The following is a 287,241-nucleotide window of genomic DNA, read 5'->3' on the forward strand; positions in this document are numbered from 1 at the left end:
TTCAAATTCGGCCGGGAACAGCCCACTCCAGGCAATTAAGAGGAGTTCGTTAAACGCACGGAGAACACCTGAATGCAGCAGGCGCTCCATAAATGCTACGCCGCCGCCTGCAAGCTCCCTCTCTCCGGCTCGCCGGGGGCCTGGGGCGGCTCGCTCCCTGTCCCCCGGCCGCGGAGGCACGGTCCCCGGCGCCGAGTCGGTGTCCGGGTGCGCGGCCGGGGCGGGCGGGGCAGGGCCGCCTGGAGGCCGCGGGGGGCGGGCCGGGGCGCGGGGGGCGGCCCCCAGGAGTCACGTGGCGCGCGGCCGCGGCCGAAGCAGAAGTAGCAGCGCCCGCGTTGGAGGGCGCGCGCCGCAGGGAGTGCCCGGAGCCGGGACCCGCGGCCGGGGCTCGGCCAGGTGAGTGGCCGGGCCGGGCGGGAGCGCGCGCGGGCGCCCGGGGAGGGCGGGGTGGGGCGGGGGGGGACGCGCGCGCCCGGACAGTCCGGCGCCGGGGCGGGCAGGAGCGGGGCGTGCCGTCGGGGGGCCCCGCAGCCCGCGGTGCCCGGGGCCCGGGCAGTGCGGGCGGGGGTCGGGGCCTGGCCGCCGGCCACTTCCTCACCGGGAACGGCGCCGCCTCGCCGGTCGGTGCCCGGGGACCGCCCCGGCTTTGAATGGGAACCCGGAGGATGCGGCGCGGCTGGCGGTCGGAGGGTCGCGCCGGCGTTGGCGTTCAAGGCTCCCGTGGCCGTGGGGTCGTGCGCCGCTTCCCGGCCGCGTCTGTGGCCGGGGCTCGCTGAGTCCGGGCGGCCGGGCGGGCCCCAGGCACTTCCCCGTATTGCACAGGTGGCTGTGGGTGGGTGGCTGGCGGCGCGATACCACGGAAGGCGCGGCCCTCACCCAGGAGAAACCGGGAGAGTTTGGGGGGGATCCGTGTTTCCCTGTCCCACCCCACAACTGCGTGTGTGCATAATTATGTGTGCTCGTCTGTGCGTTTTCCTGGTTATGTTTTGGAATCCCAACGAGGTCATCACCGCCATAGCGGAAGAATTCGAGGGGCAACCGCGTCTCATTTAGACTGGGGGGTTGGCGTCTGGATTCTTGCGGAGAACGGGGAGGGGCTCTCCTAGCACCCCGATCTTAAACTACGCGGAAAGAGTCTGGCGGGCTGAGGGGGGTGACGTGGCGCAAGGAAAGAGGTGGCCTTGCTAATCACCTTAATTTGAATTGGAGTTCCAGCTGTGTGACCCTGGGCACGTTAAAGAACCTCTCTGAACTTCCTTACCCTGGATGCTGGGGCTGCCCAAACGTACATTCCAGGGCTGTGGAAAATTGAGGCCTGTCTATGAAAAGGGTGCCTGGCTCGTGGTTGACCCTCTGGCTAGGGGCCCTGCCTGGGGCTTGGCCATTATCCTTAGCTACGCTTCTGCAGAGAGGGCTTTACCAATTTTGGAGCCCGTGCCAGGCCCAGCAGTTAGCCTGCTACCAAGGTGTGTACCAGCGCGGGGACAGTACTCCCTGAGGATTTCGTTGATGCCGAAATTGCCTAGTGCCGCTGCTGCCGCCCCCACCAACCCGTCCCCCTACCCCACCTCTATCTCCCCCTCCTACACACCTTCCCCCTCCCCCCACCTTGAGCCCTTGAGGCTTCTCTACAAGAGGCAAAACGGGCACCCCACGAATAGCCCTTTGGCTGGGTGCAGTTGGTGGAAAATGGCCGGTAAGAAAATTTGAAAACACTTCTTAATTTGGAAAACAGCAAAACACAAGAAAAAGCTCATCCTTATGTTACCACTTAAGTTAATAAAAAGTCAGGGAACCCCCTCTTCCCCGCAAAGTAACCACTTTCCTTGGATTTATAAGCAGGCAGCCTTTAAAAAAAATAATTCTATGATGCTTACTGGTTTGCAACTCCCCCCCCCCCCATCTATTTCATGAATCTTTTGGATCCAATTGCTTATAAATTTTCCCCATGGTTTCTGATAGTTACTGAGTAATCCTTGGTGTGCATGTCTCCTTATTTCTTTAAGGGACCTCCTTCCCAGTTGTGTTCTTTTTTTTTTTTTTTTCCTCTGTTACAAATAATGCTTCTGCGAATATCTTTGTGTTTCCTTCTGCACACAGGTGACTGCTCCTCAAAGCGTATGCATGTTTTATGTTTTAATAGATGCTCACAGGTTGTCTCCTCAAAAAGAGAGTTGAGCTCATTCACACTTAGGTGCAGTGGCCGCCCCTCCAGTGAAAATGAGTTTCTGCAGGGTGGGTGTGAGATGCGGCATCACCTTCCTTCCTTTCAGCTGCAGGAGAGGGGCAGCTACCTCTCAGGAATGTGTGCAGAGCTCAACAGAATTGTCCTGTGGGATTTTATACGAAATCCTTTATGGGCCTAACGTTTCTTCTGAGCTCAGGGAAGAGAAGAAAACTTCCCTGCTTCCTAGTCCTGGGTCCTTGTCTCCCGGAAGTTTATTTCAAGCATGGAAAGGACGTGGAAAGTAGAAATGGCAAAACCTCTTATTAAATCTCAGACACCGTAAGTCCTTTTGCAAAGTTACCCGGGGAGGATGAGAAACAGGAAAAAGGGATTTCAAGGCTATTTCATTTTTTTTTTCTTGAAAGTAGAAGAAAAATGGGAATTGTTCTTGCTGCCTGGTGCCTTCCTTTGGGGAGAAGGCCTGGGAGACCCCCTTGCCTTAGCTGCTGAAGCATCAAACTCTGGGAGCCTGAGTCGGGAGCTGGCTGGATCTTGTTGGTTGAGTCCAAGGATATTGTGGCCATAAGGGCCTGTTTCCAGTTCCTGGCGAGAGGCAACAGGGGAGACTTGATGTTTACAGTTGTGCCAGTCCACTGGGCTTCCGAGCTGGAAGTGACCAGAATCCGGGAATGTTTAAGTCCAAGCCCTTCTCAGAGCCAGAGTCAGAAAAAAACTGAGGGCCCTGGTGGCTCCTGGCCGGCAGGTGTAATCAGAGGTGGAGGTGGGAAGGGGTGTGTTTCCTATTTATGCTTTGCCGCATGGTGACCTGGAGCCCTGGGAGGGAGCTCCAGAGGCGCATGGCTGAGGGTGGTCAGCATGGTGAGAGCTGGGATCAGGTGCAAATCCTGCTGCTGCCACTTTCTAGCTGTGTGACCTTGGACAAGTCCTTTAACTTGAGAGGGATGAGGGGCTACCAAATTAGCTTGTTTCTAGCCAGATTCTGCCATGGGATCCTGAGTTCCACAAGACGGGTACTAACAGAGTCAGGGTGTGGGATTCAGACCAGGGTTCTGCCCTTGGTGCTGCCACATTTGTGTGTGTGTGTGTGTGTGTGTGTGTGTGACCTTGATTATGTAATTTCCCCTCTCAGGACTTGTGTTTTCACCTCTGGTATTTCTCCTTGAGATAAACGAGATAAACCAGGTATAGCAGGTGCTGGGACCTGGGAAAAAGCCAATAAAGAGCTGGTTTACCAGGACGAGACTGGCCCCAGGCACCTGGTCTCCCTGTCCCCCCTCATGGCTTACAGGGTGATGGGGCAGGAGGCTCGTTTTGGGCGGAGTTTGTGGCCCACTTGTCTTGCTGCTGGGCCTTTGCTTAAGGCTGTTCCTCTGATGAGAACACTATTCCCTTCTGCTTTACCTTTTGAAAAGATTGGATTCAGATCCCTTCCTCTCCCAGAAGCTTTCTGTGTCCTAAGTAGGGGTTGAGCTGACAGGTCTGCTTCTAAGTGGGCAGAGAGCAGGGGTAATTCATGAGTTGATCTCCAGCTGCCAGATACCTGTGGAGCTGCCTTTGGCTATGAGCGTGAGCTGGAGGGAAGAAGGGGGCAGAGGGCAAGGCCTGGGCCTCTCCCCACTGCCCCTCGCCTCATTTGCATGCCAGTCCCCAGCTCAGTTCCTGGCATAGAGTTGACACTCCACATGTTGAACAGCTGACTGGTGAATATTATGAGGCCCTGCTAAGTGCTGGGGGCTGTACATACATCGTAGCTTCCAGTCCTTCCAGTGCCCCTTGAGGCTGGTATTACCTCCATTTTAAGATGAGGGAACGGAGGCCCTGATTTTGAGTGGCTTGGCAGGAGGCCTCCGGAAGGCCCGCATGGCCCTGGCTGAACACCTGCCTCTCTACAGAGTAACGGCTGTGGGCTCCTGATCCTGTGGGATTTGGGGCAGGGGTGGGGGGGTGGGGGGTGGAGGGGGGGGTGGGGGGGTGGGGGAGGGTGGGCGGATGGGGGGGTGGGTGGTGAATAATGAAGATGCATGGAAAAATTGATGGCGGTCGTAGTGATAGCAAAATCTGGGGAGCATTGACTTGTGTCATTGTTGTAAGGGCTCCAAGATCTCTCTCTCTACCTGGTTTAATCCAAGAACTTCCCCTGAGATTCTGTTACGTCTCCCCCTTCACAAGTGTGGAAGTACAGCATAGGCTTGGGGAGGGTCTGCCCTTAGAGAGCCTTCTATCTGACTCCCCTCTGCAGAGTGAGGGGTCAGGGCATGACTGCAGCCGGCTGCTCAGAGGGGGTGACATGATTTCATGTTGTTGGAAACAGGGCCTCTAGCTACTGGTCTGGACTGGACTGGAGGGGGCTGGGGCAGAAGGGGGAGACCAGGTGGGCGATTAGAATAATCCAGGTGTGAGATCCTGGGAGGAGCCCGTGACTGGGGAAGATGAATTGCATCTGTTGACGGATTGGACACAGGTGTGAATGCCACCAGACCCGGCTGGTTCCAGGATTTGGGGCCCAGCACCTCTCTCTGCGGGGGCATCAGTGCTGTTCGAGAACACCTGCGTGCTGAGCAGAAGGCCAGTGTCCTGCTGGTGGCATCGCAGTGAAGGCTTTCCTCACTGTCCCCACGACCCCATTTTAGAAGGGATGCGACCGAGGCTTTCAGAGGTCGTGCAGCCTGCCCAGGCCACACGGTCGGCCGAAAGCCCCACCGGGACTTGAACTTTGAACTTGAGGCTGCTGGGCCCCGATGTTTTCTGTCTTTGTGGCTCCGTTTCCATGCAGAGGTCTCCACAGACGCATTCTTGAAGTGGTTTAGTTAATAGTATTTTTTTCTCTTCTCAAGTTCACTTAGATGGGGAGGGAAATCTAGGCAGAAGAGAAGAGGATGCTGGGGGTGGGGAGTGGAGCCAGCCTGGACTGCTTTGGCTATTCAAATACTCTACAGCCTGGAAGAGTGTGGGAGGGCCGGGTTCCCTGCCAGGCTGGAGTGATTTGGTTATTCAAAGCCGGGATGACAGCTGAGTCATTGAGGTCTGAGGGGCTCCTCCCACACCTCCACGTGTATTTCAACCTCTGTGCGTCCTGTCTGCGCTGAGTGGTCCACGATTCCCCGCCTGGAGAATCTTCCAAAACCCCTCCTGTTGGGCGTGAGACAGGATTTTGGCCGTTAGTTAACGAATTCCTCCTCCCAAAACCCAATTTACTCCTTTATTCTGCCTTTCCAGCGTCCTGTTCCTTCACGCCTCCCACCGCGTCCTCTGCCAAAAATGACCGCCATGGTCAACATGGACACCCTTCCTGAATATGAGAAGAGTCAGATCAAGAGAACCCTGGAGCTGGGCACGGTGATGACCGTGTTCAGCTTTCGTAAGTCTACCCCCGAGCGGAGGACTGTCCAGGTGATCATGGAGACGCGGCAGGTGGCCTGGAGCAAGACGGCTGACAAGATTGAAGGCTTCTGTGAGTAGCCCCTCCTGCCTTCACTTGCTCTTGTGCTTGTTGTTGGTTTGGTGTCTTATTCTTCTGGAAATGGAAGCGTGGCCGTTCTGAATGGGTCTCTGTTGGGGTTTAGAGTAGGTGGGGGAAGTTGAGCCAGAGAATCGTGGTGGGGGGGGAGGGGAGGAACGGAGGCCCCAGGGGCCAACTTGGAAATGACATTCAGATGGCTCACCTGGGCTGGCGGGGGTGTGCTCCCTGCCTGACCGCATTGGGGACCTTTTGGTTTCTGTTGCCGGTCAAGCGCCCTGCCCTGCTCTGCCTTCGTAAGGACCAAGTGACAGAACTGCAGGAATCCTGGCTTGGTAGGCAGATAGGCCTGTTTTGTTTTACTATGAACCACAGAACGAGAGGCCTTCGCTCTTCGCTCCGCGGGGACAGAGCGTGTCAGAATATTCTGGAGCTTTTAAATGAAGCTCCAGTCCTGGGAGGTGGTGTCTTTGTTCCCCACCCGCCTCAGATTGGGCAATTGGCTCAGTTCCTAAAGCTTCTAAGGCTGTTGTCAACAAACGGAGTAAGGAGACTTAAGCAATTTTCAGTTGCAGAGACTTGCTTTAATTGGCATTTTTTTGTATGGACTCTTTTTTTTTTTTTTTTTAATGTCAATTGAAAAATTAAAATATGCTTGGAAAAATCAAACAATTCATAAATAAATGTCTCTCCTCCCCAGTCCCACTCTGTGCCCCCGGGGTGGTCAAGCTCATTACCAAGAAGTTCTTTTGTCTTCTAGAGTATTCTATGCTTGTGAAATGCGTGGGTCATGTTTTTTTCCAGGAATGGGTCCTTACTACTTAAACTTCTGCACTTTGATTTCTTTCTTTTTTTTTTTTTAATTTAATTTTTTTTTTATGTTTTAAAGTTTATTTTTGAGAGAGAGAGAGAGAGAGACAGTGTGAGCTGGGGAGGGGCAGAGAGAGAGAAAGACAGAATCTAAAGCAGGCTCCAGGCTCCAAGCTGTCAGCACACAGCCGACGCGGGACTGGAACCCACGAACCGCGAGATCGTGACCTGAGTGGAAGTTGGATACTTAACTAACTGAGCCACCCAAGCACCCTCAGATTTCTTTTTTTAATTTAATGATCATTTGGAGGTGGGTTCTGATCATCCCACTGGTCTATCTGCTGCTTTCACAGCCTCATAACATCTGGCTGCGTGAAATGGTCTGACCACCCCCCCCCCCGCCCCCCGCCCACCCCAGATGGACAGTTGGGTGATTTCAAGTTTTTTGTTATCAGCTGCTGCAAATTTTTCTTTTTTTCTTTTTCTTTTCTTTTTTTCTTTTTCTTTTTTCTTTTTTTCTTCTTTTTTCTCCTTTTTATGCAAAAACTCTATTGAGATAATTCACATACCATACAATTCACCCATTCAAAACGAACAGTGAAGTGGTTTTTAGTGTATTCATGCATCTGCACAACCAACCATGTTTCGAACCTTTACGGTCACCTCGAAAGGAAAACCTGTTCCCTATCGCCCTCACCCTCTTCCCTTGCCATAAGCAACTGCGAGTCTCCTTCCCGTCTCCGTTGATTTTCCTGTCGGGGGCACTTCCTGTAAGTGGAATTCTAGAATATGAAGCCTTCTGTGTCTGGCTTCATTCCCTTAGCATGACGACCCTGAGGTTCATCCACGTTGTAGCGTGTCTGTGCTTCATTCCTTTGTCCGGTTGAATAATAATCCCTCGTGTGGATTTTCCACAATTTGTTCACTCATTGATGGACCTTTGGGCCGTCCCACTTCATGGCTGCAGTGACTCGTGTCAGGAACGTCCGTGTACAAGTTCTCGTGAGGGTGTGTGTTTTCATTCCTCTTGGGTCTGTGCCTAGGAGCATAGTTGTTGGGTCCTGTGGTGGTGACTCTGTGTAGCCATTTTAGGAGCCGCCGGACTGTTTGCAAGGTGGCTGCAGCCTGTTACATTCCCAGCAGTGGTGTGCGGGGGCTGTCTTTGCTCCTTTTATTCTTAGAGGGTATATCTGAAGGATGACTTCCTTCGGGGGGAGTTTGGCAGCACCCAACAAAAGCCCATGAGGTAGGACGGTACCTGTTCCCAAGCCTTGATCTGTACCTCAGTGGGGTTCTGAACTTGGCCGTTCACAGGTCACCTCTGCTAGCTTAGCGTAGCTCTTCATTCGGTGGCTCTTACCGTGAGTTCGATTAAACAGCTTTCCAAAAATTTTCTCCTGGCTTCGTAGCCAGGTATGTCTCCGGTGTCACAGAACCTGAGCCCTGTTTTGAAAACACCCGTGTGTTTAAGCAGCTGACTTTCTCCCCAGTTTTGCTTGCATTTGGCCACACTCCACCTCCCAAGTGGCCCAGAAACCTGGTGCAGCTGGGGTGGAGGTGGGGACCTGGGGAGTGTGCAACGGGCACTGATGGTAAATGCAGGGTGCCATACTGAGAGTGGACAGTGGGTCCCAAGCCCGACTGATCATTAGAAATCCACAGAGGTTTTTTTTAAATGTTTTTTTTTTTAATGTTTATTACTTATTTTTGAGAGAGACAGAGTGCAGTGGGTGAAGAGGCAGAGAGAGGGAGGCACAGAATCTGAAGCAGGCTCCAGGCTCTGAGGTGTCAGCACAGACCCCTTTGTGGGGCTCGAACCCACAAACCATGAGATTATGATCTGAACTGAAGTTGGACGTTCAACTGACTGAGCGTGGGAGGCTTTTAAAAGTACAACCTACTGGAACATTCTTGGGAAGCTCATTCTAAGGGGCACGAGACCAGATTTTGGCACCTGAAATCCACGTCTGTAGGTTTTCCTTCTGTTAACTAAATGCCGTTCTGCCCTCTCCCTGGAGAGGCTGAGGATGACTATCATTCACTAGGTAGGTTGGGGCTCAGTATTTTAATAAGCTCCCCAGGGGCACCTGGGTGGCTCAGTTGGTTAAGCGTCTAACTCTTGGTCTTGGCTCAGGTCATGATCTCACAGTTTGTGGGTTCAGGCCCCGCATTGGGCTCTGTGCTCTGTGGAGCCTGCTTGGGATATTCTCGCCGCCTCTCCCCTGCTCCTGCTCTCTTTCTCTCTCTCAAAATAAATAAACATTAAAAGAACCCCACCACAGGTGGTCCTGGTAACCAGCCAGGTTTGGTGTATGCTGCTCCAGAGACGGCCACCTAACCTTCCTTTGTTCTGTATTTCAATGTCTTCTCTGCCAGGCACTGTCCTAGGTACTGAAGACATGGCTGTAACTAGATTCTAATCCTCATGGAGCTAACAGTGTTTCATTAGGAACAAGCAGCATGGGCTTTGACTTCCCGCACCGTTTGAGAGGCTTTGCTGCGTGACCATGGGCAAGTTACATCTGCTTTCCAAAATTAAATTCTCTTACGTCTAGAAAGGGAATGATATTGGTGTCCATAACCTCTTGGGTTCTGGGCTGCAGGGGGAGAAGAGGAAGGATGGATCCCCTGCCCTGGTGGGGAGCAGACTTAGCAACTGGCCAGTGCAGTATTGTGTGATCAGTACCACAGTGAGGGTCTAGGCTGGGTACCCTGTGAGGAAGGAGGGTTCTTACTGGTCTGGGTGTAGAGGAGGGGGAATAGGTGGAGGCCTCTCCCAGAGGAGCTTCTTGGGTGGTGACTTATTGGAGAGAATTGCTGGGTGGCCTGCAAGATGGCTGTCCTGAAGCAAGATCAGCAGGTGGCATTGAATATGAGCGAGTAGGTTTGTGGGTCAGAGATTTGAGCAGGACTCAGCTGGGTGATTTTATTCTTTGTGACCTGGACTGAGGTCATTTGGTGATATTCAAGTGGTATGTCACTTGGTCTGGAAGTTTCCAGAATCTTCACTCCCATGTCTGGGGCCTTGGTGGTGATGGATGGAAGATGAGGCTTAGTTGGGATAAACGAGTGCCTATCGCTGCTGGACCCAGAGCAGTTGGGCTTACATGGTGCCTGGCATCCCCCCAGAGGGTGTGTTCCAAGAGTCCCAGGCAGAAGCTGCTTAGCGTCAGGAGTCCCAGAGCATCACTCGCACCAGCTTAGGTCACCAAGGCCAACTCTGATTCAAGGAATGGGGACTCCCCTCTTGAGGAGTGGTGGCATGCATGTCCAGGGTGGAAAGGAGCTGGTAGTGGCTGTCCACCTTGGAGCCAGGCCACCGTGAGTACATCTGGACTCCGGATCCAGACCTGTAGCTCAAGTCCCTGCTCTGCCACCTGCTGATCTGAGCCCCTCTGTGCCTCAGTTTACCTGTCTGTCAAAATGAGGTGATAGATCTTATTTAATATGAATTACATGAATTTTAAGATAGGCAAGAATTAAGTGGACTTTAATGTACTTTAAAAAAATAGATTTTAATGTTTATATTTGAGAAAGTGTGAGTGGGGGAGGTACAGAGAGAGAGGGAAAGAGAGGATCCAAAGCAGGCTCTGTGCTGACAGCAGAGAGCCTGATGCGGGGCTCGAATCCACAAACTGTGAGATAATGAGCTGAGCTGAAGTTGGATGCTTAACCGACTGAGCCACCCAGGTGCCCCAGTGTGCTTTTTTAATACGTGGGAAATATTGCATAATTGAAATGGAACACAATAAAAGAAAAAAGAAACTGGTGGGGAGTCCCAAGCACTGGCTTCTTTTTTTTTTTTTTTAATAAGTATTTTTAAAAATTTTTTGATGTTTATTTTTGAGAGAGAGAAAGAGAGCATGAGTGGGGGGAGAGGCAAAGAGAGGGAGACACAGAATCCAAAGCAGACTCCAGGCTCTGAGCTGGCAGCACAGAGTCCGACATGGGGCTTGAACCACAAACCACGAGATCATGACTTGAGCTAAAGTCAGATGCTTAACACACTGAGCCACCCAGGCATGCCTCCCCTGCCAATGCCCCCAAGCCCTGGCTTCTAGAGAAGACTAGATCTTAAGCCACTCACCTCTTGGCTGTCAGTTTCCCTTTTACTTTCCAAGGGTGATGGTAAGATGCTGACCGGGCTTCCTTCCAGCCCTGGCCTCCTGGAGAGCCTTGGAATATAGGGAGGGAGCCCATGGGCCAGCTGGGAGATGCTGTGTGTGCGTTTTCTTCACTTCCAGGGGCATCAGCTGAGTCTCCAGCTAGAAAGGAGCCCACTCGGGGGCCTTTCTGAGTTCACCCTTTAGGGCCCTGCTACATCTTCTGCATTTGGGGGGCCTGGAATGTGCCTTGGGAGCTGATGCAGGGCCACCTGTTTGTGGAGTCTGAATAGGGTTGGTGGGGCGATGGGCCGCCTTGGAGGGTGTGGACCATGGCCATCTCTACTGAATAGGCTCCTGTCCTGAAGTTTGCACGCATGTCTTCTCCATCTGCTTATTTTTGGCAAGTTATTGCTGCTGGTGAATGAGGGATTCTCAAAAATAGGAGCTGTTCTGTTTCCCTGGTTTGGGTCCTTGGTGTGGCCGCCTGGCGATGACGATGACGTTGTCGATGACGGGAGCCGCCTCTAACGAGTGCTGTCTGTGTACTGGTGCCTGTGTAAGCACATCACGTACAACAGCTCGTTAATTCTCCACAGTGACCCCGGGAAGCTCTGTTTATGAGGGCACGGAGTCCTGTGGAGACTAGGTGACGTGCCCAAGGCCACACAGCCACGAACGGGCAGAGCTATGATTTGTATTCATGCTGTCTGCCTTCGTAGTCTCAGATCTTCTTCCTGCTGTGTTCCTTTCTCTTCCTGGGTGATCTCTGATGTTTCAGTTCTGTGTGTGATGGAGAAGCACGTTGCTGGGGACCCAAGAACAGCAGTTCGACTCAAGTTTTCATTTTTACAATGGGAGGGAAATGCGTCCATTCCTTATGTGTGCAGAGGACACGCTTGGCTGGGTGCTGGAGATGCCAGGAGGAAGAGGCCTCTTGAAGTGCTCTGGTTAGCAGGGAGACGGGCATGCCAGGAGACCACACAGTGTGGACAGCTGCTGACAGTGCCAGGGCCATTGAAACGGCGTGGTTCTTATCCCCGCTAGTTCTGAAATCCATCTTGGGGCTTCGCAGCCATTAAAAAAATGATTATTTTTGAAAGTTGTTATCGAAATGTTTTTGAAACGGTGGAGAAGTGGTTGTTTTTGTACCGGCATCATCCCCCGCCTGCAAAGAAATGCATTGTCTGAAAGCGGCCCCCACACTCCTTCAGTCAAACATCCCATCAGAAAGGAGATTCAGCCAATGCCCTCCGTGTCTGTAAACTTATTTATTTGTTGGTTTAGATGTGTGGTTATGGTTCACGATAGCAGGGACTTGAGAGTCTGAGTGCCTGGATCTCCTCCCAGCCCTGCCACCTCATTGGGGTGTGATCTTGGGCCACTTGTCACCTCTTTGTGCCTCCGTTTCCTTACCTGTAAAAACAGTCATGCAGGAATGCCTTGCATCAGACTTCTGGGAGCCTTCACTGAAGTAATACAGGGGCAGTGCTCTCGACACTGCTGAGCTCAGCAGAGGCAGGTTCTCAAGTATTGGCTGCTCTTGGCATCCTTGTCATGGTCCTTGTCATTGTCCTCATCAAACATAAAGGGAAATGGTACTGGAGAAAGGATGAGATAAATATTAGAACTTCCATTTATACAGTGATTTTCCTTCCTGATCGCCTTCTGGCGTATATACTCTCCATGACAGAGACCGCTGGTACGAAAAACAGAACTGACCTTTTTATTCTTGACCTTGATTCAGACTTGCTTGGCTGCTGGACGGTTGAGGAATTGATTTCTGTGGTTGTTCATGGGTTGTTTTCTGTCCTGGATAACGATTACTTGTTCTTAGAGTTTGTTCCTTTGTTGATTTTAGCAAATACTCAAAGGACTGAGTGTGTGTTTGGTGTTAGACTTGTCACTGGGAATAAAGTGTCGAATAGGGCCACAGAGATCCATAAAGCAACTTACAGTTTCCTAGGACAGAAAAAGCCAAACTAATCATTCAAGCATTTGGGATTGTGATGGATGCTAGGAAGGTAAGAATCCAGGCACTGTGACAGAGTAGCCAGGGAAGAACACTATTTTAGTAGAGTAGATCTCGGGGAAGCCTCTCTGTGGAGGTGATACTTGGCCTGGACTTGATGGGTGAGCAGGAGGGAGCCATGGGAGGCTCTGTGGGGAGAGCAGTCCGGGCAGAGGACACCGCAGCAAAGCTTCTGTGTTCGTCAGGGGCAAAGGGCAGCGACAAAAGATGTCTTCATACAAGTTTCTCACCAAGTCCTGAAACAGTGGGATTGGGGGGTGGGGCTCTGCTGTGGGGTGGTTAGGTACCCTCTAAGACATCTGAGGCTGCCTCAGGATCCTCTGTGTCCAGCCAGCATGTGGGGGAAGAGGGAGAGTGGAGGATGCCTTAAGAGGTGTTTATGGCCTGGGCCTGCAAGGTGGAAGGTTCCCAACTTCCACTGACAAGGAATTGGCATGTGACGTGCTGCAAAGGTTGCTGGGAAATGTGACCAGCCTGTGTGCCGTTCAGAATGAGAAGTGGGTTTGGTAGGCATCTTCCGGGCTCTTCGTGGCCCCTAATTGTGGAGGGGGCAGAGGTGGCTGTAGGAACCCAACTGATGGCTAGAGAACAGAATGATTGTAGGGACTGGGTGGGGGGGGGGGGGCAGGTGGAGTTCTTGTAGGAATCCAAGAAAATAGACAACTTTACCCAGTAAGTGGGCCTCATGGGAAGGGGAGATGGTGGCACTGAGGACTCTGCCATCTGTCTGACAAGAGCCGCAGGCAGTGGCTTCTCTCCATGGTCGGGCCTCCTCGCCCCTGTTAAGCTTCCCCGCAGCCATGGCTGGGTCCTTCCCAGCAAAGCCGTTCTCCATCCTCACTCCCTGGGCGGCCTCCTCCATGAAGCCTGTGGTTTCCCAGCCTCCCAAGAGTGGACTCCTGAGGGAGGCCTGTGATTGGCTGGGTCTTCTTGAGCCAGTGCATGGGGATTGGCTATTTCGAAGCCAGCGTCCCCGCTTTGGTTTGGTAGTTGGCCTCTCCTGGTGGGGGGCATAGTCTGGAAGCTTCAGGACTTACGGGCAGGGGTGGGTCCCTGTAATGGGTTGAGTTGTGACCTCCCCCCCAATTTCCTGTATCAAAGCCCTAACCCCCTGTGCCTCAGACCGTGAGCTTATTTGGAAATTGGATCTTTGTAGACGTATTAAGGTGAGGTCATGCTGGTGTCCGGTGGGGCCCTCATCCAATATAACCGTGTTCTGGAGGAGACACACAAGGAGAGAAGGTCCCGCGATGAGGAGCGCAGGGGTGGGAGTGCGGCCTTGACAAGTAGGGGACCACCAAGGTGGCCGGCATTGCCGGAAGATGGGGGAGAGGCATGGAACAGATCATCTCCCCCCAGCCCTCAGGTACCAACCCTGCCCACCCCGTGGTCTGGGGTTTCCAGCCTCCACAACTGTGAGGCAGTACATTTCTGTTTAGGCCACCCGGTCTGTGGTCCTTTGTTACGGTAGCCCTAGCAAACGAATACACTCCCCTTTAATTTTTTTTTTTTTTAAATTTTTTTTTTCAACGTTTTTTATTTATTTTTGGGACAGAGAGAGACAGAGCATGAACGGGGGAGGGGCAGAGAGAGAGGGAGACACAGAATCGGAAACAGGCTCCAGGCTCCGAGCCATCGGCCCAGAGCCTGACGCGGGGCTCGAACTCACGGACCGCGAGATCGTGATCTGGCTGAAGTCGGAGGCTTAACCGACTGCGCCACCCAGGCGCCCCTAATTTTTTTTTTTAAAGTCTATTTATTCTTGACAGAGACAGAGCGTGAGCTGGGGAGGGGCAGAGAGAGAGGGAGACACAGAATCTGAAACAGGCTCCAAGCTGAGCTGTCAGCACAGAGACCCGCGCGGGGTTCGAACTCACGAACTGTGAGATATGACCTGAGCCGAAGCCGGGCGCTTAACCGACTGAGCCACCCAGGCGCCCCACAAATACACTTCCCTTTAAAAGGGGACTGAATGGCAGTGGGGTGAGCACGGCCACTGAGGTGTCCATCTGGCCACAGGTATTCTGGGCAAGGTTCAGTTGGCCGTGAAGGAATTGAGGGGCCATGGCTTTCCTTCAACCATCCTCTTCCTTCCTGGCTACATTCGTCTTGGCCATTGGTCTTGGTTAATTGTGTGTACTGTGGCACCAGCCTGCTTAGGTTTGAATCCAGAGTCCATGGCTTTTTAGCTGTGTGGCCTTGGGCAAGAGACTTAACTGTCTGTGCTTCTGTTTCCTCATCTGTAAAATGGGAAGAATGGTAGTGCCTGCCTTAAAGAGTTGTTAGGAGGGTCAGATGTGCTCCTGTAGGAAACCACTTAGGTACCTGGGAAGGTTTGCTCTTGTTACTACCGCTCAGGCTTCTCTCCTGTCTCTTGCAAGTATATACCCTGAATTCTCTCCTCCCAGAAACCAAGCCTCCCCTTTGAAGGACGCTGTGCATGTCGAGTTAGTTGTGGTTGGTCCCTTGGGTGCTCCCAAGGCTGTGGGGTGTGGACATGGGTCTTTTTCATCCGGCTCTTGGGAAACTTGGTGTCCCAGCTCAGAGCTCCATCTGGGGCTGCTGGTGAGGACAGGAGAGGCAGCTGGAGTGTGGACACATCCCCCTGAGAGAAGCCAGGGAGCCGGGTGCAGGGAGCGTCTGTCCCTTGCATCTCTGTAAGCCCTGGGGTGGGTGTGTACCCCACTTTGTGTCATTAGAGTCTCCTGAATAGTTGGTGCAAATCAGATCTCTTGTGGATGTCTAGGGAGGGAGCTGTTAAGAGCGATCCCTCAGTGATTGCTTTTAGGAAGAAACTCCTCCCCACCACCTGCCACCCAGTGGATCTTAGAGATAAGCGTGCATTGTCACATAGCAGGGTAGCAAAGTGACAGGTCTTGTTTTGTCTTGCAAGAGACTGAAGTGCTATGCAGTTTGCATTTGAAGCTAGAAATCCTGGTGGTGGCTTTTCCTGCCGCCCAGCAATGCTTGACTTGGAGCGGTCCTTCACCCCAGAATGTGGGCTCCAGGAGGCAGGGGCAGGTCCGTTCAGCTTTCCAGTGTGGGATCCCCAGCACCTCGCCCGGGGTGACCAGTGGACACATGAGGGAAAGGACCTCGATGCCCCCCCTGCAGTCTGTGCTCCCCCCTTTCTCCCCAGAGATGGCAGTATCTGGGGTTAAGGTAGAGCATCTCTGTGACAACTTCCTTTTGAACCATATACACAGCCCTGAGCTTATTGGCAGCGTGACCCGGAGCACCCCAGGCCCCCTTGTGCCTCAGCCTTCTCGAGTGAGAGCTGGGATGATGGCAGAGTTTGCCGGTGGGTTCTGTGCAAGGATTAAATTTGTAAATGCATGTAATCGCCTGGTCTGTACTTGACCGGGGTGCCTCGTGCTCATGCTGCCCTGATGGCTTGTCAGTGCCTGCATTTGTGTGTTTCGCGAAGTATTCGAGGGGCTGTGGTGTGGCCCCTACATGCAGGCGGCCTTTTAGGGTTAAGGTCCCTTGGGTTCGAGCCTTGGGCAGGCCAGCATGTCCGCCCCTTGCCTCTGTCCTTGGAGGCTGGGGTAGCCTGCCCTTGGAGAAGAGGAGTGTCAACAGGGCCGTGACGATGTTTTGGAAACAGCAACAGTGATGATGCCAGTTCCAGCATTGCCGGAAGAAGCTTTCATCTGACCCAAGCTGCACAGCCAAGGGCGGGAGTGGGCTTGGGGGCCGGGGTGAGGTGTCTAGTGTGTGAAGGATTCTGTTTCGAGAAGGGAGAACATGGCACTTTGTAATTTGTAGAAGGGAGACTGGCAAAGTTAGTGTCTGCACAGCGGGAGAGAGACAGGAAGAGAAGGCCCTGTGGGGCTCATGGTGGGGGTGGGGTGTGATGTCAGCCTCTGCGGGTGAGGGCCTGGGGCCTGGCTGGAGGAGGGCCTGTGTCCCTGGGGAGCTAAGAAGGACCCAAACAGGGGTGGCCAAGTGTGAACGGCCACTTCCCTATTGAAGACAGCTCTGAGCTGATCTCCTCTGACCTGCGTTTGCCCTGATTAATTCTGACTTCGTTTTCCTTGAAGAAGTAACATGTATTCATTAGCAGAAACATGTTTTTTAAAGTTTATTTATTGGGGGGGGGAGGGGCAGAGAGAGAGGGAGAAAGAGAATTCTAAGCAGGCTCCATACTGCCAGCGCAGAGCCCAATGTGGAGCTCGAACCCACAGCAGTGAGATCATGACCTGAGCTGAAGCCAAGCGTTGGGTGCTTAACTGACTGAACCACACAGGCGCCCCAGCAGAAATATTTTTAACGATAACTGGGTGAGGGTAACAGCCCCTTCCCCCTTGACCAGAGGCATGTGTGTTAAAAGTTGGTCTACACACTTCTGTTTGTTTTGTTCGTTTGTTTTTGCAAGACATAGATGATTTTTATAAAACGCAATATTCTAGCACCGTGCCTTTTCCATTTAGTGCTACATTGGGACCACTTAAAAAAATTTTTTTTAATGTTTATTTTTCAGAGAGACAGAGAGACAGGGAGTGAGCAGGGGAGGGGCAGAGAGAGAGGGAGACCGAGAATCTGAAACAGGCTCCAGGCTCTGAGCTATCAGCACAGAGCCCCATGTGGGGCTCAAACTCACAAACTGTGAGATCATGACCTGAGAGGAAGTTGGATGCTTAACCGACTGAGCCACCCGGGCACCCCATGGGACCACTTCTTGTTATAAGCTGTCCTCTTAAGGCCTGACAGCCTGGGTTCAAATCTTGGCCCTGTCACTTAAAATGTTGGTGACCACGGACAAGTTAGCCTCCCATTGTACCCATCTATAGAGTGGGATCACAGTAGTGCCTTCCTTAGGGGATTCTCATGGGGATTAGGTGAACACGTTGCACACTTTGGGATAGTGCCTCACAAGTATCCCAGAGCACTCAGTAACACCATCACTGGTGATGGTGGGGGTGGTGATTATTATCTCGGTGCCCTCTGGCAAGCAGAACAAAGTCCCCGGCCCAAGATGTTCCCATCGTAATCGCTAGAATTGGTGACTAGGTTCTCCTCTATGGCAAAAGGCTCTCTACAGATGTGATTAATTTAAGGATCTTGAGACGGGGAGATTATTCTGGATTATGGGGGGGGGGTATCACAGTGGTTCTTATCAGTGAAAGAGGGAGGAGGGTCAGTGTCTGAGAAGGAGATGTGATGACAGAGCAGAGGGCAGAGAGGTGAAATGAGTGGCTTTGAAGTTGGAAGGGGTCCACAAGCCAAGGGATGCAAGCCGCCTCCAGAAGCTGGAAAAGGCACAGGAACAGATTCTCCCGTAGAGCCCTCGGAAGGAAGGGAGCCTTCCTGACACCTGGGTTTTAGCCCAGGGAGACCCATTCTGCTCACCTGCAAAGCAGTAAGATCATGTGTGTTGTCTTAACTCCCTGAGATTGTGGTTAATTTGTTTCAGCAGCCACTGGCAATGACTATAGCCTCCTATTCAACTTAGACAAATCATAATATTTGCTTTGGATCTTGGTTTTTAATAAGAGAGTGCATATAGCTAAGTCCTCACGTATATGCCTTCCTCCCTAGGGAAGCCAGGATGTCACTTTGATAATTACTCCCATGCATTTTCTAACACTGTGAAGACTTGCATCTTTAATTAGCATACAGTCTCTTGTTGGGCATCCATATTGATATCAGTGGCTTTCTTTTAACTGCATTTAGGTTTCACTCGGTAAGGGCCCCTGATAGGACACCTGTTCTTTTGATGATGGTAATTTAGGTTATTTCCTATGGTGGAAATCTTTCCGAGCATATGCCTTCTGTTTTGTTATAACTGGTTGTAGCTTTTGTCCTTTATCTTTTATTTTTAATTTTTTAACCCGTTTTATATTTTTAGGTATCATGTAGCTTATTAGTTTGCTATGTCTAACATTGATCCTGGGAATATTTTTATTGCTAACTCTCAGGCACATCCCTGGTAATTTCCATAGGATGAATTGCCAGAAGAATTTCTGGGAGGAAGGAAAGGCCGTGTCCTGGGCTCTGGGTGCAGTGGTCCCCAGGAAGCCTGCGCCGACTTGTACGCCCCCGCCTTGCTAGCATCTGGGCCCCTGTCAGCTTTTACCTCTTTCACAGATGTTAAATTCACAGGCAGTGAAAGGTCTTGTGAGCATTGTGGTTCCTCTTCCTCGTTTGGTAGTTGTTCTGTCCCAGGATGTGAAACCAGAAGCACGACTCCTCTGTTGGCTGAAGACCGTGGATCTCACTGTGGCTTCAACATGACCGATTGGGGGGCACCTGGGGGGGAGCACCTGGGTGGCTCAGTTGGTTGAGTGTCCGACTTTGGCTCAGGTCCTCATCTCACGATTCACGAATTTGAGCCCCATGTCAGGCTCTCTGCTGTCAGCGCAGAGCCCGCTTTGGATCCTCCCTACTCTCTCTCCCCCTCCCCACTCTCTCTCTCTCTCTCAAAAATAAGCATTAAAAACATTAAAAACAAAAAAACCTGACCAATTGGGATGGTGGTAGGGTATGAACCCATACTGTGGGCCAAGGCCTCTGATAGGTCCCCACTTAACCCACCCAGCAACCCCATGAGGTTGATATTTTCCTGATCTGCTGGATGAGAAATTTGTTGTTGAGGCAAGCCTAGTAACGTCTAAGGTTGGCAGCCTGGATATACTTCCAGTTATTCTGATGGCTTAGCTCATTTGTGTGTCAGGCTGTCTCCAGGGAGGAGTTGGGTGTCCTTTTCCTTTCTTGAGAGGAAGGCCTTGCATGACCTTTCATTTTGTAATTGCTTCCAAAAGTCTGCGTAACTGCATAGGGTTGCCCCAGAGTTGTCTGCAGGGAAGGGGCTAGATTCTAGTTCCCCGAGGCATGGAGCGTCTTGTCTGTCTCTGCACTTGTAACGCCAGGAGTTTCCAGTAGGTGCTCAATAAATGTACGCTGCTGAGCCACCACCTTTTCTTTCCTTGTAAAGGAGGAATCTACTTTCTGTTTCTATATTCGCCTTTTCTGGACATTTCGTAGAAGTGGAATCCTAATATGTAGCTTTTTGTGTCTGACTTCTTTCTTTCTTTTTTTTTTTTTAAAGTTTACTTTTTTTGAGAGAGAGACCGACCAAGAGACAGAGTGCAAGTGGGGGAGGTGCAGAGAGAGAGAGGGACACAGAATCTGAAGCAGGCTCCAGGCTCTGAGCTGTCAGCACAGAGCCTGGCGTGCGACTTGAACTCAAGAACCGAGAGATCATGACCTGAGCTGAAGTCGGACGCTTAACCGACTGAGCCATCCAGTCGCCCCAACATCTGACTTCTTTCACTTAACATATGTTATGGCTCATCCATATTGCAGTGTCTATGAGTGATCGATTCCTTTTTTATGGCTGAGTAGTGTTTCATTGTTAGGAGAGACCACATTTTGTATATCCATTTCATTACTCGATGGACCTTCAAGATGTTCCCACTTTCTGGCTGGCTGAGGAATGCTGCTGTGAGCATTTGTTGGACAGATTTTTGTGGAAATAAGTTGCCCTTCTTTGTGTATGTACCTAAGAGGGGACTTGCTGGGTCCCTTGTAACTCTGTATTGACTTGTTTGAGGGCCTGCCAGGCTGTTTGCCACAGTGGCTGAGCCATTTGATATTCCCACCAGTTTGTCCACACCCTCGCCAACTCTTGTTACTGTCTGAGTTTATGACGATAGCCATCCTAGTGGGGGCGAAGTCCTATCTCTTTGTGGTCCCGATTAGCATTTCCCTGATGGATCCTTGTTCCATTTTAAATAAAATTCCTTACACGGTTTTTGGTTGATGCAGTGTTTTTCCATCAAACGCTTAGTTTCTGTGGCAGCATCCAGTCGTACTTTCACTCTCCTGGGTCTGGCGTTGACACCTGGGTGCTTCCCATGGGGGAGCAAGTAAGGAAACTCAGGTTAGCGAGGAGCACACAGGTATGAGTGCTGATCATTGGGGATGTGATTCCTGGCTCGAGTCCAGAACTATAAATTTTAAACATCGGCTTTTCGGGGACAAAAGGACCATTTTAGCCTAAGTTTCCTTAGTAAATGTTCAAGATCACCTGGGTGCTGTGGGTGGGATGTGGCAGAGATTTTCCCTCATTTAAAGGTTGAATGCCTTGGCTCAGGGTGTCCGCTTTCCTTCTGACTTCCCAACTGCCCACTTGAGCCTCTTGGCCTGCTGTTTGGCCAGCGGCTGCCCCCTACGGGGAAATGGAATTGGGAGGCACCACTGGCATAGGAATTCCTGCCCTTGCTGAATACCGTAAGCACGTGTGTGTCTGTGTGATCATGTGTATGGATATTCACGTATGGTCTGCAGTCATCACACGAAGCCCGTGACTTAGGCCTTTGTGCCGGTGAAGTAAGTGAGTTTGGGTGACTGGCCCAAGGTTATCAAGCTTTTTAGAGGAACAACATCGGGCCGGTTTCCCCCATCACCAGGTGCTCTAAAAACTTACAAGCCACAGACTGGGAGAAAATGTTTGCAAAACACATGGCTGATAAAGGGCTTGTTTCCAGAATATACAAAGAACTCTCAAAAACACAACAATAAGGGGACGCCTGAATGGTTCAGTTGGTTAAGCATTGGACTCTTGATTTTGGCTCAGGTCTTGATCTTATGGTTTGTGAGATCGAGCCCCAAGTTGGACTCTGTGCTGACTTGGGATTCTCCTTCTGCCCCTCCCCCATTCTCTCTCATGCTTGCTCACAATATATAAACATTAAAAAAAAAAAAAACAACCCACAACAGTAAGAAAACAAAAAAAACCCAATTAAAAAGTGAGCAAAAGATCTGAGCAGATATTTTACTTGCTCTCCCCCCATCCCACCCACCTCTCCATTCTGTAGCTGAACTGGGCTCCTTCTAGACCAGTGCTGTGCAAAAGAAAAATGTGAACTGCCAATGCCAACCATGTGTATAGCTTTAGTATTATTATTATTTAAAAGTTTATTTTTGAGAGAGAGAATGCGAGAGGGAAGGGGCAGAGAGAGAGAGGGAGACACAGAATCCGAAGCAGGCTCCACGCTCTGAGCTGTCAGCGCAGAGCCTGATTTGGCTCAGGTCATGATCTCGCGGTTTGTGGGTTCGAGCCTCAAAGTCAGAAGCTTAAGTTACTGAGCCACCCAGGTCCCCCTATAGTTTTAAATTCCCAGTCACCACATTAAAAAAGGTATGGAGAAAAAAGAGAGGTGAAAATAATTTTATTATATTTTATGTAACTGTGTATATCTAAAGTATTTCAACATGGGCATGATATAATTATTACATGTAATATATTACATTTTCGGTTTTGGTCTGAGTTTTCAAAATCCAGTGTGTATTTGATCCCTACAGAACATCTCAGTTTGGACCAGTTCATTTTTGAGTGCTCAATAGCCACATCTGGCCATAGCTGCTATATTGGACAGCATAGCTCTGGAATATACCTCCTCCTTCCTTTTTTGCATTACCCACTTCCTTATAATCCCCACACTCTTCCTTCTCCCCCGAGAAACATAAGTGTTGTCCATGTGGCAGCTGCCATGGTGATCGTGATGGCAAATCCATATCTTGCTTCATGAGGACAGGTGGCTTCATCTTCCCCACAGACACCGAACACGTGGGATCACGTGTGTTTGCTGGTTTTGCCATCTGCCTGGGCGTCTGTCCTAGATTTAGATGTGACACCTGATCGCGGGGCCAGAGGCTTCTGCAAATTACTGGGTAGCCCTGGTAGAACGTTCTTCTGGGGGTGGCCTGCGTGCTGGGTGGCACTGATCAGCCTGCTGACTGGGGAGTACGCAGGCACAAGCCTTTCCCCTCCGGCTGCTGATTTCCCAGTCGTCTGTCCCTCCCCTGTCCCGACTGGAGAGAGTGTATCTGATGGCCCAGTTACCGCCGCCCAGCGCACAAGTCCGGGTCTTCTGGCTGGTGGGGTCAGAAGCTGCCTTCCTAGAATGTGTGGCTGAGAAGAAGGCTCTATAACTCACGGAATCCAAGGGGCCAGGGCCTTGAGGAGCAGGAGCACGAACCGCCTCTGGCATTCATCTTTCCTCGGCCCGTCGAATTTCCTTTCTGTCTCCTTGCACAGACCTCATCTGTAGAGCAGATCGTGTGGCCCAGGGTGCGGCTTTCTCTCAGCATCCACAGTTGGTCCTCTGTGTTTGTGGATTCTATAGTCCCAAATTTGCCTACTCCCTAAAATTTATTGGTAACCCCTGAACCAAATCTTATGGCACTTTGGTAATACTTTGTAGACATGGAGGGAAAATTTTTGAGTCACCCGACATGCGTGTTCCTAGTTGGCTTCCTTCTTGTGTCCACTCTTAAACTTTTTTTAATGTTATTTTTATTTTTGAGATAGTGAGCAGGGGTGCGGCAGAGAGAGGGGGAGACAGAATCCCAAGCAGGCTCCATGCTGTCGGCACAGCACGACACCGTGATATCATGACCTGAGCCAAAACCAAGAGTCGGATGCTTAACTGACTGGGCCACCCAGGCGTCCTGCTCTTACGCTAGTAATAATTGTCCTTTTCTCAGACAGCTGAGTGCCATCTTATTCTCAGTTTGGGGCTTTTGGGGGTGTTTTCGTTGTTTACAATACCCCCCAAGGGCAGTCTGGTGTTCCCAAGCACAAGAAGGCTGTGATACGACTTACGGAGAAATTACTAGGTGTTAGATAAGCTTTGTTCAGGCATGAGTTGTACACAGTGCTGTTGTGAGTTCAGTGTTAATGAATCAATGATCTATATATATTAAAAAACATTTTTTTTTAATATTTATTATTTTTGAGAGAGAACGAGCACGAGAGGGAGACACAGAATCTGAAGCACGTTCCAGGCTCCAGGCTGTCAGCACAGAGCCCGATGCGGGGCTCAAACTCATGAACGATGAGATGATGCCTCAAGCTGAAGTTGGACACTTAACCAACTGAGCCACCCAGGCACCCCTCAATGATATATATTAAATAAGGTGTCTTTAAACAAAAACACACAAAAAACAAGGTTACGTATTGAACATTTGATAAAAATATCACGACCACAGGCTTGAAGGAGCCTAACCCTGTATTTCCTCAAAAGCACTGGTTCGATATTTGCTAATTCTTTTTTTTTTCCTTTTTTAATGTTTGTTTTCGGGGAGAGAGAGAGTGCACGAGAGCGGGGTGGGTGGAGAGAGAATCTTAAACTCCACCTTCAGCACAGAGCCTGATGCAGGGGTCGATCTCACTACTGTGAGATCACGACCTGAGCCAATATTAAAAGTCAGGTGTTCAACCAACTGAGCCATCCAGGCGCCCCAAGTATTTTTTAATTCAGTGTTGATGGTGACTTTACAGAATATAACCACCATGAATGATAGACTGTATGTCAATCCATGGGGGAGACTCGGGTTCTGCTTTTGTGAGGTGCACACCACTTGGACCAGGGATGTGAATTCTAGAAGAACAAGATCAGATCTAGCCAGAAGACAGGTGGGAGAGTGTGCATCTGGCTTCCTCTTCAGGCTTGAGAGACAGTCTCCTGCCACAAAAGCCACATATTGGAAGTCTCTTGGTGAAACACACAACCCAAAGTCCTGCTTCCAGAACTTTCCACCTACTCTTCCATAGTCCCAGGAGGTGCCAGACCTCAGGTTTGAGAGTGAAGAAGTTTGTTTCTTTAGCATTAGCCTCTTCTACTGCAAAGTAGTAAATGCTTTTGGGAAGCTGGTGTTGGAGGTGTGTGGTCAGGAGAACACATCAGGCTGTACCTATCAGACTGGTCACATGCAGGGGCCACTAACTGGTCACCTCTTTGTGTTCATTTGTCATTGCTTCATTCATCCCCCCCATTCATTCATTTAGTAACCTTATCGATAAACCAAGGGCAGTTGTTGAGAAAAATAGACATGATCTTTAATTTCATGGATGTTGCTGGGGAGGGGCAAACATAGGTTAAATATGGACGTGAATGCATTTATAACAAAAATGAAGGTGAGTTTTCCTGCTCCCTGAGTGCTCTGGGAGGTTTTGTACCTGATGGGAGCCCAGTAAACGGCCACCAGACTGATCTAGCAGTCTGGCTTTGCAGACTGCTGGCATGCTTTGTGGCTCAGAGCTGCATCTGACCTGTGTCCCCAAGGGCAAGGGTCTGCATTCCTGGGGGCGATCCTGTGGTGGTTGATGTGCTGTGGAGGTTACGTGACATGGCACGTAAGAGCAGGTTGGATTTGGACGAGCCTGGGCTTGACTGACGGCTGTGCTGCTCTGTGTCAGACGTCCCGTTTGAGTATTTGTATCTGTAAAACGGACACAGCGTTGGGGTCTACCTTGTGTGTTGGTGTGCAGCATAGACACTGGTATGTGAGGTCCTGAGCTCGGGCTTAATTGAGTGCTTTTGTGGGCGGTATCAGCATTAGGGGATGGCTTTGCTGAGTGGGGGTCCAGGGCTTGTGAACAGGAAGGGCTTTCCCGATGTCAGTCTCCTTCGGAGAAGTGGATGCCTGGAAGCCGGTTTGGGATGGTGCTTCAATTACCTATTGCCGTATAACAAACCGTGTCACAACACAGGGCTTGAAACAGTAATTCTGTGGGTCGGGAATGTGGGCAGGGCTCAGCTGGGTGATGGGTGATGGGTCCTATGCGGCGTTGGCTCGGAGTCCAGCCAGTTCAGCTGGTGGCTGGGCGGGAATTTCCACCAAGGCTCTCCTCCCTTGCCTGCCCCTTGGTGCTCCTTCCGGCAGCCTCTTTCTGCCTCCCTCCACATGGCTAGTTTGGGGTTGAAACTGGCACAGTGTGACTTGTACATTCTTTCGGTCAAAGCACATCATAAGGCCAGCCCAGCCTCAAGGGTGGGGAAGCAGATTCCATCCCCTAATGGCAAGAGTGGTGAAGAATTAGTGGCCAACTTGGGTCCACCAGTGACAGAGACCATGGTAGCCAGAGGCATCTCTCAGCCTCTCTGGGTCTTGAGCTTGGATGTATCCAGAGGTCTAGAAAACAGCTCTGGTAGAGGGTCCCCTCCACAAAGACAGAGGGAAGGGATGGGGAACCCAGGCCAGGGTCTATGTGCTTATGCCAAACTTTGGGGCTGGAACACAAAGTGGGAGGAACGGGGTCAGATCCAGGGATGGAAGTTCTCTCTGCTGTTGGTTTTCTGTCCACTGTTGGTTCCCCTGAGTGGAAAATCAAGTCTTCTGAGGGGACCTGCTTGTTTTAGCGGAGACAGGGGTTGGGGATATAGTCTTCAAGGGAGAGCATTTAGGAGTGAGAGTCTTGTTTCGGTATCAACAAGGGGGGATGTAGCAGGAATCGCCCTGCCAGATGCTCAGCGGGAGATGAGAGGGAGCAAAGATCCAGGCTCCTGTCCTGGGCCCACTGCTCCTTGCTGCGATGACCGTGGGCAGTTGATGTAGCCCCTCTGACCCTCCGTCTCTTGGTCTCTACGGAGGGGATCTTAATGGCCTTGCCCCTTACGGTTGGGGTGAGCTAATACACATCAGGGTTTATAGCCCAGGTTTTGGACTGGAGTAAGTGCTCAGAAAATGTCAGCTGCTCAAAATAACGCTTACAGTGTGTTACCTTCTTTCCTGTCCGGATAGTGCCCATGTGGGGTTATCTTTGCAGGGAAATCGATGCCCACGTGGGGTTACCTTTATGACCCGGGCTGCTGTCGCGGTCATGATTTCAACCTGACCTAACTCCTTCTAGGACGGAAACCTTCCGGTTGCTGAGGTTAATTTGTAAGTGTTTCTCTCCTCCCAGTTAGGAAAGGAATGTGTGGTCATTGTCAGCAGTTCGGGAATTCAGAAGGCTTAGAATGAGCTGCCTGTGGTCCCTGCGATGACCATTAATGCTGAAGGAGGTTGTTGAAGGGGGAGCAGTTTCTGTCTCTTCTGGACAGGGAGTGGGGAGGGGTCTCTCCTCTCTCTGGTGGGCCCACGCTAGGGTGTGGCCTCCCAGCCTCCTGACCCTCATCCGGGGGGGGCTCGGCCTGAGCGGGTTGGGGGCCCCACAGGACAACAAGGTGCTTACGATTGGCCAAGCGCTCTGAATGCCAGGGGCAGACGATTGAGTCCTTGGGTGATGTGTCCCTCCAGGAGGAAGCTTTGGGGGCTGCGAGACCACCCTGGACGGCTTCCTAATTTGCATCCTGAGAATAGCCACGGCCGGGTGGCTCCACCCCTGCCTGCCTCCTGTTCACGTACCCTGTTCGCGGGTTCTTGCTCTTTGAAGGCCATTGGGCTCAAAAGCCGTCTGGAAGACTGAGGATCCACCTCGTTGTGGGGGATCCGGTTTTGATGCCTGGTGTTCCAGCGTCTGTGGACGTGTCTCCTTGGATTCTCTGGGTCGTCTTGGTGGGAATCTTCGTAGGTCATCAGTGCACCGTCTTGTAGTGCTGTTCAAGTTACTCTTCAGAGACGGCACGGGGAAGGTTACCCCAGTTTGGGGCTAAGAACGGGGCCACCTACCGAGTCTGAGACGGGGACCTTGTTCCTTGCTAGAAATGATGACTTACTCCGGAGATGACGGGGGAGGGAGGGGCACTGTTCCTTGGACGCCCGGGGCCACATTCCAGTTGTGACTTCCGTGGATGGGTGATGGGGCTTCTCGGAGCCGGGTTTCTTTGCTTCTCTACCCATTTCACAATTCTGCAGTCAGGGCCTAGAAGGCAACAGGCACTGGATGTGTTGGGTGCTTAATAAATGGAGGCAAATGACCCCGACAAAGTCCTTTCTGTGAACCTCGTAGGCTGGTGGGAAGAGAGGGATGATCCAGGAGGAAGATGAAGGTTGTCCTGCCTGATGAAGACAACTCAAGGGGGATGGGGAGAACCCTCCTTAGGGATGTTCAGCAAAGGGCCTCTCTGAGGAGGGCACTTTTAGGCCTCAGTCTCCCTGTGGATAAAATGGGAACAATAGTAAAACCTAGGTCACTAGGCATTTAGCAAGTTGGAATGAATTACTGTCTGTAAAGCATCTGTCCTCCCCTAAAAACAAAAAGGTGTTTTAAATGTCATCGTTTCACTATTATGCCGGCTCGAGGGGAGTCTTCCTTTTCCATGTGCGTGCGTGTGTGTGTGTGTGTGTGTGTGTGTGTGTGTGTGTGAGTGGGAACACACGCCTGCACATGCATCCCCCTGACTGTCGGGGGTGTGTTTCCTTCCATTGTCCAGGGCAGTGCTGCCCGGAGGCTTGTAGGAAGGGAGGGTGCCCTTCACTCCTTTGACAGAGGTTCTGGGGACACGCTCCCACCATGCCGGGCCACTGACCCTGCCATGTGGGTGCCTCCATAGTAACCTGTTCTTCATGCCCCTCTGCACAGGCATGAGCTTGCACACTTGAGCACACACGCGCACACACACACACAAATGCACACATACACCGGAACATCACATCCATTTAAAAATCAACACAATCTTCTTGTCTCCATTTGAGAACACATGGACTCTTCGTGAAATCCTTCTCCAGATTTACAGTTCACGGATTCTGTTCTTCGGATGCTCGAACACTACGAGTGGTGCTCTAGCCTCTTTATTAAGCTTGGAGGTGAGCTGTAGGACGTTGGGTGCCTGGTGTGTTCTCTTTGTTGGATAAAGAAGTGGGTCCCGTTGATCAGGAGGCAGACAGCTGTGTGGCTGCAGAATGAAAGTGTCCATTAGGGAGACTCCAAGGATTTTGCTGTTACAGAAAGAGGCACATAGCGAGTAGTGGTTAAGAACCAGCCCACTGGAACCGCCCTGTCCCACTCCTCAAGTGCCCTCTCTCTGGCTCTGTGACCTTGGGCAAGTGACTTCATGTCTCTGGACTTTTTTTTTTCTTCATCCACAGAACGAGGATAATCAGAGCTGCCTTGCAGATTGTGGCAAATTTTTAGTGAGTTAATTTGTGTGAAGTACATGGTGCAATTCCTAGCATCCAAAAAGCTGAATAAATGTCTGTATTTATTTTCTACAATTTCAGGTTTATTTATCTGTTTAAGGTTCTATTTGTTTAGAAAGTTATTTTTTTGAAAATTATCTGAGCTACTGACATGATTTTTTTTTTACCTCAGTAATACAGTGTTTTGTTTTGAAAGATGATTCCTAGATAATATAGTCTTTCTGTAAAGATTTAAGATACCACCTTTTTATACAATATTTGGATTTTCATTTGTACTCCATTGATCTGTGTACTTAACCTAACACCAAGATCACAGTATTTAATTTTATAAAGATGTATCATACACTTTTATATATGGTAGGGCAATTCCCCTCTCCCGGCTCTTTTAAAAATTTTATTTGAGAGCAATTTGATACTGTATTTTGGTATTTACTCCATACAAATTATAGAATTTTATAAGAAGCACAAGAATTCTAGAGAAAGTCATTGGGGATAAGACTGAGGCAGCATTTAATTTATATGTCAGCTGGCTTTGAAAAACTCTTTTATTTAGCATACCATATAGCTAAATTAAAATTTTGAATCATAGCCTAAATTAAAATATTTAACATATATTTTAATTATTTTCTCATTTTGATTAATACTGCAAGAACCAAGAAAATGCATTTTTCAAAAGAAAGTGTTCATATTTTGTAAAAAAATAAGCACAACACTAATTTTATCATGATTTTATGTATTTCATTGACTCTAATGTATTGAAAATTTTACTAGCCAAAAAACAACAACAACAACAACAAAAAGCTGAATAAATGTAAGCTATTATTTGTAGGAGATTAAGATCATGGGCATGGGCTAGATAGCCTGCATTCAAATGCTCACTGGTGGGTGACCTTGAGTAAGTCATTTCATTTAGTTTACCCTTTAATTTAAAATTGGGGAGAATAGGGGCACCTAGGTGGCTCAGTCGGTTAAGCATCCGACTTTGGCTCAGCTCATGATCTCGCGGCTCTTGAGTTCGAACCCCGTGTCAGACTCTGTGCTGACAGTTCAGTGCCTGGAGCCTACTTCGGAATTGGTGTCCGCCCCCCCCCCCCCCCCCCGCCTGCCCCTCCCCTGCTTGCATTCTGTCTCTGTCTCTGTCTCTCTCTCACACACAAAAAAAATAAATAAACCCATGAAAATAGGGGAGAATAGTCTCTTAAAAAAAACCATGGAAATAGGGGAGAATAAAATGTCCATTGACAGACGAATGGATAAAGATTTCACACACACACACACACACACACACACACACACACACACACACAATGGAGTATTACCCGGTGATCAAAAAGAATGAAATCTTAACCATTTGCAACAATGTGGATAGAACTAGAGTGTATTATGGTAAGCAAAATAAGTCCAAGAAAGACAAATACTCTGATTTCACTCATGGGGAATTTAAGAAACAAAACAGATGTACCCAGGGGAAGGGAAGGAAAACTAAGATAAAAACACAGAGGGAGGCAAACTGTACAGAGAACGAGCCAAGGGATGCTGGAGGGATATTGGGTGAGGGGAGGGGCTAGATGGGTGGTGGACATGAAGGAGGGCACTTGTGATGAGCCCCGGGTGTCGTATGTAAGTGATGGGTCTCTAAATTCTGCTGAAATCATTATTACACTACATGTTAACTCACTTGGATTTAAATGAAAGAGGGGAAAATAGTGCCCACGTCATCACGTCGGGTGGATTAAAGGAGTTAATGCGTGAGTGACCGGAAGAATGTTTGGCACGCGGTGAGTGCTGAACGCACAGTGGTGGATGACAAGTGATGGTTTGGGTATCAGGTGTTGACTGACATGTCACCAACTGCCCCCAAGCTTCGTGGCTTAGAACTGCAGCCATCTCTTACTCTGCTCGGTCCACGGGCGGTTCTCACCGGCCTTCCCGTGCGGGTGCCCTCGGCCGGCTGAAGTCGCGAGTCGCCCGGCTTATGCGGCTGGCGGTCGGTACTGGCTGTTGGCTGGGGGCCTCTGTTCTGCACGTGGCCCTTCCTCCGGGAGGCTGGCCCCGCTTCCTAACGTGGCGGTCTCCGGGAAACCTTCGAAGAGGCAGAAGACGGGAGCTTCGGAACTTACCTGCTGTCACCTCTGCCTCATCTGACTGGTCGAGGCGCAGGTCACGAGGCCAGCCCAGATCCGAGGAGAGGGAGGCAGACCCCTCTTCTTGCTGTGAGGGGTGATGACCGTGCCTCTCAGTGTCCCACAGTGCCTTCTTCATTCTTCGTCGTCATCTCGAGGGGCACCGTCCACTCCTGCATGCAGGGCACTGGAGTGGTTTTGAACTCCCTTTATCAACTGCGTTTCATGTGACTACAGCACCAGTAAACGCTGTTGGTAAAAGACAAGTGCTCACGGTGTACCTGCTCTTCGTGAAGACGTCAGACGTGTGTGCAGAATATCAGAGGATACGTGGTGATTCTGTGACTTAACACACTTAGCGAGGACCCCCGACGTGTCAGGCTCAGGCCGCGATGTGCAAAATCCAGACACGCTCCCTGCTGTCATAGAGCGTCTGGTCTTAGGTTTCTTATTATTGGGGGGGAGGGGGAGGGGTTAGGTGAACCGCTGGGGTTGAGGTCAAGAACTCAAAGGAGAAGTCCCGAGTCTGGGAGGGAGGGTGCAAGAAAGAGGGACCCGGCTGTCATCTCCCTGTTGCTTCCGACCACGTGACCTGGGCTCAGTCACTTCCTCTTTGTGGCCTGGGTTCTGATCTGTGAAGTGTGGAGACTAGTACTGACTTCATAGGGTTGCAGTGAGAATTCAGTGAGCTGGTGTGTGAGCTCTCACAATTGTTCAGGTCGCTTCCACCCTCTGTGTCGCCTTTGGTTTCCTCCTTGGTGAGGGCGTTTCTGGCTTAGATTGTCGACGGCTCCAGTCAGCCCCTCCCGTCTCCGCATCAGGTGTATGTCCCTGTTAGTCTCTTGTGCCATCGTCCCCCACGCCATGGCCAGCCCGTCTGGGTACTGCAGACTTGTTTGAGGGGGCGAACATCGTTCTTCCCCTGCCTGGGGCCAGGGATACCCTTTGGCTGCAGTGAAACAGAGCTCTGGGGGCCTCTGCTTCAGGAACCATGTGTCTGGAGAGGACTGTGTTTCTGGAGGCCCGCAGGGCCTGGGCGACCACCAAGCCGGAGCCGTTCATCCGGGCACAGCCTTCGTCACACGTGGCAGGCCTGGTTGGCACTCACAGGCAGTGGGGGATGGTTGGAGTAGCTTCTGTGACGTGCTCCTTGTGAATTTCCAGGGAAGACGAGGGGTGCCTAGCCCATCACCCTGATGTCAGGGAGGAGGGTGGAAGGCATGGGGGCTGGTGTTTAGATGGAACATGAATGGGGAAGGTTTGCTTCCTCTTCCATAAATTAGCGGGAAGTCCTAGTATTTTTTAAAGTTTTGGTGGGGGACTCTTGAAAGGAAAAGGAAAAACTAATACTAGTTAGGGGCATTCCCAGTAGCATCATTTTATTTCATTCTCCCGGCCTCCCCTCCCCTACCATTACAGTGGGTTATAATATACCTCCTGATTGACAGTTGAGGAAGCCAAGTCTCAGAAAGGCCCAGTGAGTCGCCCAAGGCCACACAGCCAGCGAGTTGGGGTCAGAGTTGGGGTCCAGAACTTGGTCTGCCGACCTCTAGGATTTGCTGGGGTATGACAAGGCTTGGGTATGTGACATTAATCCCCTGTGGGGCTGAAGGCTGCTTTGAGGGGGTGCATGGGGTGGGGGGAGGCTGCTCTGTGTCCCTTCCAGAGCCAGATGACAAGGAAGAGTTGGCAGGAGGACTCATGAGTCCCCTTTACAGACAGGCTCAGAGGAGCTAATGGTTGGGCCCAAGCACCCAGGAAGCCTGAGACCCAGCCAGGTGCATCTCCTGACTCCTTGTCCAGTGCTCTTCTACCTTTCCTTGGGGGACACAGTCACCTGACAGTCACCTGGGCTACCACAGGAAGGCTGGACTGTGTCCCATTGTAGTTTTTTATTTATTATAAAGTTTTAATGTTTGTTTGTTTTTGAGACCGAGAGAGAGAATGAGTGAAGGAGGAGCAGAGAGAGAGAGGGAGACACAGAATCCCAAGCAGGCTCCAAGCTCTGAGATGTCAACACAGCGCCTGATGCAGGGCTCAAACCCACGAACCATGAGATCATGATCTGAGCCGGTCGGATGCCCTGCTATTTTAGTTTTTGAAAATTACATGGGCTACAGGTCTTTTCTTCCCTCCCCCTCCCCCTTCTCTTTTCGGGAGAGAGAGAGAGAGAAAGAGAGAAAGAGAGAGAGAGAGAGTGTGTGTGTGTGTGTGTGCGTGCGTGCGTGCAAGTGGGGGAAAGGGGCGGAGGGAGAGAGAATCTTAAACAGGCTCTAAGCTCAGCACGGAGCCCGATCCCACGATCCTGGGATCATGACCTGAGCTGAAATGAAGAGTTGGACGCTCAGCCAACTGAGTCAGCCAGGTACCTCTGTGTGGTTTTATTTTGCAGTACAAGAGGAATACCCGTTCATTGTCGAAACTTTGGAAAAATACAGAAAAACACAGATAAAAGAAAAATCTCTCCCATGGCCTACCATCCAGGGATCACTGGAACCAAAATGGAATTTGATTGCTTTTTTTTTTTTTTTTTAAATTTTTTTTTATTTTTGAGACAGAGAGAGACACAGCATGAACGGGGGAGGGGCAGAGAGAAAGGGAGACACAGAATCAGAAGCAAGCTCCAGGCTCTGAGCCATCAGCCCAGAGCCCGATGCGGGGCTCAAACTCGCAGACCGCGAGATTGTGACCTGAGCTGAAGTCGGACGCTTAACCGACTGAGCCACCCAGGCGCCCCGATTGCTTTTCTATAAAGATGTTCAATTTCAGGGCACCTGGGTGGCTCAGTCGGTAAAGCATCTGATTTCAGCTCAGGTCATGATCTCGCGGTTTATGAGTTTGAGCCCCACGTTGGGCTCTGTGCTGACAGCTCAGACCTTGGTGCCTGCTTTGGATTCTGTGTCTCCCTCTCTGTCTGCCCCCACCCGCTTACACTCTGTCTCTCTCTCTCTCAAAAGTAAATAAACATAAAAAATATACATATATATATATATATATATATATATATATGCTATTGAATTTCATCTTTGAGGATTTTGATCTTCTGGGAGCTGGAAGACGTACCTGGTATTTTTTTGTTTTAAACTTCAAATGGCCTTTATCGAGGTATAATTTACATACAATGATACGCACACATTTTAAGTATGAAGTTGAGTACACTTTGATGCATACATACCCATCACCCTGATCAAGACAACACATCCATCAACCCAGAAATTCCGTCCTGTCCCAGTTAGTACCCTCTCCCCAGGCATCCCCTGACCTGCTTGCTACAACTCTCAGCTTACTCTTCTGTTCTAGAATTTCACATCCATGAATGACACGGTATGTGTTTTTGTGTGTTTGGCTTCTTGGGCTCAGCGTAACCTTCTCGGGGCTCATTGTGCTGTTGGGGGTATGGGTGGTCCATTCTTTTCTGGCGTGGAGTGGCGGTCATTTGTAGCCCTCCATTTTACCCTAGTCTCCTAATGGGTGACCCGGGGCACCTCAGTTTCCCCTTCTGTCAAACGGGGGGAACTTGTACCCACATTATTGGATGGTTAGGATTCAGTGAACTTCTGTGAGCGGTTAGAATTCCTGGCACACAGCAGGTGCTTCGTAAAAATGGTGGTGGTTGTTGCTGGTAACGATGATGGTTTCGGTTGGCTGTTTCTGTGTGACAAACGGCATCCAAAACGTAGTGGCGGATATGGGAGTTTCCAGCTTGGGCCCTTGCAGATAACGTGGGTGAGTGAATAAAAGAGTCAAAAAGGACAGCCTTCGTGGCTTCTGCCTTCGTCGTGGGCTCGGGTACCGTGCGTCTTGGCGACCGGCTAACGGGCAGCCGTTGCCGAGATGGGCAGGTTTGGTTTTGAGGTGGGTCCTGGGGCTCTGATCTGCTCAGCCCTGTGTCCTGCTCTGAGTCTGGCTCTAGTCTTTCTGGGTAGACGTACCCGTTGCCTCATTTGAGCCTCAGGAAGTGGCCTCTGTAGAAAAAAAAAAAAAAAAAAAAAAAAACCTGAGCAGCGGGTAGTGAGCCGTCGGCCAAGTGAGCAGATCACTGGAGCACACGCTCCAAAATAGACCTTTCTCTGTTCAGGCCCCAGGCCAGTGGGGGCTGCGGCAAATGCTTTGCATACTTTCGTACCCAAAAGGAAAGGTTTTATTGTGAACAACTTTTTGAGATCCAAAGAAAAAAATACCTCCAGAAGATCCAAGTTGGTTTTTTAGTTTAGTTTAGGTTTGTTTGTTGTTTTTTTGTTTGTTTGTTTGTTTGTTTTTTCAGAGCAGCACAATGAGAGCTAGACCAGCCTGAGTTCAAATCCCAGATCTTGCATGTGCAGGCTGTGTGCTCTTGGGCAAGTTCCTTAAGCTCTCTGAGCCACAGTTTTTCCCCCGTGTTAACCGGCAAAGATGAGCTCAGACTTACCAGTGTGTATGCAAAGTACCTTGTACTGCATTTGAAACATGGTAGGGAAGCTGCAAATGGGGATTATCTTCTATTTTTTCTTCTTCTTCTTCTCTTTCCTTGTCCCAGAACTTGTGCCTGTTTCCATTAGGTAGAAAACCATCTTTGAGATAATCCACTCCTGCCTGCGGGTCACTGGAGAGGCATATAGGGTAGGCGTGAAGCATGGTCCCAAAGATGTCCATGTCCTAATCCCTGGAACCTGAAGATGTGTTACCTGATTGGCAAAAGGACTCTGCACATGTGATTAAGTTGAGGATGGGGAGATCATCCTGGATGGTCCAGGCAGGCCTGGTGTCCTCCCAGGGCTCTTAACAGGAAAGAGGCAGGAGGGCCAGAGGAAACAAGCAGCAGTAGAGGAAGGGCCACGAGCCAAGGAGTGCAGCCAGCCAGGCTGCTCACGGACTGGTGGAACCAGTCTCTTCCCTCGAGCCTCCAGGAGGGGCCAACCCTGCTCACACCTTGGTTTTAGCCCCGAGTGACTGTGGCCTTGGAACTGGAAGAGAGTAAGCCAGTAAGCTTGTGGCAATTTGTTACAGCCCCGGAAGGAAGCCTGGCATGCTAGGCTTTTGTTACTGTGGTTCATGATAGGACCTCTGTTCACCTGTAGGTTTCTGACCCTCTGACTCAGACAGACGTTTGATTGGACTTAGGGACGTGGGGCATTCGGGCCGCCTGGGGGCTGGGCCTTGGAGCTCGGGTCTGTGTGGGCAGGTGGTCGTGAGCCCCTGTGTCTGGGGTGGCTGCTGCAGAGGCGTCCTCTGTCTTCCTCCGCGGAGGCTGGAGAGTGTGTGAGCCGCCTCCAGGCTGGCGTCCAGGCGTAGCACAGCCAGAGCGCTGTGCTGCCCCTGCTTTCTGTGAGGCACGCACTTCTTGCCTGCTGTGGGTTTGTATTTAAGGTTTGCAAACGATTGCTTTAGTGTGGTTCGGCACCAAACAAGCCCCAGAGCTGTGAGGGTCAGAGACCACGGCCAGCCTCCTCGGGGGAGCAAACCCGGGCTCAGCATCCAGACCCTCTGCTGGGATCCTGTTTGGATCAGTCTGGGGCCCTCCTCCATGTTCCTCCTGTGCTGTGTTTGTGAGGCGATGGGGCGTGTTGGAGGTTGGGCATCCAAATCCAGTAATACCTGTTAAAATGAAGAAACCACTCTGGTGCTGAGAAAGGGCAACCTGTCCCATGGCTGGGGTCATCATGTGGGTTCCCATTCTGTGACATCTCCTTCTGTCTTTCCCCATGACCTCCCCTTTCACTGGACGCTGACTCCCTCTGTAGGCAGAATACCATGGCCGCCAAAGGTGTCCCTGTCCTAGTGCCCGGAGCCTGTGAATGTGAGTTCACATGGCAGATGTGACTGAGTTAAGGAGCCACAGGTGGGAGATGATCCTGGGTGTTGGTCTTGGGCCCCACGTCCTCTCACAGCGGTTTTTAAACCTGGAAGAGGGAGGCAGAAGGTCAGGATCAGAGATGGAACGATTCTGGCCCTAAAGATCGAGGAGGGGCCACCGCCACGAGATGCAGACGGCCTCTGAAAGCTGGAAAAGGCAAGAAAACAGATTCTCCCCGGAGCCTCCGGAAGGAGCACAGCGATGTTAGTCTATGGACACCCATTTTGGAAGGCCGATATGCAGGGCTGGAAGGCAGGACGTTAGTGTTGTCTTAAGCCAGTACATTGCCGGCCGTCTGTTAGAGCAGTCCTGGGAAACGAATCCCCCCCAAATGTGGGTCTCCATTGAGGTGCCTTTCCTTGGTCTGCTGGGTGAATTCTTACCGAGCCCCGACCATGTGCCGGACATTCTGCTGGTGTCGCGGTCCCCGAGTTGAGTGAAGTGAGGCCCTGGCCGTCAGGGTTCACTGTGGAAGTGGGCAGAGAGTGAGACAAGGGGGAGATCCTAGCACGGTGCATGCAGGGCACTGTGGGATCGTAGGGAAGGGCGTGGGATTCAGACCGGGGCTACAGCGGGGTTCTCAGGAAAAGTCATGGAACGAGAGGAACGTTGAGCTTGGAGAAGGGGCTCCAGAAGTGTCCAGCCATCTCCAGGTTCTCTCTCCTTGGGCATCTAGTGAGTCCTTCACACTCAACCTGTCTAAAATGGAATGTTGGAAAGTGTTGCCAAAAAAAAAATATATATATATATATATTAAGGCCTTCCCCTTTATTTTTCTTTAGGATTTTATTTTTAAGTAATCTCTTCATCCAACAGGGGATCAAAGTCATAAGCCCACGATCAAGTCACATGCTGCACTGACTGAGCCAGCCAGGCACCCCAAGGCCTTGCCCACTAAAACCTGCACCGTTTTCCCCACCATGGTGAGAGGTACACTATCCCCCACTCAGCTACCTGCCCCAGAGTCCTCCTGCCCCCTCTCTGTTTCACCTCTGGGGTCTGTGGGTTTCATCCCTTTTTGGAGACCTGTTTTCCCCCTGCTAGGGGCAGAGCTCTAGAATCCCAGCTCACACACAGAGGGGACAGATAAAGGTGTCAGTACGACCTGTGTGTCCATACAGGTAGCAGGGGCCAGTAAGCGTCATGGCCAAAGGGTGCACCCCAAAGACGGACTTGATAGGTTCATATCCCTGCTTTGCACCTGCCAGTGTGACCTTGAAGTCAGGTCTTCATTATGCATACCTCTGTCTCACTGATGGAAAGGGAACAATGGTAAGACCTATGCCATAGAGATGCTTCGGAATTAAATGTTAATTTATAAAAAAGCACTTAGGATCATAGGCTCAGTAAATGGTGGTGGTGATGGATGGAGAAGCCACTTACTAACTGTGCCCTCTGAGTGGTCTTGTTAACCTCCGTCCTTGGTTATAAATCCTTCTATGCCCATGTTCCAGAGCAAGAAATGGAATCCCAAAAAGGAGCGTGACTTTCCTGAAGCCACTTGGCTGGAAGAGCTTTGCCATGATTTTTCCAGTGCATCTTTCAAGGCAGCCTGAGACCATTTTGAGCACCTCTTGGGTTGTTGGTGTTTTTTTTTTTTTTTTTTTTGGAAATTTCTTCCCATATCCCTTTGGGAGTCTTGGATTTTACTGCTGGAGTCTGCAGACAACCCATGTGATAACTGAAGCCAGGACACTTGGCCCAGAACTTGTCTCTGCACTCAGCCTCCTTAGTTCCCATGAGGAATTGCCTCGTGCTCCACGGGTTTTCTGTCACTGTGCTTGTGGGGCGTAAGGATGCACTTCCTTGCTGACCTTATGCTGAAATGAAGACTCACCAGTGTTTTTCACGGTGTGCAAGGGAAGGCGCCTTGTCAGTTAATGTCTGCTACGTCAATTGACATTTAGAGCACCGACTGCTTCTGCATAGCTGCAATTAAGTTTTCAGACCCTAGAATAGAATCTTCCATTTATTGGAGCGCCTGGGTGGCTCAGTTGGTTAAGCGTCCAACTCTTGCTTTCATCTCAGGTCAGGATCTCACGGTTGTGCACTGACCATGCAGAGTCTGCTTGGGATTCTCTCTCCCTCTCTTTGCCCCTCCCCTGCATGCTCCTGTGCTCACTCCCTCTCTCAAAAGAAATTTTAAAAAACTTAAAAAAAAAACTTCCATTTATTGCTTTAAAAATCCAACCTCTTCTGTTCCAGACGAGGGATCAGAAACTCCATTACTGTAGGATACAAGACCCAATGACCCAAATAACTGGAAAGACAGGGTCTCAGAAAACATACAGGCTGTAGGATGGGTGAGACGCCAGGATGGGTGGGAACTGTGGTCAGTGGGGGGCCCACGCATGCCTGGTAAAGCGTGGGCAAATCGTACCCCACTCTACAGGCCCAGGGTCAGCAGATGTGAGGCTGAAAACATAGGTTGTTCCTGTAAAGTTTCATTGTTATTAAAGACTGACTCAGTTGAACAAATAAACAACATGATCTTGACCTGACAACACAAATCGGCTGCCAGATGCAGTTCCCCGGCCAATGGTTTCTAAAATCTGTGTGGACTGGGGAGGATTTTCATGATTTTTATTACTGAGTTGTCACATGGTGCTTCCTCCTTTGTTTGTATGAGCCACAGTTGTGATCGGTGGGTCTTTGGGGTCTGGAGAGGATCCTGGGAAGATCTCCTGGGATGACCTCGTGCAGGTTATAAAACTCACCTGGGACCCTGTTCCTTTGGGTAAGCTGGCTGTGCAGCACCGGCCTTCCAGAGTCTGCCGTGAAGACGGATAGATGCGACGTTTCTCGTTGCCCGGGGATGGGTGTGTTATGTGGAAGGTTGCAATGAATGTGAAGTTCTTTCCTTTCAATTTGCATTCCTTCTCTTTGCCAAATCTTGGATTTAAGAAAAAAAGGAGGGGGGGAGTGGGGACACCTGTGTGGCTCAGTCAGTTAAGCATACGACTTCGGCTCACGTCACGATCATGCTTTTCATGGGTTTGAGTCCCTTGTCAGGGTCTGTGCTGACAGCTCAGAGCCTGGAGCCTGCTTCCAATTCTGTGTCTCCCTCTTTCTCTGCCCCTCCCCCACTTGCGCGCTCTCTCTCTCTCTCTCTCTCTCTCTCTCTCTCTCTCTCTCCTTCTCTCTCTCTCTCAAAAATAAATAAACTTTTTTTAAAAATTAGAAAAAGAACATTTTGGGGCACCTGGGCAGCTCAGTCAGTTGAGCATCCGACTTCAGCTCAGGTCATGATCTCAGGGTTCATGGGTTCAAGCCCTGCGTCAGGCTCTGTGCTGACAGCTCGGAGCCTGGAGCCTGCAGCCTGCTTCAGATTCTGTGTCTCCCTCTCTGTCTGATGCCTCTCCCACCAAAGCTCGCTCGCTTGCTCTCTATCTCTCTCAAAACTAAAAAAAAAAACATTAAAAAAATTAAAAAAAAAAAAAGGAACTGAGAAGGGCCAGAGTCTAGGGGTTCATCACTAGAGGCCTCCTGCCACCTAGCCCACAGTTTTGGTTTCTTATTTGTTTGTGTTGGTTCTGTTCACACTTGGCTTGAGTCTGGAGGTGCACCAGGGCAGTGTGGCATATGTAGAGGGAAGAGTAAGTGCTGCAAGAGAATGGGTTCTGAATCATGGCAAGTGCCAAGGTCCTGTGGCCAGAGCACATTTGCTGTGTTTGGTGGGGGGGTGGGGGGGTGGGGGGGGAAGGCAGGGAGGATGTTGGGAGCAGAGTGGCTGGAGATGAGGCCCATGAGCTGTGGGCATGTGGCCACTGTAGAGACTCTGCTGTATGGATTATTTTGTGTTTTCCAGCTACTTTCTTGAAGTGACAGGTTTTTCAGTATAATGAATAATTATAAGATGAACTACCATGTAACTTTCACTCAAATCTAGAAGCCCCATGTTTGTCTTCCCAATCATCCTTCTCTCTTCAGGGGGCTTCTTTGCTTTTCTTTATGGTTTGACTGTCTCTGCAGCATTTTGCTGTTGTCACTTGAATAATTGTTCAGGAAATTTCTTTCAATTCACCTGATGCAGATAGTCTAATATACCCTCTTGACTGATTTCGTAATAACCCACATTGTGTGGCTGAACCACAATTCACCTGTTGTATCTTCACTATGTTTCCAGGTTTTTTGTTTCTTGATTTTTGTTTGTTTGTTTGTTTTTTGGCTTTTGGGTTTTTTTTTTGGTCACTGTAAACAGACAAATGGGCCTCGTTCTTGCCCTTTTGTTAATAAATAATACCTGTTTAACAAATTCAAGCAATATGAGAATTGGAAAAATGTTTTTTCCTTCCTTCCCCCAAATCTTGGAGGTAACCGATATCAACCAGGAATGTATTTTTTAAATGTTTTGTTTTAAAGTAATCTCCACACACAACGTGGGGCTCGAACCCACCACCCTGAGATCAAGAGTTGCTTGCCTCGTCGCCTGAGCCAGACAGGAGCCCCAACCCTTAGTGTACTTTTAAAACCTCTTTCCTATGTGTCTATCCACCTGTACCTATCCACAAAACCGTACCTCATGTATGGTTTTGTAAATACAAACAGGACCGCATGAGGTGTATTCTGCAGCTTGCCTTTTCCCCTCTGGGCAGCTGCCTTGTAACGGACACACAGGCCTGCTACATTCTTTCTCGATGGCTGAAGGGGGTTCCAGAGGGCGGCTGCCCGCCAGGCAGGATGGAAACCCCCCTGTACCTGGCTCTTTGTGCACCAGTGCTGATCTGTCTGCAGGATGGGCCTCTGGAAGAGGACTTCCCGGGTGTGCACAGGGCACGTTTTAATACATGGTGTCCCGACATCCCGTGGTGAGGCTGTATCTCAACAACTACAGCCTGGCTTTAGGGGGATCGTTGAATGAATTCTCTCGTGAACGTTGAATCTCTCAAATGTTGCCAGACCAGGAATTGACAGGGAATTCTAGAATCCAGGTTTTAACGTTGATGAGGGATGTGCTTCAGCTCTGCCCTTTTCTGCTTCTCTGGTATTCATCTATTTGTGAGTTTTTGTTTCTTTTGACTATTTTAATAGGTGTTTGAGTTCTTTACTTTTAAAGTTTGTTTATTTTACGAGGGAAAGTGTGAGTCGGGGAGGGGCAAAGAGAGAGGGGAGAGAGAAAGAATCCCAAGCAGGCTCTGAGCTGTCAGCACAGAGCCCAGTGTGGGGTCAGAACCGACAAACAGCGAAATTATGACCTGAGCCAAAGTCAGATGCTTAACCGACTGAGCCACCCAGGCGCCCCGGTGTTTGAATTTTTAAATTATGAAATATTTCAAACACACCTAGCAGGGCATAGAAAATAATATAAATGCTGCCTATGCACAGTGACCGAGTTCTAACCAGCTCAGCATTTTCTTCATCCTATTTGCTTGAGACCTTTAGAAAAATTTTTTTTAACATTCATTTTATTACTGAGAGACAGAGACAGAGCATGAGCTGGGGGCGGGGAGGCAGGGGGGTGGGCGGGGGGTGCGCAGAGAGAGAGGAGGAGACACAGAATCCAAAGCAGGCTCCAGGCTCTGAGCCATCAGCACAGAGCCCCATGTGGGGCTTGAACCCACTAACCGCGAGATCGTGACCTGAGCCGAAGTCTGACGCTCAACCGACTGAGCCACCCAGGGGCCCTGAGACCTTTTTAAATTAAACATCAGAGATACAGCTATAAAGCCTCTGTCATTTCTCCCAGAAATAACATTTTGTGAAGTGGTCGGGCACCCTTGTCTTTGATGTTTAACACTGTTCATATAATGGACTACCTGGAATCACGGTACCCCTGGTGGTTGGTTTGTGTCTTTTAAATAAATTGTTATCATTTGTATAAATTTTTCCTGCTCCGTATTTTTTCAAGAGAAACTTTTAATTTTAGGATAATTTTGGATTTACAGAGAAGCTACAAGGCTAGCAGGGTTCCCACAGAGTTCTCTCCTTCCGCGTTCCCCTATCCTATGGTACTTGATTAATTTGTCTGAACCAGGAAATTAACGTTGATAACGCACCTGTCACCTGGAGACGTTATTTGGATTCTCCCAGTTGTTCCACGAGCGTTCTGTTTCTGTTCCAGGATCCATTCAGAATACCACGTTGCACTGAGGGGTTTTGACTTATCCATGCGAATACAAATGGATGTTTTCTTTTTTTTTTTTTTTTTAATTTTTATTTATTTTTGACAGAGAGAGAGACAGAGCATGAGCAGGGGAGGGGCAGAGAGAGAGGGAGACACAGAATCGAAAGCAGGCTCCAGGCTCTGAGCTGCCAGCACAGAGCCCGATGCGGGGCTCCAACTCACAGACCGTGAGATCATGACCTGAGCCGAAGTCGGACGCTCAACCGACTGAGCCACCCAGGTGCCCCTGGATGTTTTCTTAATTACCGTAGCACGATCCACCGATGACGGGAGCCAATGTGCTCTCTCTTCCGATCCTGGACATTCCCGTTGGGTTCCCTTTCTCCTTTACAAGCAGTGCTGCATTTGGCACAGGTGGGAGTTTCTTGTGGGTCTATGCTGAGAGGTAGAATCGCCTGGCGGGAGGGAGTGGGCCTTGTCACCAGAATCGACTATTGCCAAACCGCTGTCCAGGGGCCTTGTCCTGCCTCTTCACTGACTCCCTGCTTGGTGCTAGGCACTTCCCTGAACTCTGTGGTTACAGAAACGAGCAGGAAGGTAGAACTAAATAATGGTAAGACCCTTGCCCAGGGATGCATCAAGGGAGGGGATGGGGCTCCAGGCAGGTGGAGCGGAGGAATGTATAGATGCAGAGCTGGCGTGATTAGAACGTGTAGGCAGGAGAGGTGAGATGGGCAGGCAGTGGGGAGCATAAAGGCTCCACGGAACACGCACACGCACAGTGTGTCCCAGCCAGTGACCTCCTGCTCTTTCTAGAACATACCCGCACTTTTCCCTCTTGGGGACTTTGCACTTGCTGTTGGTTCTACTTGGAATATTCTTCCCTAGACATCCTTACGGATCTGTCCTCACTGTCTTCAAGCCTCAGCTTAGAGAACACCTCTTTTGAGGAGGCCTCCCTGGTCATACCTGGTACCAGAACTCCTCCTCCCTTGCCCTATCACCCACCGTGCCTCACTCTGCTTTGGTTTAATTCTTACATCTGGTAGCATTAAGTGCTGTAATAGATCTTGATTTGCTTATCTGTCCCCCTTAGAATGTAATTCCTCGAGGGCAGGGGTTTGGTCTGTCTGGTAAGGCCAGCTCCCACGAGTGTCCCAGGCACATGGGCCCTCGGCAGCTCTTTGCTGGGTGAACAGGTGGATGGGCATCCCCATTGTCTGTGGGTGATGGCAGTAAGCATGTAGCATAGCTTTGTGTGATGTACTCTCTGAGCTCCTTGATGTGAGCTGCTGTCCCCGGAAATCCTCCCGTCTGCCCCATGAGCCTGGCCCTATGTCTCGGGTGCACATCTTCAGGGGATAAATGGAAGCCAAAGGTTCTGTGGCTGTGACATGGTAGGGCTGGGATTCGGACCCTCTGCCTGACTTGTGGTTGGAGCCCAGGGCCAGTCCCCGGCAAATAATTCTTGTCAAGGGCAAGTCAGGTTGTGGGTTTCGGGCCCGGGTTGTGGAGTCAGACTAGTGTTCGCGTCCCCTGGGCTGGACTTGGATTCTTGTACCGAGGGGACGTGGGGCAGACCAGCCTGGTGGGGAGGGGGAGCCCTCTTGCCCCGATCCTGCCTCCTCTGAAAGGGAAGGAAGACTGTCACCTTCTCGCTCGCTGTAACAGGAACTGCCACCACCCGCCACCGCCCCCCCACCCCAACCCCTGACCTTGGTTTGCAAAACTGAGCCTAGTGGGGAAATGAAGGGCTGGCTTGCTAACCACAGTGAAGACTCATTTGCAGAGGCGAAGCAGGGGCAGCAGGGCCCTTCCCCAGCAGAAGGGATCGGCTCCGGTGGGGCCTCTTCTTGCTGGAACCCCTCAGGCCCCGCCATGGGGCTGGGAGCTTGGCGCCTGGTAGCAGCTGCAGGCTTGATAGTCTTTTGACCTCAGTCTTCTCTGTGAAATGGGAGTAATAATAACAATATCGTGGTGATGGGGAGCCCAAGTGAGGAAAGGGATGTAAAGCTTTCTCCCCATGCCTGATGGTGCGAACGCTTGGGGATATTAGCCATTATTATCGTGGCCGTGGACACAGTCAGCATCCCTCCCTCGGCCTCCGCTCCGCACGGTAGCCCCTTTCTTGGAATAATCCTCAGGTCAGACCACAGAGGAGTAAAGGCAGATCTCTTAGCATCTGCTCTTGTGTTCCTTCTCGAACACAATTTGGCATTTTAGTTAAACTTCTGGGAGCAGTCTGATGTGAGTTGCCTGGAGGCCTAGCCAGGGCCAGACCCGTTCCTGCAAAGCCGAAGAGTGAGATAGGCCAGCCCTCCTGCCTTAGTCTGAAGGGGGGGGGGGGCCGTGGGTGCCCCTTGAGCCCGCAGGGAGCAGGGTGAGAGTAGGAAGGTGTTGCCTTGCTGGAGGAACCAGCACACCCCCGACCGTAACTGCATGGCTCCTTGCATACCCAGCTCCCATGGTGCTGGGGCCGCGGCACCAAGGCAGAGACACAAGTAATTACAGTAGATATGAGAGCCAGAGGAAAGAGGAAGTTGAGAAGAGGAAGGGAGGCCTTCCCCGGAGAGGGGACGCTTGAGCTGAGCCTTGAGCCGAGATGAGTGCCCTTTGCTCCTGCTGTTGGATTCCTTGGAGAAACTGCTGAATCTTGCCAAAAGCCTGCAGCACGGAGGCCCCGTGTTTGGGGTTCAGGGACCCCATGAAGGCTCACGGGCTCGGGATGAAATCCTCGCTTGAAAGAATGAGGGCTTTGTGTCTCCAAGGAAGGCTTTCTAGGCCAAGGGGGCCAGTGTGGGTGTGCGGGGCATTCACCCTGGGGCCCCCATCTGGAGAGGCTTCTGGGAGACCAGGGCCTTCTCTGGCCGTCTGTCCATGTCCCTCTGAATCCCTTCCCCTTGACTGCGGCCCTGTCAGGCTGTGGCGAGGGTCCTGAGCCAGTGTGCTGGCCGACACGACCCAGTCTCTGCTGGTGAAGCGGGAGGGCCTCGCGCTGAGGGGCAGCGTCTGGAAACCTCCCCCGGCCGGTCCTGTTGATCATTAACAAGATGGAAAGGTATTTCTGCCTCTCTTATCTAACGACTGACTCTGGCAACGGGAGACCTCAATGCTTGTGGCATTTCTCTCTACCTGCTGAGACTTGGTTACAGAGAAAGGATCCACCTTTAGCCAGATTCTAACCCGGTCATCCCAGGGTTTTCCGAGAGGCCGTTGTGGTAACAGCTCTGTTGAAAATGGAAAAAGGAAGGGGAAAGGGCCCGGCCACCTTGCCCACGGCTTGCGGCTCTCTTTGAGACGCCTGTGCGTCACCGCCCTGCTGCCTTTGGCATCAAGGCCCAGGCAGGTGGCCGAGTGAATGACTTCAGTTTCCTAAGCCAACTCTGGAAAATGGGGGTTTGTTCCCAAGGTTGGCAGGAAGAGAGAGGAGACGGTGAAGTCATCTCTGGCACCTAATAAATACTTTGTAAGGAGGTTCTGGTCTGTTCTCCCTCCAAATCAGGTGCTTCTACCCTGGGATTGACCTTGGCAGGGCTCCATTTTCTGCTGGCAGAGTGGAGTTGGTAGGTCAGTCTGTGCCAGTGCCTCTGTGTGGGAGCCGGTGTGGGTGGTGTTTGGGAACCCTGGCTCCAGAGCTGGACGGGCCTGGCTCAGACCTCCAGCACACCCAACCTGCTGGAGCCTCTGTTTCCTCCTCTGAAAAATGGGTGGGCTGGGAACAGTGACCACTTACCTCTTAGGGCTGCACGAGGCATCTCTGAGATAACGGATGCCAAGCACTGGACTGGGTTTTGGGTTTTTTTTATGTGTATTTATTTATTTTGGTGTGTGTGTGTATGCGGTGGGGGAGAGAGACAGACAGACAGACACCATGAGCAGGGGAGGGCCAGAGATGCTAAGCATGGAGCCTGATGCTGGGCTCAATCTCACGACCTTGAGATCATGACCTGGGCTGAAATCAAGAGTCAGATGCTTAACTGCCTGAGCCACCCAGCTGCCCCTTGCTTGGTGTTGGATAGACCAGGAGCTGTCAGAGCCTCTCCTCCCTGTAAGGGTTTCAAGGCTGGGGTCCTTGCAGGGACGCTTCTAAGAGGAAGAATCCCAAAGGACTCAGGGTGACATCTGAGCCCCGGAGGGTTGGGGCCGGGATCTTCCTCAGAAAAGAACTCATCTTTCCCTGTGTTATGGTTTAGAATACAGGCTTGGGAGGAGGCTGGGTGGCTCAGTTGTTGAGTGTCCAACTTCAGCTTAGGTCATGATCTCACGGTTTGTGAGTTCGAGCCCCACGTCGGGCTCTCTGCTGTCAGCCAGCATAGAGCCTGCTTCAGATCCTCTGTCCTCCTCTCTCTCTGCCCCTCCCCCACTCATTCTCTCCTCTTTCAAATAAACAAATTAAAAAAAAAGTAGGCTTGGGAGGTAAGACTGCTGGGGGTGAAGTCCTGGCTCAACTAGTGTAGCCTTGGAAAGTCACTGAATCTGCCTGAGTTTCCCCATTTTTGGAATGCAGATGGTGAGGTCAACCTCGCATGAGCACACACGTATTGGGATCCCATACTAGATGTTTCTGTAAATGTGGCTTCCCTTCACTTTTCTCTGGTTTCCTCTGAAGCCAAGGGGTGGGCAGGAAGATGAGGACCAGCATTTTCCATGGGAGCATTCGGCATCAATCAGCTTCTAGAACTTTCTCTACCCCAGCTGGTCAGAGTTGAGCTAATAGTCTGTGTTCTCAGAACCTTTCTTTTCCTAAAAACACAAGGGCAAACCATCTGACTGAAAGAGTGAGCATATGTTTATGTGCAAGGCTGCTTGGCGGGCTGAGGTTAGGGAAGGACGCGACGAAATGAGAGGTTGCCGTTGAAAGGGGTTTGCCCTTCCTCAGGCACTGTGCACAGACTCCTGGCGGGTGTTCATAGAAACTGTGTTCTTGGCTGTTGTCTTTGCCCTTGAGAGTGAATGGGCCCCTGAGCCAGGCCTGCCCCAGGCCCCCTGCAGGCTACTTCCTCTGGGTTTCTGACTGACTTATCAGAGAGCTGCATGAGTGTCTATTTCTGGCCCAGCTAGAAATAGTCTGGATCCTGGCACAAGGCAAACACAGAGTCTCTTCCTAGGATGGAGAAGTAGCCTACTGGGAGGGGGTGGGAAATCTCTCTACAGTGTCCCTGGGGGAACCTAGTCTTGGGCGCCATGATTTGCAGACCCTGCCCAGGGAGGGAGAGTGGTTCCTTTGCAGTCTCTGATCGAGTCAAGGGGAACATCTGTTGGGTATTAGCATGTTCGTTCTTTCTTTCTTTCTTTCTTTCTTTCTTTCTTTCTTTCTTTCTTTCTTTCTTTCTTTCTTGATACTTCGTATTTTTTTCATTGAAAAGTTTGACATCATTGTAGATTGACATAAAGTTGTAAGAACTAATACAGAGAGAGCTCATGGAGACCTTACTCCGTTTCCCCCAATGGTGATATCTTGCAAAATTATATACGGTGTGATAGCACAGGATACTGGCATTGATTCGGTCCACTACAGACCGTCTGCAGGTTTCCTCCGTTTGACGTGTACTGTGTGCGCGTTCCTGTATCTGCCACCACAGCCCCGTCCGTCATGACGAGGATCCTTGTGCTGTCTCTTAATAACTACGCTCACTCTGTGCGTAAGGTATGCATATGGTAAGATGCACAAGCAGGGGGTATAAGCATGTATAAGGTTACCTCTGTGACCATGCTCTCTGGCCACTGCCCAGATTGGATCTAGCTCACTCCCCAAACGCCAGGACCTACCGCCTCCAGGAGGTCACCACCGTTCTGACTTCTGTCTCATGTGTGAGTCGTAACACGGCTTGGTCGGCCTCACCCCCTCTACCCTCTGCTTTCTCACCTTTTATAACTCGGAACCACGCTGAGGCCTTGGTCTGCGGCATCAGCTGTTTCTAGGCAGAATCTAATCATGTCCTGTTGCCACTGCCTTCGTGTTGTACGATTCCTGTTATACATGGTTGTCTCTTTTTACCAGAGACAACTCGTTATTGAAATACGTCTGTACATATTTATATATTTTTTTCAGTTGAAAAGGTGAGTTGACTTAAAAGACCAGTGTCACACGGTGCCAGCAGGATACAGACATGGCAAACTTCATAGAGGTGATAATCACATGACTGACATCTGAGAAATGGTGTCAGAAGCAAACATGACTCCGAAAAAAAGAAAACAACCCAAATCAGCAACTGGTCCAGTGGGTGGCGGGGTGGGGCAGGATCTATCTATAATCTTGGTACGATGAAGGCCTTCCGTGTAACTGTGGGAGACGGGACTGGTTTAAAGCCAAGCAGATTAAAATTTCAACAGGCTGTGTATAAGGTGGCGAGCCCTTCCTTAAGGTCTTACTGATTTTTGTCATACCTGCCCTCCACCTGTTTTATATGCGATCTGTATTTTTAAATGGACTTGTTCTTTTTAACTTAAATTTAAAGATGGTACTAGATGTGTATTTTTTCCAATTGATGTTAAACTATGTCACACGACGTAACAAGATGTGGGTACCATTTAGGGTGTCACATACCTACCACACGACAGGATTATTCACACTGAGTCTCCAGCAGGAGAGGGAAAACTTCGAATTCAAGTGACCCTGAAAGAGTGTGTGTTTACAGAATTCTTTGATGCTTGGTGTTTGGGGTGTTAGCTGGCCGGTTCAGGAAGCCCCTCTTTTTCATCTTCTCGTGAGTTTGGAGACACTTGAGAAACACAGGTCAGTGACAGATAGTGACAAAGAAGGTCTGCTCTGGGTGTGTGCCTCCTGGGGAGTCTCGCTTGGATTCTGTCTCTGGCGCCTGGGCTGCTGACTCTGTCTCTGGCCCTGGTGGACACCCACAGGCCACTTGGAGACAGCTCCCTCTGAGAGGCAGGGAGCAGAGCAGGGCGCATGGTTCCTGGGGGACAGACTGGACCAGAACTAGACAGGGAGACTGAGCTGGGCATGCCTACTTTCTTCTTAGGGACTCCTGTTGAAGACTGTTGGCTGCTCTTCTGGAGAGAAGGGGTCCCTATTGAGACTAGCTCATTCCTTTCCTCCAGTATCACTTAAAACTCTGAAGCATCTATAAAGCAGTTCATCCAGCATTTCTGTGTGAATGCCAAGCATGACAGTCACAACGACCTACTCAGTTGAGTGCTGTTGTCCTGGAAGGGTCTTCTCCTGTGGAAGTGCAAGGCTGGGACCTTCCCCGCTGGAGATGGCACAGTTTCAGCATCTATATTTTTTAACAAAGAAGACAAGGGCAGCCCCCTGTCACTCCCCAACGCCTAGGCTTTCAAAGGACTTTAATATCTAAAACTCGTGGAACAGTTTACATTTTACCAAGTTCTTGCAGATGTATCTACGTATGGGATGGATATTCGTTCCCATTTTACAGATGAGAAAGTAAAGGCGAAGCCAGAATGAAGAAACCCATCCCAGGTTGCGTAGCCTGGATGGGTAGAGTCAGACTTGAAGCACATGTCTGCTAGATTTCTCTCTCTCTCTCTCTTTTTTTTTTTTTTTTTTAACATTTATTCATTTTTGAGAGGCAGACAGAGCACAAGCTGTGGGGGGGAGCAGAGAGAGAGGGAGACAGAGAATGTGAAGCAGGCTCCAGGCTCCGAGCTGTCAGCACAGAGCCTGATGCGGGGCTCGAACCCACAAACTCTGAGATCATGACCTGAGCTGAAGTCAGACAGTTAAGTGACTGAGCCACCCAGGTGCCCCACGTTGACCTTTTTCTAACCGTGTCTCCCACAGTCCATCTCAGCTGTTGATGGAGCTTCAGGGTTACACGCTGTCATGTATGCGAAACAACCCGGCACCCTTGGTTTGGCAAAGCAGAGTTTTTCATCGAGACATAGCACCCGTGAGACAAGGTGAAACCACTCGCAGCGGTGGAGGTGGTGTTGGAAGGTGGTACGAAAGGACACGCATCCCAATAGCTAAATTAACCTTGACTGAGACCTCTTCCTGGGGGCCACGCGGTTTCTATTTAGTGTAATTTCACCTTGTTTGCAGAGCAGCTCGGTGAAGGAGGTATTGCTGTCACTGTGCAGATAAGGAAAGAACCGAGATGGGAGGTGATTTGCCTGAGCTCTGGGGTGCCTCGCAGGGCTCTCCCGCCCCCACATCCCCCCCTCCCGGGGTTCCCTCCAGCCTTCAGAGCTCTACCAAGATGCCCTCAGAGAAGCCTTTCTTCCCCTTGTGGGGAGAAGCCCGCATGTAGACTCTGTTCCCGTCCTTTGAGGTGTTCAGTGTGGTTGGAGGCTTATGTGTTCGTGTGCCGGTTCAGAGAGGGTCTGTCCTCCCCAGGCTTCTGAGGGCAGGGCCACGTCCGTGTGTCTCTTCCCAGCACTTCCTCAGCATGATGCTTAATAACCACCTGGCCCATTGAATGGCTGGCAGGTGGGCAGGAGTGGGGGCGGGGCGGGTATGTGTGGGAAGGTGGCCGAGCTTCAGCAGTCCCTTTTCCCCTTGCATACCACTGGGGCTTCCCTGACGATGCTTTAAGCCTGTTTGCCCTCGTTTGAGGGCAAGTGTGGGAATCAAAGAAAAGGTCACATGCCCGGTGTGAGGGTAGGAGGGTTTCCAGGAGTGGGGGGCAGCCTGAGAGTGGCCTGGAAAGGAAACGGTTTGAAGAATGGGGTCATGGGGACGGCCAAGGAAGAGGGCGGGGGAGTGGGCGGAGGTTGGAGCCCCAAGTGTGTGTCTGCAGGTGATGGGTGGGGAGGGCAGCCGGGAGCGTGGTCGGACCTGGGGAAAGCCCTAGGTGATGCTGGGAAGCCAAGTTTGTGCAGAGAAGAGGCCTCACTTCTGTGGCCGTGTTATCTCACTTCTTCAAGCAGGAAACACGGCTGCTGAGCCCCACCACATGAGCGTGCATGGTCTGAGCTCTGGCCACCAGAGCCTACTTTGAAAATAAAGTCGGTCATCTTCGTGAATGTATGTGTGCCCTTGGCAAAAGTTCCAACCCAGGCAGATCAAGCCCACCATTAGCCCGTCATCCTCCGCACCAGTAACCCTTATTGTCAGCTAGTTGGAGAAATCTTATTTTTTCTACCTTTTCTCCTGCTTTTACATACACACATATATATGTATACAGATACAGGCATCTCTCTTTAGCTGAGTCTAATGTGTTCCTGGAAACATAAGTAACGACATCTTTTTTTTTTAGACAGCCATGTAGTATGTCCTATTAAACGTGGATATAAATGGTGATGAATCACCAACCGATTGGAAAAAACCTATTTCTCCAGTATTGCTTAATACCTGTAAACATCTGAAAGCCAACCCATTGTGTATTCTGCACGAATACAGAGCATTGACGGCAACAAATATCATTTGGTAGCCACCTAATTATTCGATGCTTTAATGAACTCGTTCCCAGACATGCTTGCGAGTAGTACATAGGATACCATGTGGTGTTGGTTGTGAATTTTGATTTTTTCCCCCTTGTCCTCTACTTTGTGACTTAATAGAAATGACTGTGAAATAATCTGTTGAAAATACTAGAGAGGTCATCGAAACGGGACTCAGTTTGGTAGTTTGCTTGTCAGAGGTAAACGCTAGGACTCCAGCAGGACTTAATTGGGTGGGCAGGAGACTCGGCTTGAGGCAGGATGATTTTCAGCATTGGGACTACTGAATATGGTCCTGTCCTACTGCAGACTGATACACACCAGTGTTTTCATCAGTCCCTGCACACAAACATCTACAGTGGGTGTAATCTGGGTAGTGCATCTTGTGTAAAAAAAAAAAAAAAAAAAGATTGGCAAGTTACAGTGGGTATTTAGATAGTGAGAATTGTCAGACATCTGTGCACAATACGTACGTACATGTGTGTGTGCATACATGTGGATACGTACGTACAAGGGCAGACACAGGCACTTAACATCCAGGATCCTATTTACATGAGCTGCGGTGGATTTTTTTTCCACATCAGTATTTCTGGACGTGCCCCTTCAATGTCCACAACAGAGAAATTGAGAGACGGTTGTTTTCTTATGCCTTCCGGGAGAGCAACTTTATTCAGTTGTATCAGTAATTTAAAAAATCATAGCTAACAAGCACCTGGAAGTTACTACATCTCTATTAGTTATGATTATTGGGCGCTTTTTTTTCTTTTATTATTTTTTTAATGTTTTTATTTATTTGAGAGAGCGCGAAACAGTGTGCCCACGAGCGGGGAAGGGGCAGAGAGAGAGAGGGAGACACAGAATCCTCAGCAGGCACCAGGGTCCGACACAGGACTCGAACTCGCAGACCCCGAGGCCTTCACCTGAGCCAAAGTGGGCCACTTAACCGACTGAGCCACCCAGGTGCCCCTACCGGGCGATACTTTAATACCCACACCTGCACACGCAGGCTCCTTGAGTCCTTAAAGAGCAGCGTGTGAGGAGGCCATTCTTGCTCCTGTTGTCCTCATGAGGAAGTGGGGGCCCTAAGAGGTGAATTCCTGCTGGAAGCACCTAGAAGCTGGGATTCAAACGCAGGCAGTCTGGTTCCAGAGTCCATCCACTAGGCACCACACATGAACTTTGCGTGACTTGGGAGGCAAGTTTGCAACCCCGGCCCTAGGATTCTGTTTCCAGCTGCAGGTCAGAAAGCTGACTGGGGATTGATCGAGTTGAGCGCAGGAGGCCTGACCCCCGCTTTGTGCCCTGTACCCCATGGGCAGCGGGATCATCATTCAGCAGGGTGCCCCTGTGTGATGCAAGATCAGATACATATCAGGGATGACCAACAGGCCCCTCAGACTTGGCCGATTACCAAATAGAACCCCCCTCCCCCCCGCCGCACCGCCCGCTGCTTGAGGCATTTCCTGTCTGCCTTCTTGGGGCTCTTGGTAACCAGGGTGGGGGTCGTGGATAGTGGGCAGCCCTCGGTTCCTCTGGAGCTGGCCCCTCCTTGCTCGGAGGCCTGGGAAGTAGCAGTGACAGCTGTGAAGGGCTGAGTGGCGGCCCCACCCCTGCCTTTGCACAGAGGCCTCAGCCACAGGCCCATCCACGGCTGACTTGACATCGACGTTTAGGCGCCCTCCCGGGCCCGGTTGGTGGCTGGACAACCCCGTGGCATGAAGGTGTTACCTCACAATTAAACCGGCAACCCTGAAAGTGTGGACTCAGGGGGATGGCTTTCCACTCCCAGGAGATACCCAAGAGAACTGAGAACAAGTGCTCAAACAGAAACCTGTATGCGAACGTTCATTGCCGCATTATTCACAGAAGCCGAAAGGTGGAGACAATCCAGGCGCTTGTCCCTGGAAGAACGGACACAGAAAACGTCGTCCATCTGCACGCTGGAATATTACCCCTCCCTAGAAAGGAATAAAGCACTAACCCCAGCTTACGTTGAAGATCTCATGCTAAGTGAAAGAAGACAGACGCGAAAGACCACATGCCTTGCGATTGCGTGTATATGAAATGTCCAGAAAAGGCAGCTCTGTAGAGAGTGAAAGTAGGTTCGTGGCTACCAGGGGCTGGTGCGCAGACAGGATGGGGAATGGAAAGTGACAGCTGAAGGGTGTGGGTTTCTCTTGGTGGTCGTGAAGATGTTCTTAAATTGACTTTGCTGGAGGTTTCCACAAGCCTGTGAATCGTACGTTTGAAATGGATGAATTTTATGTGAACGGTATCTTAATAACGCTGTTACATTCAAAGAGGTTGCGGTGTCTCTAATCCCAGATCCATCTGCTGAGCCAAGACACCTTTGGGGATACAGCACGTACAGGCAGTGACCTCTTGTCCTGTGTCCACGTTTCGGCTTTCCTCGGCTGGGAGCCCCGAGAAGCTGTTCTCTTCAGTAGCTGGGACTTGTGCACATCCATCACTCTTCTGCCTGCAATAGATACTGGGCCTTTGACCCCTCCAACACACCGATCCCTGCATCCTGCGGGGATAGCACAGAAGCTACTGGATCAATTACCTGAGGTGGCAAAGGCCCCCGCAGGCGGACTCTGATGGCTGTGGCAGTCATTTCTGCACATTGAAGCCAGCTTGGTGTGAACACTGCAGCCCTCTGCTTGAGGACTGGGGAGTTAGGCCCCCGAAACAGCCCTCAACCCACAGCAGATGGCGGTTAGGGATAAATACCCTGGCTGTCTTGCTTCCTGGTGGGGTGAGGCCTCCCACAGCCCCCGTGCGGTCAGCTCCAGGTGCCCATGGCCGGCCAGTGCAATTCCCAGCATCCTCCTCCTGCTCGGCCGCTTTCCTTGTCTGTCTCACATCCCCAGTCCTCTATCGTGTTCCTGGGATCACCTCCGAAATAAACCACTGTGCTCAAATCTTCCCCTGAGGGTCCCCTTCTGGGGAAAGCCAAACCAAGGCGCCTGAGAACCTAATTCCTTCATTCCATGGGAACCCGAGTTCCTGCTCTGAGCCAGGCCCTGGTGCGGGGGGCCGTGAGGCTCCAGTTGGGGGTGAGCAGGATGGACACGATCCCTGTTCTCCTGGGGCTTTGGTGGGGGGGGACAGGGAAATGTACATCCACAGGTAGACGAACCTGGAAACATACTCGTGCAAGTGAGGAGCGGTACAGCACAGATCTAGAAATAAGAGGATGAGTCGGGGGGTGGAGAAGGCAGGTATTGCTAAGTCACTTCAGTGAGATCTGCCCAGATCTGGTCAGCCGGTGAGTGAGGAGTGAGGACAAGCCTGGGGAGAGGGAAGTGGGTGGGAGGGCATCACGGAGGCCAGCCATCCCACTGTGGCGGGGTTGCGGGGGGAGGTGGTGCCTGCAGCCTGTCCAGGACAGGCCCGGCTCCGAACAGAGCGGAGTTGCTCCCTGGGGCTGAAGTGGAAGGTGGCGGATGGTCAGGACCACCTGCCTGCTCAGAATGCCTGTTTCTTTTTCATTCCGTCTCCATCTCTCCTGCTCTTGCCTCTCTGACTGTGTGTGTATGTCTGTATCTCCCTCCCTCCCTCGGCTGAGTGGCTTGTCCTCTGCTCCTGTCTCTGTCTCTCTTTCCCCTGTTGGGTTTCTCTACGTGTGTTTGTTCACATCTCTGCGTCCAGCTCCCTCTGTCCCATCTCTGGTTCTGTCCCCGGTCTCTCTGCCCCCTTCCTCGTTCAACAACTATTTATTGGGCTCTACTGTTTACCAACCACCCTGCTGGGGGGGGCGGTGTGTGGGGGGGGGAACACAGTGATGAGGAAGGGAGCACCATCCAGGGAAAGAGTTCTGACCCCACGAGTCACAGCATTAAGCTCTTGCCTCTGTTCTGAGCTGTGGGGCGAGGGGCTGGTATGTATGAGAGCAGGAATTGGACGGTGTTCTATGCGTCCGATGGTGGTTGAGCTGAGATGGCAAGGGGGAAGTTTGGAGCTAACCAGGCAAAGGCATTCCTAGCAGAAACAGCAGCGTGTACTGTTGGCCTCTGGTGGGGGTGGCCGGCCACTCACCAGGTGGCTGGAGCATGGGGGGTGAGGGTGCAGGGGCTGGCGGGGTCAACACCGGGCCTTGGCTCTTAGTCCTAAGACCACCGGGATGCCATCAGAAGGTTCGAAGCCCAGGAGTAGCCTGAGTATATTTGTATTTCATAAAAATGACTCTGGCTACTGGTAACTTGGGCTACTTCAGTGGACCAAGCGAGAGATTCCAGTGGCTTGGATCGTGGTGTTGACCATGGGAATGGATAGTACGTGGCGGGCAGCATGCTCCCCGCTACCCCCAGACTCATGTTTTATCGGCCAGGGGGCAGCAGCAAGAGAAATTTTGCAAACATCTCTGGCCAAAAAAGTCCCCGGAGGATGCAGGGGGCCCAGTTTGGGCCATGTGCTCGTACCTGAAGCAGTCGTGGTCCCCCGGGGTGGGGCACCTTGGTCATTCCTAGGACCCTTGGGCCCCTCTTTGGCTTGTCGTGGTAGGAGGTGAGGAAGGGCAGATCAGCATCATCTGAAGCAGGAATGGGTCTATCCCAGGAAAGGTGCTTTTTTGACAGAAAAAAAGGGGAGGAAGGGACCGGTTGAGTTTGTCTCGTGACAGTCCCTGATCATCCTATGGTAGGCAGGGAGGTCTCCCTTGGGTCAGGTGGCCATCTGTGGGGGAAGCAGTCACCCAGTGGGTCAGGTGGCCATCGATGAAGGGGATCACCCCTGGGTCAGGAAACCATCCTGTGTGTGGGGGGAGGGGTCACCCCTGGGTCAAGTGGCCATCTGTGAGGGGGAGGGGTCACCCCTGGGCCAGGTGGCCATCCGTGAGGGGGAGGGGTCGCCCCTGGGCCAGGTGGCCATCCGTGAGGGGGAGGGGTCGCCCCTGGTCCAGGTGGCCGTCCGTGAGGGGGAGGGGTCGCCCCTGGGCCAGGCGGCCATCTGTGGGGCGGAGGGGTCGCCCCTGGGCCAGGTAGCTATCCTGTGTGTGAGGGGAAGGGTCATGCCTGGGCCAGGTGGCCATCCGTGGGGGGGAGGGGTCACCCCTGGGCCAGGTGGCCATCTGTGAGGGGGAGGGGTTGCCCCTGGGCCAGGTGGCCATCCATGGGGGGGAGGGGCCATCCGTGAGGGGGAGGGGTCACCCCTGGGCCAGGCGGCCATCTGTGGTGGGGAGGGGTCGCCCCTGGGCCAGGTAGCTATCCTGTGTGTGAGGGGAAGGGTCATGCCTGGGTCAGATGGCCATCCGTGAGGGGGAGGGGTCGCCCCTGGGCCAGGTGGCCATCCGTGAGGGGGAGGGGTCACCCCTGGGCCAGGCGGCCATCCGTGGAGGGGAGGGGTCACCCCTGGGCCAGGTGGCCATCTGTGAGGGGGAGGGGTCGCCCCTGGGCCAGGTGGCCATCCTTGGGGGGGAGGGGTCGCCCCTGGGCCAGGTGGCCATCCGTGGGGGGGGAGGGGTCACCCCTGGGCCAGGTGGCCATCCGTGAGAGGGAGGGGTCGCCCCTGGTCCAGGTGTCCATCTCTGAGGGGGAGGGGTCGCCCCTGGGCCAGGCGGCCATCTGTGGGGGGGAGGGGTCGCCCCTGGGCCAGGCAGCCATCCTGTGTGTGCGGGGAAGGGTCACCCCTGGGTCAGATGACCATCTGTGAGGGGGGGGTCACCCCTGGGCCAGGTGGCCATCCGTGAGGGGGAGGGGTCGCCCCTGGGCCAGGTGGCCATCCGTGGGGGGGAGGGGTCATCCCTGGGCCAGGTGGCCATCCGTGAGGGGGAGGGGTCACCCCTGGGCCAGGTGGCCATCCGTGGGGGGGAGGGGTCATCCCTGGGCCAGGTGGCCGTCCCTGATGGGGAGGGGTCACCCCTGGGCCAGGTGGCCATCCGTGAGGGGGAGGGGTCACCCCTGGGCCAGGTGGCCATCCATGGGGGGGAGGGGTCACCCCTGGGCCGGGTGGCCGTCCCTGAGGGGGAGGGGTCACCCCTGGTCCGGGTGGCCGTCCCTGAGGGGGAGGGGTCACCCCTGGTCCGGGTGGCCATCCGTGAGGGGGAGGGGTCGCCCCTGGGCCATGTGGCCATCCGTGGGGGGGAGGGGTCATCCCTGGGCCAGGTGGCCATCCGTGGGGGGGAGGGGTCGCCCCTGGGCCAGGTGGCCATCCGTGGGGGGGAGGGGTCGCCCCTGGGCCAGGTGGCCATCCGTGGGGGGGAGGGGTCATCCCTGGGCCAGGTGGCCATCCGTGAGGGGGAGGGGTCACCCCTGGGCCAGGTGGCCATCCGTGGGGGGGAGGGGTCATCCCTGGGCCAGGTGGCCGTCCCTGATGGGGAGGGGTCACCCCTGGGCCAGGTGGCCATCCGTGAGGGGGAGGGGTCACCCCTGGGCCAGGCGGCCATCCGTGGGGGGGAGGGGTCATCCCTGGGCCAGGTGGCTGTCCCTGAGGGGGAGGGGTCACCCCTGGTCCGGGTGGCCATCCGTGGGGGGGAGGGGTCGCCCCTGGGCCAGGTGGCCATCCGTGGGGGGGGGTCATCCCTGGGCCAGGTGGCCATCTGTGGGGGGGAGGGGTCACCCCTGGGCCAGGTGGCCATCCATGGCGGGGAGGGGTCACCCCTGGGCCAGGTGGCCGTCCCTGAGGGGGAGGGGTCACCCCTGGTCCGGGTGGCCATCCGTGAGGGGGAGGGGTCGCCCCTGGGCCAGGTGGCCATCCGTGGGGGGGAGGGGTTGCCCCTGGGCCAGGTGGCCATTCGTGGGGGGGAGGGGTCACTCCTGGGCCAGGTGGCCATCCGTGGGGGGGAGGGGTCATCCCTGGGCCAGGTGGCCATCCGTGAGGGGGAGGGGTCACCCCTGGGCCAGGTGGCCATCCGTGAGGGGGAGGGGTCGCCCCTGGGCCAGGTGGCCATCCTGGCCCAATTTGTCCCGGAGTGGGTTGGAGTCCAGCAGCAGCAGGGATCATAGGGAGAATGGATTTCCTCTTATTTCTGCCGTCTCTTGGTCTACAACAACTGTCCCAGTACTTAGTAGCTTAAACCAGCCAGGTTTTTACTTGCTTGCGTGTAATCCTGCCGTCCAGGCAGGGCTGAGGGGCCGGGACCGCCTGTCTCCAGGCCAGGGATGAGGGGGCTGGGCTGTGCATGAGCGGGGTGCAGGCGTGGGCTGCGTCCCCAGGCGGAGTGAACTCCAGCTTCTCATGGGCTCCTCTCAATTGTCTTCTAGTGGATATCATGGAAATCAAGGAAATCCGCCCCGGGAAGAACTCCAAGGATTTTGAGCGCGCGAAGGCAGCCCGCCAGAAGGAGGACTGCTGTTTCACCATCTTGTACGGCACCCAGTTCGTCCTGAGCACTCTGAGTTTGGCAGGTGAGTGCACATCCATGTGCTTTCCTCCCTGACTGTGCCTGGCTTCCTCCCCAGGACGTCCTCTAGCAGCAGAATGCCCTCATGTGTATTCCAGGGACATCGGGGTTTTGAATTCTCCCCTGCCTCTTTCTGGCTGTGTGCCTTTGGGCAAGCTGCTCAACCTCTCTGAGCTGCAGTTTGCTCAGCTGTGAAACAGAATGATCACGTCTGCCCCAATGGGATGTTGTAAGCGTCTGTTAAGGGTCTGCTTGGCTCATGCAGATTGCTGAAGGCAGGTTCTAGTTTTCATCCGACAGAGCCTGGTCTACACTGTTTACGCAGCTTAGCTGATCTGGAGGAAGGATCCTGAAATCTTATATCTCACACATATGTGTGCACACACACACACATACATGTGCATGCACACGTACATTCACACATGCTCTGGAGGTGAGATTTCCAGCCATCCCTGTGAATCCACCAAAAGGCCGAAAGGGCCTCTGTGAGGCCAGAAGATAAGCTGTGGAAAAGCTGAGCACTTCACTCAGAGGCAGAAGCTTGTCCCCCCTTCAGGCCCAGCTCCGGGACTTACTGACTTAGAGCTGTGTGTTCAACCACGACTGATGAGACAGAAAGTAAATCCTACTGAAGGTAGACCAAGGCGGGGAGAAGACGAAACCTGAGCATGGTCGGGGACATGTAATCGAGGGCAGAGCAGCTCTCGTTGATTTGCTCTGTCTGTCACGCACCTCTGAGCGTCCACTCTGCGCTGGACTCACCTAAATGCCCCTGGGACCGTGGAGATAATGGGACCCAGTCGCTGCCTTGCGGACGGGGGCTCCCGGTGCACTGTGATGAGAGCTAGAGGCCAATCACCATACAGTGTGCTGTAGCGGCACGGAGGGCCCACTTCCAGGGAAGGCTTTGCAGAGGAGGGCCCTTTTAAACTGGGTTTTGAGGCATACGTAGGAGTTGGGAGGAAAGAGGGAGGCCAGTCCGGGGGAGGGTGGTGCGTGTGTGAGGAGCTGAAGGAGGGAAATAGCAAGCTGGATGTGGGAGATGGGGGGGCGGACGTCTGACGGTTGGCGTGTGGTTGGTGCAGGGATGACGCAGCAGAGAGGGGCCTGGGCCCGTGAACTTCCAGTGTCGTGTCCACTTTGCTCTGCTGCAGGCTGAGGTCTGGTTGTTCTGGGCAGGGAGACCGTGAGTCCGGGGTGCCAGCTTTGGTGTCTCTTCTACTCTGGGGTCTCTCTTCCAGAGCTCTCCAGTTCAAGTCCAGTAGAGAGGGCGTGACGCTTGGATTCAGATCCCAGCTTCACGCTGACTGGCTCTGGACGGGTCTCTCTGCCCTCTGAGCTTCGTATTCTCTTCCTGCACACGGGAAGGGTGAGAGCAGCCGCCTCAGCGTGCTCTCGTCCACGTGCACAGGGTACCTGGTCCTTAAGGCATGTGCCATAACTCAGAGGCGTTTGCCTTGCTAGCTCCATTTTACTGATGAGGAAATGAGGCACAGAGAGGCTGAGGAACCAGCCGAATGTCACACAGCCCTGAAGCGGTGCCGAGGGACTTGTGGTCCCTCAGTGATGCCAAGCCCTTGCCTTCTCCCTGACCTTATCTGGAAACGGGAAATGCTGAGGGCTGCTCTGGACTGGGGTGTGAATAATCCTAGACCCTGCACTTTATTCGTTAGCATAGGAGTAAAAGCTAAAACCCGTGGGGGGAAAAGGTGTCCCACTGGTCACCCCTGCTGTAGAAGGGTCATCGCTGGCACGTGGCCTCATCTTGGACAGAAAGCAGGTCGTAGAGCCACGAAGGTGTGAAGGAGATGCCTTTTCCGTGCCCTCGTGCAAAACTAGAAACCAGCACTGGCTTCTCCCGTCCCCATGGGCTGTATGGGGCTCGGTCTGTCTGTAGACGTCTTCCCAGCGAGTAACATTTGCCTTCCTATTCACCTGTCCAGCTGATTCTAAAGAAGACGCCACTAAGTGGCTCTCTGGCTTGAAAATCTTACACCAGGAAGCGATGAGTGCGTCTACGCCCACCATTATTGAGAGGTATTGACTTTTGCTTGTTTATCTCTGTATTTGCACATTAATTTATTCTTTTCTCTTGAGCCAACGTGAGTGAAGAAAAGAAAAGTGGGGCGTTTCATCTTGGAGGCTCAGTGAGTGTCCTGTGTGCAGCAGCTCCCAGGAGGCGCTGTGGGCTCCCCACCTTCTCATCGGAGAGCCTCTCTCGGTGCTAAGCCTTGCTTGGCCTGGTGGGGTGAGGAGTACGTTGAAGCCGAGCCAGAAACACACGTTGGCGCTGTGTCCCAGGGGAGGATTGAGGGCCTCCTTCTTACAGGATCAGGAAGGGATTAAACCAGCTCACCAGACCACAGTCAGATGCAGGGTACCGCATTTCGCAACTGCCACTGCCTCCTGGATCGGGGAGGCTCAGGACTGCCTTGCCCGTGAGTCAGCGTCACGGACGTCTGCGTGGGATCGTGTGTGAATTCTCGTCCCCTCGGTTAAAGCCCTCGGATTCCCGCCATTTTTCTTACCAGTTTTTTTGGGGGATGAATGAATGTCATCAGAGAGGATCGTCAGTTTAAGGAATGCCGGCCTCTAGGCTCCTCTCGGAGGGGCCTCTTGGCTCCTAACTAGGGCGTGTCAGCCCCAAGGAGAAACCTGCTTCTTCCCAAGCTGCCCGAGTTAGCAAATTGGAAAACTCCTCTTGTTTCCGGTTTCCTTTGCCCCCATTCCATAGAACCAGTTTTGTTTGTGTACTAATTCTCTGTCCCTCCCTCTTTCTCAACTCTCTTCCTAGTTGGCTGAGAAAGCAGATTTATTCAGTGGATCAAACCAGAAGAAACAGGTGAGATTCGTTCATATTCTTGTGGGTTTTCTTCCAGATCATTTTGGCCTCTGGTGTTCTTTCCTTGAACATCCCGAGGCAGTCGGAGCATGTTTTGTGGTGTGGAAAGGTCCTCGTGAGGTTGGATTGGACCCTCGAGGTACCAGGCACCGCACCAGGTGCTGGGTGTCGATGGAGACACGACCGTCTGGGGCCTTGCTTCCGTGGATGCTCAAGGCTGTCCGCACAGACAACTTCTCTGGAGCACTTAGACCTTGTGCTCGAGGCCTTCGTATCCCAGCACCTTCCGTGTCCCCGGGGAGAAACGAGATGGCTGTGGCGCCTGCCCAATTTTGTGCTGGGACAGAGGTCCACCATTAACGAAGTAACCCGTGTTGACTCGCCATGGTTACTCGGGCTGGGCAGACGTGAGCCGGGCAACAGGATAACACGCAATTCGTTGTGCTCGTTCACTGAACAGTACGTCTCCGAGCAGTTCCCTCCCTGTCAGCACACATGATGCTGTGTGCCAGACATTTCTGTAACAAACATGGTTTTGTCCTTGGCTGGGGTGTAATCTGCTTACTCATGAGAAATCATTTCTTCTTGATGGAGGCAGAGTGGTTCCTGGTCCTTTGTTATCCTTGTGACGACTGTTGCCGTGGCAAGCTTTGGGTCTCCCTGTGGGTAAACGTGTGTGATAGAGTCTTAGAGGAGGGGTCCCAGCCATGCAGCGTTTTCTGGTCTACCATTTTTTTTTTTTAATTTTTTTAACGTTTATTTATTTTTGAGACAGAGAGAGACAGAGCATGAACAGGTGAGGAGCAGAGAGAGAGGGAGACACAGAATCTGAAACAGGCTCCAGGCTCTGAGCTGTCAGCACAGAGCCCGACGCGGGGCTCGAACTCACGGACCGTGAGATCGTGACCTGAGCCAAAGTCGGACGCTTAACCGACCAAGCCACCCAGGCGCCCCTCTGGTCTGCCATTTTGAGGGAGGTGGTAGCAGTTAGCATTTGTCCCAGCGGTCAGGAGGGCACCCCTTTCCCTATGCCCTGTATCACCGGACTGACCCGTGATGACCTATGGGTGAAAGGCAACGGCAGATTTTTGCTTAAATTTGTATTTATTTATGAGTGAAGTTGAAGATGCTTTCATCTGTTTTTTTAGGTTATAATCCAGTTGTTATTAATAATAAACTGATACAAGCCACCATTTATCGAGCCCCCACACACTAGATACTGTGCTTGGCACTTACAATTAATGTATCATTTGAGCCTCACAAAAGAGGCTCTTTTTCTTCAAGTTTTAAGTGATTTTCCTTCCTCCTTTTCTCCGTTAAGGTATGTCAGTGCGGTATGCGAGGTCGCAGCTAGCCTTTCCACCTGTCCCCGGGTGTCCCCTTTCCATCTCGCAGGCTCCTGGGGGTCAGGCCGCTGTCCTCCATCACCCGGTGATGTCAGAGTTCGGACGCGCCTCCTCCGTGGTTTGTTCCACGTACGCCGTCCGACGGGACGTCGGAGAAACTGTAACCCGTGGTGGTGAAACGTTCAGCCATGTCGTTAGGTCTGCAGAAACACGCTCCGTGTTCTGCGCCCCCCTCCCTCGTCCACCTGTCCAGCAGTCACCGTGTGGCCCCACACCCCGGGCTGTGCCCTGGTGTTAACGCAGGTGGATCTGGGGTGGGGGGTCCCCGCGTCAGAGGATTTTGTTCACACTGGTCTCTTTCAGCCTCCGAGGTGGGGCCTCCCTCGTGTTTCCTTTCTGTGTGGCTTCGAGGTGATTCATCGTTGGGCTTGGCACAGGGGTGACAGGTGGAGCCCCCCCCGGGCCCTCACTGTGTGCACGCTGGGTACAGGGTTGCTGCTTTGGTGTGGAAGTCCGCCTCTCCATCTTGTCAAGACACGGAAGCCTCCCTCTGGCTGTCCCGCTCAGAATGCATTCCTGCTCAGAGGTCCGTCTTTCCATCGACCAGAACCTTCAGCAGAGAGGAAGTCAGTTTCTGGACTTGACGCCCTGTTCCTGGCTTCACCGTTCACTCTCCCCGACTTTGCTCTCCTCGGGCAGAGCCCCGCCGCTCTGTCAACATGTGGAAAACGCCACCTTTCCTGTGGTTCTGGGAGGCCCGGGTGGAGTTTTTCCAGAGGAATTCCGACCGAGGTGCCAGCTGCAGGGCGACCGACTTCTGCTCTGCCAGTTTCCCCTCCCTTCCTGTCGCCCACGACCGATGGCGTTTCCTGAAGGAAAACAAAGGAGTGGCAGAAGCCAAGGAAAGACCGCCGGGCAGGCGGCGGGCTCGAGGCCGTCTGGCCCAGGCGGTGCCCAGCTTCTCGGCACTCGTCTCGGCCAGCCCGCCTCGTTCACTGTCGAGCGCATCCAGAGGCAAAAGGGTAGCAGCTGGTGTTTGTGGAGAACTGGGCTTGCAGTGGTCAGGGTGCTCTTGGAGTTGCAGGGGCTTCTGGAATATTCAGACTGCTGAGCTGGGTGCCTCGTGGTCCATTTCATGAGGACACTGAGGCTAAGAGGAGTGACCTGACTCGTCTGCAGCAACCCAGCTTGCTGGGCGTGCCACCAGGATGGGGCTCCCCCATCACTGCTTGGTGATGCTTTTCTTCTTATTTTTTTTATTTTATTATTATTTTTTTAATGTTTATTTTTGAGACAGAGACAGAGCACGAATGGGAGAGGGTCAGAGGGAGAGACACAGAATCCGAAACAGGCTCTGGGCTCAGAGCTGTCAGCACAGAGCCCGACGTGGGGCTCGAACTCACAGACTGTGAGATCATGACCTGAGCCGAAGTCGGACGCTCAACTGACTGAGCCACCCAGGTGCCCCACTTCTTATTTTTTTAAAAAAAATGTTAATGTTTTATTTGTTTTTGAGAGAGAGAGAGAGAGATATCAAAACTGAAACAGGCTCCAGGCTCCGAGCTGTCAGCACAGAGCATGACATGGGGCTCGAACCCACAAACTGGGACATCATGACCTGAGCCGAAGTCGGACGCTCAACTGACTGAGCCACCCAGGTGCCCCACTTCTTATTTAAAAAAAAAAAAAAGTTAATGTTTTATTTGTTTTTGAGAGAGAGAGAGAGAGAGAGAGAAAGAGAGAAAGAGAGGGAGATATCGAAACTGAAACAGGCTCCAGGCTCCGAGCTGTCAGCACAGAGCACGACATGGGGCTCGAACCCACGAACTGGGACATCATGACCTGAGCTGAAGTCGGACGGTTGACTGACTGAGCCACCCCGGTGCCCTATAAACTATTGAATTTGATTATGGTAAGATCTACCATTTTAAGCGTATGCCTCTGTGAGATGAAGTACATTCGTGCTGTTGTGCATCCACCGCCATCTGGCTTCAGTGCTCTTTTCTCCTTACGGGACTGAAACTCCGTCCCCGTGAACGGTAACTGCCCCTCTCCTCCTCCCCCGCCCTGATCACCTCTCTTCTCCGTTCTGTCTCCATGGGGTGTGACTGCTCTGGGCACTTCGTACGTGTGGAATTAGGCAGTATTTGTCTTCCTGGCTTGTTTCACTCAGGACATCTTCACGGTTCATCCATGTTCCTGTAGCAGGTGTCACAATTTCCTTTTTAAGGCTGCATAATATTCCGCCATAGGTGCAGACCACGTTTTGTTTGTCCGTGCATCTGTTGATGGACACTTTAATAACCTTCCTCTTTTGGCTGTTGTGAGTATGGTTCCTTTGAACGTGAATGTTCATGCCCCTGTTTTCAGTTCCTGTGTACGTTTTCCAGAAGTGGATTTGTGGAATCAAATGGTAGTACTGTTCTTTTTTTTTTTTTAAGTTTATATATTTTTAAAATAATTTTTAATGCTTATTTACTTTTGAAAGAGAGAGAGAGAGACAGTGCATGAGTTGGGGAGGGGCCGAACGAGAGGGGACACAGAATCCGAAACTGGCTTCAGGCTCTCAGCTGACAGCAGAGCCCCATGTGGGGCTCGAACCCACAAACAGCAAGATCATGACCTGAGCCGAAGTCGGGTGCTTAACTGACTGTACCACCCAGGCGCCCCTTAAGTTTATTTATTTATTTTGAGAGAGACAGAGAGAGCACAGAGCCCAGTGCTGGGCTCGAACTCATGAAACTGTGAGGTCGTGACTTGAGTTGAAATCAAGAGTCAGACACTTCACCCAACTGAGCCACCCAGGCACCCCCCATACTGTTCAAGTCTTAGACAAACTGCTTTACCGTTTGCCACGGCAGGTGCAGACTGACACAGCCACCAGCAGGGCACAAGGGCTCCAGTCTTTGCCACTTGCTTGTCAAGTTACTTTCCTCTTCCTTCCTCCCTCTGTCCCTCCGTCCCTCCCTTCCTCCCTTCCTCCCTTCCTCCCTCCCTCACTCCCTCCCTTCCTCCCTCCCTCCCTCCCTCCCTCCCTCCCTCCCTCCCTTCCTTTCTTTCAAATAACAGCCACTTTAGTGGGTGTGAAATAGTAGCTCATTTTGGTTTTGCTTTGCATCTTCCTCATGACTAGGGATGTTGAGCATCTTTTCACATGCTTTTTAGTTTTGCCTGTCTTCTCTGGAGAAATGTCTGTTCAGATCCTTTGCCCATTTCAAAAGTTCACCTCATGATTTTAGTCCTTCTTCAGCTTTCAAGCACTGACCCTGAGACACAATATTTTATTTTTCATGTTCATGCTGTTATTTATATTACCTTTTGAAAAAGTGAATTTTTTATTTTTATTTTATTATTATTTTTTTAAATGTTTATTTACTTTAGAAAGAGAAAGAGCGTGAACAGGGGCGGGGCAGAGAGAGAGAGGGAGACACAGAATCTGAAGCAGGCTCCAGGCTCTGAGCTGTCAGCACAGAGCCTGACACGGGGCTCAAACCCGCAAACCATGGGATTATGACCTGAGCTGAAGTTGGACGCTTAAATGACTGAGCCATGCTGGTGCCCCGAAAAAGTGATTTTTTAAAAAATTATTTATAATTACCTTTGAAAAAGCGAATTTTCAAAAAAATATGAAAGTAACTCCTATTAGTTCTAGGAAACTTTATAAATACTGAAAACTAGAAAAAAAAGTATAAATTGGATATTAAATGGTAAGCACTGTTAACTCCAGCTATAATTTTTTTTCAGTAGATTTTCATCTTCAGCTTCTTTTTACTTACTCATTTGACTTTATCAAAATCTAATTGCACGCACGATCTTGTATCCTTTTCTTTTGTAATTTCTAAATTTTGGAATAATTTTTCATTTAGAGGAAAGTTGCAAAGATCTTACAGGGAGTTCCCAAATCCTCCTCCCGCTTTCTCTAATGCTCACATCACGCCTCGTCATGATGTATTTGTCAAAACTAAGAAACCAGCATTGGTATGTGACTCAGAACTGAGCCCTGGACTTTATTTGGAGCTCAGTGTTTTCCCACTGATGTCCTTTTCCTGGTTCGAGATCCATTCCAGGGGCCCGACGTTACACTTCGTTGTTCTGTCCCTTGGTCTCCTCTGGTCCGTGACCATTTCTCAGTCTTTCCTGACCTTGACACTTCTGAGCAGCACATCTCAGGTATGTTGTAGTACAGCCCTTGGTTCGTGTTGGTCTGACCTTTTTGTCGTGATTAGGCTGGAGTGACAGGTAGGCTTTGGCTGCGGGTGTTGGGGAAGAGTACCACAGAGGTGAAGTTCTCGTTCGTTCTATCACATTGAGTAGTGTGTGCTCCCGGTGCGGCTCATCCGCGGCCATGCAGTGCTTAATCACCTGGCCAAGGTGGTGTCGGAAGATTTCTCCTTTGTAAAGTCATCCCCAACCCTGTTCTTGGGGACTAAATCTCTTGAGTCCAGCCCACCCTGAAGGAGGGGAGAGTTAAACTGACTTCGCCTCGTGTTAAACCGTAAGAACATACATGTTTCATTTCACCTCTTCAGGAACATGATGTCAGTGCCTACATTAGGAATCAACCAATGGAAAGGTGACACTTGGTTTGAAAAGTTGTCTTTTGTGTGTCATTTATGTCCAGTTCTTCCTTAGGTTCACATTTTCACCCAGTTGTCTTCAGAGTGAACCTATGACATAACGCTCATAAGAAGCATTTTTTGGGTCTCTGTAGGATTCTTAGCCTTGTGTCATGGCTGCCTAGTCCCCATCGGGCGGACGTGCTCCGCTTTTCTTGAGTCCTCCCTTCTAGTTGCTGCTCACGTTGGTGGAGGCTCCTTGAGGTCAGAGGTCTGACTGGTTTGGTGTTCCTAGTGTTTGTTGGATGAAAGTTCTACCTTTTATTCCTACACATAACATTGAGCAGATGGAACGTTCTAGCTTTGAAAGAGTTCCTTAAGACATTTCCAGGCCTGGGGACACTGAGTCAAAGGTGTTAGTGCTTTCACCATAACTCTTGGCTAGATTTTTAGAGACCCAGCCCCAGTCCATCTTTGAGCCTTTAGAGTTGAGTTGTCTCTTACCTGGGAATTATGTTCTGAGGTTGGTGCAAAAGGGGGAAATTTCTGTGGTCAAAATATACCTTGAGGGGTGCCTGGGTGGCTCAGTTGGTTAAGTGACCGACTTCGGCTCAGGTCATGATCTCACAGTTGGTGGGTTTGAACCCTGCATCAGGCTCTGTGCTGACAGCTCGGAGCCCGGAGCCTGCTTCCCATTCTGTGTCTCCCTCTCTCTCTGCCCCTCCCCAGCGTGCACACATGCGTGCTTGCTCGCTGTCTCTCTCAAAGAGAAATTAACATTAAAAAAAATTTTTTTTAAATATACCTTGAGAAAACCCCCTGAGCCTTCCTTGAGGGCCCCTGGAATTGTGTTACCAGGTGTGAGGGTCACAGGCTCTGAGTCCCACAGACGGATAGCAGCCTCAAGGGCTGGTAGCAGATTGTCGCCTGTGGACATTTCTTTCCCTCCTTTGCCTTTTGCCCCTTGGTATATGACGTTGGATTTGCACAGGCTGAATGCTGCGCTTTATTCTTCATGCTGGCAGGGACAGAGGGCAGACTGTGTTAGGTCTTCAGGAGGCAGAAGGGGGCAGGGGTTGCAGGTGGGGGGCAGGTGTGTGGGTCCAGGTCTGTCCGTCAGCAGGCATGCAGATAGCTACCAGGCAGTTAACATTGTGGTCCCAGCACATTGGGACGTCCTGGGGGAGCGGGGCGTTAGCCTTAGGTGTGCAGTCTCCCCTGCACAGATTCTCCTTCACTAGGTCTGGCCTGGGGCTCAAGAATTTGCATTTCGAACAAACTCCCAGCTGATGTTGGTGGCGCTGGTCTAGGGACCCTACCTGGACAACCAAGCTTCTAGAGCTGCTCTGTCCAGTATGGCGCCCCCTAGCTACGTGTGGCTATTTAAATTAATTAAAATTAAATAAGAGTAAAATTTTAGTTCCTCGGTCATGCTAGGCACATTTCAGATGGCCAGTAGCCACATGTGGGTAGCGGCTGCTACATTGCACAGCGCAGATCTAGAACATTTCCATCATCATAGAAAGTTGGACGGTGGTGAGGTTTGAATCTCTGCTTGGACACTTACTGGTTGTGTGAGTTTGGGTGAATTACTTAATTTCTCTGTGCCTTAGCTCTCTAATCTGTCTGTAGAAGAGAGAGAATAGTTCCTGGTGTGAGGTTTCAGTGGGTCGGTATGTGAAAAGCATTTAGGCGGTGCCTGACTTAGGTTGGGCACGACATAGGCTTATTATTGTCCTTCTTGCTCTAAGAAGCCTAGGGTGGTGGAGATGTTGATCCAGCCTCAGGGGGGCAGATAAGTTTCCTGGGGCTGCAAACCCCGGGCAGCATGGTAAGGGCTGCTGGGATGCGCTGCTGTAGGAGCTGGGACCGTGCCAGGCCGACAAGGGAAGATGCCACCATGGTAGAGTGATGTCTTCCAGGGAAGACGGAGGGCCCTTTGTGGCCCATGGCGGGGATCATGTCTAGTCTTCCCTCTCCAAAGGAATCGCCCTGGTTCCCAACCGGCTGTCACTGGCCGAGCCTGTAGGAAGCAGAGTCTAAAACGTGGGTTTGTGTGTGGGAAGCTTTCTGGGGTGGGTGTGGGGGTGGACGGACACCTGTGGGTGTGGAGGGGGTAGAAGGAGATGGGCTGCCATGGTCACAAGCACGGCCTGTAGAGCCGTCCTCCATTGAGGTCATCAGAGAGCTGCTCACTCTGACTGACTAGTCATTGCATGCTGGATGTAACCCTGGTGAGGCGCACTCTTCATCTCATGACAAGTCCCAGACGGGGAGAGCGGTGAAGTTGGGGCTGCTGGGTTCCTCCCCTCCAGCAGCTGGGGAGTCTCCGTGCTTGTTCTTGCTCATGGTCAGGCTCTGCAGTGCACAGCCACGGGCCCGGGGATGGGGGTGGGAGTGTGGGGAGGGGAGTGGGGTGGCAAAGTCCCGGCACGGGGGCCCAAAGAAGCTCTTTGCCCCCCCCTTTACCTGGGGGTTCACCTGTTGTGCGGTAAGGTGGGACTTCCACAGCCGGTGGATTCAGATGCCCCGTTGCTCAGTGTCTCCTTACCCCAGACCCTGTATTTGCTCCATTGGCTCCCAGCCCCCCTGTGTTGGTGCCTGATGTGGGGAGGGTTCTTGGCCCTGTTTCTGCCTCGAGGTTCTGGGTCCCCAAGGGGACTCTGACCTCTTCCTTGATCCTGGATGAGTGCTGCAGGGACACCAGCTTGACCAGACCCCCTCCCTGTCCCCTCTCGTGGTGCCAGCCCCTGCTGCTCTTCTCTGTTCATCCTGCCCTGGCCGGGTTCTTCCCGGACACCCCCGGGGGCTGGGTCAGGATGGGAGTCTCAGGCAGCCTGCTTGATTCTGTGCCCAGCCAGCCACTCCTGACATGGGTGCTCTCAGTGTCTCTGGGAAAGCCCTCGGTGCAGGCCCTGGAGTAGTGGGGGGTAGGGAAGCATCTTGCAGGTAAAGGAGTCTGATGTTAGGGGGGCTGTTAGACTAGAGGTAAAACGGCTGGCCATGGGGACACTGAGATGGCCAGCGTCCCATGTAGTCGCCTCCAGGGGCAGCTGCTGAGTAGAACGTGCTGCTTCCTTCCGGATGTACCGGCAGAGGCCGAGTTGGCAGCGTTGGGGAAACTGGGCCATTTTCTGCCCACATCCTGGGCAGGCTTCCTTCCTTGGCCGTGCACAGCCCTGTCCAGCCTGACGTCTCCAGAACACAGAGCAGTTTTTGTTGACCACACCAACAGCTCCCCCGGACCACCGTCTCTCACTCTGCCAGACGCCCGGCTCTGCGGCCACAGGGGTCTAGATCTCATGCCCTTGACCCACCACCCTAACCCCGTATACCTCCCCACCCTTCATGCTGTTCCCAGAGGGGAAGTAACGTGCGGTGGTTACAGGCAGCTGCCCTGGAGTTCACGTCCTCCACGTCCCAGCGCCCAGCCTCTCTGAGCCTGTTTCTTCAGCTGGAATATGGAGGTGCTAACGGTGTGGGCCTCGTAAGGTGGCAGGGCATCGAATGAGTGTGTGTGTCCCTGTCCCCTGGAATGGTGCCTAGCGTTGAGTATGCGCTATTTCGGTTTCAGCCATCACTGCTGTTATTATTGCTAGCACGGTTATTTCTTTTTTACTTTTGAAACGTTTTATTTTTTGAGAGACAAAGCACGCGAGCAGGGGAGGGGCAGAGAGAGAGGGGGACAGAAGACCTCAAGTGGGCTTTGCACTGTAAGCACAAAGCCTGATCTGGGGCTTGAACTCAGGAACCCTGAGATCATGACCTGAGCCGAAATCAAGAGTTGGACGCTTGACCGACTGAGTCACCAGGTGCCCCAGTATGGTTATTTCTTTTTTAAAAAAACAATTTTTGTTAATGTTTTACTTATTTTTGAGAAGGAGGGAAACAGAGTGTGAGCAGGAGAGGGGCACAGAGAGAGGGAGACACAGAATCCGAAGCAGGCTCCAGGCTCTGAGCCGTCAGCATAGAGTCTAAAGTGGGGCTCGAACCTGCGAATTACAGGATCATGAACCGAGCTGAAGTCGGATGTTGAGCTGCCTGAGCCACTCAGGTGTCCCCAGTATGGTTATTTCCTTTGCTCGGAATGCGCTCTCCCTTTCTTGGCTCTGAACCTGAACTTGCCACCTGGCCTAGCAAAAAACATGCATGAAGATTTCTGTGATGTGGTCCAGATTACTGTACGTTTTGGGATTTGATTCAAACCCAAGCTCTGCCGTCACCCAGCTCTGACCTCGAGCAGTGTGCCCTTCCCCCTCAAACACCACCCCGTGGCCTGTTCTGAACCCTGAGGGTGGGTGATGCTTACTGCGTTGAGGGGTCAAGTGTAGTGAGGGGTTAGGTAACATTATTGCCTGGCACATCGCAGGTGCTTGAATAAGGTCAGCTCCTTCCCCCTCGCCCTCTGGCCTTCATCGATCTGCCCTTCGTTTGAACCCCTGGGACATTTCCTATCTGCAAAGCTTTCTGGGCACCTGATACCATGTTCTGCTCACCCTGTGAATCTCTTAAGTGACCTCAGTCCACGGCCATCCCTGAAGTGTGGAGACCAGCCTTGCACATCGTGGCATCAGCCCCCTTGAGCCCAAGTTCTCTTGTGTCCGGCCCGTCTTCTCACGGGGCTCCTGAGGGTGCAGTAGATGGGAACAGCCGCTCCCTCTACCGTTGAAGCCCCTCGAGGTGGATAGAGCTGGGGTTTCCTTCTTTTGCAGCATCACCCTCCGGGAGCTGAAGACCATCTTGCCCTTGGTCAACTTCAAAGTGAACAGTGCCAAGTTCCTCAAAGATAAGTTTGTGGTAAGTTTCGTGGCTTGGCGTGGTGATTTTGTGAATTTAGGGTCGCTTAGCCTTTGAGCCCCGCTGAATGGTGCCCAGGAGAATCCTTCACCTCCTGATTCCTCTGTCTCAGTTGAGACAGAGGGACCCCTTGGAGGTCGTAGGCCCATGTTTGCAATCCTAGCAGACAACATCCTCCTTGAGGACCACGTTTGCTGAGCTGCTTGACTTGGGATGTTCCCACGGTATAGCCTTCCCTTTCCCTCACCATCGCACAGCCTGCTTTCCTTCAAGTAATGTTGAACACGTGGGTTTTTTTGTTTTGTTTTGTTTTGTTTTGTTTTGTTTTGTTTTGTTTTGAAACTATCATGGAAGTTTCCTTAAATAGGTTGTCAGGGATGTGGCATTTTGTATGCAAGTCCTCCCAACATACTTGGAGTTAGCTCTTCTCTGCCCATCCCCCCACTTCCCATCCACCCCTGCTCCCTGCCATCACTTAGTTTGTTTATGTTCTTGCATAATGGAGCTGTTGGTAGATCTGTGGCAGGTGGTGACTCTAAGAGTGGGGGTGTAGAGTAGGGCGGGGGGGCTTTCTTGAGTGCATAAGAACGGAGGTGATGGGTAGGCACCCTTTGTGGTGCTCTGAGAGGTCCCGACCCTTGTCATGGAGCCCAGTGACTCTCCATTCCGCTGGTCCCGATTGCAGGACTCACACGGCCTTGTCAGTGGCAGCCCCAGGTATAGGCTTCCTTAGCCAAGAATGTGCATTCATTTCAGTACCAGTGAGCTCTTGGAAGTGTTAACCCACCTTATGGCTCTCAAGCCATCTTTTGACCTGCCTAAAACATTCCAACTATTCTAAGAAGGCCGAAACAGAGGTGGGAGAAGCATTCACCATTGATGACCGCATCATAGGAATCTTTATATATATATATTTTTTAACGTTTTATTTATTTTTGACACAGAGAGAGACAGAGCATGAACGGGGGAGGGGCAGAGAGAGAGGGAGACACAGAATCGGAAGCAGGCTTCAGGCTCTGAGCCATCAGCCCAGAGCCCGACGCGGGGCTCGAACTCACGGACCGCGAGATCATGACCTGAGCTGAAGTCGGACCCTTAACCAACTGAACCACCCAGGCGCCCCAGGAGTCTTTATATTTTTAAAAAATGCATTTATTTATTTTGAGAGAGAGAGAGAGCGCGAGCTCCCTGGAGGGGCACAGAGAGAGGGAGACAGAGAATCCCAAGTAGCCTCCCTGTTGTTAGCGTGGAGCCCGACATGAGGCCTGAGGCCATGAACCATGAGATCATGACCTGAGCCCAAACCAAGAGTCAGACGCTCAGCCGACTGAGCCACCCAGGCAGCCCCCTGGAACCTGGCTCTTTATCAAGCCTTTACTGAGCAGGCGATACGTAGACCTTACTGATTTGGTTTCAGGGAAGTCCTAGGGAGGGTAGTGGTAGTTTTCCCATTTTAGAGATGAAGAAACTGAGGGTCTGAAAGGTTCAAGTAAATGACCCAAAGCCATTAAGCAGTTCAGGGGACAAGCCTTGGAGTTGAACTCTTTCTTAAGTCCAAAGGCCTGGTTAGTTTTCCCTGGCTTTTAGAATGACCTATATGTACGGACTCTGCTCTAGGTCTAGATTTGGAAATGTCTCCTGCCCCCACAAAGTATTACTACCCTTGGGATTCTGGCCGAGACTCTTTTATTTTGGGGTTCGAGGCCAGGGTCTTACCTGGTGGGACTCCTGGTGGTTATGTTCTCTAGGCAGATAAATTCGGAAACCTGTGAACAGTTTGACTTCAGAAGACTGCGAGTTTGCTTTCAGCCAGTGCTGTCGAAGGGCGGTCCTGCCTGTTAATAGTGGAGCGGTGTTCTTGTAGGGAACCTTAGAGACCGAGTGGTTACTTTTTCTTTTAATTTACAGGAAATCGGCGCTCACAAAGATGAACTCAGCTTTGAGCAGTTCCACCTTTTCTATAAAAATCTTATGTTTGAGCAGCAAAAGTCGGTAAGACGATTCTTGGGCAAATGATCAATGATGTTTTCGTTTCCCCTGTGTGTCAAAGTCCAGCACGCTCCTAAGAAACCCACGAGAAGCGTTGAGTGTCCCTTCTAGTCAAGGAAGTAGACCGTGGGAGTGGCTGCGACGCACTGTTTGTGTCCGTTAGGTTGGCGTGAGAGAGCTGTGGGGAAATCGGAGCGGGGGGAAATGGCTCTCTCATACCTTCCTGGTGGGAATGTGACAAGCCTGGTTGGAATTTAATCTGAGCCTATTAAGTTCAGTTAACTCCACTGCATGATCTCATTCTGCAAAGGAAATGTATCAAATTATGAAGAGTAACCATCTCTGGGTAGAGGGATTATGTGTGTGTTCCTTCTTTTTATGCTTTTATTCATTTTTTAATGAGAATAATTTTTTATTCGGATAATATGCCATTTTAAAATAAGATGTGCATACATTTTGACCTGACGGTGGCATTTTGGGGACTCTGTTTTAGACAAATAAGGGCACTGGGATCTAGGAATTGAGTGGTAGAGTGTTTATTGCAGCATTATTTATGCCAGCAAAATAGCTGGGAGCCTTCTGCATGCTTCTCAGGAGAGAAATGGCTGAGTAAACTGTGGTCCATCCATCGCACACAGCATCATGCAGCTGATTATGAAGCCTGAATCTGTGTGTGTGTCGATCTGGAAGGATGTTCATGGTGTTTTGTGAGCAAAACCAGCAGCAGATTCACATGAGGAACCAGGTCTGATAAAAAACAAAACCAAAATCTGCCTAGAGTAATCCCCCTCCATATGTCTATGTGTGTTTTTATGTTTAATGTTGATTTCGTGTATGCACTGAAGGGGTTTAGGAGGATGGGCAGGAGAGATCACTGAATTTTTCTTTGCATACCTCTGTTCTTTCTGACTCATTCCAAGGAGTACATTACTTTTGCAATAAAAAGAGAGTCCCATAGGGGCGTCTGGGGGCGTCAGCTGGTTAAGCATCCAGCTCTTGGTTTCTTCTCAGGTCATGATCTCGAGGTTCGTGGGATCGAGCCCCGCATCAGGCTCTGTGCTGGCAGGGTAAAACTTGCTTGAGATTGTCTCTCTCTGCCCCTCCCCTGCTCTCTCTCTCTCTTTCTCTCTCAAACATACATTTTAAAAAATCCCATAAAGCGTAGAGCTTAAAAAGAAGGATTGTTCATTGCAGTGCATGGAGCACAGTGCCTGGCAGGCAGCACTCATCCCGCAAACAGGAGGTTGTTGGAAAAGGGCTTTGCAGGTAGCAAGGGTGGGTCCAAAGCAGGGAGAACATAGGACTTGGAGCCAGAGGATCTGGTTTCTCCTATGAGCTGTGTGATCTGGGGCTGGCCACGCACGATTCTCAGCCTCAGTCTCTTATCTGTGTAATGGGGGCGGGGATTCCCACCGGGCTCTAGGGAGCACTGAATGAGGGCTGGGGGTGGGGCAGTCAAGAGTGCAGGCATTTTTAAGTGATGAGCATGAAAATCATGAGAAGACACTTATTAATTGCCTTCTGCATGCAGGCCTGCAGGTGGGCACAGGGTGAGGCTTTCTGTTGGGTGACTGCTGGCCGTCTGCCTACATTGGGAAAAAATACATTCTTTAATAGAGTAAAAAAATTCTACTTCACTGGGGTTGTTTTCATATATTACTTCTTGATTTGCCAAGGAGAGTAGGAAGACTATAAGCTTTGGGGATTGAAAGACCCGGATGTCAGCCCCTAAATTGGCCTTGGCTGACCAGGTGATTTTGAGGAAAGACAACTTTTTCTCTTTCACTCAGCCACCTTTATAAAATAAAGGTATTCAATCAAGCCGTTGCTTATAAAACTTTAAAAATTATATAACTTTCCTCCTCCTATTTTTTTAAGTTTTTTTGTATTGTTATTTGAGAAAGCGATAGAGAGCAAGCAGGGGAGGGACAGAGAGCGAGGGAGACGGCATCCCAAGTAGGCCTCACACTGCTAGCACAGAGCCCGATGTGGGGCTCAAACTCACAACCTGTGAGATCATAACCTGAGCTGAAGTCAACAGTCAGATGCTCAACGGCCTGAGTCCCCCCAGGCACCCTGTTCCCCTTTTTTATATGAAACCTTAAAAAAAAAAAGCTGGGGCGCCTGGGTGGCTTAGTGGGTTAAGTGTCTGGCTTCAGCTCAAGTCATGATCTCGCGGTTTGTGAGTTTGAGCCCCGTGTCGGGCTCTGTGCTGACAGCTCAGAGCCTGGAGCCTGCTTCGGATTCTGTGTCTCCCTCTCTCTCTGCCTCTCCCCAACTCATGCTCTCTCTCTCTCTCTTTCACAAAAATAAATAAACATTACAAAAATTTTTTTTAAAAACTGCATACAAGCTGATCAAAACACTTCTTAGGCCAAAATCTGTAACTTTGATTTATAATCAGTTCTTGAGAACAGTGAAAACCTTTGATGACAATGCACAAGTGAAATCCAGAATGACAATTGGAGATAGCAATTGTCTGCAGTTGACCAGGATTGAGAAGAAGCTTGATTCACTCCAGATAAGTAGTTGCAAACAATTGTTTTTATAGTCAGTTGCCTTGAAATTTCAGGATGCTGTCTCATCAGACGGACGGCAGGCGAAGCTTGAGAACAAGGTTTGCACAAAAGCTGTTTAATCTGCCCGCAGGTTAATCTGCCCAGCAGGTTAGCCTGCTGGCGGTCTGTTTCCACTGTGATAAAATTCCACCTGAGACTTAATTCAACCTGCACTGTTGTTAATGTCCCTTTTTAAGGCTAATGCGTGTGTGTGTGTGTTTGAGAGGGAGAAGGAGGAGAAAGAAAGTTGAGTCTGATTTCTGCAGAATCCCTGAATCCTCTGGGGGTGTCTTTGATTGCCCGGTTTTGGGTGGGGAGACGCCCCATCTGTACCAGAGGCTGGCTTCTGTTGGCCAGAACGCCACCTTCAGCCTGCATTCTGTTGTACTTGGCCTAATGGTTTAAGTGTTTCTTGAAATGAATTGCCTACATTTAAAACTCAAGAAGTTTCATATTAATATCTAGATTTTTCTGTTGCTTTAAAAAAAAATGGACATCTGGCTATCTCTGGGTCTTTCCTGAGTTCCCCACGGGGATGTATGAGTAGAAAGGAAGCGTGCATTCTCTGGTTTGCCCCAGCTCTCACCCACCACCCATTTCTCTCTGCTAATTTACCTTGCCTACCAGGCCCCACCACTTGATCTCCACCACTGGAGGGTATAACTGGCTTGGAATTTGAATAACAAAACCCCAAGCTTGATAGATAGTGGCCAGCTTGAGAAACCTCACTAACTCTTGTGTAGGTAAATGCCCCTCCCCTACTGTTAGCATATAATTTACTTCCTGGGCTCCTTGCTGGCTGCACAGAGGAGAGAAAAGCAATAGATATATGCTCTTACAGGCTCAGCTGGATTTCCTAGGCTCTTCTGGGGAGATAGGGCTGTTTAGGGTGATGGACAACCCCCAAGCCTAGACCCAGGAGTGGGTTCGTGCTCAGCAGTACCTGTAGGTTTCCAGCTTGGGGTAACCAGTTCCTCCTTGTGTCTAACCACCTGCTTACATCGCTGCTGTCAAGACTCAAAGCTTCTAAAATTTGGGTAGCAGCAGGAAGAGAAGAAAGTTAATCCCATGTGTTTCCCCGGGTGATGGGCCTCTAACTAGGTTATACTAACAATGTTATAAAAAAAGATCCTTAGCGAACCTTTCCTAAGTGTGAACTACACGCTGGGTGCTGTGCTAAGTGCTGTGCGTGCTCTTAATCCTCTTCCCAACTGTGCAAGACCTACCATTATTAGCCCCATTTTACAGATGAAGAAACTGAAGCTCAGGGAAGCTACTTGCTGGAGGTTATACAGCTAGGATTTGAACGCTCCTCTGCCCGACTTCAGTGCCCAGCCACTGACACGGCTTTTTTAATTTTTAAAATGTTCTCATGAAAGGGAATGTCAAACACGTATAAGCAGAGGCAAAGGTATGCGAACCCTCTGTGGACCATCACAGCTTTAGCGATGATCAGCTCATGGCCATCGGGTTTCATCTTGCCCTTGCCCACTTCCCTCTGCTCAGATGATGTTGAAGCAAACCCAGCGTCGTATTGTTTCTTCCTTAAATGCTTTAATACCCAGCTTTGTAACTGCTGCCTTGCTGCCTCCCCACCAGACAAGCGAAGTCCCCCTTGGTCAGTGATGGTGGGGCATCAGGCATCATCAGCGAGGACAGCTGGCTGGTTTCCTTCCTGCTGTTGGTCCGGGACTTGAGTTTCACCTCGGTGGGGAGTGGCGTTCAGGTTGCTGTTTATCTGTCTGTTTTTACGCCCTGCCCTTTCAGACGATGCATCCTCTGGACCCTCCAGTAGATTCCTTCGGAAATGTGCTACGGTTCCTCGTTAGCCAGATAGCAATATCACGTATGATGCAGTTTCTGGGGCTCAGGCATTCTGGCATGCGTTGGCTGGATTCTCTGCTCTGGGGTCTCATGGGATTTTAGCTGGGGGCTGTGGTCTCATCTGAGACTCAAGTGGGAAAAGATCTGCTTCCAAGCCCATGAAGTTGTGGAACCTTTAGTTCCTTACAGGTGTAGGATTGAGGGTTCAGTTCCTTGTTGTCCAGAAGCCACCCACAGCTCCCTGAGGGATGGGGCTCGCCTACATGGCTGCTGGCTTCCCCAAAGCTGGCAAGACAGTTGCTCACTCGTATACGGCATCATCATGTAGTCATAGACGTGTAATCGCGTGCACCCATGCCTTTTGCAAGTGGCAGGGATAATGCAGGGCTGGAGGGAGGAGGACATCCTAAGGCCGTCTTCAAAGCCTGTCCACCAAGGGTTCCCATAAACCCAAGATTTGAAGTTGCTCTCCAGCGGCTCACAAGTAGTAATCACACAAACTGTGTCCCGTGCCAGTCAGAGAACAAGTACCCTCCCACCCGTGCAGGGTACCAGCAAACAAGCACTCACTGCCTCCTCCCGCCCATTACCATCCCCACGGGGTCTGAATGCAGGCATCCTCTCTTGCTTGTTTGCCTGTTCTAGAAAACAGCTGTAATTTTTTTTAAGGTGGCAGTAATCTTCCCTTAGTGTTACTTGTAGCTGAGAGCAGCCTTAAGTGTCCACACCCTCAGTCTTGTCTGTTGTTTGGGGGTGACGGCGCCCATCCTCCAGGCTCGGTGAGAGGGTTAAAAGGGCTCAGAGATAGCGGTCACCCCACAGAGTGTCCTGCACACAGCTGGCCCTCAGAACAGCCTTTCATGAGGCAGAATGCCACACGGGGGAAGGAAGCGCTGACCTTTGGTGCTCCCGCTCTCTGTCCTGCTTCAGAAAGACCATCTCGGTCAGAATCGGTGGCTTTCCCAGAGTGTCCTCTGACCGCTCACCGTATTGAAGCAGATGACCGGGCAGCACTTGATAGGAAATTCATTTCTGATGTTTGAATAAATGGTATTATAAGCAAAGTAGTGTTTTGTCTATTACTTAAAAGTAAGACGCACGTACAAAGAAAAAGATAATTGAAATGCCTGCAAAGCTTCTACGATTATACCTGGGATTATACTTTTGGTAGAAAGACTAATGTTTATTCTTCTGAGTTTTACATGGGTGTGAGCGTATGACAAGTGAGTCACATTCTGTGATGGTATGCTGGCTGAGGCTTCCAGGGACAGGGAATGTGGTACATTATTCGAATTGGCAGCGAGGAGGGAGAAGGACCCACCGTGCACACGTCGGCAGTGACCCTCTGGTTAGCTTTTTCTGTCACTGCCACTTTCCCCTTGGCCTCCTGGAACCAAATGGCTCAAATGAGCACAGCATGTGTAGGCTGAGTTACAGCCTGGAGGGTGCCCCTGCCATATGGGGAGACTCAACTCCTTGACCTCGATTCCTCTGGGCTCTTGCTTCTGTGGTCCCCATCCTTGGGCACGGCCCCTTCCCTTGTCTAGCTGTAACTGCCTCTTCTCCTGGGACTCAAAAGTCAGAGGTGACTTTTTTCGTAGCCTTTAAATTTTTCCTAGAGAAAATTAATTGACCCATTATTTTCAGCATTCATTCAACAAATGTTTGAGCCAAGAGGGCCCAGTGGTTAGCAAAACAGACATCTCTCTTGACCTCATTGATCCTCTGCTGGGGTGAGACGGGTCAGGACATCACCCAGAGTCACACGGGGCCCCCGACATCCTGGTTTAGTAGAATTTGACCACATAACCCTACACGGTAATGGTAACATAATCTAATTGCTGTCTCTTCACTCTGTGTGCCTTGTAGCATCTAGAATATTCTTCTCTCCTTGCTAGGATGTCATTATTCACTTTGTGTGCATTTGCACGTACTGTGAAGGCCACTGGAGATGAACCAAGGTGGACGGGGGCTGAAATTGTGGCCCCTTGACATTCTGGGTATGTCATCTGAAAACAGCTGCTCATCCTCCCGGAGCCTGTTTTTTGTTGCCAAAGTGGGCTTCGCTTTACTGTCTTCTGGGTGGGATGGGTGCCGGGGGTAACTGAGGTCGTGGCTGCCTCGTGTCAGCTCCTGACAAGCCATTAGTTTGTCAGGGCTGCCGCAGCAGACCCCAGCTAAGTGGCCGAAGAAAACAGACCTCTGTTCTCTCCCAGTAAGGGTGCTGACACCACTCAGCTCCCACTGAAATCTCGGGGGGAGAATCTCCTTGCCTCTCTCCCCACTTCTGGTGTCAGCTGGCCGTCCTGGGCGCTCCTGGCCTTGGAGACGTATCGCTCCGGTCTCTGCCTCCGTCATCACGTGGCCGCCTTGCCCTGGTCTGTGCCGGCCTCCAGGTGTCCCTCTTTATAAGGACTCCAGTCATTGGACTAGGGCCCACCGTAATCCGGCAGGACCTAGCCTTAACTCGATCACATCTGCAAAGACCCTATTTCCAAATAAGGTCCCGTTCACAGGTGCGGGGGGCTTAGGGCTTGCACAGATCTCTTGGGGGATGCATGTAACACATGCTATACTGTCTTCCATCAATAGAATGCCCTCCTTGACGCATGTCCTCTGACTGCTGCCTCATTTCTCTGCCCCGTAGAGTGACCTCTTGCAGGAGCGCCGTCGACCTTGCTGTCCCCCTTGCCTCCCTCCCTGCCCCAGCCACGTTCCATGCTTCTCACCCCACGGCAGTTGATGTTTTCCTAAGACCAGTGACCTCCACATCAACAGAGCCACTGGTCGGTCCTGTGGCCTTCATTTTGCCCGCTCCATGGCGTAGATCACTGGTGTCTCTCTCCTGGATATCGTCACTTGGCTTTGAGACACTGTGCTGTCTTCATTCTCCTCTTACCTCACTGTCTCTGCACTCACACATCCTTGGCGGGGTCTTTGATTTCTTCGTGTCCAAAGGTTGGTGCGTCCCAGGCAGGGCCAGTGTCTCACCGGACTTGCCCGTCTCACTGCCAGCTTGCTTTGCATCTCCTGCTGGAATGTTCGGGAGAGGCCTGGTGACACTCCTCCCCTCCCCCAGTCTTCACTGCAGCGAATGCTGGATGCACCCACCCAGGAATCTTCACGCCTTCTGTCTTCGGTTCCCCGTCACCCCTACCCCCAGGCCTACGCTATTGCCTTGCGTCTGTGAATTCTGTTTCTGCTACCCAAGAGGTGAGCCTCAGGCTGGTACTATTTGCCTTTTTGCCTCCAGTCTACCCCCTGTCCCACTCTGTGCCCTGTGGGGGGCTCATTCCCACAAACTCATTCCCAGGTGTTCTGCCAGCAGGTTCAGCAAATGGGCGGATAGGGATGGGGGTACAGGCGTGCAAGAGGGGAAGCTGGGGTGTTTCTCCCCGTGTTTTCTGGCTCTGGAGGCCTCTCTGCAGTCGGGGCACCCCCTCCTTTGGCCCCACTGCCTGCCTGGCTGAAATGGGGTGGAGCTTTTTGTGTGCTTCCTTGAAAAGAAGTAAAGGAAAAGACTGGCTTTAAGGATCTCATAGCATAGATAATTGAGGATAAGTCTAGACCCGGCTTTCTCCAGGTGTAAGGAAACCAGTCTCGGGGTTTGGGTTTAGAAGGGATCTGGCCTGAAGCGCCGTGTCGATCTAGTGATCTAACTGCCAAACATCCAAATAACAGCACGCACTGCCCCAAATCCCTTCTTCTTTTTTTTTTTTTTTTTTTTTTTTTAATTTAAGAAATAGCTATGCTGTCAGTTACACGTAAATAGAAGGGAGACTTGTGAGCTCTTCTGAAAGCGGCTCTTAACCTTTCTGGGTGACCCATTTCTTTGAGATGCTGATTAAAGCTGTAGATCATCTTTCCAGAAATAAAAACACATACGTGCACAGACCAACGCAGACCTCCTGATGCTTCCCAGGGGCCTGTGCATACCTTCTCTGGAACGTTGGTTTTCCTTGTATCATCCTGGACTCCAGGCAGTTTGGCTAAAGGACTGGGGAGTCTAGACTGGGAGTTGTAGTTCTATCATTAGCGTTTGTAACATGCCAGTGGCTACGTGTCCATCTGTGCCCTGAATTTCTCAAATGCTTATCCAGTCATAGCCTGATTAAAAATTATTAAGGTAATGCTACCTAACCGGAAGGAGGGACAGTATGGGGGGTGTGTGTGTGTGGCCATGAAGGGCAGGACCGAAGCTGCCCAATATTTCTTTCCTTCTCTCGAATCTGAAGATGAAAAATTAGCTCGCTGCAATATTACCGATGGGAAATGCAGCAGTGAGGGCGTAGAAAAGGCTATGCATTCTCTGGTGGGGGCGCTGGTCCGGACAGTTGTTTGGAGAAGAGTTTGGTGAATCTGTCAAAGTTAACAGGCGCACACCGTACCCAGGTGCTTCCCTGTCTACCCAATGGAAATATTTTGTGCGGCCGGGCAAAAATACACAGATACATGGACACTCTTTGTAACGCTGGGTCTAACAGCAGAACATCAGTGATGTCCGTATTATGGAATACAGTGTGGGTTTTCATAGTAATGATGCAGGATGATTGAGGAGCAGAATAATAAAGCCTAAAACACAGCTAAAAGTTTGGAGACATGGATGTAATATGATAGGATAAGGTATAATTAAAATGAATATCCACTAAACAGATTCTAGAAGGCAACCTACCAAATTACTAAGATTGATTGCTTCTCAGGAATTAGACTAAGAAGGGGGCGAAGAAGACTTCTACCTAAGTTTCTGTCATATTCAAATATTACAAGTCATGCCAGTTATAATTGTTTAATTAAAAAACCCTGTCCATGTGCATGAAGTGGCTTGACTTGTCTCATGTTCTTATTTTGTGTGTGTTTTCCTTCTGTTTTCTCTTTCAGATTCTTGATGAATTCAAAAAAGATTCTTCCGTGTTCATCTTGGGGTGAGGCACCTCTTTTGGGTTATTGTTGTTCAGGGTGGCTGTGTTGGGCTTGGGTGCCCGTGTGGGTCCTCCCAGCTGGCTCCAAGGGGGGGGGGCACCTCTGTGGGCACACGCTGATCTCCACAGGGGCAAAGTCTCTCATTGGGAAATTGGCTGTCCTGAGCCCTTGGCATGGATAAACGTGAACAACAGCAGGGTTTGTGGAGTGGTGGGAGGGTGGGCCAGCAGGTTCTACAGAGACGCCTGTATGCTTTAGGACCTGCTCTCCCAGAAATGAGTTTTGGAAATGCCTGGTCAAGCAGATTTAAGTGAATTAAAACGAGTTGAAGCATATAAAGTGCTTCCTGTGGTGTGTGGGATGGCCAAGAGCTCATAAATAGTGATAATGGTATTATTAAAATGTAAGTGCTGCAGGACTTGTCAGGACCTTTACTATTCTTCCTCATTCCCCAAGTGGGGATTTATGAAATGTTCTGTGATTATGAAATGTTGGCCACGGAGTTAACAGCACCTAGCATGATTTGTGGCACTCTGATCTAGGCCTGCTTTTCAGAACCAGCCCTCACTGATGAGGACACTCTGGCAACTGACCCCTGTTCCTTTCTAAACCAGAAACCTCAAGACTGCACAGTATATATGAAACATCTGGTTTTTATTTATTTTATTTTTTTTATTTTGGCTTGTTTTTTTTTTTGTTTGTTTTTTTTGAGGAACAAGAGTCAAGTTCATTTGTTCATTTCTTGTGTTTGAAGCATTCCTCGATGACATCCTTGGCCTGAGACTCTTTGCCAGAGTCCTTAACCACCACACAACTGCAACCAACCACTTCACGGGGTTTTCCCTCCGTGTCAGTTTTACAGAGGCCGACCCTTTCCCCTAGTTTCTTGTTGTCATCAACCTTAATTAGGTTGATCTGGTGCTCAGCACAAAGGGCCTCCACCAACCTGACATACATAGGCTCATCACAGTTGGATGCCAGCACACAGAGATGGGCTTGGCGCTTGTCTAGGGCTTTGGCAGCTTCGCGAATTCCACGCGCTAGGCCATCGTGGATGAGGGCGGTCTTCAGCACCTCTTGTCAAGCGGTATTAACGTCCGTTACACCCCCAGCAGCAATGCCTTCCTCGGCCACGGCGGTGGGTTACGGATGGAGCCGAATCTTGACCGCACCCGAGCCTCTGCCTCCGCGAGACTCAGCGGCGGCAGGGAAAGGGCAACATCTGGGTTTTTATTTGTTTGTTTTCTTTTCTCTTTTTTTTTTCTTTTTTATTATATGAAATTTATTGTCAAATTAGTTTCCATACAACACCCAGCGGTCATCCCAAAAGATGCCCTCTTCAATGCCCATCACCTCCTCTCCCCTCCCTCCCACCCCCCCATCAACCTGGTTTTTAAAAAAATGTTTAATTTTTTATTTTGAGAGAGCGCATGTGCATGAGTGGGGGAGGGGCAGAGAGCGAGAGGGAGGGAGAGAATCCCCAGCACATTCCACACTCAGCACAGAGCCCAACTCGTGGCTCAGTCTCAGGACCGTGAGATCATGACCTGAGCCGAAATCAAGACAGATATTTAACTGACTGAGCCACCCAGGCACCCCAAAACAAATCTGATTTTCATGTAGTATTGTAAGGAAAAAATTAGGGTTAGACCATGAGGGTCGTTAGCAAAGAAGATTGGAAGTACATTCTCAATTAGAGAATGACAATAGACTTTTGGATTCTAAGTGAGTTCGGTAAAGGCAACAGCTTAAAGTGTGTTTTATCGCCTGTGCTTTAAAAGACACCCCCGCTTCCCTCCCCCCCACATAGACACCTTGCAAATTCTAGGGTATAGATTTCCCCTTAAAGCTCTGTTCTACAGAATGCACTTTCCACAGAAGCCAGGGTTGCTCTGCCAGTCCAGTGAGGTCCCACTTTTTCAGTGGCCCCGAACATCCTCTCCATGAGGCCATCTGTCAGCAGGCTGCCGGCTGAGGTGGGGTCTCCCTGTATGCAGGGCGAAAGGTTCTCTCCTCTCAAACGGAAAATTCTCCCAACAGTAGGCCTTCATCTGCTCCAAAGCCTGTGTCTTGTGTCTTCAGGCTGATTCCCCCCACCCTCCCAGAACCTGGGGGGCTTCAGCTGACCCCCACTGCTGCTTCGGAGCCCCGAGTGGCTCAGCAAACTGGATTGTGGCTTCCGAGGAGACCCTTTGATGGGGCCCTGTTTGCTTCTCCAGCATAAGCTTCCCCCCACCCAAATGCTGACCACATCCAGCCCGACCCAAGCATTTGCTGTGCGGTTCAGGTCTGCCCCCCTCCCCCACTGCTCTCTCCCTCCACCCCCTGCCCCTTGCCCCCCTTCTCTTTTCCCTTAGGACTTGGGATATATGGTTCCCTTTGTCTGAGACCCTTTGCACGTCCTGGCGAGCCCCTCCTCATTCTCTGGGACTCCGTTAGCTGTTGGGTCCTCTGGGTCTGGATTTGGGCCTCTCCCTGTGCGCTGTCCCCTCGTTTCCCCGTTGGCCAGCCTGCCACCCAGCTCCCTGGAGGGACTTACAGGGCGCCTGGTGGCAGGCTGCCCGGTGCACAGCCTCTGTCGATCGTGTCCTCTCTAAACACCCTCCCTTTCCCCGAGGGCAGCAACACCGACCGGCCGGATGCCTCCGCTGTTTACCTGCACGACTTCCAGCGGTTTCTCCTACACGAACAGCAGGTGAGGGCAGGCCAGGGCTGGGGGAGCTGGAGGAGCTGCCTGGGCCGGGTTCTCATCTTCTCACCACCTGCCACCCGGCCGGCGGTTGTCGTGACACATTGGTGCTCCCGTCCGATGCCGCTCTGGTGTCTTAGACTCTGGAAGGAGAACCGCCTCATGTCGGCCCCTTTCCAAGGCACAAATCCAGAAGGGGAGAGTGAGAGTAGTCCGAGGCAGGTGGGTGCCCCGTCTGTTCCCACCTAGCGGGCTTCCGCTCCCTCTCCTGGCTCATCATATGTGGCCTTTTCCTGGAAGCCTTCCCTGAGCGATGGGAAGATGTGACCGGGCGGATGAGCCTGCCGGGTCCTCTGGGGGATAAAACAGCACAGCCGTCCTTAAACAAATGACACATGGGGAAGTGCTGGTGGCAGAGTGAAGGGCTTTTGTGTCGGGCAGTAGTTTTCCACCAGAGTCATTGCACCAAACGGGGGGTTTGGGGCATGTCTGGAGATGTTTTTGGTTGTCACAAGTGGGAGGGCTCCTGGTACCTCGTGGGTAGAAGCCAGGGATACTGCCTGACATCCTGAAATGCACAGGTCACCCAACCCCAAACGTCAGTAGTGCTGTGGTTGGAAAAACTGAGTTCGACAGAGAGAAACGTGAGATCCTCCTACTAGCTGTGTGACCTTGGGCGGGTGGTTTGACCTTTCTGTTCCCCAGTTTCCTCTCTAAGTGGGGATGGGAGCCCTACTTTCCAGAATCGTGGGGTCAGAGAAGATTGCAGTGATCTTTGTATGTACGTATACATGCATTTTTGTGTAGATACTTAAAATTTTTTACATCTGTCCCTGGAGTTGTCTTTGCTTCCTCCTTATTTAATTTTTTGGTTTTGGTGTTTTAATCGACTTTATTTTTTAGAGCTGTTTCAGGTTCGTAGCATTCCAGTTCATTGGCTTCTCAAGAAACTTTTTACTCCAAAACAGCTCAGACATGTGCAAGAGTAGACAGATAGGCATCTTGAGCCACCGCGTACCCATCACTCAGATTAAGAAGTTACAAACGTTTCCCCAATTTTATTTCTCCTGTCCTCCACCTCCACACCCACGTGCCTCCCCTCCCCTCCCCTTCTTCTTCATTTCTTTAGTGGAATAATCTAAAGCAAACCCCAGGCTATGTATTATTTCCTTTGTAAATGCTTCAGTGCATCTCTCTTACAGATACGGACTTTTTTTTTTTTTTCCACAAAACATGACCACAGCAATCCTGTTCCACAATCCACACTAAACTCGTTAATGTCACCCAGCATATCTCCCATGTTCAGATTTCACTGAAAGTAGAGCAATGGACAGAGACACACAACCCGGGGCAATGCCAGCCACACGGAAGCCCAGGCAGAGGGGGCAGCTGTGGTGGTGCCTGATAAAGGGTGACACCCTTCCCCCGTGCAGGGTTCAAGGAGAGCGCCTGAGCCTGCAGCTGTGCGGTGGGGTGCAGCGAAGGGGCACGTGCATTCTCTGGGCACCTTACATGCTGGGTCTGTGCCACCAGCGTTGTAAAGCAGAGAGAGGCACGCGGTTTTCTTTTTCGCCTTCCTCTTTTTTGCCCTAACTACTCAGTTTGGTGGGAAGCCGTTGAGGCCAAATCCCTGGGGACGAGTAGCCTGATCCCCTAGAATTCACCAGCTTGTGCTGCTTAATTTTACGACACCCACACCGGCCCCTCGGAGATCAGGACTGTGGGTCAGGAGCATAGCGCAGGAGATCTCTCTCCCCAAGTGGGGAGTTAGAACCCAGGGGGCCCCTCATGTCAAGAATGGGGACGCTGAGCCGTCAGTCTTGCAGACCCTTAAGTCCCGTGTGCCTGGCTCTGTGCGATGCTGGCAGGAAGCAGGGCTGCTCATCAGGGACATTTGTCTAGGGTGATGGGTGCTCACCTGCGGAATACTCACGGAGGCCCCATTGGGTGTGCAGATCTGTGCAAGGTTTTTAGGGAGCACTTCGGCAATAGGCGATTAAAATGAAAACTTTGAAGAAAGGTTTATATACCTCAGTTAAATAACTGCCCTCCTAGGAACTCACCCTACAGAAGCAATGGCCGGGTTCTTAATAGGAGTGAAGGCCTGGAGCTCACCTAAATTCCCACCGGAGGACTGGTTACATGTGCCACAGGCCAGCCCTGGCAGGGGATGGGTGCCACTGTCGAACTGGTTGGGGGCAGGGGGAGGGGGTCAAAAGGAAGACTCCAGAAGTGATGTTCCTGGGTTGGTCTCGGGCTCACTGTTGGGGGGCAAGTTATTTAATGACTCAAAGCTTCAGCTTCTCCACTCACATAACATGGAGAGTTTACGTATGTACCTTCTGGGGCTGCATGAGCTTAAAACGAGCCGCTCCGTGAAAAAGGTTTAACGCAGAGCCTGGCCATACAGTCCGTGCCCAGTGCTGAGACTCTCATCCCCATTTTCTCTGTTTTGCTTCTTGTTTTCATGATCGTAGCTGCCTGGCACCCCACCCCACCCCACATAGATACATTTTTATTTATTTTTAACTTCCGTAATGTTGGTATTTTATCCTCCTTTATGCAGAAGATTTTATTCACAGCCAGGTTAGTTTCACATTAAGCTGGCTCAGCCCCTGTGCCTTTTAATAAATGCAAAAGCGTTGTAGGAGAAAGAACGAGGAAGCCCCTGGCCTTTGCGGGGGGGCACCTAGGTCTGGCGAGGCGTTTGCATTAAGTATCCCTATGATTTGAGTTTTATGTTCCAGTATTCAAAGATCGTAGCGCCTCGTGTGTGGATGAGCCGGCCGCTCCCAGCCTCCCAGCTACTTTGTGTCCCTATCCAAGTAGATTTGCAAACATCCACAGTAAGGTTCATTGTTGGTCAGCCACCCACGTGCCAGCGGGGCCATCTCTTTACCACCTTATTTGTATCTGCCCTTGCCTTTTGCTTCTTTCAGACTTCCCGGTCTGACCCTTCCCGTCCAACCACACACACATCTGGTAGCACATTTGCTTTTATCACCCTGAAAGGTAGAGGTTTTAGCGTATTCAGAAGCCATAAAACATTAGTCACAGTTGAAACTATGTCATGTTTCGTCTTTTTGTGCATCTTTTTTGCCTATGAGTGTATGGGCTTCTAGGGATTAGAGAGGAAAACAGTACAGTTACTTCATATCATGTGTTCTTTTTCTAATGGGCCTCTGAATTTCTTTTTTTTTAATTTTTTTTAATGCTTTTATTTATTTTTGAAGGAGAGAGCATGAGCAGGGGAGGAGCAGAGAGAGAGGGAGACATAGAATTTGAAGCAGGCTCCAGGCTCTAAGTGGTCAGCCCAGAGCCCGATGTGGGGCTCGAACTCACGAACTGTGAGATCACGACCCAAGCCGAAGTCGGACGCTTAACCGACTGAGCTACCCAGGCGCCCCGTGGGCTTCCGAATTTCTAAGTGGCAGAAGCTGTTTTCGAACGGCTGAAGGTATATTTCAGACATCATCAACATCTGAGAAGCATTACTTGGCGGACTCTTTGAAAAGAGGACATATTCTAGGTCAGTTGATTTGGAACCTCCACTCTGCTGCTTACCAGCTATGTGAACTTGGGGTTGTCATGTGACATCCTGAGCCTCTGTTTCCTCGGCTTTTAAATGACAGTGGCAACGAATGAGGTGCAGAGTTGCATGGACTGAGGTGACCACAGGAGGAAGACAATTGTTTGCACAAGCTGCCAGGATCGGAGCACCTTCTAATGTTTGTTTATTGTTGAGGGAGAGAGAGACAGAGACAGAGCATGAGCAGCGGAGGGGCAGAGAGAGAGGGAGACACAGAATCCAAAGCAAACTCCAGGCTCTGAGGTGTCAGCACAGAGCCCGAAGTGGGGCTCGACCTCCCGAACCATGAGATCATGACCTGAGCTGAAGTTGGATGCTTAACCGACTGAGCCACCCTCGTGCCCCAGATCAGAGCACTTTCTATGTACCAGATGCTATGTTAAGCACATAGCCTTATTTCCTACAGTCTCTGACAGAAAGTCTGTGCATAGGTGTTATTCTCATGTAATAAATGAGACACGGAAGGGGCATGTAACTTGCCAGGGTCAGCCAAGTGACCAACCCTGGCAGTCTGACATAACTATGCTCCCAGCCTCTTCAGGCTAATAAATGTAAAGGGCTAGCATAGGGCAGGAGTCGGCAAACTATGGCCCATGGGCCAAATCTGGCCCACCACTTGTTTTTCTAAATAAAGTTTTATTGGAACACAGCCATGGCCATTTATGTATGTATTGTCTATGGCTCCTTTTTCAGTACAGTAGCAGACTTGAGTGGTTGTGACCCAAAGCCTAAAATTTACCCTCTGGTCCTTTACAAAGAATGCTGGCCAGGCACAGAGTAACGTGTGATATGCAGGCGTTGATCACATATGCGTTCAGAACAGGTTGGTGTTTTGGTCTCTGATGGAAACTGGATCCTGAGAGATGAAGAATTTTGACATTCCCCTTTCTGACGACTTCTTGCTCTCGTTCTCATTCCAAGGAGGTTTGGGCTCAGGATCTGAACAAAGTCCGCGAGCGGATGACAAAGTTTATCGATGACACCCTGAGGGAGACCGCCGAGCCCTTCTTGTTTGTTGATGAGGTGAGTGGGCTTCCTGTCAACGTGGCTGGGCCTCTTCGATTGATGTCTGTGACATCTGATGTTCCTTTTTTCTGGTTCTCTTCCCTTGGAGGGCTTTGCTGTGAGAGCTGCTTTTCTTCTAGGTTCTGAATTCTAGCCTTCTGTTGTGCTCATCCTAGTCCATTCGGCTGTGGAGCCTGGGTGGGTTCTTTGCTTCTCCCACTAGAGGGCATCTACTGCCAGCCTGTGGCTAACAACCTAAGCACGGCCAGGAGATTCGAAGGTTGATGGGGCTTCTGCACCTGCCCCCTGCCCCGTGTGAAGCAGCAGGGGATGGACGGAGAGGAGGGTGGGATGGGGAGAGGTGGGGGGGGGGGTGCTCCTGCCTCGTGTAAGCTTGTGCCCAGGCAGCACAGTGTAGCACCTGTGTGACTCAACCTGATTTTGTTTTTAATTACTTTTTAACGTTTATTTATTTTTTGAGACAGAGAGAGACACAGCATGAACGGGGGAGGGGCAGAGAGAGAGGGAGACACAGAATCTGAAACAGGCTCCAGGCTCCGAGCTGTCCGCACAGAGCCCGATGCGGAGCTCGAACTCACGGATTGTGAGATCATGACCTGAGCCGAAGTCGGACGCTCAACTGACTAACCCCCAATCTGATTTTTTTTTAAGGGGTGAGGAAGCTTCCTGCCTGCTAGATGTTAGGATACTGGTGATGTTTTTTGGCTCTGGTTGGGTGCCGGGTTCACAAAAGTTCATGGTATTATTATGCCTTAAAACTTCTGCGTGGGAAGCCTATACTCTTTTTGTATCAACTATTTTAGGATGCACATTAAAAAGGAAAATACCACACAGGTCAGCGAAAACATGTGTCCATATATCCTGCCGAAGTCTGAGCGTCCTGCGTTACAAACTTGGGTAGGGGCGCCTGGGTGACTCAGTCAGTTAAGTGCCCCGACTCTTGATTTTGGCTCAGGTCATGAACTCGTTCGTGAGTTTGAGCCCCACGTCAGGCTCTGCACTGACAGCACAAAGCCTGCTTGGGCTTCTCTCTCTCTCTCTCTCTGCCCCTCCTCTGCTCTCTGTCTTTTCCTCTCTCCCTCTTAAAGTTAATAAAGAAACAAAAAAAAAACAAAACAAAACTTGGGTACCTGAGGCCTGGAGACCATCTTCTCTGAGTTGATGTATCAGAGCCACCATTTCTCCGTTGTTGGCATAGACGGGAAAGATCCAGGCACCGTCGGTCCCCCTCATCGGGGTGATGATCTTGTCTCTGTGACTCGCCTAGTTCCTCACGTACCTGTTTTCGCGGGAGAACAGCATCTGGGACGAGAAGTACGACGTCGTGGACATACAGGACATGAACAACCCCTTGTCCCATTACTGGATCTCCTCCTCACATAACACGTGAGTTTCTTGGTGAGCCCGTGATGGGCCCGGCAGCCAAAGGCAGCGTGGTGGGGTGCCGGTGCCCTGCTCTTGGAAGCGCGTGGGAGTGGGCAGGGTGCAGGGCCACGTTGCTCAGACTGGAATAGACACAAGCTTCTGGAAGGGACATGGGAACACACCCCCCCCTTTCCCAGTTGATATTTGCAATAATCGTGTTTTCTCTGTGGCCCTAAGAAGCAGGTTGGCAAAGCTGGTTTTCACGGTTTGGACATCTCCTAGTAGCTACAGCAGAGCAACTGAATTAGTTATTGAACTGGTCCTGACTGGGTCTATACCCTGTGCTGGGCACTGGGGATACAGCATTGAAGAAAGAGGGAGCCCTCTCCTCATGTCCTTGGAGGGGGAAAAGGCCTCCTTTGATTAAAGGATGAACAGGAGTTGGTGAGAGATGAAGAGGTGGTGAGGCAAGGAGGAACAGCATGTTCAAAGGTCCAGGGGCATGAGGAACAGAGCGGGGTTTGTTAAGACGAGACCCTAGAATCCAGGAGGGTGAATGATGAGAGAGCAGGACAGCGGTTGTGTTTGAGTGGAATCTGCCAGAGAGCAGCACGTTCCAATGTTTGCAAGATTATCCTGATTGCAAAAGAGAGGGTAGACTGGAAGAAAGAAATGGATGTTGCACTGAAGTTCCAGTATTTAATCTGCCTTGTAAGGTGAGAAAGTGAAAGTCTTGGGGCCTGGGCATCATGAGAGCTACAGGTTGGTACCTTTCCAAGGGTCGTGCCAGACAGGAGTCAGAGAGAAGGCATTTTGGGAAGGTAAAGTCTTTTTCAGGGGCAAAATGATTGCATGGTTCTCTCTTTCCCACCATGTCCATTGGCTTAGAGTGGTGAATTCTACCAAATCCAGAGGATAGTTAAGGAACGTGAACTCTTAAAAGGGTGGGGGGTGGATGTGGTGAGAAGGAGAGTGCATAAAACTCTGCTTTTTATTAAAATTTTTTAAATGTTTATTTGTTTTTGAGAGAGAGAGAGAGAGAGAGAGAGAAAGAATGGGTGGGGGAGGGCCAGAGACAGAGAGGGAGACACAGAATCCAAAGCAGGCTCCAGGCTCTGAGCTGTCAGCACAGAGCCCGACATGGGGCATGAACCCACAAACCACGAGATCATACCCTGAGCTGAAGTTGGACACTTAACCAACTGAGCCACCCAGGCGCCCCAAAATAGGCATTTTTATGTCAGTTTTGGTGGACAGAATTCAAAGTCTATTGAGTTCTAGCAGTGGTTGTTGAAGATCTGTGCTTGGCCTGGAGCCCTGAAACGAAAACAGTGGCCCAGCATTGGACTGAGGGCCTAGTGGACACCATAGCGGGGGCGGGTATGAATCGATGGCCATATGTCCATTTCATTCCTGATACACTTTGACCGAGTGCTTCTCCAAAGAACACACAGCCTCGCCCCTTCCCTTGGATTGCCAAGGTGGCTACTGTCCACATCCTGCGATTGTGGCCTGAGTCTAAGGCTCGTGACTGGTGTGGCCACACGATTGCACGTGTCCGGCCCAGATCCCGACCGCCGATCTTTCTAGACAGAGTTGAGGATGTTGGGCACCTGGGCTGAGAAGTTCCCCAGGACTCCCCGAGGTGCGGGCCTGTCCCCACCCGGCCGCCGCCTCCCGTCCCTCAGGTACCTCACCGGTGACCAGCTGCGGAGTGAGTCGTCCACGGAGGCATACATCCGCTGCCTGCGCATGGGCTGTCGCTGCATCGAGCGTGAGTGCCCTTTTCCTGGTGCAGGTGATGCTGCTGCTGAACTGAAGCCTGCCGTGGGGCTGCTCGTCGCCTTTCTTGTCCGAAAAGCCTGAGTCGTGGGGATGAGTGGGGCAGGCCAAGGGAGAGCCCAGGTGCTCATAGCATCTGGGTGGGGGATGTGGCCTCCAACAGCCAGGGAGGGACCTTTCCCCAGAGGGTTTCCCCCCAGGGCAAGCGGTGGTGTTGAGCCTGGCTGGGTTGGAGTCAGAAACCCTTGGGCAACAGATCTGGGCATCTGATGTAGCGGCAGGGCTGGGGGAGGCCAGTACCTAAGCTTTGTTAATCCTCCTCTCCTCCTCCAGCTTCCTTCTGGGCTGTTTTAATTTATTTTTTATTTATTTTAATTCATTTTTATAATAATTATTTATTTTTGAGAGAAAAAGAGAGAGAGAGAGACAGAGCTGGGGAGGGGCAGAGAGAGAGGGAGACACCGAATCGGAAGCAGGCTCCAGGCTCTGGCCTGTCAGCCTGGAGCCCGATGAGGGGCTCGAACCCACCAACCGTGAGATCATGACCTGAGCCCAAGTTGAAGGCTCAACTGACTGAGCCACCCAGGTGCCCCGCCCCCTCTTCTGAGCTGCTTTTGGAGGAAGGCTAGAGCCCTCTGTGTTTCGCAGCTGGCCCAGCCATGGGTACCACCCTGGATGTTCTTTTCATAGCTGCTCACAGACACCCCGACACAGATGATCCAGGCCCTTAGAGACGTCCAGCCGCTTCTCCTTTCTCAGCCCTCACCCCCCTGGCCTGACTGTACCACCACTGGCCCGCAGGTGCATTGGGCTGAGAAAGGGCACAGAGAACTGACTTAGGCTCCGATTTTATCACAAACACTCACCGTGGCATCAGACTTTAATGGCAGTTGTTCCTGTAGACAGTTGCCTAAGTGTATACAACCCTGCCTTCCAGGAAAAAGCAAACGTGAAAAAAGCTATCAGCTCCTACTTCCTCTGGGGGTTGAAAATAGAGGGGCTGTTCACCTTTTCTGTTGGGATGTTTTACCAGAACTTTAAAAAAATAATGTCTCCTTGTTCAGTATTACTTCCACTAGCAGAAAAAGCAAGCCAAGTGAAATAAGAAAAAAAAATCCCACGTTATAAATATCTTCTTTAAAAAGAAACATTTAAACTAGTTTCTTTTGGACAAATGTGTCGCATTACAAAGGGACCTTTATTTTTTTAAGTTTATTTAACTTTATTTTGAGAGAGAAACAAACACACAGCGTTACTGGGGGAGGGGCGGGGGGCGCGGGTAGAGACAGAATCCCAAGCAGGGTCTGCCCTGTCAGCACAGAACCTGAACAGGGGCTCAGTCTCACAGACTGGGAGATCATGACCTGGGCCGAAATCAAGAGTCTCGTGCTTAATCGATTAATCCACCCAGGCGTCCCAGTGAAGTTTATTTACTTTGGAAGAGAGAGAGAGACTGAGAGAGAGAGAGAATCCCAATCAGGGTCTGCCCTGTCAGTGCAGAGCCTGATGCAGGGCTCGAACTCATGTACCGTGAGATCATGACCTGGCCTAAATCAAGGGTCAGGTGCTTAACCAACTGAACCACCCCAAAACCCCTACAAAGAGACCCTTAATCGAGCAACCCAGATCTTCCTGTGACTGCACGGGTAATGCATGCACACAGGTAACGTGGGTCCTCACGTTGCCGGTCCCTGAAGGGAATTTTTGGGTGTGGCCCCCCGTGTCGTAGGATCTGAGCCACGTGGGGGCCGCGGCCAACCTCACAGCTGCCCCCCCCTGCAGTGTGCCTGCCGTCAGTGGACTCTCGAGGCGGAGAGTGACGGGCAGGTGTTGAGGCTGCACGTCTGTTCCCTCAGTGGACTGCTGGGACGGGCCCGATGGGAAGCCCATCATCTACCACGGCTGGACGCGGACCACCAAGATCAAGTTTGATGACGTCGTGCAGGCCATCAAAGACCATGCCTTTGTCACCTCAAGGTTTGTGGGCTTGATTTGCCGGTAGTTCATCTTTAAGAGACAGGTGGACAGACGCCCCTTCCTGCCCCCTCCCCGCCCTCCCACATCCGACACACGCACAGATAACACATCCGCCAGCCCGGTCTCCATCCTGGCTGGTCGCTGCCGATGTCTTCCACTGGGTGTTGGCGCCCCCTGCAGGCCCAGAGTGCAAGTCCCTCCCTGGTTCTAGAGCCTGGAGGAGGCTAGGGCTGGGACTCGAGTGACCTCTGCTGCCCCCCACCCCCCACTCTCCGCCAGCCTATTGAGCTGAGCTGGCTCCTGCCGCCCGCAGCTTCCCGGTGATCCTGTCCATCGAAGAGCACTGCTGTGTGGAGCAGCAGCGCCACATGGCCAGGGTGTTCAAGGAGGTGTTTGGCGACCTGCTGTTGACAAAGCCCACGGAGGCCAGTGCTGACCAGCTGCCCTCGCCCAGCCAGCTGCGGGAGAAGATCATCATCAAGGCAGGTGACCTCGGGTGCTGTCGTGCATTCAGGAGAGCCCGTGGCTCAGAGCACAGGCTCCTGGTCCCACCAGCTCCCCTTACTGTCTCTGTGAGTGACACTGGGCAAAGCCGTTTAACCTCTCGGTGCCACTGTGTCCTCACCAGTCTCGGGAGGTTCGTAAGAGAACCTACTGCGTTGGCCGTGAGTGTCCCGTGAGAAAATGCGCGCACAGTCCTTAGGACTGGCCCCTGGGCCGTAGCAGGTGCCACGTAAGTGTTAACTGTGGTTTGTTCGTTCTTGGGGCAGACCTCCACCGCACCCGTGCGGAGTCAGGTCTCTGTGCTGGGGGTGTTCCAGTGACCCAGACTCCCTTCTTGACTTCGGGAGCTCCCATTCCAGCATGTGAGATGGACTGGAGGTGGACAGTTGCCCCAAAAGGCTGCGTGCACTAACGGGATGAAGAGGGTGGTTTGCCAAGTGCTGCGGGGAGAGAGAAGGGACCAGCCTTGTCTGAGAGTGCAGGGGTGCCGGGGAGAGGGGTGATGTTTGGGGATCTGTATTCCTCGGACAAAGAAACCAGATACACAGTGGCTTAAAGCCCGGGAGAGACCATTTCTTCCTAAGCTGAGGGAGAGTGTTCTAGAAGGTTGAGCTCTGGCCCAGAAGGCTTTCCAGGGACCCAGCATTCTCTTTTCGTTCTCCAGTCTCCCAGGGAAAACTGGTTTTCAGCTGGGGTTCTATCGACGCCCAGCGAATCTGCAGTTAGAATTAGGGTTGGGGTAGCATGTGAACTTCGGGGAACAATGTTGCCTCTTTATTTTTATTAACGTGTAAGTAAAACCGAAGGTTTCCTTTCATTACGAATATTGCCAACAAGCCACTTGGGGCTTTGTCACCAGCAGAAATCACAGATGTTTTCATATCGTGTTTACTGTTGTCGCAAATATCTGAAAATAATGCTGTGCTCATCACTGCTCTGAAATTGTGGTAGTTAATAGATTTGACTCTAGATCTTAAGATATTAATAAAGAAGTACATCTATTTATATTACAAATATTCAGTATCTTAACTGTATTTCAGTATAGTGTCTCTTATAATTGTACGTATTATAAATGTCTATTCTGAGAAAGGGATTCAGAGTCTTTCCCAGGCTTCGAAGGAGGTCCCTGGCACAGAAATGGTGAAGGCTATGCCCTGGGGTGCTGTCCTTGTGTGCGGTTGGTGCTGGGTTGTAGGCCTACCTGAGCTCCAGCTCATAGGAGGGGCAGTGTGAGCACGTCCAGGGTCCGCGACTCCTGCCAAACAAGCAGAATGTCCGTTAGGTATGTCCGGCCTGTTCTGTCCTGTGTGTGAGAATTTAGTCACATGTCCACACCTCCTGCCAAGGACGATGGATGTGAGGTCTCTACCTGGATGGCCCTTGGCAGAAGGAGGGGGATGGATTTTGTTGACAAGCAGCAGGTTCGTATGGAAGGATGGACGGGTGTTCACCAGGCGGAGAGAAGGCTGTGCCCTCAGGTTGTGGGAGTAACCTCCATAAACACGTGGCACATTTCCTAGATTGTCGCTGGACCACCAAGATGTACTGGGAACTGGGAACAATGCCTGTGTGCCAGGAGGTCGCGGTCTAGTGGGAAGACCGAAGCGTTAACAGAGGGGTACCAAACAGTGCGAGGGGGCTTTCGCCGAGGTTCGTGCAGAGGAAGGGATGTCCGTGCCCTCGGTGTAAAAGCAGCAGCATCTGAGAGGATCTGGCTAAGACCTGGGGCACTTTTCACTGAGATACTTAAGGAAGCTTCCAGCATAGGGAAGGCAGGACTAGAGGCCAAGGGAGCTCGGCTGGGAAGGGTCCACGGCTTCTCAGGCCTCCCATCTGCAAATCTGCATTTCTATATAGCTTCACTTTCTTGGGACCACTCTCTGTGTGTCCCCAGGGATTTCCTGGCTCTTGTTTTCTGATGTGGAGCCGTGAAGGCCCCTTTCAGAGCACACATTGCCTACCTGTGGCACTGGGTGGCTCACTCCTTTGTTTCAGGAAAGAGGGAGGAATAGCATTTGTGAGGCGTTCCTGGTATGTCACTCACTGGGCGAGGCATGGCATGAAATACTCTTCAGTCTCCTACAGCCCTGCGATCCCAGGCCCCAGGGTCACTTTCCACATGGGGACACTGAGGTTGAAAAGGTGGCTTAGCTGAGATTATGGTACTTTGAAAAGTTGCACCTTTTTAGAAGTATCTTTCGCACCCACTGGCTTACAGGACCCAGCAGGGGCTGTCATTATCCCCATTTCACAGGGGACATTACTGAGATCGAGACAGGTTGTCACACAGCCGAGGTCACGCAGCTAGTAAGGCTCTGAATTCAAGCCCCTGTCTGATGCCCAGCTCTGAGCTTCCTCCAGAATCTGGGATTTCCAAGTACCTGCCTGGGTGGGCATCAGTACTTACCTGGATGAAGCTGGTTGTAGTCACTGTCTTCAGAGAGCACTGGCTCAGAGAAGTGCAGCCACCTGCCCAGGGTCACACAGCTGATAAAGCAGCAGGAGTGCTGTGTGCACTTAGGTCTTAAATCTGCATCTCCAGCATGCAGTCCTCTGCCCTGCACAGCCCGGGCCCTGGACTGGCTGTTGCTGCCTTCCCTCTGTGTGCCGGAGAAGGTGGGGGGTGCACGTGGTATCACTGATCTACTGAATGTTTATCCAGCACTTACTACCTGCTGAGCTACCACAGGAGATTCAAAACCAAGTCCCGCCCTCATGGGACTTGTATTTTAGCAGGAAAGACAGAAGACAAACATAGGCATAAAGATACACAAAGGGCCAAGAGTATGGAAAATAATTCCCAGTGGTCAGATGGTGACAGGGGTGGGAAGGAGAGCGGGGGCTCTGTGTAGACCACACGGTCCAGGAAAGCGCACCTGAGGAGGTGACACTGAGCACAGAGCTAAAGTGAGAGACGAGCCAGGCAGAGAGACCAGGCAGTGCAAAGGCCCTGAGGCGCATGCTGCAGATAGATGCTTCCTGGCTGGCTGATGTGAATGAACGCTTATTGGCTCGGAGATTCCAAACCTGGGTCTCGAGGCAGAGAGGCTATGTGTATTTTTTCCCCTCAGCATAAGAAGCTGGGCCCCCGAGGCGATGTGGATGTCAACGTGGAAGATAAGAAAGATGAGCACAAGCAACAGGGTGAACTGTACATGTGGGATTCCATTGACCAGGTGGGTGTCCTTGCACTCCTTCTCAGAGCCTTGAGTGCATCTGAGGTCTACTAGAGAACTCTGAGAGTCTTCCTGTCTTCTTTGCATTTTGACCTATTTTTTTAATGGTTTACTTCAAAATAATTTTATATTCCACCTAATGTATTGGGTATTTACACACACACATATACAAGGATGTTTTACATACTCTTCACTTAGCTTCCCCAAATACTAACATTCTCCATAACTTAGAGGGTAATTATTGGAAGCAGGAAATGGACATTGGTACAATAATAATTAATTCATGGACCTTATTCCAATTTTACCAGTTTGTCCACTGACATCCTTTCTGTGGTCCAGGGTTCAGTTCAGGATGCAACAGTGCATTTACTTGTCCTAACTCCTTAGTATCCTTCCGTCTGGGACACTCCCACTGGAAACCTTATTTTGGTGAGAGTAATGCATTTTGAGTGTAAGGCCACTTCCCACATCCCATAACCTAACATGCGAATCCACTTGAGTATGTTTTGATATGTCTCTTCTCACATCCTAGAAATATTAAAAATTGTTAACGTTAAAATAAAGAATTAAGGGGCGCCTGGGTGGCTCAGTCGGTTAAGCGTCGGACTTCAGCTCAGGTCACGATCTCGCAGTCCGTGAGTTCGAGCCCCGCGTCGGGCTCTGGGCTGATGGCTCAGAGCCTGGAGCCTGCTTCTGATTCTGTGTCTCCCTCTCTCTCTGCCCCTCCCCTGTTCATGCTCTGTCTCTCTCTGTCTCAAAAATAAATAAACGTTAAAAAAAAATTTTTTTTTTAAATAAAAATAAGTAAATAAATAAAGAATTAAGTCACAGATGTGGAAGAGCCTCTAGACAAACTGGCTAAGAAATCCTGAAAGTCGTAAAAAGTGGGTATAATGGAAAAAAACAGTCATGAGACCCAAAAAACAATCCCATCATTCGTAATAGTCTTCAAATTAAATACGAACTAGAAATCTGATGCCAAGTTGTACTTACCCTTAGACGCACTGAATAAAAAAGTCCTGAAAATGCCAAAGGAACCCCAAAATCAATAGATGTTTTAAAAGAAATGTCTCGAAGGGGATCGAATTCCATGAAACCACCACAAACGTCTATGAAAGTGGGAACGGCGCATCCCAGGGCAGGGGCTCTGGGCCCCAGAGTGGATGGGGCCAAGAATGAGGGTGAGAGCTAATGCTGGTTTTCCCTTCTAGAAATGGACCCGGCACTACTGTGCCATCGCTGATGCCAAGCTGTCGTTCAGCGATGACATTGAGCAGACTGCAGAGGAGGAGCTGCCCCAGGTAGGGGAGACCCCCTAACTGGTCTTCTCCCCTGGCCCACAGGCCTGGACATCCTCAGCCTAACCGGCTTCCTCTTTGGGTACCAAGGCTGCCTGGCTCCTCTCTGATTGGGTGGCTGGCCCAGGTTCTCAACCAATGAGGTTCAAGGGTTTTTCCTGCTCTCAGAAGGGCCTGATTGGCCTGTGTTCTTGGCAGGAGGATATTGGGATGTTCTGTCCAGCCCCACCCCCAGCCTGGTTCCTAGCTTCCCTGCCCTCTGTCCTTGGGCTGCTGGCCATCCTTGGTACTCCCAGGATGCAGCTCCCAGGGCATTATGGCTTTCAGATTTCTTGTGCAATAGAGTTGAAACCTGTACTGGGGTTCCCTTAGCCCATGTCTCAGGACTCCAGGCAGCCACCACCAGTGGTGACAAGAGAGGGAAGGCAATGAGAGCCATTTCCCCAGACCTCTTGGGCGGTGGGCAAGCTGATGCCAGCCTGTCTGCTCGCCAGTCCCCTGAGTCAGCATGTGCAGAGGGACCAGTCTGGCCATGCCGGGGGTCTTTCGGGTCCAGATTTTCAGAAACTCCTCCTCCCTTTGTGGCCCAGGATATACCCCCCACGGAGCTGCATTTTGGGGAGGAGTGGTTCCACAAGAAGGTGGAGAAGAGAACAAATGCCGAGAAGCTGCTTCAGGAATACTGTGCCGAGACGGGGGGCAAAGATGGGACCTTCTTGGTGCGGGAGAGCAAGACCTTCCCCAACGACTACACCCTGTCCTTCTGGTAGGGGCATACCGCCTTCCCCTTGCAGCTGGCCAGACGGGGGGCCATGTGGGGAGCTGTGCGAGCTCAGCCGGGGCCTGGAAGCCCAGACGTCTCTTAGGGAGCTGTGCAGGGCAGGGGTGGGCCAAGGCAGGTGAGGCCCAAAAAACTTAGCAGTCAAGATTAGTGGTATTTCGGGGCACCCGGTTGGCTCAGTCAGTGGAGAATGTGACTCTTGATCCCAGGGTTGTGAGTTCGAGCCCCACATCGGGCATAGAGATGATTTAAGAATAAAATCTTTTAAAAAAGATTAGTAGTATTTCAATGCAATATTTTTAAAAAATCTGAAGTAATGAAAAATCCGCGATGAACAAAATATCATCAACATTTTAAGACACTTAAGATGATGTGGTCTCACTCACGCCACCCCCACCCACCCCAGTCCCGGTCCTAAAGCAGGTGGCTTTAGGCACATCACTCAGCCTCCTGGAGTCTCTGTTGCCTTGTCCCTGAAATAGAGACCTGAAAGGCGGTTTATGGTGCCATCATGAGCTTTCTCATTCACTCACTCACTACATTCATTCATTAACTCATTCACTGGAGTCTTGCTTCATGCTAGGTGCAGCCATCAGATAGACGGCAGGGTGGGGGGGTCCCTGTCCTGATGGAGATTAGAGTCTGGTTGGGGAGATGCACAATGAAAAAGGAATCGATGGTCTATAACTGTGATAACTGCAATGAGAAAAAGGCAAGATGTTACCAGAGTCTGTATAAGAGGGACCTGATGTAATGTTGGGCATGGGAGCAATCAGGGAAGACTTCCTGAAAGAAGGACTGTGTAAACGGAGACCCAAAGGGTACAGATGATTACAATGTACTGACAATAGTGATAGCTAACACCTGCACGCCAGGCGGCCTTCCAGGCACATTTTGTGCGTGAGCTTGTTCAGTCCTCGGGATGGCTCAGTGAGGACTGAGCATATAAGGAGGAGAATGTGGAGTCCCAGAGAGGACAAGGCTCTTGTTCAAGGTCACTTAGCACATAAGTGGCAGCATCAGGGTTTATACCTAGGCCATCTGGCTCCAGAGTGGGAGTCTTATAGGTAAAAGTGTTAGAGGAAGTAGGTAGAATGTTCTGGAATCCAGGCTAAAAGACCAGTCTGCGCTAAAGCCCAAGCATGTCCTAAGAGCACAGGGAGACCTGAGTGGCCACATGTAGGGTCTGCCCCTCAGTGTCCCTGGCCGCAGTTCTGGCCCTACCCCCTCCACCCCCCCCACCCCCCCCATCCCGTGTTCATTGCCGCCCGGGGTGCCGGAACGGCCAGTCGGTCTGGCCTCGGCCCTGAAGTTGTCCTTCTCCTTGCAGGCGGTCCGGCCGGGTCCAGCACTGCCGGATCCGCTCCGTCATGGAGGGCGGGACCATGAAGTACTTCCTGACTGACAACATCATGTTCACCAGCATCTATGACCTCATCCAGCACTACCGTGAGACGCACCTGCGCTGTGCCGAGTTCGAGCTCCGGCTCACCGACCCCGTGCCCAACCCCAACCCCCACGAGTCAAAGCCGTATGTGTGCTCAATGCTGTCGGGACAGCAGAGCTCAGGCGTCCACCCACAGGTTTAGTGGGTGCAGACACCCTTGCGGGTTATGTTCGCGCATCAGATTAGCCAGGCTTGTGGGTGTGCCGGGGCCCAAATTCCCACGAGGCCCCTCACCAGGGTGCCCGGGATCTCCCCGGGATGGCCACAGTTGCAGACCCCTACTCCGCCTTACTTTTGCCCTGTTCTCTCCGTCCCTCTGCCTCTTTCCCTGCCTCCATACCACTATCTTCACAGTCCTGAGCTCTTGGACTTGGATTTTCAGAGGTGAATTTTGGCCCGGTGATAATCTTTTTGCTTGTCAAAGCTCATTCCCGTTCATTGTGAAAGTGAACAAGAAAAAAGTAATTGTAAAGATTTTCCCTTCATTTTTTTTTTAATCTAGTAAAATGAATAGGAGTTATGCTTTCTGAAGGGCTAACCAATTTTGAAAACCAGAAAAATATTTTTAAGCAGAAGGCTGCTAAAATGTACGTTTCTGAGAAGCCTTGTAACTTACAGCCGCTTGCTTTCTTTGGTCTATATTCATATAGATTGCCTATTCAAATTGGCTTTTTCTTATCTTTAAAAGCATCCAAAGACCAACCAACCAGACAGACCTTTTGAAAACTCAATTCCCTGTGTTCTCTGCCTCCAATTTTCTGAGATTCTCTGCTGTGACTGATGCTGGCACTGAGTCAGGCCGATGGGGGGTGGGGGGCGAGGGGGTACAGTTCATTTATTCTCTCATGCTCCAAGCAGACCTCCGTTATGAGTGTTTTACCCAAGCTACATGTTGGTGGTCTTTGAAAAAATTGCTGTTTTGAGTGATGTGTTGGGGTGGGGAGGCCCACTGTGTAATTTCCGCCGTGTTTTCTGGGGCCGTATCCCAGGCCTCCTCACGGCTCATTGCGTCCTCCGCTGTGCGTGGCCCTCTCACTTGGTCCCCTTCCTGTGCCACAGGTGGTACTATGATGGCCTGAGCCGCGGGGAAGCAGAGGACATGCTGATGAGAGTTCCCCGGGACGGGGCCTTCCTGATCCGGAGGCGGGAAGGTACCGACTCCTACGCCATCACCTTCAGGTGAGTGGGCGGGCTGCAGCCTTCTGGGAAGGACAGGAGCGGAGAGCGAAGGGGGTGCTGCGGCTGGCGGTTTACCTCCGCGTCCGCTCCCAGAGGGTCAGGGGGGAGGACAGCAGTGATAGCAAAAGCGGCCTGTGCTCACGGGAGCACGCAGCGTGCTGGCACAGGTGTGTGTTCTTGAGAGTAGCACGTGTTACATTAACTCACTTCATGTTCTGGCAGTTTGAGGACTTGGGTCGTTATTTTTCACAGGAGGACGCTGAGGCACAGAGAGGTGAATAAGTAACTTGCAGAAACGTGCAGGCAGGAAGGGCGGTGGAGCTGGGATCTGAACCCAGACAGCCCTGGCAGGCCCAGATCGGTGACGGTGTAGACAGGATTTCCTCCCATCTGCACTCGCCACCCAGCGCTGCCGGTGGAAAGGCCTTAGGGACCAAGCGTCCATAGGACGGTGGTTGTCGGCTTGAATTCCACCCCAAGACGCCGGATTCCTCCAATTTCCACCAGTGACAGCGTTGGGAGGGTTTCAGACCCATTTCATACTGTCCCTCCATCTCCCCTACCATGGTGTATTCTCAGCGTAGGGCCTAACTAACGTTCCAGACGCTGGGCTGCCATGAACACTTCCTCTGATTGAGTCTTTCGCTGTAGCCCATGAGGGGTAGGTCCCTGACTTCAAATAAGAAAATGGGAGGCCCAGAGAGGTTGAGCAACCGGTCTAGAGCCACACAGCCTAGTCCTGGGCCGAGGCAGAATTTCAGACTTGGGCCCCTCCGTGTCCACAGCCTGCTGTTTTCGCTGTGAGGTCTGAAGCAAGAGGCTCGTGGCCCAAACTGGGCCTATGGATGTTTTTCTCAGCCTACACGGTTACGTGAAACACTGAGAAATTTCACTTGAAGATTTAGGTTCCTTCGTGTGAAAAGCGGGAGGCAGTGGTAGCTGTTGCCACGGGGTGATGCTGGTTACCAGCTAGCTGCACGGAGGGGCCCTGGTGTGGCCAGGCTGCTCCTGTTCCTTCCATTCCTGTTGCCCTGGCCCCTGTGCCGCGGTTGCCCTGCCAGGCTGCCCCCTGGGCATTTGGAGCTGCCTCCTTCTCTCCCGTCACTGATGCCTTCTTGGGTGAGCGGATGGCGGTGGCAGTGGGGGTCATTATCGTGGCCATTTGCCGAGGATCCACCGCGTGCCAAGAATCTACCAGAGTCTGCTCCGGCCAGAGTGACTCTCCTATGCTTTGTGCCAACACAAAAAGTGGGGTTAATTGGCGACTAGTGGAGATGCTCGAGAGGCGAAGCTGGCTTCCAACAGGCCTGGGTCCACGTCTCCCCTGCAGTTCTTGGGATGCTATCTCTTGGCTTCACGTTGGTTGCCTGGACGGTGTCCAGCAGAAAAGACGAGTCCTGTGATATATAAAGTCCCCCTGGCCCCTGCTTGAGCTGGGCATCATGGTTCTCTGATTGGGCACCTTCAAGCTGGCCCGGGGGGTGGGGGGCGGTTGGAGTCACTTCATTGGATGAAGGTGGGCTGGTGGTACCAGGGTGGTACCCTGAAAGCTGGAGTTTGGAACTTTTAGGGATTAGCACAGGTTCTGTGAGCACCTACTATGTGCCAGGCTGTGTGCGGGGCTGCAAGAATACAGAAGTGATAAAAACCGCGCGGTCCTTGCTCTCATGAGCCCAGCGGTCTGCGGCGAATGAGCGACCTCCTGTCGGTCACAAGCGTTTCTTTCTTTTGAGCGATTCCCTCTTATTTAGCATTGCCTTGCCAGTAGCCGTGGTCAGTGCGTGCTGGCTGAGTGAGCCGGTGATGAGGGCTTTGTGTCTCAAAGAGGAGAGGAAGGGAAGGCGGTTTCCATCATGCTGGAATGGTGAACGTCCCTGGTCTCCACCCACCGCGTGCCTGTGGGGGACGCTCCGTCACCGCAGTAGTCAAAAATGACCTCCCCCCACCGCCCAGACTCTTCGAAACTCACTCTGGTCAGGCTGTGGGGTGGGTGTCACTGTCCCTCACTGGCAAGTGTCGCCTGCAGCAGGAGAATCGGGCACAGAAACGCGTTGCTGTCGTACTGTGTGGTGAGTGCCACAGACGGTGGTCAGGCAGGTGGCCCAGGGCAAGCAGGAGCTCTTGGGGGACCAAAGGGGGATGTGCTCCATGCAGAGGGAGAACAGAGGGCTGGAGCAAATTTCCTTCCCTCTCCCCTCTGCCCAATATCTGCAGAATGCCTCTCCTGGGTCTGGTGCTGGTCTGAGCTCTGAGAACCCAGGCTGAACTTGGGGCTAGATCTCTACAGGAGAGGACGCGCGTCCTCACAGAGAGATGCGCTCTAGGTGTGATCGGGGCAGGTGCACCTCTGTGGGACATGGGAGCAGAGGCCTCTTGGCGGAGCTAAGACCTCAGGCCACGGTGACCCCTGGTTTGTAGCAACCAGGTGACTGGAAAGTGCCGTTCACACTCAGCCCTGTTCCTGTCTCCCTTTTTGATTCTTCTCTTGCTGGAGAAGCTCATTTTGACTTGACTTTGGTTATATTTTCCTAACCGTTCACTCATTGAGTACCCTCGGAGCGCTGGGCACATTGCAAAGGGCTCACCTGGGTTATCTGTCAGACGCGGTCCTGACACGCGCCGTGACACAGGAACCGTGGGTCCCCCAGCACCGTGGAGGACGAAACTGAGGTTCAGACAGGTTACCTGAGGAAGGAACCAGAACCTGACCCATACTCTTCACCTCAGCATCCTGGAGCCTTCCTGCCCTAGGGGGCTTTTGTAAAAAGTTAAAAAAAAATTTGTTCTTAATGCTTATTTTTGAGAAAGAGCACAAGCAGGGGAGGGGCAGAGCAAGAAAGGGACACAGAATCTGAGGCAGGCTCCAGGCTCTGAGCTGTCAGCCTAAAGCCCAACATGGGGCTCGAACCCACGCACCGTGAGATCATGACCTGAGCCAAAGTCAGACGCTTAATTGACTGACCCTCCCAGGCAACCCCAAAAGTTTAAAATTTTTTATTAAATAAATATATTCTTATTTATTTATTTATTTATTTATTTATTTATTTATGTTTTCATTTTATTTTTGAGATAGAAAACGAACAAGTGGGGGAGGGGCAGAGAGAGAGGGAGACAGAATCGGAAGCAGGCTCTGAGCTGTCAGCACAGAGCCCGTTGCAGGGCTCGAACTCACGCACTGTGAGATCATGATGTGAACTGAAGTCAGATGCTCAACCAACTGAGCCACCCAGGCGCTGCTATATAAATACATTCTCTAAAAAAACTTAAGGGGTGTCTGGGTGGCTCAGTTGGTTGAGTGTCTGACTTCAGCTCAGGTCATGCTCATGCACTTCACAAGTTCAAGCCCCACATCGGGCCCTATGCTGACAGCTCGGAGCCTGAAGCCTGCTTCAGATTCTGTGTCCCTCTCTCGCTCTGCCCCTCCCCTACTTGCACTCTTTCTCAAAAATAAATATTAAAAAAATAATAAAAAATTAAGATATTGCAGTGAAGGCTAAACCCCCTGTGGTCCTTCTCATCTGGGTCCTTGTCCTGTAAGAAAACACACTTTCTTAACTGTTATCATGTGTGGACTTCAAAAAAAAATTTCCTCCATGGACACATACCTATGGAAAATACATCGTATTCCCTTCCATTTTCAAAAAATACAGATAGGATCATAGTATAGCTTCATCTTGCAACTTTTTAATAAAATACTCCTGCAACTATTCTGCCACTGAGGCAGAAGTCTTAGAGCATTTTTTTTTTTTACAAGACTTACTGAATTAGTGGCTTCACAGGATGTGTTTTTTTAAAACAATGAAAACATAAGGTGCAAAATCTTAAAAGATAAGTAGCTCGCCCATAGTAGTTATGCCTTTAGAACGTTTTGACAAGATGCTTTGGGCTGTAAAGTTGAGATCAGAACTTATTTTCCTAAAGGCTTCTGTTCTTGCTGATAAAAGCTGGTAAGACCGAAGATTGTTGTCCATTTTGGATTTTTCTGACCTCATGTTTCAACTGGGTGAGGCCATAAAAGGCTTGTTTTCCTTTTGGGGAAAAACAAAACAAAACAAAACACCTCATCGTTCCAGTAGTTGGAGCACTGAAGATAAGGTTGAAGGATTTGGGCCTCAAATCCCAGAGTTCTAGAGTAGAGATCAGCAAACATTTCCTGTAAAGGACGAGAGGATTTTAGGCCCTGTGAGCCGCGTGGTCGCTACCCCAGCTGCTGTCAGCTCGGCCACTGTAGAGTGAAAACAGCCCCGGGCCGTATGTAAACAGATGAACGGGGGGCCGTGTTTCAATAAAACTTTATTTACAAAAGTGAGGGCAGCAGTGGGGCAGGTGGGTGTGGTATGTGGGCCAGATTTGGCCTTGGGTCCATTGTTTGCTAACCCTGCTCTAGACACCAGGACCTTCCCAAAGTCAAGTCCTGTAATTGGGGAGGAGGAGGCAGATGAGAGGAACTAGCAGTATTTCTTGTGAGGCACAGGTTCTTCTTGTGTTTCTGTCTTGAAAAGATCCGTGTGCTTCACAGGACTGCCGCACCCTGTTTATTTCTCTGGTTCCCTGAGGATGGACACGCAGGTTGTTGCTGGTTAGCAGGGCCGCGTAGCAATTGTCTGGTGTTGCGGATTTCGGCGCCTCAGCTCCCTGCCGTCTTCCCTCTCCAGGGCCAGGGGCAAAGTAAAGCATTGCCGCATCCATCGGGACGGCCGGCACTTTGTGCTGGGGACCTCTGCCTACTTCGAGAGCCTCGTCGAGCTGGTCAGTTACTACGAGAAGCACGCGCTGTACCGGAAGATGCGGCTGCGCTATCCCGTGACGCCTGAGCTGCTGGAGCGCTACAATATGGTAGGCGCCCAACTCCCCCGTGATGTGGCGCCGTGTCTATTCAGCAGACCCTTGTCGAGCGTTTCTCACGTGTCCAGGAACCGCCCTAGGTCCTGGGGACAGAGACCCTGCCCTCATGCTGCGTACGGTCTAGTGGGGCGGGAACCAGATAATAAGGGAGACGAAGAAGACACATCACGTATCAGGTGGCCGCCAGTGCTGTAGAGAAAAACTGGGCAGGTGGAGAAGTGGATACAGAGTGACGGGGAAGGCGCTGCGGTGCGAAGAGGGTGCTCTGGAAAGAGGTCATTGAGAAGGAGTCATTTGAGCAGATGCCAGAGTTGGTGAAGGAGTGAGCCGTGCCGCTATGGGAAGGACCTGTGCGAGTGCAAAGGTCCTGAGGTGAGGGCGTGACTGGAGGCACAGAGAAGCAGCCAGTGTGGCCGGAATTGAGTGAGCCACAGTGGGACGAGAATTAAGGAAGGATGGGGCTTATGGGGGACTGCATGGTGCGGGGCTGGGTTGGCCCCTGTGAGACACCGGCTTTTGTTCTGAGTGGAGAACGGACCTGATCCGAAGACCATGTCTCTGTTCTTGTCATGTGGATTCAGTAATGTATTGAGGAGAGATTTAGGATACAGCCACCACGAGCCAGGACTGGTCCAAGCTACTGGGAGTGGGGGGAACAAAAGTCTGCCTCGGGAGATTTAGGTTCAGGACAGGCCTGCAGGCACGTGAAGAAAATGTCCCCGGCAGCGTGGATTGCAGTGAGGCAGATACAGTGAGGTTGGGTGCTGCTTTGGGTTGAGCCGGAGAGCTCAGAAAAGGTCTCCTTGAGAGGCTTAAAACACGAGCCCAAACCTGACAGGGAGTGATTGGGCCATGGGGAGCTATGGAGGAAGCCAGTTCCAGGTCGAGGGAGCAGCCACGGCACAAGCCCTGGGGTGACCCTGAGGGACAGTGACCGACATCAGAGGGCAGGCAGGGTCTCCAGGGTGTGCTGGTGAATGTGACCTGTCGGGGTTCATGGCATTTGCCAGTTCCCATCATCTAAATGGTTCCACGGGGGCCGGTCTACAGCTGCCAACTCGGAACGTGGGTCAGGGAGACGTGGACGCCGGGCTCTTGTGGGCCGTGAGGTAGTGGCAGCACGCCTCCGGGTCCCAGGGTTTGTGTTTTCACAAAGGAGTGTAGGGCCTGGCACACGGTAGGCCGGCCTAGGGCCCTCTCTCATGCGGGGGGCAAGTTTCCGAGTTCGGGCTTCTCACCATCTCTGCCAGGAGGCAGGAGTTAACTGTGAGGTTTCAACCCTTGTGCCAGAGAGCTGCCTGGAACCCGTGTTCTGTGTCGGGCTGCCCCAGGACCTTGGATGCTTCCATTTGTTCCGCTCTGTTCTTTTCCAGGAACGAGATATCAACTCCCTCTATGACGTCAGCAGGATGTATGTGGATCCCAGTGAAATCAACCCGTCCATGGTATGGAGCCAGCCTTGTAATTCACACCATTACCGGGTCCCTGGCATGGCGCGGGGTCCCCTCCCAGCTACAACAGGGCAAGGGAACATTTGGGCAAACTTCGCTTCCCCTCCCCACCCCCTTTTTTTTTGAGAAGAAATGATGATTGACAATGTGAAATCTAGTTTCCGGGAAGAGGTTAATAGAATTCTACCCAAACGCAACCGCGCCCTGCTAAAATTCTGAGGTTTGATGAACCACCTTTGGGCCAAACAGCTTCTAATTAAAAATCTTTCAAATGTTGCTTGCTCACTGACTGAGCCCGTGGTGTTTATGAATTCCGTTTGGTTCACCGACCCCTTTGCAGCATGCAGGTTATCTCCTGTTCCCACCCTGGCTGCTGTGTGATTTCACTCGGTGTAGGGGGGAGGGGGGGCGGGTTTTTACTCTTGGCCCCCAGCCCCTCCTCGTTCTGGTTCCATCTCACATAGAGTTTGAGCCGCAGAGGAAGAATGATGGCGAATTTTCTTTCGGGGCAGGGTTGGATATGGCACGCAGTTCATGTCTTGCTAAGGAAAGGGCCCTAAGGATGGGCTCTGTAGAAATCCAGAGACGAACTTCTTTTCTTTCTTTTTTTTTTTTTAATTTATAATCCTTGGCCAATGCAAATCCTTTTCAGCAAGAAATGAAGGCTTGGGAGGATGTGGACACATGGGCTGTGTGTGAAATTATTAGAGGACTTTTATCGGGAAGAAGGCTTTGGTAATAAGAATGACATGACCTTGTGTCAGCCAGGTGTCAGGGGATGGTGGGGACTGTGGTAAACTGAGGAACTCACACCCCATCTCGAAGGCAGCTGTGCCCGTTGGCGCTTGATGGCTGCCTTTCCAGAGAGCAGGCCAGCTTTTCTGATTTCTCAAGGCACACCAATCATCCAGGTGCTTGATGTGAATTTGCCCCATTTTTAAATTTTAACCCAAGTTGCAGAGAAAATCATCCTATAAGTGAGGCAAGTAAAACACGACTGTGGCTGCACTTGATCGCCGACTGCCAGACTATGGCGAGCGCCTCAAAAGAAAATTACCGCTGTTATTATGATGGAAAACGGTTGAACAATTAAAAAAAAAAAACCCACTCTGAAGATGAGGAAAATAATTAGCCCTGGTCTCACCCTCCTAACCCGGTCGCTGTCTGCATTCCTGGGTCTCTGCCCGCATGGAGACGTATTTTACAATCCCCACCACCCACACTTGCCATTTCTATTCTGCTCTGTTCACTTGCTGCTTGTCCTGTGTGGATTTCTCCTTTGCTGATTTGCCTCGTGACTATTCTGGCTCAAACTGGTAGGCCAGGTAATTGAGGTAAAATACATGGCTTGCGGTTTTGACTTAAAAAAAAAAAAAGAATGGGTTTTTAACGCTGCAGAATTTTCTGGGTGGCTGTGCCGGTTTAGCTATGTCCCCGTCAGTGGTCGTGTACGTCATCTCTAGTCTTTGTCCTTCTAGTTAACACTAAAAGGAACGTCACCGGTGAGGCTTTGGGCATCTCTTTGCATCATTTCCTTGGGAGGAGTTCTTGGAACTGGAAAGACTATATCAGTCGTAATAGGGGACGCGTCTGGCTGGATGGCCACATATCAAGCCTTGTTCTAAGCACTTGACAGCCCATTAATCCCATGCATCGGGTACGGTTTCTGTGCCCTCAGCATAGCTAGCAAGGTACAGAGCTGGAACGTGGCCCCGGGTGGTCTGGCTCGGGGGCATTTGCTCTTAGTCATTTTGTTGTGCCGTCTGCCACCCTGGTCACCTGATGGACAGCTTATTTCTCTCGTTCGTGGGGGGCCTGCCATGAGGCCTCCTCCTGCCCTCTGTCTGGAGACTAGCTCCTCGTGGAAGCCACTCTATGGCACCTCCCTTTGCCACTGGCTGCACCTTACAGCCTTGGAGCCTGGCAGTGGCCTGGGAGGTTGATGGGGGAAAATGTGTCCTTACGTCCGCCTAGAACCCACGTTGCTTCTTACAGAAGACCAGCATGAACTATGGTCATAGCTGATTTATTTCTGAGCTCAGCCACTTAGCCGCTGGTTGACCTTGGCGGGGCCGGTCCTCATCCACACTCCCTGGTGACTTTGGGAGCTCCTTGGCAATGCATTACTAGCTCTTTGCCAGCAGATGGTGCTGTAACCTTGGACTGAAGCTCCCTGTTCCCTAAAGAGCAGAACCAACGCAGACCCCTCTCTCTGCTTGTGTCGCCCAGCCTGACCTTCTCCTTCTTGTTTTCCCTCAAAGCCTCAGAGGACCGTCAAAGCTCTGTATGACTACAAAGCCAAGCGAAACGATGAGCTGAGCTTCTGCCGTGGGGCCCTCATTCACAACGTCTCCAAGGAGCCCTGGGGCTGGTAAGACTGAGGGGGGCTGGGCTGCTTGCTGGATGAACTTGATTTGTCCCTTCTTGCCAGTGAGACTCGGGTCCCGGCTGAGCTCTGACGCCCTTTCTCTGCTGTTCCGGGCTGGCTTTGACTCTTGTACCCTCCCTGGGAAGGTGGTTTGATACATGCTGTATTCAGAAAAGCAGATAAACCACCATATTTCACATCATATTAAATATTATTTTAGTTATAACAGCAGCGGCCACTTACCGAGCCCTTCCTCTGTGTCACTTGCTTTCATACGTGGTCTCACCAGATTCTCATTACAACCCTCGGAGTTGACTGTGGGTCTCCCCACTTTACAGAGATGGCAAATGAGGCTTTCCAAGGTTGTACAGCTATTAAATAGCGCAGGTCCTTCCCACGACACGAGCCTGTGTATTCTTCTGAGTTCAGATTCTTCCGCTGATGCTTAGTCCTGTGCAGCGGCCCTACCCCCGACTGAAGCAGGGACGTTTTTAGGTCACAGATACCTGGGTATGCTGGGGCTCAATGACCTTTTCTCTCTTTTCACCTGGGGCAAAAATCGAAAAAAGTTGTGCTGCCCATCCATGAGTCCCTGGACCGGTGTTTTTGCAGGACTATTTTTCCCTTTAAGCGGTAAGAACTTGTCTGTAACCACGAGCACCCCCAGGGACTCAATTCACAAGCGCAGCATCCTTTTGTCCCGCAAGATAGCTGGACCTGACGGAGAAATCTGAACAGCAGCTTGATAGGAGTGCCTCTTTATGTCAGGAACCATCGTAAGCGCTTCATCTGAAATAACTCCTGTAAACCCACACAGTGGCCCTGAGAGGTTCTGGTGTTACCCGCATCGTACATGTGAGGAAACTGTGAGGCACAGATAAGTACAGTAACTTGTCCAGGGCCGCACAGCAGGCTGAGATCTGAAGCCAGGCCTTCTGATTCCAGAGCCCCTACTCCTGACTTGACTCAGGTACTAAGTTCAGGGGTTTTCAAAGTTGTTTTCGTGTTGTTGTTTTGTTTTGCTTTTTGAGAATGCCCTCCTTTTAATTTTTTTTATTTTTGAGAGAGAGAGGGAGACACAGAATCTGAAACAGGCTCCAGGCTCTGAGCTGTCAGAACAGAACCCGCCCGACACGGGCTCAAATTCACAAACGGCATGCTCATGACCTGAGCCAAAGTCTGATGCTTAACCGACTGAGCCACCCAGGAGCCTCGAGATGCCCTCTTTCTAATCCAAATCTTCCCTGGATCCCCAGCGTCAAAAAAAGGTTAACAACAGAGCGATCTGCTGAAGCTGGGGTTGGGGCTCAGCTCTCCCGTGTGGCCTCCCCACGGAGACCCTGGAGCTCCTCTGTGAGGCTCCCAGCCGCAGCTTGCCAGCCATGTTGTGTACCCGCCTCTCCCTGAGGGGCACAGCCAGAACCCGGGTCTCCCCTGGGTCCACGATGCCCCTTTCTGCACCCTGCCTCTGTTGAGGTCCCCGTTCCATTTGTGTGGGTGACTTGGACCAAGGAGCAGGTAGACCCCAGGTGACCTCTTTAAATCACACACTTTTCCACGCATGGCACAGCCCTCCTGCCTTTGCACACGTCCGAGGTGGGGTGCTTATCATTTCCAGGGCTCCTGAGGTGAACTGAGGTGCTGGTGTAAGTGGCATTGGCGAGGGGCCGTGGGTCCACTTTGTCTGGTGGCAATGGCACCACCTAGTGGGGTGTTGTCACTGTGCCACTCTCCTGTGCATCCTCCCAGCCTAGTTCCAAAATGGTGGGGGTTTTGTCCAAACTGGGATGCCTTTGAGAATGAAGGGAATGGGATTGTTAATAATGACCCCTGGGGGCGCCTGGCTGGCTCAGCTGATTAAGCATCCCACTCTTGATTTCAGCTCAGGTCATGATCTCACGGTTTGCAACATCGAGCCCCGTGTTGGGCTCTGTGCTGGAAGTGTGGAGCCTGCTTGGGATGGTCTCTCTCTTAAAATAAATAATTTTTTAGAAAGTTTTTTTTTTTTAAACAATTGTACCTCGACCACAGGTATGGCCTGCCTAGTTGGGGGCAAACAGTATTTTCAGTCACCCTGAATACAGCCAGTGTTTGCCTGAAACTGGTCTGGAGAAATGGAGGTGAGGTGGATGTGTGGCAAACCTGTATTTCCGCCAGGCCATGGGACGATCGGTCCTCCCTCTGCTTGGATTCAGGTCCACATTTACTAAGATGGAGAAAGGTCTCACATAGTGGGGAAGACAGAGACAGAAGTTATATGAAAGGTGCACACTGCCTCCACAGCTGTGGGGACAGATGCCACGGAGCACAGAGGCAGAACACTCAGCCTAGGCGGCAGTCAGGGAAGGCTCCCTGGAAGAGGCGTTCCTGAGCTGAGTCTTAAACGGTTAGTAGGCACAAGCTGGATACGAAGGGCGTGGACTGAGGCATGGAAGCTAGGCGGCATGGCAGGGACAGAAGGGTGGAGGTGATAGGCGGTCTGGGATGAGGGTCAAGTTTGAGTCACAGACAGGAGTCGAGGTCCGAGAGTGCCTGCGGTCAGGTGAAAGAGTCTGGGCTTGATTCGGAAGACTTTGGCAGCTGTGGGTGTGGTGAGGTCAGAGATGGGTTCTGGAAAGAGCCTCCTGGCTGCAGAGTGTGCCTACAGGAGGACACTTGGAGGGAGTAGCCCTGCGTGCCTGGGCACTGCTTCGGGGGAGAATCTTGGAGGTGACCACAGTTTGGAGGAGTTGAGACGCATGCAGAGATCGGTTATGTTCCTTGTTATCAGTGCCGTCAGAGGAGGCAAGAAGGTTGAGTGGGGGCGGTATTTTAGCTGAGTAACAAGAACGTTATTTGAGCACTTACTGTATACTGGATGCTGTCAAAACTGCTCAGCATGTGCTTAGCCCTGTGGTTCCAATAAAATCCTCTGAGGGGAGGGGGCAGCTGGGTGGCTCAGTGGGTTAAGCGCCCGACTTCGGCTCAGGTCACCATCTCAAGGTTTGTGAGTTGGAGCCCCACGTCGGGCTCTGTGCTGACAGCTCGGAGCCTGGAGCTGCTTCGGGTTCTGTGTCTCCCCCTCCCCTCTCTCTCTCTCAAAAATAAATAAACCTTTAAAAAACATATATGAGGGGCGCCTGTGTGGCTCAGTTGGTTGAGTGCCCGACTTCGGCTCAGGTCACCATCTCGCTGTCCGTGAGTTCGAGCCCCGCGTCGGGCTCTGTGCTGACCGCTCGGAGCCTGGAGCCTGCTTCGGATTCTGTGTCTCCCTCCCTCTCTGCCCCTCCCCTGCTCATGTTTTCTCTCTCTGTCTCTCAAAAATAAACATAAAAAAAAAAATGCTCTGAGGGAGGCACTTGGATTATCCCCATTTTACAGATGGAGAGTCTGGGGCGCAGAGCACCTATGTAGTTGGCGGTGGAGCCGGAATGTGATGCCAGCCTGTAGGGCTCCAGAACCTTCCTTACCCCGTCCTTATCCCTAAGTTCACAGCCCTCCCTGAAGTGGGGTTGGGAAGGCTCTAGACTTGAGCTTTTGTCCCAGATGGCCTCTGACGTCCACGTAAAGCACTGAAACTTCTGGTGTCTTTGACCAAACGTTAGAATTCTGTTGTAGGGAGGGCGCTGACCCTGTGCCCACTCACTGCTGATTTTAAAAAAAGCCGATGACCCCTTTGAAATGCTGTGTTGTCACAGATAATGACCACGGCCTCTGGTCGCTTGGCCACCTGCTGCCTCTCCCCAGCCGGCAGCTGGGATCTGACCACCAGTGATTAACTCTGCCCCACGAAGGCCCTCTGATGCCCTCTGTTTTTCCCCAGGTGGAAAGGAGACTATGGGACCAGGATCCAGCAATACTTTCCATCCAACTACGTTGAGGACATTTCAACGGTCGATGTGGAAGAACTGGAAAAGCAGGTGAGTCTGGACTGTCACACAGGGACCCCTGCGGACCCGGCTTCTCAGCAATCCGGGGAGCCGTCTCCGTGGGTTCCCGTCACACATGCTGCTGTGTGGTCCCTGTGGAGCACCGGAACAGGGATGACGGGGTGACAGGGAAGTCGGGATTGTCCCCTGAGTTGTTGGGGGTGAAAGTCACTGTGACAAGCCTGTCATGTTTTAATCAGGTTGTGCCGGGCTGGAAGGCTTTGCATATGCAGGACAGGTCCCTCCGGAGTGAAAATGGCCAAACGGGGAATTTGTCCTTTGCTTAAAGCAGCTTGCAAATGAAACACATTTAGTCTGGCCGCCAGACATTCGGGACGTGCTTGGTGTGAGTAAGCAGGTGGGCTTGAGTGGCAGTGAATTGAGGCCCTCGTGGTGACACTGCCAACCTGGTGTCTGTCCCCCAGCCTCCTCTTGCCCCGAAGGCCTAAAGAACATCCGCCGTCAGGTGACAACACTGGGCCGAGGACGGACTTGTCGTAATGAGCACCTTGAGGCCTTTCCAAGCCCAAGGAACTTCCTCAGGGAGTTGGGGCAATCTGGGAGGGCTGCACAGAGTAATGTGCGTTTGAGTGTTAGAGGTCCAGTTGGAGATCAGGAGCAGGACCGGCAGAAGGGAAACCGGGCAGGAGGCACAGCCTCACGGAAGGTGTGGTGGTGGGAACGTGGCTGTGTCCGGCACGCCGGGCCTGTGGCAGGGACGTGACCCCTCACGGCGTCTGTCCCGTGTGGCCCTTACCCCCCAGTCGGCCTTGGCCTGGTGGGGTGGGGGCGGGCCTTACAAGCAGGGGGCAGATGCAGGTCTGCTAGCTGTCCTGAGACCCAGACGTTCTCTGTCGCACGTGGACCCCGGGATCCAGCGAACGTGTGGTGGGAGGGGGAGCTGGAAGGTGGCCGGGGCCTGGACGGCCCTTCAGACAGATCTCAGAGTGTGGCCATTGCTCCCCGAGGACCTGAGAAGCCCCAGAAGGCTCTCGAGCTGGGCTCCGGGAGGCTGGACGGTCCCCTTTCACAGCCACGTCTGAACGGGCGTCTAGGACGTTGTCTTGGAACCAGACCCAGCGCGATGCTTCCAGACCCGTTCCGGAATTCAGACGGCTTGTTTTTACAGATTGGAAAATGAACTGGCGGACCTGCTGGCACCCGCTCACGGCTGGGTCCCCGTCAGCAGCATGCTTCATTATTTAGCGCTCTCCCCACGGGTGGATCCTGTAATGAAAATGCATTTTAAACAGTTCTGCAGGCGGTGTCTCTGCTAAACGGTGCGCTTTGGAAACTGGTTGTCTTTTTATTATTCCCGTTAAGACTAACTTGAGTTATGTCTTGTTTCCTCACAGATTATTGAAGACAATCCCTTAGGGTCTCTTTGCAGGGGAATACTGGATCTTAACACCTATAACGTCGGTACGTGCACACACGGTCTTAGCGTGGATCGCCACCCGAGTCCCCCACGGCCCCGCCTCGGAAGAGCCCCAGGCGGGGAGGCGGCTGCAGTCCATCCAGCCGTTAGCTGGGCACAGGACACGGAGTCCGTGTTCCTACTCCCAGAGGAGGAGCCCACGCCCGTCACTGACCGTGGGACCCGGCTGAGGTCCTGCGGCCAGCTAAGAGATGAGGCGGGGCAGGGCCCTCACCTACACTGCCGTTAGGCCATCTGCCTTACGTTTGCAGAGCACAGGGGGACGGCCCCGGGTTTATCTGGAGGGAGCTTGGAGCCGGGTCTGCTTTGAGCCTCAGCTCTGCCATCACCAGCTCTGTGCCCCTCCATGCATTACTTCCCCATCAATGCCTCTCTGTCCTCTCCTGCCACATACATAGAAGAGTGGTACCCCCAAAAGGGTGGGATGAGGATTAAGAGACGGCACATGTAATGTGCTTTAGGATGTTACCTGGCACAGAAGACCTCAGACATCTCAGCCAGTGGGGTTACTGAGCAGATAATTTCTCCTCTCATGGCCTTAATTTTCTTTCTAGAAAATACTTTCTCTGCAGAGAGCGTCTATCGCATGCCTGTCTCCTAGCTTCTGGTGGCTCCTGGAGATCTTTGGCACCCCTTGGCTTGTGGCTGCACCATTCCAATGTCTGCCTCTGTCTTCAGGGGCCGTCTTTCCTGTGTCTGTGTCTCAATTTTCCCTCTCCTACCTCTGGTAAGGACGTTAGTTGTTGTATTTAGAAATCCTACCTCCAGAGTGATTTCCTCTCAGGATCCTTGCACATCTGCGAAGATCCTTTATTTCCAAGTCAGGTCACATTTGCAGGTACGGGGGCTTAGGGTGCAGACAGAACTCCTGGGAGAACGCCGCTCGGCCTGCTGTGTATCCCAGGCCGTGATGTAGGTAGAGAGGCCAGACCCTGCCCGCCCTAAGGCAGATGCCCCGGTCCACGCTGACCACGGCTGGGGCAGTGGCGCTTTGGCTGGGCTCGTGAGAGAGGCGGCTTGGGCCGCGTGCCGTCTGGCCTTCCGGGAGGCTGCTCAAGACTTCGTTATTCTCTCCCAAAGTGAAAGCCCCGCAGGGGAAAAACCAGAAGGCGTTCGTGTTCATCCTGGAGCCCAAGAAGCAAGGCGACCCTCCGGTGGAGTTTGCCACAGACAGGGTCGAGGAGCTCTTTGAGTGGTTTCAGAGCATCCGGGAGATCACCTGGAAGATGGACACCAAGGTAGGTGCTGGGCTCATCTGGGCTCCCTCTGCGGAGGCGGGGTCGGGTCTTCCTTTTGAAGGGAAAACTTGCGGGGGGGGGGGGGGGGGGGGGGGTTGGGCCATAGGAGTGCCCACCATCATGGAGGGGAAAGGGCCATTGGTGGTCTCCGGGAAAGCTGGGTCTAGTTCGAACCCTCAGCAGGCTGGGTGTGTGTGGAGCCGTAACTCGATATTTGGGGCCTGGCTGGCCCTATCTGAACGAGAAAGTACGGTGTTCCTCATTTTGAATGTTCTCTTGTTTGTCAATACTGTTCGGCACGGCCTGGATCCTCCCAAATAGGAGGCATTTCCTGAGCTCAGGCCCCTGGACCCATAGTGGCCCCTTGTGCTCAACACTACCCCCTTCTGTCCCTCTGCAAGTTTGTTTTCTTGTGGAGGAACCTGGGCTCCAGATGGAAGTGGACCTTTCAGCGTTTATCATGACTGGAGCCCTCTTGTTAGGCTGGAGGTGTTTTGAGAAGGGCGATGTTCTGAGTGAGAACAGGAGGTTGAGAATTAGGCAGGGCTGGACCCACATTTCTCTAGGCCTTAGTTTTCTTATCTGTCAGATGAGCCCAGTCCCTAAGTCACAAGATGAGGGAGGGATGAAATGAGATGATGCATGAAGAGCAGTGGGTCCCGGGGTTGACACACGGCAGACCTCAGGGAACAGTCCTTCAGCATCACTCTGTCCTACCACGAAGACATGGGACACTTGCTGTATCTTGGAGGATGGACCAAGTACCATCCATTCTTTCTTGTGGCCACAGACCTGGGAAGAAATTGTAGGGTTCCCACGTGCCCAGTTGTTTCTAAGGCAGATACTGACCCAAAGGACCGATTTCTAAGCTTTGCCAGGACTCTGTGGGTCCCTGTGATGCCTGGTTACAGTTGATGAGTCTCCTTCTCCCATGTACTGGGAGCGTCACCCCCCTAGTGGCCCGGTCTTTCCTTGTGCTCGAGTCTAGTCAGGGACTAGAGGCTTGTCACTCCATCACCAGGCACTTGGGATGAGCCCCGAGCTTGTGGCCAACACGGCTACTCCTGCTTTTGTTGCTGGGGGGCGTCCCTTCTGCCCTCCGGTGCCTCTGATGTGGCACAGGGGGACATCGTGATCCTGGGGTTCATTTGGAAGATGAGTTCTTCCGATCTTGTACAGCTGTCCCCCATCCTGGGTAAATGGTGGTCATTGTGATCGTATGGCACTGTTAGTATGTGATGTTGCCCTCCTGAGCATCTTTTAGTATTTGGGTCCCTCCCCACCCCCAGCCTGGACAGGAGTGGAGAAAACACTAGCGGGAGACGGTGAGCAGCTGTGCCCTGCAGACCTCAGGCCCCCGAGTCACCTACGGCACGGATGGAGTGTGGGGTACATCCTGGCCCTCTCCCCTGCTTTTAGTGGTGAAAAATGCAGAGTTACTCGAAGGCTCTCTGTCCTCACATGAAGGTTTCTGAAATCAAGCCTGGCTCTTCAAGGCTCCTGTTCTCTGCCTTTGATCTACATTCCTCCTTAATTGGATTTTATGTCTGCTAATTCTCATTATTATGTGGGAAGGTTAAGAAAACAGCAGTCAGCAGAAACCACTGCATCCCTCCCTTCTCTCCAGCTGCCCGGGCGCTGGGGAAACCAACACGATGAATGCTCAGCTCACTGCCGGGGGCTCCTCACCCCAGCCCTATGGTCATGTCTGTCCCTGACACCCTGCTCAGGGCTCTGCGATTTCACGGTGGATGGCAAAAGACCGGGCACGGACTAGGGAAGCTGTGCCTTCAGGTTCTCAGAGAGCCCAGTGGGTGCAGCCTACAGGTCTGGAGAGTAATTGTTACACAATTTTGATGCAGCAATGGGTCTTTCGTCTTGAATGGACATCATTTTCTGCTGAGGTTGGGAAAAAGTGACACCCATGGCTTGTCATCGCTCTGTGCTTTGTGAGGCAGTTTCTGTAATTCGAGACAGGCGTGGCATGCCTCACCCACCCTTGTCTGATGTGATTCTGTGGTCACTGGGGAGGCGGGGCTGGGGGGCACTCTGGTCCCACTGGTTGTTTCCCACACCCCTGGTGGGGTGCAAAGGGTTCTTTGCTTAAGTCTCAGTACTCTTTAAGTCTCCGTACTCTAGAAGGGGACTCCTCTGGTTAGCCTCCTTTTATTGTTGTGGAAACTGAGGCACAGAGAGACTATACGATGTGCTCAGTGGCCATGGCCAGTCAACGGAGGGCCAACTTGTGAACCAGTGTCTGGTTCCAGCTCCTGTTGTTAACACCAGGTGCTTTTCAGCCTCTCACCACGTCACCCCCGGTCACCTGAATACTTGCTACACACACATGTGTCTGTGGGGTCAGGGGTGGGCACTGCTGGTGAATGGCACCATCCCTGTCCTCATCCTGGCTGGAGTTATCCAGGAAGACTTCCCGGAGCAGGCATGCTTGAGGTGGAGTGTGGAAGGAGAGATCTCATGGAGTGGCAGAGGAAGGATGGGGGGAGGTACAGGGTGAGGAGCAGGAGGTCCGTGCTGTGGTTCAGAGGGACTGGGGAGGTGAACTCTGGGGCCCTTTAAAAAAGATGACAGAGAAGGGACGCGGTGAGGCCCGGTGCATAAGCATCTGGCCTTGTCAGCGCCCTGCCGTGGAGGCCACTCAACCTCTGTATACTTCGGTTTCTTTGCAAAATGGACACCACTCCCCCTCTTGGGGCAGATGGAGGTTACCTTCAGCAACTGCCCTCCTGCACTTAGCGTGTGATGCCCGAAGCTGAGTGGCCCCAGTTTTTGCCTGCATGTAATTTTCTCTCAAGGCTCCCCCTTTGTCAGTGCAAGAAAGGGTCAGAATTTGGTGCGACGGGAGAGAGTTGGCTGGTGTGGGGGGAGGCAGGCACTCATCCTTGTGCACGTGGAGACGGATTGGACAGTGCGGCCTCCAGGGGGACAATGGCACGGGGAGGGGCACGTCGCAGGGACGAGGGTGTGAGGACACCAAGTTCTAAGCAGGATGTGCTGCGCCCATGAGAACACGGGCTTGGAGAGCTTTGCTGGGGTGGCTTTAGGGGAATGGATGGGGCAGGAGCCTGAGAGCAGAGGGTGGAGGAGAGTGCTGACAAAAGGGAGCCCCCCTCCCACCCCGTCCTGTGCCCAGAGACTGAGCTGGACCCCAATCCTGGGTGGAAACAACTTGGGAACGTTGGAGGGCAGGGCAAAGGAAAGCATCCAACTGTACTAAAGATCTGAGTGTGGAGGGGCACCCGGGAGGACAAGGGGGGCCAGGGCCGTGGGGAAGCTTCCGGGCTGACGCCAGGGGCTGGCTCCGACAGGAGAACAACATGAAGTACTGGGAGAAGAACCAGTCCATCGCCATCGAGCTCTCGGACCTGGTAGTCTACTGCAAGCCGACCAGCAAGACCAAGGACAATTTAGGTACCGTCTCCTCTGACCCTCCCTCCTCCCTTGGCTGAACACCCTGGTTTCCTTTTTAAGTCAGGTGCTGTCAGAAGACAAAGTGAGAGAGGTTCATTGCTCCTTCTCACGTGCTCTCAGAGCATGCAGCCAAAACAGGCCCTTCGGGTACCTTCAGGAGGAAAACCCTCTCTGAGGGTGGATTCGTCTCCCACTGTTGGTCTAATAAGTTAGGACAGACTTGGTGGTTAAAAGCAATACCTGTTTGTTAACTCACAGTCCTGGAGGTCAGAGGTCCAACATCAGTGTCAACTGGGCTGAAGTCCAGGTGCCAGCAGGGCCCTGTTCGTCCAGAAGTTCAAGGGGAGAATCCAGGACTTGCCTCTTGTGGTGGCTGCTAGCATTCCTGGGCTTGTGGCCAAACCTCCGCAATCTCCCTATTATATGGACCCTATATTGAGGGGCCTGATGATCCCCCACTTTCAAGCTCTGTAATTGAATCACACCCACAAAGTCCCTTTGTCAGATAAATTACAAAGTCACAGGCCCCAAGGATAAGGACCTGGATGCCTTTGGGGGCCATTCAGCTGGCCACAGAAGGATTCAGATATCAATCTTCTCACAGTCACCAAGGGAGCAAGTTCTCTGACCTAGTAAAATCCGGTTCATTTTATCTTCCTCCTTTCTTTGATCTCAAGAATCTGAGTCCAGGACCGAGGACCAGAGGAACAGCACTAACCCCAGTTAACTGGTCCAAGAACTTGCTCCCCAGGAGGGTCCCTGGGCACCTCCATCTGCAGGGAAGGGTAGCGGAGCTCAGAACCAGACTCGGCCAGACTCCGCGTGTTGATGGGCTGGCCACCACCGTAGTTACACGTTTCTGTCCTGTTCCTTCTCCCCTTCCGGGCACCCCCTCCTGGCACCTCCCTGCCTGCAGGCAGCTGACTCTCCCTCCTCCACGGTGCCTGGTTCCCTCGTCTTGGGTCCACGACCTCTTGGCTGAGGAAACCACATCCTCAGATGTTGTCCTACCGTTGATCACTGCGGCCACTCCCTACTGCCCCCCTTTCTGTAACCATACCACCTTTGTGTTTTCTTGTACCAGGCTGCTGGTGGTTTTAAACAAGAAGTAAGTTACACCAATCGAGACTAGAAGGCAGGGGGGAACGCTGGGACCCATACCAGTACTGGTTATGGAAATGGCATCATAACCACTTGACTGTCTTGGCCTTGAGGTTCCTGGTTTTGGTTTACATCCTGTGTATCCAGCCGTTGTACCAAACGTTAAGAAAATGCACGAGGCACAGAATAAACGGGGACTCCCTCTCTGTGTGCAGAAAACCCCGACTTCCGAGAAATCCGCTCCTTCGTGGAGACGAAGGCTGACAGTGTCGTCAGACAGAAACCGGTCGACCTCCTCAAGTACAATCAGAAGGGCCTGACCCGTGTCTACCCGAAGGGACAGAGGGTGGACTCCTCCAACTACGACCCCTTTCGCCTCTGGCTGTGTGGCTCCCAGATGGTGGCACTCAATTTCCAGACTCCAGGTAAAAGAACAGGGATGGTCGCATCATTCCAGGCTCGGTCCGCTGGGGCCACCAGTGTGACGTGCTGTCCTGGAAGGCACGATTGGTCCCAGGAACTGTCAAGGTTCAACCAGCACGCTAGCTCGAGGCCCATCAGCTGAATGGAGCCATGACAGGGGCAGTGGACACTTGCCATTGCAGAGACAGATGCCGAGCAGGGAGGCTTAAGTGAGAAAGGAAATACTTGAGCTCATGTAATGAAAAGGTCCAGGCGTTGAGGCAGCTTCAGGCACAGCTGCATGCAGGTGCTCTGTGGCTGTCTTTAGTGAACTCTTCTCTGGCCCATCCTTCGTTGAGCGTTTCATGCTCAGACTCTTACAGAGATACTCCCTGCTGAGAGAAACCCACATGCTAAACTTTTTTCCGTAAATGGTAGCAGAAATCACAGTGCTGTGCTCTTTTATTGACAGAGCTATTCACCAGGAGTCTCCTTTATGTTGTTTTTATGCCTGTGTAGGGGGGGTTCCATTGACTGGATCTCTCATCTACTCAACTGGTGCCCCCATGGAGGCACACTGAGGTCCTCTCCCTCTTTTGCTATTACAGACAGCCTTGACTTCTGTAACCTTCCGTGAGCACCACTTCCCAGATGGCGGAGCCCTTCGGTGGCACGGAATTTTCAGAAGTACAGGCTAGGCCCTACAGCATTGGCATGTGGACCAGCCTTTCCTGAGGAAACCCAGTGAACACCCAAGTCCAGCAACGCCTGAGCTCAGACACCTCACCAGGCTGCCCTCCAGAGGGACTGGGGGGGGGGTCGCAAATTGAGAAAACAATTGAATACACCTTTTCATTGAAACTTCAGCTCAGTTTTATCTAACTTTTCAATCTTTGCCAGTACGATGGTCACGTTATACTTAGCGCTTCCCTTAGGCGTAACGTGAACGATGTTTTTACGAAGCGTTTTCTTTTTGCGAACTGTCCCTGTTTCTCGAACAGGGCGTAGGTATTTATAGTACGCATTATCAGATCGCTTTCATGTGTGGATCTTCCCCTGTCATTTGAGTTAGAACAATTTCTCTTTCTGCAACAGGTCTTAAGTGAAATTTTAAAATTAACCCCAATTCTTTTCTAAGAAATCTTCAGCGTTGAGTAGGTGTTTTACTGTCATACTTAGGATGGTGTTCACCAGTCGGGACCTTTTTTGAAGCGCATATTTTAACCACTGCCTGAAATTATTTTTGGAGAGAGCTAAAATGACGCCCCACCCAGCGCCTCGGGCCCAAGAGGCGGCCTCGTCCTGCGTCACTCACAGCTGCCCTTCCCTTGCTTTCCCAGACAAGTACATGCAGATGAATCAAGCCTTGTTCTCACTCAACGGGCGGACAGGCTACGTCCTGCAGCCCGAGAGCATGAGGACGGAGAAGTACGACCCCATGCCGCCCGAAGCCCAGCGGAAGATTTTGATGACTCTGACAGTCAAGGTAACTCAGGCCTCTGCCCAGTGACACCTGTCATCTTGTGTAAACCACCAACACCCAGTCACTGTTCAGCTTCTAAATTATGGCACACCCACGGGTTGTAGGGAGGGGACTTGGTCACCACCCCAGGTCTCCTGGGGGTGAGGTAGGAGGTCCATCTCTTACTGGGCTCAGCAGGTAGTCTCATAAGGAAGAAAAAAATGAAGCATGTGTAATGAAAAAGTCTTTTTTTTTTTAAAGAATACCACTTTCTCCCCTCTCCTTTCCTGGGATGTCTCTGTAGGTTCTCCCTGGGCACAGGGACGATGCGTTTCTGTGCTCAGGAGGTTCATGAGAATGATGGCCTGGGGGTTCCGATCCTGGCTTCTCCTTAACACCTGTTCTCCAGCCCCATTTCCCCGACCACTGCAGAGGCTTGTTAGGGCCTCAGTGAAGAAACTGTGGCTGGCTTGGACCTCATCTGGTCTGACTGTAGAACCCAGACTGAGCCCCGTGCGACACCACCCATATAGAACTTGTCCGTGCTTCCCAGGGTGGATCGGGGAGAACTGCAGCTTTTACCTTTGGTGCCCTAGGTTCTCGGGGCTCGCCATCTCCCCAAACTTGGCCGAAGCATCGCATGTCCCTTTGTGGAGGTGGAAATCTGCGGGGCTGAATATGACAACAACAAGTTTAAGACCACAGTTGTGAGTAAGTTGCATCACGTGTCCTATCGTCCACATCTTCTCTTTCATCCCCTGTGCCCGCTACAGTTCAGCTCGGGGAGGTGGGAAACACAGGGCACTGTGCTTAACTAGGTGGGCTGGTACCCAGTGCCGTGTTTCTTTGTGTTGGGAGTCCTGGGCCAGCCCCCTATGCAATGATGCCGGGGTGCTCCCCTTTGGGCAATACCCCCCCTCCCTGCCCACTTGATCTACACAGTCAGGCTTGTGTCCAAGGCTAAGGGACAGAGACACAGAGGGTGTGGCTAACCCAGAGGCTGCAGCCTCACATGGGTGATTTTATCCTTCAGAGGGAAGGGAGGCCCAGAGAAATGCTTGCTTGCTCTTCCAATGGAAGCCAGGAACTGTCAATCTTTTAAGGCCTGGGCTCACTGGCCCTGGTAAAAGACAGCCCGATGAACTCACGTGTGTACCCGTGGCATTGGCGTTTCTCAGGGGGTGACAGCCAGGAGGCTGGTTCGCACGATTCCAGACCCCCTCCCTCACCAGATGCGGAGTGTGGCTCTTCCCTCTGTGATCTCTTCCTGCTGTCCTGCCCCTTCCAGACCCGGGGGAGCTGAGATGATTGCTGTAGCAAGGGGGTGTGGTCTCCAAGTACCAGACCTCAGAGCAGCTTTACCAGAACTGCTTCTGGAAAGAAAGTATTTCTTAGATCTTGGCATAGATATGTTTACAGGATGCTAAGGAGATTCAGAGCTGACAGATAGAGAGGCAGTTTTACCAGGAGGGGGCAGGTTGCATGGGGCCTCAGCTGAGCCTTGATCTCCTTCCAGATGACAATGGCCTAAGCCCCGTTTGGGCTCCGACACAGGAGAAGGTGACCTTTGAAATTTATGACCCAAACCTCGCGTTTCTGCGCTTTGTGGTCTACGAGGAAGATATGTTCAGCGATCCTAACTTCCTCGCTCATGCCACTTACCCCATCAAAGGAATCAAATCAGGTAAGACGTTTAAAAAAAAATTTTTTTTTTAATGTTTGAGAGAGAGCGAGCGAGAGCCGGGGAGGGGAAGAGAGAGAGGGAGACACAGCATCCGAAGCAGGCTCCAGGCTCTGAGCTGTGAGCCCAGAGCCCGATGGGGGGCTCGAACCCATGAACCGTGAGATCATGTCCTGAGCCGAAGTCAGATGCTCAACCGACTGAGCCACCCCGACGCCCTGAAGATGTTTTAGTTGAGATGGTCGGTTTGGGCTAGCATCATTTTTGGTCTGTGCTGCTGGCTTTAGACAGAACCAAAAAGCACGCCTCCTGGTTTGTATTAAATTGTTGCAAAACTGATTGGGTGGCTCGGACCGCTGACCATGCGGCTGTTACCATGGGGACAGCCTCCATTTGGCACAGAGACCAGGAAAGGTGGGGAGGCTGGGCCCCTTCACCGTCCGGCCTGTGTGCAAAGTTGGATTATTAGGGAATTGCCCATCTGGTAGTGTAGTTTGATTTCATTCTGAAAGGCTAGGGGCTTAGGGTGAGGGCAGCTCCGGCCCTCTGCCAGGCTCACACTGCACTCTGGGGGGAAGAAAAAGGCCCTGAGCAGCTGTGAGCTATGCTCTCAACTCTGCCTCTTCCTGAGGCCTAGAGAGTCCCCAGGAGACAGACTTCTTCCACTGCTACCACTTTCTTCTATGCTGAGCCAAACTCCTTCGTGCTGCTTGAAGGGTCTTATTGGGTCTGCCTGTGACCAAGCCAAGCTGGGACATGGGACCAGCTCTTAAGAACTAGGAAATGGAGTCCCATTACCGCCCCCCTGACAAAGCAGCAATATAGCCGCCCCTCCCCGCAACCTGGGGAGGGGGTTCAGAGCTTCATGCTGCTCTGTAAAGGTGGCTATTCTTGTAGACAGTTTCTCTCCTCTCCTGCTGGACTTGATATGTAATGTTTGACAAATGGTCCCTCGTTCCATGTGGAATTCCCTTTGCCCCCTTCCTCGGTATTTCTGAGGCATGTGACAGAAGACCCTAGATCCTTCTGGAGTCCTCATGAGGTCACGGTTCCCCAAGGATCCCAAGGTTTCAAGGTTTCCAAACTTGAAACATATCAGATATTCCCTCAGTTTCTACCTTTCTTAGCATCATAAATCGGATCATTTCCGGCGCCGGGCCCTTGCCCAGCTGGGGCATGTGGTGGAAAATGCAGGTTCCTGGGCCCATCCCGGGGTGCTCCGACTCCCCTGGGGTGGGGCCCCGAAGTTGCACGTTCAGGCAGCTCCTCAGGTGGCACTTGGAAAGGACTGAGCGTGGCTGCCTATCTTATCACCCAGGAAACAAATTCCGAAGCAAAGGAGTAGATCAAATCCGAACTTAGAAACCACGTCTTCATAGTTTCCCCTAAGTCCCTGGCATCTGATATTCGACAGCCCCTCTTGCTTAGCGAGCCCACACTGTAAACTACTTTAAACCCGGCAGTCAAGGTGCAATTTTGTAACGTGCTCTTTACCTAAGGGTTAGGATGGACTTTTTACAGTAACCGTTTGCTTGTTCCTAACCCACCTCCCCCTGGACCCATCCTGCACAGACAGGGGTGTGATGTCATGGAGACAGGTCAGAGTTAGTGAACCTTCCCTTCCCAGCCACTAAACAGTATCAATTAATCTAGAAAATTCTATGACTTAGCCTGGAGGTTTAAATTTTTTTTTTTTAATGTTTATTTATTTTTGAGACAGAGACAGAGCATGAACGGGGGAGGGTCAGAGAGAGAGGGAGACACAGAATCTGAAACAGGCTCCAGGCTCTGAGTTGTCAGCACAGATCCCGACGCGGGGCTCGAACTCACGGACCGCGAGATCATGACCTGAGCCGAAGTCGGACACTTAACCGACCGAGCCACCCAGGCGCCCCAGCCTGGGGGTTTAAAACACAAAGAGCAGTATGTCAGGGATGATGAAAGAAGGGAGCCTTCCCCTGCTCCCGTGTGGCGTCCAGTGACCTCTGGCACATTCATGTCCCAGGGAGGCATGAAGTGAACAATCCCTTTGTGCATAAGGCATCAGGGGCCTTCTGAACTCAGAAATAAACTCTGCCCGTTGTCATTAGGGATGCACTTAAGCTTTTGAGCCAGATGGAGCACAGGAAGGAAGGAAAACAGCGTTTATTGTGCCTTAAACTCTCTAATCCTCGCAGCAGTCCCGTGAAAGAGGTTTTGTCCTCTCTGCTTCTTAAGCATGAGCACTTTAGGGCCCGGAGTTGTTCACTGACTTGTTCAAGGTCACACACCTGTAGGACCAGAACTGGGATGCAGACCCAGGAGTGACTTCCTTCCTCCTCTGCAGGCCTCCCCTACTCCTAATAAGCCAAATTCTGAGCCTGCCTCAGATCATGTCTCCGGTTTCCTGTGTATCTATGGCCACAGCCCAAGCCGACAAGGACAAAACAGAACCACACTGTTTCTTGGTGAAACTGGGCAACACCTTTCCACCCTAACCCCAAGATGCATGAAGGCTGCTCAGGAAATGAGACCTGGGCATTGCAAGGGGGGGGGGGTGGCGTGGGCATAGGGCACGCCCTCTCCCAATCTGGAGGCACATGTACTCTAAACAGAATCGCACCACCTGCTCATTGGAGTGCAGGGGCGACCCGATAGCCTTCCCCATACCTGGAAGCGGTCAGCAGCCCAGGACGTTCTAACAGTCGATCAACACCCAGACAGATTTCTTCCACATTGTCCACAGATCAGCTCTATTTCAGGCCCCACCCCAGCCCTCCAGTTAGAGTCTGCATTTAATAAGATTCCCCTAACATTAAAGCTGGAGGGGCTCTAGGCTGGACTGTAGGAATTCTGTGGGTAGCCAGGAAAAAAACAGACCAGCAAACCAACAACAACAACAAAAGAAATCACATCACCTAGGAGTAGAGACTAGGTCAGAACACTTCACTATTCACGGAAAGCAACGTCCCCAAAATCCTGCAAGGAAAAATGTCACCTGAGAGTTTTATACTCAAACTGTCACTCAATTATAAAAAAGAATGGATGCATTCAAATATGTGCCATTTGAGGATTATATGTCCCATGAGGTTTTTTGAAAATGAGAGGACAAATTAAGCCAACAAAAACCCTGATAGAGGGACGTGTGGGTGGCTCATTTGGCGTCTTCCTGCAGAGGAGGAAGTCAGGCGTCTGACTCTTGGTTTCGCCTCAGGTCATGATCTCATGGTTTGTGAGTTCGAGCCCCACGTCAGGCTCCACCCTGACAGAGCTGAACCTGCTTGGGATTCTTTCCCTCTCCTCTGCTCCCTCTCCCTCTCAAAATAAATAAATAAGCTTAAAAAAACTGATAGGGAAGATCAGTCAAAAGGAGGGGAGCACTGGACATTTAAAATTCACACACAGTGAAATGCACAAATTTTAAATCCTAAGAACACTGTAAACCAGTTTCGAGCGCCAGTCCATGAGACACATGCGGACGCATTCAGGGGAAGTATACAGTTGTATATATATTTCCAAGTAAGATGAAGACACCTGTGCGCTAGATGCAGGGATGGCTAAGTGTGATAAAACAAAAAGAGTAAAAGGTTAACGGGAGGATGTAGGTGATGGGTGTACAAGTGGCCCTTGTAATAGGATTTTAGCTTTGCTGTAACCAAGTCTCCCTCTGTGCAAGAATTATGGTTACAAAATGCAACACAAATACAGTTGAACAGCGTGGGGGTTGGGGACATCGTTCTGTCAAGCAGTCAAAAATCCACATATGACCTTTGACCCCCCCAAACCTAACTACTAATAGCCTATTGCTGACTGGAAGCCTTACTGATAACAAAGTCAACACACACTTTGTATTTTATACTGTATTCTTAAGGTAGAGAAAAGACCCCATTAAGAAAGTTACAAGAGGGGAGCATGGGTGGCTTAGTCAGTTAAGCGTCGGACTTTGGCTCAGGTCACAATCTCACCGCTTGTGAGTTCGAGCCCCGCATCGGGCTCTGTGTGGACAGCTCAGAGCCTGGAGCCTCTTCAGATTTTTTATCTTTCTCTCTCTCGGCCCCTCTCCCACTCATACTCTGTCTCTCTCTCAAAAACAAACATTAAAAAAAATAAAGTTGTAAGAAAATACATTTACAGTACTGTACATTTTGAAAAAAACCTGCATATAAGTGGACCCTTGCAGCTCGAACCCACGTTGTTCAGGGGTCAGCTGTATTATTTAGACGCTTGTCCTGTAAAGATGATAAAATTAGGGGGACGAAGGAGAGGGAGGGTATAGGCTTGCATGACCTCATCAACAGTGGGAAGCGAGAGAGAGAGGAATCCTATGGTACCTTTAAACATTCTCCAAGAGAAATAATAATAATCACACAAGCCAGAAACCTGAATGGTGGAAGACACAGAGGAAGTAGAGGGAGTGCCCCCATGGAGGCATTGCTTGTCCTGGAGAATCGGGTAGAGTGCAAATAAAAGCTTTCCAGGCAAACCAGGACCACAATGTGAACCTCCAAGGTAGCGTAAATGGAAGCTGTAAGGTTCGGAACTGCTTAGGTTAGGGTATGATTGGTAGTGATTTTAAAGCAACTCAAGACTGTAGACTATGTCGGGAAGATACCGTTCAGAGTGGCTTCTTCCGGGGGCAGCTGGGTGGCTCAGTTGGTTAAGTGTCTGACTCGATCTCAGCTCAGGTCTTGATCTTAGGGTTGAGTTCAAGCCCCACGTTGGGCTCCACATGGGGCATGAAACCTACTTAAAAAAGTGCGCCTTCTAGAATAAGGGGTTATGAGGGGGGTAGGAACAAGAGTTTAATTTTTAGTATGTATTTGTTCTTACTAAAACAAGACAACAGATCAACCTTTGAGATGTGTTGTCTTTTTTTTTTTTTTTGAGATGTGTTGTCTTAAACATTACCTCATGGGGGAAAAAGTCAGCTCTACCTCAACCATCCCCTAAATAATAAGAAACATTTAAATGACTGTCCTAATTATAAATAGAGAAAGGCTTTCAGAGGATCAATACTGCTCTGGATCGCCAAGGGACAGATCTCCTCCTATTGGAAATCTTTAAAGATAAAACACTGCCCCCTCCCCCTCCTAACAGCAGACATGAAGGGAGGGGTTGTGAAGGAAGCTTTACTCCTTTGAGTCTTTTGGCCTCAGGAGTATTCAAGAACGTGAAGCATCGCTGTAGTCACTCTGCATTCAGTGTGTGATGTTCTGGAGGTTTTGATTTCTCTTGAGTGATTCATTTTCATTTCTTCATGAATCTTTAACCCCCTTCTCTGTGCGGGCCTGTCCCTCGTGAGGGCTGCGTTCCGGAGCCCATGTCCCTAACCATCAGGATGGGACCTCCAGTTTCCATAAAGTCAGCCCCCAGCTTGGGACACTCCCCTGTCTGCTCCTTGGACACCCTAGCCCTGGCTGTGCCCGAGAACGCCAAGGTCTGATATGAACGGCCTCCCTTTGCATGATCTTTCCGTTCCTGCAGGATTCAGATCTGTTCCTCTGAAGAACGGGTACAGTGAAGATATCGAGCTGGCTTCCCTCCTGGTGTTCTGTGAGATGCAGCCAGTCCTGGTGAGTGAACACCGGGTGGGGTGGAAATGGCCTGTGCGTACGGCTGGCAGATGGACTTAAACCCGTTGGGCATTATCCAGCCAGACACGCCCATCACACAAGAATCCCTCAGCCACCCCAGGTTTTTCCTTCCAGCGACCTTCCCTCTTGGAGAAGGCAGTACGGTTCTTTGAGTAGGTCTTGTAGTTGGAAAGGGTGAAGCCCGTTGGAAGTTCCTTATAGTTATGTTTCAGCAAGCAGAGTCAGGCAAGACAGTGCTCTTCTAGAGAAGCTCATCCTTTCTGGGGGCCTTTCCCCACCTGTTGGGTCCTTGGGAGTCCCTTCAGAAGGTCTGACAGCATCCACCAAGGCCTTGTCGTGGCCAGTGCTGGGGAGAGGAGTTCACAGTGATAGGCACTACCTTTGTCATTCTCCTTGCTGCTGGAGGAGCCTGCCTTCCTGGTCCTTTGGCCAAGACCTTGAAGATCCTTAGCCTCTCCTTTGATGAACCAGTTTAGGGAGGTTTGGTGGGAAGGGCTCGGCCTCACCGGATGCAGCACCAGTGTGTGACAGTTCACGTCTCCCTCGATGGTTAGAGAATATCTGGATGTGTGATTTTGGAGCTTTAAAATCCTCTTGACAGCCTCTCCCATAGAATGAAAGCCACTGGGCATGTGTTTTTGCGAGAACCCATGATGTGGCCAACCCAATCTCACAAGATCTTTCCCTCTCCCTACCACAAAACCCAGCATGAACGGGTTGACTGTGTGGTCACCCCACTCCTCTTCGGATAGCTTAGAAAAACCCTGGTTCTGGACCCCAGTAGGCTGACTTGGGCTTGGTCATCGCCCCAGGATTTTCTTCTTGATTTCTCATCCTAGTTGTTCTCTGGGTACAGAAATCACAGCGTCTAATTTGTTGTTTTGGAAGTTGCTTATTAGGCAGCTTCCAGAATAAAGCTGAGAACCATCCAATGGGGAAGGGAGGATGGCAGGGGTGGAGATGCCTTTTAACAGCTGTAGCCATAGTCCATGCAGTAAAAATTCATGAACTCGACTCAGAGGAGAGAACGTTAGGCTTTTCTGCATAGCTGTCTGCCTTAACGTTCAGTTTCTGCAACCTTGATAGTTTTCCACTTCAGAGCATTTTATAAACATGGAAATGGAACCGGATGCAAACATAAGGAAAGACAGACAGGAAGCACTAAAAGCAGGAAGCGGACACTTAACAGGCACAGTAGTTGGGGGCCAGAGAACCTCCCTGACAGCCAAAGACATTACTTGTGTTGCTGTAAAATAAGCTCACGATGACAGAATTGTGCCTGGAAAGGATAAGGCGATGGATGGTGCAAAGTTGCCCGTTTTCAAACAAAGTTTAAATGGCAGTGCTTCAGACTCTGTCAAAGTAAACATTGACACGAACTGTCGTTTTCACTTGACCCTTCGGTTGTGGATCAGAAAATCACCTTGCATGATTGTTATTGTGATTGCAAGGCTGGGTCCCGAAAGGGCACCTGAGTCGGTCGTCAGGTCCTTGTCGAGAATGCCCAAGACTTAATTAAATGGCTCTTCTTTTAGAATGAATTACGCATTTGTCAATTTATCACCAATAAGACTGAGTTCTTTAAGTCCATTAAAAGACCTCAGCCAGAATACATGATTTTGTTTACCTAAACACACACAGAGCTGAGCCCAGATTGTGGAAACTCTGGGGAAGTTTCCCCAATTGGGGAAGAGGAGTAGATAATGTTGGCATTTGGTCTGTTTGACTCCTTCACTTCCTAGGTCAATGCCGCCTTTATGTAAATGATACTACTACAAATCCGTGCGTCCATGTGTATTTCTTTTTTAAAGCAGGTTTCTTAACTTTGGGGCCAGAGGTTTGTGGAGGAAATTGTCCTCTGCATTTAAAAGTTCAGCAGCATCTCTGCCCCTTGTGTAACCACCAAACATGTCCCCGGGTTGGCAAAACTGTCCTTGTTGAGAACGGCTCTAAACGAAATTCTAAACACTTTTCATACTATTACCTAATGTTTAACAGCATTTTTCCACTGAGTGGATGGACCGTAGATTACCAAATTGGTCGTTTACATGGAGTCCACTTGCAAGTAAGGCTTTCGTGAAATTCTTTATGTGCCTATACTTTTCCTCCTTGAATTCAGAGTTATTTTCTTAGGACTTATTGCCAGATACGGGATCAGTTTATCGAAGCAGGATGGTAGAAATATAAAACCTGGAATAAATAAGCATGAAGACCCCTGGCTTAGTCAGGCTTACCTTCCCCAGCCCACAGAAGGATCTGGGATTCTGTTGCCTGGGGAACGGGAACCCATGTGCATAAAAGGCCATCTGCAGACATTTCATGGACAAACGATGTGATAAACTGGGTTTCAGATGATGGTAGGGCCACGTTGGTCTAGACCATGCTCCGCAAAGCTGTTGTAAACAACTTGGAAACATTATAAATAATTTGGTAATACCAACAGCAGAGAAACTTAGTACATTTAAAAGAAAATGCCCTCCTCTAGATTTACTTTCTCTATGTGGGAAGCCTCCCACGTGGGTGCTGTTAGGGATGCGGCGGGGAGCGAGGGCATCGTGTGGGGCACCAAGGGGAACGTTAACTTGCAGAGATCTGCTCTCTGAAGGAGTTTTGGCAGAGAAGTTGTCAGAGTATGTGCAAAGCTCATTTCAACTGCTGGTTTTTGAGCTTTTATTGAATTCCACATCTGTCACCTGGTTCTCAGGCGCTCACAGGTGCCATTCCGTGATGCGGAATCACACGGTGATGAGGAGTCTCTGGGGAGCTGAGCTGGGTTGTTTGGTAGACCTGGGCTTTCTCGTTGTTCAAGGTCAAACCTTGTTCTATTTATCACCGTATCCTCTGTCCTGCCAGGGAGAGACTCTGGTAAATAGCTTTGCAGAAGACTTCTCTGAGCCAGTGATTGATCCGGGGAGGGCTTGATGGAGTTTAAAGCTCCAGAAAATAGTCGGTGAGCACTTGAAGCTTCTTCTGAAGAAGCCATTTACACATCACAATTGCTTGATCAATCCTCAGTCCTTTGCCCTGTTAGCTATATATATGGTTTATAAGATGTGTTTTCAACACCATTTTGTTACACTTGAAAAGTAGTAAAACAAAGGAAGGGAGGTTGGAAAAATTCCATTAAGCAACTTGTCCATAACCACAGGTAGCATTTTGGCAGATTTGATACAGCCATCGTTGGATTCATGTAATACGCATGAACACGTGCCCTTTATCTACTTCACAGGAGCATTTTTCAATGTTGTTAGGATTTTCAAAGCCATTAATGCCTGTTTGATCAGGTATGGGTTTCTCATTCCCTTAGCCATTCTCCCGCTGATGGACAATGAGGTTGTTTGCAGCTTTTTACATTATAAATAATGGTCTTCATATAACCTTTTTTGATTACAAATTATTTCCTGGGGCTAGACATTTAATAATGGAATACTAGATCAGAAAGGGGGAAAAAAAACACATTTTGGATGCATGTTGAATTGTTCTCTCAAAGTAGTTTCTTTTCAGTTGATGTATCCTATCCATTGTGCCACTAACTGAGAAGGGCTTCCACTCAAATGATTTAAACTTGTGAGATTCCGAATAGGATGGGAGAAAGTATGAAAGCTTGAGTATTCCTCCTAGTCGCCATCTGTGGGCAAGCTGGCAGGACCTGGGGTCTCTGATTACTGATCCTGGGGTGGATGGGGCTGGGTAGGGGTTCAGGTGTTGGGCTGGAAAGACCAGGAGGCCATGGTTCCCAGCGAGGGCTCGGCAGGAAGAGAGGTGTGAATCTCTATGCAGAAGAGCTCAGCACACACGCTAGAGACCCCGGACGGGGGCTGCGCCCTGCAGCTAAGCCAGTCACGGTGTCTGAGGATGGGCAAGATTTCCTTACACTTGGGAAGGCCCTCCTTGGGCCTCAACAGCTAACGTATGCCAGTCTGACCCCAGAGACTTCTGTGCCTATCAGGAAGGCCCAACAGCTGGATGCGATTTGAACGACAAAACCATGAGTGTAAAGTGAAAAAGAAAAAGCCACTGCCCGGCAGTAAGAGGAAGACGGACCCAGGTGGACACATGGTACAGGTGGCTGGCGGTTCAAGTAGAGCCATCGGAAGTATCCAAAGAGGAGCCCAACATCCGAGTCCTAAGAGCGTTCAAGGATATCTAAGTAGAGCGCTGAAAAAGACTTCCTGGAATTTGAAATTAAAGCCTCATTTCCTGAATTTAGATATTCAGCATATAACAGAGATCTGCATTAGTGACCAGAGATATAACCCGGAGGAAATGTCTCACAATCCAAGTGCACCTGGGGGGCTCAGACGGTTGAGCGTCCGACTCTTGATTTCAGCTCAGGTTATGATCCCAGCGTTGTGGGATCGAGCCCTGCCTCAGGCCCCATGCTGAGCTCCTGCATAAAATTCTCTCTCCCCCCCTCAGTCTCAAAGAAACAATTTTAAAAAAAAGTCTCGCAATCCAGAACAATACCACCATGACAGCCTCAGAGAACGGATGCAAAACACCTACAGGCAAGTATGTCCCCATGAACAAAGCGGAACAGATGGGTAGGGAGCTATCAATGAAAGTGAACAGACGGAACTTTCTCTTCTTTGGGAATCAAGGAAACCTTCTCAAGCAGCAAAGGGACAAATCGAAAGCACACCACCAGCTGGGTTCTAGCACAGGCACACCTTGTTTTATTGTGCTTTGCACATACTGCATGTGTTTTTGTTTTTTTTTTAACCAGTCGAAGGTTTGTGGCAACCCTGTGTCAGGCAAGGCTAGTGGCACCATTTTTCCAAAAGGCATTTGCTCACTTCCTGTCTCTGCCACGTTTTGGTTCATATTTCAAACTTCTTTGATGGGGATCTTTGATGTTACTATTTTAGTTGTTTCGGAGCCGCCTGAACCACACGCTTAGAAGGACGGCAAGGTTGTGTGCCTCCTTGTGGCTCCACCTGTCGGCCACCTTCTGTCTCTCTCCCTGAGACACAACACTGAAATCAAGCCAGCTGATGACCCTACAGTGGCCTCCACGTGATCCAGTGAAACGAAGAGTCCGTCAGTGCAGCAGACTTCATCCCTATCTTCAGAAACTGCCCCAGCCACCCTTCTCGGCCAGCAGCTGCCGCATCCAGGCAAGACCCTCCACCAGCCAGAAGACTATGAGTCACTGAAATCTCAGATAATTTAAAAATTTGGTTGCCAAAAAAACCCCATTAAGATACATACGCGTTATCACACGCTTAATAGACTATAAGCATAACTTTTATACGTACCGGGAAACCAAAAAAATAATGTGATTTGCTTTATTGCAATATTTGCTTCATTGTGGTGGCCTGGAGCCACACCCATGATATCCGACGTTTGCCTATAAAACGTGTGAATTCCAAGGAAGAAAAAAAGACTTCCCAACATACCAAGTTATCTACTAAGAAAATCAAATAAAACTAACATCAGACTTGTCTTCGGCACTAGGAGGACTGAAGAACTCAGCAAACGGCCACCAGCATGTCAAGGCAACAGAAATGTATTTGTGGATATGCAAGGTCTTAGAAACCTCAGGAGAGCACCTGAATCGATGTTCTAGATAGATGAAGAAAAGGAATTAATTCCGCAACACAGTGACGCTTTAGAGTGTAAGTCTCTTTAAGTACCAGGGTCCCTGAAACAAATACACTATGAAAAATTTTGTGCCAGTCTGGAATTGAAAATAATAAACATATGAAAACCCTGGAGCTGAGAGTTAAAATAAAGGTGTCCTGGGGAGTCTGGGTGGCTCAGTCAGTTGAGCGTCCGACTTCGGCTCAGGTCATGATCTCACGGTTCGTGAGTTCGGGCCCCACAGCCTCTGTGCTGACAGCTTGGACCCTGCTTCGGATTCTGTGTCTCCTCTCTCTGCCCCTCTCCTGCTCACACTCTCTCTCTCTCAAAAATAAACAAACATTAAAACAAAACCAAAAAAAAAAGGTGTCCTGAAAAGTTTTGACGTTGATGCCTGGGGGTTCAGTAGGCACATAAAACATCTTGTAAGAGGGGGGCGCCTGGGTGGCGCAGTCGGTTAAGCGTCCGACTTCAGCCAGGTCACGATCTCGCGGTCCGTGAGTTCGAGCCCCGCGTCGGGCTCTGGGCTGATGGCTCGGAGCCTGGAGCCTGCTTCCGATTCTGTGTCTCCCTCTCTCTCTGCCCCTCCCCCGTTCATGCTCTGTCTCTCTCTGTCCCAAAAATAAATAAGAAACGTTGGAAAAAAAAATTAAAAAAAAAAAAACATCTTGTAAGAGGGGAGTTCAATTTTTTTTACCTTGAAATATCAGAATTAAGTTTAATTAGGATCATTAGAAAAATGAAACAGAAACGTGACCAAGAGTAAAAATGTATAGTATTCAAAAGGGAAGGGTAGAACATATTTGATTCAGTGAATGGGCTCAATCCTCCTATTAAAAAAGAAAAAAAAAAATCTAACTGCATGTCTATAGGAAATAAGCCTAAAACCAACAGGGTATTGCATGAGGAAAGAAAGGTTACCCAAAAATTACCACCACCCCCCCCCCCCCCGCAGGAATGGAAGAGTTACTGCAAGAAATAATTAATCTCACAGTACAATTTAAAATCCAAACTGCCAAAGATGTGCTTGCTGGGGCAGCACATATACAGAAGTATCAATGAGCATTAAGAGGAGCTGTGTGGGATGATAGTTTGGTTTACAACTGGATGGGAGAGTCCCGGGGGTTTAATTAGGAAACGGGGATAGTACCTCCACCTATCAACCAAAGGCTCCTACACAGATTACTTGATTAAAACAAAAAAATCAAGGACAGATGATCAAGCTAATCCTAACCAGCTTGATTTCAGAGATACACAACTCTGTCCTACTGCAGCAGATAACAGACACCGTTTATCCTTCTGTTTCTCAGAAGCTTTACAAACTTGATTTCATACTTGGTCACAAAGAAAGAACGATTTCATGAGTTGGTGAGAACAGCAGTAAACTATTTATGCCGTAACTATATTTTGAAAAGGAACACGCTTGCCCTCAAACCACAGGGAAGACTGAAAATGCATGCACTGTTCGTCTCAAAAAAGTTTTGAATACCAATAAGATAGGAACAAAATAAAGATAAAAGCCAACTGAGCAAAATATAAAAGAAGAAAAAACAGATGTTGATTCACTGAAGAGATCAAGCACGTAAACTCCTGGCCTGCTTAATAAAGGAGGGAAGTAAGAACAAAAACAATACCAGAGAAAATACTGGAAGGGAGAGTGACCCCCCCAACTGAGAAGATACATTTGTAAACTAGGGCAAATGGGTGACTGCCTTGAAGAATGTAAACAGCCTAAAATTGTTTCAAGAGGCAATACAATACTCACAAAGTCCCGGAGCACTGAAACAGCTCTCAGGTAAAACAGGTGTTACATTCAGATGGTTTTAAAGCCAAGTTCTACATGAATTTCAAGACCATAATTCTTTTTTTTAATTTTCTAAAATACTTATTTTTGAGAGAGAGAGAGAGAGAGAGAGAGACAGAGAGAGAGCGAGAGAGAGCACCAGCTGGGGAGAGACACAGAGAGAATCCCAGGCAGGCTCTGCACTGTCAGCACAGAGCCTGATGTGGGGGTCAAGCTCACAAATCAAGAGTCGGAAGCTTAACTGACCGAGCTACCCAGGTGTCCCAAGAACACAGTTCTAATGTTAATCCACGGAGGAGGTCAACAGACAAAGAGAAATGCTCCAATTAATTTCCTGAAGAAACTGGAGAAAGATAGTACACCTTTCCCCCCTCTTCTCCTCAGAGTCATAGGTAAATTCTTTAAAAAGTTAGCAAGTCAGTTCCAGATATTTACTGGACAAACAATATGTTACAAATCAATAGTTTATCCCAATAATGCAAGGATGGTTTGGCAACACATTTAGTGAGAAAAACCTAAGTCACTAAATGCCACACATGTCACCAAATGATTTTACCTCTTTACCACAATTCATACTCATTATCTCCATTCACAAATATGGCTGTACCTCTAAACAAAGACTCCAACTTTAAGGACACTGAGTTTTGTATTTAGCACCTAACCACTTTCTTCTAGAAAGAACAGTTGGAAATGCGTGGTGGGAGATGGGGACAGATAGGTAATCTCATTCAAGATATCGACAAAAACAGTAACACATTAATGACATTTAAATAAACATGCACAGCTTATAACCACCACTTGAACAAGTAGAAATATACACAGACCCTTCCAAAATGGTCTCGTGGGAACCAGAGTTATCAATATAACATCACTTTTAAAAATATATACAAAGAGGTAAATACAGAAATAAATGTGTTTGCACTGGAAGACATAGCTGTTCCTGACAGGAGACTTCCAACTAATAAATGGAAAAAGGAATGAAAAAAATAGACAATCACCAATGAGATGGCACAGAAATAATTCTGCAGAAAAAGATCTAACAGTGGATGCTAAAATTAGTAAACATTTGAGGAGAAACAGGAAATCTGTATAGTCTCAAGATACCTTCCTTCAAGAAATTTCTTCATTGGAAAGAGAATTGATCAAGTGAGGAATGTTACCATCAGTACTAAGATGTGTTGATATCACGTACCTCCTGAGAAGTCTACATCACTTCCGTGACAGTCTTACCAAAGCTGCCTCAGGCTAAACGAATCATGGGAAAGCACCCAACCCAACTAGTGGGTCACAGTACACACTTACTGACTAGTACTCTTCAAAGTGTCAAGTCATAAAAGACGAGAGGACGGAAGAAGTGTCACAGATTGGAAGGCTCTAAGGAGACACGGCCACCACAGGCCATGTGGGATCCGGGGCAGCATCTTGGAACAGAACAGGGACACTGATGGGAAAACCAGTGAAAACCGAGGTTCTGATAACTGCACCGTGGTGGTGCAGGATGTTAGCCCTGGTGGGGGTGGGAGTGATGTAGGGTATAGGAGAACTCTTTGTACTAATATTGCAACTTTCTGGAAGTTTCAGATTTCATCATAAAGAATTAAAGCATCAGTAGGGGTGCCTGGGCCAAGCATCCGACTTCAGCTTGGGTCAGGATCTCACAGTTCGTGAGTTCAAGCCCCGTGTTAGGCTCTGTGCTGACAGCTCAGAGCCTGGAGCCTGTTTCGGATTCTGTGTCTCCCTTTCTCTCTGCCCCTCCCCTGCTCATGCTCTCTGTTTCAAAAATAAATAAAGATATTAAATTTTTTTTTTAATAAAAGCATCAATGGGGGGAATAAAAATTGAAAAAAACTAAAGGTACAGAACACCATGAAGATCTTGTCACAGGCCAGGAACAGTTTATAACCAAAGATGTTCTCCAAGACTTCGAGGACTCTAAAGTTTAAAAACACGTAGATCCATCTAAAACAAAGGCTTATAGACGACGCAAGGATCGAAAGTAGGAATAAGAAAATCCTAACATAAACAAATCTATATACCTCAAAGTGGACATACCTCCACAGGAGAACATGAGAGAATTAGGGCAAACAGCCAAATCTTTCTCCCTAAAGATCATCCCTAAAAACTAAAAAACCAAGAACGTGCCTTTTAAGTACTTTTTTTAAAGAACTCTCAACAATCAAAAGAACTCAATGTTGAGGAGCAGGAATCATGAGGGCTGGAGTGACGGTGAACAAGGAGAATGCTATTTTTTGTGTGTGGTATAATAATCCTTATAGTACTTCTTGACTTTCAACTCTGTGCATATATAATTAATAAAAACTCAAAGCTTTAAGCTTAAGTAGGAGCAGATGATGCACTGATGGGGAGCATATGACTTCTTGGACATTTGCTGTGAAGGTGACAAGAGACATGGGTTGGTAGCTGGAGGGGCTGTGGGGTGAAGGACAGCTTTTGAAGATGTATTTGCTGCTGATGGGCGTGATTTACCAGAGCTACAGAAGGGAATGATGGTACAGGAGAGAGAGGACCCCGGGGCCAGCAGGAACGAAGGCAGGACTATGGCATGGGGCCCCGGATGGGCAGATTTCCCATGTAGTTTCTCCTCTACCCTATGTGAAACTAGAAGCAGGGCCATCAGCTGAAATCGGGGTAGTCATCTCAAGAGAGGACAGAGGATTTCTGAGCAAAGCACAGAAGGATTAGATCACTCAATGTGCTTCTGTGATGTATGCATTCATACATATTTTACTTAGGATTTTTGCACGGACAGTCTATAGTTCTCGGTCAGGTTTTGTTATGCTGGCTTCTTAGAAACTACATGGAAGCCTTCCTTCTCCCAACTGTGGCACCTCTTGAGTGGAACCAGAGTAACTATTGACTATACCCAACACATGTTAGAGACATCGTTTGTGAAACTTTCTGGGCCAGCTGTAAGAGCTTTCCCATTTTCTTCTGGGATAAAATGAGTCTCAATTTTTTTTCCTTACCGGATAATTTTCTATAATAAGAAATATATGTCTATAATAAATATTGGAGATAACAAAAGTCTTAAACACAAATACATACCCATTCTTCTCACTACCCGCTTGGTTTTCACTGCACAAGTTCCCACCATTTCTAGGTTTGCCTTTACTGATTCAGTCTGCTTTCCTTAGACCTGTTCCTTTTATAGCTCTCTGTGTTCCTTTTATAACGCTTTGTGTTTCCTTAGACCTATTCCTTTTATAACTCTTTATTTCCTATCATTGTTGGGTGCTGATGCAATGGGGGTGAAGGCCATGCACAGAGAGATGACAAAGGGCTAGGCGCACTTCCTCTCCTGAGACACGCTTCAGAAAAAAGGACTTGGCAAGTGCCCAGGACCCAGGCCGGTCATCACCTGCTTGAGGGACTGGGGTAAAGGCAGGTACAGCCAGGAAGCCAGGACACGGACTGTTCCCAAGAACCCAGAGCTCTGAGCAATCATCCTAGCACTTTGCTGGCCCTGCCCTAGGAGTCCCCCATTTAGGACATTCAGAAAACCAGATACCAATGTATAGATTCAAGAAGAAATCCCATTCAAGATGAGCTTACACATTAACATTTTAAAGCACTTGTGGGGTGCCTGGGTGGCTCAGTGAAGCGTCTTTTTTTTTTTTTTTTTTTGAAAATATATATGTTTTAATTAGGCAGAGAATCCCAGGCAGACTCTGCTAACAGTGTGGAGCGTGACACATGGCTTGAACCCACGAACTGTGAGATCATGACCTGAGCTGAAATCAAAGAGTCCGCCTCCTAGCTCAGGTCTTGATCACAGGGTCATGAGTTCAAGCCCCACACTGGGCACAGAGCCTACTTAAAAAAATTTTTTTAGAGCACTTGAGGAAAATCTGACACATGTAAAAGCAAAAGGATTCACCCAATGAATCTGAAAATAGCTTTGAAAACAAAATTTTTTTTTAAAGCAAGAACCCAATGAGTACATGCATTTAAAAAAGAACTATCCTTTTCACTATTAATTAAGAACGTGGGAATGGGAGGGCCAATTAGAAATTCTGGAAATACAGTTGGAAAAATCTTGAAAAAAAATTTTTAAAGCTTATTAAGCAGGAAGTTCTGGAATGGATACCATTAGGGAAAGAATTTGCAGATATGAAGACCGCGTTGGGGAATTTGCTTTCAAAGTGCAAGACAAGATGAAAGTACAAAAAGAGTGAAAAATAAAAATACAAATACAAAATGAAAAGCTCCAGCGTAAAATATCTGAAATGATGATGGCTGGGGGCGCCTGGGTGGCTCAGTTGGTTAAGCGTCCAACTTCGGCTCAGGTCATGATCTCGCGGTTTGTGGGTTCAAGCCCCACATCAGGCTCTGTGCTACCAGCTCGGAGCATGGAACTTGCTTTGGATGCTGTGTCTCCCTCTCTCCCTCTGCCCCTCCCCTGATCATGCTCTCTCTCTCAAAAATAAACACTAAAAAAAATTTTTTTTAAATGTTGATGACTGAAAATCTCCCACCATTGAAGAGGCAGAGGTCCTCCAGCAATTAACAGCAGTATAGATATAGATGCACATATAGACTCTTACAGGCAGAATACCAGAGTAAAGGGAAAATTATAAAAATGGAAAGATAGGTTCCCTATAAAGGATTCTGTAAAGGATTGACAGACCATAGTAGCATTCCCCTCTACAGCAACAGCAACGTCAAGACTAAGGGATCTCTTGAAAACGCTTAAAACACACAGCTGCAACTCTAGATGTCCTGTATCCTCATAATTACCATTCAAGAGGGAGGGCAACATGAAGGGATTTTTCAGAGCTAGCAAGACAGACAACTGAGTACTAATAAACCTTTGCTAAAAGAACTACCGACGTCCTTAAGCCAGAAGGAATACAAAGCAAGAAGCAATAGTGGCCCATGAAATCCGTAAACTACCTTAGGAAACGGAAAAAACTATATCGACTTAAAAGACTAAATTTTTGTGTGAACACTCAGACTCAGATAAATCCAGGAAATAATAACCCCAAAGTTCTGAGAGGGAAGGAGGGAGTCTCTATCAGGAAGGGCACACGGGGCAGGCAACGCTCTCTTTCCTATTCGGCATCTCTACAGCTGTTTATAGTTATTCATTAAACAGTATAGATGTTTTACATACTTTTCTGAATGTTGTATAATTCAGTGCCCAGTGCTCCATATATACATACATGTGTGTGTATATATATATGTGTGTGTGTGTATATACACACACACACACACACACACACACACATATATATGCGTGTATATGTATATAGATAGAACATAGCTATGAATGCTTTGGGATTCAGAAAATGAGATCGGGGTCTGTAAGCACAGCAGTATTAGCAGAAGACATGCATTTTGAACTTCACCTGAACAAAAGTCATTATATACAGGAAAGCAAGAGAAGTTGTTTTATTCTGGGTAGAGACAAGGTGAAGAGAGCTCAATTAAGACTTTAGTGCAGTTTCTTTTCTGCTTTATTTTTAACAGGAAGGAAAGCAGGTCTCCTTGGGGAAAGGCATAAATTTAAGTAGGGTCATTAGTGACTCTTCCCAGGGCCTCATGTGATGCCTCGGAGAGTCACGAGCATTGTCCTCCTCTCCTCCGCTCCCCGTGGAAAGACCGTCCTGTTTTTCTCCTCTGTACTTTCCCAGGGGCCAGAATAACCTTCGCCATTGCTCTCCCCACTCTCCCAAGTCAGACTTGTACCTGTTATCCTTGGGGATATCCGTGATGTTTTGTTAGGTTGTTAGGGTGGGGAAACGATCTGCAGAGCAAGGTATGGCCTGAGTCCATGTTTTGTAAAAATGACAAGAAAAACCCATCCGTGCATACTGACGCATGTTTTTCTAGCACCGGAGGGTCTCACTTGAGCTACTCCATCAGTAGTAGCAGCCAACAACAGCCCGACCTCCTGAGTAGCCAGGCTTTTACAACAGTCGGAAGATGATGTAGGAGGAGGATCGTGAGCTCACCTCCTCCCGTGCACACACTGGGACAACAACTACATACGATGAAACACTCGGAAAATGACCTGAAGCCCGGCAGAGCGGATTGTCCGCAGCCAAATACTTAAGAAAATGTCACAGCAAGAAGGGTGAGAGGGACAGAGACAAGGCTGGGAACCAGACCCCCAGTGCAGCGGCCCAGAAGCAGGAGGGGAGATCACAGGTACAGAGGTGATCCCTGAGGAGCAAGGGAATCGAGACCCACGTCAGGAACTCCTGGGGACCGGCACTGGGAAGATGAGCCCCCCACCCCTCACCCCCCGGCTGGCTCGGAACATCAGTGCAGCTCAACTCGAAGAGAGCCAGAGGGCTATAGGAAGCAGACTCCGTTCTTCCAGGGCCATGGTGCTGTATTACTGTCTGAGGCCCAGCACGCAGGCAGCAGCTGGAAAGCACCTGGGTGACACACGAAAGAGTTCTTAATTTTAGGGCATGTGCAGGAAGACCAAGGATCTGGAGTTGTCTCTAGGAATCAAAGTGCCAGCAGATGCCAGTTTACTTGCAGCCCAGCTGGCAGGATGCTGGTGGGAGCCACTTGTGACACTCTCTATCTACTTTGCTAATACCATTCACCCCCCCTAGGCATTGCCCTGCAGACCCACCCCACCCACCCCAGCAGGTGCCCCCGACCCCCCGCAAGTACCACCCTGCCACATGCAGGGGGCAGCTGTGGCCCAGACTGGAGCCCCTCCAAATTGACTCCTGGGGAGGGGGAGGCAGGCCCAGTCACAACAGGAAGGCATATGCAGACCCACACAGGAGACACCCCTGGAGCTCCTGGTTCTTGTGACCGGGGGCCATTACCCCACGATATACCTACGTCAAGCCGCTGCTTTCAAGACCAGGAGATGTAGCTGACATACGTAAATACATAGAAACAAACACGGAGAGTCAGACAAAATGAGACAGAGGAATATATTCCAAATGAGAGAACAAGATAAAACCTTAGAAAAAGAACTCAATGGAATGGAGATTAGCAGTCTCCCTGGTAAAGAGTTTCAAGTAATGGTCATAAAGATGCTCATCAGGTTTGGGCGACCTCCAGGAGAATTTTAACTAAGACAGAAAATGTAAAAACCAACCAAAATCGAAGAATACAATAACTGAAATGAAAAGTCTACTAGAAGGACTCAAAAGCAGACTGAAGGATGTACAAGACATCGATGATCTGGAAGGCAGGGTAATGGAAAGCATCCAAGCTACATAGAAAAAAGAATAAAAAACAATGAGGATAGGTGAAGGGACCTTTGGGAAACATCAGGTATCCTAACATCCACATGATACGGGTCCCAGAGAGAGAAGCGCAGAAAACTTGACGAAATAACAGCTGAAAACTTTGCTAAGGTGCGGAAGGAAACACATCCAGGCACAAGATGCACAGAGAGCCCTAGATAAGATGAGCCCAAGGAAGTCCATGTCTAGACATACCATAATTAAAATGTCGAAGGTTAATGATAAAAGAATTTTAAAATCAGCAAGAGAAAAGCAAAAAGTTACAATCAAGGGAAATCCCATAATGTGGCTGTCAGCTGAGTTTTTCAGCAGCAACTCTGTAGGTCAGACGGAGTGGTTCCAAGATATATTCAAAGTGCTAAAAGGAAAAAACCCTACAACCAAGAACACTCTACCTGGCAAGTTATTCAGAACTGAAGGAGAGACAGAGTTTTCTAGACAGAAGTTAAAGGAGTTCATCAACACTAAATCAGCTTTATAAGAAACGTTCAAGGGACTTTTTTTTTTTTTTTTTAACGTTTATTCACTTTTGAGAGAGAGACAGCGGGGAGAGGCAGACCGTGGGGGACCGAGGATCCGAAGCGGGCTTTGTGCTGACACAGTGAGCCCGATGCAGGGCTCAGTCTCACAAACTGTGAAATCATGACCTGAGCAGAAGTAGGACACTCAACTGACTGAACCATGTAGGTGCCCCTCAAGGGACTTCTTTACATGGAAAAGAAAAGCCAGCCCATAACTAGAAGAAAATTATTAAAGGACAAACTTCATTGGTAAAAGCAAACCTGTAGTAAAGACAGGAGATCAGTCACTTATAAAGCTAGTACAGAGGTTAAAAGACAAAGTAGGAAAATCAATTATATATAAAAAAAAATTAGTTAAGGGACACACAAAATAAAAAGATGTAAAATGGTGGCACCTGGGTGGCTCAGCTGGTTAAGCATCCAACTCTGGATTTTGGCATAGGTCATGATCTCACATTTGTAAGATTTAGGCCTATGTCGGGCTCTGTGCTGACAGCATGAAGCCTGTTTAAGATTCTTTCTCTCTCTCCCCACCCCGCCCGGCGCACCCATCCTTCCCTCCCTCCCTGTAGTCCTCTCCCCTACTCACACACACTCTCTCAAAATAAACATTAAAAAAAATGTAAAATATGTCATATACATAAGATGTGGAGTTTTAGACTGTTCAAACTTTGGTTTGAACTTAAGAGATCACCAATTTAATATAGACTGCTATATAGACAGGATGCATATGTGAACCTCATGGTAATCACAAATCAAAAACCTATAACATACACAAAAAAGAAAGGAATTCAAGCATAATACTAAAGAAAGTCATCAAATTACAAAGAGAGCAAGAAAAGAAGGAACGAGAAGAATTCTTTTTTTTTTTTTTTAATTTTTTTTTTTTAACATTTATTTTTGAGACAGAGAGAGAGAGAACATGAACAGGGGAGGGTCAGAGAAAGAGGGAGACATAGAATCTGAAACAGGCTCCAGGCTCTGAGCTGTGAGCACAGAGCCCGACACGGGGCTCGAACCCACGAACCGTGAGATCATGAGCTGAGCGGAAGTCGGATGCTTAACCGACTGAGCCACCCAGGCACCCCAGGAACGAGAAGAATTCTAAAAACAATCAGAAAACAATTAACAAGATGGCAATAAGTACTTACTTATCAATAATTACTTTAAATGTAAATGGACTAAATGTTCTAATCAAAAGACATAGGAGGGGTGCCTGTGGGACTCAAGTCTGTTAAGCATCCAACTCTTGATTTTGGCTCAGGTCATAATCTCACAGTTCATGAAATTGAGCCCTATGTCAGGTTCTATGCTGACAGAGTGGAGCCTCCTTGGGATTCTCTGTCTCTTTCTCTCTCCCAAAATAAATAACCATTTTTTAAAAAGATATAGGGTGAATGAATTGATTTAAAAAAAAAGATCTTAAAAAAATTTTTTTTCACATTTATTTATTATTCAGAGACAGAGCATGAGCATGGGAGGGGCAGAGAGAGGAGGAGCCACAGAATCAGAAGCAGGCTCCAGGCTCTGAGCTGTCCGCACAGAGCTCGACCCGGGGCTGGAACTCATAAACCATCAAGTCATGACCTGACCTGAAGTCAGATGCTTAACCGACTGAGCCACCCAGTCACCCCCAAAAAAGATCCATCTTTTATGCTGCCTACAGAAGACTCACTTCAGATGTAATGACACACACAAAGTTAAGGGAATGAAAAAGATACTCCAGGCAAATGGAAGTGAAAAAAAAAACTGCAATAGCAATACTTCTAAAAAAAAAAAATAGACTAACAAGACAAAGAAGGGCATTATATAATGATCAGGGGATCAATCCAACAAGGGGACGTAACAGTTATAAACATCTATGCACCGAACATTGGACAATCTCAATACATAAAGCAGGTATTAACAGACATAAAAGGAGAAATGAACAATAAAATAACAGTAAAGAACTTTAAAACACCACCTAAATCAACGGGTTATCCAGACATAAAAAGAGAGAGGAAACAGTGGCTTTGAGTGACACATTAGACCAGATGGACTTAACAGACATATACAGAACATTCCATCCACAACCAGCATAATACACATTCATTTCAGGGGCATGGAACAATCTTCAGGATACATCACATTTTGCACCATAAAACAAGTCACAATAAATTTAAGAAAACTGAAATCATATCAAACATTTGTTCTTTTCTCTCTCTCTCTTTCTTTTGGTTTATTTTTGGGAGATAGAGCATGAGCAGGGGAGGGGCAGAGAAGAGGGAGGGAGATACAGAATCCCCAACGCAGGGCTCAAAACCATGAGCTGTGAGACCAGGACCTGAGCTGAAGTTGAATGCTCGGGGCGCCTGGGTGGCTCAGTCGGTTAAGTGTCCAACTTCAGCTCAGGTCATGATCTCACACTCCGTGAGTTCGAGCCCCGTGTCAGGCTCTGTGCTGACAGCTCAGAGCCTGGAGCCCGCTTCAGATTCTGTGTCCCTATCTCTGCCCCTCCCCTGCTCATGCTCTGTGTCTCTCTGACTCAAAAATAAATAAAAACATTAAAAAAAAAAACTCTAAAAAAAAAGGTAATTTATTGAAGTTGAATGCTCAACCAACTTAGCCACCCATGCATCCCCCCAACATCTTTTCTGACCACAATAGTATGAAACTAGAAATCAGTTATAAGAAGAAAAAAAACCTGGAATAAACACAACCACATGGAAACTAAATAACCAATGGGTCAACAAAGAAATCAAAGAGGAAATCCGAAAACACCTTGAGACAAATTAAGACGGAAACACAACAGTTCAAAATCTTTGGGATTTAGCAAAAGCAGTTCTAAGAGGGAAATTTATGCCAATACAAGCCTCTACCTCAAGACACACAAAAATCTCAGTCTAAACTTATACCTAAAGGAACTAGAAAAAGAACATAACACAAAGCCCAAAGTTGATAGAAAGAAAGAAATAATAAAGATCAGAGTAAGACATAAAGACTACAAAAATCGATCAGTGAAACTAAGGCCTGTTTCTTTGAAAAGATAAAATTGATAAGCCTTTAGCCAGATACCTCAAGAATAAAAGAAGACTCAAAATCAGAGAGGGAATGTTCTAATGGACACCACAGAGAGATAAAGGATTATAAGAGGCTACTACCAAAAATTATACACCAACAAAGTGCACAACCTAGAAGAAACGAATAAATTCCTAGAAACATACAATCTTCCGAGACTGAATAAGAAAACAATAGACAATAGACTGATTCCTTGTAATGAAGTTGAATCAACAATCCAAAAACTCACAACAAACAAAAGCTCAGGACCAGATGGCTTCACAGGTGAATTCTACCAAACATTTAAAAAAGAGTAGTAACCTATCCTTCTCAAACTATTCCAAAAATAGAAGAGGGAGTAATGCTTCAAAATTCCTTCTATGAAGCCAGCATTAATTATCTTGATACCAAAACCAGACACACACACACACACACACACACACACACACACACACAAAGGAAATTACACACCAATATCCCTGAGGAACATAGATGCAAAATCTTCAACAAAATATTATAAAACTGAATTCAACAATACATTAAAAGCACCATTCACCACCAAGTGGGATTTATTTCAGCGATGCAAGGTAGTTCACAAATTATCCACAAATCAATCAAAGTAATACATCACATTAATAAAATGAAGGATAAAAATATTATCTTGATACATAAAAAGTATTTGACAAAATTCAACACCCATTAATTACAAAAACTCTCAACAAAGTGGGTCTAGAGGGAACATACGTACCTCAACATAATAAAAGCCATCTATACAAACCCACAACTAACATCATACTCCACAGTGAAAAGCTAAAAGCTTTTCCTCTAAGATCAGGAATAAGACAAGGGTGTTGACTCTTACACAACACAGTACTGGAAGTCCTAGCCACAGCAATGAGACAAGAAAATAAAAGGCGTCTGTGTTAGGGGTGCCTGGGTGGTTCAGTCGGTTGAGCGTCCCACTCTGGATTTCATCCTGGGTCCTGACCCTGGGGGTCGTGGGATCGAGCCCCACATCAGGCTCTGCACTGAGCATGGAGCCTGCTTGGGATTCTGTCTCTTTCTCCCTCTACCCCTCTCCCCTGCTTATTCTTGCTCTCTCTTACAAAAAAAAAGAAAGAAAAGGCATCCAGATTGCTAAGGGAGAAGTACAGCTTTGCAGATGGCATGATACTATATATAGAAAATCCTAGAAACTCCACCAAAAGAAAACCCATTAGAATAAATGAGTTAAGTTGCAAGATACAAAATTAATATATAGAAATCTGTGGTGTTTCTATATACCAATAGCAAACTAACAAAAAGGGAAATTAAGAAAACATCCTATTTGCAATTACATCATAAAGAATAAAATATCCAGAAATAAATGTAACCAAGGAGGTGAAAGACCTCTACGCTGAAACAGTAAGACAATGATGAAAGAAACTGAAGATGACACAATTAGATGGACAGTTACACCACACTCAGATTGGAAGAATACTGTTAAAATGGCCGTACTACCCACGGCAATCTACATGTTCAGTGCAATCCCTATCAAAATGCCAACAGCATTTTTCACAAAAACTAGAAAGCTGTATGGAACCGCAAAGGACCCTGAATAGCGAAAGCAGTCCTGAGAAAGAACGAAGGTGAAGGTACCACAATCCCAGATTTCAAGATCTACCGCAAAGCTACAATAATCAAAACAGTATGGTACTGGCACAAAAGCAGACACAAAGATCAACAGAACAGAATGGAGAAACCAGAAATAAAACCACACTTTTATGGTCAATTAACCTATGACACAGTAGGCAATGATATACAATGGGGAAGATAAAGTCTTTTCAGTAAACATGTTAAAACTAGACAGCTACATGGAAAAGAATGGAACTGGACTACTTCCTTACACGATACACAAAAATAAACTGAAAATTAAAGACCTAAATATAAGACTTGAAACCGTAAAACCCCTAAACTCCAGGCAGTAAACTCTTTGGTCGTGGGCCTTAGTGCTATTTTTTCTGGATCTGTCTACTCAGGCAAGGAAAACAAAAGCAAAAATAAACAAGCGGGACTACATCAAACTAAAAAGCTTTTGCACAGCTAAGGAAATTAAAAAACTCGAAAGGCAACCCCTGAATTCATACAACTCAACGGCAAAAAAAAACAGCCTCATTAAAAAATGGGCAGAGGACCTGTACAGACACTTTTCTGAAGAAGACATGCAGAGGGCCAACAGACACATGAAAAGATGCCCAACATCGCTAAGCAGGGAAATGCAAGTCAACACCGTAACGAGATACCACCTCACACCTGTCAGAATGAATGACTAGTATCAAAAAACAGAAGGAGCACATGTTGGCAAGAGTTTGGAGAAGAAGAAAGCCTCAGGCCGTGTTGGTAGGAATGCAAACTGGTGCAGCCACTGTGGCAACAGTATAGACGTTCCTCAAAAAATTTAAAAAAAAAAAAACCATCCAGTAATCCCAGTAATCCCACTTCTTGGTATTCATCCAAAGAAGATGAAAACACTAATTGAAAAAGATCTATGCACCCCTGTGTTTATTGTAGCCTTATTTACAAGAACCAAGATATGGAAGCAGCCTAAGTATCATCTACGGATAGATGAATGGATAAAGAAAATATGGTATATATAGAATGGAATAGTACTGAGCCATAAAAAAGAATGACATCTTACCATGTGCAGGAACATGGCTGGACCTAGAGGGTATCATGTTACATGAACTAAGTTAGAGAATAACAAATACTATGTGACGTCGCTTAGATGTAGAGTCTAAAAAACCAAACCAACCGAACAAAATAGAAATAGACTCAAGTATACAGAACTGGTAGCTGCCAGAAGGTGGGGGGTGGGGAGGGAGTCGGAGATGGGCAGAACAGCGGAAGATTAAGAGTACGCGTTTCCAGTTAAAAGTCACGGGGATGAAAAGAACAGCATAGTAAATGTAGTCAATATTGAAATAACTTTGTATGGGGACAGATGGTAACTACACTTACTGTGGTAAGCATTTCCTAATGCGTATATTTGCCAAATCACTATGTTGTACAACTGAAACTAATATAATATTGTAGGTCAAATACGTATTTAAATTAAAATTTTAAATTAAAAATCAGTGAAGTAAAACATCCTCTTTCTCCCATGCTGAAATCCAAACTCCTTCCTGTTACAAGTTTTTTTCTTCGCATAATGGAGGGAACGTTTTGGGTAAGAAAACTGCCAAGTTTAAGGGAAGACCTTGCTTCAGTCATGGCTGGATCCAGGTGCTCATGCAATAACTCTGTTTCCCTCTCTTTTGACTTCATTCCCAACTTTCTGTGTGTCATAGCAAAGGAGTCAGTAGCCACTGGAAACACTCACCACTCTTTCAGCTGATCCCCAAGAAAGGAAAGTTTTGGTTTTTGGTTTATTTATGTTTTTGTTTTGTTTTGTTTTTTACCAAGAGCACCAACCACAGTCCAATGGATGCTTCTAATTGGCCTGGCTTGGGTCACATGCTCACAGGTGGTGGGCAGAGGGAATGAGACATTGTTACTGGCTAGACCTGAGTCACATGCCATCCCCGGGGGGGGGGGGGGGGGCATAACCTATGTTCTGTCTTGGTTTTCTGGGGGTGGGGGGCAAGGATAACAGCTTTGAGATATGATTCATATACCATATAATTCACCCATTTAAGATGGACAATACCCTGATTTTTGCTATATTCACAGAGTTGTGCAACCGTCACCACGATCAACTTTAGAACACTGTCATCACCCCCAAAAACCACCAGGCAACCACCCCTTTTCTGTCTCTATGAATTTACCCATTCTGGACACTTCATATAAATGGAATCAAGGGCTGTGGTCTTTTGGAACCGGCTTCTTTAACGTTTTCAGGGTTCCTCTGTGTTGTAGTGTGTGACCTGGCTTTTTAAGGGCTTCAGTGATGTGCTGGCTCCCGCTTCCCTTAGGCGGCTCTCCCCCTTCCCTGCTGTGTTCCACGTTAGGCACGCAGCAACTCGGACCCTTTGCGTTCAGGTAGGGACCAGGAGGCCACGCACAATGCACAGATGTACCTGCCCTGGGATCGGGGGCCAGTGTAAGTTACTACTCCGAGTTTCACAGCAAAGCCACCCTTCCTCGTGAACAAGCGTTTTTCAAACTGCTTGCTTCCACTGGAATAAATGACTGTGAGTTTTATCTTTGGTGAAAATGGGCCCTGTGTTTTTCTGGGATAATCCCAGCTGCAGACCTTCTGTGCCTCCTGCTCCCTCTATTAAGATGCGGAGCCCCACCCCATCGCTATGTGCTCCTTCCCTCCAGGAGAGTGAAGAGGAACTCTACTCCTCCTGCCGCCAGCTGCGAAGGCGGCAGGAAGAGCTGAACAACCAGCTGTTCCTGTACGACACGCACCAGAATCTGCGCAATGCCAACCGGGATGCCCTCGTGAAAGAGTTCAACGTCAACGAGAACCAGCTCCAGCTGTACCAGGAGAAGTGCAACCGGAGGTAGGCCAGCCACTCCCCCACCCGCACATCCCCAGGGCACGCGGGGGGGGGGGGGGGTCAGGCTTCAGGAAAGCCCCCTCCCACCCCCACCTTTAGAAATCTCTTTGGGGGCGCCTGGGTGGCTCCGTCAGTTAAGTGGTTAAGCGGTTAAGTGGTGAAGCTCCCACTTCGGCTCAGATCGTGATCTCACGGTTCGTGCGAGCTCCACGTCGGGCTCTGTGCTGACAGCTCGGGGGATCCTGGAGCCTGCTTCAGATGCTGTGTCTCCCTCTCTGTCCGCCCCTCTCCCGCTCGCACGCTCTCATAGAATAAATAGACATTCAAAAAAAGAAAGAAAGGAAGAAAGAAATCCTTTGGTCCCTCGACCCTCCGGATCTTTGCCGTATAAATTCACTCAGAGTAATTATGCCTCTGCACCTTCCCTAAGTCCAATTGTCACCACTAGGAGGAGACGTCGCTCTAATAGTGAAAATTAACTATGACCACTACCTTCTAAATAAAGAACCTTATGAAGTTCGCACCGTCCACTGGTTCTGCACTGGGGCAGAACCCCACCCCCATCCCCAGGGGAGGCTTTGGGTTGTGCTACAGATGGGCTGGGAGGCGGCCAGGTGTGCCTAGTGTCCTGCAGTGTGCCTGACAGTCCTGCTCAACAGAGAACCATCCAGAAGCAAGTGCCAGGAACAGCCCCTAAGGGGAACCAGCGCACAGACTCCTTCCCCGTATTTGTTACTCCACCAGCACTGCGGCCCCAGCACAATGCTAGTGAGGAAGGCCAGTTTTAGAGACGTTCCTGTCTTGCCGGGAGGCCCCTCTCCCCCTCCCCCTCCTCCCTTTTTCCCCCCAGTCCCCCTCTCCCCGCCTCTCTCCCCCAGTCCGCCCTCCCCTCTCCCCACCCCGTCCCCCTCTCCCCCCTCTCCCTCTCTCCCCCCAGTCCCCCTATCCCCGCCTCTCTCCCCCATTCCCCCTCCCCCCTCTCCCCCCCTCCCGTCCCCCTCTCCCTCTCTCCCCCAACTCCCCCTCTCAGCCCTGTTCCATCAGGCCATGGATGCCCTGCAGGGCGTGGACAAAGGTTACACTGTTCCACACATGGCCTGTATCTGAGCCTAACAGATGACTGTGAAATCTGTTTTGTTTCAGGTTAAGAGAGAAGAGAGTTAGCAACAGTAGGTTTTACTCATAGACGCTGGGGAACGCGTGTAAGGGTGTCGTGCCCGTGTGTGCTCACATGTAGGAGAATGTCCTCTCTTCAGACCCCGGGGACTTGCTAATCTGTGATGTCTCGTCAAGCCTGGAGTCAAGAGGACACTTTTGAAGACCCACCTGGCATGAGCTGGGTGGGGTGACTTCCTGCTCCTTTCTTCATCTTGGACAATTTCTTAACTTATATTTTCTATAGAGGATCATAAAAACGTGTTTCCTCGTTTTTTGGCCTCTCGTGTTCCCAACCTCCTTGAATAAAAGCGGTGAAAATCTTGATCGTTAGACCTTCTGTGCTCAACCTGTACAGTGAGCAGGACCCTTGTCCAGCCTCTAAGGACCCAAGTAATTGACTTCCAAGGAAGATGAGCCCGATACGTAAGGAACGAATTAATTAGATTCGGAAAAGGATTGTAACTAAAAGGCAAACGGTTCGGCCTTCCCCTGGGCCCCACAAGTGGCCCTCGCCCCGCTGCACCTCTGCCCGGCTTCTCTGCCCCAGGTCAGCTGACTCAGCTCAGCACCAAAGCCGCAGTGCTCGCGACAGGCCCGCTGCCGTACCGGAGAGGTGGCTGGGGCGTGCGGTCTCTGTTCGTTAGAACAAGCTCCAGTCCGTGGTGGAAACTTGCTCTGGGACTGGCGTTACCGGGGTGGGGGCCCCTTTGATTTAGAAAGTCTGATGGAGAGACCAGAGACCCACTGGAGGCTCGGCCGGCTTCTTACTCACCCCTGCTCTGCCCACTCCCGAGCTGGTTGCAGATCTCCATGGGCTACGGATTTTAACAGGTGATCAGAATTCAGCTCTCTGTGTTGTTCCGCTTTGTGGAGCCACGAGCTACATCTTAAGCTGTAGGAAACTACAGAAAATCCTACACACAGTCATCCCCAAAGAGGCAGACCCACCTGGGACACGAAGACACTCCTCTACATCTTGATAGACAATCGAATGATTTGTACAGTGTGATGATTTAATACAACATTTTAAAGACAAAGATAGTGTCGAGGTGGACAGTATGACTCAGTCAAGTCACAACTTGGTCAGACTGGGGCGAAGGGTAATTGCAAGGAAAAAATAAGGTGTCAGGAGAGGACACAGGAGCAGTGAGCCTGGTGGATTTACAGGTTGGAGCTGGGTCCTTGAAGCCCATTCAGGCTCAGCAGGCACGTATTCTTGCTGGGAAGTACGTTAAAACCAGCCAGGCTCTGTCTCATGAAAAGACCCTATGCCTTCATCCCACAAAAGCTTTTCAGCACTTCAGTGTACCAAGCACTGTCCCCAAGGTCAGGGCTACAATGTAAAAAAAAAAATTTCTAGAGGTGGGGGGAAAGCTATGGTGACTGCTCGAATGGAACATCTCCGTGAGCTCCTCAAAGACATACGTTGTACCTTCCCCGAAGCCAGGAGCATAGGTGACAGCAGTCTGAAGGGGTGGGGCGGTTATCTTGCAACACGACCCCGTGATTCCTCCAACTGGAGTTGCCGAATTATTTGGCAGGCAGCAACTGAGCGGAGAATATTCCTGATGGTGGCAAATGGTCCAAGCACCGTTGAATAAAGGTGAGTTGCAAAGGCACTGAGCTCAGTGCTACAGGGTAGGAATTTTCAGACTCGGTAACCTTTCTCCGTGAGCCATTGGCCAGGTGGCCACTGGAGCCTAATTATCGCACCCCTACCCCTACCTCTAGGTCCCTTGTGCCTCCATCATGTCCCCCTTTTTTAGCTCGGGGGTGAGTAAAAGACCTAAACCTTTCCACTTCACTCCAGTTTAAAGTCTAGATCCCCATTCTGCTTAAAATGGCTTTTCTGCTAGTGCGTCAAAGAAATGAAGACCGGGCAGCCCAGAAGGAAGAAACAAAGCATCTTTTCAGCTGCTGCCGGGTAAAATCCATAGCCAGCCACACCCAGAGAGAGACAGCAGCCACGTGAAGTGAGGGATATGCTATAAACGATGCTGGGAAGAACTCTTTCCCAGCATCAAACCGTCTCCTCCTAGGCACTACCATGACTTGGATGCACCATTAGAGAGCATTTGCTTTGGCTTCCCCATTCTTTCCTTAACCGAGTAACACATAAATCTCACTGAGAGAGGCGATACTAGGATTCTCACAGGAAAGACACAGAGAAGGGAAGGGCACAGGTGACATCACTGCTCTTCCCCTCGTCTGCCCAGATGCCACATAATCTAAGTATAAATTATCCAGCTGAGACTGGGGCTGGCCGGTCATGGAGTCAGTACAGCCAGTGCAGGCTGAGCAGAGCAGCGACAGGAGCATCCGGAGAGACAGTGGCAGCAGGACGGACCCGAACCACGAGTGCGCACGTGTGCTGTCGTTTGACCATGTCTCTGGGTTTATCGTTTACTTAGAGTGGCACTTCTGTTGCGTGGAAAGATAAAGGGGGGATATGCTGGTTACATCATTAGAGCTGGGGACGCTCAGGCGGTACGAAGTTAAATCATTTCTCTGCTGCGAAACCTGGATATTCTAGCGTGCACAGTTAAGAGGGGTGGAGAATATCACACTTCCCAAATTAGATCTCCGAGCCCTTTTGCGAAGGGATATTTCATGGGAGCTAATGCAAAGTGCAACACATTTGAGGGCCATCTAAAAGGCAGCCGGCGACAGAATCTAATAATTGATATACTTTAAAGACTTAGTGAAATAAAATCTAAATTTAAGCCCCCAAGGCCAATGGTCTTGACACTGGGCTCGCCTTACCCCCCAAATGTCTACCAAGCTTTCCAAGACATACACAGGCTCAAATAGTTTGAGGGGATCAATTTTCAGATCCTTACCTTCCTATTCTGCTCTTATGACTCATCTGACTCAGAAGATGCCTTTTTCTCTCCTCACAAAAGAAAACCTGTTTCCCCACAGTCTTAAACGGGAGAGCACGACTCAAGGTAGAAAATTCAAAATACGAGTGTTCGGAAAGTGAAAGCCTCTTAACAATAGGGTACAAATCCGTCTGTGATTCGGGTGGCTCTCAATTCTTTCATTTCAATAAATTTAAAGGAACACCCAAGATTTCTTCGGTATTTTCGCACGTAATTCCGAAGGACTTGGAAGAATTCAGCTATCATGCTATCGCAAATCTCCTTCTGTTCCCTGTCTCCTTATCTATGCAAAAAAGGATCGCCACCACTTCCATATATAAAATTGGTAAGGGGGAACAGAATGGATATTGTGGCCATTGTAACAAAGGTAACACTCATCTATGCAGCAACGAAATGACTCAGGGGTGGGGGGCAAAGCTTTTAACATTAAGTGATACATTGCCAATGAAATTTTACTAAGTGTAATAATTTACTAAAATTTGTACGTTTATTGATCAAGTTCAATCCAAAAGAAAGTTTCAAATACACAGAGCTTTATGACTATAGGATATTATCTAACTTTGTTACAAATATGCAAACAACCAACATAAAAAGACAGAAATCATTAGGGGAGCCCAGGTGCTCAGTCGGTTAAGCATCCAACTCTTGATCTCAGCTCAGGTCTTGATATCATCAGGGTCACAAGTTCAAGCCCGCATTAGGTTCTGTGCTGGGCATGAAGCCTACTGAAGCCTACTTTAAAAAAAAGTATACGTATGTTTACGTGTATGTCTCATTAGGCTAAAATGTTGAGGGGCGCCTGGGTGGCTCAGTCAGTTAAGCGTCCAACTTTAGCTCAGGTCACGATCTCGCTGTCCGTGGGTTCGAGCTCCGCGTTGGGCTCTGGGCTGATGGCTCGGAGCCTGGGGCCTGCTTCCCATTCTGTGTCTCCCTCTCTCTCTGCCCCTCCCCTGTTCATGCTCTGTGTCTGTCTCAAAATAAGTAAAAAAAAAAAAAAAAAAAAATTAAAAAAAATTTTTTTAAATGTTGAAGGGAAATAGAATAAAAATGCAAATTCAAGGAGTAAAAAGTATGGTGTTTCCTACCGTTAAAAATTGCCTTATTCATGTGATTTTTTGAACGGGTGACAGTACCTATCAACTACTATATTTAGAGCCTCTAAACTTAGAGGAATGTAACCATTTTATGTAAAGATGCAGTATCTACAATCCATTGGCAACTTAGATCCTTTCCAACTATTTATGACGGACAATTTTAGCCAACAGTGTAGAAATGTGCAGGGGGATACTCAGATTTACAAAATTCACTGGAGCGGTCTCTGAGCCATCAATTTTAAGATGCTTGATCTAAGGCCACTAAATGACACATTGCACTTAGAACGAAGAAGGATGGCTAAAGGGGGCCTTAGTCCTTTTAACTTTTAAGTGAATGAAGTTAACTTTCAACTTGGGTGACCGCTAACTTTTTTCAGACAATCCTAAAAAGCCACACCCTGGCCAACGGAAAGTTAAATAGATTAAGAAATATGCAGAATGACAAAACTGGCATTTGAAAAACATTTAAAGATTTGTCTCAGGCCCTTTCCTTTCTGAAATATTTTCTGCTCAAAGAGACCCTGCTTCAGTGACCCTGTCTCTGAGAAATTTCCACATTTCTTATTTTCCAATAGGCTTTTAAAAGCTACATTTGTAAACTTGTTTTTCATTATTAAAGCATAATTTATTTTTTATATAAACAGTGTGTGCTTGTGTGTACATAAAAAATCATGTGAATGAGTCACGCAAATACTGGCTATTGTTAATGTGAAAATTAAATGGCTGTATTGCATTTTTAAAAAATAAAAATTTGGTCTAAGTGAATACAGCAATCTGCTCAAGACCTTTTTTTTTTTTTTCCTTAATTCTATTCACTTTTCTCCTCCCCTATAATACAGTAAACACTTCAGCCATGAGATAGGTACAATGATCATTTTTTAAAATGTGTTTTTCTAACCTGTTACACTTTTCTCTAGGTTACTGATCTATCTTCCTTACAGCAAAAAATCACTCCATGTAAAAACCCAAGTTTATACAATACAAGACCAGTCAGTCTTTGGAAGAATATTTGGTGTTAAAGGGACAATGAGCACCTGTATAAGCACCTGTACTTCTAAACTAAGTGACAGGGCATGTTAGGATTATCAGTCATTCTATTTTCTTGCCAAGGATGCATGGTGCACAGGACACCATGTTGTATATCCTAAGATTGTCCTACTCCCAACCCTTAGCCACTGATTGCATTAGTCACACTCATCCAAAAACTTAAGAACAGCCTATGTCAAACTCCTGCATTTTTTTCTTTTTAAAAGAACTTTTGATTTGGCCTACTTTTATTCATTTATTTTTAAAATATAATTTATTGCTAAGCTAGCTAACATACAATGTATACAATGTGCTCTTGGTTTTGGGACTAGATTCCCATGATTCATTGCTTACAGACAACCCCCAGTGCTCATCCCAACAAGGGCCCTCCTCAATGCCCATCACCCATTTCCCCCTTTCCCCTCCCCCCATCAACCCTGTTTGTTCTGTGTAAAGAATCTCTTATGGTTTGCTTCCCTCTCTGTTTGAAACTATTTTTTTCCTTTCCCTTCCCTGTCTGCTGTTAAGTTTCTCAGATTCCATATGAGTGACACATACAATATCTGTCTTTCTCTGACTGACTTATTTCACTTAGCATAATACCCTCCAGTTCCATCCACATTGTTGCAAATGGCAAGATTTCATTCTTTCTCATTGCCAAGTAGTATTCCATTGTATATATAAACCACATCTTCTTCATCCATTCATCAGGTGATGGACATGTGGGCTCTTCCCATAATTTGGCTATTGTTGAAAGTGCTGCTAGAAACATTGGGGTACATGTGCCCCTAGAAATCAGAACTCCTGTATCCTTTGGATAAATTCCTAGTAGAATTACCCTATGACCCTATGACTACGAGCACTATTTTTAATTTTTTGAGGAACCTCCACACTGTTTTCCAGAGCGGCTAAACCAGTTTGCATTCCCACCCACAGTGCAAGAGGGTTCCCGTTTCTCCACATCCTCTCCAACATCTACAGTCTCCTGATTTAGCTACTCTGACCGGCGTGAGGTGGTATCTCAGTGTGGTTTTGATTTGTATTTCCTCGATGAGGAGTGATGTTGAGCATCATTTCATGTGCCTGTTGGCTATCTGGATGTCTTCTTTGGAAAAGTGTCTATTCATGTCTTCTGCCCATTTCTTTAATGGATTATTTGTTGGTTTTTCTTTTGCTGCGTCCCAAAGGGTTTGGGCTTTTTCTGCATCTATTGACAGGATCAAATGCTGGTTTAGGCTGTTGTGTTTTCATTGTCATTTGCTTCCATATGTTTTTTAATTTCTTCTTTAATTGCCTGGTCGACCCATTCATTCTTTAGCAGAATGTTCTTTAACCTCCATGCATTTGGAGGCTTTACAAAATTTTTCTTGATTTCTGGTTGGTTTCAAGTTTCACAGCATTGTGATCTGGAAATATGCATGGTATGACCTTAATTCTTTTATGTTTATTGAGGGCTGTTTTGCAACTCAGTATGTGATCTATTTTTGAGATTGTTCTGTGTGCACTCGAGAAGAATGTGTATTCTGCTGCTTTTTGATGAAAAGTTCTGAATATATCTGTCAAGTCCATCTGGTCCGGTGTATCATTCAAGGTCATTGTTTCTTTATTGATTTTCTGCCTAGGTGATCTGTCCATTGCTGTGAGTATTAAATTCTCCTACAATTACTGTATTGTTATCAGTAAGATTGCTTATGTTTGTGATTAGCTGATTTATATATTTGGGTTCTTTCAAGTCGGGGCATAAACATTTACAACTGTTAGTTCTTCTTGATGGATAGACCCCTTAATTATGATATAATGCCCTTCTTCATCTCTTGTTATAGTCTTTGGTTTAAAATCTCGTTTGATATAAGTATGGCTGCTCCAGCTTTCTTTTGACATCTAGTAACACGATAGATGGTTCTGCATCCCCTCACTTTCAATCTGCAGGGGTTCTCAGGTCTAAAATGAGTCTCTTGTTGACAGCATATAGATGGATCTTGGTTTTGTATCCATTCTGATACCCTAGGTCTTTTGGTTGGAGCATTTAGTCCATTTTCATTCAGAGTGATTATTGAAAGATACGGATTTAGGGTCATTGTGTTATCTGTAGGTTTCATTCTTTCTCGTGCTTGTGGTGGTGTCTCTGGTCCCTTGCAGGGTTCCACTCACAGAGTCCCCCTTAGGATCTCCTGCAGGGCTGGTTTAGTGGTCATGAACTCCTTGATTTTTGTTTGTCTGGGAAAACTCTCATCTCTCTTTCTATTCTGAATGACAGCCTTGCTGATTCTTGGCTGCGTATTTTTCCTATTCAGCACAATGACTATTTCTTGCCACTCCCTTCTGGCCTGCCAACTTTCAGTGGACAGGTCTGCTACTACCCTTATGTGTCTCCCTTGTAGGTTAAGGCCCGTTTGTCCCTAGCTGCTTTCACAATTCTCTCTTCACCTTTGTATTTTGCCAGTTTCACTATGATATGTCATGGTGTTGGCCTGTTTGTGTTGACTGTGAAGGGAGTTCTCTGTGCCTCCTGGTATTGGCACGCTTGAGAAACAATGGGGCGTAAGGACAGACAAGGTCTCTTCCCTCATGAATCTTAACTCTAGTGGAGGAAGACATCAAACAAACTAATAACTAGATAAGGTAACATCAGCACGGCAAGACTTTGATGGCATGATTTTACCAGGCCCCAGTCCGGAGTAAGTCCCACAACCCTGATTCATCACTCCTAAGGCCGTTTAACAAGCTAGAAATTGGTTCTGTCTCCATCTTTTTCCGTTCTCAGGTCTGTGGCCCAGGGAGGCTTTTCTCTTGTACAAATACAGTGCTACACTTCCACAGCCTCTCTTTCTCTTCCTTTTGTCCCTCCACAGAAGAGGATCCCACCCCCAGAGCCTATGCCACACATTTTCTCTCTCCCAGTTTGCAGTCCCACACCTATGGCCCACCAAGTTGTCTCCGTGGGCCCCTAGAGATGTTTCTGTCACTCTGCAGCCCAGATTCCTGAAATTCTAATAGTCAATATTGCTGTGTTTGAAGGACGAGGGAACTTCAGGCCCCCTCCTTCTCCACTATGACGACTCCTCCCTCCACTGCATTTAGAAGATGAACAAGGAGGGGCGCCTGGGTGGCTCGGTCGGTTAAGCTCAGGACTTCAGCTCAGGTCATGACCTCACAGTTCGTGAGTTTGAGCCCCGCGCCGGGCTCTGTGCCGCCAGCTCAGAGCCCGCAGCCCGCTTCAGATTCCGTGTCTCCCTCTGTCTGCCCCTCCACTGCTTGCACTCTGTGTCTCGCATTGTCTCAAAAATAAATAAACATTAAAAAAAGTCTTTAGAAGATGAACAAGGAGTAGCAAAAAGCAAAGTCAAAGAACTGCTAACGCATCCTTTGTTGATAGAACTCTCATAAAAATATAAAATGAACACATGGCAAAAATTTATGTAACTCATAAATTAACAAGGAAACCAGTGTTGCTACCGATTCTAAGAATTCAAAGGACGATACAGACATAGGCTATCAGATGGTCAGGTCACCTGACTCTACACGTCGCATTGCAGCTCAGATGAATGTTGTCCACAGCCATGCAAATTATGTCCAGTGGAGATTCAAGTGCTCACTGCCTATGGGTATCAACCAGTTTTTCCAGGTTTGTATCGATTAAGCAAGTTTATTTAGCACCACCAGTGGACATGAAACCTGACCCGCCCACCTTATACCACACACAAAAATGAAGTCTAATTAAGACGACAGATGAAAATGTAAAGCATATGAGGAGCGTGGGTGGCTTGGTCGGTTGAGCATCGGACTCTTGATTTCAGCTCAGGTCCTGATCTCACAGTTCAGGGGATGGAGCCCCGAATCGGGCTCTGCACTGACAGTGCAGGGCCTACGTGGGATTCTCTCTCTCCTTCTCTCTCTCTGCCCTTCCCCTGCTTGAGTGCTCGCTCTCTCTCTCTCTCTCTCTCTCTCTCAAAGTAAATAAACTTTAAAAAAAGTAAAAGATAAAACAATAACATTTCTAGAAGGTATTCACAGCCTTGGAGAGGGAAAAGCTGCTTTGGCAAAGCAGCCAAAGCACCAACCCTCAAGGAAGACCACTGAATTAGTCTCCACTGAAGTCGACGACCCGTGTTCATCCGGAGATGCAATCAGGAAAGCAGAAAGGGCAGCCACAGGACAGAAGACGGTATTTGCAGTAACACAACTGACAAAGAACCTCAGTCACAAGAGGATTCCATCCCTCCAAACCAGTAAGAAAAAGATAATTTATTAGGAAAAAAAAAGGGCATGTAGCAAAGGAACAAAACGGAATAACAGAAATTAGAAGGACACACAGGAAACCGTAGGATATTTGTAAGATGGGCTAGAATAAGCGGATGAAACAGAATGGGGTATAACACATAAACAGAACATGGACACATTTGAACACTATTGTTTGAAGAAAGCAGAATGCAGAGCAAAGCACATCCACTGATACCATTTAAATGAAGTTTTAAAACTACACACAGAACAGGATTCTTCACTGCTTGTAGCAGACGTACAGATGGATAGTTAAAAGCACAAAAATGGACTGAAAGGAACATCTAAAAGTCAACACAAGGGGCTGTGGTAGGGTCCCCTCCCCAAGGAAAGAAAAAGAAAAAAAACAAACCTCAGGGTAAACTGGCTATTCACCTACGCGACAACGTCCCTCACGACCTTGTAACATGAGACTACTTAATCAGACTGCATGTTTGTATGTATTACTACACACGGGAGACAAAGAAGTAGAAAATATATTTAAAAAAAACAACTCTACACCACGTGGCCTTTGGAGCTCAGTTCTTTGGGTACGAACCCAAGGAGCAGTGCCAGCACAAACAAAGTTGCTTTCTGGCAAGAAAAGCCTCAGTGTCCTGACTGTCTGTGCGAGAATCCCACCACAGGGTGCCTGGGTGGCTCAGTCAGTTGAGTGTCTGATTTTGGCTCAGGTCATAATTTGACGGTTCATGAGTTCGAGCCCCGCATCAGGCTCTGTGCTGACCTACCAGAGGCTGGAGCCTGCTTCAGACTCTGTGTCTCCTTCTCTCTTTCTGTGCCTCCCCTGCTCATGCTCTGTCTCTCTCTCGAAATAAACATTAAATTAAAAAAAAATTTAAAGTCAAAATGAAGATGGAGTTAGTGGGGAAGGCAAAGGTGATAGGACAGCGACAAGCAAAGTTTTAGCTCTGTTATATATTTTATTTCTGTTTGAAACACTGGAAGTGTTGCTCTGTTTGGCACAAATGTAAAAGTGCGCTTGCTCTACCAAAACTGGATACATGGCTAACCACTTAAATAGAAGAATAAGTAATGATGAAAAATAAGGGAGAGAGCCAGGAAAAGGATGGGGTGGGGGAGGGGAGAGGAATCAGAAGGAGGGAGGGAGGGAGGGAGACCAAGGGAGATGAAAACTGAAAGCAATAGTACAGAATGTTAGCAGCTAATAATTCTGGGTAGTGAGAAAACACCATTATATGAAAAAGGAAATTTTCAACTTCTCACCTTTGTGAGCCCAGCTCCTGGGCCCAGGGAAACTGTGCTCTAACATTTACCAGAGTCCAAATGACTCAGCAAAACCTCAAAGCATGGGCTCTATTTCTGTTCAGAGCACAGGTTGTAGATCTGCTTCCTTAAAGAATAATAATAAACAAAAATAAAGCATTCCAAATATAAAGCTAAAAAACCACCCACACGAACCTCCCTGGTTCCCATAAGATTAAAGTGGTACAGCCTTTCACACAATGAAAACATAAGATAAAGTCTGTAACTTTCTGAAATGTCCTTTCTCATGATGATTTGTAACTCTTCGTGTAAAACCAAACAAAACATATAGAACCCTACACCAAATGATCCCTGGAGCATACTCTTTGTGAAGACTGTGTATCCCAGGAAGCTGTCCTAACTTGGGCTCGAATAAAACTCTTCCCCACTCTTCAAAAAATTTTTAAAAAGGTTTGTTTATTGTGCATCAATATATATTATTCTCTCATTTCATTTCAATTTTATTTTCAAAAACAAGAAAATAAAAACCAGGTTATATAAAAAGATGTACCAGGCAAATTCTCATAAAAAACACAGCTGGAGTAGCCTTGTTAGTATCAGATAAATTACAGGGCAAGGTAGGGACCACTAACAGTAACACTGTATATGGTAACAATACTACCCCAACAAACTGCTATAGACAAAAACTTTGATGCTTCTCACAACATAGCTCTGAAAAGTGTAAAGCAGATTAGGGGAGGAAAAGCAAGGTCACAGTTATAGTTAGGGAGAAAAAGTCCTCTCTTGAGAACACTATAGCTCAAGGTAACAAAGGACAAAGAGGATCTGAACACAAGTTCACAAGGTTGATCAAGTGCACACATATGCTCCTACAAACATTCTGAACTTTGCACCTAGAGAATACAGCTTTCGTTTAAGCACATTTACAAATATTGACCAAGCCATGGGGGGGGGGGCGGGGGCTGGGGGGACGTTCAGAGAACTACAGTTGACCCTTGAACAACCTGAGTTTGAACCCTAGGGGTCCACTTGTACTTGGGATTTTTTTAAGGGTTCACATCAAAAGCCACAGGCATTTATTTACAACTGCCCACTCCAGTCTTCACGGATCTAATGGAAGGTACACCCGCTGCCCTCTGAGTACCCAGGGAGGGAGGATATATGTCAGCAGCCCCTAAGGACCCTGGGTAGGGGCAGGGCTGCAGGTGGCTCCAAGTGGAGCACCTATGTTTGTGGGAGAAGACAAAGCTGAAGGGAGCATTTTCACAGAACTTTATAAGCTTCTTTCAAAAGTCACATGGAGGGGCGCCTGGGTGGCTGAGTCGGTTACGCCTCCGACTTCAGCTCAGGTCATGATCTCATGGTTCATGAGTTTGAGCCCCATGTCGGGCTCTGTGCTGACAGCTCAGAGCCTGGAACCTGCTATGGATTCGGTGTTTCCCTCTCTCCTGCCCCCCCTCGCTCTGTCTCTCAAAAATAAACATTTAAAAAATTTAATACTTTTTTTCCCTTCACATTGGGAGTTTCACAAACACTTATCAAAAAAAAAAAAAAAAACAGCCAAAAAGATGGATTATTTTAACATCAAAATTAAAAGTGCTACGTAACTAGAACGCCTGGGTCACGCAGTCCATTAAGCGACTGACTCTTGATTTTGGCTAAGGTCATGATCTTGTTACAGGAAGGTGGGAGGACGCTGGTCCTTCACGGAGACGAAGAATGAATCTTGTGGACAACAGAGAGTACAGCGATAGAGTTTACTGAGGGAAAGTATAAAGCTCTCAAGAGTGAGGGGGCGTCCCGACTGGGTAGCCACTGAGGAATTTTGTCCCTTTTTATTGGGACCTTGTCACAAAGTTTGTGAGACTCCATGCATGCAACATAGCCCAGGCAGGTGTGGAATGTGTTTATCCTTTTTTTTTTTTTTTTTTTCCCTCCAAACCTCAAAGCTTCTTCTGCCTCTATTTGCAGCTGCAGGCTGCCTCCCTGAAAGTTCCTGATCTCTCCCTAATGTTGTTCACCTCTTCCCTAGTTCAACCTCACAGTTCATGAGTTCGAGCCCTACATCAGGCTCCAAGCTGACAGTGCAGAGCCTGCTTGGGATTTTCTCTCTCTCTCTCTCTCTCTCTCTGCCCCTCCTGTGTTCTCTCTCTCTCTCAAAATAAACAAACTTTTTAAAAAAGAAAGAAAAATACTATGGACAAAAGGAAGACAAAGGAAAGAAAAAGACAAGTGTTCAAGAACCTGTCCGTGTTCATCTGGTCAAACAGATCACCCAATGCATCCCACAAACCCATACAAAGATGAGCAACCTGACAGAGAAGTGAGGAAAAACTAGGACCATGCAATTCCCCTGGAAAACCCAACCATCTAACAAATCCCTGACAAGATGCTATCTTTAACAGTCATCACAGAAGTGTAAAATCAAAAAAGTGATGAGCCATTTTTCTTTACTCCTCGGAGTGGCAAAAATTGAGACGTGAGAAAATTCTGGCAATGGTGTCAGGAAGCTAGGGACTCTGGTGGCAGGGTAAATTTGTGCAGCCACTTCAGGAAACAAATGAACTTCAGGGCCGGCCGGCCGTCCCCGCCCCCTGCCTCCCACACCTGCCAGGGTTAGTCCAGGCATAGCTACGGATCTCTGTTCTGGCTGGCAGGTGTGAGAAGAAGCCACAGCATAGGCTTTGAGGAACGGAAACACCTGGCATTCCCTTTGACCTCGCTTATTTCTCTCTTCTTGCCTGAAAGGACACCTAGAAATACTGCACCTTCTCAGCAAGAATTGTCAGAACGAAGGCCTAACAGCGTGGAAAGATGGCGCCTGGTCCCTGATGTCACGCCTTAGACCTGCTGACTTCTGGACTCTGCAACAGGAAAACAAACCCGTTTTTTCAGCTACTCTGAGGTTTTTAAGTTTATTTATTCAAGAGAGAGAGCACATGTGAGTAGGGGAGAGGCAGAGAGAGAGAGAGAGAGAGAGAGAGAGAGAGAGAGAGAGAGAGAGAGAGAGGGAAAGCGAGCGCACACAGGAGAGAATCCCAAGCAGGCTCCGTGCTGTCAGTGCAGAGCCCGGGGCTCGATCTCATGAACTCCAAGATCATGACCTGAGCCTAAATGAAGAGTTGAATTAAAAAAAATTTTTTTATGTTTATTTTTGAGAAAGAGACACACAGAGGGGAGCAGGGGAAGGTCAGAGACAGAGGAAGACAAAGTATCCGAAGCAGTCTTGAACCCACGAACCGTGAGATCCATGACCCGAGCCGAAGTCGGACGTTCAACTGACTAAGCCACCCAGGTGCCCCTGAAGTAATTTTTGAAATGAGCAGCTAAGTGCATGTGTGACACAGTAGAATGTATTAACATTACCAGTTGCACTTCTGGGTGTCTACCGTCAAAACTCATTTGGAGATGTGTCTAAGAGCATTCACAGCTGTGCGGTTTGATAAACTGGCCACGTGGAAAACTGAGTAAGTATCACTAAGGCCATGGCTATGGCAGCGGGGTAGTGTTTGTGCACCATGAATGCTATGCCGGTCCTAAAAACAATCAGGTATAGCGTTTTCATTTGATGGTCATAAATAAGACCCATTCCATGCCACCATGGTATCCAGAAGTCTACATCGATGTCAATGGTCTGTAAAACAAAGACAAGCTGATTTGCTGAAGCTTCTCCCTTGGAGCCTGGTTATACCCCAAAGTGTGTGCCCAGGGTGGGGCGCAGAAAGGCAATCTCGGTGTTTGACCTCCCAGCTCCCATACCTCTCCCTATGAGTCATGCTGGCGACTTCGGCAGGGAGGCGGGAGAGGTAGATATAGCACAAGCACAGGTAGGGACTGAAGTTCTGATGAGATAGAGACCAAGAGCCCTTCCCGCACCTGGGGAGGGGCTGGGGCAGCCTTTCCATCTGCTCTGAACACTTCCATCCCTACGGCACTGGCCAGAGCAGGACTTGGCTTATCATGTCCTGAGTCTGCGATGGTGGAATCACTGATGTAATAACCATCATATCAAGAAGGACAATGCATCGTTTGAAGGTATTATTGACCCTGCTACTAATGTAGTGATGGGCCAACAATGAGAATTACCTATACTCAGGCAGTGCAGATGGCTTTTCAGGTTTTGAGAAAATGAAGAGTAAAACAATACATTTCACAAACGTTTTTGGAATCATGTTGTTCTATTTACTGAAATACCAAGTTCCAGTTGAATTCACTGAAATGTTTTCCTTGTTGCTTGAATCCTAGAGTATTTTGCAAAATAGTTTGTTTTACTGCATTCCCAAGGTTGATAGGTTGATACTGGAATTTTTTCAAGTGTATCACTGGGCTGCATAATTTGTACCAATATTTACTGAAATACTTATTTTTCTACATGCTCAAAGGCTACTGGCAGAGGAATTTTTTCAAACGTATTATGGTTTGCTACATGACCAATTTTTAAAAATATTTTTAACGTTTATTTATTTTTGAGACAGAGAAAGACAGAAAGAGAGAGAGTGGGGAAGGGGCAGAGAGAGAAAGAGAGACACAGAATCCGAAGCAGGCTCTAGGCTCTGAGCTGTCAGCACAGAGCCCGACGCGGGGCTCAAACTCACAAACCACGAGATCATGACCTGAGCTAAAGTTCTACGCTCAACCAAATGAGCCACCCAGGCGCCCCCTGACTTGACCGATTTTTACTGAGATGTGCTTTATTTTGCCTGTAGTGTAGAGGAATTCCTTCAAATAGACTTTACATCATGGCTGTCTTTTTTAATACCCAGTACTCAGTGAAATACAGTGCCGGTGTTAGCTTTTATACTCCCACATGTCAGATTACCTTCTCTTCCACCAGTATATGTGTTTTGCAGCTAGCTATATCAAAGGATCACTGACAAACACATATACATAAAATTTCCTCCAGCCAGGTAATTTTATACTAGTATTTCTCAAGATTGGCAGAATATTGCTGCATACTCAGAATTTAGGATTTCTGACCAGATTCTACTATATGTGTGCAAAATGATTTTTTTCCCTTTAAAACCACTTCATAATAACTTCTAATACCTATATTATGGGGGAAATACTTAATCCTTTATATGATTTTAATATCATATACAGAGTGACCTTTTCATTTATTGTACAAAATGGGACATATTTGAAAGTGAAAGAGGGCACTATTAAAAATGAGGATAAGACTACAGGCATAAACTTGGAGCTGTCCTGGCCAAACTGTGACATGTAGTTATCTTATAATATGCCAGCACACCTATGCCAGGAAATAAGGAATGTATACTATTTCATACGTAACACGAATAACCGAAGGAAATTTGGGGCATGAGACTGTGGTAGGGTCCCCTCCCTAATGAGACGGGGGGAAAAAAAACGCACCTCAAGGCAGCCTGGCTATACTTCTACATGACGACATCTCTCAGGACCTTGCAACATGAGACCACTTAATCAGACTGCATGTTTGTGTGTTACCATATATGGGAGACAAAGAAATAGAAAACAGGTATTATAAAAAAAAAAAACTATGCCACATGGTGTTCAAGGCTCCGTTCCTTGGGTACGAACCCAACTGAGCAGGGCCGGCACAGATGAAGTTACTTCCTGGAAGTAAAAGCCTCGGTGTCAGGACTCTCTGTGCGACAATCCGGCTACAAGACCACAGTATGGAGAAAAATGAATACCAGAGCCCTATTTCCCACACAAATCTACACACATACAGAATCTGGGGTACGTTGGTAAAAGGGTTCTTTGCCTTTACCTGCAGTGTTTTGAATTTTTACAAGGAAAATGTATTGATGCATTATTTGTGCAGTTACGTTTAAAACTAAAAAGTGGTATCCCGAGGGTATAAAGAGGTTGATCGATACCCATTTTGAGTTGGCTTTTCGGCCTGCAGACACCATTGTGTCTGTTTAAATACAACAAAAGGTTAATTAACTTGAGAAATAAATGAATAAATGAATAAATAAATAAATAAATAAATAAATAAATAAATAAATTAAAAAAACGAAATGTAAAGCGGACAGGCAACAGACTACCATTTTTTCTCTAGCATAGTGTAATCTCCTCTCCAGCTTCAAAAAAAAAGCCTCCAAACGTTAGAGCTCAAAAGGTCACTGGATTGAGGCGTTTAAAGCCACAGTAAACAAACTGGCACAGGTTAATTAGGCGGGAATCAATGAAACATTTTCACTCCTACCTTCCTTATCTGAACATGCAGCTTTCATTCACACCCCGGTCCTGCCTGGCTAATTACTTACTGAGCATTCCGGGCGAATGCCTCCGACTCAACCAGCACTTTGTATCTGTTCCTGCACACCACCAGCTGCCTCCCCCAGCAGAATAGCTATTAATTAAGCATCTATGTGCACAGTGCTTTGCAGGTTACACAAGCGCCTCCGTGCCACTTCATGGACACAAGCTGCTCTGTGAGTAGGGAAGGCTTTCTCTCCGCTTTGCAGAGGAGCGGCACATCGGTTCGAAGTCACGCTGCGAATAAAAGGCTGATCCCACCTAAGGCAGCGCACGTGAACGCATAGGTCCCTTGAGCATTGAGGGACCATGAACATCCGCCACCAGATAATTATTTTCCGCTTGGGCCAACGGTCTAAGATCTTCCCAGGGCTTAGAGAAACCTCCACTCCAAAGGGCTGTGAAAACAGTTCACCTTTCTTTGGGAGAATTTAAACACCAAAGGGCAGCTCAACAAGTTGGACTTTGCATTTTCCTAACTTTGGCAGGTTGTTATTTGGCTCCTGCTCTGTACCCAGAATGATGTAAGAGACTGCAGGCGAGGCAAATGTCAATCAGCAGAGGGTAATACTTGGGCTCTGCTCCCAAGACATCGGTTCGGGGAGAGGAGATTAGCACACTGCAGGAGTACCCATGCCAGGATACGATTAGGTGCAAAAACAAACCAACTATCCTTGGAAGATGTTCTATAAAAGTTATTACAGCTCTAATTTGCCATCCTCCTTAACTTACCCTCCCACACACATATACACCCGGCCCCACCACACTTGCATTAATAGGGTAAAATAATGCTTTGCTTGTTGATGTAACTTACTACAAGCTGGTGCAGCACAAATCCCTATGTACAGTGAAGTGGGTTTTGCAACAACTCAATTCATATTTTAATTGCATATAGTGCCTGAGTGATGCTTAGCCCTGAACACATGCCATGCTGAAATAAAGCCACTGCAGACATGGCAGTCAAGACTTTGGTATCCAGATTCAAGCGGACCTGTTTCAAATCCCAGCTTTGCCACTTCCAGGATGAATGGCTTTGGATGATCTTGGGCGAGAGACGCCATCTCTCTAAACCTCCGTTACCTCCCATGTGAATGGGAGCTAATAAATGCACCTCCTTTCAAAAGTCATTGAGAAAACGAAATGAGGTTAAATACAGAGAGCCTTACAGGAGGTAAATGGTCAACAGTAATCACAATGAACTATTAAGAAGGACTGTCTTTGAGTAACTTAGTTAACAAGGGTGGCGGGTTAATACCCATCATTTCCCCAGTGTTGGACACACCTGAAAGCACAATCCCCTATGGAAGTTACTTGACCACAACTCAGTGGGGGTGTCGTAAGTGCCCCAGCAACACAGCAAACAACTCCTCTATTAAGCTGCTCAGGACACCAGCACGCAGGGGATGGTTAAGGGCAGGCGATGACTCATTCTCATAACAAAACTTAAAAATATGTATTAGTAAGTAAAGATTTCACTTTTAGGCCTGTAATAAGACTCCCCTGGAGGAATGGAGGAAAAGACATCTAGAATATTTGCCAGGATTAAAATCCTACATATCGGGGCGCCTGGGTGGTTCAGTTGGCTAAGCGTCTGACTCTTGACTTTGGCTCAGGCCATGATCTTGCAGTTTGTGGGTTCAAGCCCCATATGGAGCTCGGTGCTGACAGCATGGAGCCTGCTTGGGATTCTGTCTTCCTCTCTCTCTGCCCTCCCCCCCCTTTCTCTCTTTCTCTCACAGTAAATAAAATTAGTTTTTTAAAAAAGTGTTTTAAAGTCCTCCATATTAGTAATGAAGAATTTAATTACTTGCATGCTTCAACCAGCTTGTTAAAAATAAGCATTGCAAATTATCACAAGTACCCCTTGTTGGCTGAAAGTTACTTGCCCGGGTTACTTCACTGCATGTAATTTCTTTGTAGTGAACTAGATTTCACCTCAGCCGTAATTACTAGATTCCAGTAACAGAGCTCTCTTTCCTGGTATGCACTAGTTCTAAAATACAGAAGGGTAACATCTTATGAACTTGTACAGCTTAGAAATGCCATGGTCTGGGGGCACCTGGCTGGCTCAGTTGGTGGAGTGTGACTCTTGATTTCACGGTTGTGAGCCAAGCCCCATGATGGGTGTAGAGACTGCTTAAATATAAAACCTTCGAAAGAAAGAAAAAGAAAAGAAAAGAAAGGCCACGATCTGAATGACTCCATTTCTGGTTAGATTTTCAATAGCAAACGGCTGTTTTGTGCTAAAAGATCAGGTAACCAGGCCCAACCACACGGGTTACAAAACAAGCCCTTTGGCCAAAAGAAGCAGGTTCCAGGTGGGCTCAAGTCAGCGCTGAGATGTGGCACCACTTGTCTGTCAACAAACAACACCTGTGCCTGCAGAAAGTGGGTGGAGGGAGGTCACCTGAATCTAAAGACGTTCTGTGACTCCCATCTCCTTGATGAACTCAGCAGAGGTGTGCTGAGCCCGGGCTGGGGCTGAGCACTGGAAGGGGAAGAGCACAGAGGATTCGGGAGCCTCTCACTTAGCATCTTGGGAAGGGAGCACATGCTTGGCGTCAGGCAGCATTTTTTACCTCCTGTGGGAAGACCAGAAACACCGGGACTGCCGATTCCCAGCCCCCCTGGGAGGGGTTCCAAGTCTGCGTGTCATTTTTATCAAAGTATACACAACAGAGTTCCAAAATCGAGGATTTTCCATACACACACACACACACACAGCGAAGTGATGACGATCCCCTCACACAGTTACCTTGCTGATGAGAGCACCTGAAATAAATCTGGGGGTCTGATACAGCCCATGAGGGCTGCACTTAATAATCCTGCATTGAATCCTGGCATCTGTGTTTTTAACTTGGGCCTCCCGTGTTCTTTTCGGGGAGGGCTGGGGGCCACAGGTTTACAAGGGACGACTGGGGTAGCACAGTTGTCACCTCAAATGAGGTCACTGGGCTGATAAATGCATTCAGCCAATCAATAAGCATTTACTGGGCAGGTGAAGGGGCTGTGCGGTCTGCTCTGGATAAGAGGTTGACAACACAGGGGCGCCTGGGGGGCTCAGTGGGTTAAGCATCCGACTTGGGCTCAGGTCATGATCTCACAGTCCGTGAGTTCGAGCCCCACGTCAGGCTCTGTGCTGACAGCTCAGAGCCTAGAGCCTGCTTCAGATTCTGCGTCTCCCTCTCTGCCCCTCTCCCACTCATGCTCGCTCTTTTTCTCAAAAGTAAACAAACACACACAAAAAAAATAACTTGACAGCACGTGGTCCCTACCCTCACGGGACGCCAAGTTCTGGGGAACACATCACTTTGTCAAACAATCTTCCTACACAACAAGAAAGTCCTAAAGATGAGTCCAGCCCAGATGGGCAGGATTCTATGAAAGGACATCAGTCGGACTTTGGAAGAAGAGCTCCAGCGAATGTTCAGTTCTCTGGGGGCTTTTTAAAAGCATGCTGCCCTCACCATCATCTGCCCCATAAGGCAGAAGGCACGCAGGTGAGTGGACAGTGAGCGCCTTTGGACACCAGAGAGTGTATTCACCTGTGCCAAGACCTTTCCAATGCATGGAGAAAAATCCAACTCAAAAAAGCTTTAAGAGAAGAAAATGTACTGAGACTCACACGACATGACGATCCAGGACATCTCTTTCTCCATTTCCGGGCTCTGCTGTACCTAACTGACAGCGGGAGCCAGGAGCCCAAACAATATCATCAGAGCTCAGTCTGTGCTTCGGGGTGGGAGAGGCCTCAGCAGCTCAAGAGCCTGACCCGCAGCTGAAGCAACCCTGGCAGAAGAGTTTCCGGGAGGAGCTCGAGGAGAAAAGTTGAAGACAGGATGCTAATTGGCCCACTTCGACCAATGACTGTGGGCAAAAGGATGGCGGCCTTTTGATTGGTCGGGTCTTGGGGAGGAGGTCAGCGCCTTGGAGGGCTGGGGATGGGTTTCTCATCAAAAAGGGGAGTGGGCGTCATTCTCCAAAGTAAGGGATGCTAGCAAACAGGGACTGTTTAATTTATTTTTAATGTTTATTTACTTTTGTGAGAGAGAGAGAGAGAGAGAGAGCGAGAGAGAGCACAAGCACATGCAAGGGAGGGGCAGAGAGAGGGGAGACACAGATCCTGAAGCAGGCTCCAGGCTCTGAGCTGTCAGCGCAGAGCCCAACACGGGGCTCAAACTCACAAACCGCAAAATCAGGACCTGAGCTGAAGTCGAACACTTAACCGACTGAGCCACCCGGGCGCCCCCAAAACACAGACTTTTAACTCTAGAGAACATAGGGATGGTGACCAGAGGGGAGGTGGGTGGGGATCAGGGGGGAAACAGATGATGTACCTGTCGTGATAAGCACGGAGTGATGGATAGAATTGTTAAATCACTATATCGGACTCCTGAAAATAATATAACACTGAGTGTTAACTATGCTGGAATTAAAATTAAAAAAAAACTTAATTACAAAATATAGTAAAACCAAAACCAAACAAACAAACCACTGAATGATAAGCAAGCACTGTGTCCTAGGGGTGAGGGATTCGTGCTTTCTCGGGGTACAGGTTCACCAAGCACCTTGCCAGGGGCATCCTATACTCAAGGAAATACAGTAGCTCACCTGTCTCTTGGGCTTTGTCTAAATCCCAACAGTGTAAAATCTCACTGTTGTGATCTCTCTGATTCTCAGTTGAGGAAATTGAAAGCTCAGAAGATTCTTAATTTTTTTTTTTTTTAGTGTTTATTTACTTTTGAGAGAGAGAGAGAGAGAGAGACCAAGCACAAGTGGGGGAGGAGCAGAGAGAGAGGGAGACACAGAACCTGAAGCAGGCTCCAAGCTCCGAGCTGTCAGCACAGAGACCAACACAGGGCTCGAACTCACGAACTGTGAGATCATGACCTGAGCCGAAGTTGGATGCTTAACCGACCGAGCCAATCAGGGCCCCAAACGGGAACAATTTTAATAAGACACGAAGTGCTTGGTGCCGGCTGCCGAGGCCGGCCCACACGGGGACCATTAACCCCAGAGTGCACAACTGGGTGGGAGCCAGAAGTAGAATTACGCCGGCTTGTCAGGCTAGGGGATTCGGAAAGCGATACAAGGTAGGAGGTGCCCCAACAATTTTCGGTAAATCAATCTACAGCAGAATGGTACTGGCTTTCTTATAGTCACTGTGTGAGGTGACTTGGGAAAGTAAACCCCTAGGCCTCCTCTGTAGACTCAAGAAATACAATAGCCTGGGTCATCTGGTGCCAGCATTAGTCATCTGGCCCTCAGGACCGTGCTATTCATAACATGGCACCCTCTGACATCCATGATTAGAACAGCACCTATGAAAGCAAGTATTTCAACAGGCTCTTCTTCCTTTTTTGCAGATGTAGGCAGTTTTGCATTACCTTTGGTTTCCACTGTGGCGCTCTGTGTCACATGGTGTGACCCCCCCCCTCACCCCCACCGCCAAAACAGGCTCGCAGATAACCGCCCACCTAGCCCTGGGAAGCAGCGCTTAGGGTGGCCCACCCCAGTGGGGTGGCGAATGCCCGGGTGTCTAGAAGCAGACCCGTGAGCACAAGGAGAAACACTGCTCCGGAGTTCATGCGGGTTTGGGGATTCGATCCACAGCCGAGGGAAGGTGAGGGCAGCTGGGAACCATGAACTAACAGAATTCCTTGACTGCGGTGTCCCCTGACCTTAGAAAGGACGAAAGCTGCCTTTCAGAAAACAGGCCCGAGTTCTTTAAAGTGGTCAGTTTTCAGCTGAGACGTGGAAGGAACACAAATGACTTTCTGCTCTGCCCACAGGCGGCCTGGCCTCGTTACTTACTAGGTCGACAGATCAGAAACACTAATGTACGCGCCAGGAAGGAGTGTTCACTCTTAGAGGGAAAAACAGCGCTCATTCACAAATATTTCTTGAACTCCTGTTTCGTGCAAGGCGTGAGGGACACAGCAGTAAGACAAAGCTCCCGCCCTCACGGAGTTTCCAGGCGCAAGACAGAATTGCAACGGCTATTACAGTTGTGATAAAGGCTGTGAAAGACAGGCAAGTGCTGTAGGAGTTTGTAGCAGGAAGATCACATCTCAACTGTTGGGATCACGGCAGGAGGGATCACCGGAAGAAGAGACTTGAAGCTGAGACATGAAATAAACAGTAGACCCACAGTGGGGGAGGGGTGTGAGAAGCTTGGAACCCCGGAACAGGCAAGAAGCTGGTACAGCTTGGGCAGAGAAGGGAGTATGCTGGGAGATGACCTTGAAGCAGTAAGCAGGGGCCGGAGCAGGCAAAGCCTTGGGCTCACACTAAGGATTTTCAGCCTAAACCTAAGGAGAGTTTTGAGCAGGGAAGTGAATAGATTTACATCTTTTTTTTTTTTTAAGTTTATTTTATTTATTTTGAGAAAGGGAGAGAGCAAGGGAGGGGCAGAGAGATAGGGAGAGAGAGAATCCCAAGCAGGCTCCACACTGTCAGTGCAGAGCCCGATGTAGGGCTCAAGCCACCTGAGCCAAGATCAAGAGTTGGACGTTTCACCGACTGAGCCACCCAGGTGCCCTGACATAGATTTACATCTTTATAGGATCAGTCCACTTGTGCAGAATGGATCGAAGGGAGGCAGGAGGGGATGTAGTGGAAGAGAAAAGGGGACATTATTGGAACCCAGGGGAGAGAGGTAACACCTGTTCATTGCACAACTTTGAGGCATGAGTAGAAGTTAAAATCGATGGGCTTCAAGGTGGGTCAGGTGTGTCAAGTTAAGGGGAGGCAGGGATCAAAGAGTATCCCAGCTTTCTGGCATAAGAAACTCAATGGGTCTTGGTAACATTTACTAAGAAAGAAACCCTGGAAGAATTTGGAGGGATTGTGAATTCATCTTGGATATGCGCACTGACAGTGTGTGTGATGTATCCAGGCAGAGAAGCAGAGGTACTTGGATAGATGGGTCTGGAGCTCAGAATGGTCTGGGCTGGAACTCTATTTAGTGGTCTCTGTTTGGCACAGAGATGGAAATGAAAGCCAGGGGCTTGGACAAGATCACTTAGGGAGAGAAAGTATGGTATTAGAAGAGGGTGTAGGACTGAGCACTGAAGAAATATTCCACTTACAACCAGTGTGGAGGAGAGGATAAAGGAAACCAATGAGACATATAGGAGTGTGGTAGCAGGCTCCAACATGGACCCCAGTGATTCCCCACCCCTTGGTCTTTATGTGCTGTGTAGCCTCCCACATGGGATAGCGCTGACCTGGGTAGCCAATGCAGTATCGTGGAAATGACCGTGCACGACTGAGGTTGTGGCTACAAAACCTTTTAAGGCTTCAGAGAGACCTAAGGTGGTCCCTAAAAAAGTTGTTCAAATAATAGGGGTTATTGTCCCTCAGCAGTCTGAGCAGCAGCCCAAGGCAAAGAAGGACTTACCTCCAAGAAATATGTGGGTGTGGCTTTTGCCTAATGGAGTGAACTGGAGTAAGACTCAGAGGAGACACACAGAGTTCAAAAATAATTATGTTTGCATTAACATTATCAGCTTGGACTGAAAGAGATACACTACAATGTGTAAAGAGGGCTTTATATCCCCCAAATTCTACTGGGTGGTAACGGGCTGAGAACATGTTAACTGTCTATCTACACGGGCTACCTTTCACTGAAAGGAAAAATGACTCAGAGGATGGAACCAAGAGCCCAGCCTCCAAGCTGACGCCCAACATTCCCCACCTTCTGGTATCCACACCTTTGGGTACTTCCTTTCTCTCCACACTGAATTAGACTGACCTGTGTAACCAGTATACTGTGGAGTCCCAGCGTGTGGTGTTTGAGGATAAGCCGTAAAAGCCATTGCAGCTTCCACCCTGCTCTCCTGGATCACCTGCTCTGGGGAAAACCAGCTACCATGTCGTGAAGACATTCAAGCAAGCCTACGGAGGTGCCCGCATGGTGAGGCATTGAGCCTCCTGCCAATGGTCGTGTGGGTGAGCCATCCTGGGGGGACCCTCCAGCTTCCGACAGGCTTCCAGAGGACTGTCGTGCCAGATACCATGGGATGACCCTCATGAGGGACTCCAAGCAAACCGACGCAGTTAAGCCGCACCAAAATACCTGACCCGTAAAAGCCAGGAGGTGATGTTTGTTGTTTTAAGATATGTCTTGGGGGTACTGTGTTAACATGATACACCTTAGTGTAATTCGTAGCATGTCTTAGGGTAATGCAACAGATCATTAATACAAGGAGAAAGACCAAGAGTGAGCTCATGAACGGTAGATGAACTCTTGTCTCAAGCAGACAGTGGACATGGGTGTAAGTGGTGAGGGACAGCCGAATGTCTCTTCCCTGGATGAAAACAAGGCCCGAATAGCCATCCTTAGTTTCGTGTGGAAAACAAGAAAACCCCACTACACTCAGTCTACTTGGTGCGAGAAAACTAAGAAGTATCTATCATTGTTCTCCAGGACCTCGTTGAAAACATGTTCTGCAAGTCTGCGATGCCTCTCAAGGACACTGCGTAGATGTCTTGCTGAACTTATCCACTCTTTCAGTGGTCTTCTCGTGCGGACACGTCATACCATTAGTGGGCTGTACGTGAGCAGGGGAGCCCGCCGTGCAGCACCTGGACTGCTGGACTTGCCTAGGTGCTCATACAAGCGAACTCCAGGCTAAAGCAAAAGCTTCTTAAGATAGAAAAAGACTCCGAAAACCTTCTACCAAAAATGCTCACCACCACCTCATATTTATGCTTTATCTATGAAAGTACTTTCACGACGTCTCATTTTACGCTCACAACCACCCGTGTGAGGAGGGTGGGTGGGTGGGTTTGTAGAAAAGGCAGACACGGGTCATTCCCAAATGAGGAAACAGGCTTCAATCGCTTGGTTAAGGCTACACAAACTATTCATGGTTGCAGGTCTCCTGGTATCAGGTTGAGTGCTTTTCTCCAAAAGATCCAGGCAGCATTAACCAGGGACTATTCACCTGGCACCTTCTTTCTACAAATAATCTCAAAACAGCTCGAATGTCACCTTCTGCAGCAATCTATCTGCCTTATGCTTTAATACTGGCTTTTCTGAAACTGGAATTGTGGAATGGGTGAAGATCCTCTGTCTTCTTTCCACGTTGGTTCCTATGCAACTGTACAAACTGAATGTCTTACACAGCAGTCCTCAGGAGTGGCTGGAGGGTAATGACACCCTTCAAAACATTCCTCATTGGAAGCTGTTCATTGGAAGAACAAAAACCTCTTCCCGGAAGAAAAGCAGTCTATTAGTTCAGAGTTATGTTTCATTTTTAAATTACAAATAGCATCATTCCCTTGACCATCTTCCTTAATCGGATTTTTAGCCGTTTCCTAAATGTTACTCTATGCTCAGAGACCAAAACTTTACAAACACTGAGCATATGCAAACGTGCTGGTTACAGACTCTGAGGGGCTTACCCCAAAGACATTCCAGAAAGGTTAGAGCGATAGCACTAACAGAACACTAACACCTCTGAACAGAACTCCCCTGAGGAAGAAAACCCTCGTAAGGGTTCGTATCAGGAATGTACGGCAACGATATTAATTAAAATAAAGACTTGTGTGTGTTGAGTGGCACTTGATACGTCTTGTCTAATTTAATCCTCAAAAGAATCCTATGAGGTAAGACACAGTTCTATTTGTTTAAAAATCAAACCTTACCGTGTGATCACACAGGTGTAACGCCCTTATATCATAAAGGGTAAAGAGTAATTCCTAAAAACTACAGGAATGAATGGCTAATATAATGTCTCTCAAAAGCTTCCACCTCCTCAGAGGGCTGGTCTGTAGGGATCTGACCCAATTTGGTGGTTTTCACACATTTTCAAGCCTGTTAGTGTTTTGCCACTCCCGTATCAGTGCACATTTTAGTCTACTGTAACTGGATAGAGATAGTAGAGGACAGAAGTAAGTACATTTTTGACTTCTGAGAAACTCAAGACATTTCCAATTCTCCTCATCTCGCTCTGTGGCTCCAAAACGACTTCTATTGTACCCATCAAAACGAGAAAGACACAAGAAACCGCATCTCAAACTGATCTTTGCTTTTTTTCTCCTATCATGGTTTGTTTGGTGCAAGAAGGTAAGAAATGAAGACTTCATCCAAGAATCTGTTTTCTTTTTTTTTTTTTAAGTTTATTGATTCATTTTGAGGTGGGGTGTGGGGGGGAGAGAAGGAGAAAGAGAATCCCAAGCAATCTCCCTGCCACTCGAGCTCACAAACCGTGAGATCACCTGAGCCCAGATCAAGAGTCGACTAAGTCACCCAAGTGCCCTTCCAAGAATCTATTAAGTAGCAATTTGAGGAGCCAAGATTTGCTACCAGGTATCCATTTGTATCTATCTATCTAGATATTGATGTAGATTTATTTAGATAGAGATACATTATTTAATACTGTGTTTCTTGAAAACCATCTCAACAAGTGTGATCCGATCCATGTTTCTAGCTCCTTCAGAGTGATCGAACCACAGGAGAAGGCAGCCATATGAGAACCACTATGACCAAGAGGAAGACCGTCAGCCCATCCCAAACAAGACACCCGGAGGCATGATCCCCAGGACTTCTGCCGTGGCCATGTGCTTTAAACCAGTCGACTACTTCCTGGAGGTCAAATGGCTGAGCCTCATAACCCAGCTCCTTCTTGGCCTTCTCTAGACTAAAGTAATGTGTGACGCCAGTTTTGTAAACTTCTGTGCGGGTGAGGAAGGGCTGGAAGTTGTAGACCCGACCAAAAAGGAAGTGAGCCATTTCTGTCAGGAAAGCAAAACAGTAGATGAGGGTCAAGGGCAGGCGGATGGATGGGAACCTGTAGCCCAGGCCCTCAACCAGAGGCCGGAGGAACTCAAAGTTGTTCACGGGTCTGCCATCCGAAATGAAGTAGGGCTGCCCAGAGGCCACGTGGCCCTTGGCAGCTGTCAGGGCCTCTGAGGCCAGAATGTGAGCCTGGACCAAGTTATCCACGTGGACAAATTCAACCAGGCTCCCAGGATCCCCATACACAAACTTGAAGAGACCCCTCTCAATGTAGCTCACTATCCTGGGAAGGTGCCTTTGTTCTCCAGGCCCGTAGATGCCAGCCGGCCTCAGAGCACAGGTTCTCAAGACACCATCACTTCTCACCAGGGTAGCACCATTGGCCTCCAGCACTTTCTTTTCTGCAATAGATTTGGTCCGAGAGTAGTGATCAGGATGGAGGTGAAGAGGTAGGTAAGGCAGAGATTCATCTCCATTTCTGATAACTTGACCTCCAAAGATGACATTGAAAGTGCTAGTGTAAACTAACCTTGGCACCCCTCTCCTCCTGCAAACCTGGAGGATGTGGTCTGTGCCCCCGACGTTGACTTCTTCAATCAGGCTTCGATTCAGCTGCTCCCGCCCCGACATGCCATAAGAGGCGATATGGAACACACATGCAATGTCCACATCCTGGAAGGCTTTCTCCACATCACAGAGGTGGCGAATGTCTCCGTGTATAAACTTGACTCCCTCTGGCATGGGATGAGCAGGGCTTTTGATGTCAAAGAGAATCACGTGGAATCCTCTCTGGTTCAGAGCACAGCCTAGGCTGAAACGAGGAAAAGCAAGTTAGATCGAATCGTGACTAAGCTATGCCCGACGAAAACTGCATAAAATAATTCACCAATCAATGTGGGGCTGACCCAAGTCTTCTGGGCTTATCCTGAGTGCCCTCGCTTTACGTGTTCATTGTGCAACAATCCCTCATGTAAGCACGCGAACATTCAAAACTGAGGATCCCCGTATCCTTGCTTTTTCTATCTTCTCACGTAGATGGTAGCAACTACAGGTTCCATTTTCCCCCTCTGTTTTAGAACCCACCATCCATTCTTTGGGACATTCGTGAATGATAACAGAGCTGCAAAGGAATAACTTATTATCTGGGGGCACCCGGGTGGCTCAGGCACTTGAGCCTCAGACTCTTGGTTTCGGCTCAGGTTGTGATCTCATGGTTCGTGAGTTCAAGCCCAGCATCGGGCTCTGTGATGACAGCGTGGAGCCTGCTTGGGATTCTCTCCCTCTCTCTCTCTCTCTGCCCTCCCCTGCTCACTTTCTCTCTCTCTCTCTCTTTCAAAAATAAATAAATAAACATTAAAAAAAAGAATAAACATTATTTTAAAATGTTTTTGGTGGGCGCGTTATCTACACCCGCCCCCAATTTAATGCCGTTACAAAGAATCTTTCTTAAGGTAGTATATATCTGTAGTTCTGAATTTCAATGTCTGAGCAGTGGGCAACCTAGTTCATTTCTGGTTTAACACTGTTCAAATGAGTAAAAGTCTACACTGTACTCATGTCATGTCAGAGTCATAAGCTGTAATTTTTTTTTCCAGCAACTACCAATAAAATAATTCCACAGACGTGTTTATCGATGCACTGACCGGAAACCAAAATAGCCACCTCCTCCCGTAATAAGGACCGTTTCCTTCGGGGATTTGCGGGAGTCCATAGGTGGTTGTCAGGAGCTCAGTGGACCTAGTAGAAAGAAATGCAACAATGTTACTGACCCCACCTGGCCTAGTGCTGCATCAGAAAAGGGGAGCTGATAACAAGGCTTATGAAGACTCAGCAGAACGCCCGACAGAGGACGGGCACTCCGTGATGTCATTTCTCACACTTCCTTTGCTTGGAGCTCTAAGGGTCTGGGGATTGGTTGTCCCATTACCTTTCCACGTACCAAGGTCACATCTCTCAAAAGCACAGGGTTGCGGAAATGCTTGACGAGTTCTTCTGCATAACCGTACTAAGTACCTGAGATGGCCAGGAAAGCTAACCAGTCCACCATGCGGAGAGAGGTCAGTTGGTGGGACAGCTACGGAGGCTGTTTCTAAACACAGTGGATGTCACTCACTGATATTTCAACCCAGACTTCCTCCCTGTATCTCCGTGATGTGGTGGCAATCTCCCTCCCTGACTTCATCTGGCGTTCTCCCGCCGCCCACTGGACTCCCTTTGAGATGCCAAGCCCGTCTGCAACTTGAGGGCTACACACACCTTCTATTTCACCTTAGTGGGAAGGGCTGTTCTTTGCCCGGCTATACCTTTCCCAATTGCTAGGTCTGCCTGAATGTCACTTGCTCAGTCAGGGATGCTTCTCTGACTGCCCTAAGGGAGAGCCCCTGACCTTAAATACTGCTGTTGTTTCTTCATGGCACATCTTATCACCTGAAAGTATCTTTTTTGTTTTAAACTATTGCTCTCCTTACAATAGAACATAAGTTCCATGAGAACTGAGACCTTCTGCCTTTTCCACTGACATGTCTTTTCCAGAACCTACCACATGGCAGATGTTCAACAAATATTTGCTGAATTTACGGGTGATTTTGAACACTGTGAAATACACCCAGTTGAGTAAAATTGTTTTGGGCACAAATGATGCAGGGCTCTGCAGTGTGTAAGAGTCATCGCTGTGTAAGTCAAAGAACACTGCCGCTTCCTTTTCTTTCTTTCTTTAACATTGCCATTTTCATTAAACTTCTCTCCTAAGAAATTCTGGGGGGTGCCTGGGTGGCTCAGTAGGTTAAGCATCTGACTCTAGATTTTGGCTCTGGTCATGATCTCACGGTTTGTAAGCATGAGTCCCACATCGGGCTCCATGCTGGCAGCGTGGAGCCTGCTTGCGATTCTCTAAGTAAACAAACAAACAAACAAACAAAAGCCTGGGTTACGGAATGAAAACAACACAAAGCTAAATGAGACGGAACTCCTGCATTCTGGAGCTGACGATGGAGTGAGGCTTTTGGAAGCAGCTAAACTACAAGGTGAAAAGGAGGAAACAAGATTGCTGTCACGTGTCGGTGTAAGCAAGGTGCCGTGGGAGCACCGAGCTGGGCGTGGAGAGAAACGGACTCTGAAGAGCACATCAGAGAAGACTTCACTGCCAAGTGGGCATCAGAGCTGAAGGGTGACAACAAGAGGACTGAGGCGGGCTGAGACAGGCTGAGGGAGCATCATGAATGAACAGAATGGTGACGGGAAAGGCTGTGTTGGCCAAATATAGTGATTCAGGCGGGAAAGATAGCCTGGGGTCAGCTTGGAGACACCTCTGAGCTCCTGAAGGGGAACGTGAATTCTGTTCTGCAGACAACCGAACAGCCACACGCCCTCTGGTCCTTGCAAAAGATCAAACTTTTCCCGGAGGGAAGGAGAGCCTGAAAACCGGCAAGGTCTGGGTAAGAGGTGATGGGGCTGTGCTAGAGGCCTATCAGTAAGGACGAGATGCCAGGGTGCTCTGCTGAAATCAGGAGGTGAGCCGGCGAGCAACTGAGTGAGGCCGCAGTGGGCAGCACCCAGGCGGAGTCTGAGGGGTGTGCCACCATTAACCCAAGCGACACACACAGTTTTTGGAAACGTTCTGTTTGGTTAATAGAGTTCTGATTAATAGGATGCCAGATAACAAAGTCTAAGCTTTTTAAAAAATTTTTTAATGTTTAATTATTTTTTTTGAGAGAGAGAGAGAGAGCGGGGGAGGGACAGACAGAGCGGGAGACAAAGAATCTGAAGCAGGTTCCAAGCTCCAAGCTGTCAGCACAGAGCCCGACGTGGGGCTCGAACCCACGAACTGTGACATCATGACCTGAGCTGAAGTCAGACGCTCAACTGACTGAACCAAACTGACTGAACCACCCAGGCGCCCCAAGGTATTCTTAGTATCTCCACAAGAATTCCACGGTAAGGGATCAGAAAATGGACCAGGCCTCAGAGTCCAATTAAGAAAATCCCAACAGAAATTCTCCCTAATCTCTTAATTATTCTGTTTTTGAAACCACCCACTCCGGACCAGTCACAGGACCACAGGTCAGTCATGGCACCTGTGCACATTAATCATGCTGGAATGTACAAGTGCACGTTATTAATGCTTCAGAGGACCTGCCAGGTCTATTCACCCTCCTTCTCATCAGCTTCCAACTACTGCCACAAGGATCCGAGGGGAGAACTTGTATGACTGACCTGATCGAGGGGTCAGACGAGAAAGGTGGCAATGAACAGGGGAAAAGTAATGATGGGGCAAGACGGCGAGGAAAAGAAGCCTATCCACCAGGTGGGTAAAACCTTCACAGATCACCAGCCATTAACATCCCCACCCGGAGCTGCCTTCTTGCTTCCTGGCTCCCTACATCAAAAAGCACAGGAAAAAAACACAAAAAACAAAAAACACCACAGTAAACACATCTCCCGGAAAACTGCAACAAACTTCCAAGAACACTAAGCCAGAAGGGAGAAGAAGCGTATACAATTTTTCTTCAACTAGCTGCCTGACTTTTACATTCTTCATGGCTTCTGTTTTATTAATTAGTTACCATCTGATTCCTCCTGGGGCTGGGCACTCAGGCCAATGTTTATAATCACAATTACTTTAAGGCTCTTTCAAAACCCGGCTTAGTAATTGTTTTCCTCTGGGTGGAGCGGGGGAAGGGTCACATCTATCTGAGCAGTCATTCTATCAGATATGGGTTAAAGTTAAGTACATGATCCAAAAAAAGGAATCTTAATTACAAACAGGAAAAAATGAAATTTAAATCCGCCTGACCTCTTGATAATACTAAGATAAAGTGAGGGTAATAAAGTTGACATCTCACAGGGAAGTTATGAGAAAACTCATAAAAATGACTACGGGTACCTTAGACTTACAAAGACCTAATTAAATGCGAAGGATCAGTAATAAGAACCTTAGATTATGCACACAGTTCCTTCATCCCTTGAGTTCAAGTTGATGACGTTACTAACCCTCTGGTATTATAATGTAATATACAAATCTAGGTGCCACTGGAGTCCACAACAGATAGAAGAATTGAAGACTGCTTTCATAAAAATAAAATTTTACTACGTTTGCTTTAAGCAAGATAAAATAACTCCAAGTAGTTTAACCCTGTGATGGTGTGTTTTAAATTACTGCCCAAGTACTACCTAGAGGCAAAAGGTAACTGTGCTCTTACTGGATTGAGATCAGGAAAATACATTGAGGCTAGAGGGTTTAGAAATGGTGCTGTTCAAATTCCATGCGTGATCTAAAAATTATTTGTGTTTAATATCAAGCAAAGCAATAAAGATGTTGATAAGGAGAGTAACCCTGATACAGGTGAAGGGGGTGGGAGGTATACAACCTAAAAGGCCAAATACACTTGAAAAGAAAATTAACTGGAAGGTCGATATACTCATAACAGAGAGTAGCATTGTGGTTACTGGAGACTGGGGGTTGGGAGGAAATGAGCTGGCACAAATTTCCAAAAATAAGAGAGAGTAAGTTCTGGAGAACTAGTATACAGCAGTGTATGTGACTACAGTCAACACTGTATTATATACCTGAAACCTGCTAAGAGTAGCTCTTGAAAGTTCTCAGCACACACGCAATAATTATGTGAGGTGCCTGAGATGTTAACATACTTTATTTTGGTTATTTCACAGTATAACAAATCATCACATTGCAAACCTTAAATTTACAGTGTTAGGTCAATTATCTCAATAAAGCTGGAAGAAAAAAATATCTTAAACTACCCCCCCCCCCCCCACACACACACACACTGGGCTACAAATTATGCAAGTTGTACAGGTTGAGCTACACCTAGCTCTTGAAGCCAGGCCTGCCGGACTTCCCAGCCAGGACTCTCAACCCTGTGTGTCGCCCCCCTGGGGTTGAGACAAGGCTGTACCACCGCTGCTACTATTACTTATTATGTTTTATTTAAATCTATTCACCTTTTTACAAGAAATACATTCATTTTAAGTGGGAACCTCACACTTCCACTGTAAGTGGGAACCACCCGTCCTATGGAAAGGTAGTATTTCTAGGAACTGCGAAATGACAAGTGATCAAGTCTAGCTAGATACAGATGCCTGCTGCAAACTCTGAGCTTGGGGGGGGGGGGGCGCGGGCGGGTGTCTGCTGTTAAACACACACACACACACACACACACACACGAAGAAAAAAAGAAAACCCCCAGCGCCTAGACAGAGCGTGAGGTCTTTGCGACATTCTAGAAAGCCACGCGGCGCCCAGCTCGCTGGAATCCGAGAGAGCGCTGGAAAGGGAAGGCCGTTCCCATCACCGGGGTGGACGTCACTCACTCCCGCGCCCCGTACCACCTGCCGCCCGGCTCGTCCCACCCCGGCCACCACGACGCGCGGGTAGGGGCCGGGTCACCGACAGCCGGCTCGGCCCCGGGTCCCGGAGGAGCGGCGGTGGCCCTCCCGACCCAGGCCCGGGGCCCACTCACAGTGGCGAGAGTCGGCAGCGCACGCAGGCCGTGAGAGATACGCTCGCCCCAGGCCGCTGCGTCCGCCGCGACCACCCCCGCTCCGCGCGGGAGCCGTCGGGCCGGCCTCCTGGAGCCACTTCCGGGCCTCTCTAGGAAGCCCGGAGGTCTCGGCATCTCTATGATGTGCGGGTGTCTAGTCCATCCTCACCTGGGCTGGGCCAGCAGGTCCACTCCAGGAATCTCTCTCAGGTGCCCAACCCGAGTGTTCCAGCCTCGCGGGAGCCCTTGCAGGGTCATCCCTACTGCTATCCCACCTCCACTGTCTGCTTTTAGACTTCCGCCTCCGTTTTTGTGTCCCCACAGGGCTGAGCACAGTGCCTGGTAACTGGGGAGGGGGGCGGTGCTCAGCTCAGTCAGTACTGCTGGGATGGATAGATGGATGATGGATGATAGGTGGATGGATGATGGATGAGGCTCCATGAAACTACTGAATAGTCACTCTCCAGGTCTTTTCAACTCTCTAGCTCGGAGTCTCCACGTTTATGTATGTCTATATGTTTTCCCGTGTCCCTGATTTACCCTAGTTTTTTTCCGGTTCCAGGTGTGAGGGAATGAAAGCAAGACACCAGTAGCGTCTGCTACGCACCAGAATCCTGTAATGCTGTGCTTTAAAAAAAAAAAAAAAAAAAGTTTTTATTATTTAAAAAAATTTTTAATGTTTATCTTTGACAGAGAGAGAGAGAGAGAGAGAGAGTGCGAGCGAGCATGACCTTGGGAGGGACAGAGAGAGAGGGAGAGACAGAATCCAAAGCAGGCTCCAGGCTCTGAGCTGTCAGCTCAGAGCCCAACACAGGGCTCGAACTCATGAACCGTGAGATCATGACCTCAGCTGAAATGGGACGCTTAATGGACTGAGCCACCCAGGTGCCCCTAAAAAAATTTGTTTATGTTTATTTATTTTTGAGATAAAGCATGCACGAGTGAGGGGCAGAGAGAGGGGGACAGAGTTTTCTAAAGTAGGCTCTGCGTTGACAGCGGACAGCCCGATGCGGGGCCCAAACTCACAAGCCAGGAGATCATGACCTGAGCCAAAGTTGGATGCTTAGCCGACTGAGCAACCCAGGAGCCCCAGTGCTGTGCTTTTTAAGGGTGCTCCATGTTGGGTTGCTGAGGAGTGGGGTTTCTGTCCAACCCCACTGATTCCCTTGGACACAGTTCCTGAAGTGGCTTGTGACCTGAGCCTTAAGGAACAAGTAGGAGGTGGCCCAAGGAGAAGAGAAGAAAGGAACATTTTGGTGGAAAAAATAACAGGACAAAAGCATAGAGTCAGGATTGAATGCCACATGCCTGAGGAATAAAGAGGCACTGCAGGCTAATGATACTTGTGGAGATCGAAAGGAGAGGAGAGGGAGAGGAAAAGGGAGACACAGTTCTGTATCGTACTCAGACCAATTAATCTGAAGGGAAAGACCATTGTCTACATTGGGACTGTCCAGGAGGATTCGGCAAGACGGCAGAAGTCTGTAGGTGGGAGAGGGCATGATCCAGACCACCATATTCCACCCTTTTCTCAGAATTAACCTCTTGACTGCTGCTGGAGCTTCCTCAGAGCTCTGCTGTGGTTTCAGGCCACCGCAGCATCTGAAAACACTGATACACTTTGAGGGTGTCTGTCTGCCCCTCGAGATCGTTTCTCCAGGAGGCCACACTTTCAGGGGTGGTGGTGTTCAGGCAGGATGTGTTGTGATCAGCTAGGAGGTGTCATATTAATGTCTCACCTATAGTATAGTAGTGAGCATGAAGTGATGAATAACTTACGTTTCTAGTCTTTAGGCTTAGAGCAAGTATAGCAAGGAGGTAAGGAACAGACCTTAGAGTCAGAGCAGTGGGGATTGGAACCCTGGCTCTGTGTAGAAGAGTCCCGAACTGATGAAATGAGGTGGGGTCTGTGTCCTCCTCAGACCCCTCCTGGGCAATGTTAGCTGCTTTTGTTATAGATCATCTTCAAGACTACGTGTGCAACACTTGGACGGGAATATTCACATCAGCATTATTCATAAGCGCTCCGAAGAAGAAGTAATCCAAATGCCCATCAGTGGGTAAATGGATAAATAAAATGTGGTCTGTCCATACGAATAGAGTATTATTCACCTGTAAAAAGCAACCAAGTAAAGGTCTTCCTTGACTTGCAGTGGGGTTATGCCCTGATGAAGCCATCGTAAATTGAAAATATCGTAGGTCGAAACTGCATTTAATTCCCCTAACCTACTGAACATGACAGCTTAGCGTCCCCTCCCTTAAATGTGCTCCGAATACTTACATTAGCCTACAGTCGGGCAAAACCATCTCACATAAAGCCTATTTTATAATAGTGGTGAGTGTCTCGTGTAATTTGTCAAATACTGTACTGAAAGTGACAAACGGAACTGTTGTAGGCGGACAGATGGTTGTGTCTCAGTTGTTCACCCTCCTGATCGCGTGGTTGACTGGGAGCTTTGGCTTGCTGCTGCTGCCTGGAGTCACGAGAGAGGATCATCCAAAAACTTGGTAGCCTGGGAACAGATCCTTATTCCCGATTCCCAATTCCAAGTGTGGTTTCTACCCAAGGCCCATGGCTTTCTCACCATCAGAAAGTTGAAAAATCGAAAGTCACACCCCTGTAAGTCTGGAGTCAGGGGCCGTCTGTAGTGATATGGGCTACAGCATGGATGGCCCTAGAAAACATTATGCTCGTGTTTTTACTAGCCAGCTTCAGAAGCCAGTCACACAAGACCACATACTGCATGATTTCATGTATGTGAAATGTCCATAGGCAAATCCATAGAGACAAAAAGCCGATTGGTGGTTGCCAGCGGCTGGGAGGTTTGGGGTGAGATGGGGAGTGACCGCTCATGGGTACAGAGTTCCTTTCTGCAGTGACGGAATGTGGTGATGGCTGCACACCTGTGCGAATACTAAAAACCATTGATTTGTATCCTTTAAATGGGTGGATTTTATGATATGTAAATTAGACATCTCCATACAACTGTCATTAAAAACAGATTACACCTACAATATTGTCAGTCTCATTGTAATTGCAATGTTGTTTGAGTAGGAGAGGACAAAATGGCCCATCATCCTGGACATGCCCACAGAAGCGTGTCATAGGAAGCAAAGTCAATACAGGTAAAAGTTGAGGAGCCATTGCCTTAGGGAAATAAGCATAATTCTCCTTTCCACCATCTCAATATGGAGGCTTTGCGCCCCCCGCCCCGGACTCTGCTGTCACCTTCCTCCTTCTCAGGGCAAGGAGGAGAGAGTACAAAGCATAAGGAAAAGCAAGGTTTGAATAATAAATGCTTTCCAATTAGCTGCCTTGAAAACTGAGAGTCAGCTTGTATTAATCTTCATGATCAAATTACTTCATTTTGTCTCTCGTCTAACTGCTCGGGTAATTTTATGCCAGGATTATTTTAGTCATTCTAATTATGCAGGCATCAATATTTAGTGGGTGTTTACCTAACCCACTGCATACCCAGAGGTGTTCTTCCCTCAGAGACCATGGCAGTACAATATAATATGAATAAGCATGCAAGGTATAGAAATGAAGTGCCTTTGATTTCTCCCTCCTTGTTTGTAAGGAACGTTCAGGTGGTGTTTCTTGAAAGAGCAACGTGTGTCCTATTCAGATGCATCTACAAAAGGCAGTGCTGTCCGTGTTACCAGTTCATTATATGATACTAAATGCAATTCTTGTGCAGATGTTTCATTAGGGATTCAGTTATGCAAGACAAATTAAAATTTGCCGTTTGTTTAGATTTTCTTTTTTGCAAAGAACCTTTCCTCGCTAGTCGCCTCGTGTTTGAATTTCTGTCACTGGCAATATCACTGACCCCCTTTTCCTTTGGAACCCCTTCTCCTTTGAGAGAATGCTCTCTCAGTCTGCTCACTGTGCTCCTCTCAGTCTTTTCCTCCTCATCCTTCATCCCGTCCTCTCCATTTTCTTTCTTTGGCCCTTTTGTATATTCTTCCCAGCTCTTAACTGGGTACACCCCACGATTCAACCTCCAGCTTTCTTTTCTTCTACATCTACATCCTTTGCCTAAAAGAAGTCATTAGTTATCTTGGTTTCAACTCTGAACCCAGCCCGAGAGACCCCCGAACATGTATAAGCTTGCCCCTAGGAGGTATTTATGGGGACCGTCCACCTGTGTGAACCTCATGTCCAAAGGTGTATTCCTTATCTCAAGCAATACCTGGCACTGGCTGCATTTTTTTGACATCTTCTTTTCCTTCATTCAGATATCCATTTAATTTTGCCTTGCAAAGTGTCTTGGACCCATACTCTCTTCCCATTCCTTCTGCTTCCTTTCTATTTTCCTGAGGGCCTCCCGAAAGAGTAGTATCCCAGGGTGCCATCAGGTTAATCTTGGCCATCTTTGGAGTGTGAATATCTCTTAGACAATCCATCCTGAGGCCAGGCCATGGAGCTGCCCTCTCACTCACTTCCTCCCCTCCGGGGTCTAAAAACACCATGCTCCTGTACCACTTTCTCAAGTCCTGTGGAGTGAGGCAAAGCTGATGGTAGGATGTGAATTGGAACACTGCCAGGGCACCACATGGACCACAGGACTTGGGAATGTGGAAAGAGAGAGAGACTAGGGCAGGGGCCTCTGCCTACCAGTGGGTTGGCTCTGTGAATGGCCATTCTTCTTTCACTAAGAAGCATCTTGTTTAACTAACTAGGTGTACTCCAGCTGAGTAAATCAAAACAGTTAATTTCAATACAATCGCAGGATAATATTTTTGCTTAAATACTTTAATCTTATCGAGTGTCTTAAATATATTTTACAATAACTTTGTGACCGATTTACCTCATTCAACCTATGGAAGATATTCACCATATAATTGGCACAGCCTTCCACCTTGCCAAATCCATCAGCCAGATCAAAGGATTTGAATTCTTTTTGACTTATATGCCCCAAATGATGCTTAATGATCAGCTGTTAGAAAAAAATGATTTCATATTTCATTTTGTTTATTGAAAAATGTGTATTTATTTTGAGAGAGAGAGAGCAGGGGAGGGGCAGAGAGAGGAGACAGAGAATCCCAAGCAGCCTCTGCACTGTTAGTGCAGAGTCCGACGCGGGGCTCAAACTCATGACCGTGAGATCACGAACTGAGCCAATATCAAGAGCCAGATGCTCAACCAACTGAGCCACCCAGGTGCCCCTCATATTTCATTCTAAATAAGTATATCAGCGCCCTCATGGCGATTATTTCACTTTTGGTAGATAGATTGACCGATCGTAGAGTTTGTTATTGTTGTCATGCATTTGTTACTGACATTATTTTCATGGGAAAATGTAGAGCATGTTAAGAGGAAAGGAAGTGTGGGGCAGGGCACACTGAGCAGGAGACATTTGAGCAAGGAAATATAGGAGGCCAGGAAATTCGGCGAGTGTACAAGAGCATTCCAGGTTGAGGGAAAACCTCCACGGCAGGAGTATGTTTGAGGACTGGCAAGGAGGCCCTTGTGACTAAAATGGAGTGAATGAGGAGACGGAAGTCAGAGATGTGGTCCAAGAGCTACAGGGCACAAAACATGTGGCCGTGGAGCCATTTAAGGATTTTGTCTCTGACACTGACTCTGGGTGAGATGGGGAGACTCTGGCAGGTTTGCAGCAGACGGGTGACGTGACAGGGTCGAGGTTATCCAATGATTTCTCTGGTGTTGGGTTGAGGGTAGACTGTAAGGAGACAAGGGTGGAATCAGAGGGATCTATCAGAAGGCTGTGGCTGCATTCCAGGTGAGAGGTGATGGCGGCTCGGACCAGGTTGGCAGCAGTGGAGTGATCAGGTAGGGGGTCTATTCTGAAGGTAGGGCCAGCAAGATTCCTTGATAGATTGGATGTGGGTTGAGTCAAAGAGCTGAGTCAAGGGGATTCCAACATGAGTGTGCTCAGCTACTAGAAGGGTGAGGCTGCCCTCACTGAGATGCCGTGATGTGCTTCTGGAACACACACATCCTGAACCAGAACTTGAGTGAGCTGTGAGCTGCTAACTCTGCAGGGTAGAGGGAGGAGAAGCTGAAGGTGGTGTGACAGTAAGGGAAGGAGGAAGAGGAGGGGGTTAAAGAGAGAGTGGGAAAAGCTCAAGGAAGGACCTATGAGCTCAGTGGGGTCCACAGTGGTGGAGGTAGGAGGACATCTAGGTTTCTTCCAGATCCTAGGGACCTACCCTTCCAGAATTTTTTTCCAAACCTAGGTGGAGGTAGGAGGTCTTCTTAGAAGGTAGAGTTCCTGTCAGTGTTCTACACACTGTGGTGGCTGTGTTATCTTCCACAACAAACTACCAGAGACTGAGTGGCCTAAACAACAGAAATATGCTGTCTCATAGTTCTGGAGGCCAGGAGTCTGAAATCAAGGTGTGGGTGGGGTCATGCTGCTTCTGAAGCTTTGAGTGGAGGGTCCTTCCTTGTCTCTTGCAGCTTCTGGAAGCTCCAGGCATTCCTTGGCTGTGGCCACATCACTCCAATTTCTGCCTCCATCTTTACATCGCCTTCACCCCATATGGCACCCCTTCCGCTTTTTCTCTTCTATTTCCTATAAGGATACCTGTCATTGGATTTAGGGTCCATCCTGATCCAGAATGATCTAATCTAAAGATCCTTAACTTCACCGAAAGTGAAGAAGGAAGCCCCTGCCCCTCCCAAAGCCGAAGCCAACGCAGAGGCTTTGAAGGCCATGAAAGCAGTGCTGAAAGGCGTCCACAGTCACACAAAAAAGTAGATCCACAGGTCACTCACACTCTGACAGTACAAGACATTGTGTCTCTGAAGACAGCCCAAATATCCTCAAAAGAGCTCCCCAGGAGAAACAAGCTCACCACTAGGCCATCATCAAGTTCCCCCTGACTCCCGAGTCAGCCATGAAGAAGATAGAAGACAACAACACGCTTGTGTTCATTGTGGGTGTCAAGACCAATAAATCCCAGATTAGACAGGCTGTGCAGAAGCTCTGTGACATTGACATGGCCAACGTCAACACGCTGATCAGGCCCAATGGAAAGAAAAAAAGGCATATGTTCAACTGGCTCCTGACTATGATGCTCTGGACATGCCAACAAAGATGGGATCATGTAGACTGAGTCCAGCTGGTAAAACCTAAATATAAATTTTTCACCAAAAAAAAATTTAAAAATAAGGAACAAATAAAGATCTTTAACTTGATTACACTGGCAAAGACGCTTTTTTTCCCAAATAATGTCACATTCGCAGGTGCATGGCGCTAGGACGTAGACATATCTTTTTGGAGCCACTATTCACCCCACTACAGTGACGTACATGATTCCTCTACCCCTCCTTCTCTCCCAGGCCCAACTCCCAGGTCTTTAAAACTAGGAGGCACTTCACTACAGTTGACTTTACTGCTATACATTTTGTTTTGCAAACAGAAAAGAGAAGTTGAATTTCACAATGAATCCAGAATGGTTGAGAGAGGCAGTGACTGACAAGACACAGAAAAAATTCTGGAAGGGTAGGTCCCTAGGATCTGGAAGAAACCTAGGCAAGGCCGTGGGATACGGAATTTGAGCCAATATTATCTGGATCCCAACGTTTGGAAAGTTCTAGCTGATACCTGGGTTATCAGGACACAAAATATGATTATACTATATATTCTACTTTGTAAGCTGTCCTCCTTTCTCAAGAAATATTGCAAACATTTCCCCAAGTCATTAAATATTCTTCAACAACATGATTAAAAAAAATTTTTTTTTTACATTTATTTATTTTTGAGAAACAGAGTGAGACGAAGCATGAGCGGGGGAGGGACAGAGAGAGAAGGAGACACAGAATCTGAAACAGGCTCTGGGCTCTGAGCTGTCAGCACAGATCCCGATGTGGGGCTCAAACCCACAAACTGTGAGATCATGACCTGAGCCGAAGTTGGAGGCTCAACCGACAGAGCCACCCAGGCACCCCTACAACATGATTTTTAATGGCCATATAGCAGTCCATCAAATGAAAGTACTGTAATTTATATAACAAATCCTTTATGGTTAGCCATTTAGGATGCTTCTATGCTTTACATATGATAAATAACACTGAAATGAACAACTTCCTTTATAAATCATCATACACATCTTTGATTATTTTCAAATGGGCTCATTTTAAATAACCATGAACAATTTTGCAATAGCAATTTCTGCTCATTGTTTTTTTTATGAACTCAAACTTTCCCTTCAGGCAAAAGGAAAAAAAATGGAAAAGAAGTTCCTGGAACATCTGGCTTATGGTGTAATTTACTTTTGGTATTCAGCTGTGCTCCCAAATTTTGAAATGTTGTCTTTCTAATAGACTCATCCTAGATTTAATCTCCCTTCTGGAGATACAGATGCAAGTATGTTTTCTTCTGTGAACTTCCAGCCTGGGAGCCTTGACTATATGAGGGAAGCCATGCCAAACTGTACATTGGTTGCTTTCATCCACTTCTTCTCAATTTGTAAGTCCCTAGAAGGAAGGGACAGAAACTGAAAGAAAGGAGTTTTTGTTGACACCAAGAAGATCCTTGTGATAATGGCTGCCATTGAAAACTCTGATATGCCAGGCCTTTTACATATATTAGCTTTATAACCAATATGAGGTACAAATTATTATCCCACTGTTGGTGCAAGACTGTGGCTCAGAGCAGAGAGGGCAGTTCACACAGTCAAGTAAATAGCAGAGCTGCATTTCAGAACTTAGCTCACTCAAAGCTACCGTATTGTCTGTTAGTGAGACTCCTAGGTTTTTGAATTTTGAACACTGGGAAGATTTCACACCAAAACTTGGGGAGACATGTAGGCTTGCCAGCTTTTAATTTTGCCACGTAAGGGCATCAAAACAGAAGCAACAACTAGCCTGTGATATCCTATCACCACCATTTCATTCACCAAAAGGTATTTTAATGCCAAAAAGAGAGGAAAGCTATAGTCTCTGAAGGTGATCCTTTAAATTGTATGAATTCAGCTTATGAAGATCAGTAGATTGCACTTAATGCAATCCATCAGGTCACCATGGACCAGTGAAAAGTGGTTACCGTCTCTAGACCACATTTAAGAATTGCATCCAGGGACACCTGGGTGGCTGTCGGTTAAATATCTGACTCTTGATTTCGGCTCAGGTCATGATCTCCCAGTTCATGAGATTGAGCCTAGCTGTCAGCACAGAGCCTGTGTGGGAGTATCTCTCTCCTTCCCTCTCTGCCCCTCCACCACTCGTGCTCTCACTCTCTCTCAAAAATAATCAATAAACTTAAAAAAAAATAATTGCTTTCAGAAGTCATGTTACCATCAGTGCCTTGATGGAATGATTGCTCGGGCTTGGCTGACAGACATGGAAGGAGATCCGTGGCCTTCCTTCTGCTGCAGGAAGAAGCTGGCAAAACATTCATTCAGCCATTGAGAGTGGGGCATTCATGCCATTATTCTCTTCTCTATTCAGGGTAGAATTTTCATACTCTGGTCCTTCCCAAGAGGGTGGAAAGGAAGTGAGGACAGAGACAGAGGCTATAGATTCATTTCAAGACATTTAAGGGAAAAGGAGAAGGGAGAGAGATCTGGATACATGGGCAGAAAGATTTTTATACATGCTGATTCCTTAATGTATCTCTGAGAAGTAGAGCTGTATTAGGTGGAGACCCCTTGTCGGTAAATAAGTGGATAAGTCAAAATAGAACTCAGGGATCTTTCAAGCTGGCTCTTTACTAATGTTATTGTTTTGATACACAATGTATGGGAGGTAAGGACAATGGGTTAATAAGTGTATGGTAATGTGTGTGGGTTTCACTTTTTCATTCTTGACGCTGTTCTGCTCTTTGCTGTGGTTAGTGCTAAGAAGAGAAAGCAATGAACCCAAGAACAAGATCAGAGATCAAAATATCAGGATTTAGCACACCACTTCCTGTTGACAGAATCTCTAACTTCTTCCTTAAGTCTCATGAGTGTGAAGTTCTATTGTCTTAAGAGCAGGGCCCTATACCTTTCTCACTTTGGTTCCCAAATGACAGTCCATTGCTTGCTGCCAATTAGTGACAAAACTTTTACCATTCTGGGGGGCTCTCTGAAAAATGAGGACAATATAAGAAGTTTCTCATAAAGTTTAATTTATTCAGTATAAGAGACCACATTTTATTCTGACACTGTCTACTTTTCTTTAATGTTAAAATATCTTTTCTTTTGTGGACCGTTGATAGTTAATTTTTTTTATTAAAAAAGCTTTTTTAATGTTTTATTTATTTTTGAGACAGAGAGAGACAGAGCATGAGTGGGGGAGGGGCAGAGAGCAAGGGAGACACAGAATCTGAAGCAGGCTCCAGGCTCTGAGCTGTCAGCACAGAGCCCCATGTGGGGCTCGAACCCACGAACTGTGAGATCATGACTTGAGCCGAAGTTGGACGCCTAACCGACTGAGCCACCCAGGCACTCCCGTTGATAGTTGATTTTTAAATGCATTTTCACTTGGCAAACTTAAATAGTGGAGATTCAATGTCTACCCCCCACCTTTTGAAAAGATTGCACAGATCTATGAAGTACAAAAGTTGGGAAATACTGATCTAGGCAGTTTTATTATTTAGTTGCAGTCCAATTATTTAGTTACAGTCCCAGGAAATTACTGGCAAGAATCACATGAAAGATTTCTAAGAAGATTACACAGGAAGAGTTTTGCAACATAAAACTTCTAAACTTATAGGTAGGATAACTTTCTCTATAATGCTAAAATTCAGACTTGGATTTTATTTACAAACACCTTCGATGTCATGGGCATATTCATGGATTAATTACTCCGAGAAGCAGTTCTGAGCTCTGCAAGCCCTATGCTCCCAATTTTTGTCTTTTTCAAAAAGAGAAAGAAAATGTCTTCTGAAAACCATGGAAGAGAGAGGAACTGATTCTCATTGCGGGTCTTATGAAAAAGAATGGTTTGGGTAATCTTAGAAGAGGAATCAACAGTTACTGGGACCTAACATGACTGACCAATAAATAAATATTTCATATTAGAATTCCTCTACTGATTGGTGGAATGAATAAACACACTGATTTTGGATTTCAGTAAGGGATTTGACAAGGTCACTTTTGATATTACTGTTGGCAAGATACAGAAATGTCAGATGATTAATATCAACTTGAAAGAAGGTTTCCTGAGGTATGTCTCTGAGAGCTATATTGTAATTGTCTATTTACTGGTCTGCTCCCTAAATAGAATTTAGGTTCCTCTCTGAGGGCAGGAACCAAGTCATTTTACTGACCGTTGTATTCTCAGTACCTTGAACAGCACCTGGCACATAGTAAGAACACTGTAAATACGTGGTGAATGAATGAATATCTTATGAAATGCCTTGCTTTTACACTTATAAAGCTATGAGAAGGTTCACTTAGATTCTTCCATGATGTGTTGCTAGGAGGAGGAAGTAGTGGACCCAATCTTAATAACATCAAATTTAACAGTGTTTCCATTTTGATAAAAATAAAATATCTTACAAGCATAGGGAGAGTTGAGCCTTACCAGATGGTTTAAAAAAGACTTAGGAAATTTGCTTCTGTTAATGGCTGATAAGATAAACAGGATCAACTCTCTTGCTGAGAGCTTATCCAATAAAGCCAGATAAAATATAACACCTATCTCCTCAAAGCCATCAAAATACTGCTAGAAAACAGCTGATGACCTGAAATTCTATGTTCTTGAAGTGAAAACATCCTTCAAAAATGGATAATGAAAACATTTTCAGAAAAACAAAAACAAAGATTTTATCACTAGCACCTATACTAAAGAAAAGTGATCTCAGGGGCAAGCGTGGAGATATGGGAAGGAATGAGAAGCCGCAAAAGAGTAACTTCTTTGTTGGACAATATAAATGAATGTTGACTCTATAAAACAAATATAAAAACATCCTGTGGGATTACGACAACTATACCATATACATCCAGATGGTGGGGAGCGGTGTACAAGTGTTCAAAGGTCCTGGCATGAGGTATATACCAAGAAAGCAAAAATAACAAGTCACGTTGGTCTGTGAGAAGTCATTTAAGTAACTGTTAAAAGCATCACAAAGAGTGCACAACTGTCAAGGTAATGAAGGGGGAGCATGGAAAAATAACAAAGAATGATTAATTCAAAGGAAGCCTAGAAAGTAGAAGAAAGGTAATGTAGAATAGAAGGGACTAACAAAAGGTAAATAGTAAAACAAAAGATTTCAAGCTAAACATATCAATACTTATATTAAATGTAAAGGAACTAAGTTGTTTACTTAAAACACAAAGATTGTTATACTGGAAAAGAAAAAAAAAGTGCCTAGTACATGTTGCTTTGAAAAGACATATCTGAAAGGTAAGAATACAGAACAATTGAAATCAGAGAGGTGGGAAAGACCTAACTGATATGCATGGAACAGTGGAACCAACCACAGAATATACATTCTTTCTAAGCACATGTGAGCATTTATAGAAATCAACTGTGTGATGGGCCATAGAGTAAGACTGAAGATATTTCAAAGGACTGAAATCACACATAATGTGTTTTTCAACTTGAGTAAAATGAAGCTAGAAAGTGCAATAATATATCACTAAAATTTGCCATATGAAATTATTAAATACAATTCTAAATAACCCATGTAACAAAGAACAAATCCTAGTGGAAATTATAAAATATTTTTCAGTCAACTAACTTGAATTATAATTTTTTAAAAGTAAAGTAAATAAATAAAACATTTTCCACTGAACAATAATGCAAATAATACATATCAAACATGGGGGATGCAGCTCAGACATACTTAAAAATATAGCATAGCCTGGGGTGCCTGGTTGGCTCAGTTGGTTAAGTGTCTGACTTTAGCGTGGGTCACGATCTCATGGTTTGTGAGTTTGAGCCCTGCATCGAGTTCTCTGCTGTCAGCACAGAGCCTGCTTTGGATCCTCTGTCCCCCCCCCCCATCTCTCTCTCTCTTTCTCTCTGTCAAAAAAATAAACATTAAAAAAATACGTATATATAGTATAGCATATAGTTTAGAAAGAACAATGGTTTAAAAAAACATCCATCTACAGAAATTAGAAGAAATTAGGTGCCCTGTAATCCTATAAAATCAATAAGATATAGACCTATTTGGAATTAATTATAACTGTGCAGTTTAGACGTCTTCTCCCCACACATGTCAATAACAGAACAACTTGATCTAGTCCCAACTTCGGGTTGTCTTCTCCTGGTGTTTTACCCTCTGACAGTATGAGACGGAGAATGAGATATATATTTGTACAATTCCAAATCCACATTGAAAACATTACTTATCATCTAAAAGTGTAAGAACCACAACAAAACTTGGGTTACCAGCAAGACCACCCCGGTTACATTCACCAAAACGACATGTTCTTCAGCTATTGCAACAACATGATTTTTTAAATGTTTGAACTCTGAACAATGTGGCTGCCTCAGGCATGTTGCACCATATTCTGCTGTGTATAAGGTGCAGTTAAGAGAAATGAGGACTATCAACCTGGAGAAGGAAGAAAGCGATCTTCAAATAGTTGAAAGAAGCGGGAACTAGATGCAGTCTATGTGACTCCAAGTGACAAAGAAAGGACAAGTACCACGGTCAAGCTTGGTCTAGAGGAGAACTTTTTTTTTTTCTTTTTAAGTGTATTCATTTATTTTGAGAAAGGGACAACATGAGTGGGGGAGGGTCAGAGAGAGGGAGAGAGAGAATCCCAAGCAACCTCCACACTTGTCAGCACAGAGCCCCATGCAGGGCTCGAACCCACGAACCGTGAGACCATGACCTGAGCCGAAATCCAGAGTCAGACACTTAACCGACTGAACCACATGGGTGCCCTGAGGAGAACTGGAAAGTCAGACTTCAAAGGCTTTGCTGTGCCTGTCATCACAGGTGTACTGACCGTGGACAAGATGACCACTTAGCGGAGATGTTACAGACAGAGTCCAATGGAAAGTTACTTCTTCACATTCCCTTCTATACTCAAGAGCCACGGATTCTAAGAAAGTCTTCATTTTAGGATTCTCAGCAATGTTTCTGTTTGTTTGCTTTGGCCCAGGATGGGAAATCCTCTCTTTTGGGTAAGATATCTTGTCTTCAGAAGGTGCCTTCCAAAAGGCACCTCTGTCGGTAGAAGGAAGCAGCACATTGACCTGTTGGCATCATTAGCAAGAATATAACTTAAAAAAATTTTTTTTAAATATTTATTTATTTTTGAGAGACAGAGACAGCATGAGCAGGGGAGGGGCAGAGAGAGAAGGAGACACAGAATACAAAGCAGGCTCCAGGCTCTGAGCTGTCAGCATAGAGCCCCATGCGGGGCTTGAACCCATGCACCGTGAGATCATGACCTGAGCCGAAGTCGGATGCTTAGCCGACTGAGCCATCCAGGCGCCCCTGAGACAGAACAATTTTAAAAATAAACAATCTGGGTTCAGAATTATGAATGGAGCTAACTGCAGGTAAGGGGTGAATATGGTGGTGATGGAAGATACTCAGGCTGGGAGGTGAGAAGTGACATTTAAGCACGTGTCAGATGGATGGCAAGGGGACGTGCTGTGTGGCGAACTGGATGGAGAAATAAATGAGTGAGGAGAAGGCTGGCAGGAACCTCTCCTCCTTCCCAGGTGAAAAGGGCTAAGAGGCTGAGAGTGTGCCCAACAAAGAGAAAAGTGGCTATTTAGTGCCACGTGCAATGCAAGATTCATGTTGTTCACTTTTAAAAACAACCCTAGGGCTGGGCTCCCTTTCTTTAGAAGAGGAAACAGAGCCTCACGGAAAGGCTAGGAAGTAACTGAGTCAGGATGTGAACTCAGTTCCATGAGGCTTTACAACTCACCCTCCTAATATGTGTACCCCCGGCCCTGTCGGAGGGCAAGGAACATCTTTACCTAGAGTTCCATGTCATGGCAGCTTTGGCCCGCCCCTACGGAGCCCCAGGACTGAGCAGCTGAGAAGCCTTGGGGGCCGCTACCTGGAGAAGATTTGCTTCATCTCTGGTGGGCGTGCACATATCTGGAAACCCACCAGGGTGCTCAGCCCCAGCCCCAGTGTGGGACCCATTGAGAAAGAGCCAGGGGCCCCAGCCAAGAGCCAAAACCAATCCTTCACCCTCACCTAGAAAGCTATCTGACATCACAGCTATCCTGACTGAATCCTCCTGGGCTGCTGAGGCCACGAGGCCCGGGGAGGCGCCCGCACCTGGGATGTGCACATGGCTGACGGAAGGGAGCTGGGTGTGTGGAAAGAAGGAGATCTCAGGTCCAGCCAAGGAATTCAGATCCTCACCCCACTGTTTCCTGGCCTGGAGCCAGCAACGTCTCCCCACCGCAGGTGTCTGTGTGGCTGGGAGGGCAGACAGGAGGTGCCGTTGCCCCACATAAGACCCCTGTAAGGGCTTTGTCACCACCCCACCCAGTTCCACCATACGATAAGGTCCACAAGTCATTGCTTCCCACCTGGTCCCCTTGTGCCTGGAGATAGCTCTGAGCCCAGGAGCGCTGCCTTCGCAACTGGGCGGGCTGAGGGCAGATGAGCAAGGCTCATCTGAGATCAGAGACAATTTCCCCAACTCCCTGTCCCCAATTCTCTCTACCTCCATACAAGATAGACTCCTCCTGCCTCCCCCACGTCACCCGTGACTGGAGTCCTTGTCCTCCTCCTGGCCCCTCAGCACATGCTATATTCAGCCATAGTTGGGGACGAGTATATATTCCCCTGGGCACTTTATCCTACTCCTGAAGTTCTTCCTTTCTTGATAAAAAGCACGAATCGCCAGCATTTCTGGGGTTCCTTCTGGTGTGCCAGGCAGGATGAGCTAAGTGCCTTTACCTCGGTATTTTTATTATTTTACAGCTGAGAAGGGGTCTATCGGGGTGGAGTCACCCACCCGACTCTCTACGTATTAAGTGCCAGGGCTCAGGTGAGATTTGAAAACAGGTAATCTGACCCCCCAAGTGAGATATTTTCTTATCCCTCTGGATATGCCAACATCCAGTCTTTATCAGAATTCCGGCCTCTCAGCCAGGTGTCGAGCACACAGAAGACACGCCCCAAGCCCAACCCAGTGGTGGCACCCTCTGGGGCTGTCGGCATCGTTACTGGTGGTTGGTAGGGTGTCAGGGTTCCAGAGAGCTGGCTCTTGAGCCAGTGAGTCATGGTGCGGTCAGGTACCATTGCCCTTATAAAAGGAAAGTATCTCTCCCAGCTACAATTTTCCTCTTTGCAAATGAGCATGGTAATACCCACCCTGAAGTGTTTTTATGAGGTTCAAACAAGGCTAAAACAGGGAGGGACCAGTACATAATATACTGATTGCCTTTTATATTTTGCCTAAAGCAGGCAGTAGAGGGGCTCAGAGCCGCTGGAACAAGGCTGCCTGATGCCCCCACTTTGTGATCTTGAGCAAGTCTCTTGACCTTCTATGCCTCAGTGTCCTCTCTTGTAAAACCACTACAAAACCAGAATCTACCTCGCAAGGAGATTACATTCCAAGAGACTGAGGGTACTGACTGCCAAGTCCCAATGCCTAGAGCAGAGCTCGGCAGAGGAAAGGATCTCAGTGAAGAATGAATGGATAAGTAGGCGAAGGAAAGTGGCCCCTGGCACAAATAAATACCAATAGATAGTGACCGTGGTGGTTGTATTAGCCTTGCTTTTATCTCTGCCTGGCATGCCTCCCCTCTGGCAAGACCAGCACATCGGCCAAAATCTCTTCCTCTGGATTTTATATTCCTCTCCATTCAACATTTCAGCCTGTCGGAGATGGGAGATGGATGGCAGGAATGCCAACTCAGGACAGCCTTTCCCTTCCAGATCTTCCAGACCTCTCTGGTTGCCTGCGTTCACACACATACACACACACACACACACACACACACACACACGCCCGAGTCAGAAAAAGAATTTGACAGTCACACCACTGGCTCCTGCCGGCGAAGAGTTTTTCTGTGAACTAAAGGTCTTGTTATTCACTGTTTGGATTGAATTCTGTCAATTATTATCCACCTGGTTATCTCTCCAGAGGTCACGGAAAAGAAAAAAACGTGTGTGTGTTGTGGGTGAGTACGTCTACGTGTCATGTGTTGTTTCCATGTGTCAGGTGGCGTTGGGGGAGCTGCTGAATGGGAAGAGGTCTGGTATTTATAGGGATCGGCTCCCCGGTTTCAATGACCCACCAGGAAATACATGCCTGCGTGAGTGTGCTTAATCCGTGCTCATCCGAAGCGTGCCGGGGTTCCTTTCTCCCCCTCCCTCCTTGCCTCTCTGTTCATATATCCCAGGCTGCCTCCAGCCAGCCTTTGCCCACTCGTCTCGCTGGTCCTGAGCACACAAAGGTGCAGGGCGTTTCTGAGAATGAGTACCTTCTCTGAGACAGCATGGCTCTGCCTGGCTGTCCCCGCAGCACTGGGAGGAATAGTTCTTTACAAACTCAAGAAGAGCCCGGGGCAGGTGGGGGGGAAGGTGGTCTGCCTGGCGGGCCTCTGGGCAGGGGCTTACCTGCTCAGCCTGTCCCTCTTCTGGGGCTGGGTCCTCTTCCCCCTGTCCTGTTTCCTCATGTGTGCTTACTTATCTGGCCACGAGTTTTTACCTGTGGATCAAAAGGCGGTGCTGATCACAGGTAAGCGGACGGCACTGCAACTCTCACTCAGGGCAGGATCTGGCATTTGCCTCGCCTCAGCGTCACTTTTTCAAAGTAGGTTTCCAGATAAAATACTTGGCATGGAGTAAATGAAAGGGCATCCCCAAGTGTCTTTCACTACAGTGTTTTGGTTTGCTTTTTTCATGAGATGCTCTTGAAGGGGCCGGTGGTTAAGACGGACTGGGAAAGTGACATGCGCCTAAGCTGTGATTTCGCTCGTTTCCCAGGCTAAATAGGCATCTGCAGACCAGCGGTGTTTCGTGTGTTTCGTTGTACACAGGAAAGTTCCATAGGTTTCTTCAGGCTGAAACGGAACGTTACTCTCAGATTAATGTTTGGCTGTGTTCTAGGCTCGGGCTCTTATTCCTTAGAATGTGCAAGAAACTTGCAATGTCAGCCTCTCCTTGCTCTTTGTTGTATTTTTTTTAAATGTCGAAGGGACTCTTACCTAGGATGAAATTTTGCGGTTTGCCTGGCTGCTGTCAAGAAACTCGTATCTCATCTGAGCCTTTTGTCTTCAAATCTGTCATTAGATGGCTAATGTTTCTTAATTGGATCAAGTTGGCAGTGTGTCCAGAAGGCAGTAGTTTGTTAGTTCAGCTGCCAGCTTTTTCTTTTTTTTTTTTTTTCTTTTGTGTTTCGTTTTCCACTGCAAGTGTGAGGCCAAATTAGATTCCTCTGTGCTGTAAAACTGGTTTGTTTGGTTGTGAAGTTAGAGCTCGGATGGGGCTTTAATTAGGATTACCCACCGATATCCTGACCCAGAAAGTCCTGCCAAGGTGAGGCATCCGCTGTGGAATCCCTTGCGGGGAGTTTATCACCTTGAGGCTGTGACCCGCTGGGATGAAGGCAAATTTGAGGTGTGCATGAAAGCCAATAAGGGACCTTCTCAATTTACTGAGAAATGGACTCAAAATGGTCCATTTTGCCTTTTACATGAACCCAGTAGTGAAATTCTCTCTTAAAATAAGATGTAAATTGGCACGTGTTGCAATTTTGGAGTGCTATGGAAAACAAGCTTCTTCAGTGGAAACAAACAAACAAAACAAACAAAAACCCCAAACAGATTGAAGGTAGAAAATACAGTTGGTCAATGGGACGTTTATCCACATGAATGTCTACTATCCCCTGGAATCATGCCTCTAGAAGACTGGATAGGTTTCCCACTCTTTCACTTGAATTTTCAGGGTCGGCTGGGTGAAAAGCTGTTATCATAGTCTAAAAGTCTCTGTTCTGTGTGTAGTGACAAGGACCCATGCTCTTCAGAATAATTCCAGGTTTGTATTTAGTGTACTTTCCCAGTTGTGTGAAAAAAGACAGAACCATTAAGCATGTTTAAAAAAATATATAACAGTGATGCTGTGGTTGATGCTAATGGGACATGATCTCTTGGAAGTCTAAATATTCCTGGAAAATCCATTTCAGGAAGCAGGACTCCTCAGGCTGATAAATAAAAATATTAAACCTTAGGGACTCTGGCAAACTTCAAGGTAACTGATAAAACAGGAATTTTCTGTTGCTTATTTATCTTATCAATGTTCTTTATCCTCTGCTTTCGAAGATGTAGGCATACAGAAATGTACAAGATACACATCCAAGTCAGTTAGCCTACATCAGCCATTGAAATGTCCTGACTTGTGTTTCATTGCGTGTAAAATGACTGATTCAATTAGGAACTCAAGCCCAGTGAGTAATCTCTCCGTGAAATGCTTAGCAATTAGAAAGCTTAGAATTAAGAATGGAGCTATGTCCATTTAAGGGTGACTGAAATGTCCCCTTAAGAATTCTTTGTCCTTCTCATGAGGAATGCCATAGATTCAGTATAATTCGAGAGAAGGTTTCAAGACCTTTGTACTAAGTGGAGAAATGTAAAATGAATTCGTCTAGTAAGACCACAGCTCAGTAACAAATAAGTCACCATGACTTGAAAGAATCTTTGTTTCGGGTTGGCTTATGTTACACATCCATGCACATTTTAGTGTGGTGGGGAGGGGGAGGAAGGAATGTGGCAGTGTGTATCAAAAGCCACACATTTTGTTTCTTTATCTGATAATTCAAGATTTAGAAACTTCTCTTGAAGAAATAATCGGAAATATGGTAAAAGGGTAGGCGCCAAACAAAACGGCATATTCACAACTATCAAGGGCAGCAATAAGAATGGTGACAGGTTACGGTCCATCCTCCGGGTGTTACAATGGACGAGCATTAAAGATGATGGGGCGCCCGGGTGGCACAGTCAGTTGAGCGTCCGACTTCAGCTCAGGTCATGATCTCACAGTTTGTGAGTTTGAGCCCCGCGTCACGCTCTGTGCTGACAGCTCGGAGCCTGGAGCCTACTTCAGATTCTGTGTCTCCCTCTTTCTCTACCCCTCCCCTGCTCATACTCTGTCTCTCTCTCTCTCTCTCTCAAAAATGAATAAACTTTAAAAAAAATTAAAAAAAAAAAAAGATGAAAACCACAGGACTGTGTCACAGAATGGAAAACCAGGTTAACGGGAGACCCAGGGGATCCAGGTGTTTGAATAAATCTGTACCCACGGCACAGGGGTAGGAAAACACTGGAAGGAAATTGTGAATGGCTTCATCTGAGCACTTGGATTTGTTTTCCCCCTAGAATTCCTCCAATGCAGTTATATTCCTCATATAATGAAAACATTTTAAGAAGAGAGCACGTTAAAAGGCTGAAGTCTGTTTTAGGATATTATGGGCCCAGAGATAGGAAAATTACAAGGAGAAGTTCAAATAAGTAACTTTTTTCTTTGAGTCCCTCATTTCATTTTGCTAAGACATTCAAACGTCTTTTGTTTCAGAGACATATAATTATAGTAAGAAGAAATAAGCAAGCACAGAGCTTTTGAAATGTCATGTTTGTCTTCAAGGCATCTGAAGCTGCAGTGGCCACTCAATTTTTTAAATGGCGGTGAAATTCGCGAGGAGCGGGCCCATAACGACTGCAACAGCATCTCAGGCACAATACAGTGGGGAAAATGTTGAAGTCCGATGGGCTCGGATTCGAATCCAGCATTTAGCTTGCCTTAGGCTGTGTTCTCCAGAAGCAGGGCTTGAGATGAGGATCTATGTGAAAGGGATTTATTGGGAGCGTTTCCAAGGAACGTTGGTCTTGGGGTCTGGAAAATGGACGGGGAAGGGGAAGAAGCCAGGCTGTCCCCATTGGGGGCCAGGGAACTGTAGTCCCAATGCCCTCACACCTGTCAGTCATTAGTTAAGGATTGTCACCCCCGCCTCCGAGGTGGGGAGGAGGGTAGGCTTAAATTCCCACCACTTGTGGCTTTCCGGGGCCACCCACAGGCAAAGTGAGCTCTAGTATCTGGGGGCAACATGTTGCCTGCTGACAGTGAAGTGATCCATGGATTAGAGCTAACAAAAATGGCCAAGGGATCTAGAGTAGTGTGACATTACCTGTTACATACTTCTTAGTAGCTGTGTGACCGTTGGTATCCATCTTTGGGCTTTTGAACTTCTGTTTTCTCCTCTGTAGACTGGAAATGACCGTATATAGACACACACACACACACACACACACACACACACACACACTTATAGATGGCATTAGTGGAGGAGAGAGAGGAAGAAGGAAAGGGGGAGGAGAAAAAAGACGGAGGTGATTTTGTGTATCAGGTGGTGAGGGGAAAGGTTTAAGTGTGGGGTTAGGTAGAACAAAGAGACAACAAAAAGAAAAAAGGAAAAGGCTGACAATGAAATGGAGAGAAGAAACATTCATTTGTTTATTCAACAACATGAACTGAGTGTTCACTATGTGTTGTATATCGTCCAGAAGCAATGGGGGAAGAAAAATAAAGACCATGCAATTGTTATGTTGCCAAGTGATGGGATCAAAGTTCTCAGTTTCCCTTGACTTTTGACTCACATTCCCTGGATTCCTCCTCCTCCTCCTCCTGTGAGGTGGTGCCTTATCCTTGTCAGCCCACTCTTTGAACTTGGTAGAAATGCAAAGGTAACTTTGGTTTTCTGCCCTCAGGCCTTTCATCCTGGCCCCTCCAGTCTAGTCCACTTACCTCCATTCGGTATCTACTGTGTGCAGGGAACACACCCAGAGGGCTTGGCAGTCTGATGGGAGAGATGTGGCCATACCTAACCTTGGCTGTGCAATGGGACAGGGAAATGTCTCTGGGAGGATTCCCGAGTGCCTGGAGCCCAGGGGTGGGCGCAGCTCCTATGTCAGGAGGCTGGGGAAAGCTTGACAACAGACGGACCTCATTAGGGATTAAAAAGTAGCTTTCCAGAGGGAAAACAGGAAGGTTTTCCAGGCCAATTGGTTAAGCAGTTACTATAGAACACAACTAGCACTTGTTAAAACTTGTTGAGTTGGATAATTTTTAATTGGAATTTTCAAAACAGCGCACAATGGGGATGGAATGAAGGGCTGGAAGAAGGATCTGTTTTATGTAGAGGTCCTTATTTTATGCTCCAAACAAAGGGTCCTAGGTGGGTAGTGACCCCTTCTGGGACTTCCTAATTAGTCCAATTAAGGTTCTAAAATGGAATACAGTCAGTATCCCCTTGGGCTTTGGGCTTCTTTGGATCTAACATTAGATTACTAAAATGGACAAACATTGACAGTGGAACATGGGATTAAAAAATGGCATCTCTGTGCTCAGAGCTTCATATTTTATATTTGAACTCAAATAACTCAAATAACTTACATCTTGCAAATAAGGACACTATGTGTCCAAAGTCACCATGACACTAAGTAGCAGAGGTAGGCTAAAACCAGATCAGACCCACCTGAACCAAAAAGCATGCTCTTAACCACTATCATGACCAGTGTTATTAACTAGCCATGGTGTCCTGGGTATAAAATGTGTTCATTCAATCAGCTAGTAAATGTTGCAGATGCATTTTGCACACAAGATTCTGCTTGATGCAGAACTTGGCAGTTGAGTGTGGATGCAAGAGATGCCGAGGACAGAAGATACAATGAAGGTGCCACGGAGAGGGAGAGGGATGTTTGAAAAGGGTGATGATTTGAGAGATGCCACATGGTGAATTTGACTTCAGCTTTGATTTTGAGGGCAGTGAGGGGGCAGTGCAGATGAAAAGCCACTGGCAGTTGGAAATGAAAAACTAGTCCTTAGTTGGGGTTAGAGAAGGAGACTGGGGAACATGAACCATATAGCTATGGTTAATGCTGCAAGGGAAGAGGTCCCTGAGGTATATAGTAAGGAGTCAGTACAGTCAGCAGTGAGCCTATAATCCAGCCAGTCTACCGAATTTTTTAAAACGAGCACACACCCAGTTTTATCATTCAGTTTAAACCTTACGAGCCCTCTACAGAGAAGCATAAAAAGGTATTGCTAACTCAGGTAATGTTGTAAAAGTTGGAATGGTGATTTTATTGGCATTCTAAACTAAAAAATATTTTTTTAATTAAAAAGTTTTTTAATGTTTCATTTATTTTTGAGTGACAGAATCCACGGCGGGCTCCAGGCTCAGGGATGTCAGTACGGAGCCCGACGTGGGGCTTGGACCTGTGAACTGTGAGATCATGACCTGAGCCTGAGTTGGACGCTTAACCCACTGAGCCACCCAGGGGCCCCTTGTTAGGCATTCCAGATGGCTTGTTTTGATTGACGGAATAAAAGTCTGTGCCCCCCACCCCCCAACGTATTGTAAGCTGTTTGAAGGCAGGAACCAGGTGTCTCTTATGACCATGTCCTTCTTTTCAGTCTCTGAGAACATTACTAGAACCAATACAATGTCAACCAGTGAATGAGCCATCAGTGAACAAACCAATCTGGTGTAATGCACTCCCCCTTTTGTGGTCATTGGCCAGATACAATGGCATTGTCCCAATCTGCCCACTTGCTTAGGCACTTCTTTTTGCTAGGGTCACCTGTGTAGAAAGGACAGAGTGACATGGCTGAGCTCTGGAGGACCCATTGTTCGGCAGTGACTTAATGGTTTGCTCAGGACAGGGCTTTGTGATGACTTGGTTCAGAGCATGCTCCTGTTTAGCTAGGATGTGGCACAGACAGAACATCCTCTGGCCCTGACCGGGCTCTTGAAACTGCTCTCCCCAGGGTCCCTGGTGTCCCAGTCACGAGAACGTGTTCTCCTCTAATCCTTTCCCCCTTCCTAACTTCTCTGGTTCCTGCCTTCCCGCCGACTCTGTCTGTCCTACCTCCTTCCCATTTCTATAGGTGCTTTTTTCCCCTTATCGATGATTTCTTCGTAAATTCGTCTTCCTTGGCTTAGTCCCTAGATGCCAGCTGTCCCAGATTCCCAGATTCCCTACATTCCCCATTAGGATCCCTTTACACCTCACACTTTCCAGCAGTCTCCATGAATGGCTCCCGTGCCACCTGTATTTGGGCAATGATCAGTCTCTGTGTCCTTCCCAGACTTGGTTCCTGCACTCTGCAGCTCATACCCACTCCTTCCTCAGTATCTCCTCCTGGGTGTCCAAGAGCCCACCTGTCCCCGAATGCACTCGCAAACTATCCCTGAAATCCTGCCATCAGCCCAGCACTCCCTAATCTGTTGATGGTGCAATCACCACCCACCCATCTGCCCAAGTCAGAGAAGTCACAGCCACCTTTGAATCTTCCCATCAATCCACCCAAATCAGAAATAGGACTCATAACTGAGTCTCCTTGACTCTTTCTTTTCTTGCATCACCTCATCCAATGAGTCTTTTCTTCATCACTCAGTGACCTTTCACTGCCTTTGAATTTCTCCCTTCCTTACCATTCTACTGCCTCTCCCTGTGTTCAAAGCTTCTCAAGTGGGCTCTTAAACAGCATCTCTGTTGTTATCCCTGCCCCTCTTTTCTCTATCCTCATCCTGCAGCCAGAGTCATGCCTTTCTAGAATACAAAGCTAACCAGTCCATGCTTCCCTGTTAAAATCTGTCTATTTCTCTATAAAGTCCAAATTTCTTGTGTGCAAAGGTTCTTGACGATGGAGGTCATATCATATGCTACCTCTCTACTCCCCAAGTTCCAAGGCAAGTTCTGGATACCTATTAGCGATTCTAAAAGTTGTAAGCTATCCAAGCACTGTACAAAAAAAAAAAAAAAAAAAAAAAGTACATTTAAGATAGGTCAAGAATTGCCAGGGAGGTAAAACCTGAGGTTTTCAGAGGATTCCAGGTACAAACAAGTTCTTATCTGAAAAAAATGATCAAAGATTATCTTTGTCTACACCCTCAAGGCCATAGCTGCCTTGTCCATTTGTTTATGTCAGTATCTAGACCTTAATTACTCTGCAGATTTCGGAATCCTCTGTTTATGCTCCTAAAGATGAACACTTTGTAGGTGGCATTCCTTTGCCCCATCATCCAACTTCTTGACTTCGGGGTTTGATGCTAGGCCCTGAGAGTCAGGAATTAGGTTAGATCATAGGGTGTCCATATGTATGTGTGAGGACATGGTGTGGGAAAAATTTCTGAGGCAAGGCCAGAGGCATCAGGTTAACGGGTAGATGGTTCAGATAGTTCTGTTACACTGAGCCCGACAGAGATAAGCAGAGGACCTGGAATGAAAGAAATCAGTAAATCCAGGTCCCAAAGAAGACAAGATGGGAGCAAAGTAAGCAGGGAGCAATGATGGAGTGGACGGGGGGAACATGTCCAGGTTGAATGATCCAGGGACCCCTGGGACTTTCATCCCAGCCACCATCGTCGTCACAAAGTGGCATCTCCTCTTTAACACAGGATTCACTACATGCAATACTCTGGTGCTTTCTGACTCCCTCACATCATGAGATTCTTCCTCTGTGCTCAGAAACCCCAACTCCCATTGACTTTGTGCCATAAACAGAACATTGGAAAGATAGGTATCCACTGGAAAACAATTCTAAAATTCAAGAAGAGAAGCCATTAGGAACCTTGTGTTGAATTCCCTTTGTGTGCAAAGGACTCAAGGTCCTGGGCCAGAGGCATGTTAATTTGAGTCAGTGCCCAACATTGTCTTAGACTGAATAGAAAGAACCCAAATTCTACTTTTATGGGTCAGAGACTCTGATAGGTCAGTTGAAACACTGGAAAAGGACTGGGTTTCATTGAATTCTATTCTAAAGACTTATGTCTACTAAAGTCCTGAGGCCTACAGAGTCAAAGCAAACCTGGGCATCATGAAGAAAGTGATTAGAAGCAAAACCAAACTTATGTTTCTTTCTTAAAACAGAGCCATAACATATGGGCACCTACAGGTCTGGTCACTGTCATTCGGGGTGGGAAGTAGGGTGCAGTAGTTAAGACTACACACTCAAGACCATGACTGATTTGGCTATCAACTCATACCTTGCCACTAACTAGCTTTCTGAACTAAGGTAAGTGAGTTGACCTCTCTGAACTTCAGTTTCCTTATCTGTAAAACAGAACTAATCATAAGACTGATCTCACTGGGATTATTGCCAGGATGGAATGAAACAACACACATAAAGGACCATTTGTAGGTGGTGATTGGCACTGAGCCAAACAGGGCAGCCTCAGGGTGCTGATCAGATAGTCAGAGGATAAGGTTGCTAAAAGAGCCCCCCAACTCTGGAAAGAGAAGAAAGAGAGTGCGCATGATTGCAACAGGCCCTGGAATATGAGATAGGAATTCACTTCCTTAGAATCCTCCCTTCCAACACCCACACCTTTTCGCACTTACAGTTTGAGAGAAGTTGTAGAATGAGCCACAGGAAGCGTGTGTCCACACACAGATAGTAAACCAGTAAGTCATCTTAGGGGGACATCGTTATAGGACAACAGTGTAGTGGGTAGGGTTCCACTGCATCCTGTTGCCCAGGCAGGGTTTGGTCACATGCAAGGGGTCTCCCGTACCCCACTCCACTCATTACAGGTCAGTTGTGATTCTGGGGAGGCGGGGGGAGAGGGGGGAAGGGGGAAAAACCTCCTGCTCTGCCACTGTGAGGTTTACACAACCAATCATCTCCCAGTGCTCTTTTCAGGATCATCCCTTTCATCCAGTGAGGTTGTTTGAATAGTCCCAGTGATGGAAAGCCCACTACATTTTCAGGAAAACCATTCCACTCTTATACAATGCTAATAGTTATAAATATCTTCCTTCTAATGAGCCAAAATATGCTTCCTTGGAACATCCATCAATGCACTTAGTTCTGTCCTTTGAAGTCATGCAATCTAATTAAAACACTCTTTTGCATGATAGCTCTTGAAAAATGTGGAGACTGTATCATATCATAGCCAAATCTGCTTTGAACTAAATCTCATTCCTTTTACCATTCCTCCCATGACTGGGTTTCCAGAACTTTCATTATTCTCCTCAGCCTTCTCTGGACCACTTCCAATTTGTTGACATTCCTTTGAGATGTTGACTCAGACTTCACATCATGTACCATCTTGGTCTCTGGGCAACAAACCAGATGGGAGCTAATGAGGGGAAGTGAAATCAGAATAAGGTTCTTCATCAGATGTTATTGCTTTGTTTAGCAGGGTCGGTCGGTAACAACCCCTTTTCCCAGCTGAATTCCGAAATGATTGGGCTAGAGGAGCAAGGCAGGTAGAGATGGAGACATTGGCTCTATTCCTGAAAAAAAAAGCATTGGAAAAGTGTCTTGGATGTGTGATGCTCCATGCCCACTCAAGGCAGAGATGAAAAGTCTTAAACCTCGCCCACAGGGTAGGAAGTGGATTAGACAGCTTTGCCAGCAGAGCTCAATATTATAGACATTTTGCCAGCCAGAAGGTCATGAGGAAGAGTGGAATGTTTCCATGTGACACTCTAGCCTCTGGAGTTCTCTCCTCTACTTCTCAGTCCTGATTGTTCTGAAGTGGTGAGTTTGCGAATTGCTCTGCATTGTCCTTTTGGCTCCTTGGCTAGAGAGAGAAGAGATCTTTGCATTGACTGCTACATTCTTGTCCCGTTCTGTCAAACTCAGCAGATAATTTGCTCTACCTCTGCAGGGGAGAAGAGAGCAGGAGACAGGGGCCAGGAGTATCACATTGCTAGACATCTCTCCATATTGAAGGAAGTATAGGAAGTGGAGAAGTGTTCCCCCTAAGTTTAGGCTCTGGAAACCAGCTCTCTGTATGGAGGATGCTGTTTCAAAACTGCAATTTGTGTGACAGAGGTCCAGGGAGGTTTGACTGCAAACTTAAATGGAGTCAATGGTCAGCTATTTGCCCACAACTTCCTCCCCCCAATGCCTCCGCCTTCCCCCAACAAAAATACATATACAAAGCTTCACTCTTAAGATGCACAATATCTTTTTTTAACATTTATTTATTTTTGAGAAAGAGAGAGAGAGAATGAGCAGGGGAGGGGCACAGTGAGAGACAGAGGATCCAAAGTGGGCTTTGCACTGTCATCAGAGAGCCTGATGTAGGGCTCAAACTCATGGACTGTGAGATGATGACCTGAGCCGAAGTCGGACGCTTAACCGACTGAGCCACCCAGGTGCCCCAAGATGCACAATATCTAAATGAGAGTATTAGACCATTCACTGGATCTGGGCCCTTGAATAAGCTGCTTCACTTCTCTGTGGCAAATTTTCCTCATTTATAAAATATGAATCATGATTGGTACCTCTTCTCAGGATTAAATAAGATTATGATATATATATGCTGCATGGCACATAGTAGATGCTTCATGGAACATAATGACTTTTCCCTTTTCCTCATCTTGTCCTGTCTAATAATCCTCTTGGTAAGAAGACAAACAAAATAAGAGTTTGGTAGTTTTGCCTTCTGTACCATTCATGAATGCCACCTCCCTGGCCTTGTTCAATGGTGCCCTACTCCTTTGTTCATTTGTGTTATGACCACTTGTTGACTGGCTAGTCCTCTTTTTGTGGTTAACTGGCTCCTGCAGGCCTGTCTAATCTGGGATTTTGCCTACAGATGCTTTTCTTACAGGTGAGTAGGGCTTCTCTTGTATTGAGACCCTTGGTTCTGTGTCATGTCTACCTGGGGTTCTTGCCCTGCTAAGCTCTGGCTTCATCTGAGAGTTCCCTATGTGACCACTTTGGCCTCTTGAATTTTCTCCCTTGATTTTTCTCAGCCTTGACCCTTCCTCTGAGTTGTCTTTTCAGTTTTTCTATTGGATAGAGAGCCTTTTGAGGGCATTGGGTTATGAAGATCTTGCGTCGGGCAAAATGTTCGGCAGCCACATGTTCTTCTGAGTCTCCATCCATGTATGAGACATGGTGGGGATTGCGGGGCTGAAAGTGATAAGGGTGTGTGACCCACCTGAGCTGTGGAGGGAGACACAGCTGCTTGTTTTCACAGTTCATGCTTCAATAACTGCTTGTTGATTGTCTATTGCATACACTTGATTTATATATTTGGGTTCTTTCAAGTCAGGGCATAAACATTTACAACTGTTAGTTCTTCTTGATGGATAGACCCCTTAATTATGATATAATGCCCTTCTTCATCTCTTGTTATAGTCTTTGGTTTAAAATCTCATTTGATATAAGTATGGCTGCTCCAGCTTTCTTTTGACATCTAGTAGCATGATAGATGGTTCTCCATCCCCTCACTTTCAATCTGCAGGGGTTCTCAGGTCTAAAATGAGTCTCTTATAGACAGCATATAGATGGATCTTGGTTTTCTATCCATTCTGATACCCTATGTCTTTTGATAGGGGCATTTAGTCCATTTACATTCAGAGTGATTATTGAAAGATACGGATTTAGGGTCATTGTGTTATCTGTAGGTTTCATTCTTTCTCGTGCTTGTGGTGATGTCTCTGGTCCCTTGCAGGGTTCCACTCACAGAGTCCCCCTTAGGATCTCCTGCAGGGCTGGTTTAGTGGTCATGAACTCCTTGACTTTTTGTTTGTCTGGGAAAACCCTTATCTCTCCTTCTATTCTGAATGACAGCTTTGCTGGATAAGGGATTCTTGGCTGCAGATTTTTCCTATTCAGTACATAGACTATTTCTTGCCTGACAACTTTCAGTGGACAGGTCTGTTACTACCTTTATGTGTCTCCCTTGTAGGTTAAGACCTGTTTGTCCCTAGCTGCTTTCAGAATTCTCTCTTTACCTTTGTATTTTGCCAGTTTCACTATGATATGTCATGGTGTTGGCCTGTTTGTGTTGACTGTGAAGGGAGTTCTCTGTGCCTCCTGGTATTGGCACACTTGAGATACAATGGGCAGTAAGGACAGACAAGGTCTCTGCTCTCATGAAGCTTAATTCTAGCAGAGGAAGACATAAAACAAACAAACTAATAACTAGATAAGGTAACATCAGCACGGCAAGACTTTGATGGCATGGGTAATTATTCTACTGGGCTACTAAGAGCTACCTTTTATTAGGGGCTCCTAATGCCAGGCACCGTGACTAGTATTTCTGTGCCTAATTTCATTTAATTCTCAAAAACACCATATAAGGTCATTTTTTTTAAATATGAAAAGCTTTAAGTATTCAAAAAGTAGTAGGAATATTGACAACATGCCCAATATGCGTATTCTAGAACAACCATAATCAAGGGATGGATGAGATAATTTCTGTTACTATCTATCCTATTACTGTTACCAATCCCATTTAGAGATGAAGAAATCGAGGCTTTTGAGGGATCACATAACTAAAGTCTATACCATAAAATAAGTCAGCAGCAGTGCTAGAATTCAAATGCAGGCTATTCTATTCCTATTGTAACTCAAGGGATGACACAAGCAGTGAAGGCAAGGGGTGACAGGTATGCCCCCTGAGGGAAAGGGGCCATGACTGCCAAATATTTCAGACATGCGAAGCTGCCCCAAGTATCTTTGGCTTCCACATTCAGACCCAGGGTCCTGCAGTAAAGCTGTCTTTCAGCAATAAAAAGAGGACTCTATCTCCCAGAGAGGCTTGCCTTGGCAGCTCCAGAGAACCCTAAGAACTGAACAACCAGGAACTTCCCCAGGGCTTCTCTCTAGTAGCAAGGCTATTATGTCTCCACTGAGAAGCCATTAGTGCCCTATGCAAAATGCCTTCTCATTGCTCTTGGAGTCAGTCAGTCATCGTTTTCCAAATATTCCCAGGTGTGCCCTGGGGCTGTCACTTGGCTACCTCTAGGTTATTACTTCAAACTTACCTTGTGTGTTGTTGAGTTTTACAATGTTTTTGGTCGTGTAGGAAGGGGATGAGAATCCATTCATTCGTTATTTCATGAATAATTCCTGAGCACTCTGTGTCAGGTACTGGGAATACAGAGGCAAACAGTACACATTCATTACATTGAATAAACTTCCAGTGTAGTGGGGGAGACAGAAAGAAACCAGGATGTCACAAGGCAGTACGACATGTAAGAGTTCAGAGAAGTAGCAGAGTGAGAAGACAGAAGTCCACCCAAGAGTCTACAGCAGAGGCCATGGGTTTGGAGAACAATCAGTGAGTTATAGGGACTTTATGGTGGAAGATTCAGAGGACTTGTTGGCTCCTTGGATCTAGGTAGAGAAGAAGGGACTTTCCCACCCCTAATGTTCATCCAAGTCCTCTTGTAGTTCCTTTTTACCATCTTTCTGGCCAGATGGACTGTGAACTCCATGAAGGCAGCAATACATAAGGCATGGTGCTCACAACAGCCTCAAGGAATGAATTCATGAACCAATGAATGTAGAGAATAATTCCGAGGGTCTGAGAATGATTCTTACAACTAAGAGAAACAATGGCTTTTGAGACACTGAGGGGGAAGATGCTGACTTTGAAGAAAAGATAAAGCCTTTTGTTGGAGACGTGGTAAACTTGAGATGCCAAGGTTGTATCCAGGCAGAGATGTCTGAGAGAAAGAAGGTTAAAATCCAAGAAGGAACTCACGACTGGAGATACAACTAGGTTAGTCTTCCACATAGGTGGGATAAATGAAGATCTGGAAGCTAAAATGACCCATGAGACAAAAGTATAGATAGATATTAGGACAGGGAGCTGGGCAGTGGAGTCCACCCAAATCTACAGGATAGGAGGTGGGAGGTAGACCTGCAATGTTGTAGGGTTCCAAGGAAGAGAAAGTTTCCAAGAGAAAGAGTTATAAACGACATTCAATATGGAGGAGACTGTAAGAGATGACAAGATATCTCTGGATTCAATGCCCTAGGAAGTACTGATTGAAAAGAATCGTTTCAGTAAAGGGTATGAGAAGGAGCCCCAGTGCAAGGACAATGAGGAGACGGTGTTAGTGGGCAACTGTGGAGTTTTGAGAACACTGGTGGGAAAAGCAAGGAGCAGGATGGGAGATTAGCTCTAGGGAACAGTAAGATCAAAAGAAGAAATTTGGTTTCAACCTTCTGCATTTTGCTGTCCAGTTCTCCCAGCACCATTTGTTAAAGAGACTGTCTTTTTTCCATTGGATATTCTTTCCTGCTTTGTCAAAGATTAGTTGGCCATACTTTTGTGGGTCTAGTTCTGGGGTTTCTATTCTATCCCATTGGTCTATGTGTCTGTTTTTGTGCCAATACCATTCTGTCTTGATGATGACAGTTTTGTAGTAGAGGCTAAAGTCTGGGATTGTGATGCCTCCTGCTTTGGTCTTCTTCAAAATTACTTTGGCTATTCGGGGACTTTTGTGGTTCCATATGAATTTTAGGATTGCTTGTTCTAGCTTCAAGAAGAATGCTGGTGCAATTTTGATTGGGATTGCATTGAATGTGTAGATAGCTTTGGGTAGTATTGACATTTTGACAATATTTATTCTTCCAATCCATGAGCATGGAATGTTTTTCCATTTCTTTATATCTTCTTCAATTTCCTTCATAAGCTTTCTACAGTTTTCAGCATACAGATCTTTTACATCTTTGGTTAGATTTATTCCTAGGTATTTTATGCTTCTTGGTGCAGTTGTGAATGGGATCAGTTTATTTGTCTTTCTGTTGCTTCATTATTAGTGTATAAGAATGCAACTGATTTTTGTACAATGATTTTGTATCCCGCAACTTTGCTGAATTCATGTGTCAGTTCTAGCAGACTTTTGGTGGAGTCTATCGGATTTTCCATGTATAATATCATGTCATCTGCAAAAAGCGAAAGCTTGACTTCATCTTTGCCAATTTTGATGCCTTTGATTTCCTTTTGTTGTCTGATTGCTGATGCTAGAACTTCCAACACTATGTTAAACAACAGCGATGAGAGTGGACATCCCTGTCGTGTTCCTGATCTCAGGGAAAAAGCTCCCAGTTTTTCCCCATTGAGGATGAGGTTAGCTGTGGGCTTTTCATAAATGGCTTTTATGATCTTTAAGTATGTTCCTTCTATCCCGACTTTCTCGAGGGTTTTTATTAAGAAAGGATGCTGAATTTTGTCAAATGCTTTTTCTGCATCGATTGACAGGATCATATGGTTCTTATCTTTTCTTTTAGTAATGTGATGTATCACGTTGATTGATTTGCGAATGTTGAACCAGCCCTGCATCCCAGGGATGAATCCCACTTGATCATGTTGAATAATTCTTTTTATATGCTGTTGAGTTCGATTTGCTAGTATCTTATTGAGAATTTTTGCATCCATATTCATCAGGGATATTGGCCTGTAGTTCTCTTTTTTTACTGGGTCTCTGTCTGGTTTAGGAATCAAAGTCATACTGGCTTCATAGAATGAGTCTGGAAGTTTTCCTTCCTTTCTATTTTTTGGAATAGCTTGAGAAGGATAGGTATTATCTCTGCTTTAAACGTCTGGTAGAACTCCCCTGGGAAGCCATCTGGTCCTGGACTCTTATTTGTTGGGAGATTTTTGATAACTGGTTCAATTTCTTCTCTGGTTATGGGTCTGTTCAAGCTTTCTATTTCCTCCTGATTGAGTTTTGGAAGTGTGTGGGTGTTTAGGAATTTGTCCATTTCTTCCAGGTTGTCCAGTTTGTTGGCATATAGTTTTTCATAGTATTCCCTGATAATTGCTTGTATTTCTGAGGGATTGGTTGTAATAATTCCATTTTCATTCATGATTTTATCTATTTGGGTCATCTCCCTTTTCTTTTTGAGAAGCATGGCTAGAGGTTTATCAATTTTGTTTATTTTTTCAAAAAACCAACTCTTGGTTTCATTGATCTTCTCTACAGTTTTTTTTTAGATTCTATATTGTTTATTTCTGCTCTGATCTTTATTCGTTCTCTTCTGCTGGGTTTAGGGTGTCTTTGTTGTTCTGCTTCTATTTCCTTTAGGTGTTCTGTTAGATTTTGTATTTGGGATTTTTCTTGTTTCTTGAGATAGGCCTGGAATGCAATCTATTTTCCTCTCAGGACTGCCTTCGCTGCATCCCAAAGCATTTGGATTGTTGTATTTTCATTTTCGTTTGTTTCCATATATTTTTTAATTTCTTCTCTAATTGCCTGGTTGACCCATTCATTCTTTAGTAGGGTGTTCTTTAACCTCTTTTGGAGGTTTTCCAGACTTTTTCCTGTGGTTGATTTCAAGCTTCATAGCATTGTGGTCTGAAAGTATGCATGGTATGATCTCAATTCTTGTATATTTATGAAGGGCTGTTTTGTGACCCAGTATGTGATCTATCTTGGAGAATGTTCCATGTGCACTTGAGAAGAAAGTATATTCTGTTGCTTTGGGATGCAGAGTTCTAAATATATCTGTCAAGTCCATCTGATCCAATATATCATTCAGGGTCCTTGTTTCTTTATTGACCGTGTGTCTAGATAATCTATCCATTGTTGTAAGTGGGGTGTTACAGTCCCCTGCAATTACCACATTCTTATGAATAAGGTTGCTTATGTTTGTGAGTAATTGTTTGGAGGGTGGGTGATGGGCATTGAGGAGGGCACCTGTTGGGATGAGCACTGGGTGTTATATGGAAACCAATTTGACAATAAATTTCATATATTAAAAAAAAAAAGAAATTTGGGGGATGGAGAAAATTGGGGGAGTGATTTTGGAGGACCCAAAGGAAGACCTCAGTGAAGAAGACAACGACAGTACCAAAAGGATTGTGGCAGTCAACAAAGTTAGGAGGCTGTTGTCCAAGGAATAAAGAAAAAGTAAAAGCCATGAGTATCTCAACTTTTGTTCTGGTTAGTTTACAAGACTAATATGTAAAACGATTGGTTAAAAAGGCAATTTACTTACATAGCAAATCTTCATAGTTTTTAATGCCTGTTACAGTTATAGGGTAGTTATGTGAAGAAAGTGAACTAAGGCATGCCAAATGCTTAACATGGCACCTGGCTACATATAGTACATACCCGGTGAATGCTTCTTAGGAAAACAGAGGAGACAAAAGACAATAAAGTAATCAGAGAAAGCATCAGAGTGGAAATAATACCAACTATTTTGCGGGCTGGAACAGCTCATCTCCATGTTGGGCTGCTATCTCTCTATCCCTAACAAGTTAAATTAGATCTCTCCTATCGATGCCGTTTTCATCAATTCCATCAACCTTTAGGAGTGTTTGTTTAATATCTTCTTCCTCTCAAAGCAGTAGTTTTCGACTGGGAGAAATTTTGCTTCCTAGGGGACATTTTAGTGTTGTCTGAAGAGATTTTTGGTTGCCTTAACTCAGAGGCATGGGAACATGCTATTGGCATCTAGTGGGTAGAAGCCAGGGATTAGAGTGCACAGGTCAGCCCACCGCAGAGAACTGTTTGATCTCAGATGCCAATACTGCTGAGTTGAAACACTCTGCCCTATAGATCAGGGGCCATATCATTCTCATAAATCATGGGATCCCAAATGCCAACTACAAGCAAGTTTCATGATGGACACCCAATAATAATAAAAGGAAACAGGGTCTGAACTGGAGCTTACAGAATAGACCAGGTCGGAATGTATTTTCTTCTGCTTTGAGTGCATAGTGGTAGACGGTACATGAAGTTATTTGGAAAGAAAGTTCACAAAGGAGACTGTAAATATTCTAACCCCAAAGGGAAAGAAGAGATAAACAGCCTCGGGGCTTCACCAGGAGACTGACATTGCTGTAAACAAGAGAGTCACAGAACAAAAGGTCTGGAACCGCAGGTAACACAAGAACACCCAAGACTATGAGCAGTTCATTGTTTTGACAGATAGAATTCAGTCAACCACTGAAGCAGCAAAGATAGAATTTTAAATAGACACAAAATAGAGAGCATTTCTTTGGTAACGCACAAAGGTGAGACTCTTCAGCCCACCATGGGCTGCCATGCACACAGAGAAGGCTCCACCTTGGGAGTCTGGTGAATACCAACCATCACGGTGCATTAGAATCACCTTGAAAGCACCCTGATGTGGGGCACCTCGGTGGCTCAGTCAGTTGAGCGTCAGACTTAGCTTGGGTCACGATCTTACAGTCCATGAGTTTGAGGCCCACATCGTTGGGCTCTGTGCTGACAGCTCACAGCCTGAAACCTGCTTCAGATTCTGTGTCTCCCTCTCTCTCTGCCTCTCTCTCTCTCTTAAAAATAAATAAACATTAAAAATAAGTAAGGCATCCTGATGTTTGGGAACCAGCTCCCAGAGCTCAGGTTTACTTGATCTAAGATGTGTGTCTTGAGCACTGATGTTTTTTCAAGCGTCCCCATCCCTGGTGAAGCTAAAGTATAGCTCTACGTTGAGAACGAACTACAGCTCAAAGCCTTATATAAGCAATTCCTTCAACACCTTATGTATCTAATTCCACTGAGGGTCTCAGAATTTACGTGTCTGAAACTGAGCTCTTGATTTGGGTCCCCTCCTACTTCGTGTTGCTGGTGAGCCGCACCACCCAGCACCCCGCTGAGACCAGAATCTGAGAGTCACTGTTAATCCCTGTTTCTCCTCCTTCTATCTCCAAATCCAATTCATTCCTGGCACTGTCACTGGCATTTTCAGAAGGCATCTTGACAGAGCCAGTGCTCTCTTTTTCCAAGGTCTCTGTGCCAAAGCTGCTGTCATTTCTTCCTGGGATTCCACTCTTGCCCCTCCAATCCATTCTCTGAGGGGCCAGAGAGCCCCTCTCTTATTTAAGACCCACCAAAGGCTTTCCACTGTAGGGAATACAAGCCCAAACTTCTGCCCAAGACCGGAAGCCCTGCATGATCTGGCCTCTCTCATACCACCCCTCTCTCCTGTACTCATCAGCTTGAAACATCAAGCTTTTCCTCGCATTATAGCCTTTGCTGTTTATTTCACCTGGAATGCTTGGGTGGGGAGCCCCTTTACAGGGCTGGCTTCTTTCTTTTCATGTGTTAGCCTAAATCAGTCTCAGTCTTGGAACCATACACATTTTAGGCCAAAGAATTCTTTTTTTGCTGGGACTGTCCCGTGTATTGTAGAATGTTTAGAAGCATACATGGCCTCTACTCACTAGATGCTGGTAGCACCTCAAGCCTCAGCTGTGACAACCAAAAATGTCTCCAGACATTGTCAGGTGTCCCATGGGAACAAAATCATTGGCTAGTTGAAACACTACTGGTTTAAATATTACCTTCTTCTTCTAGTATTTTTAAATGTTTATTTATTTTGAGAGAGAGAGAGAGAGAGAGAGAGAGAGCAGGGAAGAGGCAAAAAGAGAGAGAGAGAGAGGGAGAGAGAGAGAGAGAATCCCAAGCAGGATCTGCACTGTCAGTGCAGAGCTCACCTTGGGGCCTAATTCCACAAATCCTGAGATCATGACCTGATTCGAAATCAAGACTCAGATTTCTAATCGAATGAACCACCCAGGTGCCCCTAAATATTACCTTCTTGAGGAGGTGTTCCCTGGCATCCAGGCTTTAAGCCTCCAGTTGGTATTCTCAATCTCCATATCTTATTTATACTTTTATAACATTTTCCTCATCTTGAAATTAAATATACACTTATTTATCTAGTAAGTGTCTAGTAACTACCTCAGCCAATGACCTCTGTAGAGTATAACCAGGAGTCAAGGTGCATCCAATGCTTTAATGACAGAACCATGGCTAGTCTGCGGAGACAATTCTTATGGGGCTTCTCCTTTATGACCAATCCCAAGTCCCTCCTTGGTGGGTCATGGTGCTGGAGAAGCCGAGGCTCTCGTGTTGTAGGTCCATGCTCAGGTGGGAATTCTGGATTCTTGCAGAAAACTAGGAAGCTAGGCCAACGTCTTCTTACCTCTCTGTTTCCTCCTTTTCCAGGCTTTGGCCAGAAAAGGTAATCTTCATGTCTTCAAAATGGTTCTAGCAAAGAGCTCTCATGAGTAGAGTTGACAATGAGTTCCAGCTTACTGAAAGCATTAGTTCTCGCAGGAGGCACCCCTGTGAGGTATCCTATCTGCTCAGAAACCCCCTAGGCGAGGCTAGCCCTAGGGTGTCCACGTCCCTTGGAACTGACTCTTTCCACTTCCATCAGGCAAAGCTGGGCTGTGAATCTAGGTCTTGTCTGTCCCTCTATTTTCATCCTTAAAATCCATATTTCAGGGGAAAAGCATCCTTTCCCCCAGCCTGGGCAGGATTGGGCTGTCCACCCCCAAAAGAAACCCATAACCATTAGCAGATTACCCTATTCTTTTTTTTTTTTTTTAGCAGATTACCCTATTCTTAAAATGTTAGTAATTCAGCCAACCTGACTTCTCAACCTCCCCTGACATACTGTTCCCCATTCCCACTCTACCTTGCCTCTTTGGGGAAATCTTTCTTTTTCCTTCCACACTGGTGTCTTTAGCAGGAAGGGAATACTATATGGCAGTGCTGTCCAATAGGAACATAATGCAAGCCACAGACCATATGTGGTAGAGAAGGGGTAGTACCCTCTACAATGTCCTAGGGCTGCTGTAACAAAGGAGCACAAGCAAAGAACAGTGGGTTTAATTGTTTTATAGTTCTGAAGCCAGAAGTCCAAAATCAAGGTGTCAGCAGGGCTTCTTTCTATCTGAAGCCTCTAGAAGAGGATACTTCCTTGTCTCTTCCACCAGTTTCTAGTGGCCCCCAGTGATTTCTGGCTTGTGATAACATCACCCCAATCTCTGCTTCCATCTTCCTATGGCCACCTTCCCTTCAGGTCTACATCCAGATTTCCCTCTTCTTATAAGAACACCAGTCATATTGAATTAAGGGCTCACCTGACTTCACTATGACCTCATCTTAGCAAATTCCATCTGTAACTACCCCATGCTCAAATAAGGTCACATTTTGAGGCAGTGGAGAATAGGACTTCAACATATCTTTTGTGGGGGGAACACAATTAACTTATAACATCTCCCAAACCAAAGCAGGGTTGCATTTCCAGAAGAAGAGATGATGGAAAGGGAGTTGTGCTGGTTGTGGGTGAATCCATACCGCACCCTCCATTCCCCATTCATCTTCTGCTCTCAGCTCTCAATCCTGGAGGATGACTCCAGCTAATGGAGAGCATGGGAAAGAGGCTGTAGGAAGGGAGAAGTGTGAACTCAGATTACTCCCTCTGGCACCTCCCTGCAGAGTCACTGTTGGGCTGCCCAACTCCCTTGCCTGAAGGTCACTGTTTACCTTTTTTAGATGCCAGTAACTCCCCTTCCAGTAATCCCCCCCCTTGTTCCTTTAGGCCTAGGAAAGGATATCCTAACTTTTTATGTGCCCAGGTGTACTCTAACCTTTCCCACACCCTTTACTGAATATTCTTGCAATCACCCAATTTGCCATTTCTTGGCTCTGGGGTGATTGCAAGACTGACTGACGCACCAGGAAAAAGAGCAGATGTCTACTACATTTCTAAGAATGGTCATTCTACTGCACCTTCCTCATTAAAGATACTTTACTAAATGACAGGTATTGGTCATGACTTCTGGTTCTCAGTGTTCCTTTAGCAGGAACAGTTCCTTTAGTGCTGCATTGTCATAACTCTTTAATTAAAGGTTCTTTCTAAGAACTTGTTTTCCTAACAGCAGAGGTACAGAAGTCAATGGAAGGAGTTCATAAAGCTCCATGCAGATCAGGGAGTTAGTGTACCTGGACTGTAGGGAAAAGAAGCCAAACCAAAAAGTATTAACAGCAGGGGCAATTTGGAAAAGGCACACATTCCCCCGGCTGAGATGAATACACCCCTTGTGTGGCGTTGACAGAGGAGTTAAGAGGTCACTGAAATCATTACCATTTTTCATTCTCCTGAGTTAAAGAAAACAATGACAGAGACTGCCAAGTAAGACAATTACCAGCATAACCAATAAGAAGTTTACCAGGATTGGGAAATTCTGCAGTGCCAGCCATGAACTCTGAGCTCCCCACTAGACGTAAGCTCCTTGAAGGCAGGGACTAGGTCCATGTTGGTCACCATTCCATCCCTAGTACCAAGCCAAATGCAGGATAGAGAGAAACTGAGTGAATTAGTAAGTGAGGCACTTTGGTTGGGGCTGGCTTCTGAAGATGTTCTAAATCAACTCTGAGACTGTGTGTAGAGAATTCTCTCCCATGTGTGTTGTTGCCCCTGGAGAGGAAGCTTCACCTCAGGTTGCTGCTAGATATGGAGAGTGCTAGGGGCGCCTGGGTGGCTCAGCCGGTTAAGTGTCCGACTTCGGCTCAGGTCATGATCTCACAGTTCGTGAGTTCGAGCCCCGCATCGGGCTCTGTGCTGACAGCTCAGAGCCTGGAGCCTGCTTCACATTCTGTGTCTCCCTCTCTCTCTGCCCCTTCCCTGCTCATGCTGTGTCTCTGTCTCAAAAATAAATAAACATTAAAAAAAATAGATATGGAGAGTGCTTAATGGGCAGAGTACACAAGGGAGGTTCTAACCTAGAACACATAACTATAGATAGAAGTTTGCATTTTGATTTAAACAGCTGTTCCTAATACTCAAAGTGACTCAGGTATCATTGCAAGTCACTTTGTCCCATTAGTCTCCAAATATCATCTGCTTGAGTCCCTATCACACATGCTATGAGAGGCTCATTGGTGCCCTCACAACATGTTTGCAAATTCCCAAGCTCATTTTCCTTCAAGTCATTTCTGACTGATTTTTAGTAAAGGTGATTTCTGGTTCCTTCCCTACTTTCAGCCAAAACATGTACATGTAAGAGCCCTTTTTCCCTACTTACTCTACACACACACACACACACACACACACACACACACTACGTACAGGTCAGCTGAAAGTAGTAAGCTTTCCAGAAAATTCAAGGCTCTTCTGTTACATCAGATTCTGTAGGTATTACGCTGCCCTATTCTTTCCTGTATCTTAATTTTATTGAGCTGTAATTCACATACCATGAAATTCACCCTTTAAAATGTACAATCCAGTAGTTTTTAGTGTATTCATAAGGTAATGCAACCATCAACAGTATCTAATTCCAAATTTTCATCACCCCCAAAAGAAACCTATAACCATTAGCAGATTACCCTATTCTTAAAATGTCAGTAATTCGGCCAATCTGACTTTCAACCTCCCCTGATATACTGTTCCCCATTCCCAGTCTACATTGCCTCTTTGGGGAAATCTTTCTTTTTCCTTCCACACTGGTGTCTTTAGTGGGAAGGGAATACTATATGGCAGTGCTGTCCAATAGGACCATAATGCAAGCCACAGGAGTTATTTTTTTTAACTTTTTTAATGTTTATTTCTGAGACAGAGAGAGACAGAGCATGAGTGGGGGAAGGGCAGAGAGAGGGGGAAACACAGAATCAGAAGCAGTCTCCAGGCTCTCGAACTCACAAGCTATGAGATCATGACCTGAGCTGAAGTCGGACGCTCAACCGACTGAGCCACCCAGGTGCCCCAAGCCACAGAAGTTATTTAAAATTTTCTAGTAGTTGCATTTTAAAAAGTAAAAAAGGTAAAATTACTTTCAATTGTATATTTTATATAACACAATCTATCCAAAATATTATATTTCAACACATAATCAGTATACAAGTTCATAATGGGGTATTTTTCACTGTACTAAATTTTTGATGATTTGTTTGTATGTTGCTTCCTTATGGAAGTCTTCCACAATCCGCCTCTTCCCTGCCACCTTGATTATTCATCATGACACTTGTTTCCCTTTGCATAGTTCCTTTAGTACCATTTACCACAATTCATGATTTTCTTTTTTACATCATGCACATACTACTGTCTGTATCCCACACTAGACTGCAAATTTTTGAGGATGATGCTATAGACTGAATTGTGATTCCCCCCCAAAATTCATATGTTGAAGCCCTAACCCCCAATGAGGTGGTATTTGGAGGTGGGGCCTTTGGGAGGTAATTAGGTTTAGATGAGATCATAAAGGCAAGGCCTTGATGATAGGATCAATATCCTTATTAGAAGAAATACCAGAGGGTTCTCTCTCTCTCTCTCTCTCTCCATCTCTCTGCCATACAAGGATGTTGTGAGGCCAGCAAGATAGCTCTTACCAGAATGTTTCCAAGCTGGCACGCTGGTCTCTAATTTCTGGCTTCAAGAACTGTGGGAGAATGCATTTCTGTTGTTTAAGCCACCCAATCTTATGGCAGGATAGCCATAAGATGCAGATTATCTCATAGCTGTGGTTTAGGCAATAAATGCTAAAGCTCAGTTCTCTTATCTGTGAAATAGGGATAAACAAATTGACACTAGAAGTCATTTATTCACTCAGCAGGTAGAGTGTCCAGTGTATGTCAGGCACTGTCCTAGGTGCTGGAGGTTAAACAGATCACAGAGCAAAGTTCTTGCCCTCACCAAGTTTGCATTCTATTGGGGGAAACAAATATCTAGAAATTAATGGGCCAACACGTAAGACAATGTCAGGCAATGGTAGGAACAATGAAGAAAAATACTACGATGTCTTAGATTAGGTGGTTAGCACAGCATCCCAAATAGAAGTGCTCAATAAAGAGTAGCCTTTTATACTACTCTTATTATTTGTGGTGTGATTTGCTACAGTATCTAAAGTGATCCTTTTACAATGTAAGTTAGTTGAAATCATTTCTTTGTTCAAATTTTTTTTTTGTTCAAATGTTCTAATGACATCTCATCACACTTAGAATAAAAACCACTGTCTTCACCATGATTTGCAGTACCTTGGATCTGTTGACAATGGGGCTGGATGCTTCCTTTTTTGTGGCTGTCCTATGTGTTGTAGGCTGTTAAGCAGCATCCTTAGACTCTATGCACTGGATGCCGGTAGCAACCACCCAACTGTGACAACCAAAAATGTCTCCAGATATCATTCGATGTCCCCTGGGGACAAAATCACCCCATTTGATAGCCCTGAGCTTACAGCTAGCTTGAACTACTGCTCTGATTTACTTCCCACTATTCTCTTTTTACTTACCCTTCTCTGGCCAAAATGGCTTCCTTGTTCCTCCCCCAACACTCTGTCCCTGTCTGAGAGCCTTTGTCTCTGCTCTTTCCTCCGCCTGGTGCACCCTTCCCTGGAATATCCGTTCAACTGCTCCCTGCTCAGTGTAGCTTTGCCTGACTTCCATAAAGAATATGGCATTTTCCTCCCCGGTCACTATTCTGCTTCATAACATCCATCACCACTCGACACCATATGCATTTGCTTGTTTACTGAATATGCCCCATCTTCCTCTGCAATGTAAGTTCCACAGGATAGGGACTTGGATGGTTTTAGGTACTGCTGTACTCCCGTGATCTAAAAGAGTGTGTAGCACATAGCAGGCACTTAATGAATATATGCTGAAGGAATGAATTAATGCATGAATGTATGACTCTTAGAAGGCTAGGAAAGAACGCACAGGATAGAAAAAGCAGGACATAGCTGAGATGATGAAGAAGCCAGCCCAACTGGAATAAAAGTAGGTCTGAAAGTTGGGCTTGTTTGGGTGTGAACAAATTCAATTATTGTTGAAATCCAGGCTGCGTACATGATCCATCACCTATCAGACAAGTAGGAGCCAGAGTAGTTTCATGAGTAAGAGAACAATGTGGTGAGGATGGAGTGGAGATTAGAAGCCTGAGTCCAACTGGAAAACAATTCAATGAGATCCAACTAGAAATTAACATGATGTTTTGTGTGTGGACAGAGGTGGCACATAGGTTTTCTCCCCTGTGCCATCTTTGCTTGGTTAGGAATGTTGGGTGAGTAGGTTCTGAGGGTGAGAGTGCTTTGATTTAACAATGTCTGTGGTGGTATTGGAAGGATGTGGCAGCAGAGGCATCAAGGGTCTGCCATCACTGTTGGAAGAAACTACGTCAAAGGCACTGATTGTTACTGAAACAGAAAAGAGGGGAGCCCCGGTGGCTCAGTCAGTTAAGTGTCTGACTTCCACTCAGGTCATGATCTCTCGGTTCAGGAGTTTAAGCCCTGCGTTGGGCTCTGTGCCAACAGCTCAGAGCCTGGAGCCTGCTTTGGATTCTGTGTCTCCATCTTTCTCCGTCCCTCCCCAACTTGTGTGGGCACGCTCTCTCTCTTGCTCTTGTTCTTAAAAATAAACATTAAAACAAAAAAGAAACAGAAATCAGAGAAGTGTAAATCAGGGCTCTCTTGGATTTCTGCACGGTATTTTAGACAAATTTCGCAGGTAGTGTCTTGTATCATTATGTGTTAGGAGCTGCCAGATGAGATTTGGGCTCTATGTTGGCAAGAGTGTCATCCTGTCAGTCAAGAAACACCTTCCCTGTGAAAGAGACCCAGAGAGACATTATTAAGGCAGCACTTTGAAGATGAAACTATAGATAATGACAGGGAGGAGGAACGAAGCCACCTCAAGATAATGGGGCAATTTAGCTATGTCTCTAGGTAGTTTTCCTTTCTTTGTGTTATGTTACTCTTAAGTAAATTTACTTTTTATGTGGTAGCGTGGGGTGTTTTTTATGTAGTTGCTTAACATGTTTTTACAAGTGTAACTTTGCTTGTAACCTTCCTTGTGAAATATAGAGATGGAACCTTTAACAAAAAAATTCCACTAGCAAAACCACATGAAAACAGGAGAATGAGCAAAAGAATCCAGCCTCAAAAAAGATGAATGTATGATTCCCTTTATTTAAGGTAAAAATCAGGCACAACTGATCTATGCTGTTAGACATCAGAATAGTGGCAACCTTTGGGGTGGAGATGACTGGAAGTGGACACAGGGAGGGTTTTGGTGAGCTGGTAATGTTCTGTTTCCTGATCTGGGTGCTAACTGCATGAATGGATTCACTCTGTGAAAATTCATCAAAGTGTACACATAAAAGTAAAAAAAAAAAAAACCTAAGAAATTTCCTCTATAATGTACATAGAAGATGGATAGTCTCAAAACAGTTATTGCCCTAAATAACTCCATCAGGTGAAACATACACTAGTTATTGATTTATAAAGATTGACCATATTCAGATGAAACATGATGAAGAGGAAAACAAAAACAAAAACAAGTGTGTGCTGTAGAATCTTATGATTCTAACTGCATCTCTGCTCTTGTTAGTTGAATGATGGTGGAAACTTTATATTCTTTGAAGATTGGTTTCCTCATCTTGAAAACAGGCATAAGAAGAGGGGTGCCTGAGTGCCTCAGTCGGTGAAGCTTCCAACACTTGATTTCAGCTCAGGTCATGATCTCATGATTTGTGGATTCGAGCCCCACATCAGGTTCTGTGCTAACCTTGTAGAGCCTGCTTCAGATTCTCTGTATCCCTCTCTCTCTGCCCCTTCCCCACTTGCTCTCTCTCAAAAATAAACATTTAAAAACAATAAAAAATAAAATATGAATAAAAAGATATACTTTTACAGAAGCCAACTGAAAGAACTCCAAATGGCCAAAGTTGAAATAATGTGAGCAATAAAATGGTATTGGATTATAACCCAAGGTATAAAATGAATATCCATGAGCCCATAATGATATAAATAAATGATCAAATAAATCAATAAATGAGGGAGAAAAGACAAATCTCCCATGCAGAAAAATTCCAAGTAATTTACATAGATACTTCATTCTAAAAGAAGGGAAGATAGCTGCTTACTCCTTAAGCGTGAGCTATGCACAGACTTCCTTCCCGATGGCACAGTACAGAAAGGGAAAAGAGAGTAACTTTACAGTGAAGAAACCTGAGAACATTGCTTCGCTCAGGTCACCAAGGATAACATCAACAGTCACAAGTCCTGCTGATAGTGTACTCTTCATATGATGTGATGAAAGGCACTTTATCTCTGTGATCTCCTTCCCCAAACCCATAATCCTAGGCTAATCGTGAGAAAAACATCAGACAAATTCCAGGAAGTGGGTATCCTACAACACACCTGACCAGTACTCTTTAAAACCATCAAAGATACCAAAGACAAAAAAAGGCTGAGAAACTGCCACGGCCAAGAGAAACCTAAGGAGACAGGACCACTAAATGTAATGTGGTGTTCTGGATGGGAACAGAAGAAGGACATTAAGTAAAAAGTTAAGGAAATTTGAATAAATATGGAATTTAGTGAATTGTAATGTATCCATATCGGTTCATTAATTATAGAAAATGTCACATACTAATCTAAGATGTTAATGATGCGGGGAAACTGTATGCAGGGTATGTGGGAATTCTATACAGTCTTCCTTATTTTTCTACAAATCTAACTGTTCTAGAAAATTTAAATTATTTTTTTAAAAAGACTGACTTTAATCTTGAGATCTTAGGCATGAAATAAGATAACATATAAATATAAGGCTCTCGAACCTTTGGGACCTAGTTCCCTTGGACAGGCAAAATTCCTTAGGGCCTGCCTACCACACCCATTTCTGCACCAACTTTTTGTTTCCTATATGCCCTAGGGGCAAAACAGATATTTATGGCAACCAGATCTTGACAGAATGCTGGGTTAAGAGCCATTTGTATACTCTGATTTCATATGTGAATATAAAATTTGAGAAGCCTCTAATAAGTTAGTGCATGTGAAAAAAAATGAATGGATGAAAATGGTCATTAAAAAAGGATCTGAATTTGGTGGGGGAGGAGGAGGGATCTGTTTGTGGCCCATCAGTGCATCATTGGCTATACTTAGAGAATTTATTTTTATTTTATTTATTATTATTTTTTTAGGAACAGAGAGAGAGCACAAGCAAGGGAGAGGGGCAGAGAGAGAGAGAAAGAGAGAATCTTAAGCAGGCTCTTGCTCACTATGGTGCTCTACATGGGGCTCAATCCCACGACCCTTGGATCATGACATGAGCCAAAATCAAGAGTTGGATGCTCACCTGACTAAGCCATCCAGGCACCCCTGGGAGATTTTTTTAAAGTTTTTCTTTTAAGCTCATTTTGAGAGAGAGGCAGAGAGAGAAGGAGAGAGAGAATCACAAGCAGGCTCCACACTGCCAGCATGGGGCCCGATGTGGGACTTGAACCCAGAAACTGTGAGATCATTACCTGAGCCAAAAGCAAGAGTTGGACGCTCAACTGACTGAGCCACCCAGGCGCCCCTTGGAGAATTTTTTTTTTTTTTTTAATCATTGACTACCTAGTGCATGTCATACAGGGTGCTAGCATATGAATATGAGAAGAGTTGCCGTGCATAAATCGTCACTTCATATTCTACTAAGGGAGTTTTTAAAAAAGCAATTCAATCAACAAATATGATAATGTTCGAATTGAAGAAAATGACCAAAAGGCTGAGAAAAAGAATAATATGGTGTGAGATTTGGGATGGCAGAATGGTGTGGGTTGGCTCCCCTGGGAAGCAGACTCTGAGGCAGAGGTGAGCACGCGAGGCGTTTCTTAAGGAGCATCCTAGAATGTGCACCTCCGGGGAGGAGAGAAGGAAGCAAGGTTCTCAGCCCCTTGGGGAGCTCTAGCACTGAAAGGACCCTTCATATTTCTCCCAGGTTGGGCTGTAATGACCAGACCTGTGTTTGTGCTTTTGCATGGATCAATTGTTGAAGGGGGCCACACTGGGGAGGGTGGCTCTCTGTAGCTGAGACAATTGCTGGACGAGTTGACTTCTTCTTCTTTTTTAAATGTTTATTTATTTTTGAGAGAGAGAGACAGAGAGAGAGACAGACAGAGCATGAGCAGGGGAGAGGCAGAGAGAGAGGGAGATGCAGAATCTGAAGCAGGCTCCAGGCTCCAAGGTGTCAGCCCAGAGCCCGACACAGGGCTTGAACTCACAAACTGTGAGATCATGAGCTGAACCAAAGTCAGACACTCAACGGACACTCAACCGACTGAGCCACCCAAGCACCCCTCGAGAAGCTGACTTCTGAATGATGTCTGCCAACAAAACTCTGTTTCTGGGGCAAGTTTTTCCTGAAGGGAATCTGGGTGGCACACCATAGGAACATCCACCAGAAGAGCGAGGGGACGTCTACTTTAAACACAAGAGTCAGGAAGGTCTCTCTGAGGTGGTGATATTTCAGCTAAGGCCGGGAGGATGAGAAGGACCCAACAAGGCAAAAACAAAACAAAAAAGATGAGGAAGTATTACATGTGTGAAGGTCCTGAGGTAGGCAAAAAATGTTGTGTGGATACCTCAGATATGAGCCATCAGGCGCCAAGCTAATATTCTTTTTCTTCCCTGAGGTACATCTTTTCTAAGTTCCTGAAAACGAACTGCAGGTTCCCTCAGCTGCTTCATGTTTCCAGCGGTGTGCTGGGGTCCACTTCTACCGGCTTTAGAGAGACGATTGTTGAATACTCAGAAATCTGGGGCGCTGATTGTTAAACCATCGACAGCTTCAAAGGTGTCTTAGCTCAGGCTGCTCTAAAAAGGCACCATAAACTGGACAGCTAATAAACAAGAGAAATGCGGGGCGCCTGGCTGGCTCAGTCAGTTGAGCGTCTGACTTCGGTTTGGGTCGTGATCTCACAGTTCACGGGTTCAAGCCCCGTGTCGGGCTCTGTGCTGAGACAGCTCAGAGCCTGGAGCCTGCTTTGGATTCTGTGTCTCCCTCTCTCTCTGCCCCTTCCCTGGCTTGTGCTTTGTCGGTCTGTCTCTCTCTCAAATAAATAAATAAATAAATAAATAAGTAAACATTAAAACAAAAATTTAAAAAACAAGAGAAATGCATTTCTCACAGTTCTGGCTCCCACGTAGTCAGGTTCCGGGGAGAATCCTTTTCCAGGTCGCTGGCTGCTGATTCTCCTTGTATCGTCCCCTGCAAGAAAGTGAGCAGACTAGCTCTACAGTCTACAGACTAGCTTCTAAGAGCACTAATCCCATGCAAGAGGTTCCAACCTCATGAGCTAATCACCTCTCGAAGGCCCCAGCTCCTAATTCCATCACGTTGGGATTAGGGTTTCAAAATATGAATGTTGAGGAATGTCATTGCTTCTAAGCCTTTTGAGAGGACAGAACTGAAGAAAATGTGATGTTTGGAAAGGGTATTGATGCTTTTAATCCAAATTTAAGATGCCAGGGATTTTACTGAATTACTTCGATGCTGAAAATCTTGGTTCCTAATGACATTAACATAATACTTCATTTGCTTTATTCTTTTCTTTTTTAAAGCTTATTTATTTGTTATCTCTGTTCCCAACATGGGGCTCGAACTCAGGACCCCGGATCAAGAGTTGCATGCTCCACCCACTGAGCCAGCCAGGTGCCCCTTATTTGCTTTATTCTTGATATACATATGGCAGTTCAAAATAATCATAAATTACAATAATAATTATGGTAAGGCTAAGGAATACAGTTTAAAAATGTTGTCAGTCTTCACAATTTTAGTTAATAAACGACTTTATTAACTTTAGTTAAGAAGTGACAGAAGTAGAAGAATCGTTTTGTGTGTGTGTGTACGTGTGTGTATGCGTGTGTGTGTTATCTTGAATGAAATAGTGAAGGAGGCAATGATCATTAATGTAGGCTAAGCCTCATGTGAAAGGTTGACGGGGAACCTTGAATTATATGGTTGGGTTGCCAGCACCTGAATTTGCTGATCGATCACCATCATTAAAAGTGCAACATGACTCATGCTTGCCCTTGTTGGTGGTACAACAGGAGGCATCCAGCACCGCCTACGAGGCAGTCTTGGGGGGAGAAAAGTGAACCTAAATCAACTTAAGCCTCTAGATCTAACTTTACCAGAAATACAGAAGACAGAGGAGCAAATTAAAGAACAGAATAAGGAAGCAGTTTGCCAAACTTAGAATGTGGGGTATTATTTAGAATAAATAATAATAATAATAAATAATAAATAATAATTATTTAGGATAAATGCCACGGTTTCCTCAACAAATAAATGGGATGAAAAAGGGAATAGAATCCTGTAGAGGAGATGACACTTCAGAGACATGAAGACCAAATGTGATGAGTGGAATTTGTTTGCGCCTTGAGTCAAACCGACTGTAAAAAGACATTTTGGAAATGAACGGGGAAAGAGGAGTACATCCTAGGTATTAGATGACAGTGAACAAGAATTGTTGGGGCACCGGGGTGGCTCAGCTGGTTAAGCTACTCACTTTGGCTCAGGTTATGATCTCACAGTTTGTGGGTTCAGAGACTGACCCTGCTTTGGATTCCGTGTCTCGCTCTTTGCCCCTCCCCCACTCAAGCTCCATCTGTGTCTCTCTCTCTCTCAAAAATAAATAAACATAAAAAAGGAATTGTTACTTTTTGCAAGCTTACAAAGACCATATAGTTATATTTGAAAATATATCCTTGCCTTTTGGTGGCGTATACTGACATAATTATAGGTTTATGGATAACATGATATTAAGGGTGGGATTTGCTTTAAAATGTAGGAGAAAAAGGGGTGCCTGGCTAGCTCAGTCAGAAAAGCGTGTGACTCTTGATCTCAAGGTCGTAAGTTCGAGCTCCATGTTGGGTGGAGAGATTACTTAAATAAATAAATAATTTTTTTTTTTTAAATGCAGAGAAAAGGGGAAAACTATTGGGGGAGGAAATAAATAAAACAGAATATTGATAATTTTTGTGGATGGAAGATGGGTACATAGTCCATCATACAAGGTTTTCTTGTACAGAATAGTTTTTTAAAAATTCAAATGGCAAGGAATGGCGAAAGGGACATGCATAAGCATTCCAGGCAGAATGTCCGATGTAATCAAAGATGTGGGTGAGGAGACACCAAGGATGTTCTAGGTATGGTTCCGTGTGGCATTCAGGATGCAAGCAGAGGGAGAGGGGGAGATAAACTTGGAAATGTAGATTGGAATCAGATGGTACAGCCTTTGCTGCTGAACTGAAGAACCTGAATGTTAGCTTGTGGTCAGTGGAAATGTCTAAGGCTGGAGGCAGAGGAAGGGTAGGCTCAGGGACAGAACTGGGCTCTGAGGTGCAGACATACGGCAGGGCAGGGGCTGGCAGGGGCTGGCAGGCTGGAGAGGAGGAGCAGCGAGTCCAGGAAACCAGTACAGAGTGGGGCGAAGAGAAAGGTGATGGTGCCTGATGCTTCCACGTAATCAGTGGGCGTTTTGTCATTAGGCAAATATTTACAGAGCAACTACAACATGCCAAGCACTGTTTCGGGCACAGGAGGTAGCATCGTGGACTAGATAGCACCAGAGTCCCGGCCTGATGGAGGGGACCTAGTTCTTTCTCTCTCCTGCCAGGATTCTTCTCCGATGGAATATTTACTAAACAAGGGATTTGGGGTTCCCTATAAATATTACCTATGGCCTATAGTTCCCAGAGCTTTCTATTTATAACATTCACCACTCTGTATTGTAATAATTTACCTAATGTCTGTCTTCTTCCTAGCTAGAGTTTCTCAACCTTAACACTACTGCTATTTGGAGCCAGATAACTCTTCGTGGTGGGGTTTGCTCTGTGGGCTACAGGATGTCAAGTAACATCCCCGCATCTACCCATTGGATCATCAGAGTTGTGACCAAAAAAAAAAAAAAAAAAAAAGCCTTCGCATATTACCCAATATCCAGGGGAGCAAAGTCACCCTGGTTGAGATCCCCGCCTTAGATCAGTGTTTCTCAACCGTGACTGCAAATGGGAATCACCTGGAGAGCTTTAGAAACTGTTGCCAGCATTTAGTCCCATCTCAGGCCAACTAAATTAAGACTGTCTGGGCATGTGGCCTGGGCACTGATTTTTTTAAAGTGTCCCAGGGATTTCAGTGGGACTCAGGATTAAGGCAGTATGCACCATGAAGGTGGGGAGAGGTCTCTCTTTGATGGTGGTGTTTCTAGGACTTATCCCAGGGATTCCTAGATGGATGATGCCTGCACAAATGAATGAATGTGGAGATAGGAAGACACGTCCGAAAAGTGGCATTTAGGTAAAGCCAGCGCCCTACCTCTTTTTATGGTCATGGATACCAACTGTTGGCTCATCTCTCCCCATTTTCTTTCTTTATGAGAAGGTGGGCATTTAGTGGATTAGAGAAAAAAACCCAAAAAGCACTCTCCAAATCTCTGCAAAGACACCCTTAGAGGAAATGGGGCTGGGAAGTCTTGGCTGAGTCCCCTAGTACTGTCAACAGGGAGTTTCCCCCGCCCTAATCTGGGTACTCAGCCAGAGTACCCAAGACTCAAAGAGGAGTCTTTCTAATGGTGTCTGGGCTTGGCCAAGGATTTCTGAAATTCTGATCGTTTCAGCTGACCACACATCTTCCCCATCAGCATGGGTTTCAGGGATGTAAGTACTGAGACTCATGTCCATTGTTTCTTAACCAGAATAACCTGAATAGATGTAATATGAAATTTTGGACAATTATGATGCCATTTCCTACTGCACCCCAACCTTGGTGGCCATCTGAGGGCAGGCTGACCTGGGTTTACCTGGATTTTTTCATCATGAGGTGCAGAAAAGGAGATATGGAGATGACTGTCAAAATCTTAGGATGGAAGGCAAGGGGACTGAATGGAGGTGAGGATCAGGAGAAGGCACTGGTCTTGTGTAACTGGAAGGAGAGTGATGTCATTTAGGAGAATAAGGAATTCTAGAAGGTGAAGCCATAGGTGATGAATTTGGGGTGGCCACAGGGGAAGTTCAGGAGAGACATCAGGACTGGACTGTAGTCTGGGAGTCTAGCCCTTGCCCAAGCCCAGCAGAGTCACTTTTGCTTATTTTGCAGCCAGTCTAGGAGCTGTTCCCTCATGCACCACTTGAGAACAAATTGTTGCATTTCCCCTTCTGGATGAGCAGTTGGTGCTGTTGCACAGATGATAGGAATCCATCCTCTGGGAAGAGAGGTGGCACCAGTGATGGAGACCCTTCTCTGGCAGACAGCTCTCATTGGTGTCCCCACTTTGTGCATCCTCCCTGCCCATCTTCTGCCCAAGGTGCTCAAAGAGACAACGACTCATAGAAGGAAAAGAACGTGCCTTAGAAAGAGCAAATCTGGGTTCAAAAGACAACTCTAGCATATCCCAGATGTGTGGCCTTGAACAAGTATTGAATGTTTTGGCATCTCAGTTGGCCATCTTAAGAGAGGAATCGCAGGGGCGCTTGGGTGGCTCAGTCAGTTGAGCATCTGACTCTTGATTTTGGCACAGGTCAAGATCTCAAAGTTTTGTGAGTTCGAGCTCCACGTCGGACTCTGCGCTGGTGGAGCAGAGCCTGCTTGGGATTCTCCCTCTCTCTCTGCCCCTCCCCTGCTCATGTGGTCTCTGTTCCCCGTCTCTGTCTCTCTCAAAATAAATAAATAAACTTAAAAAAAAAGATGACAATAGCATGGCATAATTATTCATAAAGATTCTATTTCAGGGAAAGAAATGCATTTATTTCCATTACAGAATGGACTTTTCCCGGGGCCACACCACCCAACAGTTACTACCTTGAGAATACCACTGGCAAAGGAGGTGGTGTTGGTGGTGCAGTGGCAAGTATTTGCTCTTCCTGGGTTAAGAGCTGAGCCTTAAATGACCCTCAGGGAAGCCTTAAGTGCACTAGAGTTTTATTTTGTTTATCTACCATTTTATCAACCCTAATATATTTTATAGGGAACAGGCAGTGACAACACGACGGTGGCAATCTGATGGATTGCTTCAGTCTTAAGCAAGGGAGGAGACAGTCATTTCCTCCTCGGTTTTGCACAGGTTTCAAGATAAGCATCTCTGGGCCCAGATGACTTTTGTAAGTGGGACAAAGTACATCAGGGGTCTTGGAGGCTCACAAGGCTACAGGAGTGGGGCAGGTATCATTAGGAATGCCGGGAGTGCATAGAGGAGGGCACTTGTTGGGATGAGCACTGGGTGTTGTATGTTAGCCAATTTGACGATAAATTTTATTTAAAATAAATAAATAAACAAATAAGTAAGTAAATAAGTAAGTAAATGAATGAATGAATAAATAAATAAAAAGGAATTCTGGAAGTGGCACATGCCCACCATGGAGCCCTGCTCTGAGAGTGTGACCCATGGCAGGGAGCATAGGGACCCTCAGTTTCAAGTCAGGGGTTCCTTGTTGGAATGCAGGCCTGCAGTTGGCTTATCTCCCGGTTAACCAAGAGAAACCATTGACCTGGATTCTCAGGTGAACTCCCCTGATTCTAGGTGTTAGTTTAGATTTCTACAAAACACCCTGTGCAAGCAAAACACCTATCAGACCATGCTCTTATTGATACATAGCAGATCTTCAGTTTGTGTTTGTGCGTGCCACTGTTAGAAGTGAAATCCACTGTGAGAAAAGCCCTCAATACCTCCGAAGATGCCTATACCCCTAAGAAGCCCTGCTTGTGGCTGCTGTTGGTCCAAGAGATCACTGGCAACGGGAGGACTTGGAGGGGCCTTAGGGACAGGGTGTGGGAGAGATGGGACCCTGGCAGAAAGTAGAGCCGATGACCCAAGATAAGAAATGAACTGGGGCGCCTGGGTGGCGCAGTCGGTTAAGCGTCCGACTTCAGCCAGGTCACGATCTCGCGGTCCGTGAGTTCGAGCCCCGCGTCAGGCTCTGGGCTGATGGCTCGGAGCCTGGAGCCTGTTTCCGATTCTGTGTCTCCCTCTCTCTCTGCCCCTCCCCCGTTCATGCTCTGTCTCTCTCTGTCCCAAAAATAAATTAAAAAAAAAAAAAAAAAAAAAAAAAAAAAAAAAAACGTTGAAAAAAAAAAAAAGAACTGAACTGACAATTCTTTTGGTTCCAGGAACTAGAAGCAGCCAATCAAAGTAGTAGCAGGGTTGAAGAACACAGCTGCCATTTACTTAACAAACACCTGAATAGTAAATGCCATGTGCCAGGCCTTGTGCCAATTACTTTAATTAATCAAACCATTTAATCCTTCTAACAACCCTAGGAAGCAGGTGCTAGTATCGCCCTACATTACAGATGAGGAAACTGAGGCACAGAGGGGTTGATGGGCCAAAGTCACATGAATGACTTTGGTAAGTGGCAGAGCCAGGATTTGAACTCAAGTCTCCTAGCTCCAGAATCCAGGCTCAGACCATTTCTCCATGCTGCATTTGTTAAATTAATTAATTAATTAATTAATTATTTTTTTTATTAAAAATTTTTTTATTGTTTTTTGAGACAGAGAGACAGACAGACAGAGTACGAGCAGGGGAGGGGCAGAGAGAGAGGACGTCACAGAATCCGAAGCAGGCTCCAGGCTCTGAGCTGTCAGCACAGAGCCCAATGCAGAGCTCGAACTCATGAAATGTGAGATCATGATCTGAGCAGAAGTTGGATGCTTAACTGACTGAGCCACCCAGGCATCCCTATTTTTGGTTTTTAAAGTTTATTTATTTTGAGAGAGACAGGGACAGCGCAAGTGGGGGAGGGGCAGGGATAGAGAGAGAGGGAGAGAGAGAATTCCAAGCAGGCTCCACACTGCCAGCACAGAGCCTGATGAAGGGTTTGAACCCACGAACCAGGAAATCATGACCTAAGCCGAAACCAAGAGTCAGAAGCTTAACTGACTCAGCTACCCAGGCATCCCTCTCTGTTGCATTTTAATAGGGAGAATTTCATCTCATTATGAAAAATAATGGTTTGTGGTTTTGAAGACAACGTAGAAATGTATAAAAATGGTTTACCTAATATTAATTGAAAAATTAGTTGTCAAATTATATGTGTGCTATAACTGGAATTGTTAAAGAACAATGTGCAGAAAGAAGTCTAGAAGAAAAAACATGAAGCCTATAAAAGTTGTGCTACATTGGTAAGATAAATAGGGATTTCTTCTTTTACTTCCCCATTGTTGATTTAAAAAAATTTTTTTTTACATTTATTTATTTTTGAGAGACAGAGAGAGACAGAGCACAAGTTGGGGAGAGGCAGAGATGAAAGGAGACACAGAATCCGAAGCAGGCTCCAGGTTCCGAGCTGTCAGCACAGAGCCCGATGTGGGGCTCGAACTCACCAACCGTGAGATCATGACCTGAGCCAAGGTCAGACGCCTAACCGACTGAGCCACCCAGGCGCCCCCCCCGTTGTTGATCTTAAAGTTTCATTACTTGTAGGATGTTTGGATAATGACTAGAAATTTACAGGCTTACACATTCTTCCCTCTTCGTCCCTCTTTCTGAATGTAGCTTCCAAGGGGGGGCACCTGTGTGGCACAGTCAGTTAAGCGTCCGACCTCGGCTCAGGTCATGATCTCACGGTCCGTGGGTTTGAGCCCCGCATCAGACTCTGTGCTGACAGCTCGGAGCCTGGAGCCTGCTTCGGATTCTGTGTCTCCCTCTCTCTCCCTCTGTCTCTCTCTCTCTGTGCCCCTCCCCAGCTCGTGTTCTCTCCCTCAAAACTAAACGGACATTAAAAGAATTAAAGGAAAAAAAAAAAAGACTTGAATGTCGCTTCCAAGGGACCAGCTTGTATCCAAGAGCACATGCAGTCTCACCTTTACAGGGTGGTGTGTTACATTCAAGGGACATGGTCCTAAAGAACTTATGAACTTCACAACTTACCTAATTTAAGATTTGAACAAACGTTGGACTGTTTCTGTTCACCAGCTAATCCAGCACTCTCGAGTAGCAATGGGATAAATCTAGTTCCCATGAGCCCACCAGCTTTGAGACTACACAATTGTTAACTCTTTTGAATTAAAGGGATTCATACTGTTTCCATTTTGCACATAAAGGGAGACTTTATTAATATTTTTAGAATGAATCCGTATTTCAAACTCACTCCTATCTTGTACAGATTTCGTTTCAATGCTCATTACTTGCTCCAAGTTGATATATTTCTAGGCTATTAGAGATAGAATGATCTCAAAGGGCATAACTTAAACCCAACTCCAGCATGTTATCCACCCTCTACCAGGGATGGATGTCCAACTCAACAAATGTTTTGTTGAGTACTTACTTTGAGTCAGGTACTATCAACTTGAGTGACAGGATTCTCTGTTCTGAAAGCATTCACATTCCAATGCCTTCTTAAATGCCCATTTAGTCAACACATGCTTTTTACTGACCATCTTCTTTGTGCTAAATCCTATGTGCTAAAAGAATGGAATATTTTTAAATATTTTATTTATTTATTTTAAGTAATCTCTACACCTGACGTGGGGATCGAACTCATGACCCTGAGATCAAAAGTCATGCGCTCTGCCAACTGAGTCAGCCAGGTACCCCAAAGAATTGAATATTTTATATCCCAGCTGTTTAGATCCTGGACCCTGCTTGGGTTCCAACCTAACCCTGCCATGTCCCAGCTGAACGATTTAACTCTTTTTGTGTCTCAGTTTCCTCCTCTGTAACTGATGATAGTAAAATGACTTACCTTTCAGAGTGGTTGGGAACATGTAATGAGTTAGTATGTGAGAGGCTGGCAGGAACTTGGTGAACACGCAATCCATGCAGGGTGTGGTTATTTTCAGAGATTACCATTAGAGAGCCCTTATGAGACACTTGCCTTTTCCCCAAGGCCCCAGCCTTGTCTTGGGGTTTCCAGAGTACACAAGGATTCTCAACGGGGAGCGGCTTTCTTTCCCAAGGTGCGCTGACACTTGCATAGGCTCAGGGCTAGCAGAGCCTGATCTTTAACACTGTAAATCACAAACGATGTCCTGGTTAGAGCCACGATACTGATAAGAGCTGCTTACAACATGTGGGGTTTTGTGTAAAACATCTACTGTGTGTTACCTCCCAACATCAGCTTAGGAGGGAGGTACTGTCATAACCCCACTTCCCAGATGAAGAAATAGAGGGTCCACACAACTACACAGAACATTCTCCAAAACTCATGTGTGGAAGACGCAGATTCAGGCAGCATGCATCTTAACTGAGATGTTGAGTTGGTCCTCACCAGACACAAATTCTTCGTCTACCAATTTGTGCATGCAAAGGCCTGAAAATCAGGAAGGATAACAGTTTTATTTTTTTTTAAATCTATATAATTATTACTGGGAACAGGCACTGCTAAACACATCACAAAGATTAACTGGTTTAGGTATCATTAGTAAGTCCACTTTACAGATGAGGAAACGGAGACACAGGGAAGTTAAATAACTTGACCAGGGTTGCATAGGTAGGGATGGTGGGACCAAGGCTCACACCCAGGCCTCTGTGCTGTGCCTTCTTACAGATAAGGATAAGCAGATGGCCTTCTATGAACTTTGGCTTTGTTAATTCACCGTCAAATAAAAACAAATCCTGATTTAGTAAGGAGAGGTTTTATTTGAAAGGGTTATTGCAGGGGGATAGGACTGGCGTCGTATGGGGAATACTCTGACCATAGGTCTGCAAGTATCTCAAGGGTTGGACCAAAACCAGAATGTTGCTTTTAGAAGGGGCAGTAAACATGTGCAGATGGCTCCAGGCGAGGGGCATTGCATGGACAGGCAGGCTGTGACCAGACAGTAGATGAGAGAAGGTTTTCCCCTGAGACCAGCCTATTCTCAGGAGTGGCTGTCTACTGGCTTAGGCTGGGGGTGGGCCAGGGCCCAGGGAAAGAAGAGAATCTGCACCAAATGTTGGTTAACAAGCACTTTTTTCCAATGATTCGCTGGTGACAGGCCATTCAGCTAATTATTTATGGAGCAATGGAGGGCCTGGGTCTGGCCCTGTCACAGGTAAGCCAGGGGAGCATCCATGAGTGTTACCCAGGTCACAGGGGGCAGGTGACTTCTTTGCACTAAGGTGTCTCCTGAGAAACAAAGAGAGGGGGCGATTCTGTTTGCTGTTTTCCAGAATCACAGGGCCTGGGAAAGTTCAACACGCCATCACTCCATTTGCCTCCAGCACAGACACACCTCCTTTTACCTCACTTGGCTTTGTTGTGCTTCGCAGACAATGCGATTTTTACAGACTGAAGGTCTGTGGCAACCCTGTGTTAAGCAAGTCTATGGACGCCATTTTTCCAACAGCATCTGCTCACTTCATGTCTGTGTGTGACACATTCTGGTAATTCTCACAGTATTCCGAACTTTTTCTTTACTATTATATTTGTGATGGTGACCTGTGATCAGTGATCTGTGACGTTACTATTGTCATTGTTTTGGGGCGCCACGAAGCGTGCCCATAGAAGATAGCAAACTTAATCAGCCCTTCCCTCGTCTCCCCTTGTCCTCGGGCCTCCCTGTTCCCTGAGACTCAGCAGTATTGAAATTAGGCCAGTTAGGAACCCTACGCTGGCCTCTAAGGGTGCAAGTGACAGGAAGAGTCCCTTGTCTCTCGCTTTAAGTCAAAAGCCAAAAGTGATTACGCTCAGGGAGTAGGGCATGTCGAAAGCGGAGATAGGCCGGAGCCAGGCCTCTTGCGTCATTTAGCCAAGCTGTGAGCGCAAAGGGAAAGTTCCCGAAGGAGATCACAGGGGCTCCTCCAGTGGACACGCAAATGCGAAGAAAGCGAGAGGACTTACTGCTGATGAGAAGGTTTCAGTGGTCTGGATAGAAGAGGAAACATTCTTAAGCCAAAGCCTAATCCAGAGCAAAGTGCTAACTCTCTCCAGTTCCATGGAGGCTGAGAGGCGAAGAAGCTGAAGAAAAGCTTGAAACTGGCAGATATTGGTTTGTGAGGCGCAAAGGAAAGAGGCTGTCGTCCTAACCTCAAAGTCCAAGGTGAAGCAGCAGGCGCTGTTGCAGAAGCTGCAGCAAAGTATTTAGACATAGTGAAAATGGCTACACCGACCAATAGATTTTCACTCAACAACAAGACGTTCAAAGCTAGAGAAGAGAAATCAACGCCTGGCTTCAGAGGTTCAAAGAAGAGGGTGATTCTCTTCGTAGGGGCTAATGTAGCTGGTGACTTTGAATTGAAGCCAGGGCTCACTCACCATTCTGAAAAGGCTTGAGCCCTTAAGAATTATGCTAAATCTGCTCTACTTGTGCTCTATGAATGGAACAACAAAGCCTGGCCGACAGCACATCTGTTTACCTAATATTTTAAGCCCAGTATTGAGACTCACTGCTCAGGGGAAAAAAAAAATTCTTTCAAAATATTAGTGCTCACTGACAATGCATCTAGTCACCCAAGGGTGCTGATGGGGGTGGTACAATGAGATTAATGTTGTCTTCATGCCTGCTAACGTAACATCCATTCTGCAGCCTGTGGATAGAGAAGTAATTTTGAATTTCAAGTCTTATTATTTAAGAAATACATTTTGTAAGGCTAGAGATGCCATAAAAAGTGATTCCTCCAATGCATCTGGGCAAAGTCAATTGGAAACCTTCTGGAAAGGATTCACCATTCTGAATGCTGTTAAGAACATTTGTGATTCATGGGTAGAGGTGAAAATATCAGCATTAACAAGAGTCTGGAAGAAGTTGATTCCAACCCTTATGGATGGATGACTTTGAGGCTGTCCAGACTCGAGTGGAGGAAGTCACCACAGATGTAGTGGAAATAGCAGGAGAACCAGAATTAACAGTGGAGCCTGGGACATCTGGATGGCTCAATCGGTTGAGCGTCTAGCTTTGGCTCAGGTCATGATCTTGCCGTTTGTGAGTTCGAGCCCCACTGCTGTCATCAGACTCACTGCTGTCAGTGCATAGCCCACTTTGGATCCTCTGTCTCCCCCTCTCTCTGCCCCTCCCTGGCTTGTGCTTTCCCTTTCTCTCAAAAATAAATAAACATTAAAAAAAAAAGTGGAGCCTGAAGGTGGGACTGAATTGCTGCCTTCTCATGATAAAACTTTTAATGCATGAGAAGTTGCATCTTATGGATGACCAAAGAAAGTAGTGGTCTTTGTGAAAGTGGTTTCCACTCCTGGTGAAGATGACTGAAATGACAAGAGAGGATTTAGCAGATAAACTGAGTTGTCAAAGCAGCAGCAGGATTTGAGAAGAACTAACTCCAGTTTTGAAAAAAGATCTCCTGTGGGTAAAATGCTATCACACAACATCAGATGAAACAGAGAAATCACTCTCTAAAGGAAGAGTCAATCGATGTGGCAAGCTTTACCGTTGTCTTAAGAAACTGCCACAGCCACCCCAACCTTCAGCAACCACCACTCCACTTGGTGAGCAGCCGTCAGCATCCAGGCAAGACCCTCCACCAGCAAAAAGCCCAGATGATGGTTAGCATTTTTTAGCAATAAAGTATTTTTTAAATATATTATTTTTAACATTTATTTATTTAATTTTGAGACGGAGAACGAGAGAGAGAGAGCGACCAGGGGAGTGACAGAGAGAGCGGGAGAGAGAGAATTCCAGGCAGGCTCCACGCTATCAGCTCAGAGCCCGATGCGGGGTTTGAATCACTCACGAACTATGAGATCATGACGTGAGCCGAAATCAAGAGTCGACACTTAACTGACTGAGCGACCTAGGTGCCCCAGCAATAAAGTATTTTTTAATTAAGGTATGTACATTGTTTTTTAGGCCTAATGTTATTGTACATTTAATAGGCTACAGTATAGTGTAAACATAACTTTTATATATGCTGGGAAACCAAAACATTCATTTGACTCGCTTTATTGTGGCAGTCTAGAACTGAATCCGCAAAATCTCTGAAGTTTGCCTGTATCTTCCACATGCCAGGCTCTTCCTAGGAACTTTCTAGAGAGTTAGATCCTGGATTCACAAAGCTAGTCAACGTTACGACCTTCAGGGGGTGCGTGGCTGGCTCCATCCATCAGTAGAGCATGTGACTCTTGATCTCAGGGTCGTGAGTTCAAGCTCCACATTGGGCATGAAGATTACTTAATAAATTAAATTTTTTTAAAAAGACGCTACTTTCAAAAATATCTTCCAGATTGTTCTCTACTCAGAGAACATGTAGTCAGGATCAACACATCTCCTTCTTCTCTCACTTAGCATAAAGTTTTCAAGATTCACCATTGCTGTAGTGTGTAACAGAACTTTATTTCCTTCTATGGCTGAATCATATTTCATTGGATGGATACACCATGTTGTGTTTGTATCTGTCTGTTGGTAGACTCTTGGGTGGACAACCTTTCTCACCCTCCTCTGCACATGCCCTGGCTGGGTGTTTCTTTGCTGCATGGAACCCGGGGCCGCGGCCTTCATCTCTGCACTGCAGAATGATTCTTTCTGTGCAGGGAAGGAACATGCTGACATCCTAATATGACAGAAACCTGTCAGGAGAATTGGAAGCTTGAAAATTCATGGCCTCAATATGCCCAGCTGCGTCGACCATGAGGCAGAAGCACAGGGTTTGGTGTATCACAAATGGGAGGGGCCCTCCGTGGACACATGGCCTTGCCCGCCAGAGCAGGTGTAACCCAGCTCCAGACCCATTCTTCGTGCCAATCGGGTTCTAAGTTAGTTACTTGCAAGTTGATCATACCCTTCCTTGCTGGACCACACGAGGACCATTCTGGCCTTGGCTTCCCCACACTTCCCCTCTCTTCTTAAACAGATAAAGGAGAAGGTGGCTGGTCCAGGATAACGAAGAGGCATGGGCTTGGATTTAGGCCCTGGCAGAGAGTCTAAGTCTATCCCTACTATTTCTGTCATGCTGGCCCCTCTCCTTTTCAGTTTTCCCATGTGTAGAATGGGAAAGGTAATCTCACCTGTTGACATTCGGAGAATAATTTTGCAAGACAGTACTGGTCACCAGTGACATCTGGGGTTTCCGGGGTGGTGTAGGGATTTGCGTGCTTGGCACCTATCTGTGGCACTTGGCACTGTCCAGGAGCTTGTTCCAGCATAGCTGACTGAGAAGTTGAATTTGTCCAGCTGCAGGGCAAAGCCACATTCACTGGGCTCACAAAACTGGTACACACATATATTATTACATGTTGAAGAGCCATAATTCTAATGTGCTGATTTACACCAAGATGGACATCTGTCACCTGGCTCAGATGCTTCTGCCTCCATTGTTACTGTCTCTTCCTCTGGGGGCCCTGATGGTGACGCTTACACAGAGGCCTGTCTCCTGAGCATAGATGCACATGGACATACAAGAAGCAAAAGTTAAATGCAATCAGCATTATTTATAGTAGTCGATACATGGAAGCAACCCAAGTGTCCACTGACAGATGAAAGGAGAGGGGTGCCCAGGTGGTTCAGTTGGTTAAGCATCCGACTTTGGCTCAGGTCATGATCTCACTGCTTGTGAGTTCGAGCCCCGCATCACGCTCTGTGCTGAGAGCTCAGAGCCTGGAGCCTGCTTCAGATTCTGTGTCTCTCACTCTCTTTCCCCTCCTCCACTTGTGCTTTGTCTCTCTGTCTCAAAAATAAAGACATTAAAAATATTTAAAAAAATAGAAGAATGGATAAAGAAGATGTGGTGCACATGTGCGCGCACACACACACACACACGCACACACACACAGAATATTATTCAGCCATAAAAAAGAATGAGACCTTGCCATTTGCAACAACATGGATGGACCTACAGGTATTATCCTAAGTGAAATAAGTCAGGAAGACAAATACCGTATGATTTTACTTGTATGTGGAATCTAATATAAAACAAATTAAAAAAAATCAGAAACAGATCCATAAATAGAGAACAAAGTAGCGGTTGCTAGGGGGAGGGGGCTAGGGGCCGGGCAAAATGGGGGAAGAGCAGTGAGAGATACAGGCTTCCAGTTATGCAACGAATAAATAAGTCACAGGGATGAAAGGGACAGCATGGGGAATATAGTCATTGTAAGAGTGATGTATGGGGACAGATAGTAGCTACACTTGTGCTGAACACAATATAATGTGTAAACTTGTCAGATCGCTAATTTGCACTTCGGAAACTAATGTCACATTGTGTGAGCCATACTCAAGCAATAAATAAATAAACAAAGAAACAAATAAATAAATAAGACAAAAGGACAGAAAACAGGCATTCACATGCCTTGCTGATAAATGTGAAGGACTAAAATCTATGACCATTTTAAACGTGTCTATCTTTGACCCAGAAAGTCTCAGTGTCTGTCCTAGAAAACAAATACATACATTCAGAGACACATAAGTGATGTTCTTTCCAGCACTGTGCATGAGAGCAAAAGAAGGAATTAACCTAAATGTCCATGAATAGGAAAATGATTATATAACTTTTAGTGCTTATGATGGAATATGACACAGCAATTTTAAAAGATGGTATATCAATTTTAAAAGAGCTATATCAACTGACATGGATATTCCTCCAAGATACTTTTTAAAAATGTTTTTATTTATTTTTGAGAGACAGAGAGATAGAGAGCGCTAACGGGGGAGGGGCAGAGAGAGGAAGACAGAATCCGAAGCAGGCTCCAGGCTCTGAGCTGTCAGCACAGAGCCCGACATGGGGCTCAAACCCACAAACCGTGAGATCGTGACCTGAGTCGAAGTTGGACGCTCAACCGACTGAGCCACCCAGGCAGCACTCCAAGATGTTTTGTTAAGTAAAACGCTACATTCACCCATTTTGTCCAACCCACCACCCCCGGCCTCTCTGACAACCATCAGTTTGTTCTCTGTATTTATAGGTCTGATTCTGCCTTTTGTTTGTTTATTCATTTGTTTGGTTTTTTAGGTCTCACTTAGGAGTGAAATTACATGGTATTTGTCTTTCTTAGTGTGACTGATTTCACTGGGCATCATACCTTCTAGGTCCATCCGTGTTGTCTCAAATGGCAGGATTTCATTCTTTTTTTAGGACTGTATAATATTCTTGTGTGTGTGTGTGTGTGTGTGTGTGTGTGTGTGTATAAAACACGTTTTCCTTATCCATTAATCTATTGATGGACACTTAAGTAGCTTCCATTTCTTGGCTGTTATAAACAATGCTTCAGTAAAAATAAGGATCCATGTATCCTTACAAAGTAGTGTTTTTGTTTTCTTTGGGTAAATACCCAATAGTGGAATTACTGCATCATATGGTATTTCTATTTTTAATGTTTTGAGTAACCTCCATACTGTTTTCCACAGTGGCTGCACCAATTTGCATTCATGACAACAGTTCACAAGTGTTCCTTCTTCTCTACATCCTCGCCAACACTTGTTATTTCTTGTCATTTTGATTGTAGCCATTTTAACTGGTGTGAGAGGATATCTCATGGTGGTTTTGACTTGCATTTCCCTGGCACTTAGTGATACTGAACATTTTCTCATGTGTATGTTGGCCATTTGTATGTCTTCTTTGGGAAAATGTCTATTCAGTGCCTCAGCCCATTTTTGAATTAGATTGTTTGATTTTTTTTTTTTTTTTTTTGGTGTTGAGTTTGTCCTTTCACCATCTAATGGTGATCATCCTCTTCTTAGGGACAGTGACACTTCTGTTCAGATTCCAGGAAGGTTTTGTTAGCTTGGAAGTAAGATGTCTTTTCCGATCACTGACACATTGATCCTTGAGTTAACTGTCAGCGTGCTCTCTGATTTCTCATATTTTCCAGTTCTTAGGTAGATGCCTGACTATAGCCCCTGACTGCTGATAAGAGGGATCCCTCAAGGTTTACAGGAAAGATCACCTGACCCAGCCAGTGTGAAGACTATGTCTCACCTTTAGAGTTTTGGAGGCATATTGACTGTTGGGTGTTTATTCTGCTGTGGCTCAACAGGTGATTTTATGTGCATGTTGCCTTCATTCAGACCTTCAGATATCTAACACTTGTGGGCATAAAACCATTTTTCAAGGGTCCATAATATCCTGCAGACTGGTTTGGGTAAACTCCCACCTCAAAATATGAGGGGTATTTTACATATTACTTGTCACCCATTTATTTCCACAAAGTGATGCACTTAGGGCCTTCTATCTGGTTTCTGTTGCAACTATCTTTCTAGGGTTGATGTCTATTCAACAGCTTGGGAGAAGGCCATCATGGGGGAAAAAGTTCTGAGGAGATGAGCAGTGCAGGTGGCTATGAGCCATCATCTTTCATAACCTAGAAGGGACTGGGAGGCTTCTTGTTACTGACTTCTGTCCACAGGGATGCAGGATCTGACATTTGGTTATGTCTCTAAAACCCAAAACCAACCCTAAGGTATTAGTTTGTAATGAATGATTCACTGAAGATTTTATGGGGTGATGGAAGCTACATCAAATATGACGCAGCAGAGATTAATAGAAAAATTTCCATGATGTGTCTTTATTTTCCCTCCTAAGTTATGTGGCCACCAGCCACTCCTGGACCATCCCTCCATCAGAAATTCCCCTTTCACTTAAGCCCCCACTCCAAATTTTACCTAACTTTTCTTCTTTTTATACAGAGAAATGCATCTGTTTTGGCTTGTCTGTGCATTTTTCCACCTAGCAGATAAAGAAACTTCCTCAAGTGCCACCCTCTCCAGAAAACGTGGACAATCATACCTAGCATGGAATGTTTTCCTCATTAAGTGACTTCTCCTGCCACCTGAGTCTGAGTCCACTTTGTCTTGCCTTCATCCCTTGCAGGTGGTGATTCTGGATTTGGCCATGCCCTGTCCAAATATCTGGATGAGCTTGGCTTCACGGTATTTGTCGGAGTTCTGAATGAAAAGGGACCAGGAGCAGAGGAACTGCGAAGAACCTGCTCCAAGCGCGTCTCCGTGCTCCAGATGGACATCACCAACCCGCAGCAGATAAAAGACGCCCACAGCAAAGTGGTGGAAAAGGTGCAGAACAGAGGTACTGCGACCCACCCCTCCTAGCAAGTGACCCACTCTGGTTCCAGCCTCGAATTACCACTGCCCTCTAGTCCGTTCTGGCTGCTGACCACATCTGAGGGTGTGAGCACCTGTCACATGCCACAGCCTCTCGCAGACACAAAGATGGTACGAATGGGTCAGCAGTCCATCCTCACAGAACTTGAATTCTTTAACCCATTTGCCCAACATCTGCTTGGTCACCCTCCCATTACTTACCCTCATGCCCGCGCTTCCCGTTGCTTTCCTCCCACCAATACTAACATGTGTTAGACTTAAAAAAAAAAAAAAAAGTAACAATTACTGTCTTCCTTTAGTCACAGCCCTTTTTCTTCCCCTTCCTTCATGGCCGAGCTCTTTGGAACCCTGCTGTCCTGTTTTTAACTTGTTCACCTTCAATCCTGTGTTGGCTTAGTGGTCTGGCTGAGCTAATAAGTGTCATCCTGAACACCTAGCTGTTTATCTCTCTGCACTATTTTATTTTTTAATTAAAAAATTTTTAATCTTTATTTTTGAGAGACAAAGAGAACAAGCGTGTGAGCAGGGGATGGGCAGAGAGAGAGGGAGAGAGAGAATTCCAAGCAGGCTCTGCACTGTCAGCATAGAGCCACACGCAGGGCTCCAACCCATGAACCACGAGATCATGAACTGGGCTGAAACCAAGAGTCAGAAACTTAACTGACTGAGCCACCCAGGCAACCCCCCCACCTTTGTTTTTTTTTTTTAATTTTAATAATCCCTTTTACTTAACCCAGTATATCTACAACATTAATATTTCAATATGTAATCAATACAAAGGTTATTAGTGAAGTATTTCACATTTTTTTAACTAAATCTTTGAAATCTGGTGTGTATTTTATACTTACAGCTCAACTCAATTTAGAGGCTAAATTTTCAATGGTTAAAGTGAAATATAGTCCTACCAAAACCACAAAGCTGTACTTATTTTTATTTATTTATTTAATTGAAATCCAAGTTAGTTAACATAGAGCTGCAGTATTATAAATGTGCTGACCACCCTCCCTTGTCTTGGCTTTGAGGTCTCCAGCTTTCCTATTGCTTCCCTAGTTCTCTGATTTTTTTTTTTTGTTGTTTTTTTTTTTTTTTTTTTTTTTTTTGCTTCTCCTGCCTGAACCCCTTCTTCCATCCCCCCATAGAATGTGAATGTTTCTGCAGGCTCCATCCACAAACTTCCCATTCCATGTTTCCTGGGCTAAGCTGTTCTGTCCCTGTGCTACTCAGCTGCATATTACAATCACCTGGCGAGTGTTCGAAAATACCCATGCTTGGGCCCAGGATGGCCTACATAAGTTGGAGGCCCCAGGGCAAAATTAAAATGATGTAAGGCCCCTTGTTTCAAAAATGATGAAGACTTTAAGATGATGCTAGCAGAGAAGTGAAACAAGCAGGAAGATCAGAAGCACAGGGCCCTGTGTGACTGCGCAGGTGGTACACCCATGATGCCCACCCAGCCTGGGAACCCTTCCCCTAACCAATCAGATCGGTGTCTACAGGCAAGGATTCAGCTGTCCTTCAATAAGGGGGCTGCTACTGTTGCTAGCCTGTTGCTACGAATGTCAGCGGCAAAGAAGATCCCACTCGGGGGTCCCAGGCCTCAGTATATTTGAAAGCTCCCTAGGTGATACTAAGGTTCTGCCAGAGCTGAGCAACACTGAGATGTATGCCAGTCACTTCCAAGTGTATTACCAGTCTAGCCCCCTTCTCAACATCTCGACCTATATGTATATAAAACTGTCTGCCTGACATCCCGCCTCCCTTTGCTAAAACCTGACCTCATTATCTTTTCCCCTGCTGCCTGTCTGCAAATGCGCTTACCCTCCTTCATTCCACAGCTCAGAAGTTGGCATTGGCATGAAGTCAGTCATCCAAGACAGCAGCCTGGGGGTCACTTAGACCTGCAGATAACCCTCAGTCCCTAAATCCTATTTGTCCCTAGTCCTTCAGTTCTACCTCCTAGATCTTCCTCACCCGAGCCCTATTCTCTCATCTCCAGGCGGTGAGGCTTAGCAAGGCTTCACCTTCCACCTGGGCCCCCGCGATCTTCCTTGCGATGGGGCTCCCTCCCCATTACTTTCCAAACGGGCAGTGATCTTTACAATGTGCACCTTATAACGCCACCCATCTCTTATAGACCCTTGGACATACAGGACCTCCGTGTCTTGGGTCCCTCCCATGAGCCAGGCCTGTGGGAGGTGTCTTGCTCAGTCTCACTGAATGGTTCAGTGGGTCTCTATCTGCCACCAAATACAATCTAAACCCCTTCACAAGAATTTGAAAGCTCTCAGGATAATGGCCGCTGACAAACCCTTAATCTGTAATACCTATTGGCCCACTCGGTAAATTCTGATCAGTTTCCAGAGTAGAATATGTGAAATGTGCCATATCTTTGTACATGCAGCTTCCTCTTACCAAAAATTTCCCTCTTGCCTCTACTCCCTTTTTCTAAGACTCTTGATTTGTCCAACTGCAGACTCTACTCCCACAGGAGGCCTGGCTCAAACATAACATCTCGCGCATGATCTTCCTGTTGATCCAAGGGACACCACTCACTCTCTCTTCTGGACGCTCACTTGTTATACCTTGCATACACCTGCATTACTGATTATAAATATCTGTCCATCTCCTGCTCCTCACCACCAGGTTCCTTGAGAATCACAACCATGTTCCCGGGAGGATTCGTTCAGACGCCAGTGGCACAAACCCAGGTTGAAATTGCTAACGTATAAAGGAATGTATGTGCGTAATTGAAATGACAGGTTAGCTTCAGGCGTGTTGGATCCTTAAACAATGTCATCAGGGCTCAGTCTCTGTTTCTTACCCTGCTCTCTCCCTGGTTGGCTTCACGTTGGGGCTTTGCGTGGAGGCCTCAAGCACTTGCAGCTTATATCCTCTTTACTGCTGACATTTTCAGCATAAAAAGAGTAATATTATCTGCTTCATTTGGCTGTTGAAGATGTAGTTATATAAGAAGCACTTAGAAGAGTCCCTGACATGAGGAAGGCATTCAGTACGGGCTCCTGTTTTCCATTCATTCAACACTAAGCACAGTCCCTGGCATATAATAAATATTCAGCAAACATCTAAGAAGTGAGAGGAGGAAAGAAAAATAGACTTTTTGTTATTAGGGATTAATTTTCAGCAAGTTTAGCAATGTGTGGTAGTTTTCTAGAAAAGTAGTCTTCCTGGCCTGCTCTTTTGTGGTCTCAGAGATTTGAGCTTGTCCCTCTTAAGAAAGGGACTTCATGGTGTCTTATTCAATAAGATATTCGATACAGACCCCTCTAGTGAGGCCCAGAGGGGCAGTATTAACCATACTGAAGGATAAAGCAATGGGCTATAGATATGGAAATACTACACCAGCATCCAAGGATGCTTGAAGGGGTGTGGGGGAACACACTTCCCAATGAGCAAGTCCATGCTATTTTGTGGCCAGAATTCTGGAGAGCCACCCTCTTCTGAGGCAGAATTATCAATATGCCTTCTGTCCGCTTTCCTTGAGGTCTCTCTCAACCTCAGCCTCTCGACTCAAAGAGGAAGTGAAGCAGTGAAACACAGAATTTAAAATCACCAAGAAGGAGGTTTCCTGAAGAACCCTCTGGGACCTGTAGACAAACGAGAAAATGTCAGCTCCTGTAAGAGAGCTGTCACTGTGCTGTGTTCCTACACAGCACATTATTATATAAGTAAATATTACTTATTTTAAAGTTAATACGACCCATAGGTATAGTGGGCTTATCAGCCATCTTAAAATTCTATGGCAGGAGTTGGCAAACTATGGCCCTGTTCTGTTTTGTTTTATATTTTATTTTGAAAAAATTGTAGATTCATAGGAAGTTGCAAATAAATGTCAGGCAGAGCCTGTGTGTGTTTTGCCAAGCCTCTCCCAGTGTTAACATCTTACATAACTACAGTACAATATCAAAACCAGGAAATTGGCATTGGTGTAAGCCACAGAGCTTATATTTCACCAGCTATACATATAAGCATGTGTGTGTGCACGCGCGCACATGCGTGTGTAGCTTTGTACAAGAGCATCACAATCAAAACACAGAACTATTCTATCACCACCAGGCTCTCTCATGCCACGTTTTTAGAGCCATATTCTCATCTGTCACTCCTGGCGATCACAAATCTGTTCTCTAACTTTGTCATTTAAAGAACATTATATAGATCTGCCACCTGTTTTTGTACAGCCTCTGAGCTAAGGAAGGTTTTTATAGTTTTAAATGGTTGAAAAAATCAGAAGAAGATTATTTTGACAAATGAAAATGATATGGAATTCAAATGTCAATGTCCATAAATGCAGCTTTAGGGTGGCCCTGCTCCCATTCATTTACAGATGAAGTCTGCGTCTGCTCTTACCCTATAGCATAGCTGAAACAGTAGTGCTCACACAGAACTGTTCACTATCTGGCCTTTTTTAGAAAAAGTTTGGCGACCCCAATTCTAGTGCCTTCTCAAGCTGCTGCATGTTGCCTGTCCAAGGTGTACATCAGGCTGAATGAATTCAGCAGAGGCGTCCCCTCCACCATCACCATCCTCATAATAGCTGTTGAGCTCTTACTACGTCAGGCATCATCTCAATTAGGGCTCCCAATCATGACTGTGTATAAATATCAGACCCCCAGCTCAGGTGTGTGAGAAATGTAGCATTATTTTCTGCGACTCAACTCTGTATTTGAGCCATCTCTCTGCCATGTGGCAAAAACCATTTCAATTGGAACTTCACCTCGTTTCCCCAGGGTAGCTTCTAAATTCCTGGGGAGGAGACATTTCTTCTTTGATTGTCAATGCTTCACGCTGACCCCTGCTGAGGCGTCCGACAATCTTTCCAGTCCTTGCACAGGTTGGCTGCCACTTACCTCTTGGTGCCATCCAAAAAGCACCATTAGGGCTGGACTTCCTGCCATTTGTGTCTCTGAGGCTCCTTCGACTTCTCTCCGTAACACAGGTTCTCACACTTGAGATCACTTGGACGGTATGGTCTGTCACCAGAAGCTGAGCTTCAACAACAACTTCTGCTTGCTAGCTTCTGATCTAGCAGGGCTGAAGTGGGGTTCCAGAATCTGCATTTCTAACAAGTTCCCATTTGTGCTGGACCACATCTTGAGAGCCACTGTTGTAAACCAGGCTGGGCCTCAGGGAACTCAGAGAATAAACATACCCCAGGTTCTGTCATCTCTGTTTCTCCCAGGTAAAGAGGAACCAGGTCACTCACTTCTGCTATAGAGCCCACCTCCTAAAAGACATTTGGACTTTTTGGATTACCTCTTTCCCACCATTTAGGGCAGTGGTTCCCAAGCTTGCTTGTACATTGGAATCCCCAGGGGAATTTTTGAAACTATCAGTGTCAGGGCCCCTTCTCTTCCCTATCCCAGAATTTCTGATGTAATTGGCTGGGATGTGGCTGGACACTGGGGTTTTAAAAAGTGCTCCCCCCACCCCCAGGTGATCCTAATGTGCAGTCAAGGTTGCAAACCACCACTTGGGAACAGGGCTTCTCCAAGTGTGGTCCGGACCTGCATCAGCACCACCTGGGAGGTCGTTAGAAATGGAGATTCTCAAGCTCCATCCCAGACACCCCCAAATGGGATTCCCTGGAGGTGGGCCCAGCGGTCTGTTTGTACAAGCCCTCTGGGTGATTCTGATGCAATCAATAGGATTAGGCTGGGTGGGGAAGGGACTAGGGCTCAGAGATTCTGCCATCTTCTTAGCTCTTGACACTTCTCTAGCTGTCTCATTTCCCTGGATTAGGGGATCTCTTCTAGTTCAGGGAAAAGGGAAGACAGGCTTCTATATCATCCCGCATGGTCCTAAGGATGTTCTACTGTCTCTACCACTACTTTGAGGGAGAAACATGAGGTAGGCCCTTATTACTATCCCCCTTGCTGCTGCTTCCCTCTGCGGATACAGCAAATATCTAGCTGCTTGGATGTAGGAAAGTGTTAGAAGGAGAAGGAAATACCTCCAAAAATACATTGCTTAATATTTCAAATCTACTCACTACACAACCCCCCCGCCCCCACCCCAAAGGAGGTGGTTTTAGGTATTCGAGGAGACTGAGGTCTGAGTTTGAGTGATCTACCTGGATCCCAAACCTGAAAGGGGACTTTTAGACTCTGGAGCTTTAAGTGTTAAAAATCCTCCTGCTCTCCAGCATCATGAGACATCAAACTCATTCCTTTCTGTCCTCAGGACTGTGGGCTGTGGTCAACAATGCTGGGATCATTGGCTTACCAGCGGATGGGGAGCTCATTCCCATGACTAACTACAAACAATGCATGGCCGTGAACTTCTTTGGGGCCGTGGAGGTCACAAAGGCATTTTTGCCTCTTCTTAGGAAATCCAAGGGGAGGCTGGTGAACATCAGCAGCATGGCAGGTGAGTTGGCCTTTCCCCACAAGGTTATACGGTGCCTGTTGTGCAAGATGTGGCTTGTTGCATTCTTTGTGGACCAAAGAAGAAAGCAGGACAGGCTTCTGCAGGGCTGGGTCGAGATTAGTCAAATTGTATGTTTACCGTTCATCTTAATACAATAAAACCTTCCCTTTCAAATCCTTTCATGTACAAACGCTTACCTCTTACGTCATCTACTCATTACTGGGGATTTAGGTTTTACATATCTTCATAACACATAAGCTTCCTAGATTTGGACAGGAAATCCCGCATACAGTTCCTCGTAATCTGTTTTGAACTGGGCACATTTGTAAGATGAGTAGGTGAACGTCCCCACTGTTGGCACTGATGGAGCTCCACATCTCTGTTGGCTGCCCAATGGTGTTTTCCATAAGATCCTTCCCAATATTTTGCAATCTCAAGGCAGTTGGGCCAGGGTGTGACATTTGATGACTCACTTTTTTTCCATTTCAAAGAACAGATAGTCAACAACTTGAGTCCAGGGTTTAACAAACTCCCTTTCATAAACAAGCCCATGTATGTGATATCACATCCTTTCTTCTAGGACAGGCATTTTCTTTCCTTTCCTTTCCTTCTCTTCTTTCCTTCTTCCTCTTTCTTTCTTTCTTTCTTTCTTTCTTTCTTTCTTTCTCTTTCTTTCTCCCCCCCCCCTTTTTTTTTTTTAAAGTAGGCTCCACACTCAGCTCAGAGCCCAACACAGGGGTTGAACTCATGACCCTGAGACTGAGACCGGAGCTGAGATCAAGAGCTCAACACTAAACCAACTGAGCCACCCAGGCGCCTAGAACAGGCATTTTCAAACTGGGGTTCCTTAGATCCTGACTTGGCTTTGGGAACGTCCATGGGGTTGTCTTTCGGGCCACTGCACGAGTGAAAGGGAAGCCAAGGGGGTGGGGGCTTGGATTTTAGGATCCTGCCTTCAAATAGAGGAACACCACTACTCTTCACTGTTTGATCAGTTGGTTCCAAACAAGATTATTTTTTTTAAATGAAGGATCCACTAGTTATTTTATTTCATTTATTTGGTTTTTGGGGTGAGGTTCTTTGTATAGACTAGGCAATGATCACTGTTCATCATATTTCCTTCCTACCTTTAACTCAGCAACTTCCTTGAACTTAACTACGTGAATGTGGGTTACTAAGTTGGTGATTGGTCTGAGGAGAAAGGAAGCAAAGAAGGGAGGAACAACAAGAAGGAGAGAGGGAGGAGAAAGAGAATGGGGAAAGAAAGGCTAAGGTGGTTAACAGAAATGAGTATTATATTTTAACTTGTATGAGAATCCTGAAATAGTTCCAATTTCTTGCTACCTTGCTAAGTGAACAAATCCTGGGAAAACACATTTGCAACATTTCAGCCTTATCTTTCTTCTGAACTTAGCCTTCAAAATTTTTACCTCTGTGGAAACCTCACCTTTTTCAGCTCCCTGGCACAGCCTGGTACCTCTGAAAAATTCCCACACACTCCTTGCCTCACTCATTAAACAAATATTTACTGAAATAACTGATCATTGCCTGCTTCTTGGCACACTGACAAACTTTGCTCTTTTCTCTCTTTGCCTTCAACTTTGAGCAGCTCAGTCATTAAGACTGTACTTTAGTTATCACTAATAGGCACACTACCTGCTATGGGCACAGGGTCTGGCATGTAGGATCTCAACTAATAAATGAAGAAATCCAAGTGTGAGAATGAATGAAAAATGGATGGATGAATGAGGGAATGAAGAGTTTACAATACAGAACATGCCTGTTCCTGCATCTTCAACTTGGCTTCTAATGCTTTTTCTAAACCAAGGCTTCGTACTCTCTTCTGTTTCCATTGGAGGGACACTTGAGTGTTAAAAAAAAAATAAATCACAATACCTTCAGTCTTATTCTTACGGTGGATGTGCAAATTCTTTACATCTAGCCTTACTATTTCCATTCTGTCATCTTACCATCATCGCCAAGTCAACACATCTGAAACCAAAGTTGTCATCGGCAATTCAAAGTTTTCTGCCCTTCTTTTGGTTTTTCTCCTGGTCTTTAAAATTTCAGAGCTTTGAGATTTCTTTTCTTTTTTTTTTTTTTAAAGTTTATTTATTTATTTTGAGAGAGAGAGAGAGAGAGAGAGAGAGCAGGAGAGGGGCAGAGAGAGAATTTCAAGCAGGCCCTGCACTGTTAGTACAGAGCCTGGTGTGGGGCTTGAACTCACAAAACATGAGATTATGCCCAGAGCCAAAATCAAGAGTCAGATGCTTAACCGATGGGCCTACCCAGATGTCCCTGAGCTTTCTTTTATTTGTTTCTCCCTTTGCCTTTCCCTCCTTTCTCCCATCCAATCAGTCACCAAGATGTATGGAGTCTTACTTCATCACATTCAGCTTTAAATCCTTATGTCCCAAAGAAACTCTAGAATGAAGTTCATCTGTAGGACACGGAAGACACCTAAGGTATTTTATAAAGTTGTTAAGGCAGTGGCAAGAAATCAAAACAGATGGCAAGCATATGTACCTCATAGGGCATGTGTTTGTAAAAAGATAGGAGCAAAACTCTTAAATGATGCTTGTAGTTTCCTCCAGTGAGGAAGAGCAGAGAAATGCAGCAGAAAACAAAATAAGGAAATCCCTTGCATTTGGCTGACAAGAGTTTTACAAAACAATGGAAAATATTTTGAGCAGGGGGGTAAGGAGCTAGAATGTAAGACAGGATCAGGAGAGTCAAAGCAAGTATAAAACACAATATGTAACCAACCAATCCATTGAAATTAGCATCCAATGTGATGTCAATTTGATGCGTCTCTTGGCAAAGTTAATATAAAAGCAATTTTGGAAAACGTGCTTATCTAGGAATTCCTTCCTGGTCTTTTTCTCATTTTGAAGTAGGAGTCATGGAGAGAGAGAGAGATAGGGAATCAGTCACTAATGAATGTTCTCCAAAGGAGCTCACTGTAGCCCTGGCCCATCAGGTTGTCATGAGCCTGGTATCCGTGCCACCTTCTGCATGACAAGAATTTCACTGGGTAGATTTATCATGGAAGTTTACATCAGCCAGGAGGGGCTGGGCTGGAATTGATAACTCTGTTCCAGTAATCCAGTGCAGCATAGCAAATAACCCCAAATAAAGTGTCTCAGGCTGGTATGAGTAGGTAACTAGTTTGGTACGTAGGTGGATCAGTTGGGTAAGCATCCAACTTTGGCTCAGGTCATGATCTCGCGGTTCGTGGCTTCAAGCCCCACGTCGATTTCTGTGCTGACAGCTCAGAGTCTGGAGCCTGCTTGGGATTCTGTGTCTCCCTCTCTCTCTCCGCCCCTCCCCTGCTTGCACTCTGTCTCTCTCTCTCTCTCTAAAAAATAAACAAATATTAAGAGAAAAGAAGAATAATCGTTCCTCAAATGCATGCACATCCTAATTCCTGGAACCTGGAATATGTGACTTTACCTGGCAAAGGGGCCCTTGCAGGTATGATTGAGTAAAAGAGCTAGAAATGCCAAGATTATCCTGCATTATCTAGATGGTTCAGACACAAGGGTCCTTACAAGGGGGAAGCAGGAGAGTCACAGTCAGAGGTGGAGGAAGGGACCAGAGGCCAAGGAATGCAGGAGGCTTCTAGAAGTGGCAAAAGTCAGAGGAACTGATGATTCTCCCTTGGAGACTCCAGAGGAACACAGACTTGTTGACACCTTCATTTTAGCCCAGTGAAACCTCTGACTTTCGAAACTGTAAGCTAATACATTTTTATTGTTTAAGCCACTAGGTTTGCGGGAATTTGCCGTTAGAAGCAGTAGGAAAGTATACCTGGGTTGATATCAGGTGAAATACCTCTGGGCCCATCCAGTCTCTTCAAAGATGGATGGAGGTCCATTGACACTTCTCCACTGCCTTTCCCACCCTAGCCGGGGAGAGGGGGCTGTGGTGGTGGTGAAGGGGGAGACTGTAGGGCTGACCTTCTTTCTTTTTTTTTTTTTTTTTTTTAATTTTTTTAACGTTTATTTATTTTTGAGACAGAGAGAGACAGAGCATGAACGGGGGAGGGTCAGAGAGAGGGAGACACAGAATATGAAACAAGCTCCAGGCTCTGAGCTGTCAGCACAGAGCCCGACGCGGGGCTCAAACTCACAGACCGCGAGATCATGACCTGAGCCGAAGTCGGCTGCTTAATCGACTGAGCCACCCAGGCGCCCCTGACCTTCTTTCTAACACCCAACATAGGCTTTCCATTTCAAGGCTCACTCTGCCCCAGGCCTCCCAAGCACTCCTGGAGGATATCTCTCATTAGTTTTAACTCCCAGACAGACATCCTTCCTAGCAAGGCATTAATTCTTTTTCGTTTGTTTGTTTGTTTGTTTAATTTCCACTTTATTTGGCCAATATGTTCAATTCCAGTATTGCGGTAGAAACTCCTGAAGAACTGTCAACATTTCATTCAGTTTAAGCAACAAGGCACCAATTCTCGCCGCAGTGATAAGTGCACGTTTTACAATCCCAGTTTGGCTCTTTCTATATGTCAAACTTTAATTATTTCTGATTAACAACTTAGCACATGTACCTAATTTCCTATTCCAAACATTTTACTTTTCTCTGAACCTGAATACCCGTTCCTTCCACCCTTCTGCAACCCAGGGCCCTGTGGACAGCTTTCACTCCTCATCCTTCATACCATGTTGAGTTGACACAGCATTTTATTGCATTCCCCCCAAAGCAAAGCCAACTTCAGATTGGCTCAGATCTTCAGAACAGATTTCATTAAAGATTTTGTGCAAAGATGGAAGAAAGGACTATACCCTATACAACAAGACTCATTTTAACGGAAACACTTATAAATGCTCTGTTCTCCTTCCAAAGAATTTCAGCAGGCCGGAGCTCCCCTGCTCTCTCTTTCCTCATAGTTTTAAGGTTCATCCATGTTGTAGCATGCATCAGAACTCCATTCCTATTTATTTATCTATTTATTTAGATTTTATTTTTAAGTAACGTCTATACTCAAGGTGGGGCTCTAAGTCACAACCCAGAGATGAAGAATCTCATGCTCCTCTAACCAAGCCAGCCAGGCACAGGTTGCCCCTGAACTCCATTCCTTTCTAAAGCTGAGTAATTTCCCACTGTATGGGTAGACCACATTTTGTTTATCCATTTATGAGTTGATGGACATTGGGTTGTTCCCACTTTTTGCTATAGTGCGTAACATTGCATTGAACCTTCAAGTGTTTGTGTGCACACTGAAAACTCTGTGTGAGGGGCACCTGGGTGGCTCAGTCGGTTGGGCGGCCGACTTCAGCTCAGGTCATGATCTCGCGGTCCGTGAGTTGAAGCCCCGCGTCGGGCTCTGTGCTGACAGCTCAGAGCCTGGAGCCTGTTTCGGATTCTGTGTCTCCCTCTCTCTGACCCTCCCCCATTCATGCTCTGTCTCTCTCTGTCTCAAAAATAAATAAACGTTAAAAAAAAATTAAAAAAAAAAAAAAGAAAACTCTGTGTGAGAGTTAGCTCTATCACTTTCCACGACCTTGGGTAAGTCGGTTAAACTCTCTGCACTTTTGATTTTTTTTTTAATCTTCTAAAGTGGTGTTAATGAGGATAATAATTGAACCTACCTCACAGGATAGTTATGACCGTTAAGTACCTTTAGAACTAATGTTAAAGTACTCAGAACAGTGCCTGGCATAGAGTAGATAGCAAATAAATATCAACAGCTCTTATGAAGCATTCATTATACTTCAAGCATTTGTTGGGTACTATCAGATCTATGATCCCAAGAACTCTGCCAAGTATTAGTATCCCCATTTTGGAGTTGTGAAAACTGAGGTTCAGAAGAGTTATGTGACTGGCCCTCCAGTTAGAACTGGAATTTGAACTTTGGCTCCACATTGATTCACCAAGCCACAGCCTCCCCTAGTGATTCAGCTGGTTCTCATGTGTTACCACCATGCCAACCACAAGGCCAAGAACCTCAAGAGCTTGTCCCAAAGCTATCACCTCCACCATTTTCCTCTTCCTGTTAACCCCACTACTATATTCTCACACCAACCTTACCCCCGTTCCCAGGTGGGAATAAGGTCAACAAAACCTACATCTAGTGTTTATTTATTTATTTTGAGAGAGAGAGAACAAGAGTGTGAGTGGGGGAGGGCAGAGAGGGAGAGGGGCAGAGAGACAGGGAGACGGAATCCCAAGCAGGTTCCATACTGTCAGCACAGAGCCTGACGCTGGGCTCAAACCCACGAACCATGAGATCATGACCTGAGCCAAAACCGAGAGTCAGATGCTTAACTGACTGGAGCCACTCAGGTGCCCCATTCTACATCTAAATCCACTCCTATGGATGGGAAGTTATAGGACTGGGGTAGGGAGGAAACACAGCTTCTTTAACATCTTTTCCAGGAGATCGGGGAAGAGTCCACCACGTGGTGAATACACCCTCCTCTCCCTCATCTCCCATCCCCAAAGAAAGAACAAGAAACAGAAGGGGTGCAAGAGATACCACATAGCTCTGCAGATAGAATCAGGTTTCAAAAGGAAGAGGAAGCCAGCCTCCTAGAATGGAGACAAACTACCCAGGTTTGGAAACTGTCTTTACCACCGACAACTTAGTGACCCAGAACAAAGTCCTGAATCTCTGGGCTGCAGCTTCCTCATGGGACTTTGGGGATAAGAATAACCACTTCTTCTGAGGGCCCTGCTAAGGCGATATGCAGGGACACGCGCTTAAGCAGCAGCCTCGCACCGGACAGGTGGCAGACTTGAGGGGCCTCTCTGAGGCTGGCCGTGGTTGTGCCTGTAAAGGGCTTTTTATCCTGACAGCCACTGGCATCGCCACCCCTGACTGTGACACTGAGTTACCTTCCATCCGGCCCGCTGCCTGTCACACACTGGCCCCCGGGGACACATCACCCCCACAGGTCATTACTTCCACATCCGACCACACCTGCTCTAGGAGAAACCTAACCCTGTAATCGTGTTTATCATCCCTCTCACAGAAACAGAATAGCTCTTTAATCCCTGCAAGGCAGTTGGATAAATATTTAACCAAGTATTAGAGGAATTGGGAGGCAGCTCTGATTGATTGTACAAAGGGCAGTTGAAAAATCTTTGTTTGAGAGTTCTGAGAGCCTTTTCTGGCCAGTTTTGCCCTTAAATTGCAGAGTAAACAGTTGCAGGCTATGCTTGAAGAAGAACGGTTGAAAACAAACCTTATACAACAACTCCGACCCCAGGGATGTTCAGCCAGTTGTGGTTTGCATCCTGCTCTTCTATTTACTTGCTGGGTAATTGCAGACTGGTCACCCCACTTTTCTACGAGTCTGAGTCGATTTTATCATCGGTCCACAACAGAGTGATGCAGCATGTTTCTTGGGTGATGCCTGAGTCTGGGGCAACATATCTCAGCCTCAGTATTATTGGTATTTGAGGGGAGGCGAATTCTTTCTGTGTAGGACTGTCTGATGTCCTGCGGGATATTTAGCAGCGTCTGTGTTCTCGACCCAGTAGATGCAAGCAGCACCCACCTCCGGTGATGACAACTCTTCAGATGTTGCCACATGGGGCGGGGGGAGGGCAGGAGGGGAGCATGTGTACATGTGTGCGCGAGTGCACACGTGTGCAAAATTGCCCCCAGTAGAGAACCTCTGGTCTTGGCTGTAGATTTCAATGCATTTGTGCATTCTGAGTGCTTAGCCCAGCTACAGGTGCATAGAAAGCACACTAGTAAAAGCAGGACCTCTCTACTGAGAGAAAGTAATAGTTGCCCACCCCATTGAGCTATTTAAAATGCATTAAAATTACTTTTCATCAAAGTAAGTGGCCCAAGAGGTTCTTACAAGTCGATAAATTATAGGTGTCCTGCAGAGTTCCAGCCTCGAGCAAGGTCATACTTAGTCCAGCAAAGTTGACTATGGGATCAAGCCTGAACTTCTTGCCAGGTGCCTGCCTTAAGGAAACAGCTGCTCAGTGATGTGAGAGGAGGTCACAGCTGAGATCTGCTTCCCTAAAACTCTCACAAAATAACCAGGGTTAATGTTGGGCAAGGGGAGGAGGTAGAACCAGACTCAGTGACCTTCTCTGTGCTGAGTTGTATTAGATGCTTACACATGCCTAAAATCTTAATTCTAAAGTGTGCCGGGTGCAGATATTAATTCCTTTTCTAGATCACGTACACTAGCCTGGATCAACCAGCTGGTGAGTGTTGGAGTCAGGGTTGAAAACTGGGTTTGCTTCTTTGACTCCAAGGTCTACGTTCCTCTGACTTTTCCAGACTGTCCAACAAGAATATATTAGACAAATGGGGCATTAAAAACACAGGCCCTGACTCGAGAAGATTTAAATGATGACCAGGAAATGTCAGCAATTTAGGGATGTTTCCTTCACCAACACTTCCCAGACACCAGTGTGTGTGTGTCTTGATTACCTGGAGATCTTATTAAAATGCAGAATTTGGGGCACCTGGGTGGCTCAGTGGGTTAATACTCTGACTTCAGTTCAGGTCATCTCAAGGTTTGTGAGTTCGAGCTCCGCATCAGGCTTCATACTGACAGTGCAGAGCCTTCTTGGGACCTTCTCTCTCCCCTTCCCCCATTTGTGCCCAAGTGTGTGCGCGTGCTCTCTATCTCTCAAAATAATAAATAAATAAACTTTTAAAAAATGCAGAATTTGACTGAGTGACCCTAACCGGTCTAAGAGCCTGCATTTCAGAAACTAGTTCCTGAGTGGAAGCTCCTGGTCCCTGGACAACTTTTTCAAATTTCACATGCATTAGAATCACCAGGAAGGCTACTTCAAAACAACGGCAGGAAATCAAAACTATAGTGAGACGGCATTTCATGCCCACTATGATGGCTATAAAAAACAAAACAAAATAAAAACCCAGAACCAACACTTGATGACAAGGAGGTGCCGACACCGGAACCCTCATGAGTTGCTGACGGGAATGTAAAATGGCCCGGCCTCTGTGGAAAACATTTGGTGGTTCCTTAACAAGTTTCACATAGAATTACATATGAGCCAGCAACTCCAGTCCTACGTATATACTAAAGAGAACAGGAAACAGGTGTTCAAACAAAAACTTGTACACGGATGTTCGTAGCATTCATTATTCATATTGGGAGAGGTGGAAACAACCCAAATGTTGTTGAAATGATAAGCAAAATGTCATCTATCCATACACTGGAATATTATTAATACATAAAAATGAATGAAGAACTGATACATGGTACAGAATGGATGAACCTTGAAAAGATTATGGGGACAGAAGCCAGACACAAAAGGCCATGTATTGGATGATCCTATTTATCTGAAATGCTCCGAAGAGGCAAATCCAGAAAGATGGAAAGCATATTAGCATTGGGGCCGGGGGGGGGGGGTGAGGAGGAGGAAAGGGAATGAGAGGGGACAACTTAAGGGATGGAGGGGGCTTGCTTTGGGTGTGATGCAAATGGTATGGAGCTAGACAGCAGTGATGCTTACATGATATTGTGAATGTACTAAATGCCACTGAATTGTATACCTTAAAATGGCTAAATGGTGAATTTTAGGTTGTATGTATTTTACCACAATAAGGAAGAAAATTCTGTGCCCACCCCCAAGATTTCTGATTCAATAGCCCTAGCTCGAGTGGGATCTGAGGATTTGTCCTTCTAAAGATTCTCAGCGGCGGTTGGTTCCCAACCACACTTGGAGTGACAACATCCCAGACTTTGATACTCAAATAGTTTGTCACATCCCCGGAGACTGTCAGATTACAAGGGAGCCACCAGATACTATTAGTGTCAAATTTCTGCTAACCAGGCCTCAAGGAGATTAGCAAACCTGCCTCCCCTGGGACCATGTGCCTGGTCTGTGTTTCCAGCTTGAAAGAACTCAATAAAGGAATGGAGTTTGTTGCCTGAGTTGACTCCAGATCACCTTGGAGGAGGGAGACCCTGGCTGGGAGTCCTCATTACATTCTCCTGAGAAAAGGTCAAGTGAGTTCTGTTTTAGGAAGGTATTAGAGAATGAGATAGTTTGTGTCAGCATGGGACCCCAGAACCCTGTTCTTTAACAAAGAACAAAAATTCAACAAAGCGAATTTCAAAGGCTAAGTAGCTCTATTAACTGATTCATGAATTAGGGGGAACCCTATCTATCATGTAAAGGGGAGCTCTGAGGAGTTGCATAAAACGGAAGGTTTTTATAGGAAGGAGGGTGGGATATGGAGATTATTAGCAAAAGAAAAGAAAGGATTGCCTCTGGTAAATTCACTTTCCCTAAGGGGTTAGAGGGTCTTATCATGACTTCATCTTCCTTTGGGGGTGGTGGGGAGGGTATGTGACAGATTACCTCACTGGTGCTGATGAGAAAACCCTCGACTGACCCAGGTAAGACTACATGTCTGGAGGAAGTTGAAACTACAGTTGTTTTAGGTATTAAGCCTCCTGTTGGTGATGTGGCCTAGCATAAGCGACTTCATTTGGGGCCTATGGTTTTTCTTTTTCACGCCGTATAAAGGAGTGTCATCCTCGGGGCGCCTGGGTGGCTCAGTCGGTTAAGCGTCCGACTTTGGCTCAGGTCATGATCTTGCGGTTCGTGAGTTCAAGCCCCGCGTCGGGCTCTGTGCTGATAGCTCGGGGCCTGGAGCCTGTTTCAGATTCTGTGTCTCCCTCTCTCTCTCTGACCCTCCCCCGTTCATGCTCTGTCTCAAAAATAAATAAACGTTAAAAATAAATAAATAAATAAATAAATAAATAAAGGAGTGTCATCCTATACCCAGTTCTACTGTGGATTGTCCTATAATTCAACTTAATTCTGACAATATCTACCTGGAAAGAACATCAGATCCCAAAGGTTAAGGGCTCAGTCCTGTAAGACTGTCCCCCACCCCCACCCCCACTTCAGATGCCAGATTGTCACCTGTGCCTCTGGACCCGCCAGCTGTAGAAGAGAGGTTCCAACGACCTTCTCCTTGGGTTCAATTAATTTGCTAGGGCTGCTCACAGAACCCAGGAAACCTGCTTACTTACTAGATTACCAGTTTATTACACAGAACATTAAAGGCTATGCATCACCAGTTAGATGAAGAGATACATAGGACACAGCATAGGAAAAGGCCAGGGAGCCTCCATGCTCTCTGAATCTGTGTGTTATGTGTTCACCACCTGGAAGCTTTCCAAACCTCCTTTTGGGTGTTTATGGAGGCTTCATTACCTAGGCACAATTAATTAAGTTTTCTGGCCATCAGTCTCCAGCCCCTAGCCCGGTAGCTGGGGGATTGGGAAAGGAGGGAAGGTTCTGCCCCTCTAATGGAGCTGTTGGTTCCTTCAGCAACCAGTCCCCACCTTTAGGCAAGCTCCTGTCACCTCATTAACATAACAAGACACTTTTGCTGCTGTCATCACTTAGGAAATTCCAAGCATTTTAGGAGCTGTGTGCTAGAAATGGGTCAAAGACCATATACATCTCTTATTATAAATCACAATATGACTTCCTTCCTATACAGCCTCAGACTGAAAGGTTGCGATACTTCTGCCTGCTGCTGTCACTTGTAAAACCCTTTGTCTCCCATAATTCCTACGTACCCACTATATGCTAGTGTTTGGTAGAAAAGAGAGGATCTCCCTGTGTTGATCCAGGGGCACTGAAGAGTTTTTGAGGTCCTGTGTGACCTCAGAGGACATCGAGGCCATTTGGCTGGTAGAACCTCAGGAAATGTTACGAACTTATTGTGTATGCCACACCAAGAGAGGCAGGAAGGGTCCCTCTCTGAGGACACTTGGGAGAGAGAGAAGGTCTCTAGAATTCTGTAGACTCTAAAATTGTAATTTGAAGTCTCCCTTGGTTTTAGTCCATGACCAACAGTATCAACAGTATGAATGCTGAGTTTATTCACCTGTCAGGTAACAAAGTCATTGAATATTTCCCTGAGACAAACTGGGTAGAGGAACATGGAATCTTCTGGAGGGGGATGGGATGCTAGAGTCACGGTGGCTACACTAAGGATAGAAATTTTGCAGTTAGGAAGGGGGAAGGAGTCCATAGGTCTGTATGTGGTTGGTTAAAGTAAGTCCCGTTGTTGACCGGGTATTAAGTCACCCCAGGTACTGAATCATTTATTAGAATTGGCTACTTAGAATCTGTTGTGGGGAAACCTAACATTCAACGTTAATGTGTCCTAAGCAAGTGCTGCACTGAGGGCAAAGTTTTACTTTCACATTACCCACATCTGTGAGGGGGGTTATGTGTGGGATGGGGTGGGAAAGAGGTATATTGTCACTTTAAATTTGGTTGCAAGCTTGGCAGATGTTTCCAAAGCTCTAGCTTGTTCAGGAGGCTTTTCTCATTTTTTTAAGATTTCACATAGGCTAGGCCTTATTTTCTTGGCCTCCGATGCCAAACTTCAAAAAACTTAAATTTTTAGTTTCAGTTACAAAACTTTAGAAGACTTTATGGGCCTTTGTACAGCCAAAGACCTACTTGGGAGGTAAGTAAGGCTCCCTTGTTAAGCATGTCTTAAAGGGAGTGTGTATTTTGTAACTTTCACTTGGAAAGGATTATAGATTCACAGAAAGTTGCAAGGAAGTGTACAAACAAGTCCTGTTTACCTCCCTAATAACATCTTGCATAGCAATAGTAAAATATCAAAGCCATGTGGGGCACCTGGGTGGCTCAGTCGGTGGAGCATCCGACTTCGGCTCAGGTCATGATCTCGTGGTTCGTGAGTTTGGGCCCCACGTCAGGCTCTGTGCTGACAGCTCAGAGCCTGGAGCCTGCTTCGGATTCTGTGTCCCCTTCTCTCTCCGCCCCACCCCTGCTTGTGCTCTCTCTCTCTTTCAAAAATGAACAAACATTAAAAAAAATTTAAAAAATATCGAAGCCATGTAATGGACATTACTACGATGCACAGAATTACTGAGATTTCACCAGTTATATCTGCATTCGTTTATGTGTGTGCTCATAGGTCTGTGCAGATGTATCACATATATAGCTTCCTGTAACTCCTAACGCAATCAAGATACAGAACTGTTCCATCACCATAGGATCTCCCAAGATAACCCTCTATGGCCACATCCACTCTCTCACTCCCATTCCCAACCCTGACAACCATGAATCTGCTCTCCTCCATCTCTATCACTTTATTTCAAGAATATTACATAAATGAAACCATTCAATATGCGAACTTTTGAGACTGGCTTTCACTCAACGTAACTTGAAAGGAATATATTTTGACCGAGGTTTATACAGCTCACAAAAACTGCCTTCATCCAGCATAGCATTACAAAATTTCTTTAATTTCAGTTCCGAAACACAACATATCCCACCCCTCTGACATCTGTGAGATATAGATCAGGGATAAACACTGCCAGGTCCTTATCCATCTTCTGAGATCATATGTGAGCCTTCTATAGCCAAAACAGAAATCATAGGGTGTTTTTTCCCCCCAGATTGCAAGCTGTTATTAGCATTTACATGTCCAGAGGACATGGAAAATTTTCAGAGATGTTCTTTAGAAGTGTTTAACAACCCTGTCTGCATATTAGAATCACCTGGGGGAGCTTTAAAACATTCCAGAGCCTGTGAACCACAAACCAATTAAATCACATGGGAGTGGGGACAGGAATAGATTTTTTTTTAAAGCTCCCCAGGCAATTCTAACTGGCTACCAAGTATGAAAACTCTTCTAAAACAATTAGCTGCAAGAGACAGAGGTGCTCAAAACTTGGGGTCGTGGAAGTAAATCAGATTCACCTGCGTAATAGGGGAACACCACAAAAGCTTAGGCTTTTTCCTCCTTGATGGACCTTGACCTCAGGGTGCTTCATTAGCTCCCGAGGTGATTCTGATGCTCCCCAAAGTCTGAGAACCACTGACTCAGAGCACTGTCCTCACACTAAAATCACCTGCAGTGTTTTATTTAAATACTGATGGATGTTCAGATCCCACAGCCAGAATGTTTGTATTTCATTGCTCTAGAGTACAGCCTGGGCATTCCTTTTTGTTTTATTATGTTTTAATGTTCCCAAGGTGATTCTACTATGCCTACTGAGTTATGGAATTAAAAAAACAAAATTTAAAAACGAACACAAAGTGTATTTTCGTCTCTCTGGTTTCATTTAATGTCAGCTGGTGGATGAGTATGTGAATTTCCAAGACGTAGCTCCTTGGAATTACATCAGTTCTCTGCATGGTCATTAAGGCTGTAGCCCACATATACACCCAGGGTTGCACATCCCTTACCAGCTCTCCCGTGCCCCGTACCCCGGTGGATAAGCCCTCTACTTTGGAAGTCAAGTTTCCTCTGTAGAAATGGAAATAAACTTACCAAGTTCGTGGCAACCTCTTGCCTTGCTGCCTTCTGGCAATAGGATTTTCACCTGAGGAGAGAAAACCAGAAATTAAGAATCTAACTGGGCAACGGGTGCCTGGGTGGCTCAGTCAGTTAAGCGTCCAACTTAGGCTCAGGTCACTGTCTTGAGGTTCGTGAGTTTGAACCCCGCATTGGGCTCTGTGCTGACAGCTCGGAGCCTGGAACCTGCTTTGGATTCTGTGTCTCCCTCTCTCTCTCTTTCTCTCTCTCTGTCCCTTCCCCACTCGTACTCTGTGTGCCTCTCTAAAAAATAAACAAACATGAAACAAATTACAAAAATCTAACTGGGCAGGCAATGAAGGGGTGCATAAGGCCAGGAAGGGAGACCCTGTGTGGCTCTTGCACAGCAAGCTTTGCACATCTCCACTTACTTCATCTGATGCCCCCAGGAATCTCAGGTACTGATTTGAAACATTAACTGCAGGGTTGCATCTATGAGTTGAGCCTTCCAGGACTGCCATTTGGTAGGTCAGAAATGGTCTAACAATGTCAATTTCACAGAGTGCAACACCATACAAAACACAATGTGTCTTAACTCTTTGGTCCAAGTGTGTTTTCTGTTTAGGTTGATAACAGGGGATGTGACGAATTCTTACCACCTGTCATGCCGTCCGTTACACAGTGCATCTCTATGATCGCACCTATTCAGAAATATGTGACCAAGACCCTAATGTAACAGTTCAAGGTTTAGTAGTCGAAAAAAAATAATCACTTGGATTGGTTTTATTTTTATTTATTTATTTATTTATTTATTTATTTATTTATTTATTTTTAAGTAGGCTCCATGCCCAATGTGGGGCTCGAACTCAAGAGTCTCATGCCCTCCTGACGGAGCCAGCCAGTCTGGTTAGCAAGCAACTCTAGGGTGGGTCCTAGGAACCCACTAAACAAGTGATGAAGAAGCCAGAGGCAATCTGATAGCAAAGCACAAGCTAACACCCCACAAGCGACCCTCCCCCCCACCAGGAGGGATCTGAGTGACATTCCTCAGGCATTCCTGGCTGCCCAAGAGCAAAGGACAGGGAAAAACAAGCGGTTAAATGATAGAGATCACAGTCTTGCAAGACAAGAGTCTTCACTGCTTTGCAACTGTCTTAATGAGTTACAAGAAAAAAAGGCAATCTCTAGAAATCTATAGAGTCAATTTCCTGGAGCCCTAACATCACCCTCCCCTCCACTGGCGTGGGGAGTAAAGAAGAAAATGTAGGTAAAATTAAATTTCCTTACAACCTGGAGCCCACTGACAAATATTCGAGATAGGCAGAGTAAAACATTCCTCCAAGAAACTCCCAACTGTCTTAATGTTAATGCCTTACTAAGGGAAAAATAACTTTAGCTCTACAATTCGCAAGGCCTCCAGTATCTTAAGAGTCCTCTTTATCATATGAAATTCCTTTTGGAAACCTCCCTTTTCCTTTATGCCCCCCTGCCCAGCTCCATAGTATATAATCAGTCACTCTTCACAACCCCAGTGTAGCTCTTTCTGCCTGCCCATAGCTCCTGTCTCCATGCTTTAATAAAATCACCTTTTTGCACCAAAGACATCTCAAGAATTCTTTCTTGGCCTTCTGCTCAGGACCCCCACCAGCACTCCAAAACCACATCACAAGTACTGTGGGAGATCCTGAAACAGGTGCACTTACTAATCTGTGAAACACCAAACAAATGGAGCCTTTTGGGCTGTTGAGGTAATTGTGAAAACCTTGAGTAGCACTCTTGTATGGAGCTCACTTTGTGCCCGGCACTATTCTAATATATTGATATAGTCAACCTTCACAACAGCTCTATGATACATATACTATCATTATTATTAATTTACAGATTAAAAGACAGAGGTACATAAACATAAAGGGTGCTTGCGTGGTTCAGTTGGGTTGAACTTTCAGTTTCTGCTCAGGTCATCATCTCGCAGTTTAGTAAGCTTGAGCCCTGCATCGAATTCTGTGCAGACAGTATGGACCATGCTTGGGATTCTCTCTCTCCCTCTCTCTCTGCCCCTCCTGTAGTCAAGCTGTTTCTGTATCTCTCAAAATAAATAAATAAACTTTAAAATTAAAAAAAAAAGAGGTAAATAAACATAAAATTTTATGTACCTAATTTTAATAGATTTTACTAATCAATGACAGAGCTGGGATTTGAACCTAGGCAGTGTTGGCTCAAAGATCAGCTCTTCACCGCTCCCCTCTGCTAACTGGCCTCGAAGCCGGCCAAGCTCCCCTCATCTATAAAATTGTGGAGAAGTGAGGATGGTCTAGCCCTGCAAACTGGGTTGCAAACTAGAACAAGTTGCTTTAACTGGCCTTTCTCGCCAGTAAATGGAAACGTTGGATCTGGAATTCTTAAAATTTTGTGAAACTAGAAATCACTTTTAAAAAGCATCAGCCGGTTATCTGAAGCAAGACAGGAACCTAAGTTTAATGTTTGATGCCAGATGCTGGATCGAAATTTCATCACTTAAGCCTTAGGATTCTTTCTTTCTTTCTTTTTTTCTTTTTCTTTCTTTCTTTCTTTCTTTCTTTCTTTCTTTCTTTCTTTCTTTCTTTCTTTCTTTCTTTCAATTTTTCTTTAAAATTTATTTATTTTTGAGAGACAGAGAGAGACTGAGCATAAGCAGGGGAGGGCCAAAGGGGGGGGTGGAGACACAGAATACGAAGCAGGCTCCAGGCTCTGAGCTGTCAGCACAGGGCCCGACGCGGGGCTCAAATCCACAGACCATGAGATCATGACCTGCCCGAAGTCGGAAGCTTAACCAATTGAGCCACTCAGGTGCCCCTATTTATTTGTTTTTAATGTTCATTTACTATATTTTGAGAGAGAGAGAGAGAGAGAGTATGAGTGGGGGAGAAGCAGAGAGAGAGAAAGGAGGAGAGAGAGAGAAAGAATTCCAAACAGGCTTCATGCTCAGTCTGACTTGGGCCTCGATCTCACAACTGTGAGACTGTGACCTGAACGGAAACCAAGAGTCAGATGCTTAACCAACTGAGCCATACAGCTGCCCAGGATAAGTGACAGGGATGAACTTCACAGTAGCTAAAACAGAAGAGGGAAAAGGAATTTATTAGTTTACCAACTGACTAGATAGAACTAAGTTCTAAGATGGGATCATCCTAACCCTCCCCCATCTCCACTCCGTATTTCCCTCAACACCCCCACTTCCAACTCCTGCTCCCCCCCTTCTTGCTCTGGTTTCCTTTGCTTACCTTCTCTGATGTGGTAGCAAAAGTGGCCTGGGGGTTCAAGTTTTCTACCATTGCATACTTACGTAGCCAGGAATAAACAATAAGGCCATCTCCCTTCTGCCATCTACATCAGGACTCTGGCTCAACTGAGGTCACATGCTCAGCCCCAACCCAATCTCCAAGTCCAGGGAATGGGGTATTGGGACTGCCCAGTCTGCCCCTTTCAATAAGAAGGACAAAACCATTGATCGATAGCCTTCCTACAAAAGCAGGGAGGTAAGGATGAGTATTTCCCAAAAGGGAATTATGTGATCCAGACCAAAGCTTTAATAATCATGTAAGAATAAGGACGATAATTGGCATGAACTATTCTAGGTATCTCTACCTCAATGCCTATGCTCTCCCCATCTCCCCACTTCCCAGTTTTTTTGAGATATAATTGACATATAACATTGTACTAGTTTAAGGTGCACAATATCCTGATCTGATACATGTATATATTGCAAAATGATTACCACAAAAGGTTAGTTACCATCCATCACCTCACAGAGATACCATTTTTTTTTCTTGTGATAAGAACTTTCAAGATTTACTCTCTTAGCAAATTTTCAAATATACAATACACTATCATTAACTGTCGTCACTATGCTGTACATTACATCCCTGGAACTTATTTATGTTGTAACTAGAAGTTTGTACATTTTGACTGCCTTCACCCATTTCACCCCCACCCTCCACCTCTGGTAACCACCAACCTGTTCCCTATATCTATGAGTCTGGTTTTTGTAGCTTCTACCTAAAAGGGAGATTACATACTATCTCTTTTTTCTTTCTGATTTATTTCACTTAGCATAATGCCCTCAAAGCCCTCAAGATCCTCAAGGTCTATCCATGTTGTTGCAAATGGCAGGATTTCCTTCCTTTTTAATGGTTGAATAATATTCTATTGCACATATGTACTACGTTTTCTTTATCCATTCATCCTTCAATGGACACCTAGATTGTTTCCATGTCTTGGGCATTGTAAATAATGCTACAATAAACACAGGGGTGCAGATGCTGTGCTCTTTTTTAATTGAAATTTTTATGGAGATTATCATAGATTTAGCCAAAGTTTTAAGAAGGAATAGAGAGAGATCTTATGTACCTTTGACCTGGGTATATATGGTTAAATTTTTCGTAACTATAGTACAACATTATAAGTAGTATACTGATAATGATAACTTACCAGTTTTATGCAGATTTGCCCAATTATATCTGTACTTATATGTATTCATTTCCATACATTTTATCATCTCATTTTCCTTTTTTTAAAATGTGTTTTTAAATTTATTGTTGAAAGTGAGAGAGAGACAGACAGACAGAACGTGATTGGGGAAGAGGCAGAGACAGAGGGAGACACAGAATCTGAAGTGGGCTCCAAGCTGTCAGTACAAACACCAACACAGGACTCGAACCCATGAACTGCAAGATCATGACCTGACCTGAAGTTGGATGCTTAACCGACGGAGCCACCCAGGCACCCCTCATTTTCCTTTTAATTGCATTGTATGACTTTCACATCATGGGTAGACAATCAAATTCAAGGCATGGTTTCATTAAATGACTAGAAATGGCCAATGTCTCTACTGAGATTGCTCTTTAACAAACCAGATCACGGTCATCGCAGTCATGTTTTCCCTGTGGGCAGAAATGAGCTCAGTGTTTTATAGTGGTCTGGGAAGAGGTAGCTGAAAAACTATCAGACAACAGTTTGTTCTACCTACTACATATCATAAGGTGATGACTTAAGTATCTCTTAATAAATGATCTTCAATAAATGTTAGATGTGAGCATGAGCCATATTTTGTGGTCTCTGATACACTGAAAACTTTAACTTTTGGATAGAGGTAGGAATCAGGCCAAGAGGACTCAGGGCTAGGAAGATATTCTCCCATGGATGGAACAGGCCTGACCAGAGGAATAAGAGACTTTGGCAGGGAAGAGGAATCATTTGCAAAGTTCTGAAGTCAGAAGAACAAAGACAAGCACATGTGGAAAACTGGACCCATGTTTGGTTTGGTGAGAAATCACCAAAGGCTGGGAAAGCTGGTAGGACAGGGATGCCTGGAAAGGTAAGAGCAGGAAACGATGGAGGTCCTCCACCCATCCATAGATAGTTGTGCAAGTGTCCTGGGGGATTTAGGCAGAGAAAAATACCCATGAAGTCATCTTTGACATTTACTGACATGTCTATGGTCTCTGGAAGCCAGGTGGTGGTGTTTTCCTCCTCCCTCCATTCCTTCCTTCTTTCCTTCTTTCCTTCCTTCCTTCTATCCTCCCTCCCTTCCTTCCTCCCTTCCTCCCTTCCTCCCTTCCTCCCTTCCTCCCTTCCTTCCTTCCTTCCTTCCTTCCTTCCTTCCTTCCTTCTTCCTTCCTTCCTTCCTTCCTCCTCTATCCCTTGCTTCCTTCTTTCCTTCCTTCCTTCCTTCCTTCCTTCCTTCCTTCCTTCCTTCCTTCCTTCCTTTCTCCTTCCCTCCCTCCCTCTTTCCCTTCCCTACCCTTAAAAAATTGAGATATAATTGACATACAACAAACCGTTCATATTTAAAGTACATAATTTGATAAATTTAGACATATGTATGCACCCAGGAAACCATCACCACAATCAAGATGGTAAACATGTCCTTCATCCCCGAAAGTTTCCATGTCCCCCTTTCTTTTTTTTTTTTTTTTAATTTTTTTTTTCAACGTTTTTTATTTATTTTTGGGACAGAGAGAGACAGAGCATGAACAGGGGAGGGGCAGAGAGAGAGGGAGACAAAGAATCGGAAACAGACTCCAGGCTCCGAGCCATCAGCCCAGAGCCATCAGCCCAGAGCCTGATGCGGGGCTCGAACTCACGGACCGTGAGATCGTGACCTGGCTGAAGTCGGACGCTTAACCGACTGCGCCCCCCAGGCGCCCCCCATGTCCCCCTTTCTAATCCTTCCCCCACCTGCTGCAGGTAACCACTGATCTATCTGTATCGCTATAGATTGGTTTGCATTTTCTAGAATTTTAAATATATGAATCATACAGCACGCACTGGTTTTTGTCTGGCTCTTTCATTCACCATAATTATTTTGAGACTCAACCATGCTGTTGTGTCTATCAACATTCCATTTTTTTAAGACTTTATTTTTGGGGTGCTTGGGTGACTCATGTGGTTAAACGTCCAACTCTCGATTTCGGATCAGGTCATCATCTCAGCGTTGTGAAATTGAGACCCACGCTCAATGTGGAACCTGCTTAATATTCTCTCCCTCTCTTTCTCTCTGTCTCTCTCTCTCCCTCTGCCCCTCCCCACTCTCTCTATTTGAAAAACAGTACTTTTAAGTAATCTCTACACCCAACACGGGGCTCAAACTCACAACCCTGAGATCAATAGCCCCATTCTCCACTGACTGAGCCAGCCAAGCACCTCTCAAGTTCATTCCTTTTAAGGCACTTAAAAAAAATTGTTTAAATGTTAATTTATTTTTGAGAGAGAGTGGGGAAGGGGGTGGGGGAGAGAGAGGGAGAGAGAGAGAATCCCAAGCATGCTCCACACCCATGAACTGTGAGATCATGACCTGAGTCGAAATCAAGAGTCAGATGCTTAACTGACTGGGCCACCCAGGCGCCCCCCTCGCAATGAACCCTGTAATGGCTGAGTGGTATTCCACTGTGTGGCTACATCCGAGCTTGCTTAGCCATTTGTCCAGGGCTTGCTTTATTGACCAGGGAAACCTTTGCCAAAGCTGAGAGCCCTAATGTCCAGCCACCCTGGGTTCCCCATGAGGTCCCCTCAGTGCTATGCTCCCTCACCGTCTTCACCCCTTCCCACTCTCAGCGTCCTCCAGGTAACGAATGCCAGGAACACATCTGCATTCCTTTTCCAAGGCTGCTGTAACAATTGCAGGTGGCTTACAACCAAAGGAACTTGTTCTGCCACGTTCTGGAGCCCAGAAGTCTGAAAGGAAGGTGTTGGCGGGGCCTCCTCCCTCAGAAGGCTCTAGGGGAGGATGCCTTTGTGACTCTCCTAGCTTGTGGGGGCTCCAGGCATTCCTTGGCTTGTGGCCGTATCACTTCAATCTCCGCCTCCATCTCCACATGGTCTGCTCCCCTGTTTTCCTGTGTCTCCTCCTTTTCTGTCTCTTACAAGAAAAGCTATTCTTGAATTTAGGGCCTATCCTGATCCAGGATGGTCTCGTTTTGAGATCTGCACTTTAATTACACCTGCAGAGACCTTTATTCCAATTAGGGTCACTCCACTTCTCTGGCTTCCTTTCCTTCTGCTTTCCATAGCTCCTCCTGAACATCGGGTCCGATGATAGACCCAGTTTCAGGCTGTTTTCCCCAGCTTCTGAGCTAAGTGGGATCAGGTGCCATGAAGAGCATCTACCCAGCCCTAGAGTAAGCCCTTTCTCACTCCCTCATACAGAAATGTCCCATTGTTCCCCATGGTGTGCATTACCCTTTGTTGTGACAAGTATTAGACCCACTTTGTTCAACTACAGGTGCTGGAATGGGCTGACCAGTGCCCCTTCCCCAGGTATGTCCACCTGGAACCTCAGAATGGAGGTTGGCCAACCTGGAAGGTCAGAGGCTGGGACAGATCCTCTTTAACCCACCTGAATCACATTTAGCTTAGACGTTGGGACAGACTACACTTTATATGGCTTGTCATTGGACTGTGATGGAGCAGCCAGGGAAGCAGAAGCAAAGGAAGCCAGAGGGCAGTTGTGACCAAGAATATGCACTCATCTGGGTACAGAGGGCCCTTGTCTGCTGTGGCCACCACACATACAGGTTCCTGGCATGCAGTAGGTCCTGTTTAAATACTTAGTGGATGAACAGATAAGAACCTCAGACCTAATTTTTTTTCTTTCTCATTACTCCTGCAGGAGGGGTCCCAATAGAGAAGCTGGCAGCCTATAGCTCATCCAAGGCAGCTCTGACCATGTTTTCAGCAGTCATGAGACAAGAGCTTTCCAAATGGGGAGTTAAAGTCTCTGTCATCCAGCCTGGAGGCTTCAAAACAAGTAAGTGTCTCAGTTCAGGGGCCCCTCAGCGTTCATCCTGGACGGGATTCTGAGGGTCCTTTGTTCTGACAGAGCTCAAACCAAACTCCTCAGTGGTTGGCCAAAGAGGAGTTGGGATAGATGGGCCTCTTTTAATAATAAAAGGGCAGGGTGCCCGGGGGGAGGGGAGGGGGGCTCAGTCGGTTGGGTTTCTGACTTTGGCTCAGGTCATGGTCTCATAATTCGTGAGTTCAAGCCCCTGCATTGGGCTCTGTGCTGACAGCTCAGAGCCTGGGGCCTGCTTCAGAGTCTGTGTCTTTCTCCCCCATTCACACTCTGTCACTCTCTGTCTCAAAAATAAAAATAAACATTAAAAAAAATAATAAAAGGGCAAGTGCCAGGTTCTTCAGCATACAGTTGTTCCCCTGCATCAGTTCCACAAAGGAATTTAGTTTTGATGTCATATAGTTTTCTTTTTTTTAATTTTTTAAATGTTTTTATTCATTTTTGAGAGAGAGAGAGAGAGACAGAGCATGAGTGGGGGAGGGGCAGAGAGAGAGAGGGAGAACAGAATCGGAAGCAGACTCCAGGCTCTGAGCCATCAGCACAGACCCCGACGCGGGGCTTGAACTCATGGACCACAAGAACATGACCTGAGCTGACATCAGGTGCTTAATTGACTGAGCCCCCCAGGAGCCCCTTTAAAGATTTTATTTCTAAATG

The 287,241-nt window shown here is 47.6% G+C and overlaps 3 protein-coding genes and 1 pseudogene across 9 annotated transcripts in view; 2 read left to right on the forward strand and 2 right to left on the reverse strand.

Moving 5' to 3' along the window:
• Positions 1–309: 309 nt before the first annotated feature.
• Positions 310–158,233, forward strand: PLCG2 (phospholipase C gamma 2). Of its 3 annotated transcripts, XM_042968431.1 has the most exons (33): positions 310–396; positions 5,405–5,639; positions 58,992–59,135; positions 61,075–61,168; positions 61,926–61,973; positions 72,588–72,672; positions 74,581–74,664; positions 83,922–83,965; positions 86,586–86,658; positions 91,163–91,264; positions 92,535–92,653; positions 94,321–94,406; positions 96,271–96,391; positions 96,705–96,873; positions 99,967–100,071; positions 101,283–101,372; positions 101,960–102,135; positions 103,481–103,681; positions 104,657–104,776; positions 109,432–109,612; positions 110,995–111,066; positions 113,334–113,443; positions 117,243–117,339; positions 118,704–118,770; positions 119,867–120,024; positions 123,351–123,453; positions 124,770–124,979; positions 126,297–126,442; positions 127,015–127,129; positions 127,935–128,102; positions 133,563–133,651; positions 156,160–156,344; positions 157,485–158,233. In XM_042968431.1, exons 2-33 carry the CDS (start codon positions 5,447–5,449, stop codon positions 157,525–157,527), a joined length of 3,798 nt encoding a protein of 1,265 aa, XP_042824365.1. In that variant the 5' UTR covers positions 310–396; positions 5,405–5,446; the 3' UTR covers positions 157,528–158,233. The 3 variants fall into 3 exon arrangements, with proteins under 3 accessions (XP_042824365.1, XP_042824367.1, XP_042824366.1); XM_042968433.1 differs by lacking the exons at positions 156,160–156,344; positions 157,485–158,233 and adding an exon at positions 142,635–142,718; XM_042968432.1 differs by lacking the exons at positions 156,160–156,344; positions 157,485–158,233 and adding an exon at positions 138,541–139,182.
• On the reverse strand, positions 83,976–85,106 carry LOC102968668 (annotated as a pseudogene).
• A 26,214-nt stretch (positions 158,234–184,447) lies between the features above and the next one.
• Positions 184,448–239,820, reverse strand: SDR42E1 (short chain dehydrogenase/reductase family 42E, member 1). Of its 5 annotated transcripts, XM_042969536.1 has the most exons (4): positions 191,470–191,569; positions 189,206–189,368; positions 186,637–186,730; positions 184,448–185,804 (listed from the first exon to the last, which is right to left on the reverse strand). In XM_042969536.1, exons 3-4 carry the CDS (start codon positions 186,702–186,704, stop codon positions 184,691–184,693), a joined length of 1,182 nt encoding a protein of 393 aa, XP_042825470.1. In that variant the 5' UTR covers positions 186,705–186,730; positions 189,206–189,368; positions 191,470–191,569; the 3' UTR covers positions 184,448–184,690. The 5 variants fall into 5 exon arrangements, with proteins under 5 accessions (XP_042825470.1, XP_042825472.1, XP_007082894.2 ...); XM_042969538.1 differs by lacking the exons at positions 189,206–189,368; positions 191,470–191,569 and adding an exon at positions 239,799–239,820; XM_007082832.3 differs by lacking the exons at positions 189,206–189,368; positions 191,470–191,569 and adding an exon at positions 208,953–208,999.
• HSD17B2 (hydroxysteroid 17-beta dehydrogenase 2) overlaps positions 208,570–287,241 on the forward strand; it is a 90,372-nt gene continuing 11,700 nt past the window's right edge. The window contains exons 1-4 of the mRNA XM_007082889.3: positions 208,570–209,073; positions 257,343–257,555; positions 263,789–263,974; positions 286,402–286,539. Of these exons, the coding sequence (XP_007082951.2) occupies positions 208,809–209,073; positions 257,343–257,555; positions 263,789–263,974; positions 286,402–286,539 (802 nt within the window). The 5' untranslated portion in view covers positions 208,570–208,808. The remainder of the gene's footprint in view (positions 209,074–257,342; positions 257,556–263,788; positions 263,975–286,401; positions 286,540–287,241) is intronic.

Source organism: Panthera tigris, chromosome E2 (genome assembly GCF_018350195.1).
Source record: "Panthera tigris isolate Pti1 chromosome E2, P.tigris_Pti1_mat1.1, whole genome shotgun sequence".
NCBI classification, from domain to species: Eukaryota; Metazoa; Chordata; class Mammalia; order Carnivora; family Felidae; genus Panthera; species Panthera tigris.

Coding starts and splice junctions, on each gene's coding strand:
- PLCG2 (XM_042968431.1), top strand. CDS start 5,447: ATGACCGCCATGGTCAACATGGACACCCTTCCTGAATATGAGAAGAGT. Junction 74,665..83,921: donor TGTTTGAGCAGCAAAAGTCG/GTAAGACGATTC, acceptor TTTCTCTTTCAG/ATTCTTGATGAATTCAAAAA. Junction 96,392..96,704: donor CATGCCTTTGTCACCTCAAG/GTTTGTGGGCTT, acceptor TGCCGCCCGCAG/CTTCCCGGTGATCCTGTCCA.
- SDR42E1 (XM_042969538.1), bottom strand. CDS start 186,704: ATGGACTCCCGCAAATCCCCGAAGGAAACGGTCCTTATTACGGGAGGA. Junction 185,805..186,636: donor GGTGGCTATTTTGGTTTCCG/GTCAGTGCATCG, acceptor TCCTCGTTTCAG/CCTAGGCTGTGCTCTGAACC.